General features: G+C 42.3%; 23 protein-coding genes across 29 annotated transcripts; 13 read left to right on the forward strand and 10 right to left on the reverse strand.

Annotated features, from left to right (window-relative positions):
* Nucleotides 1–13046: 13046 nt before the first annotated feature.
* Nucleotides 13047–17585, reverse strand: LOC139202762 (histamine H3 receptor). The gene is made up of 3 exons (XM_070832333.1): nucleotides 17062–17585; nucleotides 16325–16491; nucleotides 13047–13996 (listed from the first exon to the last, which is right to left on the reverse strand). Exons 1-3 carry the CDS (start codon nucleotides 17336–17338, stop codon nucleotides 13136–13138), a joined length of 1305 nt encoding a protein of 434 aa, XP_070688434.1. The 5' UTR covers nucleotides 17339–17585; the 3' UTR covers nucleotides 13047–13135.
* A 2659-nt stretch (nucleotides 17586–20244) lies between these two features.
* Nucleotides 20245–34968, reverse strand: impact (impact RWD domain protein). The gene is made up of 11 exons (XM_070832383.1): nucleotides 34800–34968; nucleotides 33309–33434; nucleotides 33168–33220; nucleotides 32980–33042; nucleotides 32742–32827; nucleotides 30115–30240; nucleotides 29922–30016; nucleotides 28539–28612; nucleotides 27961–28051; nucleotides 22976–23110; nucleotides 20245–20526 (listed from the first exon to the last, which is right to left on the reverse strand). Exons 1-11 carry the CDS (start codon nucleotides 34845–34847, stop codon nucleotides 20467–20469), a joined length of 957 nt encoding a protein of 318 aa, XP_070688484.1. The 5' UTR covers nucleotides 34848–34968; the 3' UTR covers nucleotides 20245–20466.
* Nucleotides 34969–35509: 541 nt separating this feature from the next.
* On the forward strand, nucleotides 35510–58147 carry osbpl1a (oxysterol binding protein-like 1A). Of its 3 annotated transcripts, XM_070832421.1 has the most exons (29): nucleotides 35510–35616; nucleotides 37843–37972; nucleotides 38045–38130; nucleotides 38223–38297; nucleotides 38453–38564; nucleotides 38729–38814; nucleotides 39681–39825; nucleotides 40400–40467; nucleotides 40560–40604; nucleotides 43922–43995; nucleotides 44171–44234; nucleotides 44342–44443; nucleotides 44811–44939; nucleotides 45080–45161; nucleotides 45511–45617; nucleotides 48958–49120; nucleotides 50695–50881; nucleotides 51735–51810; nucleotides 52359–52493; nucleotides 52628–52725; nucleotides 52825–53007; nucleotides 53444–53551; nucleotides 53766–53855; nucleotides 54505–54631; nucleotides 54898–55011; nucleotides 55093–55216; nucleotides 55316–55406; nucleotides 56623–56643; nucleotides 57138–58147. In XM_070832421.1, exons 2-29 carry the CDS (start codon nucleotides 37849–37851, stop codon nucleotides 57238–57240), a joined length of 2919 nt encoding a protein of 972 aa, XP_070688522.1. In that variant the 5' UTR covers nucleotides 35510–35616; nucleotides 37843–37848; the 3' UTR covers nucleotides 57241–58147. The 3 variants fall into 3 exon arrangements, with proteins under 3 accessions (XP_070688522.1, XP_070688523.1, XP_070688524.1); XM_070832422.1 differs by lacking the exon at nucleotides 56623–56643; XM_070832423.1 differs by lacking the exon at nucleotides 35510–35616 and having other exon boundaries at nucleotides 37879–37972; nucleotides 38227–38297.
* Nucleotides 58148–62298: 4151 nt separating this feature from the next.
* Nucleotides 62299–116715, forward strand: rpp21 (ribonuclease P 21 subunit). 2 transcript variants are annotated; one of them, XM_070832074.1, is made up of 6 exons: nucleotides 62299–62311; nucleotides 114179–114282; nucleotides 114394–114494; nucleotides 115450–115532; nucleotides 115724–115858; nucleotides 116136–116715. In XM_070832074.1, exons 2-6 carry the CDS (start codon nucleotides 114226–114228, stop codon nucleotides 116237–116239), a joined length of 480 nt encoding a protein of 159 aa, XP_070688175.1. In that variant the 5' UTR covers nucleotides 62299–62311; nucleotides 114179–114225; the 3' UTR covers nucleotides 116240–116715. The 2 variants fall into 2 exon arrangements, with proteins under 2 accessions (XP_070688175.1, XP_070688174.1); XM_070832073.1 differs by lacking the exon at nucleotides 62299–62311 and having other exon boundaries at nucleotides 114163–114282.
* Nucleotides 62437–75136, reverse strand: lama3 (laminin, alpha 3). The gene is made up of 38 exons (XM_070832157.1): nucleotides 74925–75136; nucleotides 73927–74040; nucleotides 73583–73695; nucleotides 73410–73493; nucleotides 73098–73201; nucleotides 72632–72676; nucleotides 72352–72518; nucleotides 72091–72201; nucleotides 71677–71788; nucleotides 71318–71488; nucleotides 70496–70692; nucleotides 70284–70400; nucleotides 70046–70200; nucleotides 69831–69969; nucleotides 69623–69722; nucleotides 69415–69531; nucleotides 69153–69323; nucleotides 68865–69016; nucleotides 68220–68426; nucleotides 67936–68084; nucleotides 67663–67825; nucleotides 66816–66943; nucleotides 66566–66716; nucleotides 66291–66395; nucleotides 66048–66181; nucleotides 65835–65952; nucleotides 65498–65632; nucleotides 65274–65416; nucleotides 65074–65196; nucleotides 64830–64974; nucleotides 64619–64728; nucleotides 64324–64504; nucleotides 63620–63769; nucleotides 63354–63513; nucleotides 63126–63253; nucleotides 62934–63027; nucleotides 62738–62845; nucleotides 62437–62632 (listed from the first exon to the last, which is right to left on the reverse strand). The coding sequence occupies exons 1-38, from the start codon at nucleotides 75117–75119 to the stop codon at nucleotides 62487–62489; spliced, it is 5142 nt and encodes a 1713-aa protein (XP_070688258.1). The 5' UTR covers nucleotides 75120–75136; the 3' UTR covers nucleotides 62437–62486.
* cts12 (cathepsin 12) lies at nucleotides 76621–79633 on the reverse strand. Its single transcript, XM_070831740.1, has 8 exons — nucleotides 79603–79633; nucleotides 78790–78935; nucleotides 78579–78698; nucleotides 77773–77937; nucleotides 77457–77678; nucleotides 77181–77349; nucleotides 76835–76940; nucleotides 76621–76720 (listed from the first exon to the last, which is right to left on the reverse strand). The coding sequence occupies exons 1-8, from the start codon at nucleotides 79631–79633 to the stop codon at nucleotides 76621–76623; spliced, it is 1059 nt and encodes a 352-aa protein (XP_070687841.1).
* ankrd29 (ankyrin repeat domain 29) lies at nucleotides 80501–84748 on the forward strand. The gene is made up of 10 exons (XM_070831745.1): nucleotides 80501–80542; nucleotides 80992–81102; nucleotides 81392–81490; nucleotides 82165–82263; nucleotides 82504–82602; nucleotides 82922–83020; nucleotides 83248–83346; nucleotides 83623–83718; nucleotides 84251–84349; nucleotides 84436–84748. Exons 1-10 carry the CDS (start codon nucleotides 80531–80533, stop codon nucleotides 84517–84519), a joined length of 897 nt encoding a protein of 298 aa, XP_070687846.1. The 5' UTR covers nucleotides 80501–80530; the 3' UTR covers nucleotides 84520–84748.
* Nucleotides 85316–91520, forward strand: LOC139202313 (vacuolar protein sorting-associated protein 4B-like). The gene is made up of 11 exons (XM_070831744.1): nucleotides 85316–85478; nucleotides 86559–86670; nucleotides 86797–86947; nucleotides 88057–88115; nucleotides 88237–88356; nucleotides 88432–88588; nucleotides 88673–88821; nucleotides 88908–88989; nucleotides 89695–89914; nucleotides 90433–90573; nucleotides 90659–91520. Exons 1-11 carry the CDS (start codon nucleotides 85458–85460, stop codon nucleotides 90758–90760), a joined length of 1314 nt encoding a protein of 437 aa, XP_070687845.1. The 5' UTR covers nucleotides 85316–85457; the 3' UTR covers nucleotides 90761–91520.
* Nucleotides 91873–95945, reverse strand: plekhb2 (pleckstrin homology domain containing, family B (evectins) member 2). Of its 2 annotated transcripts, none has more exons than XM_070831747.1 (8): nucleotides 95824–95945; nucleotides 94986–95036; nucleotides 94684–94836; nucleotides 94485–94587; nucleotides 94292–94331; nucleotides 93940–94026; nucleotides 93603–93717; nucleotides 91873–93283 (listed from the first exon to the last, which is right to left on the reverse strand). In XM_070831747.1, exons 2-8 carry the CDS (start codon nucleotides 95020–95022, stop codon nucleotides 93147–93149), a joined length of 672 nt encoding a protein of 223 aa, XP_070687848.1. In that variant the 5' UTR covers nucleotides 95023–95036; nucleotides 95824–95945; the 3' UTR covers nucleotides 91873–93146. The 2 variants fall into 2 exon arrangements, with proteins under 2 accessions (XP_070687848.1, XP_070687847.1); XM_070831746.1 differs by having other exon boundaries at nucleotides 93603–93720.
* Nucleotides 96442–100941, forward strand: ing5a (inhibitor of growth family, member 5a). Its single transcript, XM_070831917.1, has 8 exons — nucleotides 96442–96758; nucleotides 98115–98186; nucleotides 98435–98601; nucleotides 98766–98877; nucleotides 98958–99057; nucleotides 99245–99380; nucleotides 99503–99564; nucleotides 99682–100941. Exons 1-8 carry the CDS (start codon nucleotides 96722–96724, stop codon nucleotides 99719–99721), a joined length of 726 nt encoding a protein of 241 aa, XP_070688018.1. The 5' UTR covers nucleotides 96442–96721; the 3' UTR covers nucleotides 99722–100941.
* Nucleotides 101078–103023, reverse strand: cep19 (centrosomal protein 19). Its single transcript, XM_070832788.1, has 2 exons — nucleotides 102731–103023; nucleotides 101078–102316 (listed from the first exon to the last, which is right to left on the reverse strand). The coding sequence occupies exons 1-2, from the start codon at nucleotides 102858–102860 to the stop codon at nucleotides 101970–101972; spliced, it is 477 nt and encodes a 158-aa protein (XP_070688889.1). The 5' UTR covers nucleotides 102861–103023; the 3' UTR covers nucleotides 101078–101969.
* On the forward strand, nucleotides 103296–105212 carry pigx (phosphatidylinositol glycan anchor biosynthesis, class X). 2 transcript variants are annotated; one of them, XM_070832565.1, is made up of 6 exons: nucleotides 103296–103453; nucleotides 103705–103798; nucleotides 103881–104016; nucleotides 104126–104339; nucleotides 104494–104594; nucleotides 104705–105212. In XM_070832565.1, the coding sequence occupies exons 1-6, from the start codon at nucleotides 103390–103392 to the stop codon at nucleotides 104840–104842; spliced, it is 747 nt and encodes a 248-aa protein (XP_070688666.1). In that variant the 5' UTR covers nucleotides 103296–103389; the 3' UTR covers nucleotides 104843–105212. The 2 variants fall into 2 exon arrangements, with proteins under 2 accessions (XP_070688666.1, XP_070688668.1); XM_070832567.1 differs by having other exon boundaries at nucleotides 103708–103798.
* pak2b (p21 protein (Cdc42/Rac)-activated kinase 2b) lies at nucleotides 107638–113640 on the forward strand. Its single transcript, XM_070832114.1, has 14 exons — nucleotides 107638–107882; nucleotides 107993–108099; nucleotides 108231–108381; nucleotides 108773–108804; nucleotides 108906–109019; nucleotides 109127–109259; nucleotides 109347–109410; nucleotides 110060–110108; nucleotides 110656–110768; nucleotides 110906–111023; nucleotides 111134–111233; nucleotides 111340–111536; nucleotides 112470–112607; nucleotides 112739–113640. The coding sequence occupies exons 1-14, from the start codon at nucleotides 107693–107695 to the stop codon at nucleotides 112823–112825; spliced, it is 1593 nt and encodes a 530-aa protein (XP_070688215.1). The 5' UTR covers nucleotides 107638–107692; the 3' UTR covers nucleotides 112826–113640.
* On the reverse strand, nucleotides 116712–118341 carry aqp12 (aquaporin 12). Its single transcript, XM_070832072.1, has 3 exons — nucleotides 117724–118341; nucleotides 116921–117037; nucleotides 116712–116840 (listed from the first exon to the last, which is right to left on the reverse strand). The coding sequence occupies exons 1-3, from the start codon at nucleotides 118316–118318 to the stop codon at nucleotides 116713–116715; spliced, it is 840 nt and encodes a 279-aa protein (XP_070688173.1). The 5' UTR covers nucleotides 118319–118341; the 3' UTR covers nucleotide 116712.
* Nucleotides 118342–121589: 3248 nt separating this feature from the next.
* On the forward strand, nucleotides 121590–127443 carry LOC139203096 (nucleotide sugar transporter SLC35D2-like). Its single transcript, XM_070832760.1, has 12 exons — nucleotides 121590–121748; nucleotides 122007–122040; nucleotides 122144–122230; nucleotides 122329–122396; nucleotides 122531–122602; nucleotides 122768–122836; nucleotides 123064–123166; nucleotides 123843–123935; nucleotides 124659–124726; nucleotides 124992–125070; nucleotides 125162–125244; nucleotides 126059–127443. Exons 1-12 carry the CDS (start codon nucleotides 121639–121641, stop codon nucleotides 126162–126164), a joined length of 972 nt encoding a protein of 323 aa, XP_070688861.1. The 5' UTR covers nucleotides 121590–121638; the 3' UTR covers nucleotides 126165–127443.
* A 2613-nt stretch (nucleotides 127444–130056) lies between these two features.
* On the reverse strand, nucleotides 130057–131493 carry LOC139203099 (transmembrane protein 205). Its single transcript, XM_070832765.1, has 3 exons — nucleotides 131321–131493; nucleotides 130547–130710; nucleotides 130057–130463 (listed from the first exon to the last, which is right to left on the reverse strand). Exons 1-3 carry the CDS (start codon nucleotides 131418–131420, stop codon nucleotides 130161–130163), a joined length of 567 nt encoding a protein of 188 aa, XP_070688866.1. The 5' UTR covers nucleotides 131421–131493; the 3' UTR covers nucleotides 130057–130160.
* Nucleotides 131494–133106: 1613 nt separating this feature from the next.
* On the reverse strand, nucleotides 133107–141228 carry dhcr24 (24-dehydrocholesterol reductase). The gene is made up of 9 exons (XM_070832564.1): nucleotides 140996–141228; nucleotides 139495–139650; nucleotides 138551–138656; nucleotides 137938–138056; nucleotides 136908–137171; nucleotides 136686–136829; nucleotides 133986–134183; nucleotides 133715–133893; nucleotides 133107–133596 (listed from the first exon to the last, which is right to left on the reverse strand). Exons 1-9 carry the CDS (start codon nucleotides 141224–141226, stop codon nucleotides 133443–133445), a joined length of 1551 nt encoding a protein of 516 aa, XP_070688665.1. The 5' UTR covers nucleotides 141227–141228; the 3' UTR covers nucleotides 133107–133442.
* A 3120-nt stretch (nucleotides 141229–144348) lies between these two features.
* LOC139202195 (uncharacterized) lies at nucleotides 144349–146516 on the forward strand. The gene is made up of 2 exons (XM_070831554.1): nucleotides 144349–144665; nucleotides 146248–146516. Exons 1-2 carry the CDS (start codon nucleotides 144349–144351, stop codon nucleotides 146483–146485), a joined length of 555 nt encoding a protein of 184 aa, XP_070687655.1. The 3' UTR covers nucleotides 146486–146516.
* Nucleotides 146517–151429: 4913 nt separating this feature from the next.
* LOC139203130 (uncharacterized) lies at nucleotides 151430–154185 on the forward strand. Its single transcript, XM_070832799.1, has 3 exons — nucleotides 151430–151538; nucleotides 151736–152074; nucleotides 153366–154185. Exons 2-3 carry the CDS (start codon nucleotides 151809–151811, stop codon nucleotides 153523–153525), a joined length of 426 nt encoding a protein of 141 aa, XP_070688900.1. The 5' UTR covers nucleotides 151430–151538; nucleotides 151736–151808; the 3' UTR covers nucleotides 153526–154185.
* A 461-nt stretch (nucleotides 154186–154646) lies between these two features.
* On the forward strand, nucleotides 154647–155946 carry bsnd (barttin CLCNK type accessory subunit beta). The gene is made up of 3 exons (XM_070832987.1): nucleotides 154647–154823; nucleotides 154935–155011; nucleotides 155652–155946. The coding sequence occupies exons 1-3, from the start codon at nucleotides 154647–154649 to the stop codon at nucleotides 155761–155763; spliced, it is 366 nt and encodes a 121-aa protein (XP_070689088.1). The 3' UTR covers nucleotides 155764–155946.
* A 5547-nt stretch (nucleotides 155947–161493) lies between these two features.
* On the forward strand, nucleotides 161494–168169 carry pcsk9 (proprotein convertase subtilisin/kexin type 9). Its single transcript, XM_070832393.1, has 12 exons — nucleotides 161494–161777; nucleotides 162390–162581; nucleotides 164422–164554; nucleotides 164644–164777; nucleotides 164890–165031; nucleotides 165249–165445; nucleotides 165695–165878; nucleotides 165978–166148; nucleotides 166378–166526; nucleotides 166614–166779; nucleotides 167595–167761; nucleotides 167853–168169. Exons 1-12 carry the CDS (start codon nucleotides 161604–161606, stop codon nucleotides 168045–168047), a joined length of 2004 nt encoding a protein of 667 aa, XP_070688494.1. The 5' UTR covers nucleotides 161494–161603; the 3' UTR covers nucleotides 168048–168169.
* Nucleotides 168170–169012: 843 nt separating this feature from the next.
* usp24 (ubiquitin specific peptidase 24) lies at nucleotides 169013–200291 on the reverse strand. 2 transcript variants are annotated; one of them, XM_070831556.1, is made up of 67 exons: nucleotides 199915–200291; nucleotides 196536–196704; nucleotides 196253–196320; nucleotides 196002–196145; nucleotides 195402–195527; nucleotides 195022–195057; nucleotides 194861–194926; nucleotides 193662–193727; nucleotides 193263–193337; nucleotides 192885–193043; nucleotides 192676–192790; nucleotides 192419–192522; nucleotides 192113–192220; nucleotides 191915–192010; nucleotides 191624–191785; nucleotides 190452–190544; nucleotides 189690–189797; nucleotides 189450–189599; nucleotides 189067–189198; nucleotides 186544–186655; nucleotides 186358–186434; nucleotides 186111–186251; nucleotides 185908–185961; nucleotides 185694–185809; nucleotides 185436–185502; nucleotides 185127–185237; nucleotides 184926–185024; nucleotides 184437–184610; nucleotides 184254–184339; nucleotides 183757–183865; nucleotides 183416–183571; nucleotides 183211–183308; nucleotides 182956–183051; nucleotides 182616–182838; nucleotides 182319–182481; nucleotides 181901–182062; nucleotides 181649–181719; nucleotides 181384–181544; nucleotides 181240–181301; nucleotides 180901–181092; nucleotides 180683–180797; nucleotides 180398–180542; nucleotides 180197–180316; nucleotides 179948–180073; nucleotides 179581–179679; nucleotides 179384–179466; nucleotides 179152–179293; nucleotides 178950–179069; nucleotides 178633–178847; nucleotides 177822–177946; nucleotides 177532–177673; nucleotides 177190–177340; nucleotides 176991–177086; nucleotides 176676–176779; nucleotides 176470–176583; nucleotides 175050–175257; nucleotides 174854–174943; nucleotides 174376–174478; nucleotides 174134–174252; nucleotides 173812–173925; nucleotides 173636–173701; nucleotides 173451–173517; nucleotides 173248–173326; nucleotides 173077–173152; nucleotides 172389–172475; nucleotides 172178–172288; nucleotides 169013–171775 (listed from the first exon to the last, which is right to left on the reverse strand). In XM_070831556.1, the coding sequence occupies exons 1-67, from the start codon at nucleotides 200191–200193 to the stop codon at nucleotides 171713–171715; spliced, it is 7866 nt and encodes a 2621-aa protein (XP_070687657.1). In that variant the 5' UTR covers nucleotides 200194–200291; the 3' UTR covers nucleotides 169013–171712. The 2 variants fall into 2 exon arrangements, with proteins under 2 accessions (XP_070687657.1, XP_070687656.1); XM_070831555.1 differs by having other exon boundaries at nucleotides 185676–185809.
* A 1432-nt stretch (nucleotides 200292–201723) lies between these two features.
* Nucleotides 201724–203231, forward strand: bloc1s2 (biogenesis of lysosomal organelles complex-1, subunit 2). The gene is made up of 5 exons (XM_070832293.1): nucleotides 201724–201900; nucleotides 202107–202223; nucleotides 202391–202510; nucleotides 202628–202732; nucleotides 203197–203231. Exons 1-5 carry the CDS (start codon nucleotides 201735–201737, stop codon nucleotides 203226–203228), a joined length of 540 nt encoding a protein of 179 aa, XP_070688394.1. The 5' UTR covers nucleotides 201724–201734; the 3' UTR covers nucleotides 203229–203231.
* Nucleotides 203232–276463: the final 73232 nt, after the last annotated feature.

Consider the following 276463-nt stretch of genomic DNA (forward strand, 5'->3'; position numbering starts at 1 on the left):
TTGCATGAAAAGCAGTGTTAGCTAATGCCAAACATATTTAAATGAGGAAGACCTTGAGACAAGGCTCTGCCACATAATATGGTATGTGAGTGGTTTCTGTGACAGAGTATTGGCAGAAGTTGGACAGCGTGGCAGCTTAAATGAATGAAGTGTACTTTTGTTGAGATAAGCTTTGCATTGAGATCACATTTTGTATTTATAAATATATTTATTTTGTCTACCTGTGCTGAAGAATTATCTTATTTAAATGCCTAAATACTGCCGCCAATGTTCCCATGGCGTGCCCCATATACTATTAAAACAAAAGTAATTGCTAAAATAAACTGGACTCTGGTGATTCATTGATTTCACATTACAGTTTCTGAGTTGACGCCCTGTGTCCTGGAATGTTTGGTTGCCATGGAGTCAAGAGGGTTGCCCATAGTAACAGGGTCACGCCGCCATGTTGGAGGACCTAAAATAACAGCGTTCAGCTGTGTAACAGGAAACAAGTCAGGATACCGAGCACAGAGAAACGCCTGGTCTGCTGAGAGGATGGAGGACGGAGCTGAAGCTGCGCCACTGGTAGCAGAATGATACGTTAGTGGTGACACTGGGCCTTCTCTCTGCTTCTGTTGGCTTTTTATTCAGCTTGTTTAGCGCCACTTTACAGCTAATCTTCAGCCTGGACTCCCACTGAGTCAGAGACAGTTATTCATTTGTTTTGTCACCGCCTCTCATCTGTGTTTTGGAGAGATGTAGAGGTTTGTCTATAGCAAGACCAGACTTTCTATAACGATTAGACCACAAGACATTATTACTACATTTGAATGTAATTATAGACCTCTGGTTCACATGACAAACCTTATCCTTACAGGTGGTAAGTTTCACATACATAAGGCAAGATTGTCCAGGTCCTTCCCAATAGGCCTTAATAATTTTCTGCTTGAATTCAGTCTGTACATGCATACATTAACCCTTACACAAATGAGTGAGGAGCTGTTTTCTGTAGCTCCCAAATAAAATACACACTCCTATCTCCTATCTATGTCCTTCTCTACTATATTTAGATTCTCATATTTTCATCTTTTGTCTTGTCTGTTTGTCTCATTGTGATTCATCTGATTGTTTGATTTTTTTTTTTACTGATCTGCAATTGTCAGTTTGGCTACACAGAATGTCTATTAGCTGAACGTTTGTATCTTACAAAGTCCAGTAAACAAAAAGAAATACTGATAAGCAATACCAGTGATAATAATAATAATAACAATAATAATGATGATGATGATGATGATGATAATAACAATAATAATAATCCAGCCTGGACTCACCTTGCCTAAACTCAACATTTCCCAGAGTTGATTAAGTACAGCAGTTTATTAGTGGGGTATTCATACATGTCAAGCCTAGTATAAGTATTTATAACAAGTTAGCTTTTGTATTAAGTGGCTAATATTAGCACAAAGGTCATTTAGCTGACCTCAAAGCTGTCATAGTAGCTGTCACATTGACCTGTTTTGTTTTGGATGCTGTAAATGTTAATGTTAATGGCAGCTTGGTTGACCTCTATGATTGAGGTACATTTGGCGACAGGTAGCGGAGGGTTTCCACAAGGAATCTCGCGCTGCAGCCACGACGTTGGAGATTTCCCTCTAAAACAACTGCATTTGTTTTCTTGCTTGTGGAGCTTACGTGATGACAGGGCTACAGAGATGCTGTGCAGTTTCATCATACAGATGAAACACAGCATACAACGCCTAATAATAACATTATGGCAAATGCTATACAATTCTTCACTAGCAAGGACGCAAAATAGCCTGAAACAAATTAGCCTAGTGTTACAGAGTGGGAGGGGGCTGCGGCTTTCCTGCCACCATCCATAATGGGACGATGGTATTGTGCCACAAGCTAGTTGTGGGCATGTTTCCTGACAAGTTTGCTGCCACTGACAGGTGACTGACAGATCAAAATACCTCCATGGAGCATCCAGCTCCCTCTGCCATTTTTTTTATAATCTTATTAAGCTACTTTCCTCCTACGTATAATGCAATGCAGAAGCTGTTGCAAATTCTGGCTGCACACGCGGCGATGAACCAAGGCAAAATAATTTGACATTTTTTTTGACAGTTTGTTTTTCCTACTCTGCAGTGGGAAACATCCCAGTTTTCACAAGCACATTATAATGTCAAACAGATGGTAAAAACCTGTTTAGTTCCACTCCACCCAATCACCCAACTCTTTAAAGGCGTTCACATCATCTGCAGCCACTCTAGTTCTGTTTGTATGCTGGCGTGTGTAGTATTCACAACAGGGTGTTAGAGATTGATACTCCAGCAATACTTGTAGTCTATAGAACAACTTTATTGTCAGACCAACAGGTTTTGGCTTCATGAAACAAATTACAGACAGCATTTATATGGGGTAGCAGGACCACCGCAAGTAAAACCACCTGAAAGACAACCAATCACTTACACCCATGAACATATCAGCCAATGGGGCACCTACAAAGACGGGTTGGGTATATGGTCATGTGGCTTGAGGCCACTCATTTTCCTAACTGACAGGGAGGCGACATGGATGACACTGTATTTGATCCATAAAGCGGAGAAGTGCAATTAAGGGGTTGTGCAGAGTATGGAGGACACCCTAACTATGTGATGTGGTATCCTGCGTGACTCACACTGTCTCTATTACTATTATTCGTCGTTTTATTAATTATCAGACCCACCTCTGAGCTGGGCTCTCTCTGAATATTAATTCATAGTATTAGACTCTCTCTGGAGTATCTGGATTAGGAATTGTGGAAGAAGTGGTTTTCAGGTGACAGAGTGCGCAAAGACCTTTACCACAAATGTAGTAAAAGCATGTGTGAGGAAAACACTTGTTGTGTTCTTGATGTGTTGTGTTTTTTAAGGTGTTCCTTCCACATTATAACACGTCTGAAATCCTGACTGGACACCACCCCGTTGATATCCTCCAGTATCTTCCCTCTGATGGCCAGGCAGGATGTGGGCAACACAAGGTAAGAAGCAAGAAACTAGGACACTAACAGAAACTTCAAAGGTAAAAGCTGCATATCATTAAACTAAAAGCTTTTGGAGAATAAGTGCCAAAATCCAAGACATCGGTCATTTAAATCAAGACAATGTTTAGATCTGTATTAAATAAAGATAGACAGATACTTTTCAAGATTTTTCTAAAATACCTTAAACTTGGCTTTACAATTTCACACTCATGACTGACTTACAGCCATCTAGGCTCATCATTTAGGCTTAACATTAAGAAATGTTGGTATTGTATGGCTATTGTAAACTAAATATAGAAAAGAGAATGAAATATGTGTTTTGGGCCACGAAGGAATAGGTTTTAGTTTTTACGCCTTACATGTCAGCAGGTTCAAGGATTGTGAGGGTCATGAAAATTAAAATAAAGTGCTAAATAAATGGCCACATGGTGGCTCTATCCACGGCAGTTATTGTCAGTGAGAGTGGTTTTTGAGGCAGGACTCCTCTCCTGAGCAGAGGTGATTAAACTCACGTCTCACGTCTGACTAGTTGTGCTGTGAGTGAGCCGTGCTGATTAATCTGAGAGGCTTCCCCCGTGGAGATGTTTGAGTTTGGTGTTTTACATAATGAATTTAACTTTTGAAAAGCTGTTTCTCTAACCTGCCGACCTGCATGATTTACACGATAATTTACATGACTCTGATGTCTGTTTTGTCTCACAAAAAGCTGACAGTAATTTGCTTCTTTTGTACAGAACCCAGCGGTGGTTTGTGAAGAATCTGCGGGACTGTGCATGAATCCGTCAAAATCAACATAGGCCTCATATTCAGATGTCAAGTAAATGTGAGTATTTTGTATTAATTTAGGGCAATGGAGTGACAAAATATATATCAAAAAAATATATAAAAATATGACTGCAACTAATGATTTCTTAAAAATGTAATTTATCATTAAGCAATTAAACTGTCAGTTTTTATTAATAATATTTTGTCTTAAATGTCAGAAAATGAATACTTCAAATTGCTTGTTATGTCCGGACATCAAATCCCAAAGTTATTACATTTCTAGTGATACAAAACAGAATAGCAGGAAATCCTAACATTTCAGAATTGGACCATGCTGGTGTATTTTTACTTAATACAGTTTTAAAAAGAAAATATTTGAATATGTGAATAGATAAATAGTTTAAATAGGTTCATTTTCCGTCCATCTATTTAACAATTCATTGATTTTCTGCACTGACGACCATGTCAGTGTCAGGCTGCTTACACATAAGGAGTAGTCTGAGCTGCCCTCCTCAGTGTTTTTCAGGCGCAGGGCCAGGGGCTGCACGCCATCAAATCCCTTCTATGTTTTATTAACAAGAACTGTTTATCCCTTGAAACTTAGAGACACTTTCTGCATTTCGCAGCTTCTTACTTAGCTGTAATCTGATTGGACATGCTGTGAAAGGCCAGTGACAAACAGGGCTAAGGTTTAAATAGTTACATCATGTTGCCAAAACATTCAAGTCCACTGCTAGCTCCATAGGAAAATGGCTATTTGAGGTGGCACAAAGGTTGTTGTGGCTCTTCTGTGGATGTAACAAGTGAGCCTCACGCTGCAGTGACTAAATTGTAAATTGTAACTACATTTGTAGAAGGCCTGTTGCCTTTATTTAATTTAAGTCTGCCTTTTGTGCCTTCTCTGTCAGAATATTAATGTCTTTGGTTCACTCCCACAGGATAACATTTCTCTGGTTTGGGCCTTTGTCTCCTGACAGGTCGGCACTGACTGCGAGAGGATATGAAAAGGCAGATTGTTTGCACTTTGATCAGGTATGATTTTTTTCATGGCCACCAAGCTCATCTTTATGTCTGATGTTTCTCCAGAGTAATAAACCAATTTAGTCATGACATAGTTATTTGTTCTGTGTGCAACAGTAGCACTTTGTTTGGCAAATTCACAGACAGTCTTTACCTTATGAACCTCTGCGCTGTCTAGGAACAAACGTGCGCACGCACACACACACACACACACACACACATACACACACACATACACGCACACACACATGGTAGATCTAATGGCTTGTATTACACATTAGAGAAAATTATAGGATTCATTTGCTCAGTTTTTCCTCAAAATGTTTTGTTCTGTGTCATATGAAATATTTGTGTTTTTACAGAGCTTTACGCCTCCTCGGGTGTCACATTTACTGAAGCAGACAAAATAAGAGAGATGTTCTCCTACACCGAGTGAAGACGTTGAGAGGTTTGTCATTAAGTGAGATGGAGAGCGGTCTGTGTTGGTTAAAGAGGTTGTGGTATCAGAGATGTGCTGAACCTGAGATTCATTGGAGGATCCTCATCAGTAGGTTTTAGAAGTTGAGGGCCACCAGAGTGTCTTAGCTCATTACATGTGTCTTTGCTGTGGACCAACAGGTCCTAGTCTGAGTATTTTCTGCCTCCCAGTTGTTCTGGTTTTCTGTTTTGCTTGTGAATTCTTCGGTAAAGAATTCCCACTCACCCTCACCTGTGTCTCTGAGTCAGTATCTGAGTCCCTCCACCTTCCTCGTGCCAATATGTGTTTCAGCTACTAGAGATGTATATCCCCAGTGACACTATGTGCTGGTAATGTAACGCTAAGGATCCCCCATGCTACGACTTACAGATGGAGGACTGAGATACAGACCTGAAAAACCAGACTGTGAAAAACTGGCTTTTCTGTGAGTTGGGAGATGGTGACAATATCACAACAGAACATACTGCAAATAGAAAAGGTCAAGCCGATGCTGTAATAGTGTCCATGGACAAGCGGACAGATTTAACACAAGCCAACAAGAGATCTCGTAAATCCGGAGACATAGACTTGTTTCAAATTCTCAGCCGTAGGTCTGTGCGAGAATGCGAGGGATAAACACCCATCAATATTGCAATATGTTCTTTACTGATAAACTGTTTGCACACATAGCCGCACAGAAATATTTATGCTTCGAATGGCTGGCTCGGGAATCAATACGTCCCCTTGAGGGATTCTTCATGCAATTCTGAATGCTTGTTTTTTGACATTTTCCTCCTTTGAGGACTACCTGTGGTAGGACTCCCACATTCCAGCTTGTGGCAGATGTTATATCAATGAGAAGCATCCGCTCTCTCAGCTGGTTCCCTCATTGCAGTTATAACACACAACTCGTTGCAGAGATTTACAGTATCTCTAAAGGCCCCACTGTGTGTTAAACACGCTGTGCTTGCTGTGTCACCTCTTACTAAGAGACAAGAACGAAAAATCGAAGTCTCAGTGGGTCGTGAGTGTGTGGAAAATCAAGAAAATAAGGCTCGAGGAGTCTGTCATGATTGCTGTGCTTTACCTTTTTTTTTATATATACTGTATATATATAAATTTTTCTGGTCAAGGGTGTCAGCGCGCACTGCAGGAACAAAGCAGCCACATGCCACTGTTGGTTATGTGATGCATTTTTCCATTCTGCCTGATATGAAGTCCCTGCTGATGATGTGTGAAATGTCTGGATTCAGCGAGCACATGTGTGAAAGTATATGTAGCTGTGCTGTCTCTGGGCTGACATAAATACTGCTGCAATGTTGAGCTGCATATTATATATCTAACCACATGGGTCTATCACTGTCTCACAGAGAAGAGTTGAAGCCACATGTGTCCATCATGTTTGCCTCTTCTAAAAATAACCTTTCTGAATCCCTGTGCCCAGGAGGCTCACTATAACTTTGCGTATTCGTGCCAGGCAAATTACTTTTCTGTGTGCTCATATGAATGAGGTATCTCTTTTTCTTTTGTTTGTTCTTTTCTCGCTGCTCATCTCCATGGGCTGAATTAGCATACAAAACAAGGTCAAAAGTAATCAAGGTACAAATGGAAAATAATCTCATGACAGCATCAGTTAGTGATGAGTGACAGGTGAGTCACACAAGTGACAAGTTTATGGAAGGCACAAAAACAACTGTAACTTTAGCTGTTCTCAATTCTTATTTTTCAGGTCTGCACAGGAAAATTGGCAAAGGGAGTAAAACCATGCTTTTTGAAATGTGAAATTAGCATAGATCTTTTCAAGCGCTGTGTGGCCCTCTCATCATTATTATTTTGAAATAGATTATCTCGATTGGCATCATCTTTATGAGCTCCAGCTGCAGCCGTGGTTTTATTGCCGCACAAGGTTTGTTGTTTATAGAGCCGCTATTATAAAGGTTCCTTTTGTTGGCTGCTTTCAATAAACAACAGTAATCACAATGATGTTGTCTATTTACTATAGCGCTGAGCTTCCAGTTGACATAGCTTCACTTTTCAGGTGCGCATTGACTTATTTTGACGTAATAATAACATTTATGCTGCACTTTTCAAAGCACTGCAGTCGAATTACACTCCAGAGTGACTAAAAGGGAGGACAGAGGATAGCAGAAAGAGGATGAATGCAAAATAATTACAAATGAAAATTATTATAATTAACAATGTAAGACAAAATCTATTAACAAATAAGGAAATCTGTCTTGCTTTTGATGATTTTTTAACTATAAACTGCTGTTTGAGTCTCTGTGTTTGCAGAGTGTACCCAGTGTAAGCGGTAACACGGCAGGGAGCAGCCAACATGTGGCTCAGACAGTAATCATGTGCAACAGAGGACTGTCCATTTATGCACTTGAGCTGCACAGTTAGAAAAACAACAGGCTGTCAAATCCTGATGTCAAACCTCCATTTTTCTTGGCTCAATAAAAGAAAAATGTATACACAGAAAATAAAAAGCATAGAAAAACAGTTCTGAATGGTCAAAGTGGAAGAAAATGTGATATTTATGCCACACACATCAGCAGCAATATTTAAGTGTTAGGTTTTGTTTGTAAAATCCACTGCTTGGCAACTTGATCACACTCATTATTTTGTTCTTCATGTATCTGTGGCTCTGGACATTTCAGTCTGAATTTGGGAACCAGATCTCTCTGAGTCCAAGAGCATTAGGAGCATTACATTAGAGGATCAGCTTGCCTGAGCTCTCAATCAAAATTACCCATTGAACCTTATCCTCTGCAAATTGTCTGTCTTGAAAAATGACTTTCAATGAAATCCCAGGTGTTGCAAACTCTGATTGAGATAACAAAGGTGAAAACTCATCTTTTAGGGACCTTGTAATGATTTTTCTAGAGATGGTAGCGTCTTGGTGAGCTGTCCTTTAAAAAACCTATTTGATGGGCAGTGTGGTAGCCCCTTCTTTTGAAGCACTTAGCCTCCAAACTCCTACAGGTTTGAATGTATGAAGCTGTGTGATTTGGATGCTGCTGACAGGAACGTGAGGATAAGTTTCTACAAAGCACCCTAATTATTTGTGGTTATGCCAGCTCAACCTTGAATTCTTTTTGTAATCCATATTTCACTTTTTCACACACTTTTTTTTATTTGGAACAGTAGTTGGCAGAAAAAACAAGTAACACTGATTCATTAAAAGGATTTTGTGCCAGGAACATCTAATACTGCTCGATCCCGTTGAAAGGTTGCAAGCCTGGAAAGCCTCGATGCAATACAATTTAAAGCTAAAATCTGACTTCTCCAGTCAGATAGATGGCTCTTCATCCTGCCACAGACAGTATATTTACAATGCAACAAATGTTCCATCATCAGCAAAGGTCATCTTACTGGAAATACTGAAGTAATAGCTTAAGTAGTTTAAGGGGCAACGATTAATCTGCATTAAATGTCAAAACCCAAGACCAGAAAATACTTTTGCTCTGGCTCACAGATACTGCTACTAGCGCAGCTATTAAATTCAGCATTTGATCCAAATATATTGTATATAAAACATAGTTGTGGGTCGGACAGGTGATGATTCAATAGGTTCATCATTATGAAGATCACACCTTGTTGTCACATTGTCATTTGTCAAGTTATCATAGAAACAGCGATTATAGCTGCTTGACACCAGCATGTCAATATTGTCACGGCGACCATGTTAGCATACACTAGATCCACTAACTTGTCTGTAGACTCTTCGTCTTGTTTAAACAAAACATGACAAGGTTCATAACCTGTAACGAATATTTCCAAGAAACTGTCCAGCAGTGCCGCGCTGTCGGAGGGACAGTGGGATGTTTCCTGTCTGTGTCCCTTTGCTGGCCGTCACTCAGCCTGACAAGACTTCACTAATGTCAGCTGAGGAGAACACTAATCTGCAAGTTGAAAAGTGTAATAAGTGAACCACTATTCCACATGCTTTACATTCCTGAGCTACACTCTTAGTTTGATAAGTTCAAGACATGGGTGGCCCAAATCAGAAAAGTTGGTTTGCGGCAGTGATAAAGCATAATGGAAACATACAACACTGAAATTTAAAATGCTAGGAGTCATGTTTGATTGACCTCTTGTGGTAGGACTGTTTCTGCAGGCAATTAGCAGGTACGGGGCATGAGGGTTAATTAAGAAATTTGCCAGATACGCCTGGGAGTTTTTTTTTTTTTGCATTGACCTCAGTGGGGGTGAGCTACTGGATGCTGATCCCTGTGTTCACTGTTTTTTTGAGGATGCAGAAACGACACCTCCATAAAAAAACATTTTTCCACGCTGGGTGAATCCTGTTCACGAGTTGATAACAGAATCATCAGCGACTGCCAGGACGCATCTTTGTTCATATCCTCAGCTCGGCTCTGGTGTGGTAGAGTGTACAGAGTGTAGGAAATAAATCCTAAATTGACCGCTAGCATTGTTCCTGCCCTGACTGAAATGATTTCCTCTTAAACCTTTAACAGTCACAGCATTATTTGTACTCTCAGCTGTAAGACACTGCCCATTTCTTTACAAAACAGCTCAGAATTTGGGAGTGTGAATATTGTACCATCATGTTGAGTAATCCAGAACAAAGAAAGCAAGCACAGCGACATGCTACTTTGAAAAGCATTCCTACTGAAATATACTCAAGGGTTGTGTTTGTTTTGTTCTCTCTAAATGACTTGTGTTTGCATGTAGCTTATCGTCCTCCAAACACATGTTGCCTCGCCTTGTGAATCCCTCTCCAACAATCATCTGCTCAAAAAAGCCAGAGGTCTGTGTGTTCCCTCTCCAGCCCTCGGGGATCTCATTTGGTTTTGTGTTCACATGATATTTGGTTCAATAACAATTATATTACTGTCACTATACGTGTATCCCAGAGCAATCCAAATGTGAACCAGAAGGATGTGAACTACTTCCAATTTTCTTTTTGAAAGGCTGTGGATATTGGTTCTTAGGCCTCTCGTGGCACACAGAAACAATGCCAATACTCACACTGAGCAATTTGTTTCCTATTTGCAAGCCCACCTGCGTCTCTGCGCAGGTCACCTAAACCACAGTCAATTCATCTCATGCTCGTCTGACCTTTTGAGAAATGCCTCCAAATTGATTTTGTCACCTGTTTTGGGAGGGGGAGATAGCCACTTGTACTCCTCTACTAACAAGTCTATTTCCATGCCAACTGATGGATTTTGAGAATCAGGCGTGTCTGTCGTGTCTCATGTGTCTCACATTTTTTGGACCTGTTTAGGGGGAGCATTTTCACTTGTCAGCTGTGCTGTCGCCAGCACAAAACGTGTATCCACACCCCACTTTCATTAAATGGGGTCAGTGGGAGAACAACACCACCGCATAGACTGGAAAATCTATTCATCCTCAAGAGCCCTTGCTGCCATGACAAAGAAAACCCTTTTTTCGTGGATGGTGTTTTATTTTTAACTTTCTTAAAACCAGAGCCACTTAATGTAGTGTCACAGCCAGAAGTAGAGATGGAAAATCTGACGATGGGACTTGTTCCAAAGTTTAACCGAGATGTTGTTGAAGGAAATCACTGAAACGCTTGGAAAGATACTGATCTTGTGCATCTGTTCCTGTGTTAAAAAAAATGGCACTTTCCTGAACCAATGAACTTGCCATCTAAACAATTTACACACACTGCATGCTCTCTGTTGTTTCTGTCTAGGAGTATTTATTACCGTACTTAACTTTCAAGACATAATGTTGAAGTATTTTAACTGGACAAAGGCACAATTAAAGCCAACATCATCCAGTTTTTTCATCCAACTTTTCTCTCAACACCACGAATTGCTCATTGCCGTGTGCGTCTCCTATGGTTCAACAACCTCCCGGGGTCTGTTTTCTCTCTCAAGCGAAATGTCCCACATAATTCCCTCAGGGCAGAGCGATACTGTTGTTTCCTGGCGGTCTTAAATCCCAGAGGATGCTTTTCTGGACATATTTTGTTTCTGTTCATCTGTGCTGGAAACATGTAACAAAGGTCAAAGCCCGCGGTTCGGTCACGCCTTACACTTATCTTCCCTCTGTTATCAGATCATAAAAGCTTGACAGCATTCTTCAAAACAAGAATTTCTTATTTTCACTGCAGTGTTAAGTCTCTTGTGAAGACACATGCTTTCTAGGAAACCTTTTTTTTTGTTTTTCTAAAGCAACATCAATATTCCCTTATATTTGATGTGGGTTTTTAGCAGTAATTTACCAGGTGTGCACTGCACACAGGAAACAGCTACCGATCGCACACAGCACAACAAGATTCCTCTCCACCCACTCTGAACCAGCTCAGCCTTATCTTATCACAGAAACCAGCAAGAATGACAAACCTCCCGCCTCTCACAAAACACTTTGTTCAACATTTTGGGGAATCACTGCAGTCTGTGTTTGTTTGCTCCAAACAGCCTGCATTTTGCAGCCCACCGTTTGTTGCCACCTGTTTCCAGGCTTCATGCTAAGCTACGCTAACCGACCTGTTGCTTCATATTTAACGTGCATACATGTGTGTGGTATCAATCTCCTCATCCAACTCTTGGCAATAAAGTGAATAATAAAGTGAATAGTGAATAATAAACGTGCTTCCCAAAATGTCAAAATAGTCCCTCTGCACTATCTGCGTTCCAGGTTTGAACCAATAACATGTACAGTTACGAAGCCTGTAGGCAGTCTTCTTTTTATTCTTTCTTCGGCTACTGACACCGACACACATTCATAGCCAAGATACAAAGTAGTCAAGTAGTTTGGGTGGTATAAACCAGTCAAGTCTCATAAATACTGCACTTTAAGAACACAACCATCTAGCTTGGCATAGATATTACTGGACAAAAGTGTTAATGTTGCTCTCATGTTACAGTGCTGTACATTTTTAACATCAACATGAACACCTTTTTAAAAACTGAGTGCAGATTCGGTGTTGGCACATAACAGCTGATTTCCCCTGCCCCTGGTCCACTTTTCAGATAAGATGAAGTAAAACATCAGTGTGATAAAGGTTCACTCAGTGAGTCAGTGACCAAATACGTGTTATTCTCCTCTGATCTTTGAGGAAACCACACCTGCCGTCCTATTGTTGACTTCCTGATGAAGCTTGAATTTATCTTCTTGAAAACATGGGCCAAAGGCCTTCTGTCTCAAACGAACAGCGATGCATCTGAAAGTCTCAAGTGAAAGGGTTTCATGTTCATTATGAAACTTCATAAAGCCACGAAAGACCATAAAACCCTTCCCTCACATCAATTTGATCTAAATAGCAGTTGAAAGGTTTCTCGTCTCAGCAGCCCTGTGGAAAAATGGAAGCTGGTCGAAGCTGTCATCTCTCTGCGCTGTGCTTTCATCCAGACAGACAAGAAACAATAATAATTTGGCGTGCTATAGGTCTTATAACATTTTAGACACAAAATTGCGGTCATTAAATCCTGTCTGGCTGCATAAGTCATCATTTTGTAGCCTTCAGCAAGCCTGAAACATGTCACTCTTTCCTGTCCTACTTACAGAGGCAGGCTGTGAAGCTCAGCACGCATGTTAAAATGAAGATGTGCACCATTTGAAAAATCTGACATCAGCTCTTAGGGGCGCTCTAATCAGGAGCAATTATATCTGCTTTTAAAGGTGCCATGAGAATCCACTGCTTTACTCTGTCATTATAGTAAGAATATCATACTGCAGTTTTTTTTTCTGGTACAATTTCCATGATGTTAAATTGTCGTATTGCTGTCAGATATGCTGCGACAAACCTCATACATCTCACCATAAATGCAAACATGTCTCTCGTTTTTGAAAACTGGATTTTTTTTGATGGAAGAACAGTATATGGATTTGTACAATGCTTGACCAGCAGCAGTTACTGCATTCATAAAGCATGGAAGTGCAATTGAGTTCGTCTAACACGACTGAGCCTCAATCTGAGGCTGGACTGATTGTCTTTTAGGACACAGTATCTTTGAGAAAGCCCTTCGAAAGCTGCTGTGGCACAGCGGGTACAAGAACGGGTTGATGGCAGAGTTCAGCCACAGAAGCCAGAATGTGATCTCGTACCAGTGGTTCGCCACGCACTGGCCGCTGCATGCAGCACGAATAATCATTAGTAGAGTGTAAGGAGCCCAGCAAATCCCAAAAATGCAGACGATGATGGCCAAAGATTTGGCAATCTTTTTGTCTCGTTTAAGACGAGACGCCTGTGTCCTACGGTTGGGCGCCACGCAGGAGGCCGTGTGCTGAAACAGTCTGGAGTTTTTCCTGTCCGGAGAAGACTTGTCCCTCTGCAAGAATATCTGACTGGTGTTAGGGTCCCCGCAGGAGGACGGGGACAGGACATCGTCGTCCTCGATAACTGCAGAGATAGCAGTGGGCTCGCTGGACGACACCTTCCGAGTCTTCACAAAAAACACAGACCAGCCCCCTCCTCCATCTCTGTGCTTCTTACTGATCCTCTGCGCCTTGGCGTCGTCCTCGAGGCAGGCGCCTCCGTTCTTGTTCCTGCGATGGATGTTCAGGTAAATGCTAAGATTGAAGAAAGCCACAGACACAAACGGGGTGAAGAACTCGAAGGTAGAGGCACTGAGCAGGAAGTACCAGGTGAAGTAAAACTCGGCGTAGCACTCGTGAGTGGGAACGACGCTCTGGCCGACGACCGCCTCCCAGAAGATGATGGCAGGGCCGTAGAGGAGGAAGGCCAGCACCCACACCGCCACCATCTTGAATACAGCCTGGCGGGTCATGTTTCTCTGTGCTCTGTATTTAACCTGTCAAAAGGAAGGAACAAGAGTGACTCAATGATGCACCTTGAACATAAACTCTGCTGCACAATCACACTATTTACTGCATCTCAAACAGCCACAGCTGCTCACATACAAACAGACTGAGAAATGCACTCGCTCCTGCTCTGAGTGCCTTGTTTAAATGAAGCCCTGTTTGTATTGTGCTGCCACAGAGAGATGCTGTAAATAAAACCCACTCATGAGGCTCTTGATCCCCGGTGTATCACTGATGCCAAGGAGAGAGGGGGAACGTCAGGCTGATAGCCACATTCACTGATGCTACACAAGAGTGTGAAAGAGACATCTGGTTTCTCCCGATCCACTCCTTCCTCGTCATCACCCGCCGCTCATTCTCTTCACGCTCACTATTTTTTTTTCACTTTGCCTCCTCTCAGTCTAAACTCAGTCATCTAGGAAGGCTACGCTAGTTACCCTTCCTTCTACTGCTGTTGTTATTTTTAATCTTTTCCTTAACGCAAACCATTCAAACATCCCTCTGCACGGCAGCCACTGTGAGACAATCATGCTGCAAATGTGAAGAGGAACTTTAACAAATCCACTTCTCTGAGTCAACAAATAATGAAATAGAGCCACTTCACATTGCTGTATGATTCTGGCCCCAGCCTCGGATGTTCTTTACAAAACAAAAACACTCCCCATTTCCCTTTTAAATTAGAGAAATCCTATCTACAGACCGAAAATTAATGAATAAATAAATTAGATTTTTGACTAAGCTGTTGAGCTCAAACCATCAAACACTGGAGATGTTATTACCATACACTACTCAGTGAGCAGCGGAACAACAATCTTTTCCTGGAGTCCAACTAATTTAGCACATTAAAAATAACACAGGCAGCAAGCCCATACAAATTATCCACATGGAAATATTTCAATTATGTGCCATTCAAGCACACATTATCATGTTGTCTTGGAGATCTAAAGATTTAATATTGGGAAGAAAGAAAGGTTACACTTGATGACTAATAACTGCAATATGTTGAGAGCGCTGTCTTAAAGAATGATCAACTAACAGAGGATTATATTTCATATAATACATATGTTTAACACTGATGAGGCCAGGTCTTTGTTCTGGTTAAACACCCCCATTAAAAGTGCACTCAGGCTATTTAGTGTTTCGCTCCCATGTAGTTGGGACACAAGAGACATTTAGAAAAAAACAAAATCAAAATCGAAGCATCAGAGGATGAGATATATCCTGAATTTTAGTCTCAAGTATGATTCAAGCTCTGAAAACCTTTGATACTACATTTCCCATAATACAACTGAATAATATTGAGACTTACTGTTTTTTGTTTTTTTTTAGATTTTTTTAGGAGCTGTGGGGAAGACGTGGACCCTAAACCAGAACAACAACCAACAAAGGTTTTTGGTCAGACTTTTTCAGCAAAAGAGAAACAGGAGACTTTATAAAACTGTTTTCATAGACAAAGTAGTAGAGTGTGCATATTCTGGGTGTTTGTGCTTAATTTCAAGCACTAACCCTAAGTGGTGCAAATCCAGTCCATCGTATCTCCAAAACAAATCCAAATTTGTTGAATTTGGATGTGATGTTTTCTGATAAACTGAAGGATGACGCGTTCCTTTATGAATCGAAAAAAAATATCCCTCTTCTTAAGCTAAATAAATGATTTACAACTCTCTTGGATCAGCTGGAAAATGTGTCATCGCAAAGCCGAAAACAGGCTGTTTTTCTGAGCTCATGAAAAGCTGACTTTTTTTTAGATACATGGTTTTCCCAGGGCAGCAAACATACAATGACCTTATAGACCATGATGCATTGCTGTAGATTAAATGACTCAACAGTACATGAAGTACATGTAAACTTGTAAACATGTAAACATGTAAACATGTAAATTTCCCCCTATGGGGGATCAATAAAAGAAGTCTAAGTCTAAGTCTAAGTAGTTAAAATTAACTTAACTATGAAGAACTGCAGCAGTTAAATGCAACATACACATTAATGCAACACTAATATAAATCCAGAAACATCAGATATTATAGTGAAACACTGACAGAGACCGTTTTACTACAGAAGCAGTACTTTTACTTTTGATACTTTATTACACTTATTCCAGCACTGCCTCCTCCTGACACGTGTAAATGATTTATTTTGTCCTGAATAGTAGACAAACAGATAATTGATGTTTGCATTGAAAACCCACAAAGATCACACAGTGATCAGTTCGCACCCTGCAGACCCCCTCAGAGAGAAATACATTTTTGACTGTGGTAGTCTGTCAGAGTGTGTGTGTGTGTGTGTGTGTGTGTGTGTGTGTAAAAGCCTGTACTTACCGCTCTTGTGACTGACAGAAAGCGGTCATAACTAATGAGGACAATGTTGAAGACTGAGGCAGTGCAGAGCAGGTAGTCCATGACCAGCCACACCTTGCAGAGACCCTTACCCAGCATCCACCTGCCTGTCAGGTTGTACGGGATGTACACCGGGATGCAGAAGGCACCTGAAACACACACACACACACACACACACACACACACACACACAAACACACACACACACGGTGCACAATGATTCAACCCCCACACAAGCAATGCTGTATCAACATCCACACCTCCCCAGACCTCCTGGCGGTCTGCATGTGAGACCCATTACATGTGACAGAAGCATGACTGGTTACATGTTACCAACACACACCCCTGCAGAGATGAAGTACAAATATATTTGAGGAGCCTGCACAGGTTGGGGTATAATTGATGTAATGCTGCAGATAGAGCAGCACAATAAGAGAGGTGTGAACGCCTCACCAAAATAAAATAGAGGAGTACTCATATACTCTATACACTACTACACTATAGTAAGGTAGCACATGAATGAAGCAGAGAGGTCTCTATGGACTCGCCAATGACCACTGAAGCACTCTTATATTGTAGGGAAATTACAGCGTGTTTGTGGCGCGTACAAATAACCTTATAATGGTGTTTTGTTAATGGGAAGGAACAAAAGCCTTGAAAGAGATGAATTGAACTGAGAGAGGAGGCACAGAGATGATGAAGAAGAGGCACCAACTCACCCACGAGAAAATCAGATATAGCAAGGTTCAGAAAGAAGTAGTTGCTTTGATTTCTCAGGGTTTTATCCACAATAAAAGCCATGATGACCAGCGCGTTTCCAGCCACCACAACGACAACCAGAGTCACCATGAGGACCGATAAGATCACCGCCAGGTAGCCCGGCAGCACAGTCCCAGCCTCGGACACCGCGGGAGTCAAGTTGCCGCTGGAGTTGGACTCCAGAATGTGCGCGCCCATAGTTAATCTAAAGCCAAAATCATTGTAGACCTTTTTCATTTCACGCACGGACACAACGAAGAAGTCCAATAACGCGCAGAAATGTTCCGCTCCACTTTACCAAGGAGTCAAACATGACTGGAGACCTGTGGTTAAATGGAAACACTGTCAATCTTCCATTTTCCCTCAGAAGAGTTTTGTGATGAGGAGAGACACAAGTTTAGACAAAAGCTTATTTATGAATGATTATTATTAATGATTGTAGGTCCCTTGGGTGCTCTCTCCTCCCTCCGGTCGGCCCGTTTGGTGTCAGTGTGAGCTGCTGGATGTGCGGGCAACGCGGAGCGCACAGTTGCTTTTTGTCACCGACGTCAAGTCCGCCAGCGTGCACGATAAATACTATATCCGGTCATATTTTCAAAAATAAACGTCTTATTACAACGATTTTGAGGAGCGTGAAAGCCATCAAAATGTATTCAAGCACGCATTTTTAAGCAAATGTAATGTGTTAAATTTTCTCAACAGATTCCTTCACGCAACACGGTATTTAAAGCCAACATGCGCTCTAAAGGGCAGGCAAAATATAAACACAGACGCATGCAAGTCTGCGGAAATGCAACTTAAAGCACGATGATGTGTCAGTAGTTCACAGGAGCAAAATAATCCAAAATACACTGAAATCAGTTCAAATCGCCCTCGTGTGTGTTGTGCGTGAGACAAAGAGGCGTCGTATGGTCACGCTTTTATTTTTGATGGAGGAAAATTTCCGGTGTCACTCAGGTGATTTCTGCGCACTTGGCGTTTTGCTCCTTTGTCCACCCAGCAACTGATCAAAGGCAGAAGTCTGCAATCAGCAGCTGAAGTGGTCCAGACGGGTGAAGCAGGCTGAGATGAAATGAAATGATCCAAGCTGCAGACAGCAGGAAGTCTGCAAGCAGCCATTCACCACCGAGATATTTCCACCAAACATCAGGTCCAGTGATTCGGAGGTCAGTGTCCTCATGAGTCCACCTGACAAAGACTGAAGGCTAGAGGAATAAAAGATCTTCTCCTTTCTTTGTGCTTCCTCCATTTTTATAGCCCATTTAAGCCAATAAATTAATCCATGAACACATCCTCTAATATCACTTTTCATTAACGCATACAAGTCCAAATACCTCTGCTTGTAAAATTAGATTACAACAAATAAATATGGATTATTAAATGAATCAATGAAACAAAAAACTACTGATAAATTCGCAAAACTCAACTCATGAAATGTTATTTCATCAATTTCATTATAACACTGTTTTTCAATTTTTATATCATTATCATTCATATCATAACAGAAATGTTTATTTTAAAATACAGTATTACGAAACTTTAAAAAAAATTCTCAATGGCCTTTTCCTCAATGACACATTTTACTTTATAAATGTCGCTTTTCATGATGGAGATTTAACAGCAGCTAACCAGAGACCTACAATAGAGCATGCAGGTAGGCAGCAGTGTTCTTTGTGCTGTTTGCTGCGTTTATGTAAGGAGGCAGCTGGTCGGATGATTCAGAAATACTCCATTGTTGTTGCTCAAGCTCAAGAAGCTAACTGGCTACATCTGTAGTTACTGAGCCTGCTGAGGGTACCTGTGATTGGCTGAGAGGGCAGTGACAACCCCACTGCCATGAAAAATGGCATTATGAAATAAATGTGATGTTATGAAAAGCATGCTTTGGAAGGATATTTAGACCCTTGGTGCAACAATGAAAGTCTTACTGTACTTGTACTTGAGCTTGGCTTCACCAAAGTTCATATATGTGGCTCAGAGGTAGAGCGGGTCGTCCATCTATTGGTGGTTCAATCCCCGGCTCCACTGAACCCCAACTTGCTCCTGAAGCATAGCTTCAGTGTGTTAATGTGTGTGAAAGAATAGTCTAGACTGAATAATGTGTGAATGAGGATGCAGTGTAAAAGCGCTTTGAGTAGTTGAAATGACTAGAAAGGCGCTATGCAAATACAGACCATTTACCATGAGGTGTGTTTCCACAATCAACAGCATGAACAACCACGTGGATGAAATTTGAAATCTCCTAAGTGGGCTAATTAGTCTCCTCAGCCTCGAGTATGAATTTAGCTCCATGAGTTCTATACAAGCCTCTAAAAACCATGATTAAGAGCTGAGATGATGGGTTCAGCGGGATGATAGCTTGTCAGGGAGAAACAACTCTCCGCTAAGTGAATTAGCTGTAATTACTCTCGATGGCTGAAACGAGCAGGCAGCTTTGTACACAGACGCAGAGGAGATTTCAGGAATCTCAGCCTATTGTGTGTCAATTGTGTTCCTGTTCAAATTAAGGCAGTCAGGCCATCAGATGAATTCTCACAAGACACTGAGCACAGATTATAGTCAACTTTCTTTACACCTAGGGTTGTGGTGGTGAGTGTACAGACGGGCCCCGGTGTATTTTTAGAAAGCAGCCCTCTGCTGCCTAACGCCCTGGAGTGGTTAATATGCAGACCGTGTCTTTCCGGGAATCGAGTGACACCAAAATGGAGAGGTGAGGCAAATACCCTGTGAGCCAATGTGTGGTAAGAGAACAAACAAGTGTGCTAAGTTGAATATTTAACAAGCTTCAAGTGGATGTGAAATGCATTGGGGAAAACGGATATGCGAATTATGTGAGTGTTCGTGAAACTCCGTGAACTTCATTAAGTTGAGCAGTGATGTCTGATAATATTTCTCAGAAACACTGAATGACTTGTGTATGAATTTCATTCACATGTGGATTCGACAGAAAACTGAATTAACGCTCACAAGGACAAGGATTCATGACTCAGTGTCGAAATTATTCAAGTGTGTAATGATCCTGTTGTTTTTCTAATAAAGTGGATCAGTAACCTTAGTGTGGGACTGACAGATATGAAGAAACAATGTTTTGCTGATGTCAAAGTCATATTTTCTGCACGGATCTCATGATTTGATTATTTTAATGAAACACGGTGTACTGTAAACATTTCGGTTCGATTAATCGACCGGCTGAAATAACAATTCAATAGCTGTTCACGTTATTTTGAATAAATTACTCAGAATTGAAAGAAGGCCCCATTTGTCCCTGATGTAACATGTCTGAATCATCTAAAAACAACCTTTTCACTGAATTAAACAGAAATGAAAAGAAAATGTGTTTAAATAAAAGTCTTTTTCTTCGTAATTCATTTTGTCTTCTTGCTTTTCGGCCTTTTGGTCTTCGCTCCCGATTTGGAGGCCTCATCCTGTGAACCAATAGGAAAGGATCAAGGAGTGAACAGACTAATGATTATCTTACATTAGCACCCCACTTAGTGGTTCCAAAGCTTTTTTCATGTTAAATATTTAAGAGCTGTTTTAAAGCTCATGACTCAATTTGCGACAGACACTTTTTCCTGAACTCCTGCTGTCTTCCCCGGCTTTACTGAAGTGTGCAAATTACAGTGCGCTGATTGGAATGCACCATACTGTTTTAATGTATTCTAATAATTACATCAAACTAAACATTGCATTCTTAAGTCCTCTTATAAAACATCCTCCACTAATTATTACCCAGACAACCCAGGCTGCCACCTTGTAGGTCTTCAAACACTTAAAAAGCTTGGATACAAAGCGAGTAGAAATGATAATTCTGTTTCTTACAGCACAGTGACGTGGAAAATTTGCATTTGCAATATGCACACAGCCTTAACTCCCAAGAGCCTTCTTGATGCAGCTTAATATCTCATTTGGTGTTTGCAATGGGGCCGTAAACCAGTCACTATCCAACACTTGTCATCTTTCTTTGCACCATTCAATAACCATTAAAAAATCCCCCCAAAAAACATCCTCTTCTGGATGTTGAGTTTCCCTGCAGTTTTAGCCAACAGGCTGTAGCCTTGTTACCATTTTTAATAAGCAACATGCTGCAAAGAAACACCAGAAACCTTTCTTCTTGTGAGGTTGAAGTGTAAAACTGGTGGTGCAACGCTTGTTTTCTGTCTATTTTCCCTCTAAATCCAATACAAGTCTGTAAAAATTTGACCTAATCTTGCATTCACCCATCGCAAAATTGTTCTCACGTCTCTCAATAATTAACTGCAACATCCCCAGTACGTGTGTCTGACCGGAGACCTTTGCATGTAACTTCCCAGTATTGTCTGTCATCTCTCTACTGTCAGATGTCCAATGAAAGCATAGAAAAGGTCCCCCCTAAAAATGAAACTTGGAGAAATAAATCAACTATAGAACTAATCAACTAAAAACTATAGACTGGTTTCCTGACCTTTTCGCCAGCTTGTTTGTGAAATATTTCCCAAGCTGTTGAATGGATGTCAAGAGATTTGGTTCAGGCATTCATGTCCCCCTCAGAATGAATTTCATTTCAACCAATAGTTTGGGTTTATAAACAAGACTAATGACATTCATCAGCCTGACCTGTATTTTTGTGAACCTGCTTAGCGTCATCATTACATGATTGCACCATTGCATTGTCCCTGTGAGCATGTTAGTATTCTTGAGTTAGCATTTAGCTCAAAGCAATGCAGTTGTTCAGTACAGCCTAACCAGCTGTAGGCTCTCTGCCTGGAAGACGACAAACCTTCATGTGAAAATGTCCCACAGGTAAACTCTGACCAAACAAATGTTATTAATATTGGCTCTGAGTACATCACGTAAAAGCTACTGCTGTATTCTGCATCATTCTTTAACAAAAAACCTTTGTACTCAGTTTAGGAGCATTGCTTTGGGAGCAATCAGTCTGCCATTTTAGCACTGAAACTACGTGCTTTCATTTATCACATATATTGCAGACATCATATATTGTGTGTGTGTGTGTGTGTGTGTGTGTGTGTATGTATATATATATATATATATATATATATATATATATATATAGATGTGTGTGTGTGTGTGTGTGTGTGTGTATAAAACTGGCTGTTTTATATGTTTTTATACATCTCCAGGAGGTAGTGCGCAGGATTTACACTGGTTTGATCCTGTAAATCCAGAGATTTCTTATTTTGTGAAAACATAATCTTGGTGTCTCTCTGTGCACAGAGCAGCAGCTAACCCTCTGTCGACTGGTGGAGGTACGGAGATAAAAGAGGTTCCTCCATCTACAGACAGTGGCCTAGTTTTCACACAGTCCAGGCCTCACATCCGAGGGGAATTTGGCCTTTGCTGTCAGGATGGGAATTAAATCAAGTGCTGATTTTTACAGTGGGATGATGGTTTTGAAGAAGGATACTTTTAAGAGAAGGCTTGCTGTACCTTTAATCTATCTGTAGCCGCAGCTCAAAGGTCAATCATGTTATCAATGGAATAACTTTGCAGAACACAAAGATGACTTCAAAGCAGGCTGCAGCAGACTTCAGACTGCTGAAAGTGAGGAGAGAGTGTTTGATCTCCAGAAAATGTGGCAACCAGACACTTCAAATGAAGCAATATCCCTAATGTGACAGCTACTGAGGAGTTACTGTGGAAACACAAAGCAAGCCAGCCAGACACTCTGTATTACTATAATACTTCAATGTCTCACTGTAACTTGTAACTGTGCACTGTCTGACAGTGTTGAAAGAATTCTGTCAGACTCTGCTTTACTTGTCAAAAATGCAGATAAATGAATAAATAAATCTCCTCTGTTTGTTTTCAGATAATTGGAGGAACATGAGGGTGATGCATGAGGGTGTTTCCCAGCATCAGAGAGTGTCTCACCGCGGAGGCAGTGTATCCTTCCTCCACCAGGATGTTTCTAGCACAGTTGTTGATGTGTTTGAAGCGGTCAGGACCCAGCAAAATACCTCCGTACCACCGAGACACGACCACCATGACATTACGCACGTCCAGAATCTGTGGTGAGACAAAGACACGGTGAATGTGAAATGAGTGTGAATTTGAGAGACCCGAGCAAGAGACCAATACAGTAAACCCACCAATCCCCTGGCAGCCAGATATTTCACACCAGATGTAACACAGTGGAATTGTCATTCTGGCTGGGGCCCATCAGCTGTCAGTCTAAAGCTGACGATATGATGATCTGAACTTTGGGGATATTTCCTTATTTGGCGGCCTTCCATAGATTGAGATGAGAAAACTAATTATTTCACTTTCACTACTGTGTGTCAATATTGTCCTCAGGACATGATTAGCTCAGGTTAGCACAAACAGCTGGGGTCGAGGTTCAATTTATTCGTCCAGAAAATCAGACTCATATCCAAATCAACCCACACTGTTTATGAAAGATATCATTATACCCACAAAATAACTAACCCATAAACCCCCAACCATAAATATAAATTCAAACAACATAAATATATATAGTTCACAAAGCAATGAAAGACCTATTAAATGGGGGAGCCAGAAAAACACCATTGAAATAATACTGTTCCATTGAAAAAATATTGTTCAGAGCAGCTTTAATTTTAAGCTAGGCTTAAAATTAAAGCTGCTCTGAACAATATTTTTGCTAACAACAAAATGCTCCTAGTGACAAACCCACAGATGATTACGACCCGACCCTACAGTTCCTCTCAGTTCTATGGTTTGCTTAACTGTCTTTCAGCTTATTGTTTTGATTGCACAGACTGCAACTTTACTGTCTTGGTTCACTCTCATTGTTTCCAGATGCAGCAGACAGCTCCTTTAAGCGATAAAGCCCGGCACCGACCAGGACATAGACAAAGGTAGCGACAAGCTAGGTGAGCTAGATAGGCTTGGTAGAGACCAAACACAGAGCTAAAAGAGAGTAAATGTTCTAATGACATTCATCAGGTGACCAGAAACTTGACTGCCAATGAACGCTGCTCTGAACCTTCTGGCTGTGTAAAAAAGCTAATATCACCTTCATGGGTGATGACGCGAAGTTGTGTTGCAGCTTGTTTGGGCTGCCCCCAAGTGGCCAAAAAATCTGTTCATGCAGGTTCAAAGTTTAAAGCAGGTAACAGTTGGCTTAGTGCTGTTAAAGGCAAACTATCCCCCAAAGTTGCTCTCTTTACACTTTGTGTGCTTACAGCATTTACCTGCATCTCTCTACTCGACATAAAGAGATTAAATTGACAATTTTCTTATATAACTCACATAAATAGCATATAATTAAAATCCCCAAAATGGCAGACTGTTCCTTTTAAATAAAGAGGGTAAATTTGGCTCCGAACTGCACCGCACATTTAAAATGCAATCTGTCATTTGAGGGGACTCATCCACATCTGGCTGCCGACACTATTAATCAGATCCTTTTTTTATTCATCACCTCACATTTCCACATTCAGTGGCGAAGGCACAAATCTAAACGAGGAAACGGGAAGAAAGGCTTGTTGAAAGGAACAAGATTAGAGAAGAATAGATTGAGGAGAAAGCTCTTCATGTAAATTGCTCAGTACGCTGAGTGTGACAAGTGGGAGATTAATCAATGTGTTGCTCAGAAGGACGAGTAGGAGGACGGCGGACCTTATGCTATCACTCCAGTTACAGTGGGTCAGTCAGCTGCAGGAAGTGACCTTATGGTCAGTGACCTTATTGTAATCTGCTCTTATCTCCACAAATTTTCTGATTGGATTTACTAGTTGTCAAGAAATTGATAAAACAGTAATTTAAAACTGTAATAATGAGTATTTTTGGCCACTTGGCTGCAGCCCAACAAGCAGCGAACACAATGCTGATATAATACCATCTTATGAAGTGGATTTGGCTGATGTCTTGGAGAATTTTTCCCTTATTTACTCTCCTCTTTGCTTTGTTTACAGTATTTGTCTCTTCAGCTGCTACGTGTTCCACGATGTTCACCAGCTTGTCTCTTGCTGTGTCTGTCTGCAGTTCAGAGCTGGCCAGGAGGAGTACAGCAGGTTTTTTAGAGCTTGCGTATGTAAACCACGTTGATATGAGTGGTGAGACTGAACCTGAACAGTAAAGCTGCAGGCAGCAAACAATTAACCCGAAATGACTATGAACCTCCCTCAAGCTTAAGGCACAGAATCGGATGACATTTATGGGTGGATTCGTCACTACAGGCAACAACTTTCAGATTACACATCACACAACAATATAAAAAATTAGAGCTGGGACAATGTAATTTTCTGCCGATTCGACACTACCACAATACTTGGGTGCTGATTTGACATGTATTGCGATTTTTAAGTATTGTGATTCTACAAGTATTGCGATTCAATATTCAACATTTTCAACACTGGACCATGGGAAAAAGGTGAATCATACTCTGAAGACTGTATATCATGAGGCATATTTCCAAAAATAATCAACATCACATGTCAGTCAGTCTTTCTGACTTTAATTTCAGCATAATTGTTGCTATACTGCATAGAAAAGCGTTAAATAAAATGTACATGTACAATAGACTGAATAAAAAAATCTACACTTTTTGAAATCAGTGCTGATGTTACATTTAGATGTCACTGCTGAAGCTGGTATCATAAGATGTTGGGGTTAGCTAACATTTTGCTTTCACTGAACCACTGGGTTGTTTGTTAAATGTTTATTTAATACAATTTGTGCAGGCGAGTAATTAGCCAGTTTCTCCATGGCAGCGCTGCCAGGTGCTCCTGAGCGGCAAGCGACACCATGAACACCAGTGAGCATGGAAGTACATAAAGCTGGCTAAAAGACAGACACCATAAGTCGCTTCCTCTGCTGTGGGGGCGTGGATATAAAACCATATAAAACTCAGCACAGGCAAAAATATCCATTCAGGCATTAAAAATCACAATACTCATTAAAATGTATTTGTCCCACCTCTAATAAAAATATCGTTTAGAGCAGCTGTCGTGTGAAGAGTTGTAACTTATGCATATAGCTAATATAAAATATCAGATCTGTGGCTGAGATCTCAATGGGAAGCATGAAATATAGAATTCAAAAATAAAGATACACACTGTTGTACAAGCCTTCAGATAGTTCATAGAGAGTTCTAGTACTTACAATGTTCCTACATAAATTCGTAACCTTTAGTTATTCTTTAATTCATCCAAGCAGATTGGAGCCCAGACTGTCTGTGCAGAGTGATGGGTTTTTTTTAAGCGGCTTGGAAGGGAGCACTGTACTAGTCAAAGACAGCTTGAATCATCCAAATTCTGTGCAGCAGATAACAGTTTCTGAGAAACGGTGCACACCAAGAAACCCATGCAACCATCTCAAACTGATTTATCTCTGTAACAGGATCTCACTGGCATACACAGCCGCTGTCATCTTATGAATGTTCAAAGAGTATGAACTTTGACATGAGTCATGGATCTCTTCCTGAAATGCCCTGATACGACTCGTCACCTGCTGGTAATGAGTGTGACAGAACCACTATAAGTCACCACTGAGCTCTCATTATAGCTAACTCCTTCTTTTGTCACAAACCTTTCACTGGCCTTCATTCAATCTTACCGGGAAACAAAAACTGTGTGGACAATTGCACATTTCAGTGTGATGTGGGTGCGTGTGTGAATCATAGTGCCATCTGACAGCACAGGACAGTAACAAGTGCCTCCTTGATATGTGAGATGAAAAGATGAATAATTGTGTGAAATTACACCGTAAACTACTTCTCTGCAGAGGGACAAGAGTGGGAATTTACACATCATGTAAACACCCGTAGTTTGGGTTATACCATCAAGGTCATTTTTCCATTCAAGACTCGGTCTCTGTGTACATTTTTCCCAAAAAGTATGTTTACGTAAATTAATGTTTGCCTGTGCCTTTCACCGTTTTCACATCATGACTTCATAAGAGATCAAGATGGTGATGTTCTACAGTAAAATCAATCCAAACAGGCTAAACACAAACAGGCTGAAAAAAAATGGTAGCAAAAAAAAAAATCTACATCATTAAATGTTACAACGGCATGACTCTTTGCATACTGCTTTGATTTCTGGTGACATTTTCAGGATGTTATGATGAATTTCTACCGTTTTCTTTTCAGAGCTTCATGTCGCATTCTGCTTAAACCCCAACAGAAGAACCACTATCCCACACTTTCTCATGGGGCTGAATCCAGTTTCTCAAATGTGAGGGATTTTCTGCTTTTCTGTTTCATGTGATTGTAAATTGAACCTATGTAGGTTTTTGATCATTGAGAGAAGAACACAAGCTATGTAAAGACACCACCTCACACTGGCAGTGTGGCTCCAGGAAACGAAATATCTGTTTGGTGGTCTGTCTAGCGCCATCATCAGGTCAATTTTTTAAAATTTCAAACACTCTGGTTTTATGTAAAACTAATTAAATCCCCATCAGCCTCAGCTCTACTCTGCGTTTACTGCTAATTGGCGAATGAATCTTAGATCTATTTCAAACTATATATAGTTTAATATCACATGCATGCATGTTTACTTTGTGTTTTTGATGAGGATCATGTTTGGAGAAACAGAAAAGAAAAGATTTTGTCTTTTGTCAGAGTCTATGGAAAGCTTCTTAGTCATAGCAATCCCACTTTAAAAGCCACAAAAGATGCCAAATTATGCAGACTGTGAAATGAACATGGAAGCTTAGAACAGACACCAATTAGGCACACAGAAGCCAAAAGAAAGTTGGATGCAGCCAGAAAATGTAACGACATGCTTGTAATATCAATTGTGGGTAGAAACTTTGTGCACTGCACTGACTCCTGCAGTCCTTTTAGCATTTCCCTGTTCACAGATGTTCAGTATGCAGCTGAGAGAGTGGTGTGTAGGGTGGAGGTCAAAATGTTCTTAATGAGTAACCTGCAGTAAATGGAGCAGTCTCCCCCCTGCGGCTGTCTCGCCGTCGTCTTCACAGTCCTGCAGGAAGCTGTGCTTGTCCTCGCAGTAAATCCTACAATGGACAGAATCGCAACAGCTTGGCATTAGGCGGGAGAGCATTTAGACATTTTGGTCAGAGAATGATGCCGTGACACCGGCAGCCTGCTCACCGGAAAGGTGTTTTAAGTTCTCTAAATGTCAACTGTAATGACCACCCAGGCAGTGCATCAGCAGCTCAACGTCGACCTTATTAGACCACGCCGAAAAAAAGCTGCTCACACAGGCATATGTGAGAAAACACACACACACAGGAAGACACACACACACACACACACGCAAGTATACGCAGAATACACAATACTATCAAAGTAATTTCCTCTGGTGCTTTTTTTGACCTTTAATGCAGCAAAGGCCCCGAGTCATTACTTATCTCTTGTTCCTCTCCACTAATTAGACACGCTGTAACGCAAAACTGTTAAAAGCATGATGTATATGTGTTTATGCACACACACATTTACATCACATTATATATATATATAGAAATGTCTGGCGATACTGACCTGTATGCATAAATGTTATGAGTGGCACTAGCAATCTTTTTGTTTTCATACAGCTCCTCCAGGACCTTTTTAACCTGCAACACACAACAGGTGGATCTGTGACATATTCCTCACTTCACTCTCACAAGCCGTTACATCTCCTCTGTTGTAAATGGAACCTGCTGACAGGGCTTTACCCCGCACTCCACTTCAGCGCAGTATTAAATATAAACCACTTTCATGCTGAAGCCCCGAATGGAAGCACGTTAAGAAAAAGGAGTGTGTCTCTGAACTATGTCAGTCTGAAAACGGTGCACTTGCTGTCTGACGCCACTGACTAATGCACAAACAGTATTAGTCAACTGTTCATCACGAAAACTCACATTTCCTATGAATAAAACTGACATTTGACTGGTTGAAAATGTAAATGCAAAGGACTCCTCTGCCTCTCCAGCCTTTTCCAAACGTGCTCAGTTAACACATTTCCATTTGCTATTTGTTTTAAGTAGTGGCTGGTATTTTCAGTCCACAAAGCTCAGTTTACCACCAAATTTTTGTCATTCATTAAAGCAACTTCGTCTCATATCATAGTGTATGTTCACCATTTATTTCAGATTGCCATTACCCCTTCGGAAACATGTTTTCCGAGTCTATTCCAATAAAGGGAAGTCATCATAATGATAATTTTAATTAGTTTAAATTGAGTCTCGGCTGGCAGATTTCCAGGAGGCATGTCTACATAAGGAGCAGCTCTAAACTTAAATCACCTTATTATGGTGCTATAACTAAAAAACAGATTTGTTCACTTATTTCAATTATGTTAAAGTAACTGAGAAACAATTTTACTGTGTGCACACCTTTGCAATTTTGTGTTTGTGCCCCTGATTTATCGTTGCGGAGTATCTGTGAGAGTGACGCGTCACATAGAGACACAGCATAAGAGGCATGATTACCCACAAACAAGTCTTTAGATGAGCTGAGCACTTGCAAAAATATGTAAATGGTGTGCAGGTCTCAGTCTATTTTGTTCCTGTGTTCTCTGGAGGACAGCTGTGTGAAATATTTATGTCTAAACAGCGCTTCAGAGCAGGTGGAAGCTTTTAAGACGAGTCAGTGTGTTGCCTGAGAGCCAGAGAGTGAGATTAGCTCACAGGAAGGAGCCCCATGATGTTTCAGTTTGTGAAATTGCTGCATAAATTAGCACCTTTACATCCCCTCCTCTACAAGACCCTCATTATGTAATTTCTCCTGAAACTCATACGAGCTGTCGCTTGCCGTTTGTCTTCATGGCGCAAGGAAAATAAGGCACCGTTTATTTTTATCAGTTGAAAGATACACTGGAGCTTTCACTTTGTTTTATGTACCTTGTGGTAAAAATAAAAGCATGTCATGCATGTTTTGTACCTGTCTGGGAGACACCACAGGTGCCAAGTGAGGCTGGAAGGTACTGCGTCTGTCTGTGATGGTGGTTCCATGTTTTATAGGAGGCGCCTCTTCATCTACGAGACAAAATTTTACACATCACACCTCAGAAAGATCAAGTTCATTACAGGTGGTGTTTCATTTTGACTACTGAATATGAATAAATGTGTGGTACCGTTGGCACGATCCATGAGGAGATGTGCATGTTCTGTGTTCAGTTTGAGGGTCCTGAAGTCTGGTATGTCTTCTTCGTCATCCACGTCCTCCTCTGCCGTCATGTTCACCCTTTCTGGTTGATCCACTGATGCAGGTCATGTAAGAAACATTGTGTCTTTTTAAAGAAAAGGTTGTTTTTGCCTGTAAAAGGTCTTCACTGAGGTGTGTGCAAGCCAGGCAGCCTCTCATTACAATGACAAACACCGAGCAACTTATTACCAAATTAGCATTATGACCTTAACACTGATGCCCGTGTGGCTTCATGATCTGTTGTACCAAGATGCTCAATAATTGATACTAGATTTCTGGGACCAATGCAGATGCTGATGCAGTTTTTGCAGAGATTACACACACACACACACACACACACACACACACACACGTGCGCAAGATTTCAGGAGAGGAAACCTTGCTATATCTTAGATGAACACAATAGAAGAAAGTGATTAAAGCTGAACTGATTCCAGATCAAGGTTGCTGTGACAGTGTGAAGCTGACTGCTGTCCGTAGTGTTTATTCTAAGCCTGTATAGACACACACATAAGCACATATTAATTAAAAGTAAGTGAGACCTCATATATAAGTGAACAAGCTCTTCCGGATGTTTTTCATCCTTTGCTTTGCCGTCTGGTTTCATTCAACCAAACTTCATCATCAGACCCATTATTTCTCTTTACTCTTCATGTCCTCTCTGTCATTTTTACTCCCTTTTCATTTCCTTTTCTGTATAATGCGCATCTTCAACCCTTGTCACTCCCCCTCCTCTTTCTCCCTCTCTACACCGTGTCCCTACCATTTGAATGGGAATAAGCCGCCAATCCTGCCCCTCTGAGCTTAAGTGCTGTGACCAGTTATACTTATTACCACATGAATCGCAGAGAGGGGACAATTTATGCCACACAACAATGGGGAGGACGGTTCATATTTTTTAGGGTTGTTGCTCAAAAGAGGCCGTCTTCCTTTATAATAGACAAATAACCGAGACAGACCAAGAAAACCTAGTGCATGGTGACACTCATAGAAAATCTTTAATTGGGTATCTTTCACTCTTTTTGTACTTCATGCCAAGAGAAAAGAAGGCATTACATAGATATAGATCTTAATTCAATGCAGTCACTCAAAGTCAGACACAGATGGTGTTTTTTGATGCTACTGCAGAGCTTTGTGTTCGTCTTATCACAGCTTTAGACCACATCAGATAGTTGTATTAATAATGGAGGAGCATCTTAGCAGAACGTAGATGGGAGATGCATTTAGATGAGGCTACAGGGAGTGAAGACAATTGATTTGGACCTGATTTGATACAACTATTCATGTACAAAAAAATCTAATAGCTGACGTATTTATGAACAGCAGGCTCTTATTAACACCTGTGGATGTTATTATGGACTCTCGTAGGAGAACCTAGCGTTGACCCTTTGCTAAATCCCGCCTCTGAAAAGAAATTGTCCAATCAGAGCAAAGCAACCGTAACTAGGCACAGCAGATCAGTCAAGCTTTGGATTTCTCCACCTGTTGCAGTGATGTGCATGGTGCCGCATTGAGTGATACATGACAGAATTTAGACGGTGGTCTTTTTTTAAGTGTGTGATCAATTGCCAAACAAACAAAAAAAACAGAAGGAGTCCAAGAACTGGATTAAGCAGTGTGTATAACTTGCTACCTGCAGTAGTGACCCAGCGTTATTTCCAAAGGCAATATATTATTTATTATTATATATTATATTGTCATCTCCAATATATCTGAATTGAATGGAGACTAACAGTAGTGCCTCTGTCCTGCTCATTATATGTTTATGGCAAAAAGAACCAAACTTGTGTTATAATGATGGTTATAGATAGTGTTACACTTGCTAAACTTATCAGTTATTCCTCATTCTAAAATCCAATTCTCTTTTAAAAGTAAAAGCACGTTCTTTACAAATCTGAAAATTAAAACATAAATCTAATTTCTTTTCCAATTATCCTTTTTATAGGAAGCATTAGCATCCAAGGATTATGTTAAAATAACATTTGAAGGACAGTGTTTTATCATTAGCGATAGCTTACACCAGCAGTCTACAGCTGATAAAATCTGCTCTGCTCTGCTCTGTTCAGTCCAGTGTAAAAATTAACAACTAATTATCTAATTGCAGATTTCCGGTTGATAAAGTCTGTCACTGTTATCACTGTAAACTGCATTACATGCTGTGCAAGAACACATGACAGCCGGACAGGCTGCAGGTTCCTTGAACCAACACAGATTTTCAGATGGGTTGTGCCATTCGTTTGTACGTCTGGAACGAACACAGTGCACCTTGACGCCTGATACTCCAGTTCAGTGTTTCAACTGTGACTGCTTTTAACCTGTTTTATTGATTTAGAACTATATTACTTTCACTATTATTCTGAGTTTGTTGTACTTTATATTGCATTGTATTTGCTTTATGTTTTATTGATATTATGTCCTCACGTCTCTCTTGAACATAGGATCTCGATCTCAGTGGGACTTACCTGATTAAATGTCTATAAGGTGTGATTTCACGTCTTTACAAATTGCTTGAGGAAGAGTGTCCCTAAAGCATGAATTTCATTTTTCACACCTCACCTGTTTCTGAGCTCTGGGATTTCTCCACAAGGAATTCTCGGATCGTTTCCACCCACTGGTAGAGGATGCTCTCCCCCGTGTGCTCCCTGTTGAAATTCAAATTTCTCCGTATGATTCTTTAAGAAACACAGAGTGCAAAGAAATTGCAAGGCAGAAGCTATCGCGAAAAGCTTTTGTTGTGACTAATGTCGCTCTACAGTGCATCCTCGTGAAGTCAGAAATTATGAGAAGCACTCACACATAGAGGTCTTCTAGGCTGTTTGCCAATTTGGCCCTCTCGGGGCCTCGCAACCATGCAGCACTACAAAAGCCGAGAACAAATAGAGGGTTATTGAGCAGGACGAGGAGTGGGCTTTTGAGTGGGATGTTGTTCTATCAATTCAGCACATCACCACAAGATTAAATTTGAAAGGCAAATAGACTTACTTGATCTGGTAGATTGGAGGGGCTGCGCTTGGATAATCAGGAGGGAGAATTATCTGATCAATAAGAAAATTAAATCATAAACTGGACCATAAACAATCTCCTAGTCACGTGTGATTTAATATGGATTTTCTTTTTCTCTACCTGCAGGCATGCGGTCAGTTTTGGCTCCAAGTCACTGGATATTTTGATGCAAAATATTCTGGACGCTTCATCTATAACACACCATTCATCTCCATAGATGGATGACAGAGCCTCGACCTCTTCAATCTAGATGAGAGGACACAATAACAAAGCAAAAACATCAATCACATGGGATGTGAATTTCGACATTAATTATGATGAATTAATCCATGAAATAATTTCAGCACTTGAAGCAGAGATATACCAAAAGCTTCAAACTCTGAGCTAATGTATTTTTTAAATATTTAATCAAAATCCAAGGACACAGACACATTAAAAGAACATAATATTAAAGTCCAACTGGACTTAGTTTGTGCCTCCCATGAATTTTCATTACATTCAAGTCAGTCACTGAACTAAACATTATACTGTCTGAAAAAAACAAGTATCTGGTGCGAAGTACTAACAAAGTACTAAAAGTTACAGTCTCATGGGAGGTTATGTGTTCAACTATTTCTTGTCCAGGAGCCCTAACTAGGTAGATAATCGATCCTTGTTTTAAAGTCCCTTTTCATGCAATGGTTCCAGGGTCCAGGTTCTCAAATGTGAAATTTGCTGCTTCTTTTGGTTTTGCATTATGATAAATTCAATATTGTTGCGTTTTTAGACATTTGATGTGCACTAGGATATTGTGACTGACATTTTTCACTGTTTTCTACCGTTTTAAAGACCAAACCATTAATCAATTGATTGATGAAATCGTCAGTAGATTAATCGGTAACAATAGTGATCGTTAGATGCAGCTCTAGCTTTTCTTTTTGCCCCAAAGTCAGAGAACAACATTGCATTGTTTTATATTTCAATACATAATAGCATGTCAGTATTTTTCTTCTTATAACCGGTGAGGAGATCGGACATTCCTGGCTGCCTAGAAATGTAGTGGAAACTTGGGAAACTTTTTTTCAAAGTTCACCAGATTTCTCAGAAAAGCTGATGCTCAGCTCTGTGATTCCAGTGTGATGGCAACGCATGACAGGCACCAACTGGGTAAAAATAAGCTCTGTTTGAAAACACAAAACGAGTTTAACTTTGTGTGCTGTGGTGGAGTCTTTTTTCATGCTGCTCTGGCTGCACTGTGTCTGTGTGGCCTCTGTGTGGCCTCTGTGTGCACCATGCAGCACCTGCTGAGCTTCAAACCTCACATGCACGTGATAATGAATCCAGGCACCTCTCGTGTGTGTGTGTGTGTGTGTGTGTGTGTGTGTGTGTGTGTGTGTGTGGTTCTTTAGTTTATAATCTGTGCACAGTTGTTCATGCATTTCTTGTGTGTGTGTTTCTCGGACTGATACAAAAACGGTTTATCTGTGCCATTCATTTTTTCAGGTTAGTCCCCACCTGACAGCTGGATGACCTCTGCAGGCCACATCAAAATCCTGCAACTAAACAGGCACCACGGCCAACTTGTCAGACTGCTGTAACTTCATCAGAGAGGTCGTGAAGGCGACAGCTTACTTGAGCCTGTAGATCTCCTTCATTCTCCGGATTTAAGATGTCGGCCATTTGCGCACTTTATCACCAAGTGTCTGCTATTAAAAATATGTCAATGAGTCAATCAAAACACACTAGAGAAAACTCAAAGCACATGAACTACATGTTGAGATCCAGCCTCTGTGTGTGTGTGTGTGTGTGTGTGTAGAGGGAAGTATAAACTGCTTCCAGGGCAACGCTGTGTGTGTGTGTGTGTGTGTGTGTGTGTGTGTGTGTGTGTGTGTGTGTGTGTGTTTTGTCTTCCGGGTCCTGCCGTTTGTTCACTCAACGACGAACAAAGACGTCGCCACGTCAATATAACAACAACAGTAATAACAATGTCCTCCCTTTTAATGGCTGATAACGTGCACGAGGACTTATTCGCCATTTGAAATGTTTATCCAGCGTTTGGAGTATCTGCTGGGGGGGGCTTTTATTTTGAAAGGCGTACACCATTTCCGTTCTGCACCGATCAGCTGATGTGAGTGTAAACAGAAAACAGAGGTGTGTGAGTGAGTGTGTGTGTGTGTGTGTGTATGTGTGTGAATGTGTGTGTGAGTGTGTGAGAGTGAGACACAGACTGGGACAGCTTAACCTGTCGTCCCCCCCCGGGTGTAGCTGCAGACGGCGGTCCGTGTGTGAGCGGCGGGCCGATGTGCAGAAGGTCGGCTGTGGAGGCGCTGCTGTAGGGCAGCAGGAAGCAGCTCCGGGGGCTTAAAACATCACATGCAGCCTCTCAGAGGGCCCGAGCGACAGCAGCTCCGTCTGGATTTGACTTGACGGGACCAGACTAGAGGAAGCAGTAAGTGTGTGTTGTGCTAATAACCAGCCTGGTTCATGTCACCTGGTCACACAGCTGCTGTGGACACACAGCTGGCATCGCTTTGCACAACATAGTCAACCTACAGCTGGGAAGATCTGAGCCAGAGCAGCAATGATTTCAGCTGTAATTCATGTTCCCCGACTGTTATGAAGACAGTTATTCTTATTTTCTCTCTGAAGGATCTGGAAAGGTAAAAAGGAAAATTACAGGACAGCAGAGGTGGAAGAAACAGACAGATTCTTTAATTGGATAAGTAGAAGTTCCACTACATTATTGTAAAAGTATGGAGCTATTATTATAAGAGCAGAAGTACTCATTCTGCAGTAAAATATCCCCTCTGACTGATATATTATTATATAATACATTAGTAGACTGGTGTTAAATAGCATTATGCTGTTGTAGCTTGTTACGGTGAGTTCCTATTAACCACTCTATACAGGCCTACAGTCACTGTATGTAATTCAGTACAACCGAGGGGTCACGTCCCCTCCAAAAGGCCACCGGATCAACCTGAAGGCTCATGAGATGATTACTGATGAAGGAATGTTCAAATTTTGGGTCAAAGTTATATTTTTCAGTAGCACTTTGCTTTTGATATAAAGAAATGATGAATAGTGTGATACAATTGTGGCTCAAACAGCTAATCGAAGACAACCATGTGAGAAGTTTAAAGGGGAGCTCTCTCTCTTTGGTGGGACCGCTGGAAAGACTCATAGACATCTGAAATATGACGAAGGAACCCAACTAGAGCCTGTGCTGTTGTAAGGAGTCACACACAGGACCGCTGTGCACAGCTTTAACAGCGTGTTGTATTTTATAATATTTCTGTCTGACTGTAGAGTAGAAAGTACAGCAGCATGAAATGGAAATACTCAAATAAATCACAAGTACTTCAAAACAGTAAAGGAAAAGGACATAATAATAAGGGAATTATAATAATGATAATACGGTTCATATATTTGCACATCATCTTCTTATTATCAGTTTTCAAAGGGCACCATCAACTCCAATCTGTTTATTCTTTGGTCATAGAATAATTGATTACTCTGCTACACTGAACAATATCAGCCAACATGTATTTTGAGTGACATAATCACACTAACACACATTTGTGAAGGACCCTTTCAAGTTAGTTATTACAGAGTTGTGACTATAATATGTACAGTACTAGGAGAAACATACATCTGTCAGATCAAACAAGGAGAGATCATATTAAACATCATACTAGGTGAACAAAAATACAAATTGAAGCAAGATTGAAGATATTGAAAATAAAAGGACACCTTGCGTGTATCCTGATTATGCTGTGACAAACAGTGACAGCAATTCACTTTATTGAGGGTGTTTCCAGTGATTTGCAGTGGAAAGACGGGATGAGTAACCGTTAGTGTCACATGCTTTTAAATCCCAGGTAAACCTGTTTCAGTGTCAGTCCGCTCAACACTTTGCAGATGTCTGATTTGTCACCTCCGAGGTTTATCAATCCTTCCTCGTAGCCATGTGACACGCCATAACATTTGCTCGAAGCGAGCTTTGCCTTTGTTGTCTCTGCATACCAGAGCTTTGACTGCAAATATAGGACGTCATGTGAGCTGTGTAAAGAGAGGACTTGTTTCCTTCCTGTCAGGCGGGCCTGGTGACTGCTACCTTTTGTAATAACTCAGATGTCCTTCCTCTCCCATCTGACTGGTCTGTCCTCCTCCTCCCTGTCTGACAAAAGGCTCACTTGTGACTTTTCCCTCACATGTAACAATAGTGAGACTTATTAAGCAAGAGATGACTCACTTTTTGTTTAGTGCTGATCAATAAATGTTAGCATTCTAAAATTGGTTACAGTGGAACTCACACACACACACACACACACACACACACATATATATAACCGTGTGTGTTTTATTTTTATTTATTTTGTCCTTTTGAAAGTGTCTCGCATGTACAGATTTCTTACAAAGTACTCAAATATTGCCTCTAGAAGAAAAGCAAATATGCTGCAGCTGATAATCCTACAGGCTTAATAGTTTTTTTTGCCATTTAGCTCAAACTGATAAGTAGAAAGCATAAACCTCCTACAGCTGCTGGATTCTTTCCAGAGAATCTTTGCATCTGTCCTTCTGAAAGCATCTTTTTATTTACAGTTGAGTCACTGAAGTGATGAGCATCCTTTCGTCGCTGTGTCTTTCCTGCGTTTTTTTTTCTTTTCTGCAGGGGACGATGGAGGAGCTGGATCCAGAGGGGCAGTTCCTGCAATACGCCCGGAACGGAGATCTGCCCGGGATTCAGCGGCTCCTCATGTCCACAATAAGGGAAGAGACGCAGATCAACATCAACTGCAAAGGTACATGAGTTACACGTGGGAATAATATCAATGGTAGTGAGTGGTGTAACACAGTGTGTGTTGTTGTCTCAGGTAAGAAAAAGTCTAACCTGGGATGGACGCCTCTTCACTTGGCCTGTTACTTTGGACACAAAGATGTCGTGGAGGAATTACTGAAGGTGGGTTTTCTTTTTTAAACGCCTTTAAGTATCTTTACTTCAGATTTAGAAAAACTGCGTGGTTAATATGTGTGTGTTGTTGCACCCTGCAGGCAGGGGCAGATGTTAATTTGCCCAATAATATCGGAGATACACCGCTGCACAAAGCTGCCTTCACAGGAAGAAAGGTACTTTAATGCATCAGCAATTTTCCATTCAGATTTTAAGTTTCTCTCTACTGTTGTTGTCTCTTTGTGGATAGTATGATTCTGTGCATGCATTTATTCATCCATTCAGTCAATCAATCAATCAATCAATCAATCAATCATCACATATTGATCAGGAGGTTGTCATGCTGCTGCTGCACTATGATGCATGTGCTACTGTCATCAATGGGACAGCACAGATTCCCAAAGATGTCACTCAAAATGCAGAGATCAGAAGTATGTTAGAAGGTGAGAGATACACGTTGTCATTTAAGAGATATCATTGAAATATATTCAATCTCCATGTTTAATGGTTTTAAAAAAATCATTCATACAAGTTGTTTATATGAGCAATAGATTCTAAAATCTTCCTACATCTTTTCTTGTCAATCCCATCCTTTCCTTGATACCAGCGGCCGAGAGGACAGAGGAGAGGAAACTGGAGGAGGAACTTTTGGAAGCTGCGCGAGAAGGAGACTTTTCAACTCTGACTCAGCTGGTTAGTGATGCTGATGCCTGATCTTCTACAGCCAAAGATCTGAGGCAGAAAGTCTGATCCATCATACATCTTCACTCATAATAGTGTTGAGTGTCCTCAGTTACCATGGAGGGGAAAAAAGGAGTGTGTTTGTGAGGTAGATCAGATTGATTAACCATGCTAACAGCGACTACAGTAATGTACATGTACTTGACTGCATTCATGGTTCCAAGAGGATTGGCCCCTGTGATCCCCTGACTTTTCTTTCAGTGACACCACAAGGTTGGCATTTGTGGTTTTAAGGGAAAACTGTCCCCTCTGGATTTAATTTTGATAACTTTGGTGATGCCTTCAGTTTTCCATCTTTTTAAAATGTACGTCCAAAAAATATCCCATCAGCCTCAGCTGTACATTGTGCTTAGTAATCATTAGCAAATAGTAGCATCCTAACACACTAAGCTAAGATGGTGAAAAATGGTAAACATAATGTTGAGCTTGTTTGCATGTTGATGTCTGCCTCACCGAACCATCGGCAAGTCTTTTTTTGTACACGAACTGACAGTTAAGCGCTTAATCGTCTTCTCATGCTTACAAGCCCAGACAAGTAAACAGGCGATAACGCCCTTTAAATCTCAGAGACAACAACACAGTCATCCATGAAAACCTCACCAGGAAAAGACCAAAGGAGTCCCCAAACACACAAAATGACCACTGGTAGTCAAGTTTTGAAAATCCATTGTTAACTTGCAGGCATTATTCCAGCTCTTGAACACAGAATAAAAAATCAATCAATGAGTTGTGCTTCAGTTCTTAGCAGAATAATTAAGACCTGCAGGACATCTGGGACGAGACAAACCATCCGTTTTTGTCCTGTGTGTTTGCTGCAGCTCAGCAGGAAAAAGCCTCCAGACATCAACTGCACAGATCTGTTGGGTAACACGCCGCTACACTCCGCAGCCTATCGAGGCCAGAGGCAGTGTGCGCTGAAGCTGCTCAAAAGTGGAGCCAGCACCATCATCAAAAACAAGAAAGGTGAGGCCCATCAGGCAGAGCTGGTAATCAAAAATGACTCCTGGCTTTAGAGGAAAAGACCAAAAACAAACCGAACCTAAACACATCAAATGACGGTGACGCTGTTGGCGACAGTGGGTGTGAAGATGAGAGCCACAAACAGCGTAGAGCTGGAAAGTCATGAGAGGTGGACTTACACATTGTTGGTTTTAGTCTTTTCATGGGATTTGTTGACGGTAAGAAAACTGTCAATCAATGATAAAAAGAAAATCACTCAAATAATATAGAATTACACCAGCTTTATTCTCACACATTTCTTCAAGGCTGCGGCTTCTCCCCAAAAAGATTACTTTGGATGTTGGGGAAGAGACAGCAAGAGCTATAATGTTTAGCTATAATCCTCACAGTGATTATTTTTGTTTTTGATTGTATTATTTTTAATATATAGTGGTTATTTTTGTGAGTTGAACGTGATTATCAATGCAGAATTCTTGATATTTATATCAGTTGTTCAGTCAGGCAGTGTTTTTGTCCCTTTGCATGTGTGATCTGTTGTACTGAACACCCACTTGTCTCGTTTGTCCACAACTCACAGGCCAGACTGTGTTTGAGTTGGCGAGTGATTCAGCAATGAAGCAGGTCCTTGAAGGCAGCGTTCATCGAGTGAGTGCTCCGCTAATAGTCGGCTTCTTACAGTTACTTTGAATTGTTATTTGCTTTACTCTCTTCATTTTTCTCATCTGTGTCCCTTGCAGGGTATGACCCGCAATGTCAAGAAGTTCGAGGGACTCCTCTGGAAGGTAAAGTCCAGGAATTATAATCTGTGGTGGCTGAGAGACAATGCACATTACAGAGAGGAAACACAAGCACATGGAGAAAGTGTGTACGGTGCATTTATAGACCCTACTGCATATACAGAAAAGTCAAGAAAACACGAGCACACTGCAATATGTTTAATAGTGTGTCTTATCTCCAGGTTATGGCCAGCAAAAGAATACCATTAAAAAGGGGTTCAGTTGGGTATTTAGTCTTAGAATTAAATTCACAAAACTTTAGCATTTAGTAACCAGTAACAATTTGAAAAAAATGCACATACTGTATTGCATAAGGCAATGGGCCACAAAGTCTGTCACTGCTACTCTACAAAATACAAGCAGTTTAGCAGCACATCAACCCAGTCTTTGCACCTCTTTGTCATTTTGTTGCTACAGCGTCTGTAGAGTCAGCGCCAGTGTGATTTTCATGAAGATTAGCGTTACCACATTGTGCAGCGTGCATGTGCATGCCGTCTCAATTGTTTTGTTTTTGTGCAAAGAATGAAGGACACAACTCTGACACTGACTCTCATAGGCTCAAATGTTTTTTTTTTTGCTTGCTTTTATTTTGAAAAATAACAATCTTGATCTTGTTCTCGTGATTGAAACCAAAAGAATGTATTGAAAAGCTGAAAATGTCTTCAGCCAGGTTCAATGGGGAGTGAATCACTACACAAGTGAAATGGATTTGGACAATGATTAGTTTACTGCGTCAATAAACATAAGGACAATGACAAGTCAATGACCTGCAATATGGTTGACAGGCAGCAAAATGAGGGCGTCACATCCACAGTGGGAGCTACTGCAGGTTCATTAACAGAGTGATGGAGGGGTTTTTGTGCAAAAAGAAAAGTGAAGAATAATATGTACAAACATGCTGCATGTAGTGTGATAGTAGAGCCTCTCCACACGGCACGCGTGACTCGCGTGGGAGTAGCACAGGCATTACTAATAACCTTAATGAAGACTTAATGAAAGTAGCCGTCATTCATGTTAATCACACCTGAGCTTTTCCTGCTGCGATGTGTCAAAACGTCTGCAGTGGAGAAGTAGTGAACCACAGCTACATTTGCTTGCCTCCAGTTCTAATGTTGAAGTGAACTGAACCCCAAATTGGGTGTGATGATGGGGTTCATCAGTGCAGGGCAGGGTTGACAACCTCCCATCAGTTTGTGAATGTAGTGTTAAAGCTTTGAGAGGCCGAACAAGGCACCATGCGAGAACAGTCCATAAACCATTCTGTGTGATGACAGCAGTTAGTGTCATTGTCAAAGTGAAATGATAAGTGGCCTCTTGGGAGTATGAGTGGCTACTAGAGGGAACAGGAAAATAATTTGTATTCACAGCATTGACATGTTAGCACCTTTTAGTGGATAACGTGGGTTTTTTTACACATCCAGTGGACACATTAGCATTCCTTTGGAGTCGTGTTTGTGTCCACTTGATTTTATTTATTTAATTTCTCTTTAATCAGACAGCCTCACTGAGATTAAATACTCTTTTACAAGAGATCAAGCAACATTCACAGAAATACCACAATCAGTAAAATAGATTATTAGAATTAGACAACTGCACAATAAACAAGAACAAGAAGGGTATGTAAGATTAAGCATATAGTGGATCTGTGCTGTAGTTATTAGATTTAAATGAGAGAAGAGATGTGAGGTGGCTTCAACAGTGGTGCTTTATAAATGAATAACATGAGGTGGTTCTTTCCTCTTGCCTATAAGGAAGTCCATCTAACCTTTTGGTGCAGAGAACAATGAGGAGTACAGACTTTGTCATTTGTGATACAATGTAAGGCACCTTGATAAACAGGGTGCACACACTGCTGAAGAGTTGATGTGGCAGCATGACAACACAGAATATCTCTTTTGTCAAGGACAGACATGAAGGTTGACTGCACAATAATTTTACAGTTGGAAGAAGATAGATGCTCATTAGCTCATCTTGATCTTTTTTTTTTTTGAGTCAAATGCTGAATGTGAACTTCAATGATGTCTGCTGTCAAGCCAAGCTCTTAAGTGTTTCTATAAAGTAGCTGTAGCTGAGGCTGATCAAAAGCTTTAACCATGGATGATCTATTGGTAATATGACCATAGATATTTGTTTGATTTGAGGTGGGAGCTGTGACTGTGGTGAATCTTTAACATTGGTTAACACTGACTCTCTTTTGAGCTCTGTTTTGGTCTGCACCAACCCCTGAGGGAAGTATGTGGCTCTTTAGCAGCTAAATGTTCACCAGCTACGTTCACCAGCTAGTTACCAAGTGTACTACAATATAGGCTGTTGTTAGAGATGCTTCAATGAGAAAACAGCAAAGTTGCAGCCAGAAAACCAAAACAATGTGCTAAAATGCCAAAATGCTCTGAAAATGAGCCGACAGAGTCGGGTGATAATTCTCTGTGGGTTTATCGCATACATGTCAGTAGCCATATGATCCTAATGTGAAATGATTATAAATGATTATAGCAGCTTTAACCCTAGAGCACTAACCTAACAGTTAGTAACACCATCACTAAAGTCGGGTATATTTTACCTGATAAAAAAATACTTCTCATCAAACTCTTCTTTTATTTTCCCCTATACAACGTCTCATAAAATGACCCTATAAAAAGGCTCTAAAATTAGTGAAAAATTAGGGAATCGTTAAAAAAAATAATGACACACGATGAAAATCATGTGACCACAATCGTGTGGGTGAAAATCACCTGCCGTTAGTGTTCTAGGGTTAAGGATTAAAAAAACAACAATGAACTAATCCTGCTACAAGCACTTTTCCTCTCTGCCTTCTCCCGTTTTACAGGGAGACATCCCCCGTTACAATAAACACAGTCACTGTGGTTTATTTTGAGTTTTCCCACACACAAACTCCTAATGTTAGAAATACACACAAGCACACCAACAGCTGAATATAGTCCCAGTTGTAATTACTGCCTGCATGTTGATATGAGTACTATTTAAAAGTCAGAAACTGGCAATTATGGCAGATTCTGAATTACATGCCTGCTGCTTTGGGAGACACTAAAAATTGACTTACATTTTCACTACCTGCTGAGCTAATCGGTTAGAAAACCCAGACATAGCTCACTCACGTTTGTGTATGTTGTTGTGTGTGTGTTTTTAGCATTTGAAATGTGTTTCCACATGCAGCATGAGTCAAATTCATGAATGCTCTTCTGATTTGCTGTACTTTCTCACGGTGCTGAGCTCTCTCTCTCAGCCACCACGAAAATATCAGGAAAGGCTGAACAATATGAGAAATCAATGACAAATCAAACCTCTTGGGTGTCTTCCCGCAGAGCTCCAGATTTTTCGGGTGGCGCTCCTACTGGGTCGTCCTTCAAGATGGGGTTTTATCGTGGTACTCAAAACAGTAGGTGTCATCTCTCTCCTTGGCTCAGACGTGTGAAAAGATCTCTCAGCAACAGATAAATGGAAGCACTGCTCATGTTTGATTAGAAAGCTGCTGGGTGGAGGTGACAGATAAATTAGTTTAAAAAATAGATCCTCCATTCAAAATGTGTCTCCTCCTTCTCTCTCACACAAAGATCAGATGCAGCTGCCAATGTCAGAAGGCAAGGCTGTAAGTCCCTCACACATGCTCACTGTTTGGTAAGCCTACATTTAAGAATTTCACTCCATTTTTTTGACTTATTTTGTTAAATTCCTCTGAGTATAATGCTTGCATGGGGGATTCTTTCTCATGCTCTCATTTCCAGATCCGAGCCAAAGATAGCTGTTTATTTACCCTGAAGTGCTTCGACGACAGCGTGCATCACTTCAAAGTGTCACCTAAAAATGACCCAGAAGCAATGAGAAAGGTACGTCAAAGTATTTTCTCCTCAGACACTCCTCTAAAAGATCGAGTGCTCTCCTGACCTTCTATGACAAATTTATTTCTAATGCAATAACTGCCCTAAAAAAAAGCTAAATAATCTCCAAAGCCATTCTCTAATTTGGGTTTTGGAGGCACCGCCTGCGAGGCATCAATCAGCACTCAGCATGAACACAGGAGAACCAATCAGGCTTCAGGTCTTTACCAAGCCGCCTCGCTGCTCTGTGACAGAAGCTAAAGAGCTGTGAAACTTCATAATAGTTTAATCCAAGGTCATGCTCTGTTACATGAGTGATCAGTATCATGTTCAGTTTTCATGAGGAACCAAAGAAGGATCTGCGGTTGTCTTCCAGGCGTGGCTGGACGCACTGGAAGAGCACTCAGCTTACAGCACACACTACTGCTCCCAGGAGCAGGGCAGCGAGGAGGAGGAGGAGGAGGAGGAAGTGATGTCACTCGGGGAGCTAACAGACTCGCTACAGGTGGCTGTAAACAACAAAATCCATGATTAGCATGTCAGCATAATGATATGTAGTGTTTTCTCTGAGCTACAAAGTCACCCTGTCCTCCCACCCTGCACTGTTTTTGTTCATCTCCTGTCATCTCTCTCATCTGAAACCAGGCGGCAGAGGGCAGCCATAGGAAACTAGAGAAGGAGGTGGCGGCTTTCCTGTCCATGCTGAAAAATGATGGGCAGGCAGAAAGTAAAACCTTTTATTTTGATGTCAATTTAGTTTTTTTTCCTACTCTATATCGTGATATGCATGGCAAAGGAGAAACGTCACAGACATGAACAATGAAAGAGTGGAAATGAAAAGATCTGTGATTAATATTACAGGCATCACCTAGCAGAGTCAAATGCACAGTAATGAAGGAATAATGTCTGAATTCCTCGTAATTAATAGTCTCAACTAGTCTGAGCTTAAGTAACAACAACTCTCTGTGAGATTGTGAAAAGAACACTAAATAACTTGATCTTCATGTTAGTTTGTACTGTTTTTAAGCAGCTTCCTTCGTGCCTGTTGTCCCTCACTGATGTTTTTGTCCCCTCAGGGTTTCCGTGTGCCATACTGCAGAAAATGCAAGAAATCTGTGAGTTGTCCAGCGAGACCAGCTCCAGTCTCAGTGTCTGTCTCAGCCTCTTCTCCAGACAGGAAGGGGTAAGTGTCCGCTTCCCTGGGCCAGATATGTGTCTTTGAATGTGTGTTGGCAGCTATTAGTCAGGGTTTTTATCCATTATATCTATTAAACCGTTACTCTCCACAACAAGTGGAGCACAAGTGATTGTTATGTAAGTTCACTCAAATTGGTGTGAAGGTTTTACTGCCAACCCAGTTAAACAGCTGTGAATGGGATCTCAGCAACATGAAAAAATTGTTTTGATGTCTGTGGATTATGAATCCAGGACATTGTTTCTGCAGAGAAACAGTTTAACTGTCTTCATGCTTTCTGTAGAGACCATGAGAGCTACGAGTAAGATAATATATTTCTCTGTGATTTGAGTGAAGTGACCCATTGGAAAAAAATGCAGTTATTATATTAAGAACATTAAGTACAAAAAAAGAGTTTCATAAGAAAGCACTGACACAATTCACACTTCTTTATGAAAGCAGCTCAGTGCGGAGCTGTGATTATAAGCTGCCAGATGGGTTTTCTTTGTGTGTGTGATTCAATGGATTTGATGATAATGGAAGGATTCAGTGGAGAGATTACATCCCTGCAGGAATTGATGGGCACCACTTATAACTAACAACAAGTGCCAACTCTGTGCATCATTCCTGTAATAATGTAAAACGTCACATACAGTACGCAGAATTTGACTAAAGACAGTGTTTATGTGATGATTCACGTCATCCATTTCCGGTTTTTAGTGCAGGAGGCTCCTTCCCCCTGAGGCTTGTCGATGGGTGCTCGCAGTAATTCAGATGGATTCTGAACTTTACTGAGTGGTGACATTGCTCTACTACTATGATATATATTGTAAGCATGGTCTCAAGTCCAGCAGCACTCTGGTTCAGTTGCTATCACACACAGCAGCAGGCATACAATGCTCAATAAGGGAAGGTAATCTGCATAAACTCCTGAATGGCAATAATTGAACTTTTACATCATAATAGTGAAACAGAACATTTTCTGGAAAAGCAAAAAAAAAAAAAGGACATTAATGTCTAGTTTTGGCTAATGCTGACATGCTCACAACGACAATGCTCACGCGCTGATGTGTAGCAGGTATAATGTTTACAATGTTCGCCGTCTTAGTTTAGCTTGTTGGCATGCGAACATTTGCTAATTAGCGCTAAGCATGATGTACAGCTGGGGCTGATGGGAATGTCACGGCTCCATCTAAAAAGTCAGGAGTTGTTCTCAAACGTGAACGTGGACGCGTGTACCAAATTTCATTTCAATCCAACAGTTGTATGTATGTTTCACGCAAAACCACAAATATCTACCTCATGGTGGTGCTAGAGGAAAGGTGATTAGGATTCATCCTCAGTGGACCATGAATCCATCCAATAGTTATTGAGATGTGTTGTTTTTCTTCTTAAGTTGAGGGGAGGCATGTGGTACAAGCTATTATAGGCATTATCTGGATTTAATGCATGTCTATGTAATATTTTGAACATTGCGTTCAACACTCCCAGCTATAGGGGTTAGCTGCCACAACATAAGCACTGTGACAAAAGCTCTGACAGCTCACAGAGTCACATAGTCTCACGGTATAAATTTTCATATCCACACATGTGCAAGTTCTTTGCATGTATATGGTTGTTTATATGGCTGACAGTTTAGCATATGTGAGAAAATGTGACCCACAAATCTAGAAATGTACCAAGGAAAAGGAAATGCTGACAGACAGTTTGTGTGAAGGGTTGAATATGAAGCAATGTGATGATAAGGCATAAAAAGTCTAAAAAAGTATATCAAAGAGGGCATGTCAGATTTTTATCTTAATCTTAATCCCCTCTCTTAGTCTTGAAGATCTAAGAGTGAGGGTGTCTTTATTTAGCATACCTATCACAGTTTCAGTTGTCAGATATCCACTATCTGACATTAGACTGAGAATTAGTCACTGTCATGACCTTGCTGATTGTTCTAACTGATGTGTAGTAGTGCTGCAGCTTTTGATACACAGCAGTGTTTGAATGCAGTGATGAATGCATGCCTGAGTTGCTTACTATACAAATCCAGGCTGTTCACATGATAATGCTTCCACGATAAAGATTCTGTCCTTTTATACGAGCCATTCAGCCTGTCTGACAATGGTCATTTCCTGCATCTGAAACCAGAAACGCAACCATGCTAACGTGGACAGAGTGTGGATTATTAAAATCAGTTTGTCCCCCCCCTGCTCATGCTCACTCACGCAGCCTCATCTCGCAAACAGGATAGTTAGATTTCTCAGAATGGTGCTGCTGGTGCGCACAGAGGCTGCCAAAAAAAACCATCTGAATGTTTCAGTTTGCCAGCCAGTCCAGCGCTTTCAGGGTTTACACCTGGGCCGGGCCCCGATCGCTCAGCTGTGCAGCCTTTTCGAACTGTGATGTGCAGAGGCAGAGCGTGCGATAAAAGGCTCAGAGGATCTCAGAGTTCTCTGCATGAATAGGTCTCAATGGGAGTAACTCAAACATGTCCTGTATATCTCAGTCTGCACGTGATAGTATGCAAGTCTGAATGGAGCAACGGGATCTGCGCTGATTCCCCCTGGGAGCTGAAACACTTCCAGCCCCTGCAGCGCTGGTTTGCACTTCAGCACCACCTGTGGTTAAGGTTAAGCAGCAGAAATTTCCTCTGTAAAGTTCAGTTAATCGCACTGACAGCAAGTCTGTCTTTACACGTCACTTACAGCCACTTCCCCTTGTCCACTCCAGTCCTGGTTACCATCTTGTGTAGATGATAATTTAACATCAATCTTCCCTCTTGCGTGTCTTCAGCAGTATTTACACTTCATCAGACCATCAGTGGAAACAGCAAAGTAGGATTTTCAGAAAGGTGCAGCAGAAAAATGAGCACATCTTCATATTATCAACACTAATTTCTTGTGTAAAAGGGTTTGGCTGATAGTTTATATGCAAGTCCATTATCCGTCATTTGATCCCCTCTCCACGGCGGGAATCATGTTCTCTGGCAGGCCATGTGAGACGGCGCCGTCCAGGCAGCTGCCCTCCATTACAGATAAACATGGCTTGTCCCTCTCAGCTCCATCTCTGTCTCTCTCCGTGGGTCTGATAATGAGAGGATGGTGCAGAGGGGAGGATCGGTCCGTCAACGGGCCGCTGATTTGCAGACCTACTGCCATCACAGGCGGTCTGATAGTCACACACATTCATCTTGTGTTTGTGATGAGAGTCCGAATAAAATTTTGGTAGCTGTGAAAACGCTTGTTGGTCACCAGTTATAAAATGTGGAGGATAGAATCCATGTTGGTTTATGTGTCTTTGAGTGATTAGTCTCTGTCTGTTTGTGTGTTTGTGTGTGTGTGTGTGTGTCTGGTGAGCTCAGGTGCGCAGCCTGAAATTGGAGCAGGAGGTAGAGAAGAATAAGATCCTCTCCGAAGCACTGCAGACTCTCGCCACTGAGCACCACGAACTTGAGCAATCCGTCGTCAAGGGATCTTCACCGCGGAGTGCCCTCAGCGAGGATGAGTTCCACGACGCCGTGTCTGGTGAGTTGACAAGTGATCAAACACGCTCAGGAGATGCAGGAGATTCTGTGACAAGCTCCCGCTCACCCTCGCCGTTCTGTCATTCACCTTTAGGACACTGGAATACTTTTTCCTGCCGGTGAATGTCTTTGGTATGTTTGCCGCTCCTCAAGCGTGACATAAAACGCAAGTGTTGCCTGGTTGTGTTGAATTAACTTGGAAGCCTTTTCACATGAATGAGTGTCTTTGGTGTGAAAAACCTGCATAGTGTAGTGACTTTTCAGGAAAAGTGCATGAGGATTTTTTTTTAAAAGTTACTAAAAAAACTTTTACAGGAGTTTGTGCTTGTTTTAAGTTGTGTATTTCTAAGATGAAAACATTTTTATCTGGTTTGATGCACATGTAATGACTCCTTATCCAACCAGTTCTGTAGATGTTAAGTGGATATGTCAAGGCTGCACGGGAGATCTGCATTCATTGTTGCAGAGCATGATGGCACATTTTTGTGAATAATATTTAATAGATTGTTCTCCTGATTTATAAGCAGTTCACAATCAATTAAATAAATAGAAATAATAATAATGAATAATTCTAAATGGAGGAAAAAAGAAAGGTATGTGTATGTAATGTTTTTCTACAGTGTACACTGTATATACAAATGCATAAATGGAATCAGTGTATATTTTGAAGTAGAAATGAGAAGAAATGTTTTGTTTACTTTCCTGACTTGAACTTGAATTGATATGAATCGTGCCATGAATATGACAAGAACTGTTCAATGACCCTGAAGTTTTCGTCATTTGTACAGTATCGATATTAGAGCGCAAGCGTTACGCGATTTTTGATGCACATCGAAAGAAAGCAGATGATATCGGTCGATATTGATTTCTTTACATAAATATAACATAAACTAACATTTTTTATATTTTGGAGGATCTTGGAAGAATTATGACCACGATGTGTGCTAAGCAGGACCGTTAAGGAAAGGAAAATAACCTGTCACTGCTCTCTAATGGACAAACTATACAATGACGTCATTCAATTCAGTTCAATTGTTTTATTGTCATATACACAGATAAAAACAAGTTTCACCGCACAATGAAATTCTTGCTTTGCCCTTTCGCCTTCAATGCCGCTTCAGGATTTAAAAAATAGATAGATAAATAGAAAAAGGAAGGAGATAAATAAACAGTAGCTATACAAGAAAAACTGTATACAGTTCAAGTGATATATATACAATCTTCGGCATTTCTGAACTGCACTTTTGTGTTACTTATTGTCCGACACGCAGAATACGCCGATAGTGGAAGGTGTTCATTAAACAAATATCGTCTGGCTGTCAGTTATCTGTCTACCTCTATCAGGCATGTGTGGACACTAGCTTTGTTATCAGACCATTAAAGATATCCACAGGTGCTGAATAGTGTTTTCATTTTGGTTGGTTTAATTTTATTATGTACCTCTTTTGCACAGCACAGCTAGATTTAATGAACAGTGACTAGAACCATGTTCAATTATAAATATGCTGACTTTGCCTCTTTTTTATTTTGACTGCATCTTTAAAAAGCGTTTTCTCTTTGAAATCTCTCCTTCAGAATCGGACTCAGAGCTCTCCCTGAGCGGCTTTGAGACGGTGGCCAGCCATTCCTTTGAGGAGGACGAGGAGGAGGACGAAGGCTCTGTCATGTTAAGCAGCCCTTGCAGCAGCCCCACCAGCATGTTGCAGGAGGATCACCATGGCAACGAAGACGAGGCTCAATCCAATGGGATCACAAAACACAGGTCAGCGGTGGCGCATGGCCCCAGCGATTCTCTAAATGGGCCGCTGACCCCGCCGTTCTGTTTTTAGCCACCTCTCATCAAAAGCTGGCCAAACCGAACAAAGAGCCCATCTCCTCATATCAGACCGTTATTGTTGCTGAAATGTATCGTAAAAAGTAATATCACGCTGTTATATTTCCAAACCTCCTCTGACTGTTTTCAAAATGGTCTCTGTTTTTCATTTTCGTGTACTCCCTCAGGTCTTTTCCACTTCATAGTGTGAATAATTTAGAGCCAGGTCCAGCCTGGTAAAGGAAAAAGAAAGCGTTGAATTGAAAGAACTGAGCTCTGTGTTGGAGCTGTTAAATATTGATAAGGTCACAGTGCAATGCAATAATCACTCTGCAGTATGATCCCATGTTGGCTAATCCCTTTAGGCAGCTTTGGTGTGCAGTTCAGACTATGTAGATGTATTTTAAATTCAATTATGCCACGAACACCTCAGTTTGTTTTTTACATGGCTTATGTGCTTGTGATTTTACCTGATTCATGTATAACCTTTAAAACTTACTGAGGATAGTCAGATCTGACTGGTAAGTGTTACCACTCGTACGAGGCGTCAGTGCTGCTGATGGACTGCTGACCACCTTTGATACCGGTGTTGATTGTCTCTCTGGGCTTTGTTCCAGTGTCACACAATACATTTCAGCCTTTTGTTGACTATATTCACTTGAATAAGATATGACGCGGCAGCTATTATATGTCTGCTACATTTACTCTAATGAAAAGTGTATTTTTAGAACAGCAGCACAAAATTGATGCACTGTGTAAACCTTTTAGAGATGATCCAGCTAATTTGTGTGTGTTATTTTAGGACCAGCTTACCTGCACCAATGTTTTCGAGAAATGACTTCAGTATTTGGAGTATCCTAAGGAACTGCATTGGAATGGTAAGAATGATGTTCATGTATTGTTTTTATCAACCATGCCAGCAGCGTGGCTATGCCACTGAAACATGTTGGTCAGTCAGTCCATCACTTTAGACCAGGGTGAAATATCTCAAGAACTACTGGATGGAGATTCATGGTCCCTGGAGGATGAATCCTAATTACTGTGTTGATGTGAGATTCAGTCTCTGTACATTTCTGTACTTCCAGATTAAGCCATGAAAGAGTTCAGGCACCGTAAATCTTATGTGGAATGTCAGAAATCTATTATTCTTGTTAATCTTGTACTTGAACATAACACTTCTAAGGCTTTGTTTCTTTTTGGCCCAGAGAAGGATAGAGTGCAACACTACATTTACATTCATTCATGTGGCACTTGCAGCAACACAGAAATGACACTGTTCCACTAGTACAGCATGTTTGAAGACCAGTTCTCCTTTGGGCCTTTTCAACATGAGTAACACAGTTTCAAAGGATCGCCATGTGATTGGACTTCATTTTCTCTCTGTTATAAAACCTGGCCCCTCTTTTCCTCCTCGTGTCTTTTTTAGGAGCTCTCCAAGATTACAATGCCGGTGATTTTCAACGAGCCGCTCAGCTTCTTGCAGCGTCTTACGGAGTACATGGAGCACACTTACCTCATTCACCAGGCCAACACCTCCTCAGACTCTATTGAGAGGATGAAGGTAGTACATTCTGTAACACCCTGCAAATCACTTAAATTGCTTCAAATACAGACACATTTAAACTGGATTATATCTGGATTGCTTTTGAGTTTAGTGTGCATGATTTGGAGTGTGTGTTTATCTGCTGTCGGCAGTGTGTGGCTGCGTTTGCAGTGTCCGCTGTGGCCTCCCAGTGGGAGCGGACAGGTAAACCCTTCAATCCTCTGCTGGGAGAAACCTACGAACTTGTCAGGTGAGTGAGACAAATACAGCTCACGATCAACTCTGATGGCACATCTCCGTCCTCCAATGTTCCCATTTTGATGCCGGCTGTCTCCCCCGCTCGTCCCAGAGAGGATCTGGGCTTCAGGCTCATATCGGAGCAGGTGAGCCACCACCCCCCAGTCAGCGCCTTCCACGCTGAGGGCCTGAAGCAAGACTTTGTGTTTCATGGATCCATCTACCCCAAACTCAAGTTCTGGGGAAAGAGTGTGGAAGCGGAGCCGAAAGGCATCATCACACTGGAGCTGCCCAAGTAAGAGCGTCTAGCAAGAGTTGTGACTCAAAAGCTCGTCTGAATTAGTGTTTTGTCACACATGCCTACTAAGATTTTGAACTTGTGCATTCTAATTAAAATACTCTACTGAATTATTATTGCACTCCTATAACTTAGTCAGACTCATGATGGATGGTCTGTTTTACTCCACACATGCTTCTTCCTTGTCAAAACCTGCTGCCTACATTACCCACAATACTACTCAACCACAGACTGTTTGGCTGCAGAATTGTGTTATTCTAGAAGCGAGCCTCCACACCTCCAGAGTTGTTTCATTTTCAAACTTCTTCAGACCCAACTAACACCGACTCAAATGACATCATTTGAGGCAATTTATTAACCTTCACGCAGCTCTTTCTAGAGCCACAAAACATTTAATACTACTTTTCCCTGATAAATAGTGTTTCATCTCCAGGTGCAATGAATCCTACACATGGACAAATCCTACTTGCTGTGTTCACAACATCATTGTGGGCCAGCTGTGGATCGAGCAGTATGGAAATGTGGAGCTGATCAACCACAGGTAAGAGGACAAAAAAACACCATAGTCAGCAAGTAAAGTGACACATCTGCATATTCATAAAGTAGAACAAGTCTGATTCAGTTGACATGAATATTTTCAGGACATTTTTGAGGAACCAACAAAAAGGAAAATGTAGAGGGCCGAAGAGGAAGTTCAGTATGACTCAGACAGCAGAAAGCGATTATATGCTGATTTTCTCTTTTTTTCCACCCAGAACTGGTGAAAAGTGCTGCCTCAATTTCAAACCATGTGGCCTTTTTGGCAAAGAACTGCACAAGGTTGAAGGATATATTCTGGATAAAAGGTACGGCTTCCACTCATGCATGGCATTCAGAAAAGTAGTTTAGCATATTCCTCAAGGTTCCCATATTTTAGAAACAAAGATAAGCAGTTTAGCTGTCACCGCCCTGAGCCCATTTACAGAACCCATTACAAAATCAAACCATCAAATTATCAATCAAAGGTAATAATTCATTGCCATCAAAACCCAGTCCTGAAAGACACGGGCTTTGGTGCAAAATGAAAGTCTAATGGAAAAGATGAAGTTACAACAAAAACACATAGAAGGGAAAATGTTTTCAGTTAAAAATGGAGGACAGGCTGTTTCTAACACAACAGAGCCAATTTACAAAATATACTAACAGCACAGTAAGATACAAGCAAGTCGTGTAGCAAACAGAGAGGCTGATAATAGGTAGAGAGATGAGAAAATCTTGTTTTTTCTACACAGCACGATGTCTGATGTTGCCGGAGCCTATGAGTCTGGCTTTTTTAACTGGGAATGTTTCTTTTGGCTGAAATTCAATAGAGCGAAGCCACACATAATAGCGCTCATTTTGTCTTCATGAGCTTTTGTTATCCATATCAGCTGACGCACCAGGAAGTGTTTCTGCATTTGAGCCGTGACGCTAAAACGGACTGAAATCATGGGTGCATGTTTATGTTTCCCACAGCAAAAAGAAAATGTGTGCTCTCTACGGGAAGTGGACAGAGTGCTTGTATGCTGTTGACCCTGCTGCTTTCGAAGCGCATAAGAAAAGCGACAAGAAAGGGGCAGAGGAGAAAAAAGGCAGCAAAGCGGTATGAAGTGGTTCCTACAGAACAGCAGGGAATCGCGTCACTTTATTATTATGATTCAGCGTGTGAATAATGCAGCCTAATGACTAAGTCAGTGAAAAATATCATTATTTTTCAAGCCAAATAAAATGATAATACCATGAAAACATCCATAATCACTTTTATTCTATCAATAAATGCTATAATAATGCATCTTGCTGAGAGCATGATTGATATTAAGACTTTTAAGTGCAGCATTATGTCTGTGTGTCACTGGTGTTGGTGGTCAGGGATGCAGTGAGGGTCAGGAGGAGGTTCCCTCTCAGGCTGCTGACACTGTGGAGATGATCCCTGGCAGCCAGCTGCTGTGGAAAATCGCACCCAGACCAGCCAACTCTACACAGGTCTGACTGATTAACAGCCTCAAAATCAGGATGTGTCTGTAATGTTTCAGTGTACAAAATTAGTCTTTTGTTTAACTGCAGATGTACAGCTTCACAACCTTTGCGATGCAACTAAATGAGCTGCATAAGGAGATGGAGGGAGCCATTCCTCAGACGGACTGCAGGCTGAGGCCAGACATACGAGCCATGGAGAACGGCGACATCGGTAATGATTGTTGGTGGCCCACTGGGACTGAAATTTATTATTTTTTAAAAGAATACTCTCGCTGCAATCTGAAACTCCACAATGCTACTATTCAAACAGACCTCGCCAGTGAGGAGAAGAAAAGGGTGGAGGAAAAACAGAGGGCTGCTCGCAAGAACCGCTCCAAATCTGATGAAGAGTGGAAGTCGAGGTGAGGTTGTGAGTGAAACTGGACAAGACAAAGTGGCTTTCATGCAGCCAGCTAACGCAGGTCACACAGGAAGTTTTTAGTCTGACTTCATCAGTGTGCTTAAAATGGCAATGATATTTAATGATATTTAATATTAATAAAGTGTGAACTTTGTCAATCCAGATTATTTGCTGTTTAACTTTCCAAGATGAATAGACAGAATTGTTTGAAATTTTGGGAAATACATTGATTTGCTTTTTGATTACAACGCTACAGTCTGGCAGCCAGTGTGATGTCTTTACAGGCCAGTTGTCAAAATGAAATGCAACAAGTTACTTAGCGAGATTTAAAGGTGCAATACGTGGATTTTTTAAAGATCTTTGAACAGAGTCAGGCTAGCTGTTTTTCCATGGTTGCCAGTCTTTATGCTAAGCCCATAGTCCGTGGAAAAGAAGTGGACGTGGCTTTTGGATCTGAAAAGTGAAGCCAATGTTTAAGTTACTCAAACTTGCATTTATTTCCAATGGCCAGCAGGGGGCGAGTCTTTGAGAAAATGACACCACTTCTCACTTGATTTATTACCTCAGTAAACACTTTGCTAACGTTTAAGTCTCCAGTTTCAAGTCATAAAAGTGTAAAATAAATGTATAAAATTGTATAATAAATATAGAAAATAGATGCTAAACCTAGCTACACTTAAGGGCGGGACTACATTGTTACCAACCAATCAGAAGCAGGGAAGAAAAACTCTCATGTCATTTAAAAATCAAGATGGTGAGTTTAAAAATGCCAAACTTAAGGCTTCAGAGGAGCAGTCCACAAAGTGACAGCAGCAGCACAGAGGCTTTGTCCACCACTAATATTCAGTCTGTGGTAAAGCTAACCAACAGCTGACTATAGCTTCATATGTAGCGCACAGATGTGAGAGTGTTAGCTCATCTAACTCTTGACAAGAAAACAAATAAGTGTATTTCCCAAAATATTGAAATGTTTCTTTGACTTAATGTAAACATTGTCAGCTCAGGTTATCCTCTGTTTGGTTTGCTAAACTCAACTCGCATTGTTGTAAAACTTCATATGTAGTTTGCATTATGGCTAAATATACAGTTTGTGCCTTTAATGCTGCAATTTTTTATCACCGCTTTCTAAACTTTTGCATACTTTGAAATCCTCAAGCTGAATCTCCATTTCACCTTCATCTCTCATTTCTCTGTTACATCCTCGCTTTGATGTTAAGGAGTCCTGCCCTGGGCCCAAGGTTAGAGCTGCTCGCTGTTTGAATGATGTGCCTGAAATGTGTGATGTGATCAGCAGATGACAACTTGCAGCCTCAGAGTTCCCGAGCACGTCTGACTGTGTAGATTTAAGTCTTATCTCTATAACTGTGTCCTGCCTTCTGTTCAGATGTGACAGAGAATGACTGACGATAGAATCACAGTTTGAAGACACTGTGATTAGTCTGCTTCTCCGTCCACCAGCATGACAGCTCCTCTTCCTGGCACTTGATGAAATCACATTTCCCTCCTGGCTTTTTATTCAGCAAAGATAAAACAATTCAAAGCTCGTTTTAGTCCAGCGAATCACCACAACTGCCAAGTCCCATGTAATTTACCCATAACCTTGTGCTGGTGCATGCCTGACCTTCTTACTCTACTTTCCCTGATCTGTTTGAGTTATGATTTTCTGGCTGGTGTCATGTTCATTTGATCTGAGCTCAGACTGAATGCTGATGCGTCTCCGATGTGCTTTCAGGTGGTTTCAGCAGGGGCAAAACCCCCACACCAACTCCCAGGACTGGCTCTTTTCTGGTGGATACTGGGACAGGAAATACAGCCATCTGCCAGACATTTACTAATGGACACAGAGAAATCTGCACCACACAGTGTCCTCACTACGGAGCAGCATTTTTTAAAAATGGAATATCTACAGTAACAAGCAATATGCAAACAGTGTACTTAAACGGTGTGGCCTTAATCTGCTTAATGATGGTAAAACTGTGCATTAAAATGTTAATAATTAATGTTTAAACATGAAATGTTAAGTTGTTTGACGGTAATTTGTAATGTAGCATTTGTATTTACCAAGAGACCAATTGTTTCTGTTCATAATGGACTTTTAGCACAGTGGAGAGGTGCTGATGCACAGGGATTCATGATTTTAGTGTCTGTGTGTTGTCTTTTAAATGTTCATAATAGTGTTTTGACTCTAAATATATATATATAAAATGTGTGTGTGTGTGTGTGTGTGTGTATATGTGTATATATACATATATATATATATATATATATATATATACACACACGCACACACATAATACATGAATATGTATGTTTGTACTTTACAGAAATTCAACCTTCAGCAGTCTCATCACGTCATTCACATTTCCTCTGAATTCAAAAACCACTAGTAGTCCGTTGATTTGAGGTAGATGTGGTTGTCATTTCTCTCCTGATGTATTTTGCCTTGTTAAAATGTGAGGCTGACAATACACATACACAGAGGAATACAGTATATTTTCTATGTCAATATTACACCTGAAGAATACAGTTTTTCATGTTTTCTGCGTCTGTTGCATTTTCGCTGCAAATCTAAAATGTGTGTATTATACAACCTGTCAGACAGACTAAACATTGTTGACCGGTGGCTAAAAGGTCACTCTTTAAGGTTATAACTGCTGAATTTTAAGGTGTTTTTTGCCTCCATACATTGCAGCATTGAAAGTATTTTAGTGAAAGCTGAAATAAAACACTTCAGTGCATTCACGTATGTTTTACCATTTATTCGAAGTGTGCTTGGGATGCAAGACAAAGTATGTTACAGCTGAGATGGCAGAGCTCTCTGAAAAGTTGGAGCACATATGAGGTAGACCTTCATGTGTTAGTTTTATTTAGTAAATTACATCAAGTGTTTGATGCTCTCGTGTGCAGTTAGAAGCAGCTTAGTCGAAGGAGGCTGTGCTCTCTGATCGAGGGACAACCAGAGGAGGTGGAAGAATGTGTGTTAAAATGTTTTCAGTGGCTGAAAGAAACAAAAAAAACCCCCAGAGGAACAGACAAACTGATGCAGAGTATATGTGCGAATGGGGGTGTGAATGCACATTTGCATGTGAATGAAGGGAGCTGAAATTGAATCTCTCACACAGCTATCCATCACAAAACAAAAATGAGAAGAATTCCTGGTAAAGGACGGAAATAATTAAAAACTTATAGGGACTTATGTGCAATTTGTGAGCTGAAACAATAGATACGCCTATTTTTTTTCTTTGGTTAAAGGTTTAAAGGTTAAAGGCTCCAGTGCCTCATTAAGCCGCCATTTCAGCCCCGCCCAAATATTCCTAAACACAAAAATCATTTTCTAACACGTACAGTGAGTTTGGAAACAAACCTCTAAATTTGCTTTCCACAGATTTTCTGTGTCCCCATTCAGAGCCCCAAAAGTGCTGCTTGCAACATTTTCTGAGTATGGCTGCTTGTAGTGCTCCCAAGAACCGTTTGTCCCATCGACTCACAGATGTCCATGTTTGGTGACGGTTGCTGAACATGTTTTAGAGAAGTGGTGAAAAATCAGATTTTGACCAAATTCCAAGTAGCAGTAAATCGATGTAGACACAAATGTATGCCTTACATGGATAGATTTGTCTGGATCCACAGAATCCAGGGCTTCATTTCAGTAACAGGTCCACTTCCCCTCTTTCACTTCCCATCAGCCCTTGGTATTGCATAACAGCATATGTCACACAGAGGCTACATGGAGAGCAGAGGGAAAGTTGGTGTGGGGGGGTGAAAAGGAACACACCTGCCCTTGTACTCTTACAGCCCAAACTATCTATTTAGGATGCACCAAATGTATAACTGCAGTGCACTGTGGGTGATACACACCTCTGGAATGACGATTGTTTGATTTGTTTGATTTGCTCCCTCAGCTCTTCAAGGGTTGATGTCACTTCTACTGTCTGTCTACTTTAGACAGTTCAAAAGTTATAGGCCAAATGGTAAACAGCGCTTGTTGTTATTGTGCCACCATCTCGCTGAATTGCACCGAAACACTGCACCTCCTTGGTTTGTAGTACAGTACCAAGTGTGAAGTCGATTGGATAAACAATTCTTGAGAATATCAAAGAACACACACACACAGATTACTTCCTTTATAGTGACATTAGATGCATTTTCACATAGCTTTGTGTATTATTTGGTGGAGGAGCAGCCCAGGCAGGCACTGCAGTAGCAGAACTACCTACTAGCTTTGCTACGAACAGGTTAAGTTTTCTCCAAATGAGATGCACAATGAATATAAAATTTAACAAATGGTGCACTAATGTGAGCTTTCAGTGTTGCAGAAATTACAGTAGATTTACCTCTTTTATCTATTTGTCATTTATTTATTTATTTACCTGTTTAATCTATTTATTACTTTGTTTCTTGGAGCTGAATTTTGCAGTTTGCACTTCGCACATATCATATTTAATTGTTAAAGTATTCTATTCTGTATAGTTTCACTTACTTTGCACACTTCACCTCACACACTGTGACACTTTTCACAAATTTGTACTTTTCAATCTGTACTTTTTGTTTTAAAAAGGGACAGACTATTTGATTTTATTGTATTTTATTGTGTCTAAGTTTCTGTTCAATTTTGTATTTCAGTATTTTGTATTGTTGTGACTTGACCTCTGTACTGCACTCTGGCACAACAATTTCCTCCGGGATAAATAAAGTCATTCTTATTCTTAATGTACGGTAGTTTGGTTGAACTGAGACTAATGTGACCTGCAGACTGTTCTTCGACCGTTTGGTAGTTTCTCTAAGTGGTTAAAGTCAGACCTCTTGTAGCTGGCACACAGTGCTGGTTGGGAAGTTAAATGGCTCACCATTGTAGCTGCTTTATATGTGTGTTACATTCATCATCTGTTTGGTCCTGTTCAGGATCACAGAAGTCTACAGCCTGCAGAAAGTGCACCCTGAAAAAGAAAGGATGCATCCTGGGCATGTCATCGGTACATAACAAAGCACACAGAGACAGACAGATGGAGGCACACCTGTGGGTAAGTCTCCAACTCACCTGCTGTGCATTTGAGAGCTGTGATGACATCAAAGCAAGCGAAGATGACACACGCCACAGAGCGTGCGCTGCTTTTTGATGAGCTGCTGGTGTGACTCCTACAGATGAGGGACAGGTGATTTTAATCTATGCAGAGAGACACGCAATGCCAACAGAGATACTACCTGTTACCACATACAGAGAGAACTTTGCTCAGAGCAGATTGAATGAATACGCTGCATCTGGCTAAGCACTCCATCTCATGGTCAAAAGTAGAATGTCAGATTGAATATTAAACCCGTTCAAACAGTTTCAGTGTTGAGCATGTCATGTTGTAACGCTGCTCTGAGGCCGACACTGATGTGTCTGCTTGTGTCTGCGGAGTGTTCCTGTGTTTTGGCAGTAAAGTGGAACAGCAGCTGTCAGTCTGATACTTGGGGGTCAAAAGCCACATGATGTTTGAGCTACTGAAGTTTAAACATCATTATGCCTCTATATGGTGTTTTAACACACAATAAATCACCATTAGAATTTAAACAAAGAGCTGTACAACAACTGTACAACTGTGATGTTGCACTGCTCCTTCTGCTTTACATGGTTAGCTTTAGTGAAAAGACCGGATATACACACAGCAATGTGAGGAAATGACAGATGACAGACGGCCATGAATAAGTCAGTCTCTGCTGCTGTGTTACCGGGCAGCTTTAAATAGGATTGCTAGCAAGTCACAAACATGTCACATAGTTTTTGCATATAATTTCTTTCACTGCCTTGCCGCCTTAGCAGTAGATGGGGTGGATCATAGAAAGGTACTTGAATTACTTTTCATTTTTAGGTTGCTTTCTGCATCACTATTGCAGAGTGAAACAAATCATGTGCAATTAAATAATGCCCGAATTAAAGAGTCGTAGAGTTAAAGCAGATTTATTTTTAAGTACCCACGGATCACAATTAAAATGAAAAAATATAGAATTTATTAGAAAATTGCCAAATAAAAAAGTCAGAGGCCGCCAGTGTGATTTATAAATTATTAACACAAACGATTAATCTAAAAGCATATTTCATGTCTTTACTGTGATTTTCCACTTAATTTTTACCATGGACAGTGTTAATAACACAGCACTGCAGAGACGTTACTGTTTGGACCCTGATGTTCCCAGTTTTTCCTATAAATTCCCCTTTGAGTTTGAGTTTCACAGTACATAAAACACTAATATGTGATATTATTGAATTCTGTTTCAGTGCTGTACAGATGCATTTAATTTGAATCCAATCCATTTTTATGGCTGCACTGTTGCATCAAATATAAGCGTAGATGTCATGTGCAGCATTTACTACACAATTGTTTCACATTACATTATTTTGTTGGGTTATAGGTAACATAAAAAGCATGTTCACGACCAGCACATTGACCACATAGTGCTCGCTCGCTGTGTTGAAGCTGGCCCTGGATGCTATCAGGCTAACGCTGGTGGCTCTGTCCTGCTCTGTTGGATTTGGATGAGTTTAGACTCCACCAACCCCTGCTAAACTCGATACATGAGATATTGTTAAAATTAGTCAATCAACCCTCATCCTAAATGTCTCCAATACTCAAAATTCAAACAATAAAGCATAAATCTAATCTCTGTCTTGCTTGTCCAAATATTTCAGCTCAGCAGTGGAACTGGGTCGTGTTAGAATTAATTGACTTTCATAATCAAACTTTTCAAACTTACAATTCTCTCTCTTTACTTCCATGTCTTCTCATCCACTATTGAGGGCTTTTTTTAGAAAGAGATAGAAATGAGAAGGCAAAAGGTTTTGGTCAACTTCTGTCAGAAATCAAGAGCCACTGGATTAGTTATTTTGAGTGATAAATCTGTCACTGGTATCAGTTGGAGCTGCACGTGCCGTGTGACAATGAAAAGTTTGACATTTGTAGCAACCACAGCAGCTAAAGGGAGTTTTGGCTCCACAAGTAATATGTTCAACAAAGCCTGTCTGCACAATATGGCTTTGTAATAATATCAAAGGGTCTGTGGGGTTAAAAAAGATGGTGCATCTTCCATTCATTACATGTTCTTAGTCTGCAGGGCACATATTGATGCTCACAAGGTTGACCACTGCGGAGCCTGTCTCAAATGCAACACGGCTTCCATTAAGCTTCATGTTTCGCAAGCAGCCCACAAATGGTGAAGCCACCGGGACTCGGTTTTGCTTTGTTGTCCCTGAATGGAGAAAAGAAAACACAGAAAGAGGAGAGCATCACACACACTCTCACAAATTGCAGAATTTTCTTTAATGCGATTCTGTGATGAGTTTGATGATTTTACCTCCAATGTAAAGTGTGTCCAGTGAGTGCGAGGTGGGTGTGAAGGGGACGGCTTTCTGCTCAGACATGGAGTCCACCACTAGTTTAACAGCTCCGTGTAGTTTGGAAACTGGAGGACGATAACGTGAAAATTTAAAATTCAGAGCCACTCATGTGTTATCAGGTCTGTGTGATGTTGTCAACATGAAAAGTCGTACCTGTAACCATGTGAAATTTCCCATCACAGAGGCTCTCACGAGGAGTCACTGAGACACTGACGGCACCGTTTCCATCATTCACTTTGACACCCACCTGGTGATAAAAGGTTATAGTGGTTAAACATGATGTTTCAATCACTTGTGAATTGCTGCCTGGTCAGCTGTCATTCATTCAAGAGTGAAAGGTCTCACCTTGTTTTCCATTAAGAACACATTAAGGCTGGTCTTGCGATTCCAAACGTGGAAGAGAAGACCTGTCAGGTGGTGAGGACGCACCTCGAAGGTCAACACAAACTGGGAGCCGACGTCAAAGTAATTATCTAAAACCGACATATTTCACATGAGATTTGAGGTCAGTGTTTGGTGTAACTTTCACTCAAATACTGAAAACAGAATCTGGATCTGTGAAATTTGTCAAACCTAAGATGATATGACCGCCACCAAAGTATGTCCCCATCTCTGTGCGCCCATCAAAGCAGGGTAACATTTTGTGGCTTGCCACAGGTTCCCCAATGACGGCATCATTCATTTTGAAATCCCGTATGCAACCAGTAACACTGTTCATGGGAACGATGTGTCCCTGAGGAAGGAGAGGAAGAAAAAAAGGGTCAATATGTAAACAAACAAAATACAAAAAAAAAAAAAATATGGGAGCATATGCAACATCACTATTGGATGATACAGACTTTTGTGGTTTTTCTCATGGGATCCCCTCCCAGATACACAGGGCCGTGCAGGTCTAAAGATGATCCCTCATTGTTTGGTAGATGTCCATCAGTCACACGGATCCCATCGACCAGCAGATGAAAAGTGCTCTTCTCCACACTGAACTCCACCTGCACGCATGCAGACAACCGATCTAGATAGTGTTGTACTTGCCAAACCCGTCATTTTCATGTACCGCACTTGTATAGCGCCGTTCTAGTCCTTCAACCACTCAACCACTTCAAGTGCTTTTACAGTACATTCACGTTCACCCATTCACATACATTTTCATCCACTCGTGTCAGGGGCTACTATGCAAGGAGCCATCCTCCTCATCAGGAGGAGCTAATCATTCACCCACACACTCACACACCGAAGCCACAGCCTTCAAGGGCAGTCTGGGGTTCGGTATCTTGACCAAGGACACTTGAACATGCGGAGTGGAGGAGCCAGCCAATTAGTGGACCCACTCTACTGCTGGAGAGTCTCAACATAAGCATTAGCTTATCCTAACTACAGCTGATACAATCTGCGAGAGATGAGTGTCATTTCAGCTATCAACTACAAATTTCTCCTGTGTGTAAATGAGGACTCAACAGTCCTGTGAATTTCAAACGGCGTTCATAGTAACCTGTGTGGTACAGGAAAGAAAAGCTCGACAGAGAGGGCCCCTGTTTGACCTTACTCTGTGCCACTTCCCGTCGTTGCTCTTCTCCTTGTGCTGGATGATTCTGTTTTGCCCAAGTGACATCTTGATCTTGCCATTGGCCACGTACAGAGCCAGCAGGGGCACGAGTCCTCTCCCTGCTACATGGAGGATCAGCCCTTTGGACGACTTGGTCTTGATGTCAAGAGAGAAGTGAGGCCTGAGACACAAGAGAATACAGCTCTTTTACTGTTCGTGTGAATGAATAGATGGATGAAATGAAAAAATTAAGAGAGGTTTTTATTAGACAAATATTTCTACATTTTATTATCACCTGTAATTAAGGTCCTGTTGTGGCAGGATATAACTGAGCCAGCTGCCCTCTGAGAGCTGGTATTCACCACGGCTTGTTCGCCTGGGTCCACACTGGCTGCCTGCTGGAGCCTGAATGTAGCGCACAGCAGAGAAATGACCCTCATCTCTTACTAATTATAAAAGCAGCATAATTATGATGTGCTGTAGAAATAATGACTTGTTGGGCTCACAGGTTTGTGCCTCTGGCGCCTTTTCATCACAGGTGCTGGTAAAAGCTTGGTGTACGGTGGAGGGTGGAGGCTGCACAGGCCAAGAACTACATCTCCCATCAGTGAAAATGAGCTTAGATCAGCAGGTCTAAAGTTCTGCTCCAGCCTGTGTCAGATTATATTTTTAGAAAACATGAAGTTATGTTATTGTAGGAGAAAATGACAAATAGCTGTGGCATTACAAAATGTGAACATGCTTCCAAACCTCCTTGTGTAAAGGTTAGCGATGCAGCCTTTGAACCTCCTCCCTTGTACATTGTGCTCCACTGGCCAGCTATGGGGTGACTGTCCCTGAATCACTTTGACATTATCAATGCTGAGTTCCAACCTGAGAAAATGGTTCAGAAATGTTTTTAAATTTAAGATAAAAGTACAATTGTTGACAAAACGTAGGACACGTCTTACCCTGTTGGCCTCCATACTGCACACACATAGTGCCAGCTCCCATCGCTGTACTTTTTATCTGACATCAGGGTGAAATTATTACTATGAAACACAACGTAACCACCAGCCAGGGACAGTTGGAGGTCGTGGACAGACGTGGAGCCCTGCAGAAGATCAGAAAGTAGAAGACAGAGCCATCTAGATCTTCAGCTTTTGGTTCTCTTCTGGACGTGAGGCATGTTTACCTGAGCGCTGCTCCTGAGAAGAGTCCCGTGTCTGTGTGTGCTCCTGAAGCCCAGACACACTCTGAGCGGCTCTTCACCCCCGACAAACGGGGGATCGACAGACAGAGCTGAGTACAGCATGGCTGAGCGAACACCCTGCACAAACCACAAACACAAACACACCATCTCTCAATTATTGTAAAGCAAGACTGTGGCTCACTTCTGACAGAAGGAATTACACATTCTTCCTTTTGTTAAAGTTGAATTCATAAACAATAAAACTAAACTAATGACTAATGAGTTAGCTATGAGACATAGAGCAGCCACGTATGCTGGTCATCTCCTTTTGGCATTTTACCAGTTGTGAGACTGGACATCCATTGCTGACACCTATGGTCCTGTTGTACTCGACGATCTCAGCATCCTCTGTCAGGTGATCCACACATCCTCTCAACGGTGGAGCTGTGATGTTGTGTCTGAGATTCAAAGGTGTGAACAGACAGAAAAAACAGTGCAAAAGGCTAATCTGGTGAGCTAAAGCTGTGAATGCTGCATGTATCTGTTTGGTTACCTCAGTCTGAGCTGTGCTGGTAGACCCCCGATGTAATAACTCTTGTAGTTTGTCTGATTGTGACCTGTGGCGATGCGCTTTGGTCCATAGTGCACAGTGAACGTGTCTGCAATGGTGATCGCAAACAGTTTGTCCTGAGACAGGACGCTTCATTTTAGTGGAGCAGAAGCAAAGGCGTGATTTCATGAAGCTAGCGCTGCTCGATGTTCATTATGTAAAGATACGAGTGTTAAATCATCTTACAAACAGAGACACTTTTTCAGCACTCTGAACTCTGAGCTCTCTGCCTGCTTGCTGCCCTCGAAGCACCAGGAAGCCTCTCTCCACAAACACACAGAAGAAACACTCCTGTAACAGATAAAACACAACATCTGTCATGCTTCATACCAAAGACAATGTTCCCTTCCACTTTCTTTACAGATAATATCTAATTTTCTGTTTTTAGAGCAGAAAATTATCATCCGTTAAGTGTTCGACTGCTTCCAGAAATCTGTTCAGCTCAGTTAGAAACATCATACCTCATTTCCAATGTAGAATAACAAGGCGTTTGTCTCTCGGCTGTTTGTGTGAAACTTGAATAGTCTTCTCTTTTTCTTGTAAGGCTTCTTTATGAACGCCATGCGGTAACCTGTTCCCTCATAATAATCAGACACCTCTGACTGGGGAATCCTACGCAGATAGAGAAGGATTTCATTTTAATCTGACCATTTTTAGTAAGAACAGACCGCCACAAGCTGAGGAACATTTTGAAACTTCTGTTATTCTTACATGATAGGGGGCTGCTTTGCATCCATATTGACGGCATGCTTGTAGTTAAACAGACAAACAGGATCGTCGTTGATGTAGGAGAGTTTCATTGCTCCTCTGTAGTTGGGGTAATGCAGCTCCACTGGAGGCTACGGGAATCAAAAGAAAAGTGAATAAAATGCAAACATGTCATGAATGGAGTTCACTGAGCATAATTTCATGAGACTGGACCATATTTTCCTGCGCAGTAGATCGATGATTACTTTTTCCCACAAAAGGGTGGTGGATGGTCTGTATGCATGCTAATTCACAACAATTATCTTTGACTTTATAGTTTGTGACACTTATTTATCTGGAAGCTCATTTCGGCCAAGGAAAGAACAATATACAAGAAAATAGATAGATTCTTTTTCTCTTGGACTCCTAGCAGGATCATAACTATAAGTTAGTGGTCCAGCATGTGCTTTTGAATATACATTTAGTATTTAGTAAGTCTAGTTTCTAAATTATTTCCCTACACACTGATTTACTGGGGTGTCCAACCTGCAAAAAGTCAAAATGTTGACTTATCATCTCGTAAATTAAACGTAGCAAGTCAAAATCGTGATTAATCATGAGCATTTTGTTCTCAACATTCCCTATTTTTATTTTTTTGGAGGAAATGAGCTGCTATCATTGAAAGACACTCTGCAGATATGCTTGTTTACTGGTTAGGGTTTGGGGTTTTGGATGTTGTGTCATACCTAAGACACCCACTGGGTGCCAATACAAATCAATAAAAGCCTTGTCTGGCAGAAGTGTTTTCTTTGATTTAGTGTGAAAAGTAAAAACATGCAGGATTAATGAAATGACAGCAGTGACTTGTTACTGTAAAGTCCTCGGGATAGCCGCCCACGTAGAAAACAACACTGTCTGGATCCAGTTGGAGGATGGTGGTCATCGTGTTTGGAAGGTGACGTTTGGGAGAGAGACTGACGGGCGTCTGTGATGTGAACTTCTGTGTGATGTTAACTTCAGTATCTTGGTAAACTCTGCAAAAATTGTTGGCACACACAGATAATCTCCTCTTATTAGATGTGGTGGAGGAGGAAATGCTGAGGTAGAAAATCATCTTTACTCTCTAAGCTTCTGTATGGAGTACCTGTGGAAGATAACCCTGTCAAAGTCTGTGGAGTTCACACTGGTGGTTGTTATTTGGCTGGTTTTCACCTCATGGACAACTCCTCCCAACTTATAGACACAAAACAACACATTATTTCTAACTGCCATCCCAACGTAGTCTCCCACACCCTGAAAATGAAAGAAGAACATGACAGACAATTAAAAAAACAGATATTTTAAAAGATTTTACCACTCAATATCATTTCCTGTTAGCTGCACTTGGTACATCAGCTGTGTTGCTATACTTAGAGGAGGAATACTCACATCCTTGTTGCCCAGGTAGAAAACAAAGAAGCCAGCATGTCTGTGTTTGTCCTGGCGTCGCTTACGCCTGTGGTCGGCCTTGGAGGGATTGTTTTGATGGCGATTGAGAAGCAGATCTACAGCTGTAAACGCTTTTATGTCTTCAATGCTTCTTGGAGGACGAAGCTCGACGTAAACTTTTCCGTTGAAAGTGGTGGCAACTGAGAGCTGTGAGAAGATTGTTACATATACATGATACATGAAAAGGTGTTTTGTCCTGTCCTGACACTGTGAGAGCGGTAAGAGTAGAGTAGAGAGGAACTACAGAGTCAATTGATAATTCTTGACCTGTTTCAAATACAAATGGACATTTTACCCTTGTTTGATGTACCTGTCTACTTGCACACATGCTGCTGGTGCACCCATCGTGCATGACCAGAGCCTTCCACAAAGCTAAAGCTAGCAAGCTAGTCACACAAGAATTGAGGAGAAAGTGCAGCTAAAATTTAAGTCAAGGTAACTTTAGATTTGCGGCAGCATTGGCCATTCTTCTCATCACGTCGTGGACTCATCCTCCAGCACTAACTTTAGTAACTTTTGCTAGTTTCTCCAGCAGTGCAGACTCTGCCTTTAATAAACAAGTTTATTACAAAATTAGTAATTTACCCTATTAACAAAGTTTCTTGTCTCCTCTATCACGTCCTTGATTCTCCTGATGCTTTCTGACATGTTGGCAGTAGGAGGGACCTTCCCGCTGAGAGCCTCAATTTTAGTGATTTTGTCTCTCAACACAGGGAGGGATGTGTTCAAGTTTGTCACTGAACAGACAGAAAACAGACAGAACAAATAAACTGTGAAGTTGTAAGATACCAGTGGCAAGATGAAATTCAATGGATCCAATAGTTTCAAAAAAGGAAAAAAGGTGGTGGCTGTTTTGTACCGTTAGATACTCACATGCCTGGTCTGCATCAGTCAGTATGTCATATGTATTCACACTGATATTGGCTGCAGCTATTCTTTCCACTTCCTGGCTCATATTCCTCAGTCTCTCTGTTATGTCACTGACTGTGAAGTTGGACGCAGACGCAGCTGTTTTCACAGACTCTATCAGGACTTCTGTGTCATCTGAAATCAAAAGACCACCATGATCCACCGTGACCCAGGTACAGAGCGTAATCCGCCATTTCATGTCTGTAATGACACAAAAACCACCAACCTCTTTTGATCTTTTTCAGGTCATCACTGACGGCTGAGATGTCCATTTTCTGTGATTCGCCTTCTTGCTTTTGCTCATTCGCACGATCTTTGTGGGAGTTGATTGTATGTGACAGCACTGCTCAGAAACAGGAAAGCTTTTCACTTTGGTGCATTCAAAAAATAAGTAGAATGCATCTGACTTGTCACCACTGATGCTGTTTACACACTTTCAAGATCACTCTGAGTCTTGTTGGCTTCTGTCCATACACAAGTTGAATTCTCTTTGAGTGCTTCAGCCCTGTGGAACACACCTCCTTCCTCCACATCCTGATTTATGTAGCAGAATAATTGTATTATTTCTAATCAATATTTCTATTATCATAATTTTTTTATAATCATATTATCATTCAGCACTACTAATAGTACCTGAGTTACCTTTAATGTTTGATCAGCAGCCTCTATGGATTGATTTGCTGCCATCTGTGCCTTTTCTGTGGTATTTATGATGCTGTTATAAGCTCCTGTACCCAGGACACTGAGCGGGTCAGTACTGTTGGTGGCATCATGAAGCACTCTGCAACAGCATGTAGCATGGTGTTAATCAATATTGTATCTATCCGCTTTCTGCATTTCCTCTGCTTCACACTCACTGTTGTAATTCTGCTGCCAGTCTGCCGAGCTCCTCTGCATGCCCCTCGGCCTTGGTTACAATAGCCATCTTTGTCATCATTTGAAACATATTATTCAGCCTCTTAAATAGTGCCAGCTTGGCACCATCCAGCCGCGCTGCATCATCCTCGAATTCCTGCGATTTACACGCCATAAACACAGTTTGCAAACTTCAAAACTCTTCTAATGGAACCGTGGCGGTAAAAGATGCCTGCTTACTCTTTTAATCTCCTCAAGCATTAAAAAGATGTGGGTAATATTCTTTAGCAGCTCTTTAGTCATCTCAGTCACAGGAAGGAGTGCTTCTTGTTCTCTCCCCAGCTGGGCCTGAAGGTGCTGCCAAAACGAACAAAGAGAGGTGATAGCATCTGCATGACACCACGGAGTGTGAAATGTATGACATTACCGACGGCAGCTGTCTGTCTCATCACCTCCAGATGTTGCAGAGTAGTACGACTTTTCATGTTAAGGCCCCGTGTCGTGTTAACTCTGTCCCCTGCGTCTGTCAGCAGCCCAGCCACCTCCCTCAGAGACGAGCCTGAGTCCATCAGAGAGTCTGCAGTCTGATTTAATACTGTCTGGTCGTTTCCCACAGCAACTGTTTTGTTATTCCTGATCATGTCCCACACTGAGGAGCACACACAGATATGGATTTTACATGTTGAGTCAGTCTAGACAGTTGCATTGATTAATTGGTTTATTGTTGTGTAATTGGTGTTAAAACCTACCAGCACTCCTAAAGCTCACTATTTAACATGTTCTACCTTATTCTCTATGTGGAGTCACTTCAGGAAGTGCCTGACCATCTTTATCAAACATGCTGTTTTGCAGATTTTGTTGCCAGTTTCCATTGAGCTAAGCTAACAGGTGATACAGGTGAACAGCTTCATATTTAGTGTACAGATATGAGAGTGATACTGGTTTTCTCATCAAACTCTCCAAAGAAAGTGAATATACGTATTTCCCAAAATGTCTCTAATCTCTAATCTAGATTTTTTTTTATTCCTCGTGAGAAGGCTGCTGTTGTCAATAAAACCTAGAAGAGAAGTGATAAACAAACTACTTGTATTTGTTATGGAGGTTCCAGCTTCAAAAGTTGGAGATTTGTAAGTTGTTTAAAGTGGCCCACCCTTGATGAAGTGCCCTCCACTTCACATCATTGTGAAGTGAACGTGGTTCGCAGTAGAGAGAGGAGCCAAACACTGGCGTGATGCCAGAAATCAGCCAACAAGTAGATGAATGGAAAATCTCACATTTGAGTGCCTCGTCCTGCTCTCTGCCAGCTGTGTCTCTCTGAGCAGAGCAGCCTCGCACTCTCATTTCCTGCAGAACGCGCTGAGCCTCCTCCATCATCCTGCCTTTGTCGTTTTCAGAGAGAGTCACTGACCCTCCAGGTTTCATCTCGGTTGGCTGCTTCATCAAATCTGACAAACCACATTAATAGAGACACTGCTGTTCATGGCACCTCTGTGGCTACGGCCCACTTTGACCTAACCAAGTCTTGGGCAGGAAAATCAGGAATCATCTACTGGTCTGACATCACTTAACAAAAAGTATTAAAGTTAGTCGCTTAATAATACATAAAAGATATATCAATGTTGAAGTGATGCACCTTGCATTGCTGTGAGGAGAGCGTCTGCTTCAGAGTGAAGATCCTCTACCTTTAACTTTGTTCCATTCACATTCTGCAAGACATTCTCCAGAGGCGACACAACTTCAGGCACCTGGAAAGTTGATAATAATTGTGTGTGTTTTCAGATCAGTTTTTATACATTAAGACTTTACACAGAAGAGAGAATTAATTCATAAAACACAGCAGTTCATCACTTTCTGACATATGTGATGTCTGTCTGACACATGATGAAATAAATAAATAAGTAAATGAACTGATTACAGTTTATAAAAATACCACCTGCAGTATCCAAACAAAAATTTACATTTACAAATTTTGCAAAAACGCAATTATCCTCCTTAACTCCTGCTGGAGTATCAGTTTGATTAACCGAGGAGGATTCACTGCAGGTACCTCCTCAATCAGTTGACTCAAGCCAACAGCGACAACATTCACATCTGCTTCCAGCTGTTTAAGCTCTGGATCCAGATGTCTCACAGCAGCGCCGTACCTCCCAACCAGAATCTACAAAACAGAGGAGGTGAGAGGTACCCCGAACACTGAAAAACATTGTTGTGCGACACAAATATAACAAAAGTTTTTCTTTTGGTAAACTTTCTTTGCAGGAGATGTTTTTGAGGGCAGTTCGTGACTGCACACATGGATGCTTGAAACCTGCACGGACAGCACCTTGGCTTCAGAGATGCTGGCTCCCAGGTGGTGCAGCCTGGAGAGTGATCCGGCCCCATTAGTGATGTCCTGCAGCTGTTGCTTCAGCCGAGCCAGGACATCATCCGTACTCTCCAAGTCCAGCAGTAAGGCCACAGTGCAGCTGTCACAGTCTGGCAGTAAACACCAGGAGACAGTAAAAAACACAGAATACTGTAATGTCTTGGGGACTGTGTTTAATTCTTCATATTCATGACTGTGAGATGAATGTTCAGCAGAAAGTCACCTTGGCAGCGATCACCACAGCTGCCGTTACCAGATGTGATGCACTCTGTTAAAAGGAAAGGATATTAAAGTGAATTATGTTAAGATTAGTTTACTTTCTACATGTTTACACCAGAAGGCCTGCAGCAACGCCTGCAAACTTTCACATCAACGTGTGTATTTTTCCGGCTGGAAGCATCAGGCAAAAAAAAGGTCTTATTGGTTGCATTGTGGGAAATGTAGGCTCAAGTGTTTTTTGGTTTTGCCCATTCTTTTAAAAATCTGTCTCTTGTGGGTTCTCCAACTTCATGGAAATCCAACATTAAATCACACACCTTTTCAAAACATAGCATCTACAAGAAATTGTGGGAAATGGCTTTTGGTTAGTGTTAAAAACATTCAGTATATTAGGGGAACTGATGGCTATGACTTTCTATTTCACTAAAAGCCATTTTATTTGCCTGTATTTGTATGAAAAATATGTTTACCTCCAGTCAGAGAATCACAAATGTTCCATGTGCCGGTCTTGCAATTACAGGGCTTGCAGCTGCCTCCGAGCACCACTGGATTACCGTAGTAGCCAAATGCACATCTTAACAAAGAGAGGAAAAACAGAAAGGAGAGCTGATTTTTAGCTCTTATATTTCTAGTGTCAGATCTTGTATATATGGTTATGTATATATGTAATTCACATGCCTTGCTGTGAATAATGGACAATAGAGGTTATGATGCAACATTTTAGTGCACAGATAATTATCTTGATTATGCAAAATTATGCCTGTGTTTGGCGGCAGACACACCTCTCACATCTGGTTCCACTGTAACCACGTTTACACAAACATTCAGTCACTCCTGATCCGATGTCCAGACAGGCCAAGGCAAAACTATGGAGAGAAGGAATAAAGATTTTTGTATGGTTACAGAGCAAAAATCAGTTGAGCTTGCTTGAGCAGAGTAATGAAAACTGACTGACTTATTCCATGTAAACGGGCATGGACAGGCACGGCAGGTCCTGCTGGCTGGGTTTCCATAGTAACCCTCTTTACAGCGCTCACAGTGGTCCCCAATAGTGTTGAACTTACATTTCTGGAGGTCAGGTAGATGAAACACAACATCAACAACACGTGCCATGTCTGCTTTGGCCCACAAATTCCAGAAATGTGCTGTAAATCAAGAATTGAACTTGTGACGTTGGGTTATATTAAACAGCCTAACATTAGATATAAAACAAAGTGAAAACAATTAAGGTGCTTATACATTCAGTGGTCAGATAATGTGTGTGCATGTGTGCGTGTGTGTGTGTGTGTGAACACTAACCACACACTTCCCCGTAAGCTCATCACACTCAGTGGAGAGTCTGTTGCAGCTACATGGCACACACTGACCCCTGCGCGGTCCAGCCCACTCTCTGTAGAAGCCAGAGCTGCACTTCTGTACAGATACAGAGAGCTGAACAGTCGACTGTGGGACATTTTACACAAGCAAACACTCCAACACCAGTGACCTACTCAACATAAACCCATTATCATTAAGTAATCACGCTGCACTTCAGTGATTCATTGCAAGAGCATGCGAACTTCATCTTATTAATTACACACAGTATCAGATGCATTTGCCGCTAAGAAAATTAATCGTCTCTGCTGGTCTGAGTGTAAATCAGGGTGTGACATGCAGGCAGAGAGAAACACACATGGTACACACTGCAGAGAGTGTGTGTTTGGACAGATACATGGACATTATGTACCCTGATGGCGGTTTGGAATGAGGGTCTACGATTGAGTTTAGGATATCGTAGAAATTATTTTTATTCCAGAAACATAATAAATGCACAGTGGTGGAAGAAGTATTCAGATCTTTTACTTAAGTAAAAGTAGCCCTACTACATGTACATATGAAAATACTCTGTTACAAGTAAAAGTCCTGCATTTAAAATCTTACTCAAAAGTACAAAAGTTGTTGTATCAAATCATACATTAAGTCCATGAGGTAAAAGTAATCATTATGCAGAATGGCCCATTTCAGTGTTATGTATTTACTTTATATGACTACATTATAAGATTTGCCTCCAAATTGAAGAGATGCACAAGTATAAAGTAACCTAAGATGGAAATATTTGAGTAAAGTGCAAGTTACCTCAAAAATGTACTTTATAGCTTAATACACTCATATCAGAATAAAATAAAAAATTTTAAAAATAGGTCAGAAAACAATCTCATTCATGAAATGATTCCCTGACTGCATCATAATCTCCACACTGGGTGTGAAACAATAGAACCGTATTGTGCAGCAGAAAGCCCAACAAATAGCTGCAGTACCTGAATGATAGCACCTGCTGTCTGGTTGCTGAAGGAGGGATCACAGAATTTTTTCGAGCCGTGTGTCTTCTGTTGGATCAGAGGGTGTCTGTCATGCCGACACTTTGAATGTTGGTCAAAGGAAGAACAAACTGGAGCAAAGCAAAGCAAAAGCAACCACACTGCACTGCAAAGTAAATGCATATTCCGCTGCATTACGAGCTGTTCTGAAAGCCATGTGAGACTTGCAGTGAAAAAGCCTTCCTCTCCTTCTCTCTGAGTGCTCCTCCTCCTCACAGGTAGGTGACCCTTGGAGCTTCTTAAGTGAGACACATCAAAGGAAAGCCGGATGGTAAGAAACAGTGAGTGTGGATGAGTGCAGGCTGGTGCACAGTTAGGCTCAAGGTTCACTTAGGTGTGGTTGTACTTGCTGACATTAAGGCCTTTAGGACGCAGTGGGGAATGTCTGTGAACTGTGCAGAGCAAGTGACAAATACACTCGGGAGAAAATGTTTTTCCACTTTATTATTATTATCAGTCCAGAAGTTAAAACATTCCACTTTATGATTGAAAAGTGTTTATGATGGTAAAGTAAAATGTAAGAATAATAGGCCACAGGAAAAAAAACTGAAACTTTTATTGCATTGAAAATACAAAGCACCATTTTATTTGTTGAGTCTTAAACAGATTCAAACTGAGGCCTGAATCACTGAGGACACCGCTGTGCCCCCCCCCACCACCACCACCACCACCACCACACCTCCATCCCTCCCCATCTCAATATGTCTTTTCTCTTCTTTCTATCAAATACAAGATAATGAAAAAACCAAAACAAACAGTCAAAGCTTTGCAGTATGAATATATAACAATAACAGTTAAAAACAGTGAAATTCACAAGCAGGGCACCCTGATGTACTTTTTATTGGTTTAGTAGGCTACATGAATGGGATCATATGAGGGTAATGAATAATTACAACTCATTTGTTAAAGCGAGACTGTGACTTGTGGAACAGTAGCTACTGTGGCTACAGATGATAGTTAGAGTCTTGATCACACTAGAAAGAGCTACATTGTGGTGGTAATTATGAATATTTAGAATAAGGATTGTGAACTTGTGTAGCTTTTGCTACCCTCAAAGGTCAGCATTGTCAAAATGGCTATTGGTTAACTGCACAAACTCACAGGTCAGAGTTTAACTCAAAATTACCTGATGATTCCATTTGAATAATTGATTTGACCGCCCATTTTTTAGAGCAGGTGTGACCAGGCCTTTTGGGATAATGCTAAATGATGAACTGTTTAGCTAAATTGAATTAGCTACAGAATCAGTAATACACTACTGTAAGTTTACCAGACCAAGAGTGGCTGAAGTTGAAAAATTCCTGAGTGTATTTTATTGCTTATAAATGCAACTTCCGTCCAAACATAGTGTCACTGTCATCATTTAAATTGCAGTTTTTCATATTTTGTGAGTTTGACCAATCAGTAAAAATTTTGCAAGGCTAACTGAATTTCTGTGTGTGCATACTACATCCCTGAGAGAAGCGGTGTGTTCACTGTAAAAGAGTCTTTGACCTAAACGTCTACAGTGTCAGAAAGGTTCAGCAGAGGATTCAGGAAATAAGGCTGTGACAGAAGTGCTTTAGAGATAACATGGGCTGTATCAGCAGTGACCGATGCTGTTTCCTGACATCCACTGACAGAGTCCTTATCAGAATCATAGAATAGGGTACAAGGCATAACTCGCGATGCCACAAGTGTTTCTGCCATCTCGGATCATTCGCATGTAGCCGCCTTCACCCCAGCTGGTACCCCAACTGAAGAGAAAGATCAGCAATTCTTATTAAAACAAAACACAGGAAGCACTTTCACAGGTGGTAGGCCTATATAGCAGAACATGTTGTGTTTTTGTTTTCCTGGGGTTTTCTGACCTGTTTTTGATGATCCAGTAGTCTTGGCCTCCTTCAGAGCCGTAACCAACCAGCAGCACAGCGTGACTCAGATTGTTAGGATTACAGTTGGGTTCATCGTATATTCCTGTCAGGGATATTTCAGCCTGTATTAATCGTCTGTTTGGCCACAACAACAGAGACATATTATCACCTTAATGTGTAACATTTAAAAATGTCATGTTTGCACATCCAATAGACATCGAGCAACATTATAATATAATGATAATAATATAATTTAATCACTCACACAGATGTAGTAATTGTCCTCCGTTGTTAGTATGAAAATATTAAACAACGATTGTATTGAGCATTTAAGACAGTTAACCTGAGCTGTAGAACAGGAAGCTTGCATGATCTGCATCAACGGCTACTGTGATTGGACCAATAGTTGCCACAGCATCAGCCAGTGCCTGCTCATCTCCTTTGGGTATGAACCTGTAGTCTTTGATGTGAGCGACTGTAAGTCTGCTGTCGTAGTAACAGGGTTGGGTATCCTGTTGAAGGAAATGCAGATCTAAAAGTTATCAGCAGGCTGGACACACTGTTTGAAATGAACTGTTTCACTGTTTGATGGAGGCAGAGCCACCAGGTTGAGCCTCACCACTGAGGTGTATGGGTAGGTGCTTGTCGACTGTAGTCCATTGTTGACCACGTAGTCATAGGCGTTGGCCATCCAGGCACCGTTGCAGCCATAGGTACCGTAAGATTTGGAGCAGTCCACCAGGTTTTGTTCACTCAAAGACACAAGCTGACCTGTCCTCTTGTATATTTGTCCCTCTATAGCTCCCGTAGTGCTGAAGGCCCAACACGAGCCACAGAAACCCTGTGAAGGACATTTAAAACATATAGTAGATTTAAAGGTGCCCATGATTCAGTCTGGATAGAACCCACACATAGTGGACTTGGGAATGTCCTACCTGGTCTTTCACCTCAGTGACATAACCCATGTTCCTGTAGTCGACAAACCTTGCCTCTAACTTCTTGGCATTGCTTCGCAGCCTACGGGACGAGACGGTCTTCCCTCTCTTCACGAATTGGGCGTCTATCGTGGCACCTTGCAAAACCTGGTATTCTTGTCTCGTCTACATATGGAGAACATAAAGATTGTTACAAGATATGTTATTTGGCAAATCAATTACTCAAAGCAGCTTCGCCTACCTTCTATTTAAGCCAAAGAATTTAAAAGGAATAGTTTGATAGTTTGGAAAATATCATCATAAATGTGATTTACTTTGTTGCTGAGAGGTACAAGGACAGATTGGTTCAGCTCTCATGCTTGTACAGAGGATATGTAGCAGGAGCCAGGAAATGATTAGCTTAGCTTAGCACAAACAGCTAGCCTGGCTTCTGCACAACAAAACCTACCTACCAGCACCTCTAAAGCTCAGTATTTAACATGTTGTACATGAGTATTTCTGTGCCAGTAGCAGTGACCACCTGGGCAGAACAGCTAGCTGTTTCCCCATGTTTCCTGTGTTTGTGCTAAGCTAAGCTAACTGGCCAATAACTGAATATGAGAGAGGTATCTATCTTCAGATAAAACTCTTGGCAAGAAAGTGAATGAGTGGATTTCCCAAAATGGAAAATGACTGCATTCTGTTAAGTGTAAGATAAAACTTTATGTTTTCTTCAAACACTCTGGAAACACAATATTATGTGACTGTGACTTTGAGATTGTGCACAGTGGAGCTGTTAGCATAGAGAGGAAAACACTGCTCCTTACTAGGTCTCCATATTTGTTCATGACCATAGCGAACGGCCTCAACCCCATGAAAAACCACTGATTATTGTCTGCAATCATCCGCTTGTTCTCCTCCCAGATGACCCTTCTTTGCATGTCGTCCTGTAAGATGAAAACAAAACACATGACCTAAGTGACTCAGAGTACATGTGCACTCATGCTGCTTGTATCTTAGACGTGGAGTCCGTCTCACTCTTTCATCATAGGCTACGCCATTGCTGCTCTTCCAGATCTCCCACTCAGTCAGGACCGCCTCATCTGAGTCTGACGCCACGTGCCGCGGGCCGCACAGCAGGACAGAGAGCACAGCCGCTCTCAGCAGGAAGCTGGCCTGCTGGACTGCAGGGGACAAGAACATCACAATAACATTTCTTGTTTGCAGCTATTTCAAAAAAAAAAAAAAGTAATATTACAGCTTGTTAATTGTTCTCATTTACAGGCATGATCAGTGGCATAAATATTTTGACACCTGTGTTTAGATGCCAGTTATTATGCTTACCCTGCCTGCGTTGAGTGTATCAGAGGATCAACTAACTTCAATTTTAATTCATATTTAATTTTGATATATGGCATTTATCAGTGTCATTTATGTGTCAGAGTATTTTCTCTGACACAAACTACATAACTGCCATATTTCCAGTATCCTTGTCCAAAATGTACCATTTTAGCTAATCAACAGCAAAAAAACGTGCTCTGAATAAAGAGCTATGTCCAGACATTTTTGTCCCAAAATTGCTAACATGACCATCATGACTGATGAAAAACATTCAATATCCCTGATATTTAAACTATTATAAATGAGGACAATCATCTGCAGTGTTGCTTCGTGTACAAATTAGTTTAAAACTTTAATTAGTTTAATTATCAGAGGTTGTCCTCTCTTAAAGTGTCAGTGAAACTTGCCACAGACTTGTGTCTGACTAACTGAACCTTAAGGCCAACATACTACACTCGCAAACATCAGCATCTGTGTAATATAACAGATAAAAATCCTTGTCCAGCTTACCTGCATAGATGTGAGCCTGTTTTGTTCCCATGGTCTCACAGTGTCTCTGGACAGTCACACAGCAGCAGACTCACTCTCAGCCCTCCTTTTATAGCCTTGCAACAAGTATCTGTTTCCACTATACTTTTCAAAATCCCTAAATCAACACTTATGCCAGCACCTGAGAGGGACATTAGTCAACAAAAATAAGACGCTTTCCCTGCTCCTCCTCTATAATTCCTCTATTATCATTCAGAGAGAGCTAAAGCTGCAATATTGTAAATCCTTCAAATACCGGTTTATAATTGACCATAACACCTGACATCAAACTTTCCAGAAGAGGAAGACGTGCACACTTAAGTACTGCCACTAGGTTAATGTAAAAAATACACCATAACAAGTATAAGTCCTGCATTCAAAGTCCTACTTAAGTAAAAGAGCAGTAGTAGTAAAAGTAGTAGTAGGAAGTACAATCAGAAAAATGTATCTTAAGCATCAAAGTGAAAGTGAAAAGTGGGCTCTGTGACTGACATATTATTATATATGGCATTAATAGATTATTAATATCAGTGTGTAATCAATATTTGACTGCCATCATATGTGAAGTGGAGTAAAAAAAAAAAATACAGTCATTTATTTTGAGAGATGGTGGAGGAGGAGTATCAACTATCACCAAATGAACTCTGATAAATGAAAACACTCAGTTAAAGTGTGGCTCTCCCCTCACAGGTGACACTGTGCGGGGCTCTGCAGCGCCCTCCAGCGGCCGTGCGGGGCTCCTGCGGGCGGCGCTGACTGCAGAGGCAGAGCTCAGCTGACCGTCTCTCTGTCTGCTATTATGTCGCCAACACCCAAACACAGTGCGGCAAAACAGGCGAGCGGCGCTCAGCATCGTCTCTAATGAATGAGTGCGCGGGAAGAAACATGAGTCACGCGTGAGGTCTGCAGGATGTCTTTTAAGGTAAAGCAGCCTTTTGCATCCATCATCCGCACAGCCCGGCTGGGCCTCCATGAGAAGACAGATCACACAGCTGCTTCCTCTTACTGTGTGCTCAATTTCGGGGTTTAACCAACGAGGTGTGATCTGGAATTAAATTGGCTGTTTAGGGACTTTTATTGCAATCATACAGTCCTCCTCTGTGTTTGTGCGTGTGGGTATCATATGGCCTGTGGTCCTGCCTAAATTTCACACCTGCACTGTGTGTGTATATAGATGCGTAAAAAAAAAACTGTGTGAAAGAGTGGGAATGTGTTTGGTTATTGATCATTTGGCACACCTGACTGATGCCATTCACACCCAGACACTTTAAACCTAACAGCCTGTACACCTCTGTACTGTTTACTGTCATTCTGCATAATACTATAATGGTGGTTTGAGGTCAGTGGCTGTTGTGTGTATTTACCCTCCAGAAGGAAACACCCCTGGCTAATGCTGTGTTTTGGGCAGCGAGGAAGGGGAACTTGGCTCTTCTTCAGCTGCTGCTCAACAGCGGACGCGTGGACGCAGACTGCAGAGACAGTGTACGGACGCTGCATGTCCTGGCTGCTCAGCTGCACGCTTTAACCATAACCCACCTGTGGTAGGGACACAGAGAGCTTCAAGCCTTACGTCTGTGGTGCATGTATGTGTGTGTGTGTGTGTGTGTGTGCATGTGCCATCACTATTTATTTTAAGTTTGCTTTCCCATCATATTAAAGGGTGAGGGTGTAAAACTGGAAAATCAGCCGAATTTAGCAGCTCCTTTTCACAAAGTCACCCCCAGTGCAACGCTCATAATTGCTAACTTATCTTTGCCACGTTTCTTTTCAGTTTGGAACGACGGCTCTGATGGTGGCGTCCTACAGCGGCCATTATGAGTGTGTCAAAGAGCTTATCATGCAAGGAGCCGACATCAACTACCAGAGAGAGGTATGATGGGAAAATAAGTGGCTAGCCCCCAGAAACGATGACAAGACTTTTCTGGATCACACACAGTGAATCTGGAGTCATGTCATCACTGAGGGGTTACCAGGCAACCAGCAGGAAATCACTGCTCACAGCCAGGAAGTAGTCTGGCACTTCATTGTCAGAATTGACATATTTCCGCTTTTAAACTTTAAATTGACAAAACAAACTTGAAATAACATGTTAATTAGTCAGCTTTAGAGGTGCTGGTTGGTGATTTTTTTTAACCTACAGGCGGAGCTACGCTAGCAGTTTCCCGTCTTTGTGCTAAGCTAAGCTAACTAGCAGACGAATCACTGCGCCAAGAAATAGTCCGGCACACAACACCCCCTAACGCTAATCCCCCATAAAACACTGAACTGCTGTTTTTACACTTCAGTTTTTGTACATATCAAACACACGAGTTTCCTCTCTTTGTGCTAAGCTAACTGTCGTCTGGCTATAGCTACATATTAAGAGATGACAGTGGTATCAATCTTCTGCAGCAACAGCCAATCAGCGTTTCTCTCCATGTCCGTGTCATACTATCCCTTTAAATAAAGCTTCTGTAATGTTGTATGTTTGTAGTCTGGCTTTTAGAAAACACACAAGTACACATATGTCATAGTCTTGGGTTCTTTTTTTATCGTCCTCCCCAGACAGGTTCTACCGCCCTCTTCTTCGCCTCCCAGTGCGGCCACAATGACGTCGTGAAGCTCCTCTTTGAGTTCGGTGCCTCCACTGAATTCCAAACAAAGGTATGCAGCAGTGCACTGCACAATGATGATGTGTCACAGTCTTCATCACTCTGGGTGTGATGAAGACTGCTGCAGTGCTGTCATCCCAGACTGTGATTCAGAGTGCTTCATGTAGAGCTAAAGAGACAGAAAATCAGGCTGCTTTTTGCACCCCAGGGAGCACCCGGTGGTGCCTGTGAGCTATTTTCTCACTGCTGACTTGTCTTTTCTTGCGTCCCCTCGTGTGTTTTTTTGTGTCAGGACGGCGGCACGGCTATCACCGTCGCCTCTCAGTACGGACACTGCAAGGTGGTGGACACCCTGTTGAAGAATGGAGCCAATATTCATGACCAGCTGAACGTGAGCCCCAAACACCTTTGGCCTCTTTTTAGACCTGTCAGTGCCTCTGTCTGTCAGGAACGTGATGGTTAGTTGCACACAGTGACCCAGCAGCTGGAATCCGGCCTCTCAGGTTTCTGCAGAAAGCTGAGTCAGACATGACTGACATTTGGCAGGATTACTGTCTGTCCTTAGGCTGGGGAAAACAACCTGACTGCACTAATGTACATTTATAAAGTAGTAATAACATAAGATGTCTGTTATTGATTTGCTCAGCCATAACCTCTTAACTCTCTTTTAGCTATGCATCTATGCAAAATATGATTGCTTTATGTTTCAGGATGGTGCCACCTCTCTGTTTCTCGCTGCCCAGGAGGGTCATGTGACTGTGATTCGTCAGCTGCTTTTATCTGGTGCCAAGGTTAACCAAGCACGGGAGGTAATGTCTTCGCCTCCTCAGCATTTTGAAGGATTTAAAGGACACGGTCACACAGGCAGTCGCACACACAGTCGCCTCTTTAGCTCACAGCTCCTCTTTGACATCCCATCGGACGATTCTCATGCCCGCCGCGACTCTAATAGTCTTCTTTCTTTTCACGTCCTCCCTTTTGTGTCCTCCACGTCTCCGCATCTCCTCCTCCTACCTCCCATCCATGTTTTCCTCAGGATGGCACTGCCCCCCTGTGGATGGCAGCTCAGATGGGTCACAGTGAGGTGGTGAAGGTGTTACTCTTGCGTGGTGCAGATCGGGATGCCGACAGACAAGTATGTAGTTTTGGAATGAATCAAGTACATAAAAATATACACAAAGGGATTTTTGACTGGTGTCATTCAATTCTGTTGTGTACTGCTACCGCTGCTTTGACTGAATTTGTCAGAATATCTCAAAGTTTGAACATATACAGTAATTTAACAACAAGTGAGCATCTGCTGATGAGGACCGTGTGATATGGTCGAAAGCCTTAGGCCACGTGAGGAAGAGGACTTTGAGTGGAGATTGTTCCCTTAAATAACTGTATGCTTTCTCTGCTGTCTTTCCAGGACGGCTCAACAGCACTATTCAAAGCAGCTTTTAAGGGACACAACAGCGTCATCGAGGAACTTCTCAAGTTTTCCCCTGCAGTCGGCCTTCTCAAGGTAGAGGATGAGAGAAAATGTTAAATGGGAAGATTGATATCACTCTCGTGTCTGTACAGTAAATATGGAGATGGTTAGCTTAGCATACAGTAACACGGTCAGTGGCACATAACCTCCCGTCAAGCCTGAACATGTTTTAGTTTTAGTTTCAGTCTTTTTGTACACGCTAAGCAAATGACATATAAGATGTTAATTATGGAAATTTATAGTTGCTGGTATGTAGATTTATTTTCAACTTTGGGCAGCGGCGTGCTAGCTGCTTCTCTCCATTTCCAGTCTTTATGCTAAGCTAAGCTAACTGGCTGCTGGCTGTAGCTTCATATTTATCGTACAGACATGAGAGTGGTATCGATCTTCTCATCTAACTCTAAGGAAAAAGGGGAATTAGTGTATTTCCCAAAATGTCAAACTGCTCCTTTAATACTAACCCTCTAGCACTGGAAAAAGAGCAGGCTTATATTAGTTAATACCTTCAGACGACAACATCTCTCCATAAGCATTATGAATACATATCTTTTTCTGCTGTCTTCAGAATGGCTCTACTGCCCTTCATGCTGCTGTCATGGGTGGAAATGTTCGAACTGTTCTGCTGCTGCTTGGGGCAAACGCAGACCCCACGCTCCCCAACAAGGTAAGGCACGGACATTTGAAACATGAGATGATAAACACGAGTAGATGACTTCAGCTGGTGAGCTTTTTCTCATGTGTGTTTTGCAGAACAATGAACTCCCCGCAGACCTTACAAAAAGCGATCGCATCCTTAAAGTTTTACATCCAAAAATCTTAAACGGAGACAGCTGATATCCCTCCCAGACTCCTGCCTACATGCCTGCCTGTACTACACTGACGATGTGCACTGAAGGGAAAAGAAAACAACAACACAGTGTCAAATCTACTCAACTACAATATGTACTGTCCACGGTGCTTGCTTTTGAAGCTGTCATATGTTGAATAAAACCTGGACTAAACCTAGAGCCACACAATGTGCGACCAAAATGCGTTTGTCTGCCATGTGTATCATCTCCCTCATGCTGTTGATCCACATTATATGCATTTATTTTTGTTTACCCCAGGTGTTGTAAGATTTCTAGATATTTTGCACACTTTTTATTTGCCTTTTTAATAGATGTAATAAAGTGTACATTTGTATCTCAATGCCTAAGTGGCAGCGTGCATGTTTATTTAATATATGAGGATGAAGTAATTTTATTTTGAAAAGCCACAGACGTAAAAGTGTATTCATGCATTTCCATACATGCAATATACTAATTATTATTTCCCCAATCGAATAATTGTATATTACATATTGAAGTAACAATATGATTTAGTTAAGATGAATAATATTCACTACAGGTCAATATTTTCAGCCTGTCTGACTCCTATAACTAACTTGTATTGTGGTTTAATTATCTTTCCGTTTGTCCCTCACAGTGAAATAATTAATTGGAAGTATTCACATCTATTCAGCGACTTTGAATGATTATAATTGATTTCTGAATATCACCCGTATCGCCTCAGGGCAGCTGCCGAAGATGACAGTGTATGTCACGTGACCACCGCGGAAGTGATAGTCAACTTTTTGTTGACGCGGAAGAGACACAAACATTCAGGATGTTTTTGCGTTTAAATTTGATCCAAAATTAAATCACCGCTAACCGAGAAAACGGAGGACGGAGGAAGTGGGTTTATAGTTTTATCTGAAGCGACAGACTGAAGTTTGACCGACACCTTAAACCCTGATGGCAGGTGGTAACTTACAGGTGAGCGATAAAGTGACTGAGCTAGTTTGGTAAGACCGTTTGTCCTCAGGAGAAACCTTAAGTCAGCCTGTTAAAGTGCGAGGATTTAAGCATAAAGATGAACTCTAGCTTGTGTTTCCCCTTTTAACAATCATGGCAACTAACTACTTTTACCCAAGTAGTGTCCTCCTTTGTACTGTGCTACATTTAGTTTTAGTGACTGGGTGTTTTTGTGTTTATGCCTTACACTACAACACATATAATGCACAAGTAAAACACTGTACAGTGTTGTAAATAAATTAATGGTCCCCAACCATTTTAGCTCGTGACCTCTTATGAAGAAAGCTGTGTGTTGATGTCTCGGATGTCAAGGAGTTTTTTTTAGCAGACAATGTAAACTTCTACAAACTGATCAAATGAATCACTATTTAACTCACAAAAATTGAATTAGAGAACACAATAAATAAAGTATCAATAACACACTAATCATCCTCAACCCCTCCGATTTATTCTGTGATCCTTTGGAGGGGACTGACCCCCTGACTGACTATACACTGTAGAAAGTAGGTAAAACAACCTCAACCAGACACAACAGTAAAATGCTGCATTGACGATCTAATATACAATTAAGTACTTTTACTTTTTTGACTTTCAGTACATTTAGCTGTTAATACATCTGTACTTTTACTTATGTAGGATATGAATGAAGGACTTTTACTTGTAATGGAGTATTTTCACTGTTCAGTATTGGTACTTTTATTTTAGTAAATGATAGTATCCCCCTTCTGGCAATCATTATCACAGCTTTATACGTTGCATCAAGTTACTTTATTGATAGTAATTAATCATTCACTAATTTGTAAATATTTATTGGATTTCTATAATTCATAACAGCATATTACCAAATAAAAAGCATAAACACCAGCTAAAAGGATTTTCACAACCTAGCAACCCAAACGTTGTTGTATTAATCCCACCTAACTGCAGAGAATGTGTCAATTGATTATTGACTATTAATGAACACAGTAGTTACACTTATAAACCTGTTACCTGTTAGTAGTTTCCTCATTTGTTATTTTTCATGTTCTCCTTCATTTTCAGAAAGCTATAGATCTCGCCACCAAAGCTGCAGAGGAGGACAAAGCCAAAAACTACAGCGAGGCCCTCAGATATTATCAGAATGCAGTGGAACACTTTCTTCATGTTGTCAAGTGTGAGGAGCTTGACTTGTGCCTCCTATCAGTGTTTGATTTCTTACAACATCCGTGCGAATGCAATTGCTTAAACGCCACATCTGTTCGACACAGCTCGGTGACCTAAGCTGCTCCCTGTGTTGCAGACGAGTCTAAGGGCGCTCGAGCAGCGGAGTGCATCAAGGCCAAGTGTGCAGACTACCTGGACAGAGCCGAGCAGTTGAAGGAATATCTGAGGAAGAAAGAGATGAGTCCTCCGGCCAAACCTGTCAAAGAGTCCCAGTCTGATGATAAAGGGTGAGATTCATCAACAAGGCTGGAATGAGTCCACATCCCAGTGTTTGTTGCTGACATGTTTAAATTCAAGCTCATGAGGGCCATTCTGTGCAGTATGATATAAACAATATAATTTGGCTCTGATGATATTCTAGTTATGTGAGTCTTCCTGGTTTTGATAAAAGTGCCCAGTGGAGTTTTATGTAATGTTCACATTTAGTCTGACCACAGTGCATTGTGTGTATTTTTTAGTTGATGTGTTGAATACATTTCCTGCCTCGTAAAACATTTTCAAAGCCAAATGTTTTTAACATTTTTGAAACCTGCATTGCTGTGTTTCTGTCATGTTACCACTATATGCAGATCATTTGAATAATGTAAAACCTTTAATGTGCCACTCGCTCATAAAAACATTGTTCCACAGCGCTACTAGTGGTCAGGAACTCCTCAGGGTACCTTTAAGACCCTGACACACTAAACTGACTTCATAGAGCAACAGTTGCCTCACGTAGCTTGTGTCTGGTCCAGCGTTTGGTCTGCATTAGTCTGTATTCGTCATTCAAAAAGGGAAACCAGAAGAATAACAAAGAAGCATTTGTATACCATTGTCACACCACTCTTGCTGATCTTTCCCACCGATGGGGTCCATCGCAGATTCGGCATGCTCAGCTGGCCGAAAAAAAACTAGTGCTGACGAAAACTAGGGCCACAGATGCTTACCTACAGCCTGACATTAGTTGACTGTCACCTGTTTGACTGTTAAAGGTTTTTCTTTCCTTGAAGGACCTGCTGCAATCTTAATGACAGGAATGACTGCCAGAGATCCATTTAAACCAACATAAACTGTAATTTATTATTAGAAACGTTAAACTCAAGTTTTGTTGAAATGATTATGGTTTTGCATGTTTCACTTAATGTGAATTATTAACTGAAAGCGTACTAAATGAATGCTGTCTCTATTTTCCCTTTAATTTAACACTTTAGTACATTGTCTTTATTTTAGGAACCTCCACGAGAATTTGCATTTTCATTCATATCCCATATCTCTCTCTAAGTGTTACTGCATTGCCCTAAAAAATGCAAATCATTGTTCACTTCAGTAAATTGTTAATAATCGTGATTAATTTCAGGAGTGAGAGTGGTGATGGGGAGGACGCAGAGAAAAAGAAGTTCCAAAATCAGCTCTCAGGTGAATGACTGACACTGCAGCTCACAGCCGGATGCAGCAGTTACATTAGATGTGGAAAACATTATCACTGCGTAACATTTCAGGAAAGAACCAATGCTTGTCAAACTCGTCTCTCTCACAGGTGCCATTGTCATGGAGAAGCCAAACATCAGGTGGGACGATGTCGCTGGACTTGAAGGAGCCAAAGAAGCCTTGAAAGAAGCTGTGATCCTTCCCATCAAATTCCCTCATCTGTTCACAGGTACTGAGAACAGGAGCCAACTTTAAACCTCCTGGAAATGAACAGCATTTGATAGCATGGCATCTGTTCGTACAGGAAAGCGAACTCCTTGGCGGGGGATCCTTCTGTTTGGCCCTCCAGGAACAGGGAAGTCCTACCTGGCCAAGGCAGTAGCTACAGAAGCCAACAACTCCACCTTCTTCTCCATTTCCTCCTCCGACCTCGTGTCCAAGTGGTTGGGGGAAAGTGAAAAGTGAGGCCCGGGTTCTTTACGTGACAATAAAACTGCTGAGGTGATAAACTGACAATAAACACCTATTGTTTCTCCTCTGTCCAGGCTGGTGAAGAGCCTGTTCAGTTTGGCCCGAGAACACAAGCCATCGATCATTTTCATCGATGAGGTCGACTCCCTCTGTGGCTCCAGGAGCGAGAACGAGAGCGAAGCAGCGCGCAGAATCAAGACAGAGTTCCTCGTCCAGATGCAGGGTGAGCAAGAGGAGATCACCTGAAAATCTGAGCCAGAATAGCAGTGCGCTGTCCATGAAGTGTGAGAAATGCCTTTCTCCTCTCAGGTGTTGGAAACAATAATGAGGGAATCCTGGTCCTGGGAGCCACAAATATACCGTGGACACTGGACTCAGCGATCAGGAGAAGGTTAGTTGACCTTAATTGTGTAAAAATAATGCCTACGCTTTCTTTGAAAGCTGGAGGGAAAAAATATTTTATAAATATAATCACAAATATCTGTGAGAATTCTTGATTATTATTCTCAATCATAATCAATCCTTACCTGCTTTCTAAAAGTGATGAATTTATCTCTCGTGACGCCAGTCTGTCAGTCGGACGGTTTGTCCACCACTTCGATCAGGACTCAGACATCTAACTATTGGATGAATTACCATGAAAATGCGTCATTCATGGTCCCCAGAGGATGTCTCACAATGACTCCCCTCACTTTTTATCTACCGCCTCTACGAGGTTGATATTTTTAGTACAGAGTGAGATGTCTCAACAACTATTGGTTTTGTTGTTGTGAAATTTTGTGCACATGTTCGTGTCCCCTTGAAGATGACTTGTACTCACTTTGGCGATGCTCTGACTTATCACCCAGCGGCATTATCGCCTAATGACATTCCCATCACCCTCAGCTGTACTATGTGTTCAGTGCTAATTCACAATGACACTGCCTGTTTGCATTGTCACATAACATTTCTACCATATTTTTAATAATTAAAACATCAGGTTCCTTATCTCTTGCCACTGGAAGGTGCTCAGAGAAGCTGTCAGCTCGATTTCTTCGTAAGGATTGAATCGTTAAAAAGCAATCGACTCAATGATTTAATCTTTTGTTTGTCTTAGGTTTGAAAAGCGAATCTACATTCCTCTGCCCGAGGAGCACGCCCGATCCTTCATGTTCAAACTGCATCTGGGCTCCACTCCCAACAACCTGGCAGAGGCCGACTTCGTCACTCTGGGCAAGAAGACAGAGGGCTACTCGGGGGCGGACATCAGTATTATCGTTAGGGACGCCCTCATGGAGCCCATCAGGAAGGTTCAGTCAGCCACTCACTTCAAAAAGGTAAAAACAGGAGAAAAGTTCCCTGCGCTTGTTATCCTACATGCTCGTTCCCTGAGATTCCCATCAGCCGTGGGTGGACTGTGTGTTTAGTGCTAATTAGCAAATTGCCAACACATAGGTATGTTATCATTGTTAGCATTTAGGTCAAAGAACCTCTCTGCCTATTACATGCTCACAGAGCATGACTGTTATCGTTAGTCTTAGTTTTTAATCACTGTAAGTGTCTCCGTCGCTGTTTATGGCATTTCGAGTACAAATAATTGAATCACTGTGTAAAATCAAACCATTTTCTTTTCTAAATTGTAAGGAGATAATAAACACAGACCTTGATGTACACAAGTGGAATGGTCATTGTGCTCCTTGAACCCTGGTGGACACTAGATAGATGTAACTTCTTGAAGAAATAATTACAATAGTTTCTCATTCTCATCCTAAACTAGTCTGTACAACACTTTGGTATCTAACTTTCTTTGTGTCCTTATGTCTGTTCTCCCACACACAAACACACGCTCATTAAGGTTCGTGGGCCGTCACCGAACAATCCCGACGTCGTGGTGGAAGACCTCCTGACTCCGTGTTCACCGGGTGACCCCAGCGCCATAGAGATGACGTGGATGGACGTTCCTGGGGAGAAACTTCTAGAGCCAATCGTGTGCATGGTAAGAAAAAGAGCTGTTATTCGTCAGGTAGGAAGGCATGCGTCGATCAGCACTCACTGAGGCCTCTCTGATATTTTGCGTGCAGGCCGACATGCTGAGGTCGCTGACAAACACCAAGCCGACTGTGAATGAGCAGGATTTGGAGAAGCTGCAGAAGTTTACAGAGGATTTTGGTCAAGAAGGCTGAGAACACCCACACTTTACTACTCATTAACAGGACTGCATCTAACAATTATTTTCACTATCAGTTATGCTTTTGATTATCTGACTAATCTTTTGGCCTATAAAGTGTCAAAATGATGGAAAATGTCCATCACAGGTTACTGGATCCCAAACATCTTAGTTTCTTAATGTGATTATTGGTCAAAAATGCCCAAAGTGAAGCAACAAAAAAGCAGAAATTTAGGTTTTAATGTTTGCTGTTTTTTTTCTCGAAATTCATGATCACAATCTTAATTGATGACTTTTTTGTCGACTGATCAATTAATTAATCGACAGTTTCAGCACTATTTATCACAAATTTCTAAATCCGCAAAGGCTCATGTTTACACCTGAACATTTGTAACATTTCACATCTCATTTTACTTGCTGATTTTTGTTTGAATATCTCAAATCAAAGATAATCTATTTTTTTTAAGAAACATTTTCCACCATCACTGTTCTACAATACGTACAGGACACGGTGATGCTGCTCTGGGTGAACGCACGTTTTCAACACAAAATACCTCTACATATAGTCTGAATGGGGGTTGTATTGCACTTGAGTTTTCGGGGCTTTTATAAATGGTAATTTTTTAAAGATATAGGTATCTTTTTACTTTATTTCACTTGATATAAAGTTTTTCGTTACCAGCTTTGAATGGGACTTCTGGGGCTTCTATTGAGTTACTACATTTTACATGAAACGACAAAAAAAAACATTGTCAATTAAATTCTGATCAACTTAAGCTACAATGTCTACGCACACATTTATTTTGTATACCTCAACAGTTTCCTCTCTCAGACTTGGGCTTATTAGCCAGGCACTGCATGTTCTGAATAACTTACAGATACTGTCTGATTGGGTGTGAATTATGCTGTAATTTTAAGAGTTTCTTTTCAGGTTGACGGTGGTGACATATTGGTTACATAAAAAAAAAAGGTGTTACGTGGTCATTTGCACTTGTGTTGTTTCCTGCACGATTGTGTTCTGTGAACAAAAGTCTCAGGATTAAATAAACAACACAAAACAACAACAAAAAAAACACAGGAGTCATTATTAACTTAGTGAATACATTTAATTGTTAAAATACATCTCTTAGTTAACTGTTATATATTCTTATTTTAAATGCTGGGTAGATCATAATTTAATTAGTACATTTGATAAGAGAAATATAACGGGTTAATTTCACATCTTTAAGCAATATTTAGACCTGTAGAAAAATGACATCAATGTTATGCTGCTCGCACAAGCTGATCGTTTGCTAAAATGAAATAATTTGGAAAAAACAAGTCTTGTACATCTTCTGTTTGTGTCATTAATAATGATTTACCATCTTTGTTTGAGAAGCAGGCCAGAAGAGCTTCTATTGAGCAGTTTGCTGCTTCAAAGTGAATAAATGTGGTTATAATTAAGACGGAATAATGGGAGAAATCTGACAATATTCAAGTCATGTGGAGTGAAAAATAAAAAGTTCCAGGCCATTTGAAATGTACCTTTATCTTAAGAGATTAACCAAGTCTACTGAAATGAAAACCAAAATATCAATTCATACACGTTTCAAATGAAATGAAAAGTGCAATCCAACAGCTGCCAATGAAAAAAAAAAAAAAGACCTTAAATAAATAATGCGTGCAGATATGAGTAAGCAGGAGTGACGTCCCTTTTCACATCAAAGCACATCATGTAAATGCCAGCGTCTCTCCAAGCAGGACAATCTTAGTGTTGATGACAACATCAGGCATCCATCACAACCAGACTCCAAACAAATGAGTACCTCAGCACGCTACGATCTACGTGATTATTGCTTTGACTGCGTGTGTCTTTACACAACCCTCATCTCAGCCTAGCCTGCCCCCACCACAAATAACCTGAGGAGCCGACTAAACACTGCATATTCACAACCAAAACAGACGAGTGACACATGTAAAACAAATAGAAAAGGTACAGTACGCAGAGATAAACATAAAACCGGTAAAAACAAGAATGCACAAATTCATGGCTTTTAAGGTAATTCAGCAACGATAAAAGAAGAAATGTGCTCCATGAAACAGAAACAAAGAAAATGTACATAAGGAGTAACATGTTTCCTGTCTTAAGTGAGAAACTGCTGTGTTTTTGGTCAAGAACGTTCATATTCAGACGACACATGGGGGAACTGCCACACAAGGCATATGAGAAAGTGCTAACAGTATTTGCTGTATATATAGGACACATACAGAGTAATTCACTGCCCATCACAATCATGCTTCATAGATGGAAGTAGCCCAACAGACACATTTCACTCCAACTCATGTGATGGCACAGAGAAGAGGCCAAATGCTGCAAATACGGGGGGGAACGCTGTGCTACTGGAAGTACATTGATGAAGACACTAGAAGACAGAGAAGAGAGAGCCGAGTGCCAGACCAGTTGCTGCTCCAGCAAGCATGCCCAGAGCCACGTCTCCTCCGTCGTCATGCTGCCGTTCCCGAATGACAACATGGTTCACTCCAGGAGCAGCGTACCCGCCTGGGAAGAGTCACAGACACATGGCGTCAGCGTAGTCATTGTGAGCATGTTAGCATGCTGACGTTTAGCTCAAAGGTGTGTCCGAGTACAGCCTCGGAGAGCTGTTAGCGTGGCTGTCCACTCTTATGTTTTGTTAGACAGATGAAATGAGGAATGCTCAACTCATAATGTTTTCTACATTAATTGTTGGAGATTTAAAAAAAAAAAAAAAAAGGAAAAAGCTTGCATCAAAGTGTACACTGCAATACAAAAACATTACATTTTTGAAAGTTATTGTTCTTCATGTCACTGTCATGTCACAGTTTAAGCAGTTATTTACCTTGGTACTGGTAAGGATAAGCGACGGCGTAGGGCTGCCCATCAGCAGAGTATACAATCTGCGTAGCATGTGGCGGAGGTGCACCGTAGTCTCCATACGGCCCCGGGGCATAAACCTGCTGGAAAATGACAGACAAGAAGACGATAAAGACTGTTGATCCTCTATGTGATGCCAAAACCAATAGTGCTCTTCAAAGATTTGTTTTGGTGTTGATGTCTCAAATACTGCTTGGTGGAGCTTCTGAAAACACTACCATTGGTACACCAGTAGATGGTAGCAAGCTCCAACCTTTTCTGTTATGTTGTTTTGTCATATGCATGCTGCTTGTGCCTTTTACCTGAGGTGGTGGAGCATATTCTGTGTAGGGGGGAGGAGCAGACGCCATCACTTCCTGTGCAAAGCCCATCTGAGGAGCGGCTACAATCTAAAAATAAAAAACAACACAAATGAGGCCATCTTACTTGAAAGATGAGAATGAACACCAACACCTTCTACTAGTTGAGGTTACCATCGTAGAGCTGTGATGAAAATACACCTCAATACAATACAAGAGCTGTATCATATAAGCAGAAACATCTGACCTGTTTATCTGATAAGACATAAACATATACGGGCTGATTTTACAGCTACTCCCTGTTTTTACTTTGGGAAACAAAACTCAAGTAATTCAAGATGAAGTAGAAACTCACTGCATTAATTCTGGCGTCCTGAAGAGCCATGGTCCATGCCCTGCAACACAAAGTGGAAACCATGTCATCTTGGATGGAATAGAATGTCTACTCTGAAAATATAAACACAGAAAACCTACAACACAGAAACAAAGAGAGGCCAAAACATCTCATCAAAGTGGTACAACGACAAAGCATGCGAGTGTTGTCTTACAGAGCATCATCTGCGCTGTCTGCGCACAGGCTGATGACCCGTCCATCTCTGCACACTATCTGGAGCAAGGCATCGCGTGTCTTCCCCTCCGGCGGGTTCAGCTCTGAGAAGCAACACAGCAACAAATAAAGAGGGGACACATTTAGGAAATATGAACAAAAGTCAATTCATACCGTAAGTGTGAGCCAATGGTGAGTACCTTGACATGCAGCAGAGTTGCGGATGTTAATGCAGTCGACCCTCATGTGGATGTCATCCTCCATGTCACACCGTTGTTGGTCATTATAGAACACGAGTCGTCCATCAGCCCACAAGTCAAACCAGTTTTTTTTCCACCGACGCAGTATGGTACCTTTAATGAAAACATGCCACAGTCAGGCTGAATCTAGACTGGATTTATTTCATACAGGATTTCACATCATGTCAAATATTATAGCATCTTTACCATCTGAGGCAGTTCTTATTAAGATACTGTCATTACACTGAGGGGACCATACTCACTCTGTCGATGAAGCCAACCACTCTTTACCATGGCCATCTTAGAGGCAGCACCTAAAACAATAAAGTGCACACACACTCATCAGTCAGTGCATGTTATGAATGAACCAAACTAAGGACCGATGACTGGGCGTGGCATGGCCAAATACACCTCGTGACTGCTTGCTAGCACTATTAGCACAGGTTCACATTGATATCACAATTTGTCACAAAATAAAAGAAAAGCGATTTTTAAAAAAAGTGAGCAGTGATGTTCTCAGCAGGTGACTCTGATCACTGGTTTACAGTTCAACATACAAAAGTCACAATAGCGCATTAAGAGGTTTGACTTTGTAACTGAGTGAAGTTTGACACCATATGGTTCTTTAACACAACGTTTGCAGAAGCTAACGTTACAGTGTCAGTGCCAGGACTTTCTCTTTTTGATTACAGGTGAACTAAGTCGGTCATTTATGTTGGTAGCTAATGTTAGCTAACCTAACGGGGACAGATCACGGCATCAGGTAACAACAGGCCAATACTGAATAGGTCGTCCTCATTTCTTATTAATACAAGTCGGAATGCGGACAAAGTGTTGATTACTGATAATGTAACGTTACACACAATATCCCCGTACTAGTCTGAGGAAGCTGGTGAGTTTATCTTGCGTGTTTCCTCTCTGATACTAAACCAAGTTAGCTAGCGGTAGTTTACGTTGTTTGTACAAACATGTCAGAAGCGAGCTGATCTACTAGCTGTTACCTCACAGTGCTCGTAGTTAGCCTAAACACTTAACTGGTCCTTATAACGGAGGGTTACAGTACATTAATTTGTAAAAGTAGCGTGTAAATTGGCTACTTACTTTGATTATTTGTATACGTTTGGATAAAGAATAAGTCTTTCGTCAGGAGACAGCAGACACGGAAGTGAGATCCACAAAAACAAGACGATGCTCTCCTCGGAGTCAAAAATCCTGACCGATAACCGGAGAGAAGACGGCCTGTCAACAGCCGTGATGTATGGCACCGTTAGCCCCGCCCCCCGGAGCATCCTCATTGGAGGGAGCATCTTTGGAGAGGGAGGTGTTTGTTTTGAATGACGTGAGCAGTCAGCTGACAGCGCTGGAAGGTGCTAGCAAACACAGTGAGGGCGCGCTCGCTCGCTCGTGTCCGGTCTGTCCGCCCACATGGTGGACTGTGTGTAGAAATATACCCTAAACATTAAATGACTGTCTTGGTATTCAGAATGTAGCTAATTTGCATTGAGTGATCTTTCCTTGGGTAAAACCGATGTTTCCTCGGCTGTGTAAATCGCACACTGGGACGGAGTAGATTCATTAAATTCAATCGAATAAGGTGCATGTTAAGCAGTATTTCGCCCTGTTGCAGCGTAAATCATGTATTGATATAAACATTGAGTTAAACTGACTGATCTAAGGAAGGTGATGTGTCTTGTGTTGAATGAGACTTGCTCACATGCCGCCCTCCGCTGCGCATGCGACTCACAAGCTCACACAAGCAGAAAAGTTGTATCCTGTGCAGATTCAGAGTGCATGTGTGCTGGAGGGAAACTGACTCTGCGCTGATCCGGTAGTGAGGATCGTTTCATTGCCGCCCGGTGAAGTCTGCAACTGAAGATATCTCAGATCAGATATCTCCAGTACACTGTCCAACGGGCGACCCAGGGTTATAAAACAAGCCCTCCGGCCAACGGATTGAGGGCTAACGAGAATAGCGCAGAAGCTACATAGCTAACCTGAAATGGCGACGGCAATATACTTGGAACATTACCTTGACAGTGAGTATCTGGGGACGCACTGTGCTGGCGTTAACATATTGAACACAATGCGTCTGTTTGAGGTTTAGTTTTGCTCAACCGAAGACTTTGTTACTTGGCGGGCAGCTGGCAATGTGGTGCGTTAGCAACTAGCTTCGTTTCGCTGTTATGTCACTAGTTCGCTAGCTAACTGATTAGCACCGTGAAATAGCCTCTGGTGGAATAAAGTTGGACAAATTGTCCATGTCTGGTGTCAAACTCATTCAGAGGTTGATTTAAACACCAGCTGGTCAAATGTCACACATAACAGAGTTAAGGTTAACCGCCTGCAGTTAGCTAGCGGCTGGTGTCCCTTCGAGTTGTGTCACATAGAACTGCTAGCTAGCGTTGGGTGACTAGCAACTAAGCTAGCGATGTTTTCATAAGGGTTAAGATGTTCTAGTCTCACACAACACTGTGAAACTTTTGAACTGTGTTTGTTTTGGTCAACATCTGTGTCAGGATAGCGGGCACCATGTATTTGCAACCTGTTGATAACCGCTTTTCCCGTAACCAGTTACGCGCCGGGGCGGGGTGTTTGAACTGCGTCACACAATGTAACGTTAAGCTCGCAGGCTTTGACACACTTGGTGGACAATATGTCACCGTACTGTGGAGCCAGCGGAGCCATGCCTCGGTTTCTACCTACTGTTATTCTTAACGAGGTATTTGTAGTGTTAAACGCCCGACGGCACATTCAACGCTTAGTTATTTTGCACCCAAAGCAGTCAAGTTCGTGGCACACAGCTGTCAATAATAAACAATAAATGCTTGTTCAATGTCAGTGATGGTGGATACACCAAAAAATACCTTTAAATTGGTACTGAAATGTACATTTCATTTCAAATTAATGCATTTAATTTCATCACAATAATTCCATTTTATTTTGTGATGCAATAGGCGTCTAGTAGTTTTGCCATTGATCTCATAATATCCACCCGCCTGTACCCCAGTAGGTGCTCATGCCTTTTAATTATTTGTATATGGGGTTTTGTAGCAGTCAGTTGTAGTTGTGCTTCTGGGCAGTAGATTCAGCCATATTGTAAACATAATGAACTAGAAGAGGCTTAGTAGCTCCATAGAGCGTCTGATCTAATTTTAATATCAAAGTAATGATTATTGCAGGTTTCATAGTTTAAAAATCCACCATATGGCGGGCTATAGTGAGGACATTCATGGATGTTAGTTGAATTTTATCAAAATCAGAATCAGAATTACTTTAATAATCCCAGGGGGAAATGTGGAGTGGAGTGACCCTACATCAATTAAAGTGGTTACAATAATTGCAGTGTTGGGGGTGGACTGTAGTCCTCATTCTTATGTCACTGCTCTCTCTAGGTATTGAAAACCTACCATGTGAGCTGCAGAGAAACTTTACTCTAATGCGGGACCTGGACAATAGAACTGAAGGTGATTAATTTAATCTTGTAAAGTTATTGTCATCTCAGTGCTATGTGTACTTAACATGTGAAAATGTCTGCTGTGAGAAAATATCTATTAGCTATAATAATTGAAAACATCCAAGCCACTCTGCAGTGTAGTGTTCTTGTGTTGTACCATAGTAAAGGTTTAAGAGGTAAATAACCAGTTTGGTTACACCAAGTGTTGTGCCATCAGTACTGTTTTCCCAGCACTGTGATAATCATGCTGTTGTGCAGAAAAGAAAGGAGAGATTGACAAACTGGCTGAAGAGTACATTGCAAATGTGAAGAACCTGGCGTCGGAACAGAGAGTGGAACACCTGCAGAAGATCCAAAATGCCTACAGCAAGTGCAAAGAGTTCAGCGATGACAAAGTCCAGCTTGCAATGCAGACGTATGAAATGGTCAGTACGGAGCAGCTCTCCCACTGTTTGGTAGTTTGATAGTCAATATGCCAGGAATTAGTGTTTTTAAATCTCACTTTCTTGTACTAAAGTATATTTCTAATATGCAAATGAAACCATACAGATGGTTGGCCTCTAATCTGTATGAAATGTTTGTACTGCAGGTGGACAAACATATCCGCAGACTAGATGCAGATCTGGCACGGTTTGAGAACGAGCTAAAGGAGAAACTGGAAATGAGCGGTTACGAAAGTACAGAGGGAAGAGCACTGAAAAGTAAGTGGGGTAAACAAAAGGCTTAAAGGCGTAAGACATTGCAAAACACCCTGATGCACGTGAATGAATATTTTCCACAGAGAGTGAGTCCCGTGGGCTGAGAGAGAAGCGTGGATCCAGGGGAAGAGGAAGGAAAGGCTCAGACGAAGATTCTCCCAAAAAGAAAAAGATGAAAACCAGGTGTGTTTGGGCCGGTGCCTCAGTCAGGCCAAGTGTTTACGAGACGGCAGCTTCTGCATCATACATTTATGTCAGACGTGAAGCTCTTGCTCTGTTGATTCAGATTACCAGTGACTCAGTCATTCTCTCCCCCGTTTTAATCATGTTCAATTCTAATCCTGCTCTCTGTGTTACGTTGGCCTTGTAGCCCAGACCGGAGCGACGCTCTCCTGCCTATGCAGCCATCCGACGTGTTGGACATGCCAGTGGATCCCAATGAGCCCACGTACTGTCTGTGCCATCAGGTGTCATACGGAGAGATGATTGGATGCGATAACCCTGATGTAGGTTTTCAGTGCTTCTTTCTTGCTAAAATGATCCATGATGCGTTTCTTTACTCTCCCAACCTCTTTGAGCGCTCGTTTAGGCTAGACAGCCCTAAGACTGATCTTGTCTTTCATTTCAGTGTCCGATCGAGTGGTTTCACTTTGCTTGTGTCGATCTTGCCACAAAACCCAAAGGAAAATGGTAAGAACTCTGAAGAAGTTCATAGGATGTTAACCTAGAGTTGCTTAGATTATCATTATTAATGCAGATGCCTCGTTATTGTCTTCTTGTTTCCCTTCCCTCTCTCAAACCTCTCAGGTTTTGCCCGAGGTGCACCCAAGACAAGAAGAAGAAATGAGAATTTGTTTTTTAAACATTCATAACTACCTAACTAACGATGTATGTATTTTTGGTGTAGTTTGATAGACTACACACACACACACACACACACACACACATATATATAAAAAAAATATATATATATATATATATATATATATATATATTTCAGTTCCTATAACTCTTTATAGAAATGGTGGGTCACACAGCTATTTTAATGGTCTAATCTGGATTCAAGCTCCACTTGTGGCCCCATCAGACCCTCAATATACGTTACTATGCCTGTGTCATTGGATTTAAGACGGCTGTCTTTGCCCAATAGCTTTAAAATAATGAATTCAGCTGTATATTATTTGTGTACTCTGGTTAAATTAGTCTGGGTGGAGGAGTTAAAAAGTTGCACAAGCTATTACCAATCAGAAAGTCCTTCCTCTTTAGTCCTATGATGTGTATATATTGTCCTTACAAACTAAAACCTGGACTGTGGCTTTAGCATACTTGAAATGTCAGTTTTATAAAGATCTATTTTTTAAACAAATTAACAGCCTGCTGAGAATTTACAATTTCAAACACCTAAATCCTTACCATGTGTTGGCGGTAAGAGGAATTACGTGTCAGATTTTCAGTTACCTACCTCCTTTAGGGATTATGTCAGCACTGCATAAATGACTGCAATTGATACCAGTGTAAAAATGTTTTTGATTAGCTTAAACCAAACAAGCAAAGCAATGTAAGTTCAGTTTTTTTCAGAGATTTGTTTCTTTTTATTTTTTTTTCTTCCAAAAAACAAACAAACTGCGACATTCTTGAATGTATTGTGGTACTAGCGGTCAGTCAGTGTCTCTTGCCAACTGAATGAGATATTTAAGCACTTTGAATGAAAAATGTCCCCTGAAGAGGTTTGATACTGCAGGCTTGGTTTTATGATCTAGTTTATCTCATTTAAAACTTTGCCACAGTGCATCACTTCAAACCATATGGAAAAAAATATATATGTGTGTTTTGTATGATATAAAACAATATTTTGTGGACACAGTTTTTTCCAAAGATATATTTGTTGTATTGCTTACTTATTGGTGTACACTCAAATTAAATTTTATTTAATAGGATTCTAGCATATTCTTGCATATTCAACTGTGAATATCACTCATTTAGGTGTAAGCCACAAATAAAAGAGCCAAAGTCTTTGTATTTTGTAAAATTCTGTATTTTATATAACAAATAAATATTCACTATTAATCATGTATCATGTCATTCATTGCAGTTTGAAATAGAAAGTGTGGTGTGCGTTTAAAATGAACCTGATTCCCATATTTTCCCATTTAGCAATTAAAACAAACTATTTGATTTGTGATGCTCATGAAGTGTCAAAAAATTGTACTTGAAGAATTGAAGTGTTATGTACCTCCTAAAAGTTTTACTATTGGTGCAACGGAAGAATGCTGCACTTACAGTTTGATAAGTCAACAATAACTTTTTCTTTTCTAAAACAATGATCCAGTTACTTTTACAAATTCCTGTGCTCTTTTCTGAATGCTAATTTTTCTACTGAGAACAGTTCAACTTTCAAACAAAGTAAGAAACTGTCTTAAGTCGTCCTCAATGAAAACTACTGACAGGTAGGTCTGTGGATAATGCAGACAAACTGTAACACTGACTCTGAAGAGGTTGCTTTTCTTCAGCTGGTTTCAGTACCACAAACACAATCAGCTTTGAGTTTACAGCTATAATTTCAGGTGCCAAGACTTATTATTATTCAGATTACCACAAGGTGTGACTGAAACATACAGTATGTGTCACTGCTGCTTCCACTGAATGTCAAACGAGTATCAAAACAGTGAATTATTCAGACCAAGTGGATTTACTGCTGCTGTTGTCTGGGACTTCAGTCAGATGGTCGTGTCTTTCTATAGTCCTATTTTTCCATTCAGCCACTGGACCTGCTGCTAACAATCCACCTCTGGTCACATCCATAAGAGTCCACAGAACCACTGGAACATAGAGCCAGTTTCCAGTTCAACATTATAACCTTCATGAAGGCAGGATTTATTGACTGTTGTGTTAGACTACATTAGTTTAGATGTGTGTACCTAATAAACTGGCACCGGTGTGTATGTATATTTCCAAAAGAGCTACCCAGCATCAGAGGCGTTTATGAGTTTAAATGGACATTAAGTATCTTAGTCGACTTCCGCTGTGTCAGATTTTCCTGTTATGTCGCACAGACTCAGTATGCTGGGTCAGAGAAAGGATCAGAGAGCTCGGTATTAAAATCCATCATCTGACTCCTCATCCCAGCTGCACTTTTCCTGGGCGCTTTTGGTGAAATCCATCTCCAGGTCGTAAACAAAGCCAGGGTCGTCTTTGTGCCTGCGGTTCTTCTCAAACAGCTTGTCCATTTGGCCCTTCTTGCGAGCCAGGTCCTCATCGTCCAGCTTGTTCAGGTCTTCGTCAGGGTTCAGGTGGAACGAGGCCAGGCTGTGCTCCAGGCTGAAGCCCTGCATGTGATCCCGCAGGATGATGTGAAGCTTCTCCAGCTGGTTCTGCGACACTCCCTCCAGGTAGTCCCTGTGCCTGGGGTGGTTCTTCAGCCTTTCAGCAGCCATGCTGTAGTCTGGAGGTTAAGTAGAGAGAGGGCATCAAGGAGTGAAGCTGCTCTGTGGAAGCTCAAGGCTACGGGGTCATATTAATCTGCTAAGGGGCCCCTATTCTATTCTGCTTTTAGCTGACCATCAGGTACTGTGCACTCATAACGGGAAAACTCATTATTTACCCAAGTGACGCAGAAACCTTTTATGCTGGAAGTTTTTTAGGAATATGAATCATGGGAGCATGACAAGAACTGAAACACTTAAGGTTTTGTGTTTTGAGAGAGGATCAGATAAAACCAAGGAGGTAGTAAGGTCCTCATCCTTGCAGGGTAGACAGTACTTTAGTGCTGCACATTGCCATAAAAATGATCGTGAACTAGCAAAGAGGAGAAAAAAAAAAGTTGTGTGGACGTATGAGTCCCAAAGTCTCGCCTTACCAGAATATTTAGAGAAGTTCCGCACTGGTATTATTCTTTTTCGCATCTTTTTGGTGTCCCTGTGGACATAAACCACCACTATAGAGGGAGGACTGAACTGCACTCCGCAGCGCTTTGCCTCGAAACTCATCTTCTGTTTCTGTCTGCAGCAACCCTACTTTCAACTCCTCTCCACTATGGAGCTCTGCAGCAAAGGACTAGAACATGTCTACCTTAATTAATGCATTTTATACAATCATTACATGAACGAGTTGTTAAAACTAGCGAGCTTCATAGATTATTAGCGTTTAGCGTTGCCCGGGTGCCTGACGTTAGTCCCTTCTGTCTTCGCCAAAGCCTGCCTACATTTACAGTAAATATTTAACATTCGTATCGTTACATTAAAAAATACTGTCTTCGTTTGTCATTTATTATCCAAGCATCCCCTTTAGACATATTTATTGCTCCAGAGATTTCTCACAATGCCCGTTTATTTTTCTTTTTAGTCAGGCAGCGTCACAGGCTAACTAGAACTACAAAATGGTCCTTTAAAGATCCTTTTCCGTAAACAACGTAAAGAAGCGCACCTTAGTATTACAGTTGTAGGTTGTACTATAGTATTAGATACATAGATCACACATGCTGTATATAGCTTGTTGTAGTTCACTGTTAGCATTTTGATGTATTTCACACTGTTGTCTGCGTTGGCTTGTTTATCGACATGCTATTGTTTGGTCGAAAGGGGTAAGATATATTGTAAGACCTCCTAGCTCAAATGGATAATCACTGACTGGTTTTGTGTGTCACCAAAGCTTTGAACTTAATTTAAGTAGAAAGCAGTCTTTTCTCTTATTGTGTATAAAGAAGGATGTACAAAGTCAAAGTAATTTGACCTTTTGGGTCTGGCTGGCAGCCATACATGTATTATTACAGTTCTCACAGGAGGGTTGTGCTCTGTTTAGTTTTGTGGTCTTCACCGATACAACCTGTTTCAGTAGATGAGCAGAATGAGAACCAGTGTGGTCTTCTGAGGCAGTGGCTTGAATCCTCATCAGTGTCAGTGGAGATCAGCAAGAATGGTTTTCACAGGTATAAACATTGATGTGGTTTCAAACATGGAACAATATCCTTAAAGGCTCTGCGTGAGTGACCGATTTCTGCTGTGTTTTAGGGATGTGGTAACCACTGTTGAGCTGAGCCCTAATGTGCTCAGTGGAGTCAGAGTTTTGCTGGTTTATAGATGGCCCAGAGGCGTCTTTGTTGATCCATACCAGCTTACATCCCTGAGTGATCAAAGTGATTGGCAGGTAAGACTCATGCTCACTGAAGCATATCACATTTGCAGAATTAACACACACACACACATTTGTGTACACTATTTATTAATGTAATTATGTATGCATTCACCTCTGTAAGATATTTGTAGATTCATCCATCGACCTAGAAGTGCCTGCTCACAAAACATCAGGATTTGTCACCTATGTGTATCCCACCCATGATGGACCAACTCCCAGACCGTTAAAAGTAACAATCCCCATACACGGTCGCTACCACGAGCCCTCTTTTGATGGGACAACGTTTACAACCGTCGACATAGATCCTCCAGAGCTGCTGCTGCGGACTGAAAAATGTAAGTGGATGCATGTCTCTCTTCTCAGAAACACGTAAACAGATGTGTTCATCATATACGCCCTAAGTTTCCTGCTGGGAAATCAACATCTTAGCTGCTTCATCACAATGAAGTGATTGCTTGTTTGAATCTAAACTTTATTTCTTCCTTCTAGGTACCCAGCTCAACAGCATAGAGGCTCACGCTGTTGTGGACGCCCCCTGTACTCCAGAAAATTCAAGCATGTGTGTGTGGATTAAACTTCAGCATCAGCAGGTGATTTTCTATAAATCTTCTTGAAATCTTAGGTGGAAATAAATGTTTATTATACTAACTGTCTGTTGTTCCTGTTTATGTGTCACTTAAAAACATCTTGTGTCCTGTAGGAGCGAGGCCCCGTGGGTTTACAGTTTCCAGTTGGTGAGGGGTCTTTGGTGGTGCCTGTGTGTGGTGGAACTCTTCTAGTCACAGTAATCTGCTGTGTGACACTGTCTAAATACATGTGGAGACATCGAATCGTTTAAACACCGACGGTCAACATATCTTCTGTTTAACAACTCATGAGCTGATGCAGGAGTGTTCTGGCACCGCTATGGAGCAAAGCTTAGAGGACCTCATCCTCTGAAGTGACATGAACAGAGAAACAGTCTATTCTACATCCATCTAGGTCGCTAGTGAAGAAATGCAGATAATTCAGTTTACCTGGTTCTTGGAAGAGGCTCCACTTGCTGTGAGCAAAGGCCTTTGTTTTGGTCAGTCAGTATTGTGCAAGAAACACCTAGTTTCAGCTCAAGAATGTCTTTGGCCACAGCTCAGGTTCTTAGGATGTGTTTTATCCCAATTGCAAACAATATTTTGCTTCATTTATAATAAAAAGCAAAAATCTGCTCCATCCACTTGCTCTTTTCTGTGTGCTTTGTGCTGATTTTTGTTCTTGATGAACTAAAGAGATTTCACATCTTGTGTGAACAATACATTCTTGCTCTATTTTGTTATATCTCTGTTTTGTCAAACATAAAAAATATCTGAAAGTTGGAAAGTATAATTGCAGGAGCATAATGCTACATTGCATATGGACACAGCACCACGGACAGGGCTGGTTTAAAAAATACAGATAATCTGAAATCTGGCCTCATATTACTTCTTCTGAAACGTCTTTTATTCGGTGTGATACAGTCTGTATGTATATTTGATTTGGACGAATGGTGTAAAAGAAAAGTGTAACATGCTTTTTTATGTTTTATGTTTATAGAACAGCAAAGCCGAATTATATGGAAGGTAAATAATAGAGAAAATAGTCTTTTTAACCTCTAACTTAACTTAAGTCTAAATTCTAAAGAAGACCCCAAAGTTTCCAAAGATACCAGTTTGGGTTGATAATTATACAAGTATATGATAATGCCAGACAGTATGGTATGAGATGGTTTTTTCCCCCCAACTTGTCACCTACCTAAAGGGGAGAGTCAAAGGAAAGGACAAGTTAAGGGGTTATACTATCCATATCATATGTATTTGGGAATGGTAAATCACCTGTTTTATTGTGTAGTTGATGTCTCATTGATATGGATGCTTAGAGGTCATACTGTGGAAAAATCTTCCTCGTGGTTGCTATGATTTATTTAATAAAAGCATGTATCATGATTTAAAGGATTAAAAGTAGCTCACAGTGTGAAGACTCTAGAGCTGGTGGACAGTGAATCCACGAGCCTCCTCTTTGTATATTATGACCCCAAAATGCTTTTCGACACATTTCAACATGTTTGTTGCCTTTAGTATTTCCCAGTAGTCTGAACTGTGTGATCAGATCAGTGCAAGTTAGCTCTCAGACAGCAGACCGACTTGTCTCCTCACCATTCATTTGAAGCATTATTGAATAGGCTGGGCTGGGTCGGTAGTTCCGCTTCCCCTTCGCCATAGCGGAATTATCCAAGGGCCGAAAAGATAGAAGAAAAGTTGCATTGTAAATAGTTGTAGTCACGTTTTTACTAAGTTATTTGTGCGCGTCGGGCACCACCAAGACCCCATGTAACGGAGGAGGTACTTCTATCGGATTTAAAAACGCTTTCCAGACCGTCGCGGATCGTCCGGGAGTCAAGTTGTATTCAAGTTTAAGTGGTGAGGATCCTCCGGTGAGCTGCTGCTGCTGCTGCTGCTGCTGCTGCTGTGTCGTCTTCTTCAGCCGCAGATAAAGCAGATCTGTACCGGATAGTTTGCTACTTTGCATCTTCTGTAATGCTGTCCAAACCTGCTCTCGGCCATGCCAAGTTCTGCTAAGATAGCCTGCAACTTTGGCCGCTAGGCTAGTTAGCATTAGCTGGAAGCCTAACGCTGATCTCTGTAGAATGCAAAGCGCTGGTGTAGCTCGTCATGCTAACGTTAGCTCGTAGCTAGCACACTTGTTGGCCAAGTAGTTCATGCTAACGTTAGCTTGCTAGCCGCCCCTGTTGCTACTCATTTGAGGGGCATTTCAGAATAGACAGAAACACCGTTATGTGTGGAAATAAAGAGCTAAGTGTCGATATGTTGGCATTTTGTTTGTCCTAGCAAGAAGCTACGAAGTGTCCGCTTTTCATTTCTGTATCCAGTGAAGTGGGAGAACATCAACTTTCGCTTTTTTCTTTTATCCTGATTTGGGCTCTTCGTTTACTCCTCAGATACGACAGTAGACAAAATAGAGACTACTTTAAATACCCTTAACATTTATCAGACTCGTACTAGTGGTGTAGGGGAAATAAGCTGCACCAAAATAAGCGGTAGTTACTGTTTTCTTTCCGCTAACACCGTCTCTGCTTTAAGTTCACCTTAAACTTTAGCCTCTGCTCTCCCCTTCATTATTACTTAGATATTGTCCAATGATTTGTTCGTTCAGTAATTCAGTCACCATCTTACCCACTGCATGTGATGTTAGTTTGTACTGTAAGTGGTGGAAATTCTTAATGCAAAGTTTGGATAAAGAGATGAAGATGAGGACACTTTACACTGTGTGGGTTTCTCTGTGCTCACAGCTCCACACTGTTGATGATGGTCCCAAATGATCAAACCACCACTCAATACTCCTATGTACTCTTTGGCTTCAATAGTATTTAATTGTGTTGTAGTAGGAAGTGGTTCCCTGATTATTAGTTACCACACTCTGCTGTATATGTAACTTCATTACAGTTTACGCTCTAATTGATAATTGTCTGATTTTTCCTCCAGGTACCTCTCGGTGCTTCCTCTCTCTTCTGCTGTCAGTTCGGCACGTCCTCCCGTAGCGCATGAGCACACCCGTGCCTCACGCTGATGTGAGCGCTGCCTCGCTCCCTCTCTGTTTGCCACCCTCTCCATCCTCGCCCGCCCTCTGAGCCCCCTGAGCCTCACAACAAGCCACAGCCATGTGTGATAACGGAGACCCTGAGGATAAACCCCCTGCCCCTCCGGTCAGGATGAGCAGCACCATCTTCAGCACGGGCTCTGGCAAAGACTCGCTGTCAGCCAACCACAGCTCTAAACCACTGCCTTCTGTGCCCGAGGAGAGAAAACCTCGGAACAAGATCATCTCAATCTTCTCTGGGGCTGAAAAAGGTGAGATGGAGAGTTTGGCAGAAAACGGTTTGACAACTCTGAAGTTACTCTTGTGCTTGTGGCCTAAGCGTTGTCATTTGTAATTTCAATAATGTTTTGATTACTTTCAGGTGGTAGAAAGAAAGACAGAGACAAAGAGCGACCAGAGATCTCACCACCCTCAGATTTTGAGCACACCATACATGTTGGGTTTGATGCTGTCACAGGGGAGTTCACTGTGAGTTTCACTGTTTGCTCAACCTCACACGTACAGCTTTCCTTTCACACGTCTATTAACCGAAAGCACACGTGTACGTTCACGTCTCGGTGTGCAGCAGTTTGACACCGTGCCGTCTTTGTCATTCACAGGGGATGCCTGAGCAATGGGCTCGACTTCTCCAGACCTCAAACATCACCAAGTCAGAGCAGAAGAAAAACCCACAGGCGGTGCTCGACGTTCTCAAGTTCTACGACTCCACAGGCAACGGCCGCCAGAAGTACCTCAGCTTCTCATCTTCTGGTGAGGCTTGAAGTTAAACCGTAACATTAAATTGTTAAGTTACCTGCAGGGCACTTTGAATTCATATCAGGTTGTTCATTTTTTTTCCCAGCGGAGGGGATTGGTGTTGTAAGGTTGCTAGATTGTGCCACTAAAAGTATAGATTAAAGATTCCACTTTCCAAGTTAATTATTTCCTGAAATTACACTTTTGCCCTTTTGTCTTTAAGCAGTAACACTTTTTTCCTTTCTCATAGACAAATTTAATCAATATTATCTTTATGAGTAACCAGGCAGGGTAGTAAGTAAAACAGTACAATGTGTCAGCCTTGAAATAGAGCTTAGTTTAATCTCCTACTGCAGGCAATCATAGAGCATCTTTTTGTTTCTAACTTTGCACTTTTTTCCTGCAGAAAAAGACGCATTTACCCCAGGGCCTCAGTCTGTAAGTACTATAAGTATCGTATATAAAACACATGCTGTTTTATTTGGACTACACTGTGTCTTATAAAAGCTAACTACCCCTTTTTTCTCTCTCTAAATTAGCCTGTCAAAAAAGGCACTGAACCGTCTTCTCCGAATATCAAAGACATTGATGATGATGACGACGATGAGGCTCCTCCTCCCGTTGTGGCACCAAGACCAGAGCACACAAAGAGCGTAAGTCGCCTGCCTCTGTCAAATCAGTTTTTTGATATCTCACTTTAAGAGGCGTTCTTTGTTCTTAATTCGTTTGTCTTTTGTTGTCGTTCGGTTGTGTCGCACAGGTGTACACTCGCTCTGTTATTGACCCCATCCCCGCTCCCAGCACATGTGTGGACGGAAACGCTGCCTCCACGGCTGCAGACAGACAGAAGAAGAAGGGCAAGATGTCAGATGAGGAGATCATGGACAAACTGAGTAAATTACTAAAAAGTTAATTGTCACAGCAGTGCAGCGATTTGAATCCCACCTCTTTTACACATGTGATTGTTGTCTGGCTCACAGGAACCATAGTCAGCATTGGAGATCCCAAGAAGAAGTACACCAGATATGAGAAGATTGGTCAGGGGTGAGTGCAGATCCTCCAGCTGCATGTGGAGTGTGTGATAGAGTTTGAGTTTTTATCTGAACTATGTAGCATTGCTTTTATAATAATAATTGGGCCTTTATTTTCTCAAGAGAATCTGCTGATTTTTTTTTTGGTTTTTTTTTTTATTTTTGCATAAAGAAAACTGAATTTCCGAAGCCCACCCTCAATGACGTCACTTGAATGATGCAGACTGTTGACTGTTGTAATGCTGCAGTCAGAGAGAGCATACTTCCTGTGGCATACACTTAAGTGACTTCCTGATTCCTAGAATGGTTTTTCAATGAGCATATCTTTTACCGAAATAGAGCAGATCGATGCCAGTGAGTATTGTGAATTGCCTGAGTTATAGCTTAATTGGAAAAAAAATTGGAGATACATTTTGAGTTTGAAGCTTATGAAATCAGATGCTCAACCAGATCTTAACTATTTTATGAGACAGAGCCGAGTAGATTCTCAGTGGTGGTGGTGTTCAAGTTCTCCTAGTTGGTAATGTACAAAGAAAGCGCCATGTCACACTCTGTTGTCTGTTGATGAGTCACGGCTTAAATACATTAGTAAACTAATTTGAGAGGACTGTTTGTTGAGATGTGCACTGCAGCAAATTGCTCATCTCATCTTCTTCTCACAGGGCGTCGGGAACAGTGTTCACAGCCATTGATGTCGCCACAGGACAGGAGGTAAAGAGCGGCCGAGTAAAGTAGAGCTCATTACAAAAAATGCACATGGGAAAGTTAGTAGTTTGTAACGATAATCTTTATTCATAAAGCACCATCACTGCTTTATTTTTACAACTTCACAACAGCTGTGGCTGTAAGTGACAGGCCTGAGGTGACGGTACAGACTAAAACATACTGTAACATTAGCACATGCTAAGAGGTGTAATCAAGTTAGCAAACTGGCTCCACGCGGCTATTTTAAGTTAACGTTAACATCAGCCAACAATAGCGACCATGTGCTGCCAGTCACAGCGGACCAAGTAAGGTTGTATCAGCAAACTACTGTGTATGTTGAAATGTGTTACTGCTTAAGTATCCAACTTTTCATTTGTAATTCGTTGTTACAAAAGTTACACCGTCACTCTTGCAGTCACAATAAAGACCATGGGAAGGTTTGCAAAATTAGATATGATATGATATAATTTTAGATTTAAAATGGCTGTGAAATGGTGATTTGTCAAATGTGGGTGAGTGTAAATCTGTGGTGTTTCATGCTGATTTTTCACAGGTGGCCATTAAACAGATCAACCTACAAAAGCAGCCGAAGAAGGAGCTGATTATCAATGAAATTCTAGTGATGAAGGAGCTGAAGAACCCCAACATCGTCAACTTTTTAGACAGGTACGACTGACAATAAAGCTGCAGCCCAACAGCCATAGATCACCTAATGGTCATTATTTAAAAAAATCCAGAAAGTTGTCACAAAAGCATTGATGGACATCTGTGTGTGACGTTGTGTATTTGTATGCGTGTGTCAGTTTCCTGATGGGGGAGGAGCTGTTTGTGGTGATGGAGTATCTGGCTGGTGGCTCACTGACAGATGTGGTCACAGAGACCTGTATGGACGAGGCCCAGATAGCTGCCGTCTGCCGAGAGGTACCCGTCTGTCTTTACAAGCAGCGCCACATGTTTAATGTGAAAGTTAAAGAGAAAACAGAAGCTTCACTCTGAACCCTGTCTCCTCCCGTCTGTCTCCGTATCTGCAGTGTTTACAAGCGTTGGATTTCCTGCACGCCAACCAGGTCATTCACAGAGACATCAAAAGTGACAACGTGCTACTCGGGATGGATGGCTCTGTCAAGCTGAGTAAGTCCTGCTCTGGTGTTATCAGGAGCAGCTTGTTCAGTGCTTTTTGAGTGCCACATCCTTCCACTGTAACCATCGCATTAACTCCTCTCCATCTCCCCGACAGCCGACTTTGGCTTCTGTGCCCAGATCACTCCAGAGCAGAGCAAACGCAGCACCATGGTAGGCACGCCTTACTGGATGGCTCCTGAGGTGGTGACCAGAAAGGCGTATGGGCCTAAAGTAGACATTTGGTCACTGGGTATCATGGCCATTGAGATGGTTGAAGGAGAGCCTCCCTACCTGAACGAGAACCCACTGCGAGTGAGTGAGACCATTTCAAATCTCGTCTTATTTACATGTTGTTAACCTCCAACACTGACATGAAACAATTATAGCATCCGTACAACAAGATAACTGGTCATAACGTACATGATAAACAATCTTGATTTTATGTCAGAAAGCTAAAGAGTGAGTGACTTTTCGGATCAATACTTCGTTTGTCAGACTTCAGCATAGTTGCTGAACAACTGCAGTCTTTTAACTGTCGTGAGTCAACACAAAAGCAGGAGAAACGCTCGACGGGCATCATGAGATTGTGTCCTGCTGTTCACATGCAGAGGAAGGCACAACACAGCTGACTTGTTGTCAGGATACAAATATTTCAATCCAGTTTTTCTGCTGCTTTTGTTTCTCTTTTATATTCTAGTTGCTGATGATCATTGTTGAGTCAGCAATATGTTTACAAGGAACATGACCAATATATAAGGTTCACACACAGTTCAAGCTCGAGGGTTAAATTATACACACAGCCAAAGTGGTTTATGTACAGTATATGAATGTATGCAGCTGTGAATCAATAACCCCACCTCATTTCATACTGAACACACTGCTCTTGTTGTGTTTGCATCACGTTACAAACATCGCCTCTTCTATCTGAACACTTTTAAAATCTGGATTGAAAATCCCCGGCCAACAGTTGATTATTGGCCTTTGTCGACCAGTTACCTGGTATCACCTACAGTTTGTTTTGTGAAGTCAGCTCACTCAGCTGTAGTTAATCCCCACAAAGAGGGACGGCGAGGTCACGGCGACTGTAGAACACGAGGTGTGGAACACTCTCACAGCGTGAATTAAAAACAGATCTGACCTTTTAAATGCTGTCACTTTACCAGTTCAACTTGATTCATTCGCTACAGGTGAGTTATTTCACGGATCTCTGCGTTCCTTTTCCTCCCGTCTCTTCCTCTCTGACAGGCGTTGTACCTGATTGCCACGAACGGCACGCCTGAGCTTCAGAACCCAGAGAAGCTGTCTCCCGTCTTCAGAGATTTCCTCAACCGTTGCTTGGAAATGGACGTAGAGAAAAGAGGCGGAGGCAAAGAGCTGCTGCAGGTCAATAACTCTCCATGTTATTAGATTTTTTTTTCCATGTAATTATCATTCTGTTTAATTGAATGTGCACTTGATTCACAATTTTTTCTCCTCCTTCCCTCGTCTTTGTTGATGTTGGCCCTGGTGTGCAGCATCCGTTCCTGAAGCTGGCGAAGCCCCTCTCCAGTCTCACACCTCTCATCCTGGCAGCCAAGGAGGCCATGAAGGGCAACCGTTAGCTGATGAAACTAGCTACCCTGCCTTCCCATGCTGTGCACAGATGCGTGCCAACCATTTAGATTTCGTGCCAGACAATAGGCTGAGAGTGACTCGCCACTCTTGATGCACCAGCCTTATAAGCCCTGACAAACCTCACTGTGAAGAAGACCAAAAATACAGAGCACAACTCCACCGCTGTCCATATGAACTCTACTCTCACTCAGACGTCAGAAGACAAGTCAAACTAAAGTGCTTAGTTTCAGAGTCAGGCGTAGTTATTTTGTACAACAGATCTCCTGGTGACAAGTTAGGGCTAGGCTTGTATTTAACTTGGAATGAAGAAGACGCCTAGTTCTGTTTAGTTTTTTTAATCAACTGCCTTAAACAAATGCAAAATGTTGCCTAATGTATTGTTGATCGTGTCAATGTTTCTCTTCCCATGATTTTTACTACCTTTGTAATTTACCTTATCAGCTTGTCAGTGTCTTAGTTATTTTGATACTTGAATTTCATATTTGTCCCCCTTCTTGTTATATAGTTGGTCTCATTCAATGAACACTCTTGCTATTTCCACATTGACTCGTGTTTCATGGACATCTTCTCTTACCGTTTTTATAGGAAACATTTCAGTGCATTCTTCATCATGAACATGAGCTGTGATTGCGTCGTTCTTCGATCGCCACACCCGACAGACTTACTGTACCAGTTCTTCTCCCTGTATCATTAGTCTCCTGATACCAGAGGTGCACCTTACAGGCAAATTAAAATGTTAGATTGACAGGGTTTATACTTTCTTCTTTATTGTTGTTATTAAAAATGAGTATTGTATGTTGAACTCTGTCCTTTGTGTTCTTCTGGACTAACCAAATGCGCTTTTCTCCTGTGTATATTGTATACTTAATAAGTAGTTTGAACAAAAACAAAGTGGCCATATCGTAATGATTAGCTGTCAAAGGCTGGTAAAGACAATTTGTTGACAGTTTCTTTTTCTCTTCTGGATGATTAACAACCATGTCTGCGCACTCAAATAAATGCAACTGTCCATGCTTTTGTGATTGGTGTGCAGTAATATCACCTCTTTTTATAGATCCACACCGAGGGAAATAAATATAAAACTGGACTAATGTGAGCAGTGCAGTATGGCACTAATAACCTTTCCTATTTGTAGTGTATATTTTAGGACTTGGCCAGTGTTGGCTTTATAACTAGAGGCAGAGCAGATAGAAGTTGGGGATGTGTGGGACAGAGCTCGAGGTGTCTTTATTTTGAAGTATTGTGTTCACTGTCATTTTTGTATTTATTGGGGGCTTTTATTCTGGCGTGTTTGGCCGGAAGTGTAGCGTTTTTTTTCGGTGGAAGAGCTCGAGCTGCAGTAAAACCAGGACTAAGCTGCCATTCTATTTTCTGACCTCTGTGCGCTATGGCAGTTCACGTGAAAGACAAAGAAGCGTACCAACGACTGAACTATCTTCACCAGGTAGGAAATAAGTGAGAAGGTCAAAACGAACCGCTGTCATATCGGTAGCAGTCACGTGGCTGACATGCTAGCTACCTTGCTAACAAGCTTGCAATGATTATCTCTCTACAGGCCTCTCATTGTGTTTTATCTCAAAACCCGGACAATGTGGAGCTGGCTCGTTTCTACTCCTTCACACAGAAAACCATTGCAAGACGTTTAGTTCTTCGGCAGTAAGTTAAATCTGTCTGTTTATTATCCAGAAGCGTCTGTTTCTCCTGATCCTGCTTTTATTTTGAAGGCAGGATTACAGCAAGGCCTGTCACTCCACAGTGACGTCACTTTTACTTTCCTGCAAACCAGCGTGTTTTTTTTGTTTTTTGCTTGTTTTTGTCATGGCTGCATAAAGTTTCATGTTTACACGGACATTTATCCAGCAAAACAAAGCTATTTGGATTTTTTAGGGTTCACAATTGTTGACACAAAATAATTTTTGGAACAGATGTACCTGCGTGTTCAACTATCAACTAATACACAATACAATATACGATATACAATATACATATTGTATACAATATACATAGTAAAAGACAAAAAACAGCAATGAATTATATGTGTAGCTTAAATTGTATTCGTTTGAGCCTTGGAGCTTAATTGGACCCCCAAAACTATTTAAAAAAGAGTCACTGGTTGGCTTATTCCTTCATTATGACATTAGCACTGTAGTTTACCTTGACTCAGTCCTACAACCACCAACCTTCTCTTTTAAATACTAACTATGACAACAAATGTGTATTATTCCACTGCAGAAAATAATCCTTAATAAATGTACTAATTTGCATGTTTGAGTAATATTATTTAAAAAACTACATTGCCCAGTGGTCATAGAGCCCTTTTAAAAACAAACTCTATATTTGTGACCCATTTTAAAAGATGTACATCTTTAGTAGAAACCAAAGAGCTTGGGGATGAGAGCCACGGGCAGTGTGGGTTAGTCACATTATATTAACAGCAACACATTATAGCAACACATTATTGTTTGTTTTTTTTTTGTTTTTTGTTGAGGGAATTAGTTGACAGCAAGCAAAATGTACAAAAGTACCAGCCTTGTCCTTTAAGTCCTGATCCTTTACCTGTCCAAGCATACACAGGGTTTTCAGCATCTGGTAACTGTTGATTTTATTTCAGAGACCCATCAGTGAAGAGAACATTATGCAAGAAGTGCTGCTCACTGCTTATCCCAGGCGTAACTGCTACAACAAGACAACGCAGTGAGTCAGTTTATCATTTATAGTGATATATATTCCTGCTGCTTATGTTTCCCATGTCACCTTGCAGTGCACATCGAAATACATTTAGATTATAGATGATCAACATGTGTTTTTAAACAGTCGATTTATTTGTGTAATTTCACATATGAGGCAATCTGAGGCGACCCTTCTTTTTGACTTTGTCTCATCAGGAAAAAACCGCAGGACTCGTTTTACAGTTATGAGGTGCCTCAGCTGCGGACAGAGCAAGACATTACTGAATAATCCAGATTACTGTTTGTGGGTAGATCGTCCCGAGGCTCAGATGGAGCAACAAAAGCAGCCAGGTGACAAAACACAACTGGACACCGTAGACACAGAGAATAGTTTCCACATGCATACTGTACTAAACAAGACTCCACACCAAAGCATCAAGAATCATGTGTTTTAAAGATCAAGTACACAGGGAGTCTAAAACAGTTAATAGTTTGTGCATATTGACGACCAAATTCTTCCAAAGAGAGAAAACTTGTTACAAATTCAGATTTTTCAACTCGCAATAATGACTTGAAAAGGACACGCACTCCGTACTGACTGTTGTTGTTCATTCCTCCTCCCCCACAGATCCAGGCCCCTTTCTTAAGAAAAAGAAACCGTCAAAAGACTCAAAGCCTGGTGGGTCACAGTCTTCTAAACCCAGTGCTGCCCAGAGCACTGCCAGCACGTAGCAGCAGGTCCCCTCTTCTCACCGTCAGATATGAAGGACTTTTTCCCTTTATTGTGTCACATATACTCAGCATCAGAGGAGGTAGCTTGATACCATAATTTATGACGTTTTTGGCCTCTGTGAGATCAGTATCTTTCTGCAGTGTGAACATCTGTTTGTCACAGTGTCATTTCTGATGCTACCAACAGATGGAGATGGTGTGCTTTCATACACACAGTGCTGATAAAGTGTATTGTTTTGTTTTGTTTTTCCAAAAGAAAAATGCCATAGATGGTAATGATTTTATTGAAAACAGCCAACAAGAATAGAGAAAATTGAATCAATTTGTCATTATTGTTTTCTGTCCTTAATATTTTACAGTTTCTGTACAGGCATGTAATGGTTATCATGAGTTAAATATCTCTTGACCGTGAACAATTTGTTGTACTTTCCTAAAATGTCGATTAATAAGACAATAAACATCTGTAGTTTATTTCACATTTTCTTCTTTTCTCCTTTGTCTCCCTTTGGCACTCTGAAGCGTGTTTTCTGAAAATAAATAAGGTTCTTGGCAAAAATCCTTGGAATATGGCCCATGTACAAGAGAAGAGCCAGTGTCATGCCTAGAAAACAGAGATTCACTGTAAACGGTGTGTTCACTTTAAAAACTAACAAGGGATGCACAAGTTCCAGTTTAATTTACCTGTGAGAGGGCCCAGCCAGTAGACAACTGCATACTCTGTGACAGTGAATCCAGAACAGTAGAAGGTGAGGCCATAGGCCAAGGATGGATTCACATAAGCTGAAGTATAGCCTTTGGCTGCGAAAAAGAATGGACAAATGAAGTCTATGGTACTTTACTATACTCATTAATGATGCTTTGAGTGAGCTTGAGTGCTACCAAAGTGGTGTTGAAGACACTCATAATTTACTGTTGTGTATAAGCAGAGTTGAGCAGTGTTTCAAAGCCGTATAAGCATTTCTGAGCAGTGTCGTATTTATCAGTTATACATTTGCACTAAAGGAAAAAGCATAAAATGAAGCAGTAACCCAATTATGAACATCAGAAAACTGCCAATGAAATATTATCCTGTAAAAGAAAAAAAAGAAAATTCTCTATTTTCCTCTCTTTTATAGACTTGCAGTACCTCCCTTTGACCAAATTCATAAAACACATTCACAACTGAGAATGGATTAATTGAAGCATGTCAGCGAGGGGTTCCAGGTTATTTAGGCTAATATTTTAAGTGACAGGTAACACAGACAGGATTGACAGCATCATGTGGATGATGGTGCACTTACAATGAACCACAGCAGAGCAAGTCTGTTGCACTGATTTCCCAGTGGGTTCCTGTATTTATTTGTTTTATTTGCTAAAAGTGTTTCTTTTTATATTCCAGTGATTTTACTGCACTCAGTAAAAGTTTCTTTGTAAGAGACCGGTTTGGACCTTTTTATTTTTTTGCAGTGATGAAAAAAGAGGTGCCAGGTTTTGTTCAGACTTACCAGTATGGGACAGGAAAGTGAGGAGGACAGCGATCAGGGGCACCTGGATCAGAGCAGACCGGCGACGCAGGTTTAGATGGATGAGGTGAAAGACGAGCGTGCAAACACACTCTGTGAAAAAACCCTGAAGCAAAGAGACCAGCAGAGACGTGCTGCACTCTCTAGCCATCAGGTTTTTGATCATGTGCATGTCTGTCAGCTCCAGGCTCCAGTAGTACACAGCTACAAGAAGGGCCAGGTGGGCCCCAAGAAACTGGGCTGCAACGGCCAGGAGAGTGGGCAGGGTGGTGGCCTCCAGCTGCAGGAACCTCATCACAACTAGGCTGGGATTCCCTGACGCACCACCACAGATCACACCGTGGGTTAGCAGCACCACAAACAGTATGGTTAAAGTCACATCAGGACCCAGGCCCCCGGCCCACTGACCCACCTCCACAATGGTCTGCACCTCCAGCCAACACGCCACCAGCATGAAAGACGACGCAAACTCCAAAACGAAGCTAAAGCGTGGCCATTTTTTAAGGAGTGCTCGCACCAAGGCTGCAAAAATTACAACGGCCACGAAGTATCCGAGAGATGCGTTCAGTCCAGACATGGTTCAGATCAGTCGTCCCCTGCTGCTTCTTTTCAAAAAGAAATGAATGAGTGACTCGATAACCCTGCTTTTTTTTTTTTTTTGGCAACGTGGCACATGCAGAGACACATTTCTTATCAGAGACACGTCAGGTTTTTATCCAACTGCCACCTGCCAAAATACACATGGGCCTTTGCAAGGTCAGGTCAGGAAGCTGGCCTTCATTCAGTGGTCATCATGTATAGATCAAAACTTTGTCACATGCTTGAAAAATGCTCACAAAATATGTATTGATATCTACTGTATATTAAAGGATACAAGCCTTTATGTAGACTACTTGTTCGCTGCTCACGTACATCTGGAAGCAGGTTTCAGCAAAAACATGTCATTCGTTGGTCTAAAGATTAATCACACAAGAGAGAGAGGTTGTTCAAAGGCAATTATCTATTTTTTGTGACTTGGTGGCAGCACTGAAGGCAAATGAAGCGTCATCTTCAAATACAGCATGGGAACAAACAAAACCAGGAGTCTAGCAGTGCTAGCTGCCTTTGCTAATTAGCGCTAAACACAGAGTACAGCTGAGGCTGATGGGGCTGTCATTCATGTTTGACAGTGATTTAAAATTATGTGAAGTGAAATTTTGACCTTATGATGGAGTTATATGGAAGCTCAGGCGATCACCGAGGTAATTATGATTCACCCCCTGGGGACCACGAATCTTTGAGCTGAATTTCAATGCAATCCATCCAATAGCTGTTCAGACATTTAGCTCTGGACCAAAAATGTCAGTCTGCTGGTGGTGCAAGAGGAAAGGTCAGGGGATCATCAGAGTCAACAGGATTCATCATCTGGGGACCATGAATCATGAAGACATAATGCAGGTAAAATCTGACGATTGAAATCAAATCAAAATGTGTAGCTTCTGGTGCTAAATGGTAAGAGGATCACCAGAGCAATGAAAGTTTAACCTATAGGGACCTTCAGTATCTGTGTCATTGTCAAGATATTTCAGATATTCTGACCTACAAACGTGGCCAAAAAAGAAATTAAATTAAAGTCCAATGTTGCTTCCCCTTCTTTGTGTAAATTGTACTTTAATGTGAGCAACTGCCAGCCAGTCATAGAGACAACAAGCTTTTAACAGAGTCTGTCATAAGTCAGTAATGTTACAATAACACATAACTCTTTGAAAAAACTTAAACCACTATATTTTTTCATATACATTTCATGTGTTTGATAAAAATAGCTAAAAAAAAAAACAAGTTAAATGGTGTGGTAACATTGGGGGTGGAGGGACTGCTACTGCTAACACATTAGAGGTCAATGAGCAAAACTATGTAGGACAGCAGAACCATCAGCACTGCAAAGGCCCACAGATGGGGAGAGTCTGGTCCCTGCAGACTGCAGCGTACCGAGCTCTACCTGCTGGATTACAGTGACATCTGTCTTTGTTAAAGCCCAAAGCTGCTGCTCTTATTTTCAATATCATGAAATGATTTGATTAGTTGTCTGCTGCGTAGTATGAGAACTATTTAAATTGTGCTATGACCTACACTGACTGAGGAGCACAATCTGTCATTCAGCACAAGTAGAACTCACAAGTACGATTACGAGTCAGTCAGCATGCAGTCAGTGAACTGTTTATATTTATTTGCACTGCTGGTCTTCCATCCATGTGTCATGAGGAAGTGCTGCACAGTCAGTGGTTGCAGCAGCATGCTGAAGAAAAACAAGAAGACTTTTAACATGGTACACAGAACTGCTCCTATAGTCTTTTTAAATGATTTACTTTAGACATTTGAAATTTTTTTCTATCTCAATATATATTATATGATATTATTTTTCTATTTCCATGCCACAATGCCACCATTAAATGTGTTTTTGCCTCCATCTTGTGGTTGAATAATAAACATGACGCACTATTTCTCTACACTTCTGTTGCTCATGATAATATACAGCAGGCATTAGATGTATTTGTGACTCATAGTGTAGAGAATTGGATCTGGAAAATTATTGTAGACATATTTTGATGTCTATGATCACCCTGACACTGAAGCAGTTAAATGAAAATCATCAGCCAACATTCATTTCATCAGCCATCCTTCTTTTTGGAATGATAGCCGATGATTTTCATTTATCGGCTTCAGTGTTGGGGTCGTGGTTCAGGTGTTGCAGCAGCACAGAAAGATGTACAAATAAATCAAGAAAAGTACAACAAGTAAAACTGAGAATATTGAACATTAATATTATCTCAAGTGAGGGGACATATTGGTGTGATTAGTAGCAGCAGCAAAGTATTTCACAACACAGAGTTGCACAGCAAAATTAAATTTGTAGTCATGTCACTTACAAACCAACATAAAACACGCAGTATATAGAAATAATTACATTTAGAATAGAATAAGATAAAATAAAGAATAAAACAAGATAACATAATGTACATAGTTATTTATTTATAAGTATATACACATACACAGACAGCCAGGAGTGCAGCATAGATGAAATATAGCAGGGAGAAATATATGGAAGGATAGTATAAAATCAGAATCAGAATCAGAATTACTTTAATAATCCCCAGGGGGAAATTGCTTTTGTTACACACAGCTCCAAAAGAATAAGAATAAACTTCAAACACAAAAGTAAAAATGTAAATATATCAAAGTATGTTTTTAAAATTATGTATTAAAAATTATTATTACAAATTATTACACAGAGGTAAATTATTAAATGAAACAGCAATATAACATAAGATATGATTAAATATAATATAATATATAAAAATGATTGATAAAACTATAATACATATTAATGAATACAGCACTAGCGTTCACAGTCTAATTGTAACTTTAAGTTATCGTAACTAATGAATGAATGTACGTCCTAACCTGTGATTGGATCATTCAGATCACGTGTATGGTTAAAAACCAGGAAGTGCCGTTGCAATCATGGATAGAATAGTAAATCTGCAGAGGAGATAACTATCTCCATCCAGCTCCTGCCTCATACTGTCCTCACCCCCTACATGTGACAGATTAACAATGTGTAGTTGATATTTTCAGCCACACCTGAAAGCACTTTGTGACAGTGAAGTAACCACAGTCCATAGATATATGGACTTTCTGCGTGGATAATATCCACTGGATATAACACCACAGTCATTTAGTCCAAAAACTCTGATGTTCAGACTGGAGGCGGAAGTTGTGAAACGTCGACGTGTGTGTGCGTGCGTGCGTGTTTGCGCGTGCGTGCGTGTTTGCGCGCGCATGTGTGTGCGCGTGCCAGTGAAGTGATGGCAGCAGGGGAAGAGCCGACGCTCAGAGAGGAGTGAGAACTTGTCGGGGATGGCGGACAAACCTCTGACGGTGTTCGTGAAGCTGTTCGCCGCTGGATTTTACGGTGTGAGCTCGTTTCTCATCGTCGTGGTGAACAAAAGTGTCCTCACCAACTACAGGTAACTGTCCCGCTAAGCGCCTGCCGAGGTTATTGACGCCCGCTGAAAAGCTGCCATGTTAGCTAGCTGGAAGTTGTGTTGCGCCTATTAGCTAGCGGCAACTTTGTGCCAGAGCGGTGCTGTAGGGAGGAACAGCAGAGCCTGGCTTACAGCAGCATGTAAGGAGGGTATGTTTTAACCTGCTAGCTGGTGCTCGGTACGAGGCTAGCTACGGTGGTGTAATGCTCACTGGGACTAACAGGGACTCTGCTCTTCCAGGTTCCCTTCTTCAATATGTGTCGGAATTGGACAAGTAAGTTGACTGCTCTCTGTTCTTGTGAGCACAGATTTTCACTCACTGAAAGTAGGCAGAGTTGAAGTATTTCTCTTTTGAATGTGTGTGTGTGTGTGTGTAGATGCTGGCCACAGTGGTTGTGCTGTGGGTGGGCAAGGCTGCGAGGGTGATCAGCTTCCCAGACTGTGATGAGAGCATACCTCGCAAGGTGAGACCATCTATCCATCTGTCTACAAGTGTTCAGTTCACCATGATCAGGGCTGTTTGTCCTCATTATCTTATATTTATGTTGGTCTCGCTTTGCAGACATTTCCTCTACCTCTCCTTTATGTGGGAAATCAAATCACTGGTCTGTTTGGCACCAAAAGGCTGAAGTAAGTCCTCATCTCTAAACTATCTAGGCTGAATTATGGTCAAAGGGAAGTTGATTCAATGTCATCATGAGCTCACTGGGCATGGCTGTTGATGTTGTGGCCAAGTTAAAGCAATTAATGTCCTCTTCCACCAGTCTGCCGATGTTTACGGTCCTCAGGAGGTTCTCCATCTTATTCACAATGCTGGCCGAGGGATTTCTGCTCAAGTAAGATTGCACATGACAGATAACCCACTTGTCGCGGTCATTCACCGCTCCTTTCACTCAGTGGGACACAGAGCCGTTCTCTTTGCACTGTAGTGGTGGCTTTTACTTGCAGCTCAAAGCAGACAGATTGAATTTCATTGCACTGCTATCTTTGACCTTCGGCAGGAAGAAATTCTCCAGGCCGGTCCAGCTGACAGTATTTACGATGATGCTCGGGGCGTTTATAGCTGCAAGGTAGGTTCTTGTACATCCAGGTGTCCTGGCTGTTAACCAGACCAGAATTAGTTCCACTACAAAGGGTTGTCCCGTCCTGATATATGTCCCCACTTAAGCTATATTGTCTTCATGGTCATTAAACACATGTTGTATATCTGTAGTTTAAGGTGTCCTGCCCCAAGCGAAGTCGTCAGTGACAGACGACTCCTTCACTTTTTTTCGTTTCCTTGTATCTCCGTTTATAGTGCTGACTTGTCCTTTGACCTGCAAGGCTACGTGTTCATTCTCCTGAACGACGTGCTGACTGCAGCCAATGGAGCCTATGTGAAACAAAAATTAGATGCAAAGGTATGTGGAAGCACCATCTGATGAATAGTAACCATTGTTGGGTTGGAGCTGTTTTTGGCATTGAGCTGATGTTGGTGAATTTAGAGACGCCAAACTGTCCTTCAGCGTCTGGTGTAAAGGAACTCAGTGTACACAAACGCCATAAGCTCGCTCTGTTAATTCCCCTCTAATTTGACTTTATTATCACTGCTCAAATATGTTTTGTCCTTGTGACTAAATGTTGTTCTGCTTTATTATGTATTTAGCATGTTTTCTGTCATTATCTTTAACAGTCAGGTTAATTACTGGTCTGTCAGAAATGGCTTGTACCTGGCTTTTTTTTTAATGACACACGAGCAGACAGCTCAGCTCTCATATTACAGCAGAGGCAGAACTGGATCCAGATTTAGTCTGTGATGTCTGCAGAGCACCATCTGCTACTACTGAGCAAGACAGAGAGGTGTGTGTGTGTGTGTGATATTGTGAGGGAGTGAAAGATGGAGCCACGTGAGCCAGAATCAGACAGATGCAAACAAGAGGTTCTAGGTAGTGCAGTGGGCTGGCCATGCATGACATCTGTATGCTAGTTAGTGAGGAATGCACTGAAAGACTTGTGAAAGACTCTCTGTTCTGGCTCTGCTTACTTTTCATGTTCCTGTTGCTCCCTGCCCATCTGTTTCTATGCTCTTTCTCACAGGAGTTGGGGAAGTATGGATTGTTGTATTATAATGCATTATTTATGATCATTCCCACTCTACTGTTGGCTCATGTGACTGGCGATATGCAGAAGGTGAGCAGTCTCTCTTTCTTTCTTATGTTCTTTCTCTCTTTTCTATAACCTGTTTCTTTATTTGTTTTCATTTAAAATTCTGAAACACATTGATTCATGTAGGTTTTATTCATTAGATTTATGAAATGTAAGTGTGTGAACAGTAGTTGAACCATCAAGTTAAGTCTCCATAGTTGGTTTATGGTGGTGATACTGATCAGCCATTGCACGGTCTGACCCTATATTGAAGTGAGTGCACCTATGTAGTGTGAGCATGGGTGTGTGCCGTAAATATGAGCTCCCTGTTTGTTGGTGAGTGTTGGCAGAGACCTTCTGGTTTGCCCAGCTGGGGCCCAGCAGCCAGACAGAGACAAAGCTGCTATTATGCACCTAGTAGAGTTATTACAGCAGCGCTCACAACCTCCCTTGACTGAATAAACTCACTTGGAGACACAGACGATTACCTTTTTTAAATCTAGTATGGAAGAGTTTGGTGTGATGTGTGATTTAAAATGTGATCAGCAGCTCTGCAGTGCTCGGTTTTCTCCCACTGAACACCAGACCAGACATGAGAGGACTTGATTTTTGTTTTTTTTTACCAAACAAACTCAATATTTTGAACTCGGAACATTTTTAATACAGCGTTACATTCCGATCTAGCTTTACTCATGATTTATGTATGTTTTTATGTGCGTGGTTTCACAAGCTGAGCTCTGCTTATTCTTGCTGTGCTTCTCTCGTCAGGCAGTGGAATATGATGGTTGGTCAGATATGTTTTTCCTCGCCCAGTTCATCCTGTCTTGCATCATGGGGTAAGAATACAGGCAGAGGCTTGTGTGACGCACACGCGTGCGCAAGCACACAGGATTGTGTTTTGTGCAAGAATCGAACATCTGGATTGCACCAAATTTCTCTAGGATTGCCATCATATCGGCATAAAATCTAGATTCTAGGCCATCGCTTACTCACTGAAGCTCACAATGAGCCTTTGTCTATCATGTTTCATCAATATTGTGAAATCTGAATTCTGGCTTGAAGAAGTTTTAAGTCTAATATGACGATATTGTTGTTTTGCAGGTTTGTTCTGATGTATTCCACTGTGCTTTGTACACAATACAACTCTGCATTAACAACCACGATTGTGGGCTGCATCAAGGTAAGCTGCAGATCCATGTGAAGTAATAATGGTTGAATATATGAAAACACGAAAAAAATTCCAAACTTAATATTCTCTCCATTGTGTGCAGAATGTCCTGGTGACATACATTGGGATGGTGTTCAGTGGAGACTACATTTTCTCTTGGACTAACTTCATAGGTTTGAATATCAGGTATGAAACAACGGGTTTACTTTCTAATGTATGTCCAAATGTCTGTTTCTAGTTTTGAGTAAAATGTCTCAACTATTGGATGGATTGCCACAAAATTTAGTGCAGACATTCATGTTCCCCGTAGGCTGCATGTAGTGTCATCATCAGGTACGTATGTGTAAAACTAATGACGTTCCCATCAGCCTCAGCTGCACCGTAAAAGATTTAAAGTTTACTCAGAAAACTGAGCAGAACATAAAAATCAGTTAGGATCTGTTGTAAAAGTTCAGTTTCCTTTTTTATGAAAAATGTTATATTATGATATAGAAGCTTGACAGACAATTTATTTATTTACACAAATCGTGGCAAAGAAGCAGCAGAGGCTTTACATTTTTAAATTCGTTCTCGCTTCCCACTGGTGCACTACTGTTTAGTCAGACTGGTTCTCCCCGAAACTGTGAACTCTGAAATGATACTGAGAGCAAAAGAAAAAGTCGCAGATATCATTGATGTGCCAGTCAGCTGCAGGAATTCATACGCGCCTGCTGGATCTTGTCTGGGAACCTGACGAACGTTCAGACCGATGTGCTGCTGCATGTTCACCTTTATACTGAGTGACACAAGCGACAACCTGGTTTTCATTTCTCACATTGCCTGTAGTCATCTCATGAGTTTGTTTTTTTTAAAAACAATCGACACACCTGATACACACCTCATTATTCAGTTTGTCCTCCTTCAGCACTATGTTACCCTACAATACATGCTCGAACATGTATTTTGCCACATTTGGTGTTTCTATACTTCTATACATAACTTGCTCTCCGTGTCGTTGCAGTATTGCGGGCAGCCTGGTGTACTCCTACATCACTCTCACAGAGGAGCAGACCAACAAAGCAAGTGAAAGCACCAAGATGGACATAAAGGGCAAGGTGGTTGTATGACAGAGACACTGGATTTTATTACTTTTCTGCTGATGAACAGAAAAACTCTACTTTTAGTACGACTTATTTATGGAGTATTTTGGCAGCCCCGGCGGGGGAACAGATGGGAATGGTGTCATGGCAACTAGCTTTCTGTGGAGCCACGCCGCCATCACGACTCTCCTGCCGCTGCCATGGTTACGAACCCTCCAGAGGGATTGTGGGTTGATTTTTTTTTTTTTTGTTTTGTTTTAGACAGTGTTTTCTTTTTAAATATTTGTATTTTGATACTGTACTTGTGAGCATTGAGAAGAAGGGAAACATGGAACCAATATTATTTATATGACAACACTTCCTGACATTTAGACAAACTGAGCGTTTAATGTTGGGATGACGAAATGTTTCCTGGACGCAGGAGTGGACAGCTGGAATAATCTATTGTGTTAAGCATGGGTGTGTACTGACGAATCGTGGGAATATTTGGTAATTGTTATTTTAAAGGCACAATCCTTATTTTTTACCGCCTTTTCTGGTTTGCCGTTTACAAGGAATGTAACTTTAGATGCCTTCTAAGCACAGTGAGATGCACTGACGCTGTTATCTGTTGCTCTGTTATCTGTTGTCTTTAGTACTTGTGTTTTGATTATTACTCGTACACTGTCATACAGACAAGCGGTAAAGACAGTGATCTAACCTCATCCTACAAACAACCAAAGTGGATGGGCAGTGGGCCGTCAGTTCCCATCAAGGATTGTGGCTTTAAATAATGTTGCTGCCTCTGGGAGATAAGTTAAGATTACAGTTTACATGTCGCTCTCTCAGTATTACAGGATGGATGTTGTGGACTCTCCAAGGCTGGTTTTGGTTCGCTCTATGCAGAACTAAAAAAAAAAACAGTACTTATAGTGTATTAGTACAAGGGGATCCATTTGTGGTTTTTTTTTTTTTCTTGACACAATGTTAGCGCACTTTTTTAAGTGAGGTCACACCTGCATAAAGGTGAAAAGGTACATTCGTCATCAAGAGTGAGATTATTGTACCTTTCCTGAAAAGTATGTTTCGGGTTTTTAAGTATTACAAGAGAACCTTGGGTTTTCTAAAACTTTTAATAATCAGGTACGAGTGTTGACTTTTTCCCTACATTTGTATCTGTTTTATATTTATTACTTTTTTTAGACTAATATTCATTTTGTAGGTCCAGTGGCTTACGAGCTGTTGAAACTGGTCCCATCTCAAACACAGTGACCATGGATTTGTAGCAGTTATGTATTTTTACATTAAAAAAAACTGATGTGACATATTCCTTGGCTTTGTTGTTCAGGTTATTATAGAGTCATTTGAACACGGAGCAGCTTATTTACAGAGAACATACTGTACTGTGGTGCTCACCCCCTAAGGAGAGGTTGTGATTAGAACATGACTTCACTAAGGTCACTATGCGTCTCCAGCTTCCTGTAACATCCAGTTTTGGTCTCATTCAAGTTACAGTTGCTATGAATTATTTATTTTCAGACTTAATATTTATTAAAACTGGATAATTCAACAATTCTGTAACTGAGGACCTGTTTGTATTTGCAGCCGATGATATACAAAAGTAGAGCAATGCCTCCCCCTTCTGCCAAAAAAATCATGAGAGTTCAGGAGTGTGACCCATTACTCTACACACACACTAGTCTGTTCACCCAAAATATGTATAAAACTTAAAGCAAAAAAAATCCACCTCTGTTATTGGCTCTTTTTTAAATCCACTGAACTGAAGAAAAGTGAAAAAGTGCCTCTGCCCTACCACTGCATCACTGAGCTGATTTAGTTTTGGTTAAACTTTCTGAGCAAATATTACAAAACTAATAAAAATTGGAGAAGATGATGAGGCAGAGAGCGACATGTTTTAATACAAAAAAAACAAGACCATACGTGTTAAAATATCTTTGATACACACCCACTACCATAAACAGCTCTGACCTCACTGGTTTTTAGGCAACTTACATTCAGTATTATACAGCTGTAACCCATTATCTCAATCATATCATTAAGAAACTGGCATGAAAATCCACTAATGTAAAAAGGTCTAAAATTTCACATCCAAATACAGCTTCAAGCTTACGCAGACAGCTGTCAAATTCAAATATATTAATTTAAACTGGAAACAGACAACTACCTAGAAAATATTGCATTGTGTTTGCCAGTCACGGGCACATAATAAGCACCTTCATCAGTCCAGTCTGAACATACAAAAGAAACACGAGAGGAGTTTCACGATCTGTTCTCGGCTGTCTCTGCCCCGATTACGGGAGCCCGGGGGGTGTTGATGGCACCTTCACTTTAGTTTAATGGACATGTATTATCGGCCGGCACAAAGGGAAACTAGTGGAACACAAGAGAGACATGCATCGATAATGTTTCATACAAGGAGGGGCCGGTCACAGAGAAAGAGAGCTTTGTTAAATGTAATTTCAACGTGCAAAAAAAGACATCAGAATATATAACTGACCACAGACCCTCTCTGCTACAAAACAAATGATGCAAAGATATCTCAACTATGACTTAAAGCTCTGACACACTGCACACAACACAGCTCTAGTGTGAGTGCAACTCAAAAATTATTTGGCTTCAACTCCAGTTCAACAACAGCCACATCGTAGCGTTTGACTGACATGGTGAGTGGAGATCTTATAGAACAAAACACACATCAGTTAATCTCCACGGCTTTGTCTCTTTAAACTCCTTCACCAATATATACAAGGTCTGATTTTCATCTGAGGCACCAGTGTACATGGCGGTCATACATGCAGAGATATCATTCAGGTCTTCAAATAGCCCCAAAGATCACTGTGGGATTTTTTTCTTCTTCTCCTCATATGCCAAGTAACGCAAACTTTATCATACAGGAACACAAAATAATCACAAAACCACTTCCCACCATGATCTTCTGGGGGCTCTGGACTATTATTACACATATTTAGACCCACATCATCTCAGCACGTCGAAACAATACTTTCTACCATCCCAAAGAAGCAGGCCCTCATAGTACTTCCTGGATTGATGCACACAATCCACTAAATTACAACAACAACAACAACAAAACATGCTCAGCAACACTGACAGTTCTGAAGCCGTCCCCACCACAGGTTCATGTCCATGTGCGGAATAAACGCAGCGTCTTCCTCAGGGGTCTACCTGTTGGAGGGCTCTCAAAACTAGTCCAATGCCCTGTGCAACAACAAAACTTGCAACATGCTCATTGACACATATCATCCAACATAAAACCCCGGTTCAAGAGTGGAGTGTGTTTCGAATGGGCTAAAAGCAGTACTGATTGTTTACCATTAAGTATAAGAATGTTTTGTTTGTTTTTTTTCATACCAGCAGCAAGCGTCCAAGGGAGCTAAAGATAGTACAAATGCTGGCTTTGTAACGTGAAGCACAGCTCCAACGGTGTTAGCATAACTTAAACCAGATAAACCTGTGACTCTGCACAGTGAACAGGCTAATAAAACTGCACCCAAACAGGAAGAGCTGGACCAAGGAGCACGAGAGCACTTTCCTTGATAAAAGATGCTTTTCTATTGCTGTTATATATAAAAAGCTACAGTGCATTGGGCTCTCTGATGCTGCAAGTTATTAAAACATCCCTCATGGTTTAGGTTCCTAAAAAGGTACCATATTGCAATGGTGATGATAAATGGAAATCTCAAGGGCGCAACCAGCCTAAGCCACACTAGGTGAAAGGTGAGACACTACTCATTGCAGAAACTCATTTGTCTCCCTACAACCTTTAAGGAGAACTGCAGCACGGACGCTATATCCTTTCATTATTCCCCAAGGCACATGAATGATAAGGCTTACCTGACTTTGTATCTCATGAGAGAGAGAGAGAGAGAGAGATAGAGAGAGATTATGTATTAAATATATAACATATAACTTACTGCTTTGATACAAAAAGTGGGATTTGGAAAGGAGTGATGTTGGAGGGACTATTTGTCAACAATTTAACAGTCCAGCTGCTGTGTGTCAGTTTTAAAGTGAGACAAGGTTCTCGGCCATGTAATAGAGACTGTAGAAGTTGCAGCCAATGCAGCAGAGGTTACAGAGCGAGGACAGCAGTCTGTACAGCCACAGGCGGCTGCTGAGGTGCCTGTATTTGACATCTGTCTCACACAGCTTGGCGTAAGCTTCGCGGTTCGACGACAGGCCGATGTCCTGACCCAAGCCGCACGCCTGCTCGACGAGATGCATGTCAGCCATGATCTCTGATGTCATCTGGCCGAACCACTGAGCGTTGACGGCCGCGACTGTCACAGACACAAAGAAGATGAAGATCTGGTGGGGAAAACGAGAGTCAAGGGATTAGAGGAATATTCTAAAATTGGGTTTTATGTGATGATGTGGAACAAATAACACACCTGAAAAGCTTCTCTGTCATCCAGCATGTCGCTGGGATGATACACAGCGAAGATGGTGAGGTTAAAGAAGGCACAAGCTGAACCCAAGTGGAGGTAGAACGGGACCAGACGGCTCTGGATAAAGCCGTATGTGTGTCTGTTCAGGTTGTTGTCCATCACAAAGCCTATGCAGAAAACAGAACAGAAGTAGTTGTTACTGCAGTGGAGCAACCGGCTTTTGTTTCCATAAAAACATTCATTCATCCTGGTCTAACAGTGACTACCCTAACATGAACTGAAATCTGCACTATTAAGAAAAAACAAGGTTATGAGAAGACATTTTCTGATGGCCACAACCTGATCTAAGTCATAGTCCCTGTCTAATCACATCGAGATATAAAGTATTACATGACGCCATGTTCATCAGTTTTTAATCAACAATTTCACACTTTCATCAGTCCAAACGCCTGATTCATGCTCTACCTTTTTTCTCTGCTCTGGTTTTAAATAGACTGTTAGAAAGCCGTGTTTGCATAAATGCAGCCAGAGTGGTACACCACAACACCAAGCGGATAAAAACATAGGGTTTGTGGTTGAAACCTGGCAGAATACTAGAGCGTACTGTGGGCCAACGTGAACTGCATAGCTCTACAGGCATCCCATAGACACACCTTGGATTACTGCAAGTTAGTTACTGAACAGCAAAAAAAAAAAAAAACAGGGTTTGGATGTAGTTAGTACTTTTATCCAATGTGTGTGTGTTTGTGTGTGTGTGTGTGTGTGTGTGGTACCAACTTGAAACGAAGGTGACCCATATCTGCATTCCCCAGTAGGTGGAAAGCAGCAGCAGCTGCAGCACCTTCACTGTGAGTGTTGGCTCCTGGTCAGTGGACATGCTTCCTCCTCAGCCTCGTTCTTCTCCAGCCTGGACTGGACTGTAGTCTCCAAAACTGCACCGTCCGGAAAGACCAGCAATGCCTTCTTTCCCTCGTCTGAAGGGCACTTGATGCCCCACTCCAGAGCCTCTGTAAACACAATCAATACGAGGATGTGACAGCATGCAACATGTTGTTGGCAAACTGGTTAGAAGTGTAAGTGAGCCGCAGTTATTGTGGGCCAAAGTTGAAGGATTGCTGATATGCACGCTGAAACTCATTGTACTGGTGCACACCTTTAGATAAGAGCACACCTCTTGCTACCGGCACAGGGACAGCCCAGCCAGCTCCCCAAACAAATTAAACAGCCATCAGATTCATGCTTTATTTCTGTAAATATCTAAATCAGTGCGGCACACTGTGTACCCTCCAGGATCTGGAAACTTCCGCATTGTTGTCAAGGAAACTGGGTCGCTGTTCTGACCTTACCCAGTGAGTAACTTCTGTGAGCCCGGAGGAGATCTGCAGGTGTGCACAGAACAACTCTCAAGCAAACAGCAGCTAACATTAACGACTGACGGGGCGGCAACCAGTCTCCAAAGTCACCTTTACAAAAACGGACTGTTTGGTAAACCAACGCCAGTTGCTAGCGACGTTATCAGCCCAGTCATAGCTGTAAAAGCACCGTGTAGCACAAAGTTAAAGTGCACAGAGTGGCAGCTAGCGTTAGCTGAAGTTAACTGCGGGACTTAGCGTGAGTTAGCTTCACTTCCACAACTAACTTGACTTGAAAACTAACTCGACTAAGTCAGCGGCCGTCACCTTTCTAATGTAAAAAGAAAACTCAGAGTCGGTACTTTGAGTGTGAGAAGAGCCTACCTGTGGTGACAGTGACTTCGGGCAGCTCTGATAGTCACCTGCCTGCTGACAGCTAGTTAGCTGAGCTGCTAACTTACTTAGCCTGTAAGTCACACCGAGAAAGAAGGAGAAGAAGAAGAAGAGGAGGAGGAGGAGGAGGGCGGAACCATGAAAAGTGCTCTGGAAACACTTTCCTGACAGCAGACACCACTGGTCCCCCCCTCAGGTTTGGTGTGATTTGTTTGGCTTTCAGATGAGCGCACAAAAGAAGCAAACTTAGGTTTACACTTATTCAATGAAGTGAAGTACCAGCTTGCTATGACTACATGCTATAGACTGTATGTGACATGCCAGCACATGAGGGGAAAACAAGGACACATATAAGAAACAAAAAGTTCAGCTTTGCACTGTGCTGTTATTTGAATAAAGCAAAGACATTAGCTGGGACTGTCTGATGGCTGTGGACCCTTATTACTATAGTGGGGTATGGTATTTATGCCCAGCAATAAATCTGTCTATCTGTCTGTCTTTTAAAAAGCACAAGAATGATTTTTTTTGCAGAAAAGAGTTTTTAATTAATTCAATTCTTAAATCATAGTTTTAGTGATAAGTGATTATTTTAATATCAAAATAGTAGTCCTTTAATTATAGGCATTACAATATAATTTTTAGATTCCAAAAGCATGTATTACAAAAGTGTACATTTATTAAAAATATGTGTATGACGCTAATGAAGTGTATGACACTTCACTGTTGATAATGTTGACTTAAAAAAAAAGGTGTACAGAGAAATATAGTCTTCAAAGGCGCTTAATTAGGTAGTAAAACAGGGAAAAGTTGCCGAACAATACAATTAAAAAAGGACAAAAATAAAACATTTTGTGCAAAAGTTGCACATATGGGCTCAGAGTCAAGCATCACATGAAATCAAAACACAAAAGTTGAAATATTCTAATTTTGTTACAGAAGTGGAAAAACAGAGAATACATTCATGACTTAAAAGCATTACATTAGTTCATATTGATAGAGGGGCCTCCGAAACACGGTCTGGTTGGTAAAACATGACAAATGTTTTAGCTCGTATTAGTCTGTGCAAGTTCCACCTTAAAAAAATCTGAGCTGTATCCTTGTGTAAAACTTTTTTTTTTTTGGTCTTAAATCATCAGGCAGCAGTGATCAGGGAATCAGTGTCGGGCAGATTTACAGATTTTGTCGTACACCTCTGGGAAGGCCTCCTTACAGCCAAGCTCCTCTCTCAGCCTGTGATACAGCTGTCCGTCAAACATCTCCCAAAACTCCTCTCGGTCCATGTACACGTCTGCGTACAGCATCTGGAACCTGCAGGAGACCGATGGCACATGTGCGGTAAAGGTGTCAGTGTAATAGTTCATAGAAATGCCACCATAGTATCAGCATAGTAACGGGTGCTCAATGTGGTGCATAGTTTTAGACGTACCCATGCACGTCTCTGACAAACTTCTCCAGCTGACGCGTTGATGCTTTGGCTTCAAAGTGTTTGACCTTGGGCTCTCCATAAGCGCCGATGTCCACATACAACTCCTCCTCTTGACCTTTGGGGTGGACCATCCCTCTGCCTGGTTGCAGCAGGAATGGACACAGCCACAGAGGATAGACCTGAAACAGCACAACACGCCTCAAGAGTTCAAGCAGGAGGAATAGCGAGCATATACTGGCATACAGTGGCTTCATCCACATCTGAATCTTACGTCGATGTCCTGGTGGAAGCGTGTGATGGCGGCCTGCAGGTGCTTCATGGGTATCAGCATGTCCTGGACCACGTGGTGCTGCTCGTAGAGCCGTCTGATGGTCTCCCCCTGGGTGAGCTTCAGCAGGGAGATCTTAGGGGGAACCATCCATCCAAACAGCCAGCGAAACACCAGGTTGTTGCCGAACGGAATAATATCCTGGAGAAAAGGGCACAAATACACACTCTGACACACACAAACAGGCTGACAGGTGACACCAGAGTGGCTCTCTGTGACGCACTGTGCTGTGACTAGTGCTGAAACAATAAATCAATTAGCAGAAAAATTCCCAAACATCTGCTCATATCAGCTTTTCAAATGTGAGGATTTATTGTTCTATGTAATTGAGTTTTGGGCTGGTGGTCAGACATCAGAAGTACTTTCAAGATGTCATGCTGGCAACTAGAAATATGTGATGGACATTTTTTTTGCTTCTTCCTTGTGCTTTCTAGATTAAATGATAATGACAACAGTTGTTATTTGCTGACCTATTGGCTGAGACAAGATAATCTCTAGTGATGTAGCGTCAAAAGATTAAAATAGATAACTGAAAATGTGCAGGGCTTCCAGTCACTCAGCTTTCATGGATCATGTGACTGACAGGCTGTAACCTGATAGGACAGAGGTCAGGCAGATTCAACTCAAACTCAATTGATCATCTTAAGTAGCCCAGATGCTCAAGTTTGAGTGTTTCGTGTTGAATCTTAGAGTCTGAACTAAATCAGAATTGAAATGATTGAATAATAATACATTCATTTAATTCACTTGAATAGCTTTTCCATGAATCTAAATTTGTGATTTCTGAGGAAACTCCAGTTTTAAAACTACACACCTGAAATGACTTTCTGGAAATTCCAAAGAAAGGAATTCAAACCACAAGATGATGGTAAGATGGTTTTTATGTGAGTCAGTTTTTCAGTGCTATAAACACGGTTTAATATTTGAATTCCAGCATTAATTATTCAGTAGTGATTAAATGAAACAAATATGTACTCTGTTGTTTCCTGGGTCCAGACCTCTGGATTTGCCCACTCCTCTGACTGGTCTTGCATAATGACATGACACAGCTGCTTTTTGGTTGAAAAACAGTCGGTCCAATGAGCGCTGCAGGGTGACTAACGATTAGCCAATCAGTGCCACGGGTGGGACTAATGCTGATGCCAGGCTGTGCGCCGACATCCTAGTCGGTTTTTCCTTTGCTCCTCTACACTGTAAAAGTATTTCAGCACTGGAAAGATGGTCTGTTATTCAGTAAAAAGGGGCAAATATTGTTGGAATTGGTGCTAACAGACGACCAGAATACACTGCACTGCTTTCCTCACTAGCTGGTGGTGCTCAACTCTGGGCTGTAGCGGCCTCTTCCTCCTTTGCAATGTATTCAGGTTCATATAAGTAGCCCCAAATGTCTGATTCCAGCATGAAACTATAACAATTATTTTCTTACAGCGGGCAGACAGAATATTCAGAGGTAGGAACTACCATCTGTAGTTCGATAAACAGAGCTAAAGCCAGGAAAAGTCCAACAGATGAAATATGTCTCACAGGAAAGTTGAGCATTGTTCATTTGCACATATGACCCACACTGTAATGACAAAAAGCTGGTTGTAAATTGGCAGTTCCCCTTTAAACCCCTGGCAAAACCAGTATGTGTGAATGGAAACACATCAGGGTCGACTTAAAATGGCGTTAGATTCAAGTGGATACGTTGGTCCCCTGTGACTGTTGATGGAAAATCAAATCTCAGCCACAGAAATCAGTGAAAGTGAAGAAAATGTCAGACTAAAGACGGAAATGGAGCGTGACCAGTTCTGTCTGATGTCCAGCTAATTAGTTTCCGATAAAAGTCAAATCCTCACAGCCTCTCTTTGTTTCCACATGTGTGTAAACCTCTGCTTTGTCAACCACAAATCTAGAAATGAGCAATGTTATTATATTTTTAAGTTTTTGTTGTCATATGACTTTAAAATTAGAACTAGTTCAAAAACAGTCCAAATCTTCCCTTGTGAGATTTATGATGATGGAGCATCTTGCTTTTTATGACATGAAAAGGCAGATATTACCTCCCTCCACACCAAAATAATTTTGTACGTATTGCTGTTGATTCTGCAGTGGGTTTTCATGACATAATGTTGAATTTCTATAAAAGGATTAAGTTTGTCATAACTAGACACTGATACAATTCAGTTGCACTGCTCTTATGTCCCACTAGAGGGCGACCATAACCCTCCACCCAGTGCCAGGCGCTCTCTCCTGTCACCATGCCCAGCACATGAGTGATGTCCATCACCAGTGGTTGATTAATGATTCAGTCGGGGCATCGCCCTATTTCAGTCAGACTTTCCTCTGCATCATCTACAAAACCCTTTCAAAAACACCCAAAAGCCCAGAGTGAGCTCCTCTGTCAAAGCAATACTATGCATAATTCATCACTCCATTTGCTGCCACAGATGACAAAGGATGCCAAGCACTTCTCACTAATGGCTAATGGTGTGTGTTTGTGAGTACAAAGTGTGAGCATGCGAGCATTAGAGTGTAATAAAGAGAAGAAGTTGATAAGATGACGACGAGCTAAAATCTGGCAGATATATGCAGCCCTTTAATGTAACCCTACAGCTCATGGAAACAGCCTCCGTAACGTGTGAGTGTGTGTTCAGTGAGTACCTGAAGCTCCCAGAAGATGCTGCGTGTGTGTCTGTGATAGTACTGCCTCAGAGGAATGTATTCAACGGCGGTGTTGTCGTCTTTCAGGTAGCCCTCCACGTGTTTAAAGAACCAGGGTTTAAAGTGCAGCCCGATTCTATTAATCTGATTTCACACAGGAAAAAGGGAGGTTAAATGTGATCAAATGTGAAAGCAAGTCAAGTCTGAGCTGAAAAATTATACCTTATCGGGCTCCGCGTGGTTAGTCATGGTTCCCGTCATGATGACAGCAGTGTCCAGGCTGTACTGGATGCCCTCAACAAATGTGTTCTGCTTGTTCTGCGATGCCTCAGTGAAGCGCTTACAGATGTTCTCCAGTCCTCTGACTGGCTCATAGTGCAGCTTCACCCAGGGCTTAGCCGGGACTATTTTAATCTCAGCTGCAACCAAGAACCCCAGAGTTCCACAGGACCACGGGACGGCGTGGAAGAGATCCAAGTTCTCCTCCTATATGACAGAAAAAAATGACTCCTCTATTGGAACAAGCAACACCAAACTGTGCACAGATCTTTGAACACTTGGAAACAGTGGAGGATCATTTCCACTGATTGAGACACATTATGCTCATTTTTAGGTTCATACTTGTATTTGAGGCCCCTATGTTATATGTATGTATGTTAACATCTTGTAATGTTGGAAAAAAAACGTAATTTTTCCTATACTGAGCATATTGCATTTAGCTCGTGCTTCTATAAGCCTCCTTCTGAAAAGCCCAGATTGGCATTGCCCACCAACCTTTCACCAGCTCTGCAGTCTCCACTCCAAAGGGGAGGCCCATTAGCCGACAAACATGCTAATGCCAAGTTCAGACTAATAAGCCAAATAAACAGCAAAACTACATAAAACACAGCAAAACGTACAGCTTCTAAGACTGACGCTGGGTCATGGACAGCTGATATCGCTCCATCCTTGAGCTTGTACCTCTTATAAAGCTCGTTAAGAAAGCAGTCTTGAGTAAAATAACGTTTTACAGACAGATTCCTTTTTTGTAGTCGTTTTTGCCACAATAAACCAGTAGTCATTAATGGAAACAGCTGCTGATGTTGGACACTTTCTGCTGCCAAGGCAGACAGGTAAAGTCCAAGTGGTCTGTGGTGATGGTGACGATGTTACCATGGTGATCCCTGGTTAAACATGAGCCAACTTTGTGATACTGGAGAACCTGAGTCAAGCTCAAAGATGCTGACCCACTAATCACACACTCAGCACTCACCTCAGTGCAGCGGACTAAGCTGCCATCAGCTAGAACCAGTTCATATGCGACACAGATGTGCTGAAAGAGCCCATAAATATGAGAGGAGGATTCAATGCCAGTGCCCATCACCAAACCACCTGCGAGAGGAGAGAGAGTACAAGATTTGTTCTCAGTAATCAATATCTTGCCAGGTGAGAGCGACAGCGGGACATCAGAAAGCAGCGTGTGCCTGCAGGGAGTGAGTATGTACTCTATGTTCCTGCCTGGACATCAGGATAAATGAATGTACTGCGGCCTGATGGGAAAACATTAGATTGTTGATGCGCAGTTTATGGCATCAGGAAATCCATTATGAAACCCGATCCAGGGGTGCTTCCAACGCTGCAGCCATTTCCTCCCAGTTTCACCATTTGAGCTACAACATCAATCCGCTAACACAATTAGAGAAGTCGCTGAGGGTCTAAACAGGATACAGTGATTGATGCAGGAGATGCAGGACCTACATCATCGAACAATAATCTGTGGAAATCACCAGTGCATCTTCTCTATTTCTAGTAACTAGAGAGCCATGGATGGTGCCACTCTGTGATGATTCCCCAGGAAATAATCCTCAGTATTATGGACAACATACCCACAGTGAGGTCATCAAGCTCGGGCAGCACTGGCAGTGTCCAGCCAATAGAGTTAAGGAGAGCGGTCACCTGACCCATGTTGGCCAGCGGTTCAACTCTCACCACCTAAGAAAACAAACATCTGCCATCAGGCTGACAATACAAAATCCAGCCTGGTGCATTTTTATGAGTGAAAACTGAATCAGTTGTAATTTGTATTGGCTAATATTGGGTTGACTGGGTTAAATGTTGAGATCTGGGAACAATTAAACAGAAGTCAGATGGGGTCAAAAACACAGGCAGTCAGACAGTGTGAGTCCATGTGAATGGTTAGTTCCACAGTTGGCTCCTTGCTCTCCTGCCATCAGTGTATGAATGGTGTGTGAATGGGTGAATGTGGATGTAGTGTTCAAGTGCTTTATATATACAAGTACAGTTCATTTACTATTTACCAAATGAAGTGGCTTCAAACTTTATTGAGTAACTTAATTTAAATCTTAAACTTGATTAAATTGAATGAAACTTGTGAAGTCCCTGTGTTTCCACATGTCAGCAGTTACTTTGGTGAGGACAATAGTATCACAAGGAAAAAAGTGGTACACTGACTGCAGCCACGCTGGGGGCTTTCTGAGGCTGTACTGAAGCACAGCCGTGCTAACATCTGCATGCTGACATACAGTGACAATGCTAACATGCTGATGTGTAGCAGGTCTAATCTTTTCTATGTTAGTCGTCTTAGTTTAGCTAGTATTTGCTCATAGTATTTGCCCAGAGAAAGGCTCATGTTATTTGATGTATTTCACAGCAGACGATTTGACGTGTGATAGCAGGAAACACACAGGTGTAATTAACAACATTAACAATGGCTGCATTCCATTTAGGTTCAACAGTAAACACTCTGTCAAATTTCCATTTTGAGACATTTTTACAAATTTGCAGAACAAGTCGTGTCTGTTGAACCTACCTGCCTCTTTGTGTCCACCTCCAGAATGTCCATCATATTGATCATGATGTTCTTGTGGGTTTTCTTGTATTTCCCCACTCTGAGGGACACGGTGAGCCAGCCAGGTCGACCCGTACACATGTAGGTCTTACTGCCGTCCTTCCTCCACTCACGCACCTGAAGTGTATCATGATTCAGAAAAGAACATATTATTATCGCTGAGGGGCCGAGGATACGCAGCACTGTTCGCCTTTTCTACTCTGTCTTGGTATAAAACACTGAGGACATTGTTGGAGGCAAAAGGCCTTGGCAGCTCATTTGAACTCTTCAAACTAAATTCTGAGAAGAGGAATCCTTGGCTAGAGCTCTCTCAAGCTGGTGGCTTATTTGATTTGCCTCTTCCTCATAATAAATTACTCTCTCCTGACCAAATTGACTGACTGTAAATATATTCCTGCCTAAATTCACAGTCCTCTCCTAAATTTTGACTGTACCACAGCACTGAGACAGTTATTACTTTAAATCACTGCTTTTGATACTGTAGACCACTAAATACTCATTGATAAAATACAGAGATGTACCTTCACACACTTCCACTGTGATATACTGCCGGTACTGGAATTGCTTTTCATCAGCTGTGATGATTCATGTCTATATGAACTCTTGAACTGAACTCAGAACTATTCAATGAACGTGTCAATTCTGAAGTAAATATCACAATGAATCAACACGTAATAAGTTTGGTTTGTTTTAACACCTAAACCTACTGGGAAAGTAACTGCTTGGCTGGGTTTGAGTTACAGTGAACATGAACGTGCAGGCTGAGTTAATCCAAAGCATTTAAAGCCACATTATGAATACATTTTAGCAGGACTACCATCAGATATAGAGATTATACGAGCTGGAAGGACGATAAAATAACTATTTATGACAGCCTTGGCATGACCGTACCTCTAGTTGTATAGTAATTATATTGGTGGTGAATTGAATAAAATGCACATTTTTATAATTACATCTAAGCCTGCTCTCATAAAATGGTAGCTATTACTTAGATATATGACTATTATAGCTGATTAAGGAGTGATTGGTGGGACAACAGAGACAAATTCTTAATCGCAATGTACTTCTGATAAAATTGCTTTCACTCCACATATTTCACATAATTAAGAGCACTCTCTCACTGTCTTTGAGCTTTGCACTATATTGTTTTTTGCAGAACACATGTAATAAGTAACTCCTCCTGTGTGTTCATGTTGACATCAGGTGGGCTGGTCACCATGCCAATGATGCACCAAACCTCCAGTGACACCGTCATCAAATGATGGGACACTTAATGAATGAGTAACAATAAATTGGAAGTGCATGTCTGGATTTGGATCCAAGTAAACCTCAGCTGGGCTTATCAGTAAATGACGATAAGCACCACACTGCACACTGCACACACACACACACACACACACACACACCTGTGACCAGAGACACTGAACCGATGATGATGATGGTGATGATGATGATCGCTCACCTGTCTCTGGATGTCTCGCACGCGCTGGTCGTGCAGCTTGGGTGCAGAGCACATCTTGAAAATCAGCCACGCGCGCACATAATAATACACATCGAATATAACGGAGAGGGGCAGCAGGAACAAACACACAAATATCCACCTCTGGTGAACGATCACGTAATCTAGACCTTTGACTTTGATCCACAGCAGGAACAGGACGGCCAGGCCGCCTAAGTACAGCAGCGGATCCATGCTTTCTGGACAGGTCGGTCGGGGTCTGCACGCTGTCCTGACAAAAACTATCTCTCACGCTTTTTTTGGTTAAACTCCCACTGACCGCTGAGGCTCTCACATGGGGGGGGGGGCACTCCGTATCGATCGCCCTAACTCCAAACACCGACTCCTGATCACCTCTTCACTGCTATAGGTGAGCGAGCCTAGGTGACAGCACAAGCCCCTCCCTGCTCCACACTGATTGGCTAAAACCACCGCAGGGGGGCGGGACCAGACGCCATGTCTTCACGCTGATTGGACAACCAAGTGACTGCCGGGAGTTCTAGAGGAGCAGGCTTTCTGACCTTGAACCAATCACACAACAGAGAGGCTGTCACACCACGAACCCTGTTCTCAAGGCTCTGTTACAACACATCAGCCACTGAGACAGTCTGAGGAGGAGGTCAGATCAGACCCTCCTCACACTGGCTGTCCCACTTTTACTGTGATGGCACAGGTGGTCTAGTATCACAGCATCAGAGTTCATGAATAAAGGCAGATATGGAGCTGATTTCACCTCATCACTGTTTCCTACTCACGTGATCATTTTAAAGTCTGCGTCGACCAGTTTGGTGTTATTAACTACCCAAATAAATTCGCATGATTTAAAAAAACAAAACACCATTTATGAAAAACTAAGCAGTGTTCTCTTTGAAACAGAGGAGGTGTGTCTACTAAAGCTGCTGTTTACTCTGTCTCCCTCTTCATGTGGCTGTTTTAACCCGTTCATTCTCAGATTTTGAAGTATTTCGGGGTTCCACTGACACCTCCAGCTGCTCAGTCTATTTCGCTTTAGACTTGATGTCTATTTTAAACCGATCTTGGTGCACAGGGTAGCCTTGTAAGCTTAACCGAGCCTCTTCCACCGCAGTCAACCCAACCGTGATGCAACATTCACTGACACCGTGAACTGTGCTGACTGCTTCACTGTTGCGGACATAGACTGCAGACTGTTTGGTTGCAGACAGGATTGCCTGCTATATAAAGATACGTTTGTGACATAGGGCAGCTTCTCTCTGTCGGCACTGAATTGGATATCACAGGCACTCATGTAACTGCTGAGCATGTGACAATAAAGTCTTTGAATCTTGAATCTTGAATCTAGCGTTGGTGCTAGCATAGTCTAGTCAGTAGCTGCTACCTTCCAACTCTGTGTCGGTTTCAGCTAGCCCCATAGCTAGTCCTGTTGGCCGGCTAGTCTCCCCCTCCCATGCCAACAGGGTGAAACAATGCACAATGCAAGTGTTAGGGGACTCCATAACGTGTAATAGTGAGACTACACTAGTGCTAGCAGGCCTTAGCAATGCAGCTAAAGCTACGTGGAGGGCCATGGTATCTAATGTAGTGCTAACAGGGATGCACGTGTCACCAAGAGAGACCTATCTGCAACAAGAAAGTAGTCCACACAAGCCACTGTAGCACTACTTATCACAGTGGGAGAGAGAGAGAGAGAGAGAGAGAGAGAGAGAGAGAGAGAGAGAGAGAGAGAGACGCCCTTTTACGTCATACTGGGGGAGGAGTCATGCCAATGATGTCACAGAGTCACTTTTTCAGCCCAGCCCGAAAAATCCTGAACTCAAAAGTGGAGAAACACTGTGTAACTGTGTAACTCCTCAATTCACTACTACACTGTTCACAGTCTTTTCACCTTTTCAGATGTCATTTTCTAACATGTATATGTTCAGAAAGTTTGCTGTACACAGACTTTAAGATCATATATATTTAACACTAATCATCTCGGCCCCTGACAACAAAAATAAAGTTTGACTTTTTATTCATTTTATTTATACTGTTTGTAAATGTTGTTTTATTTTTAGCCATATCAGCAGCAAGACTATGGATGGTGATCAGCGTTTGAGTCTTATTCTGAATTTATTCTCTGAAATAACTAATTTTGGGGTCAGTGATAAATTAATAAGTAACAACTTAACAGGGGGCTCACAGCAGCCCACTACTTGAAATAATCGTATCCTTGGGTGATGAAGAGGGGCTATACTGTCATTTACAATGGTTCTTAAAGAAAACATGCTTCTTTTAACCTATTTACAAAACATATTCCACTGTTGGTTGTGCTTTTCCTCTTAATAATAAAGTACTTACCCTCTTTAGATTGCAAAAACAGCCTAATTCTGATTCCTGAAAAAAACACATAGCTTCAGTGTCGTCAATGGTTGCTGTAGGTCCTGATCCAATGTCTCTGTCACGGTCACTTCAAAAGCTCAAACCTTACTGGCAAGTCTAGACAGTAAAATGCTATTTAAGCCTTTAATAAATTCTGTAGGTCAGCCCATTTTGTCACCATTAAAACCAAATGGTATGAAATAAGCTTGCAGGGATGCTGTTTCCAGTGATTGGGCCTCTATTATTAATCACTCAACCCTATTAAAGGTCTTAGGTGGCCAAACAATCAGCTCTTTATTTGAATATATTAATTTGAACATAATGAGGTTACAAAGGCACCTTATTTTGCCTATGGATGTATAGGCCTAAAATCCACACTCTCATGCCCAATATGTCCATTCCTGTTTAGAGAAATTATTCTCTCTCTCTCTCTCTCTCTCTCTCTCTCTCTCTCACACACACACACACACACACACACACACACACACACACACACAGGGCTAAAGTGGTACCGTTCAGACACATTAGACAGAGGGAGGGTGGGGCGCCAGTAAAGATTTCTTAATGGGCTCTGCTGTCCTCTCGTCCATCTGCCTTGATGATAAGCACAGCCACTCTACATTCGCCCGATGCGCACCAAAGCCTTGGTCGGTGTATTTTTATTTATTTACCAATGAAATGTTTATTTTAACACTTGTCCACTGCTGGAGGTCTACACAGTGAGGACTAACACTTGGACTTTATGAACAGCAATATGGAAAATGGAAGTTATGGGAACAAAGAAGTGAATAAGTAAGTTCTTGAGCTTTTCCTTGTCACAATAGGACTTTTGTAACTGTGGAGTCAATTATTTGGATGTCTGGTGAGCGTCAGAGCACATGGGGAGCACAGTCCAAGGAACTGTTTGTGTGTGAGTGACACTATCCAGACGGTCACAACCTACACAGTAACCTCAGAAGCTGTCACGGTCCCGGAGGACGATGCCTTCCCTGCACCATGGAGCAATCTTCATCGGAGCTTTCCTCATTGTGACCGGGGGCTCCACAGCCTTCCTGGCCTCGTACCAGAGCCACCTGCAGGCTTTGTCCCTCTGCTGCGTGGTGCTGGGGGTGGTCATGCTCATCCTGGGGCTATTCTGGGCTATGAACAGCAAAACTGCTGAAAACTACAACCACCAGGAGTTCGACCCAGAGTGTCCACATTATCCATACAACGACTACCCCAACTTCAGCAGCCATGGCCTCTTCTCCCCCCAAGGGAGCCGCTTCCCTGAGTCCCAGTCAGTGTTTCTGCCCAGGTGGGTGAATTTACATAGATTTTTTGTTTTAAACAGTTCAATCTGTATTTTTAAGTATGATGTATTGAATTCTGAAGCCGGAAAATAAGACTGTATTAATTAAAGTGTATTACATGGATTATCCATACTAAGAATAAATAGAGAGGCAGTTCAGTTTACCCAAAGAAAAGATTTCAGAGAGGACCATAAGCACTGTTGCTGTTTGCTTTTCCATGTTGTCGAATTCATTCTTCCTGGGTATTTGATGACATCATAGGATCAGTTATCAGTTTATCAGTCCTTCAGAGATGGAGCTGATAATTGTATGATAACTGTTGATAATTGCGCACAGACACCAGAAACCTTTAAACATCAGGAAGAAAAATGCTTCATCTTGTCTTCCGCCGCCCGTGTTCAGCCTTGGGTGACACATCGATCGATACTTGCCCATTTAGCGCGGCCCACAGGAAAGATACATTGTGATATAAATATAATGACTACAAAAATGAAGTTAAAGAAGCACATCAAGTTAGAAAAGTTAGATAAGAAAATTCACATCACTCTCAAGCGCACGTTAATGTGAAGGAGGAGTCATCAGCCGTTAGCTTAGCTTAGCTCTAAGTCTGGAGATGGAGGGAAACAGCTAGCCTGTCGCAGAAAACGTGTCAAAAAGATAATTCCAGTCATGGCGGGTTAAGTATCAGACCATTTACTGTCTGGGACCAGCTACTTCCTGGAATCCCCACTGGTTGCCTGGCAACTAGTCCCACTCATCATTAAGCCGTTTATATTTGGGTGGAGTTACACTCTGGTTTTTATTCAGATTAAACAAAATAAACATGTTATTTAGCCATCTTTAGATATGCTGGTAAGTGAATTTTGTTACATTTGGACAGAGCCAGGCTACGCTAGGCTAGGCTAGGCTATGCTAGGCTAGGCTAGCTGTTTCTAAGTAAACTAAAAAAGAAGGAGGAGTCATGACATCATGATGCCATCGCTGTAGTGCTCTGCTTGGTGCCAGACTTTAGTGCTGGTTCTATTGAAGTCTATGGGGGATGTACGTAGAAACACACTATAACCCAACATATCTAGGTGGTATGATCTTTGATGAAGAAAATGCCTCAATCAATTAAAGGAACTAACTTTCCAGAATAGAACACTAATTTTTCCAAATGTGTGCATTTATTTACCAGCTGTTTGTCTCCAAATAGTATCCAAGCAGATTTTCAATTGTGGCACTGATGTACGTTCACTCGCTACACATTGAGTATCTTGTCTTTATTAGTTTCCAAGGAACTGTTCCAAGAAACCCTGTGTATACATGGATCACGGTAACAGACCACAGCTGTAATTCAAACACTGTTCATCATCCTGCACAGCCATGATGTCCATTGTACCTTTTTGAAACCTAATTCCTGTATTTGTCAGGAAACACAACTACCGACAGAACTTGACTCCATCTGCTATCCACCATCTGATCTCTACAACCGCTGACACCTCAGAACTATACATACATATCAATTTATGTTTGTTCTGCCCTCATAAAGTGTGTGCAGACGACTGTTTTCATGAGTTCTTACTGCCACTGTTTTCTCGACCGTAGGACGATGGAACACCACAGGCAAGGTGCTCGCGGTGAGGACTTCGACTACCCTCCCATGGACTCTGGTGGTTTTAGTCCATCGCCTCACCCTCCCCCATGGCAGGAACCCCCGCCTCCCTATGAGGTCGCCATCAAGACGACCTGCAGCTCTACACAGCTGCGGCGTGCATACTCAGACACACACCTGGCCACGGAGCCCCTGTTTGGACAATCAAGAGAGATCAGCTTTGAGGTGTGACGCTGGACGATGAGGACGCAATGCAGCACCTCTCTGTACATCCAAACAAAAGATAAATAGGCATGAGACTGGGGCTTTAGCTCAGACTCTGTTGACAGTAACTCACTGTATCAGACACTTGAAGCATGCCTCTTTTTGATGTTGGTCAGCGCTAGTCCTAGCATGTTTCCCCCAGGTTTTCTGTAATTACATTGCAGGTGTAAATGCATATCTAAATACAGTATATGGTGAAATTAAAAGCATATCACACCGAATTCAGCCTTATCAGACCAAATTACAGCACCAAGACACTTTATGTCTTTATAAAGACAACCATTACAGTGTCTTGCTGAACTCTTTAAGTGTGGTAAACTCTCTCGTTGAGATGTGATAATATTCTTCCGTCACCCACAAGCACTTGAGATCAGGCTGGTATTCTATACATGAAGCTACATCACAGGTATGGTAAGCTTAGCTTAGCATGTAGACTGGAAACAGGGGGAAAACAGCTAGCCTGGCTCTGTTTAAAGATAATAAAAATCCACCTAAGCTTGCTAGTTAACATGATGTCTCATGTTTGTTTAATGTGTACAAACATTTGAATATAAAAATGCCAACTTGAGGTTTTACAGGGGATTGGGTGCTGGAATATTTTGTTTGCAAGTCACAGTGACTTTCAGTCTTTATACTAAGCTAAGCTAACACAGACCAGACATATCAGGCACAGGTCACATTATCATTGAATGAGATTCATTTAAACAAGCAGATGCAATGTTAACAGACTCATAGGAGCAGATATTAATACATAAAACATTCTAAATAATGCTGGGACAAAACCAGAAACAATGGATAATACCTGTGTTGGTATTCTTCTTTTGTAACCATTGTTTAAGCCTTTAACCTTTAACAATGAATGAGATTAAATTACATGAAATAGTATGAACAGCTAATTTGCTTGGCAAATACTTTGTTGTCTCTATTAAGTAGAATAGGTTTCTTTACATTGTGTCAATTAGTTTATGCCAATTAGTAAGTAGCACAATGGCCTCCAGATGGTGGAAATACTGTTTAAATATCCAAAACATCGCCTCTCAGGACGCTGTCACACTTAGTGACCTTTTTTTTTTTTAACTCTTTCATCGTATTTTCACCTACATGCTGTTTGCTATGAGTCTTAATGGTCAAAGAGTCCAGATGTAACTACAGGCCTGGTGTCAAATGATATTCGTTAAATGTGTTGCCTGCCCCTAACTTTGGTGATGGAGGACTTTCACCTGGAGCCTGAGAACCAGGCAGGGCTTAGGCTCACGTTAGCCTGCTAAATGCAGGTTAGGATTTACTTTAATATCAGCTCAACAGACTTAACTGTATATTCCTCATTTGTGGCGCTCCCTGTCTGATCGCAGAGGACAGTGTTCTTTGTTGTCCCATCTATCAAACAATCCAGTGATCCTTCGTCCCCCAGTAATGTCGAAAGCATCACCCTGAACAAATGTTTTCCCCATTAGGATTAACATGCTTCATCAGAGGATGAATATGGATGGATAATTCACTTTGGGAAACTAGTGCCCAGACCCATAGACATCTATTAGTTTGTGTGCCAGACATGTATTCATCATCTTGTTGAAAGCTGGGGAGCGATGACTCATCTGACCCTATGAGGTTTTCCACTGTCGCTCACACAACCCTGCCTGAGTATCACAGCCTGACCTCTTATCACCATCACAACACCCTCTGTTTCAAATGACCGTATCAGTGTATCACAAAAACAAAACAAGCATATTTGTAGTACGTTATTTTTGTACATTTCTATTATGTTTTTGCTTCCTTCTCAACACTCATTTATATTCAGAAATTTCAACACAGTGTGCAAATTCACCTTGCAGAAACCCTAAACTTGTTTGGGGAATTATTGTCTAAAGCTCCTTTGGTGTGGGGCATTTAGGTGCTGGTGGGAATCTACAACATTCAACATTTGCGTGGTCTTCCAAAATGTATTCAAACACAGAAGCTTTGGAAAAAGAAGACTGTTTGGCAGCCACCCCACACACCAAGGCATGACTGGACCAATAGGGGAGAGTTTTCAAGACAATTCAGACTCACAAGCAAAAAATGTATCAAAATCCTGTGTTGAACGGATGCTGCATTACAAATCTTTGTTAATCACAAATAATTAAACAAATAAAGATGATGTGAGGCCCACTGTGATGGTTAAATACTGTAACTAAGGCATGTCTATAGCCATAATATACTTTATAAGATGATTGGAAAATGTCCAAAACTCAAAGTATGTCATTCATAGTAAATTATGTAATAGATGCAAAAGCACAACAATGTTCCTGTCTTTTCTTTCTTTTCTTTTTTTTTTTTTTGCCGTATCGGTCTTGATCAACTGCTAAGCATGAGACTGTGTTTCATCTATTTTTCACAGTTACAAAATATTTTCATATTAAGTTTGTTAAACATTAATGCAGCAATGGATCGTATGAATTATTGTCAGCCTTCACATGAGTGTTATACTGAATTATATGTGTTGAGAGGAGTCCAGCCGCCTTCATGACCTCTGAAATAAGATGCCGCTCTAGACTGATCACCTCAAACACACTGTTGTGATCTTTGACAGCACAAGGACGACCGACTGCTCTGATGGTCCAACGCACACACACACACACACACACACACACACACTACAGCAACAGGAGAGCTGACATGAATCACAGGATTATGGACAATCCACACATGCATGCTTCTATGACTGATATGCTTTACTTTTGGAAAAGGCAACTCACAAGAGAACACCATGTTTTTCAAACAGACTGAATTTTGCACTTCATCTCACTTGTGGTGCTGCTGTTTTCTCAACTGTTCCAAGATCAACAACGGCCTCGGTACCTCAACATGGACCCAAAGTCTTTAAAGAAGAAGTTCTCTCTGTTCCCAAGATCAAGAATGACCTTTAAACTCCAGGATATGATATTATCAGACTGTGTAGAAAGATTTTCCTCTAAATTAAACAAATCTTAACATATTGTTGCTCTGAGGCTTTTGGACCCTCTCACCCCCCCTCATTTATACACATTCTAGTTTCCACACGCTGTGATGTGCGATGACATGTTTATTGTGAATCAAATGAAAATTAAATCAAAGTGGGTATAATGTTGGGAATGCCCTATGTGACACGTGACACAGTGACAACGAAGGATCAGATGTGTTTGACTCGGCTTTAAATATAGAAAACTTTATGGGAAAACGTGTCTGAATCTCTAAAACTGGCTCGGGGCTGTCACATAGGCCTGCCCTGTTCTGTGTCGTCAGGAGACGCTGAATTTCCTACATCCTCCACAATCTATACATTTTTTACATTTTCCTCAGTCTCAGTAATTCAAACAATGACTAAAACACGTTTTTCTTGGAGGTGTAGAGGAAAAAGGCCTAAATAAGGTGATAATAGGTAATAACTGGTGAACATCAGGATTTCCGCCCTTTTTTTTGTCAGAGGGTCTTTTTAAACGTTGCCTGGCAGATCAGTGACCTCAGTCACATGTTAGTCAGTCAGACAGCACAGATGGCAGAGTGATGGGTGGAGAGAGGTGGGTAGATGATAAGGTAGGGAGAAAAATAGGTCAGAAATTGATTAATAACTGAATGTAAATTGTTCTGATACTCTGCTTAACCAATGTTTTGATTTTACAAATTGATACTTTAACTTTAACACAAGATAGTTTGTGGCAGGTTGCCTCCAATCTTTGGTCGCTAGCTGTTACATTAGGTGACTGTCAATAACTTCTCTAGATAGATAGATAGATAGATAGATAGATAGATAGATCTTTGATTTTCCCATACGTTGTTGGGCCCTATCACGCTGAATGATGGAGCTGCATGATGATGTAACTGCACTAAGATGGACACATTTACATTTCATCATCTGAAGGAGCGACAGGAATTTCGGGTCTTCTTTCACACAGTGAAGCTGGATCCTACAATCAGGTTCTGGAGGTTTCTCAGGTCTGGAGCCAAAACACAGAAACCCTACACTCTTGGTCCTGATAGAATTATATTTCATAAACCAAGAATGATCCATATTTATAGGGTCAACATGAAGGAACAGGAGAGAATAACAGGCAGCCACACAAGTATATTGTTTTTTTCTTAGTGCAGAAAATGTGGTCTTTGATTTACAACCAAAAGTAACTGGCTTCTATAGACATCAGACAGTTTAGCAGCAAAATAAAGGGATATTTAAGGGGAAATTTAAGTAGTTTAAAAGGTTAAAGAGCAACCGAGGGCTTCAGGCATCAAGATAAAGACAGATGAAGATAAAGTCCAACATTAGAAGCATCTACTCAGATCAGGTGTCAAATTAAGGCTCATGATAACTGATTCATGCAGCCAGCTTATTCCTAATCAATATAGTGATGCCAAACCAGTCACCCCCTCACACCTTCCCATGTGTAGGGCAGTGAAGATCACCCTGCTCCACCCCCAGCTGAGCTCCACCTCGCCTCAAAAACAGTATGCTCTTGTTTGCAGAGTTTATCGGCTCATAAATAACCAGGACAGTAATTCTCTCCTTGTGCAAACAGCTTGCCCAAACACAGGCAAAGTGACACTGTTCAGACCGCCCTGCCCTCCATTCCTCGTCACTGAAAACCCTTCCTCATGAAGAAGAAAAAAAAAAAAAAAAAAGAAAAGCCCAGCACTTCCTCACTCTGCTGCTGCTGCTGCTGCTGCTGTGGCCAGATGAGAGCCACACAGCGCCCGGCCCACATGCGACATCTACTCCTCTCCCACAGATCTTCGGCGCCCTGATCACTCACTAAAACCGGATATGCTCCTCGTGCGGGGAGAAAAGGCGAAGCGGCAGAGCAGCGCGTAATAATGAGAGAGGCGCGGCCGGGTCGCGGGATCCGCGGGCTGAAGCGGAGGGAGCGTCTTTACCAGAGTTTTTGTGGCTCGGGGGGACACCACACGGGCATCATGAGCGCAGGGAAAGTTGATGAAGAGGAGAAAAGAGATGGTGAAGCTTTCGGTCCACGCATCTGCTGAACAGCTCCTCGCCGCGACTTCCTATCAGGTAGAAGGAGGGTCGATGATCGGTGGGGATACGCATCGATCCGCAGAGATGATTTACATGTTGCATATGTCCGTGTTATTTCCCCTTTAGTCAGTTTCCTTCTGCTCCTGCTCACCTCTTCCTCTATATCCCACCCCCCTCCACACACACAGCTGTAGTGGATGCTGTGTATCTGATCCCTCTCCTCTCTCCTGCAGACCAGCCACTGCTGAAATTGAGGCACAACCATAGCTGGAAGAAGTCACTTCCTAGAAGGCAGGGGCTCCGGAGATGCCGCTCCCCCAGGGGATGCTGCTCTGTTTGGGCATTCTTCTGATGACCGCTGGGGGGGTCATGGCCCTGTGCGTGGGCCTGCCCCAGCAGTCAGCCCCGCTGTTTGGAGTGGGGTTGTTCCTGGGTCTGGGGGGCGTGGGACTGCTGGTCAGCGGGCTCTGCATGGCCATGAAGAATCTCCAGGTGGCCGTGCCTGGACACTTCCTCCTGCACCCCCGCACAGGCACGCGCTTCAGCCCACAGCAGGCCCTGGCTATACAAAGGTACATGTGTAAAGAGGGACGTGCATAAAGCCTGATGATATAAGGAGGGCGACTGACTGCACTGCAGTGTTTTAGATGCAGATTGTGTGTGCATGGAGCCGTGGTTCCAGACCAGTGGTCGGAGTAAGAAGGAGAGAGGGATGAGAAAGAAGGTTATGATATCTTAACAACTTCTCTCAAACCTTTGCTTTTTTTCTCATGACTTACTGGTTAGTTTCACGTCTTTGGGCCTCTAACAAGTATTCAAAGTGAAAATTTGACCTTATGATGATGCCACATAAGATCAGCAACGATATTACAACTCATGGTCATCCATCCAAACGTTGTCATGATATTTCCCTCAAAACCACAAGCCGACCTCATGGTGGCACTAGAGGAAAAGTCAGGGGATCACCACATTCATTAGGATTCACACTCTGGGAAGCAAGAATGTAGACCTGACATATGTCAACAATATGGTGCAGTCTATAATAAGTTTAGTCATGCTGGGCTGAAAAGGTTGGAAACCTCTGGCGCACAGGACAACAAACTTAGAAAAAGCCCCTTTTTTCTATAAATAAATCAACCCCGTTCAAGATAAATAAACACTCACACAGACAAACGCCAGAACACACCATCCAGGGTGATGAATGACCCCACTGTTGAACAGATCTCTTAGAAACATCACCACGTTTTAGTTAACGTGCAGAGTCAGACAGAGGCCAGTGAAGTGCATTAGGACCTTGAAAACTCCGGACTAGTGACACAGAATTGGAAAGTAACAGATTTTCTGATTATGGCCTTATTATAGAAGTAGGTCATGGAGAAAACACATGCATGTGGCGTGCAGACTCCCCCTGGCATTGTCTGAGGTAATCGACGATAGCCTGTGAATTTAAACAAGACGTGCTCTGCTCATTGTCCAACACCAAGGAGGAGAGATGCCAGGACCACAGTTTCCATCATCTCTGCTTTTCTACCGCTGATGAAGCTCAGACCGATCAGAATTTCTAGACCTGAACAATCTTTTAAATATGAGCTGCAGACGGTGTGTGTAAGTGCTGAAAGGAGTTGATGTGTAAGATAAAGTGTGGTTGCCGAAAGGACCTGACAATCAGTTTAAGTGTGAGTGCTGAAAGGAGTTGAGGGGTAAGACAAAGTGTGATTTCTGGGTGAAATACAATCACTGATAGGAGTTCAGTTGGTTGGAGGGGAAGCAGTGACAGAAGTAATCATTCTACGTGCAGCGGAAGCTCTGAAAAAAAAAAAAAAAAGAAAAAGCACACTTCTCATCGCCTCCCTTTCTCTCCAGGAGGTTGGACCGAATTCGTCGGGAGATGTCGGAGGACTCTGTCAGCATGAGACAAGAGCCTGAAGCCTCTCTCCCATCCACCCCGCCACCCTGGACTATGGAGCCGCCTCCATCCTACGACACAGTGATGAAGAGCCAGGAGCACAGCGAGCAGATCTAACCTCTCGCTCTGGCGGACATCTGTGCGTTGTGTCAGTGCCTTTTGTCTTCAGTTCTCAGTGAGAACCTTGAATGAACAGTCGGTGCTAGCGATGAACGCGCTGTGAGGGGCCTCTTCTGTGCCTTAAGACAGCCTCCCTGAACCCAAACACAAGCCAAGAAACAGGAAAAGACTACAGCTGGTTAAAGGCTTAATATTTGTACAGACTGGGGGCCCAGTGTGGCCTCCTTGTCTACTAAGTGTGTGTGTGGTGATGGATTGTGAAAGGAGTTGAAATGATCACTACAGCGGCTTCACTCTCTACACTAAAAGCCTTTCTTGAGACCAGCATGATGTAACTTTTACAACAAAGTTAAGGGATTCGTGTCAACAGTCTGGCTGCAAGCCTCCTGTAGACACCTAATTAGGATATTTTATTGGCCTGCTTGAATTTATGTGACCTACTACTGTGCGCAGCGCTCTTCTTCAAACACGATACGAACTTTCCTCACAGCTACACAGCTCCTCTTTGCATCTGCACTCTTTCGCGTCACAAACTTGCACGAGATTCATTAAGAGCTTACCCCCAAACGCAAAGTGCCTTAAAAAGTGACAGCAGAATGTCAACAGTACAGTGTTATTTATCTGTCAGCTTTGTATCCCGTGTTTGCAGTTTTGTGTTGTGATGTTACTATAAACTTGAGTTAAAGAATAACTATGGCGTTCTCTGTGAGTGGGGTCGCACTTAGAAATAATGGATTGTTTAGTTTAAAGAGGGAAACCCGATAAAGGCGGAGAAGAGAAATGCCGACTTATTTAAAATCACGTCCACACAAAGCAAACAAACACTCAACCCAACACTGATCAGAAGGTCAGTTGCTCAGCTTAGTCTCCTTTTTGCCAGCAGCTTGAGGCAAGGTGACCTATCAGGTACAAACACACACACACACACACCTGCAATTTTATACCTGACCTGCTCAGGCTGTCTGCAGGCTGTAATAACCAGCAGAGTGGAACCCTAACCGAGCTTTCTCCACCCTCACCTTCGAGCCCTGACAGATCAAAACCAAACCTTTCCTCACTGTGCGGCAGGCGCTTGAGTATTACGTTTACACAAATAGGAGCTTCATTGGTCAGCAGTGATGGTAGAGGGGAAGCCGTATCGGTATGGGCTGATAGCGGCGGGGCTGTGTGTGGTGACGTTCGGCCTCTTCATCATGACTCAGGAGCGACCGCACATCTACGCCACAGTGTGCGTTCTGGGTGTTACCATGGTGTGCGTCGGGACTGTGTGGAGCCTCTGCCAGTGCTACCCCAAGGTAGAGTGAGAGAGTGTGGAGTGCGTGTGCTGCGAAGACAGATGAAGGAAACAGCATGTGTTTGCTGTCATGTGGAAACAGATTGGGTAATGGACAGTGTGTGTTTGTTAGGTCATTCTGGCTCCTGTGATTCAGGAGAAAAGTCTGGAGGATCTACTGTGTGCTGCAGCTCGAGCAAAAGACGAAAGGTACTTTGTCATGCACGCATTCACAGATTCGCACACACACACGCTTGATGGTCTGCAGACAAGTGGGTGTTCATTCAGGCCTTAATGGTTCCCTGTGGTCTGTCTGTGTATCTCAGGATGCTAAGCGACCATCATGTGACACAATGGCGACGGCACCAGTGTAGTGAGCCTGAGCGGAGGACATATGTTGTAGATAGTCATTTTATTATCTTTACAGGGAAAATTAATGGTGCTTTAATGGAGTATCTATGGCAGAGGAGGGATATAAAGTACTGGAAAAGTACAATTGAGGAGAAAGGAAAGATGGTGGCCTGAAGGTTGGGACTGAAAAAGGCAGATAAGTTGGATAGTTAAAGGCGGAGACATCGATCGAGTAGCGCTCCCCCTCCCCCAACAGCGACCATTAATGCTCCCTTGATTAAAGCACTCTAGCCACCATTAGTATCATGGCCAACGGGTGAAAAGGGAGATTGTACTTTGCAGTTCCTGCTTGTTAGTGTATTAGCAGCCACTTACAGACATGCCAGTCAGCAAAACCTTCCTTCGGATCAAAAAGAAGTACAAAATGAGGACAAAATGCCCGAACTAGCCTTCTATTTCTGTCTCTCCCCCTCCTCCTGTCCTTTTGATTTAATTTTAGGCACAATGAGGCTCTGCCAAGTTTCTGTGGCCAGAAGTTGAGTAGCAGCAGACTTCCTCCTGATGGCCTGAAGAGCCAGTACCACAGCTGTCCCACACTGCACCTGGTCTGAGGGGGGGCACCATTATCAGGGGACTCCTCCTGGGTCCAATCAGAGCACTGCATCATGCTGCGCTACGGACAGTGAAGAGATCCTGTGGACTTTTACTAAATGACAGCACGAGTCACACAGGATGCTGTTCGAATGTGTGTTTTATACTGAAGTGACGACAACAGTTTTACGTTTTCACTTTGTGTCAATGAGAAGTTAATAAAGCTGAATGTGCACTGTGTGGAAGTTCCAGAAGATGGCGTTATTTATTATATGAAAGACACTGTGTGTGTGTGTGTGTGTGTGTGTGTTTAGTGCACCTGGTGACCTACATTTTTTCCATTAAAATGCATTTTTGGCCCCATAATGTTGTTAAAGAAGTACTCTGGCAACTTAGTGTGGAAGCTTGTGTCAAGCTGCAAAAATGCTGTCCAACACTTCCCATAATGTCACTCAGTAGTGTATTTCATTACATCCTCTCTGCCGGGAAAAGGCCCAAGTCTTTTAGATTTAGAGATGGTTAATGTTTACATTCAGCGTTTCTCACCCAAACACATTATGTGCACCCTCGAGGCCTTACAATCATGAACACATTTCCTTCTGTATAGAACATTTGCAAAGCTGCATTTCTTTGTTTGTTAGCTGATACCAGCTGTTTGCAGAATAGCATGAAACTGGCAGCAGGAATGTCTAACGTGTTGCAAATGTCTCCATGTGTGAGAGCTCAACACAGAAGATAAAACACAGACCCACTCATAAAACCATCGCTCCATAGCACCCCCAGTGGTCAGAAACTGTGCTATCTCCTTGAATCAAATCAATCAAACCACAGATAATGTGACGATCACTGCTCACTTTCTCATGAACTGACCCATGATGTCATAAAAAAATAATGGTAACATTAAAATTACATTCTTTGAAATCAAAATATTGACTGTACAAAGGAAATAAAGACTGTGCTATGAACAAAGAAGTGAAGCGTCCGAAATATATTTGCAGGTTCTTTAGCAAATATTCTCCACCCAGGAAACACATTTTCTTGTATACCGGTGAGCCGAGGCAAACTCTTCGGTTTAAACCTGAACAAATCTAAGGGAGAACATGATTTAGATCCGTCCCTTCTTGGCCTCAGTGCTGGTTTAACTGCAGCACATACAGTTAGGCCCAGAAATATTTGGACAGTGACACAATCTTCATGATTTGGGCTCTGCATGCCACCACATTGGATTTGAAATTAAACAACTACAACGGAATTGAAGTGCAGACTTTAAGGTTTAGTTCAAGGGGTTGAACAAAAATATATGATTAAACATGTAGGAATTGTAGCCATTTTTATACAAACGCTCCTCATTCCAGGGGCTCAAAAGTAATTGGACAAATAAACATAACCCTAAGTAAAATGTTACTTTTCAATATTTTGTTGAGAATCCTTTGCAGGCAATGACTGCCTGAAGTCTGGAACCCATGGACATCACCAAACGCTGGGTTTCCTCCTTTGTGATGCTTTGCCAGGCCTTTACTGCAGCTGTCTTCAGTTGTTGCTTGTTTGTGGGTCTTTCTGCCTTAAGTTTTGTCTTGAGCAGGTGAAATGCATGCTCGATTGGGTTGAGATCTGGTGATTGACTCGGCCATTGCAGAATATTCCACTTCTTTGCTTTAAAAAACTCCTGGGTTGCTTTTGCAGTATGTTTTGGATCATTGTCCATCTGTACTGTGAAACGCCGTCCAATCAATTTGCTGCTTTTGGCTGAATCTGAGCAGAAAGTATATCCCTATACACTTCAGAATTCATCCAGCTGCTTCTGTCTTTTGCCACATCATCAATAAACACAAGTGACCCAGTGCCATTGGAAGCCATGCATGCCCATGCCATCGCACTGCCTCCACCATGTTTTACAGAAGATGTGGTGTGCTTTGGATCATGAGCTGTTCCAATTCTTCTCCAAACTTTCTTCTTCCCATCATTCTGGTACAGGTTGATCTTAGTCTCATCTGTCCAAAGAATGCTGTTCCAGAACTGGGCTGGCTTCTTCAGGTGGTTTTTGGCAAAGTCAATTCTGGCCTTTCTATTTTTGAGGCTGATTAATGGTTTGCACCTTGTGGTGAATCCTTTGTATTTACTCTCATGAAGTCTTCTCTTTCTGGTAGACTTAGATACTGATACACCCACTTCCTGGAGAGTGTTCTTCACTTGAGTGGATGTTGTGAAGGGGTTTTTCTTCACCATGGAAAGGATTCTGCGATCATCCACCACTGTTGTCTTCGGGGGACGTCCAGGCCTTTTTGAGTTCCCAAGCTCACCAGTGCACTCTTTTTTTCTCAGAATGTACCAAACTGTTGATTTGGCCACTCCTAACATTTCTGCTATCTCTCTGATGGATTTCTTCTTCTTTTCAGCCTCAGGATGGTCTGTTTCACCTCCACTGAGAGCGCCACACCTGGAATCAACTCCAGACCTTTTAACTGTTTAATTGATGACAGGTTAACGAGGGAAGAGCCCATGGAGCCTTGTTATTATTTTTTTTGCAGCCTTCTGAGTCAATTGTCCAATTACTTTTGGTCCCTTGAAAAAAGAGGCGGCTACGTATTAAAGAGCTGTAATTCCTAAACCCTTGCTCCAATTTGGATGTGAATACTCTCAAATTACAGCTGAGAGTCTGCACTTTAAGCCCATATTGATTATATAATTGTATCCTGAATATGTTTTCGTAAACAGCTAAAATAACAAAACTTGTGTCACTGTCCAAATATTTCTGGGCCCAATACTACTAACTGTATGACCATATCTTTTTTTAACTTCACATTGGCATCAGGTACAGTTCCCAAAATCTGGAGTCAAACAACGTATTACAGCCACAGCAATCAGGATTTAGATCAAGTCATAGCATGACAACAGCTGTGTCCACTTTACTTTATCATTGAAGCCTTGGACCATCATCAGCACTGTGCTGCACTTTTCACAGACCGACCTAAAGCATCTGACTCAGTCCATCATAATTATTTCTTGGAAAAAACTGTGCTCGATTGGATTAGATGAACACTCCACTTAAATAGTTTTATCTGTCAGATAGGACTCAAGCTGTAGTTTCCTACGTTTCCTACCTTCCTGATCTACGATCGTGTCTGTGCTTGATTATGGTGATTCTGTATATATGCATGCTTCTCCCTCCACCTTAAAGTCTCTTCACTCTGTGCACACAGGAGTTACATTTCTCACTCACCACTGCATCTTATATGAAAAGGAGGGACGGTCATCTTTAACAAACAGGCGTGTATGCTGTTTATTTATGATGCTCTACTGCAAAAACTCCCAGGTTACCTTTGCTCTCGGGTCGTGTTTAAACAGGTCACAGGACATTTTAACATAAGCTGTACCTCACAGTGAAATTGGAAAAAATGTTTTCAAGCACTGTGCTGCATAAATGCAGTGAGCTCCAAGGTTACAAAAGGCTTATACTTCTATGTTCACAGTCACACTTGTTTTTACCTAATTGTGGAAAAACGTTTTCAGGCTGAATGAAAAGTGCAATCTGTTCCTGTCTAACACACACACCCACACACACACCCACACCCACACACCCCCACACACAAGTGAAAACACTATTTATGTTGCTGTGTGTGTGTGTGTGTGTGTGTGTGTGTGTGTGTGTGTGTGTGTGTGTGTGTCCACCTGCAGGAGATGGACTGTCCTTCACATGTAATATCCTCCTGATGAAGTGAGGTCGATTTAGGTTTCTAAATCTCAGCATCCTCCATCTTTGCTCTCCTGTGGCTCCTCAGCATTCACTGTACACACTGATGCACCTTTGAATCACAGACCCTCCCCCCAAACTCCTCCTCTAATCTTTTCCTAATTTTAATGTACAAACAACATGAAGGGAAGAGGTAAAATATATTCTGGGACATAATGACACTTAACTCCTGCCAGCACTGGTTTTAATCCAAAATCTTTTAAAATTTGGAAGAAAATACAAAATCTATGAGGATCAACCAGGATATCCAGGATGGGATGTTGTCTGATAAAAGGTGGGGTTTCATATTAAGTCAGGGTGAGAATAAATGGTGTTTTTTGGAGTTGAAGTGCAGTGGCCACTCTCTGCTTAGAAACTAAGTGTACAAATTCAATCTTCTGCCTATTAGGAAAGCTTTGCAATGGTCACATGCAGTGGATGTTTTTGAATCAAACAGACGTTTGCCTGTAGCTGACATTAGGACGGGTGTCTCACATGTGCCATCTTGGCCTGCTGACAGGAGATGTGAACTGGAGTTTTGACAGCGCCTGTCAAAAATAGAAAAGTTAACATATTACAGGATGACTTGCAGTGAAGTGCACAGACATTTTAAGGGGCTGTTGCTCCAACCGGAAAAAAGGTCTCAGACAATACTTCACAAAGTGAAGATGATATACAGCAGCAGCAGTGATGTGTACTATACTATATGACTATATGATGTGCACAGCATGGATCTACTGTATATGTAGTAATGTCTTGTAGCTGTAGTGCAAACAGCACTACACTTATTACTTTTCCAAACACTTCCAGTCATGGTGATGAACCTACATAGAATTATCACCCGAATCTACAAACTGAGCTGTGCAGCGAGTTTCAGCTTGTTCACTCATTTTCCGCAGCAGCAGGCACGACTCCAAATGACTGCTGGATGTGTAAATAAGCAAGTCGGATTCATCATTAAAGCTTTATTGGGTGATAATTCACCAGTGTTGTGTTCACAGCTTGTTTCCACTGCCCCCAAAATGTTTTAGAGGCGATATTGATTTGATTCATTTCTTCTATGCTTGAAAATTTGACTCAAGTTGGAAACACATAAATCTAAGATAAAGACAGCTTTTCCATCATTCTTCTGTATTATGTGCCAGCACAAAAAACAAACTCCTCTATTCCTTCTGCTGTACATAACACTCTGGGTGCATAATCTGGATGTGAAATTTTCTGCTGTTGCCTCCTGCTGACCTGCTCTTGTCACTGGCATGTTGTTGCTGTGGTTTTGTGTCTGACATCATGACATTATGCTCTATTTATTTTATTCTGTTATTTTAATTTACTCTATTCATTCCTCTTTTATAGATTTTATTGATTGTAAAATGAATTGCCCTTTGGGTTTAATAAAGTGTTCTGAGCCTCTTGTCAATGCCATGATGTGCAGCAAAGGTCAGTGTAGTTGAACATTTGCCACAAAATCTAGCAGAAATTCACAGTCCTGTGAGCAGTTGTGGCTTACTCTGTCCTCGCTCTGCACACTTTATGACATGGCTGCTTTCTCAGACTTGACAAAGCTCATGAAGAGCTGGAGGAGGACATTATGTAACTGTTTTCATAAGCTGAAGAGTGCTCTTCATGATGAATAAACTGATCTTGTACAGTCGGTGAAGTGCCCCTTTAAGTGCCTGACAAGTCTTAATTGCATCTCAGCACAGTTGAAAGAGGTCAGCCTCTCTGCGGTGAAGTGCACATATTGAAAGAGATAAAGTTGATGTGAGAGGTGGTGTTTTCTCAGTGACATGCAGTAATCACTGGGTGGTTCGGAGGGAGCATGAAACATGACTCCTCCACAGTAAGAGGTGTTTTTGACGGAGGACAATCATTCGATACAAAAGCGGTGGCGTGAGCCCCGGAGACGTCAGCAGTCCCCGCCTTGAATTATAAGAATCAATTGTTGGATTTCCTAATTCAGAAAAAAAATGGTTGGAGGCGGCATCTGACTGTCAGGCACACAGAGCGCGCGGCTGTCGGAGACACCAAAACATCTGGATCTCTCAGACTGACATAAAAAAACCTCTCATTTGTGTAAATGTGATAGTTATCCACATCATTTGTCTGGAAACGGTCCAAGAGCTTTGGAGAATGCGTCGCACCTCAGGCTGGATTGGCTGGGCGCTCTGTTTGTGCGCATCTCTGACCGTGAGCGCGCAGGAGCACCCGGAGGACGACGAGATCATCCTGGATCTGATCCGCGAGGACGGAGCTCAGCCTGAAACCAGAGCCGAGCCCGCTGCTGAGTTCCTCAGGTGCAACAAGGTAACCATCACTGGGCAGTACTCAGACCATTTACTTTGGCAAAAGTACATAAGTAGCAGCATCAAGATAAAAAAAAAAAAAAGAGTCAGAAAATCAATCATAAGATATTTAATTTGTTTGTTTTGTTGATAATATTTAGAGACTAAAAAGTACAATATCTCCCTCTGAAATAATGTGGAGAAGATGAATAACATAAGTACCAATCTCAAGTACCAGTAATTCAAAATCAATACTTGAGGAAATGTACTTAGTTACTTTCCACCTCTGATCAGACTGCCAACAGCTTGTTTTTACCTGAGTTTGTGTACCTGACAAGTCTTCATCGTCTATACAGACATTAGTCCAGATTATCAACAGGTTTTCACTTAATATTGAGCCATTAAGTTACAGAAAAGCCGTTTAGAAGGTTCCAGGTAAAATAATCCAACAGAAACAGAAACTTCTCTTGCCAGAGAATAAACTCCATTTAAATGTTTCCTAACAAACTGGAAACCCCAGATTTTTTTTTTTTAATCTATACTATATAATTAACATTAGAAATAATGAATGACATGCTACACGTTACAAAGTACTGAGTAGCATTCTGAAAACACTCCCTGTGCTGTGCCCCAGGCGGCGTGGCAGATGCCCGGTCAGTACCTGGTCATACTGCATCAGGGGACGCACGAGTCTCACGTGCCGAGGACCATCAGGAGACTGAGAGCCAAAGCAGCCAGGAGAGGCTATCTGCTGGAGGTGCTGCAGACATACTCTGGAGCTCTGCACGGCTTCCTGGTCAAGATGAGCAGTGACGTCCTTCACCTGGTAACCGCCTCAGCTGTCAGCATGTTGCTGCTGTGCTTAGCTGTAAAAACGTTAGATGTGAATAAAGGTGTGGGCTAACTTTTTAGTGAAGACACACAAAAACTGTTAATCAACATAAATGCATGTATTTATGTTTGGCCCCTCAATAAGATATACAGTATTCATAATATTCAGCCCATTGGTAGTTTTCATGTTTTAATGTTTTACCTCCTTAAATTACAGTGGACGTAAAGAGACTTATTGAGAGAGACACTATAAAGAGACACTGAACAACTGATCGATTTTATCTTTCAGTGGTTCAGGATGTGTTTAGCTTTAGTTAAATACTTGAAGCAGAGGGGAATAGCTCAAAGTCAAAGCAAAAAAGTAAGAAAAAAAAAACTAAATTGTAAAAATGAGTGGGTAGGTGCCAGGGTAGGTGTTAGAAGGTCCATGTAAACTGAATGTAAACATGCACACGATACAAAACTGGTTTATCAGCCTAGGGCACCTATGACTGGGCCAGGCAGATAACTGTCGGTATGTCCAGTGAGAAACAAAAGAGTCTCTACTCAAACAGATCTAAGACTCAGCTCCAGAGAGCAGAGGAACTCTGTTTTTCACTGGGGCAAAAGGTTGAATAGCTCTCTATCAACCTGGAGTCAGAGGTGAATGAAAACCAGACTCTCAAGGATCAGGTGGAACATTTGACCAACAAGATCCAGAGAGCGAAGGCCTGGACACAGGAACAGATCAATCGGTTCTGCAACGAGAGAGCCAACTTCGCCAACAACTGAAAAAAACAAAAAACATAGTTGGCTCATCAGAAGCACCAGGAAGAGTTGTTGGTGAATAAGGAAAAGCAAACAAGGTGTAAGCTTGAGACACTGAAAGTTTCATGCCAGGAGATCCACCAGTGGTATGAGACTGAACACTGAGAGGAGCTGAGAAACTGAAGAGTGATGTCCTTCACCAGATCCAGAGGCTGAGGGCTGAAGAGGATACCCTCCAACAAAAAATGGAGCAGAAGATCAAACTCCTGCAGCAAGATGCCTCTGAGAGGGAGAAGTCCTTCTGCAGGGAGTTGGAGAAACTGAAAATCAAACTCCAAGAACAGACGTCAGCAGACATTGACGCACTTCACACAGAGACACCACAACTCATGGATGATCTGAAGGACGAGGTCTGTGGGCAGATGGAAGAGGAAGAGAATTAGTCCCTTTCTATGTTACAAGCACCTGAACTACTGAAAGAGGCTCAAGTTCCCGAGGAACTCAGTCTTTGTAGTGTAATAGTTGAGTTATAAAAATTGCAACAATGATTATATAACATTATATTTTAAATGCATAGCTTTAGTCATATAGAAACATGCTTTACAGTGAAACTGATGAAAATGCAAGAGAAGGTAAAAAAGGTTGACAAAGTAAATAAAAATAGATCTCATCAAGTTAAATGATGGAATTTATAAGGTATGAGACATACAGATGGAGAAAGATAGAGGACCCAGGACAGACCCCTGGGGGACACCAAAACACGAGGATCACAAAAGGAGGCCTTTTCAGCCTCAACAGAGAGAGAGTCATATCACTGATGACAACTTAGATTTTCAGCTGATTAGGACTTTATGATCTACAATAAGAACAATGGCTCATCACACCACAGGACCTTCCTCCACTTTGATCACTGTCAAAATCCAAATTAAAGCCACTGTGATTCAAACCATAAAATAAAACATGAAGCTGTCAAAAGTGTTACGGAAATAGTTGCACAGATTCACGTTCATCAACTTCCCATGTGGGCTTTTAGTTTTTGTTTTAGAAGCACTTCTACAACGACTAAAATGTGATTGTGTTCCTGCCAGGCAGTGAAGCTCCCTCATGTCCACTACATAGAGGAGGACTCGTCCATCTTTGCTCAGAGTGCCCCCTGGAACCTCCAAAGGTTACTGCAGCCTCATGGGGGCGCCTCTGAAAACGGAACATACTGGCCACCCAGTGAGTCCGTCTCTGTGTCCGCCTCTCACACACCCACACACACCAGAAGTAACTACATTTCAAATCCACACACTGTCTGTCCACTGCAGATGATGGAGGGAAGGCAGAGGTCTATCTGATGGATGGCAGCGTTCAGAGTTCTCACAGAGAGGTTGAAGGACGAGTGCTCATCACAGACTTCAACAACGTCCCTGAGGAGGACGGAGTCAGAGTTCACAGACAGGTTACACACTCACACACACAGAGAAAACATTTACACTTTAACATCATATTTGTCATTGCAGCTCAGTCAGAAATGTTTCATACCAGCACATCTGTTTCAATCTCTTCTACAGGCCAGTCAGTGCGAAAGTCACGGCACACACATGGCCGGGGTTGTGAGCGGGTCCGACTCTGGTGTTGCTCGAGGCGCTGGTGTTAATCTAGTGCGTGTGCTCAACTGTCAGGGGAAAGGGACTGTGTCAGGAGCTCTGGCAGGTAGGACTCCCACAGAACTGTTGCATGATGGACTGGAGATTATACATTATGACCAATGCCACCCACCTGTCCTTTGTTTGCTCAAGCTTTAGGCCCATTCACAGTTGGCAAGAAACACATGCAAACGGCACAAGAGGGCCACTACATCTGCAGCAGCAGGGTTTACATGTTCTTGAAACAAGCTTTTTTCTAAACGTCCCTCTCCTGCCCCGGCCAGGTATGGAGTACATCCGAGCAGCCGTACTGGCCCGTCCAGTGGACGCTGTGGTTGTTTTGCTGCCTTTCATTGGTGGTTTCAGCCGTTCGTTAAATGCAGCCTGTCGGGACATGGTGGCTAATGGAGCGGTGGTCATTGCTGCTGCAGGAAACTACAGAGATGACGCCTGCCTCTACTCACCAGCTTCAGAACCTGAGGTTACATAACACTTTATCTAAAAAAGCCTCGTGGATGCATTCAGACACACAGACACACACACTGTGTGTCTTTATCTTCCCACTGACGCTGTTTTTTCTGTAAGAATGACATAGTTGAGAAAAACATTGTTCTTTTCAGCAAAATGTCCCCACAAGACAAACACTGAGTGCTTCCCAAATGTTGGGCCCCACTAAGTGACTAAAACAAGAACACAAACAACCCTCGTTTCACATCTATTGTGTGTGCAGGTCATCACAGTGGGGGCAGTTAACTCAGCGGACCAGCTCATGTCACAGGGAGCGGGTGGCACCAACTTCGGCCGCTGCGTTGATCTGTTTGCACCCGGCGATGACATCGTTAGTGCCAGCAGCGACTGCAGCACCTGTTTTACCTCCCGCAGTGGTACCTCCCAGGCTGCTGCACATGCTGCTGGTATACACACACGCACACCTAAAGAGTAAATAAAAATAAAGTAATCTGTATGCGTAGCTGCAGGACAAGTGCTTTATATTTTGGTTTGTACATGTGTAGGTATAGCAGCAGTGATCCTGTCATCCAATCAGAACATGTCACCGGTGCAGGTCTTGCAGATAATGCTGCATTATTCCATCAGCAACACGATCAACTTCCTGTCTCTGTCCGACACCCATCGTCTCATTACTCCAAACCTGGTGGCAGCCATGCCTCCTGACAACAGCACGGGTTAGTGACTCACAACACTTTATCTTACACACACACACACACACACACACACACACACACACACACACACACACACACACACACACACACACACACACACACACACACACACACACACACACACACACACACACACACACACACACACACACACACACACACACACACACACACACACACACACAGCATGTGCGAGTAGTTGACATTGTGTGGCTGTTTGGACGTGCAGATGGGGAGCTTCTGTGTCGATCAGTGTGGTCAGAAAGGTCAGGGGTCACGGCTACTGACAGGGCTATCAGTGGCTGTCGTGTGGGGGAGCAGATGATGAGCTGCCACAGCTTCACTCCTGACGGTGTCCACATGGGAGAAACCATCACTGTGAGTTAAAACTGGCCTCTCGTTATTGGTAGAAAACACCTCAATGTAAGGCCTGCTGTTTAAAAACCCTTCCCTCTCTGTATCCAGGTGACCAGTGGGCAGATGGAGTGTGTTGCTCATAATGGTCCGGGGAGTAAAGGTGTGTACGCTGTGGCCCGTTGCTGTGTGATAGGTGGCTTGCAGTGTCAGGTCCATGCCAGTCCAGAGCCTGGGCAAGATGCTAAGTGTGTCGGCCCGCAGCACCACCTGACCGGTAAGTCACATAGTACAATCTGCTGTAGTTAAACTGGTACAAGCACATCTGTTTGGCTGCCGTCACTCAGTTTCAAGCAGCAGACACTGTGGGAAATACATTTATTTGCTTGCTTGCCGAGAGTCAGATGAGAAGATCGATACCACTTTCATGCCTGTCCATTAAATATGAGGTTACAGCCAGCAGCTGGGTAGGGATGGTAGGAAAATTATTGGGGTGGGTGGCAGATCCTTACGTTTGATTTTTTTTTTTAAAAACAGTAAGACCGTCTTCAGGTTTATTAAAACCAACACAATTAACACTGAATGAGTGAACAGGGCGCAGGCAGCAGCTCTGTAATATTTTAGCATCACCCATCAGCATCACAGGGTAGGACGTGCTAAACATGAATTAAATTATATCCATGTGATTTAACTTTACCATACTTTATGCTATCATGTATATCACGCATAAGAATAATTGCAGCTCTCCTGTCAGTGGAACTTGTACTCAGGTGCTGTAAGGTGAGCGCAGGCTTTTGATGTGGCTGCATTTAGAAGGTCTTGGTCAGTTATACTAGTTACCATGGTGATCGCCCTGAGAGGATCATGGACTTTGCACCATTGCGTCAGTGATAAATACCATCTATGTGTGCAGCATGAAGTGCAGGGCTGTCAAACGCCATCTATAACACTTATATGGTTTGTTACTTTACATCATTGAGTTCAGTGTCTAAATGATGAATCGCGTGTGGAGACTGAAAATCACTAATGGGGAACACTCTCAAAGTTTCTCTTGTTTGAGCTCACTTAAACAGGCAGTTCGTCTCTCTCTAGGCTGCACATCGTGGTCCACTGCAGAGATCCGGTCTGACTCCCATCCACATCACGGCGATCAGAAGAAGTGTGTTGTGGGAGACGGGGTGACATCCCATGCCGTGTGCTGCCATGCTCCATCTCTGGAGTGCCACCTGTTGGAAAACATATCATCAGATAAAGATCAGGTACAAAAAACAAACAAAAAAAAAAGATGGAAATGTCTTAAGGGTTCCCCTCAGGTCTTTACCCTCTCATATTGGTGCTGTTGTCCTGCAGGTGGAGGTGTCCTGTCCCTCTGGCTGGACTCTGACAGACTGTAGTGCCGTCTCTCAGGGCTCTGTTGTTTTGGGTCCAGTTGCTAGGGGCAACAGTTGTCGTGTCCGCAGCGCCACAGGAGCTGACGGGGCTGCAGGCATCGCCGTCTGCTGCCGGGTCAGACCGCCAGAGCAGCCGGCCTCGGCCCCTCACTGATCCGCTCACTATCATGTCTCACTTCAGCAGAGCTACATCACATTTTGTATCACTTCCTCAGACTTACATATGTTGACTAGTCTAGTGCCGTCTTGTTAGCTATTTTCAAACCATCTACAGTTTGTAAAATGTAACCAAGTATATTTTTTGTATCTTTTCCAAAACGATTATATTAAAAAGATATTTCATGGACACATAATTTGTTATATTTATCTGACGTGCTGTATTCACTATACAAACTGATAAACAGACACATTCAAACTATGACTCTATGAGAACTTCATGATTTATAAGATTTAGGACTAGTTTCTGACCAGTGGGGACCCAAATAATGTTCACAGCACACAGTAAGATGGATCTGGTGCCCCAATAAGTCATGACAGTGCGACAGTGAGCCCAATACCAGGACACTGAAACTGGAGCAGCTAAATGGAATTCAGCCATCATAAGTTTTATTAGTTACAACCTGTCATTATGCTACTGCAACATATCATGATAGCACTGAAACACCATCAGAGCACACACATCTCACCATCAGCTTTGTTTTTTACTGTCTGTGACAGCACAGCACCCAGGTATCGGCCTGATTAGCAGCTTGATTAATGAGCCCACTGTGCACTTTGAGTCTGGAACAGTGGGAGCACAGAGATGAGGTTAAATGGCCGACTTCAAGTCACGTATGTTCACTTTATGTTTGAATAAACTGATGAGTGGACTGAAGTTTGATTGCCACAGGAAATCTGATACCATTACTGCTAAATTGATGCAACCCTTCATGACCGATGTCTCATCAGTGGATCACTTAAAGCCAGAGGCTGGGCTTGTGCATCAATTCATTAAGTGGAGCTCAACATATAAAAAGGTACAAATCAAAATTAAGGTGCACCAACATTTTGTAAAGTGAGTAGAATAAAGTGGTGAATAATCTGACTATAAACATACACTAAAAAAATGTTTACAAAAGGTTGTGCATTCCAGTTTATTTTATATCAAATTTCCCCTTAATCAAACTCTGATGTACAAATTAAAACTGAGTTTTAACATGCATTACAGAATCCTGCGATAGCAGAAGTGAATTTTCAAAACTGAATGACAGTAAAAACCCGTACAGATGCCGATCCCCACCCACGCACTTACCCATCCCTCCCTGCATCCCAGGATTAAAACAAAAGATTGTTTTGAAGATTTTTTTTTTTTCCATTTTTTTTTTTTTTTTTAAGTACTTGTGGTGATGTAGCAGTGGGGCAAACCTAGGAGAGACTCTTGGCTGAATGCGACTCATGTTGCCATGGCCATGTATCACTTGGCACAGACTGCATGCAGCTCCATCAGATAACCAGCCACAGAGAAGGGGCGTATGTTTGTGACAGTCAGTGCTAATGACCAAATTACACAGCAAACAACACGGGGAGGGGGGGGGGCTGTTTTTTTTTCTCTGTCACACAGAAAAGACAAACTTCACCACCACTTACTGCCACACATGCAAACGTGCCGGAGAGCACGACGTGACATTCACATCTAGTGAGATAGAGAGGAAAATAGGCTGGGTTGGGGGGGGGAGTGGTGGTGGTGGTGGTGGTGGTGGTGGTGGAAAGGCTAAAACAGTGTCTTCCCTCTTCTCAGGCTTTGAGGACGCGGATGAGCCTCAGTGGATTGATCACATGTCGACTCCCAACAGAAAACCTTTTTGCATGATTGCTTCGTAGGTCCTCACACTGTAAACATTTACCTGTTAAAGCTGAGAGCAAATCTGCTGAGCTAGTTTAGGCTCATGTCCTCAGAACGTCTGAGTGAAAGTGTGGCTTCCTTTAAAACTATCTGGCATAAATCAGTATCTATAAAGTGTGTCTGCTGAGCGCAGAGTGAAAAGAAGCAGCATTTTACCTTCACCGAAACCCTGTCCTGTAACCTAAACCCTGTCTTTATTAGGGTAAAACTTACCCACCCCCCAACCCCACCACACACACACACATGCACGCACACAAACGCACCAACAGTTACATTCCTATCCTTTGTCACGACACACAGAGGACATTTTCCCTGTATTATTTGGGGTCAGATGGGGATGGAGAAGCCCTGTTGCACTCCTACAGTGACACTATTTGACCACAGGAGACACAGGCGTGGTGTCGCGGTGTGGACAGGTGGAGCAGGCGTTGACCCACCTCTGCGTGGATGTGACGATACAGTGTCAGAGGTGGGACAGGGGAGTGATCGGGAGGTTAAGGCACTTCAAGTCTCCCGATGATTGGGGTAGGGACAATGGGTGCACGCTGTTCTCGTATGAAACTAGAGCTACATTTGGATTTAGCTCCTCTGTGTGTGTTTCCAAAGGCAGACAAAAGCAAAAGGCAAAGCAAAAATAAAAAAAAAGAAATCAAAACCTGATAAAGCAGAGGTAACAGTGAGGCGAGGAGGACCTGTTCTTTGTGTTTGTGAGCGTAGTGAATGAGTGACACACATTTGCATGTTTTTCACAAGTTCTATCATGGTGTGTTATTCGTTGTGTATGTATGCGTGGATGTGTGTGTAACCTTGGCACCTAAAAATAAAACATGCTCCTGAGCTCCCCCTCAGTCGGCACTGATGGCCCACTACGACTGATCTGTGCGCTTCCAGATCAGCTTTTCTTGCATAAGGCTTGAGTCCCTAAATGTCCTGTCCGACAGTCAATCCATCCAGAGACCAAGAAAAGCGTCAAAGAAAATAAAACGCGGCAATGAAAGGAATAAAATCCAGCACGTGAGGCTGCCTGAAGGCGAGGAGAAGAAGTAGTAGAGGGAGAGCGCTGGCCATGGCACTGCTTGTTTCAGATTTGCTGAGGGTCGGGACTTGTCCTGTTTCTAGGACAGGGCCTGCCCTGTACTGCGTCCCCGTGGCTGCACTTTGGTGACCAGGGTGAAAGGTTAAGTCACAGGCAGAGTGGCTTGCTATCAGGGCTGCCATGTGTCTGCATAAGTGGCACTGAAAAAAACAAGTTGTTAAAAGCAAAAGAAGAGGAGGCTCTAGAGGAACTGACCAGTGCTGCTGTATGTCACAATAGACTGGGCTGGACTATAAAGTGCATACTTAACCCCGCCCCCTCCCAAGTGCTCGTGTGTGGAGGTGTTCCTGTACAAGTGCGCACGTGTCTCCAAGTTCCTCTAGAGCAGCTAATGTGACCCCTCGCTAATTGCATGGCTGTGGAGAAGAGCACAGGAGACTTTAAAATATTATCTTACACTGGAAATTACATCTATGGAACAAATCTTTACAATATGAATATGTCTATGTAGATACATTAGCAAATATGAGCAGAAAATTGTTAAAACACAACCCAAACCCATCCTCCACCTTGCTGTCATTCTGAGTGAATGAATGAATAAAAGGATAAACAGAAGTCATCCGTGATTGTGGAAGCTTTTCTGCACTTCCCACCGTAATCAAATCTGCTGCCCTTAATGATAATGCATCTCCATCATCGCCTTGGCTGCTCTGAAAGGAAGTAATTTACGATTTATTCATAGCTCCTTCGTTGCCATAGCGACCGAGAGAGTAAATGTTCTGATTGGCTTGTAGTGGAGTCCTAAATGTCCTGACCAATCAGAGGCAAAGTGCAGCCCTTTCAACTGGCTACCCGGAGCTGTGCCGCCTCTCCGTCGGAGGGATCCTGCTGGTTGGAGGATCTATGGGTCTACGTCTTCTAGATCGCTCTTCGAATCGCCAAGCATCATGGGAGACTCCGAACCCTGTGAGACGGACAAGGTGTACACTTAATATGACGAGTGAAAACATGTGGTGATTTTGTGAGGGAAAAGAACAAATGGTGAAACAGAAGCATGACAGTGGGATTACAATTTCTATACAACACATGTGCATCTATCTGTAGTATTCATGGCTGAGCCAGTCTGACAGCCTTGTGCTGTGTGGGCACCGTGTCAGACATGACAATAGAGAGGCTTCAAACCCACCGCTGATAACAACCGTGGGAGGTAAAAAAACTGCCTTTACAGCTTTTGACAAAAGCCAGTGAGATGTTCCATTTTTGCTCCATTCTTCTCTTTTTGGCTGAACAGAGCTTGAGCTGCTGTAAAGCCGTGAGTCATGTAAGAAGCCCACTGCGCTGAGCAGCCAGTGAGCAGTTAGGTTACCTGTCGGAGGCTGCGGTCGGCATTTTCGTTGGCTGGGCTGCCGTCAGAGCCGTTACTGCTGCCGGACTGCTCCTTTTCGTTTAACAATGCTGTGGCGTAGGCCAAGGTGTCCTGCGGAACACCAAGTATGAGAGATGAGCAGTGGTGGTGGAGGAACTGGAGGGGGTTAATATACAGTCATGTGTGTGTGTGTGTGTGTGTGTGAGTCTACCTGTGCAGAGATAGTACGCTGGAAGGTTTTATTGGTGGATGTCTCATTGGAGATGTTGCTCTGTGGAGTCCAGTAATGTTCTGTCATCTGAAGGCAGAGATGATATGATACAAAATGAGCAATGAGCATATGGGATTATGATTACAGGAGTACTTGTACCCCAGCAAGTATCATCAACTAGGTCAACAAATTCAAAAGACGAGAAAGAAATTACGGCTATTGTAAGGTTATGAAAAAAATCTCAATGTTGAGCAAACAATAACAACTGAAATCTAGATGTCGCTGGCTGATAGTAGTGGATCAGCAGTTGAAGGGTCCAGCTTCTGCTGCTCCTGGCTGTACTATGAATGTAAATACGGCCAAGCAGAGGTGAATGCTGATATTTTGACTATATGAAAACAATATTTTAACAATAACAGCTTTTATCTGTTAAACAGGGCTCAGAATAGATCTGATGCATGTGGTGCCAGTAAAGGTGTAAAAGAGTTAGAAAGGTTGGGATTGGGAACAAATGATCTACAGATTTAAGGTGCTGACCATGAAGCCGCAGCATCTCCGGCTGGCGATCTGTGTCGCATGTCATCCCCTATTTCTCTCCCTTTGTTTCCTGACAGCTATCTATTGTCACTCAGTAATATAATCAAAATATTTATCTGATGTCTGTGGTGATAGAATTTTACAAGCTTGCCTTCTTTTGCAGCCACTGGACTGCCCAGCTCCAGTGACCAGACAAGTCCTTGAAGTAATCCTTGGCTGGAGCACACCTGGTGGGAAAAATAAATGGGGGCTCAGTATTATGTTTTCCAATTTATCTGTCAAAAAAAACAAACTCTGACTTGTGATCCGTAGATGTACTCACTTCTGGGCCAATGTCACCAGGAACTTCACACACTGGTAGCAGCGTCTGCTGTCCACGTTGTTGCTCTGGTGCATCAAGGCTGAGAGGAAAAAGCAGATTTTTTTAATACATTTAATACACAAACAGAAGCTGCTGATGTTGCAAAGTGGCATGGTGGTCTAGCTGGCACAACAGTGAAGTAAAACAACAATATTTAAACATACCCAAAAGGCCTTTCTCTGACTCAAAGGCATACTTGAGTCTCTGGGTCTGCAGAGGGTCTTCCATGACCTGATGCAACAGATTGTGAAAGTGACGTTAGCGAAGCTGCTCCTAATAGTGTTAAGGTTTAACAAAGTGACAGATCGATGGGTGGAGGTCACAGAGTAAACTGAAGACTGTCACTCACCAGTAGCTCCTGCAGCATCTGGAAAATGTTCTTCAGTTCATGAGGTGGAGCCGTCTCCAGCTGGGTCTGTGAGACACACAGTATTGAGAAGATTTAAAAACAGAGAAAACTCACCCCTGACTAAATGTCTGACGGCTCTAACAGTCCTCTCTCAGAAGTTTGGGGAGCTTTTTCACCTTGAGTAACTGCAGCACACCCAGGGAGAAGGGCTCGTTACAGTACGAACTGTAGGTCACCATCTCTATCAGGAGCGACAGGGGGCCTGACAACTCGCGCATGGCAAACATCACCTGGTAGATATTCACAATGGCAAAAAGAGAACATGAGCCAAAACGGTTCAGAGCCTTTTGATTTTTTTTTGCTGATAAATAGATAAATAGTCTGGTTATTTTGTATCAGTCTGGATCTGGACAGGTGGAAATACCTTTTTTTTTTAAATTAATTTTTAATTTAAAATTAAAATCCTGTGAGTTGTTGGTGTGTGTGTGTGTGTGTTACCTCTAGAAGGTAAGACTGCCCTTCAGGAGTGAAGAGTGAGGCCAGGATGTCTGAGTGGAGGGGGAGGAGTGGGCTGGAGGACGGGACGCAACTCACACGTAGTTTAAAACCTCCCGGAGCTGCGAAGGACAACAAGTGAGAAACTGAACGATCAGAATGACAGCCGGATCGTACAAAAAGTAAAAGTAATTTAAATAAAACATCAGCTTCGCAGCCCTCAAGATCTGCCTGAAGTGTCTCACCCTGCGTCCGCTGGGGGCCGAGGTCAGAGTGCAGAGTGATGAGGGCCAGAGTGTTGTGGAGGTGAAGGAACTCCCGAGCCTGAGCCGGACTCCACCGCCGGTTCTGTAGAGAAACACGGAGAAAAAATTTCAGTACCACCCACAACAATTAGTACAGTGATGGGAGATAAAGGTTCATATCTTCATCTTCAGCATTTTGCTATTTTTAAATGCGGTAATTACATATAAATCATATTTAACTTGCACATAAATAACATTTACCTTCTAACTAACTACTTTAAACAATGAACAATTCAAAAGTACATCGACATTTTTAACGTTTTTGTGGATGGAAACGACGTTTAATCGGTGCAAGGCTAGAATAAAAAAAAGTCTTAAGGTTACGAACACCTGTGTGAGTGTGAGGGTCAAAGTCAAAGTCAAAGTCATTGTATTGTGGATGGAGGCGTTTGCAGCATCAAAGCTTATGTTGTTCTACCTGGTTGTTTTGCCTGTTGGGTCCCAGCAGGAAGATGAGCATACGGCGATAAGCTGAGTGTTTCAACAACAACTGACAAGGACCGCAACCCTGGGAGAGAGAACAGAAAGACAACCTCTGAAAACCTGTCATTTAGCTTAATGGTTGGACTGTGAACACTAGAGAGCGCATTAAAGTCTAAATCTGCTTTTATTACCCTCTGAGCGAAGTTACTGAAGAGGCCGAAGTACTGCGCACAGTTTTTCACATTCTCAGGAACATCTTTGTCCAATAAGGAAAGCAGGGCGTCGGTCAGGTTGTCCAATCCCGGGTCTCCAAAGTGAAGCGCGCTCTCCAGGGTCTTTTCCAGGATGGACGCGACCACCACCCTCACCTCCCTGACGCTGCACTCCAACAGACAAACCCTGAGGAGGAGACAATAATGACAACCGACATCAGTCTGGAGGACGACATGTGATAATGTGTAACACATCGTCTATTTTTAATACATCGTCTTAGTTATTGTCGATTTACTGTTGTTATTGTTTGTTTTTTTCTTATAGCTTCACGTACGGAAGCTGCAAACCTTGCTAATCTTGTTGTACTTGTACAATAAAGATATTCTCTTCTATCCTAAGCATCCTCAGTATCTTTTGAGAGAGAATGCGGCTAAAAAACAGGAAGTTTCTATGAGAGAAAACACTTGTTGTGCCGCCAGCGTTGGCCTTGAGACACACAGCTGAGTGTGTGTCTCCTTTCTGTGGGAAGGGGGGTGTGGTATGTAAAGAGGGCCGGAATGTGCTGTTGTCCAAACACCCGATGTCAAACAGCCAATCATGTCTGAGAACCATATGATCACCCCATGCCTAAACACTGAGTAGTGTAAGACAACACCTTTCTTGAAAACACACAAACTTTAGGGTGTTTTTAATATTCCTGCTGTCAGTCCAGATGAAATTATAATGCTCAAGTGTGCTCCAGAGGCTTGGATGGTGTGCGTGTGTGTATTTGAGTGTTTAATATACATGGAGATCTAAGGGACAATTATCTATAAAACTTAAGTATGGAGATGCTTGAGTTAGAGAGTGAGTGAAGCTTTAGTGGCTGCAGCAGCATCATTACCGAGGTGAAATTATTTGTCCCAGGCCAGAGAGTTCAATGTGCATTGATTAGAATGAGTGAGCAATGCAGAGAGCTGCCAAGTCTGTAGGATCGCATATCACTAGGACAGCTACAAAAATGCTGCAGTGGTTAAACCCAGGCCAAGCCCAAGTACAGAAACACACCGCTACAGATATACAGTAGATACAAGCTTGATGCTCCAGGAGCTGCATAAGGCTGAAGTGATTGTCTTCTCTCTTATTTGCTGCAGAGTTAAACTTGTCAAACAACTGTAGGTTGTAGAGAGCTTTTTGGAGACATTATGTGGAGCAGGTGGACGGAAAATAGCACCATTTTCACTAGAAAGAGACCATCAAACCAACGGAGTGAAGTGAACTGTTGTATTTTAGCTGAAATAAATACAAATGTAAGAGTTTTTGTGGTCATTTCTTTCTCTATGGCCCAACCCTTTTCACATATATGGTCCCAAACACACTGTACATAGGCAACATGGCGACTAGTCAGCACACACTGACCTGGTGATCTCCCGTCCCTCTGGTCCAACCAGGTACTGCACCATCCACTGACACGCTTCAGAGCTCTTTGACAGCAACACCTCCACTGTCGCCATCCACTCCTCTGTGTCCACCCTGCAGGAGACACAGATGTAATAGAGGTCCAACATTGCTGCTGATGAGGGATGTTCATCAGTGATGCGTGTGGATGTGAGGTGTCAATATACCGCAGTTTCTTTTTGGTGTGCAGGTAGGTGTGAAGGAGAAAGTGAACGGCCAGCTGAAGACTCTCTTTGGCCATTTGCTGGTAGTCTGGATGTTTGAGCTTTGTCTGTAACACACATGCAAAAACATCTACATTTAAGAAAAACAGGGAAAACAGGGATTCTAGCTGCATCTGCTACAAGACATACTGCACAAAAGGGAAAAGGTAATAAATATGTAGAGGGGAATGTAGGGACAAAGCTGTGGCCAATGATTACAATATTTGCTGTATAAATGAAGCTTAACATCTCGCATGTCAACACAGAAGCAGAACATACTGCATTGACGGAGGCCAGGGAGAGGGAGAAGTTGAAGTAGTCGCTGTTGTAGACGTCTCGGTTCCTCATGAACTTGAGATTCTCATCTCTCACCATCTACAAGAAACACAGGCACACAAACGGATTCTTCCTCTATTACCAACAGAACAAATGTTAAAATGGCGTGAATCCTCACGCAGAAAGCTTGACGCCACTTTACCTGGTAGATGCTGGCCGGCATCTTCTCTACAAACAGGCCCTTCTTCTCTCCCTTGCGGACCAGGCGGGTGAGGAGGGTGAGGCGGTCATTGTTGGCCCTTGGGGGGCGGGGAGAGGACTGTGGTGACACATCTGGAGAGGACGGGGCAGACCTGGGAAATACAGGGACATGGGCTGGATGATGAAAAGTCGACTTCTGTACAATATATCTAAATACTAGACGACCTACGGTGGCGTTATTCTGCTTACACCGCTGCCATTGTGACAGATGCATTATCAATGATACAATTGTGTTTATGAGGCAAGGACAGTACATGGTGGAGGGGGTTGGGGGTTTACTCACAGCGTAAGGTCCTCAGCCTCTTGCCTCATGATGCTGACTCTGCTTTTTTTGGGCAGGACGGGTGAGTTCTGGTCACTGATCTTCTGATAGAACAACATGTAGGCGTTCCAGTACCTCCTCCGCACATCAGGGTATGGGTTGGCTGCACACAGACACACACAGACACACACACACAGACGAAGGTTACTTGACATGCACCTCATGAAAAAACCCTGTGTGCAGTGGATGGGTTTCACATAATTTTTGAGCGTAGAGACTGAATGAATGGTGGTCACAGATTTGTTACTTACACTGGTCATAAACTTTGGGTCGGTACTCTCCACCAAAGCACTCGTACTCCAAAGTTTCATCATTCATATCGAACTCCTCCACCACGTTGTCGTTGAACTTGTACCAACGTCCACGGGCGCTACCGCTGAGAGATGAGGAAAGACAAAGGACAAAGGACGAGGAAAATGTCAGATCCAAGTTCATCTCAATTAGCTACTTCAGAACTGGAAACTCAGCACATGCTTGGATGAATAATGAAATCAACAACACCAAAATGGGCAACATACTGCTGTACAGGTTTGTCACCAGGGCGTGGTGTCCACCTGCACTGGTGATGTGTCTAAAGGTCTGAACACACACAGATCTCCCACTGACACAAAGAACAACTGACTTCAGATGTGTGTTATTTCCAGGAAAGAGATCAACATCTTGGGAACAAACTTTCTTTGTGGTAGTCTTAAGCTGGGATAGGAACGAACGAATAAGCAAGAGGAGGGTGCCAAATATTAGCTCCTGTGGTCTTTTTGCATTCCAATTCTTCAGTGAGCATTCCTGCCTTCCAGAGCCAGACATCTGGAGATGCTTACAAACTAAACCAGGGCAGCCCACACAAAGTCTGATGCTGCATTCATGTGCCCCAGGGAGGTCCCCGAAAATCCGCCTGGAAAACTAAAGCAATGGATTAAAGTGCACCACTAATCACTGGTTGTGTGCTTCTTATGTGAAGTAGGAAGGGGAGCTGGAAAATACAATCAGGGGACTGAAACCATAATGTTTTTGCTTTTAGCACTGTAAATGTGGGGCAGTGAAGGAAACTACAGTGTCTCTTACCGTCTATCCTTAATGAAGGAGTAATAGTGTCCGGCATGTGCCTGCCCGCTGTGGACAACAACTCCTACGAGTTCATAGTTCTCAGATATGGTGACTTTTTTCCTGGGTGACCCTCCTGAGGTCCCATCGCCTCGCCCCTCACCGCCGTCTCCGCTGCAGTCCTGGCGAGCCATTCCAGAGACGGTGTAGGGCTCCATGTTCAACACCCAGGGGAACTGTGCCCAGAGAAGGCATATTTCATTTCAAATCATATTTATATTTCCGTTAACAAAACCAGAAAGTGTATCCTAGTGAATGGAGAGTAGTGATATTTGTACCCTAATCTGTTCATCGTATTTGATGGAGCGTCCGCTTTCCCAGTCGAAGCCGAAGCGCATGAGGTGGATACAGAGAACACTGGGCAGGGATTTGATGCATGTCCTCTTCACTGTGGTTCTCTGCAGGTGAACACATGCACACACTGTGAGTACACATGGTGTCAGGGTAGTAGAATAAAAGCCCGCAGAGCACTATACAGACCTTCTCTTTGCATTTCTCACAGTAGTAGGCGTTGCTGCCCTCTAGCACCTCTCCTCTGACAAACTGGTCCAATGAGATCTCAAGGCTTTGACAAGACGTCACACCGAGGTTCAAAGCCATGAAGGTTTCTTCACGCTCGTACCTGGACAATAAAATGCCAAAGGTCGAATGTCATCCATCCGTCTCTATATGAAACAATCGTCTTGAAGTTTGAGGAAAAAATGTTGCTTACCTGTGAGGACAGTCTTTACAAATCTTCTGGTCGGAAAAGATTCCCTGAAATGTGTTTTTGAAGATCTGCTCTCGACCCATTTTCTGGTGGAGAGGACTTTCATCAGTAGTCGTATCATCATAGCCAGTTAGGTACTATAGGTGCTCAGTGCTTTTTTTAAAAAAAAAAAGGAATTGGTATGGTGTGTTGAATTTTACCTTAAGATGTTCGTCGAGCTGGTCCACCAGGCTGGTGAAGAACTCATAGGCATCCTGCTGTTCTCTTACATACAACTCCTTGTTCCACATCTTGAAGATCTGTAAAATATCACACATTGACACATGAAGGTAATGACTCATACAGACAAAAGTTATGCCACAACACTATAGAACAACACTATAGAGGATAAACTATTTGCTTGGTGCAAATGATGGACATTGATTTTTTTTGTTGACTAGGGAAATTAATTCTCATTTTGCATCTTTATGACAATGGCCACACGTGCAGGAACACCAGAAGTTGAAAAACTACGTGTATTACAATCAGAGCATCTCTGGTTCCTTGACAAACTGGACCATCTGTTACCTTCCAGAAGTTCTCAGGCACGTAGTACTGCAGTTTGCTCTCCATCAGGTGGCCAAACAGAGACTGGACCTGGTAGAAGACACTCTCTTCTGGCTGATCTGTTTCATCCTCGATGGACAGGAATGCCTTGAAGCCAAACACACACACACACACACACGCTCACTGCTATTGGATTCACTGTGTGAAACAAACAGCAGATGCCCTCTGGTGACTACAGAGGGTAAACAGCACAGAGAGAAGCATGCGTACCTCTGGTAGGCCCGGCTGCATGTAGAGCTGCTGAAACACAGCATTCATGTAACATGTGGCTCCGCCGTTCTTCAACCCAACAAAACCTGAGACTGACCGGCTCTCTACGGGGGGCAGATACTGAGAGAGATGCACAGAGAGTAAGTTTCACTGATAAAACAAAATTATATGTAACAAATATTATTTCAATGAGTGTCTCACATCAAACTCCTTGCAGAGGGAAGGATCAGACTGGTGGTGCATGGACATTAGCTCTCTGCCAATCAGCCGGAGGTTAGGGAGAGAGCTGTCTGCCAACATCACCAGCACCTCGTAGGCTGCCAGTCTGCTGCTGGCTGTGCTGCACCTGACCAGACACACACATGATGAAGACGGCACAAGATTTAAGTTGTGGTTTGCAGTGGAGTGGCCACTGGCTTCCAAAACAACAAAGATCCCAGTAGAAAAACCAAAATGTAACTGATAGATAAGATTAACATGCCGTACTTGGGGTGGAAGTCATGACTGGGGGCCGGCGAGGGTGTGGGGTTTGAACTGTTGATGATGATGCGCGAGGCTCGAAACAGGAAGTCATCCAACAGCTGCTGGATCAGAGATGGACCTGAAGAAAAGCATTACATGTTAGTGTTCTCAACTTCATAAACTTCCACACTGTGCTTAATTGGTGCAGATCTGTGTGCATGTATGGTAGTGTGTGTGCTCACCGAGATGCTCCTTCTCATTGCCACAGAGAGACAGCAAAGTCTTGATGAGTCGTAGGTGTCCTGCCAGGAGGATGTTGTCCGCCTCGCTGGTCTCCATCTCAGAGCTCCAGCTTGGCTCAAAGTTGTCAAGCCAAGAGATCTCGTCTTCAAGCATGGTGGCTGCACTCACTTTTATCACCTCCATCTCTGACGCTGAAGGAGGCGGAGAGAGAAACACTGACCTTTAATGGCTGAAACGGGAGGCTATTACCCCTATATTACATAAATTCTTACAGCTGGGATAATACTTCATATCTAGGTATTGATAAAAGTGACTGAAAATGGAATTCATTGACTTACTAGTTAAGTCATCCAGAAGCTGACATCTCAAGTCAAAGTACTCAGTGCATTGGGACAACAACCTGAGAAAAAAAAGCAACATCAACACAAGACCTCCTCTACAGTTTCAGTGATATGCATCTTGTGCGTTTCTTGCTCAAGTACCTCTGGTTGACCCCCCTCATGACAGACGTAGGACTCCATAATGGCAGCTGAGCGGTGAGAATGACCGAGAGGAGGAACAAGTTGGGTTTCTGGACGTCAGGGAAGGCTGAGGTATCAGACTGGCTCAGAGTGTAGAGCTGATCACAAGCTACGCGCCGGATCTGACAGAGGAAGGGACAGAGACGGCGAGTGTAAACACACACTGCAATGTTTGGGATATATTTCTTCCATGCAGGCTATCAAACAAAAAGAGGGTGTTGTTTACCTCTCCGCTGGGAGATCCGAGCAGAATATCGATGATGAAATCATTGACGGAGGGAAGGTTGTAAAAAGAACCTGGAGAGAGAAACCAAGCACAGGAGTTAGTTGTAGAACGATGACAATCGCAGCAATTAAGACACATAGAAAATAAAATGTACCAAAATATACACACTGCAGTAATGTAAATGTACAATATACAGTAATTATGGAAAAGAAAAGTGAGCGTGCATGCTTGTAGTGCATTTGTACTCCTTACTTAGCTGCTGGCAGCGTAACTGCAGACAGGTCACCAGCAGTGACAGGGCCTCACGAGCAATGATGGCATCTTTGTTAGAGACACTTTGCTGTCTGACACATATCCCAGCATGCAACGCTGTCGGTGTGGCCTCGCCCTCACTGCTGGAGCTGCAGTTACTTCCTGCAAACAAACAGAAAATAACTTTGTTTTACTTTTGTTTAGTTTTAGCTTCTGTTTGGGATGTCAGAAATGCTTCCACCATGAGCTGTTGGCAACAAAACAATAGGCGACGCTGTAGGTCACAGATCAGGAATGAAGTTTTACAGGATAATTATCTCAGCTACTGACAGTAAAAATCCAGCTGACGCCACAACAAGCTTATATTTTAGTACCTTGTGGCACCTACAATAACTATGAAAGTATGCTTTCTGCTCACCTGTACTGCTGACTCTGGTGCGGATACCCTGCGGCAGAAGGGAGCTGTGGGTCTCTCTGATTGGCTGCGGGCTGCCAACCAGATCCAATCGGCCTGCTGCAGCTGCCCAGGTCAGACGCATGAAACAGGCCACAGTGGAGGTGAAGTCACCTACCTCCATGGTCTACAAAAGAGACGGAGCAAACATTGTACTTGAAAATATTCTACACCTACACCATCAGTCTTGGTGCTGGATCAGTGGTGAATTTATCACGATAACGGCTCGATACTGAAAGTGAGGATGTGTTAGTCCAGCACCTGAATGGCCACACGAGCGGCGGGTATGATTTCCTCGACTCTTATGGAGGAGCGCTCAGACAACGACATCTGTCTGTAAGAGGACTTCTCTGGAGTTCCACAGAGAGACAGCTGTCGGCCCGTCCGTCCAGCGTTACGGAACGGACGAGACGACAGCGCATCGCCATCCCTTATGACATCATCATCCAGCACGGCAGGCATGCTCTGGCCAACCAGAAGAAACCTGGAAAAGACAGCCAAGTGAGTATGAAGTCTAACATGGTATGTACCCCAGTATTCCTGTGTGTTTGTGTGTGTGTGTGTGTGTGTGTGTGTGTGTGTGTTGAGAGGCATCTCGCACCTGGCTAACTGCAGACAGATCGAGTAGACTCCTTGTCTGGTCTCATAGTCCACCTCCGATGGGATGGAATCTCTTTGCATGACATTCACCACCAGGCTGCAGAGGAAACACAGAGAAATACCACTGTCAGAACTGAAAATAAAGATACTGTGAGGCATTTTGGATAAAGTGGCATGTGTGCGCCAGTAACTTGTCATGTCGCGTCCCATAGTGGACCAAAGGCAACACCAGACAGTGAGCTGTTCTCTTTGTTACCTGAGGCCTCCTGCTTTTAGAAAGTTCTCACAGAAGGACTTGCTGCTGGTTTTGGCCATCTCATCATCTGATGTAGGCATGAGCTTTGAACTCAACACCTGACAGAGAGACAGAAAAGTAAGGAAAACAAATGTCATGGTCACTAATGTGGCTTTTAAATTTGAGAATAGGTGTTACACGTTCACGTGTGTTCACATGTGCATACCTCCAGGTTGTATAACACTCTGAAGGTGGACATGCCCGGGGCTGAAGATCTGAAAAGGGTCTCTAAGATGGATGCAGCACTGGGTTGGTGCTGCTGCTTGGAGCCCATAGATGGAGAACGGGAGCCTGAACCCTGGCCGAGGGTGAACAGTGTTTTCTACAGAAAATTAACACAAAGGGAGTTTAGAAAGCAACACAGACAGATGAAGGAGTAGGAGAGCGACAGGGTAAAACTCATACAGACTAATGATAACACATGTGCTTAGGTCAAAAGCATTGGTAAAAAACAGAAAGGTAGAGAAATGAGTGTGGAGACATTGCATCACAGACAGTCTGGCATACCTGGTGGCTCCAGACACTGGACTCTTTGGGAACAAAGTTGTCGAGAGCATCCTGCACTTCTGGATCTGTTGGAATCAGCAGCAACAGCTTCCTGACACGAAGAGTGATCCTGGAGGTTACAAAGAACATAGCAATCATGAAAAAGAGGCTTTTCAGCTGCCTGAGGTCCTGCCATAGTCCAGTTGAATGAAGGAGCTCATATACAAATAGGCAATCAATGAACTAATTATGAAATGTTTGTGTCAACACAAAGCACAATTCTGTATCTTACTGTATAGCATTATAATAGATGTAGAACGCTCCATGGGAAAGTCACTAGTCCCATGCACATTTAACAAGGCACGAAGGAGTCTATCTATATTTTAACACTTTCCTTGAAGTGTTCCTATATACAGGCAGATGGCATACCAGTGACATAATGACTGATTCCATACAGCACAGATAAATATACAGTTGTTTCTTTGTTGTGTTCAACAGACTGTTTAGAATTGCCTCACCTGGATTCATCCAAGTTGGCCAGCTGATAAAGCATCTCAAACACGTTACACACCAAAGCCATCACCACACCGGGCAGGGACTTCTCCTGGAGACAGAAAAACACAGACAGAACGTGTCAGAGCCGATGTAAGCCTCAGTGTGTCCACAGTTCTGTAATTGTGCAGTCGTGTCCGAGCTGGTACCTGCTCCAAGGCGTAGGCAGAGTTGAAGACGGCGGAGCTGGAACTGCTAGAGGCAGAGGCCGAGGACTCGGAGCTGCCAGAGGGAGTGCCGGTGCCCGAGCTCTTCACGGTCAGGCTCTGGTCATCACTGAAGCCAAGCTGGGACAGCAGCTTCTGGTCCCGATTCATGGTCAACTAACACATGGTGGAGGAGCAGTGAAGGGACGGAGTGAGAGAAAAACAGGGATTGAGGTTGTTCGAGGCCGTGTTTCCCCTGCCACACAATAGACGAAGCGGACCAAACCTCCAACGAAGAGGAGGTGGCATTCTGCCTAGAAGAATTCACTGTATATCTATTTGTAGTTTGTAATGTGTGCTGGCTTCAGGGGAAACACGTGATTGGGAGAGGAGTAAAATACTTTGATGAGGGAATGACAGGTACAATTGTATTATTAAAACAAAAGAGGAACACAGAGTTCCTGTTACTTACAGATTAACATTAACACTTACCACACTGTCATTGGCAAAGATCTGGACATTATCCACCGGACAGCTCAAGTGCTCAGAAATCTTCCACCGGATACTTCCTATTGTCTCATTACTGTGGGTCTGCAGAACACACACACACGCAGAGCAGAGTTATGGCCTCTGCACAGTAGATGTAACTCTACATGATAAAGGTGTGTTAGAGGGAAGTAGGAAAAGTATTACCTCTAAGGTGAAAGTGTCTTTGGTTGACTCAAAGGTGATGTGAAGAGTGACAGGGTGTCCATTGTACGAAGCCCCGTGAGGTAGAATAGTGCGAGGAACGGAGTACATGTCCTACACAGAAACACACACACACACACACAATAAAAAATGTCATATGCCAAATCTCATCGATCCTCCTTCTTGTGGATTGTGTTCAAACTATTCAGCACAATTAGTGTTCATGACTGTGTCCTTGTTTCTCATAAATTTCTAACGTATTTATTGTCCAAACGACAATAAGACCAGCAAAGTGAAAAAGACAGGGTTTACCTCTATAGTGATCACGTAGCGTTCAGCCAATAGCAGCAGTCTTTCGATTATCACCAGCTTAGTGGATCTAGAGAGGAACACATGCAGAAGATTTTCAACACGACTGAACAAAGTATTTTTACTTGTGTGCTTTAAAGTAAAGTATAACTGCACTGCTTATAGTGATTAGTTAGTAAGACCAAGGAGGAGGAACACTCTCAAACAAACATGTTTTAAAAAGTTTAGTAACTATGTTCTTACCCAAACCCCCCTCTGTACCTGGATGGTGATTGTACAGATGTGGCTACGGTCGGCATGGCAGTGGCCGTCAGCATCTTGGTTGCCCTAGTAACAGCATGTGTCAAGGTAGGCCCACCCAGGGCCGAGCTAGCTGCCTGAGAAAACAGAAGAGAAACATGTGCTCAGGTGTTGATTTAGATTAAATAGCACACTTTTCACAGAACCTCTAAGAGTAGCATGTTCGAGTATTTACCTCAAGTCGCTTGTAACAATCAGCGATGAACTTCTTGTGCAAAGACACAGAATCCTGTACGGAAGAAAAGCTGATTTAGTATGTGGTTTGAAAAATATATGTTAACAACGGATGTGCAGTAGCACCATCTTAAGTTAATAATAATAATAATAATAATAATAATAATGAGACGCCCAGGAAGGAACTGCTACACATATACTGACCTTCTTCATCTTGGGATTGAGGTTGGTGTAGCTATATGTAATAATAAGCAGGATTGCTTCATTTGCTATCTCTTCATCAGGAGTTTCCATAGCGATGCGCCAGATAAAATCCATCCCTGCCAGGTCAAGGCGCTCCACACACTGAAATCAGACCATATGATACATAAAGCATAAATATTGACCAACATGATTAGTATAAAAAAAACACTGATAAAAAAAACAAAATGTTGAGTAAGTCAGGACTCACCAGCTGAGTTCCCTGGCGTTTGAGGCGATGGTCACAGAGGTTAACGTTCTCGAAGAACGTCTTAAAAAGATTGAAACCTGAGAGACAAGTAAAACATGTTATCTGCTGTATCACATATGCTTTCACAGACCAATCCTGAGAGGCTATAATGCTGTTAATAGTGCATTTCCTTGCAGAGTCTCTTACCATTCATGGTGATCTCATAGGGCTCCAGTTTTAGGATCTTCTCCTTGAAGAGTTGCTGCTGCACATCACTCTCGAGGTCATGTTGTCCTTTGGTGAACCACTCAAAACACATCTACACATTGAAACATAGCGTGTTACAGTTTAACGACTGCAGTGTACTCTACTGTTCTTCACAGTGTAATCTTCCTATTTTCCAGAGCAGCTGAAGGAGCAGTTAAAATGTAAGCACGAACGCAAATCTATACAAAGACCAGATTCTCTACTGGGACAGAGAAAGCGTGCTCTAGAAAGTGCCTCTTGTGACTGATGACAGTTAACACTTAAAGACACACTGAAAAAAGGGAACCAAAGATTGGCACAGAGCGGCATTATCTTCAGGATGAAAAAAAAGATGCTGAATAGTTTATCACAATTAAAAAAAAAAAACATTTAGTTTTTTTGTTTGTGTTAATTCTGTTTTGTCAAATATATCTTGTTGCCCTTGTCTGTTCAATATTTTGTGCAATGTGTTTTTATAGTGAAGCACTTTATAAGAATTATATTGAAAAAAAAACAAAAAAAAACATTTACCTATGATTTGTTAATTGAAATAGCTTGAAGTCTAAAGTCACTTATTAAACTAATTAAATGGTAAATGGTCTGTATTTGTTCTACTCAAAGCGCTTTTACATGGCATCCTCATTCGCCCATTCACACAGGAGGAAATCTAACTTGGAGGGATCTATTCTTTCACACTCGTTCACACACTGAAGCCATGCTTCAGGAGCAAGTTGAGGTTCAGTGTCTTTCCCAAGGACACTTCCACATGTTGACTCCTAGGAGCTGGGGATCGAACCCCTGACCTTCTGATTGAGGGACGACCCACTCTACCACTGAGCCCCTAATTGATTACATACAGTACAGGCCAAAAGTTTGGACACACCTTCTCATTCAATGCGTTTTCTTTATTTTCATTCTCACTGAAGGCATCAAAACTATGAATGAACACGTGGAATTATGTACTTAACAAAAAAGTGTGAAATAACTGTAAACATGTCTTATATTCTAGTTTCTTCAAAGTAGCCACCCTTTGCTCTGATTACTGCTTTGCACACTCTTGGCATTCTCTTGATGAGCTTCAAGAGGTAGTCACCTGAAATGGTTTTCACTTCACAGGTGTGCCTTGTCAGGGTTACTTAGTGGAATTTCTTGCCTTATTAATGGGGTTGGGACCATCAGTTGTGTTGTGCAGAAGTCAGGTTGATACACAGCCGACAGCCCTATTGGACAACTGTTAGAATTCATATTAAGGCAAGAACCAATCAGCTAAGTAAAGTCACCAGCCTCAGAAATCACAAGTTGACAGCAGCTCAGATTAGAGACCAGATGAATGCCACACAGAGCTCTAGCAGCAGACACATCTCTAGAACAACTGTTAAGAGGAGACTGCACGAATCAGGCCTTCATGGTCAAATAGCTGCTAGGAAACCACTGCTAAGGAATGGACATTAGACCAGTGGAAATCTGTGCTTTGGTCTGATGAGTCCAAATTTGAGATCTTTGGTTCCAACCGCCGTGTCTTTGTGCGACGCAGAAAAGGTGAACGGATGGATTCTACATGCCTGGTTCCCACCGTGAAGCATGGAGGAGGAGGTGTGATGGTGTAGGGGTGCTTTGCTGGTGACACTGTTGGGGATTTATTCAAAATTGAAGGCATACTGAACCAGCATGGCTACCACAGCATCCTGCAGCGACATGCCATCCCATCCGGTTTGCGTTTAGTTGGACCATCATTTATTTTCCAACAGGACAATGACCCCAAACACACCTCCAGGCTGTGTAAGGGCTATTTGACCAAGAAGGAGAGTGATGGAGTGCTGCGCCAGATGACCTGGCCTCCACAGTCACCGGACCTGAACCCAATCGAGATGGTTTGGGGTGAGCTGGACCGCAGAGTGAAAGCAAAAGGGCCAACAAGTGCTAAGCATCTCTGGGAACTCCTTCAAGACTGTTGGAAAACCATTTCAGGTGACTACCCCTTGAAGCTCATCAAGAGAATGCCAAGAGTGTGCAAAGCAGTAATCAGAGCAAAGCGTGGCTACTTTGAAGAAACTAGAATATAAGACATGTTTACAGTTATTTCACACTTTTTTGTTAAGTACATAATTCCACATGTGTTCATTCATAGTTTTGATGAAAATAAAGAAAATGCATTGAATGAGAAGGTGTGTCCAAACTTTTGGCCTGTACTGTATAATCCCAAATTCAGAATCAAATTCATAATTTATCATTTCTGATACAATATCAAGAACGGGATCTAAAACGCGCATGCGATTCTTTAAAATGAGCCATAATTATGTTTTTAGTATAAAGAATTTGGTTTTCATTTTTCACTTGTTATAATGTTCCTGCTTCCATTCCTGCTTTGAACACTGTTCTAAAAGAGAGAAGATGCAGTGCCTCTGACACTCCAGAGCAGTCATCCAGAGAATCACAAACAAATGGCCAAGAATAAGTTTTGCATTTGCATAACTGTTTTCATACCTCACGGTCAAGTTCACAGACATCCGGCCCGGACACCAGGCACTCCCAGAGCTCCTTGGCCCTGTTCCAGACCAGGTAGAGGCTGGCCTCCTGGAGGAAGAAGGCCAGGAAGCGCAGGTGGCTGTCCAGATACTAAACATAGATTCAGAGGGACACGTGTCATCTTAACCCTCAAACACACACAAACTGTGCCGCTCACGTTGAGTAAACATAGCTCAGAAAAAGTTCAACATCTAACTGAATTCTTACATCAATTATTTGTATGAGCTGCAGTCCAGTTCCACTGAACAGTAAAGATGATCATTTAATTTCCACTAAAATTATAGAAATATATTCCTGATTTATTCAATTAAATGTAACTGCACTGAGACAAAGTCCCTCACCTCCTGATAGGTGTATCGTCCGTCCACCAGAGTTGAACCTGAGAGGCCATTATTTCCCGAAGCGGTCACAGCCAGTCGATGGCAGCACACAAGGGATCCCGTGATCAGCTTGACGATCTCAAAGTTCTTCTTCAAGTCCTGGATGATGCTCTGCGGGCAGGGAAAGGTTACCATAGCAACGATGCACTTTGGCTTTACAATGAGTCCTTCCTATGATGTTTGCGTGTGTCTTTGTGTCACCTTGTCTTGCTTCTGATAGGTCTGCTTGATAAAAGAGCGGGTGATCTCGTGCAGCTGACGGAGAGCAGGAACAACCCAGACAGCCTGAGGACTGCTCTGCTGAGAGGCCTGTCGAGATACACACACACACAAACACACACACACACACAGAACAGATAACGATATCCACTAAAGCAGAATGAGCACAAAGACACATGCTACAAAAACAGATCTCTGTGATGGTCTTTGCTGCGCAGATTTTGTAATTAGAACGACAATATTGATAGTCGCTGCTTTGTCATCACAGACCTGCTGTTTCTGTAGTTGTGTAAATGCCAGAAAAAAAATCAGAGCCAAGGATATTTGTCAGTTTAAATTTGCTCTTACAACTATCAGTCCAAATCAAACATCAAACATTAATTTAGTATATCCAAGGCTCTGATTAGATTCCTCTTTGCGTGAGTACATATCCTAGCACTTCCACCAAAGCTGACCATTCATCCAGCAGCTCAATCACTCAGCCAACTCTAACCCAGGACAAGATCAACACCACTGTGTAATCACTGTGAGTGCCAAAGCCCTCGTCGTGAGGCAAGCAGAAGATTAACACACACCTGGTTAAACTACCTCATGTTACAATCAAGTGTGAAATTATTAACCTGTGACCAATGAAAGCCCTTTGTGGTCAAACCCTCCTCCACGATTGGTTGGCAGGTGCAAAGCAGCGAGATTGGATACAGATTGATCAATGGAATTATAAATTACAAGGGCTTCTTCTCTTACTTTGGCCAAAGAATTAGCTTTCTTCTTGCCCCAAGTGCCAGTTAGAAATGAGCTTTGAGTGTCGCTGCCTTTACTGTCCTCCTGAGTGTGAGTCTAGAAACATACATTTCATTTGAGGTGGGACATTTGTACACATTTTTGTGTATACAGCCAATAACAAGTGAGATCTGAGAGGCTGAGAGGGTCAGCGTGTCTGGCTACAGTAAAACAAACAGCATTTTCCATGGCCATTATTTTCACAGCATGTCAAAGCGAGAAAAGAATAGGTGTAACTAAAGACATCAATGACTTTTGTTTTTCACCTTTACCTATGATATTCTATAAATACTTTAAATGCTTCCTTTACTTGTTCTGCAATTAGAATCTGCAGAATTAAAGCACAGCTTACCTGCTTGTTTACTTGTGATTATAAAATACACATTAATTCCTTCCTTCCATATGTTTTTTTTTTTGGATAATTTCAGTATCCATAAATAAATCAAGACTATTTGCTGACACTTTACTTGAAGTCCCTCTATCTACCATTTATGATTACCATGTAAACATTTCATAAATGATTTATAACACTATAGTGCAGTAGTATTCACATAAGGACAAATCCTCACAATGATTTGACAATTCCTATTTTTAAGCAAACACGAACAAACATTTTTAAGCATCTTGATAAATCAGAGCCACTGACTCAAGTAAATACTGAGGCAGAAGACGCCAGAATGATGGAGAAAGAGGAGAGTAAAAAGGGAGTGGGGATCGGTTGTCTTTGGCCTCTGTAGAGTCACTGGGTTTCTGGTGTGGTCAGAGGGACTGAATTTTTGGCTTTGAAATAAGCTTTCAAAGAAATACTGCTTTTGCCTGATCCTAAACCCACTGTAGCTCCGTGGATGCTAGACTGGGCCACTGACATGGAAGCGATGTAAATAAACTGGAGTTGAAGGGTAACATGCAGTGCTAACAAGGACGTGCTAACTTTAGAACAAAACTGTCACAGCAGGCAGAAAAATGTGGGGGCCAAATAGTGTTTCCCCAAAACGTGTTGAGCAAGGAGCAGTGCCTGTTGCCCTGTATGTAAATAAAAAACAAAGCTGATCCTAGAATGACCTGGTAATACATTTAGCAACGATTAACACTGGCCCCCACATCCACAAAGACAATACTGAGCATGACTGTCTCACCTTCTTAATGTCCTCAATACATTTAATGATGTAACTGCGCTTCACAGTCTCCTTGACAGCGTAGGCGTCGCTCAGAATCCCCAGGTGCTCCTCCAACGCCTGCTGAACCAGACTCGTAGGCAGAGTGGGGAGGTGAGCCAACTCCCACAGCACCTCCAGCACCTTAACAGACGCACATAAACAAGACGATTCAGACTGTAATAATGAAACATACTGCAGGTTGCCTCATCTGCTTTTCCACTTATGTCTCAATGTCTTAGCCTTGGCAGAGTGACAGATACACCAACATACCTTTCCTGTTGTGGTTTCAGAGCGAGCCTCTCTGCCGATCCTCCCGATGAGACTCAGCAGCTTTTGCCTCACGCGGTCGCTCTCAATCTCCCAGCTCTGAACGGCATGCCAACAGATTATTATTGGTGCTACACACAGAACTACTACAAACTGCATTTCCTTAAGACCCTTTACTACCAGAATGTCTACAGCACTGACCTTCTGTATGAGGACGAAGAGGTGGGTAAGTTGATCAAAGCTGAACTTCACAGCAGCAGCAGCGATGATTGTATGAATGTTTTCTATCACAGTTGATGACTGGCCCGCCTGAGATGCCCACACAAGAATCAACAGATCCATCAATAGATGTGCTCACACATGAATGCGGATGGGTTTATGTACCTAATATACTCCGTTTAAAGTTTAGTGTTTAAGACCAGAGAGCCTGTAGAACATGTTTAATGAAAATGTAATACATAATACAGACATGACTGTGTTGTTACTGCTGTGAGCAGTGATCCTGACCTGTATTCTCCAGATCTTGGAGAGCTCGTCTAGCGACAGTTTACTTCCCAGCAGCTCAATGATTCCCTTGATTCTCTCACAGTACTGAGCCTGGTCAATATTACCTGGAACACAGAAATATTTAATGAGCGCAGTGAATACAGTCAACCTCAGGCTGAAAACCTGTCGATTTAGATGATTTCTGTAGTGTTTGTAACCAGGTACAAAGTTGAATTGTTTTGCAAAGGACTTTGCGGCACAGCAATGGATTTTCTTACCCTCCAGTGCTATTGACAGGACTGAGTTCTCTACCAGCCAGTCCAAAAGTTTGTCCGTGTCAATGGCATTTTTCACCGTCTTTGACACTGTACTCTCTTCTATTAACTTTGTCACCTGAGAGAAAAAGATACACAAAAACAGTGTGAGATGAAATCAAAAATGGATCAAAGCCCCCAGAAAACGTAGTTCAGATCCTGTAAGAGCTGACCTCTTTGAGGGAGTTCATCTTGGTAGAGAAGTGAGGGGTTTTGAGCATGCGCAGCAGTGTGTCCAGCCGCAGGTCATCCACCACAGTAACAAGCTCCCTCTGGAATCTCATACACAGCAGCTTGATGGCCGACAGCAGGTCTGGGATGCTCACCAGACGCTACAGTTAAAGGGCAAATGAAGAAGACCTAAGTTATAACATCTTGGCTGAGTCAAAATCCACATACACAAGTTCTCAAATATATAGTAAAATAAAAACAAATATCCAATACTCCATAACTACAGCTGTATGTGCCTCACACACTCAAGTGTTTTTGTCCCTGCACGCTTTCTCTATAAATTCAAGTACAAAAATCATGACACAAAGATAAAACACTACCTTGTCTTTAAGGTCCTTTTCCTCCAGGTTCTGGACATATGTGATCATCTTATGGATCACTGGATCAAGCATGGGCTACGAAGAAACAGTATAGAATTTTATTGATTGCTGTGGGGAAAATAGGCCACTGCAGCAGCAAAACAGTAAGAGGATACAGCAAATAAAAATAAATCACAATGGAGCACAAGGGTCATGAAAACAAACACAACGGATAACTTCAACAGTTTAACAAGGTTAGACAGAAAACAACCGGACAAAAAAAAAAAAAAAAGAGAACACAGACACACACATATACACAGTAGCACGAGGTGAACTGATTGAAAAAGAGGGGCCATATAATAACCAGATTAGGGTATATTACCATCGCATGCATCCATGTGTGTAGAAGAGATAGCTCACCTGGACAAGGCTGGAGTTTAGGTATTCTGCACAGACTCCGAGAGGCTGGACCAGAGCTGAGACGCACTGTGAGAGAGAGAGAATAACTGAGGCATGACACAAACCAAACAGGAAACCAACTTATCAATACCAGCAGAGTCTGACTAACTATCATGCGAACTGTTCATTCCAACTCTTTTTGTAAGAACATAATCGGTCTTGCATATTTGTGAGGATTGGATGCATCTCGGGGTATCACTTTTAATGGCTTATTAAAGAGGACATGGACAACAACAGCCCTCTACAACTCCTCTCAAATGTACTTGTTTAGATCAGACGTCAAATAGTGTTTAAGCTGATACTGTGTTTTCAGTGCTGCATGTGACTGAGAGGGAGTGAGTGTAAACAGATGTGTGAGTGAGTTTCCAGTACTAGAGCCCAGCTGTCATTTGTCATTCAGTGGTAAATCACAGGAGCTTCATGAATGATTCCCGTGTTCCTGTCTCTTTTTTTTTTCTGGCTATCTTCCATCTTTGCTTCTGGGCTCTCTCTAAGCAACTCCCATCTCCTTCATCCTCCTCCTCTTTTCACTCAGTAACCCCCCCCCCCAACATGACTTCCTGCTCAAAGCAGACAAATGAATGAATCACCCCTGGGAATCAGCAGAGGAGGGAGGCACTCCTCCCATTATCTTTGCTCCTTTCACTTTCATTCTCCTGATCTTCGAGTATGTTAGGTATCTGACAGCTTACACACTCTGCTGAGCTCCCACTGCCAATGGAGACTGCGACAGTGGTCTGCAACCAGTCTTTTCCTTATTAATATGCTAATGGTTAAAGGGAGTTATTGTGTGTGCAAGTGAGTGAATCAATGGCTATGCACTGCTGTGGTTCCGGCCAGGTTCCCAGAAGGAAGCATCAGTACAAGGATGCCTCTGAACGCATAACACAACAGCGCATTTCAGCCATCACACAGCGGGAGGATGAGAGAGTGTGTTCGTGTGTAAGTGAGTATTAGTGAGAGGGGGAAAGAGGGAGACATTCAGCACCGTGCAGCTGAGAAGGGTGGGGGTAAACATGGTGACCTTTTGCCTGTATAGTCTGTCTACAGCGCCCCTCTACATCCATCACCACTGTAGGAACTCTTTCATCACTCTAAAGATACTTCAGACCATATGTAAGGAAGGCAAAAAAGATGAAAGTAAGGACGGCAACTCTTACGGCAATCTCGATTTCATCGGCGTTGAGTTTTGTCTGGATGGCAGTGAATCCTCCGAGCTCTCCAAACTTGAAAAAGAGGAAGGGAGACACATTTGTCAAAACTGATACAACTGTAGCAAATGTATACGGAGACAGTATCAGGCCAACGGCTCTTTACTCACTCGATTCACCAAATCAACCAGCCAACCATGAGGCTCCTGAAAAAGATTATATTTTAAATGGATTTATTCAGCAATGATACTGCAAGTTATTGTTGCACACACACACACACACACTCAAGAGTCTTCTAACAGCTGTTGTATGTCAGTCACACTGAGCCCCTGTGGCTCAGTTACACAACACGGGGGACGAAGAACTCGTCTGAGTACGAGCATGACTATAAACCCTAAACAAACGTTATTAAGGAAAGTGTGTGTATAAATACTAGCAGAGCTTTACATACTTGTGAGTGCATCTGGGTAAAGTGACACTCATGCTCCGCTAACATTTTACAAGAGTAAATAGTGGAGTGGAGAGTCCAGACAAGTGGGGTGTCCCTTACTTTCTGATAGGTGTTGCTAGGGGAGACAGCAAACATGTTGGCCTCGTCTCCAAAAACTTCAACCCAGTTTCTCTGACAGGCCTTCATCCGGTTCTTAAAATGGTACTCGTTATCAGGGTTGAAGGCCTGGACACGACAAAGAAGACGGAGAACATAAATGCATACTCCAATACATTTCAAGCATGTAATGTCGCATGTCTGATTGCCAAAGGAACAGACAAAATAAGCACTTTTTGTTAAGAGTGGACCAACAATCTGAATCTTCACAGCACAGGACAATTACTCACAGCGGCAGATTCACTTTTAGACACACAGTCATTAAAAGATCGGTCTTGATAGTGGAGACAAATAAATGAATTTGCTCATTCAGAGCACACGCAGCACTGAGAAGTGAGTAGCAAGTAAATAACTGATTTATCATTTAAATTTGGATAAAACATTTTTGAGATGCGTTTGTTACTGGTTACCCAAATGTTCTATTGTTTTCTAGGGTGATTTATCAGTCAGTTTAAACAATATTTAAATAAAGAACACAAAAAGACAGGAGAAAGATGTTAAAAGACAAATATTAAGAAAGACAGAGGGTGAAAGAGAACACACCATAGTTAGGACTCCCATCAGGTTTACGGGGACGGGGTCCTGCTTCACCCTCTCTGCAACTAGCTCCACCAGCAACATGAGCATGTTGTAGATTCCCTCGTGAATCTCCGTGCCCCATTTGTGTACGGCACTGCTGGTCAGCAACTGGAGACAGTGAACAAGGCGGACAGAATGGAGGAAAGTCAGGAAAATGTATGTTGATTAATCAAGTACTACACAATCACTTAGATCTCTGGGACTTCATTTGTCACCTTTTTAAAGGCCTCCGGCATGCAGCGATCTATGAAGCGCTTGCAGTTCTCATCAGCGTCAGCGAGACCTGACAGAGGAGGGGGAATGTTGGATTCTCACACATATCACACAACCAAACATGGAAAAATTATGTGCGACAAAGGAGATACGGATTGAGCCATGTAATACAAGTGTCTAAAGTAACAACATGTGAAAAGCATCCAACAAGCAAAAAATGCCGCCCACATGATTACGCAGATGGAAAGTTTTAAGTTAAATGTGAGTCTACAAATATCGTCTTACCGTGCCGAGCGAGGCAGGTGGACGCGATCAGACACTTGCCCAGGGACTCCTCTCTCTTGTAAGGTATGGACCAGTGGTCAGTAAAGACCCGACTCTCCAGCTCGTACAAGTTGGTGGTGGGAAACTCCATGCTGCCCCCAGAGCAGTTCCCATTTTCATCATTGCTCCTCTGTAAAACACACACAGATGAGAAAATGTATACCGGCTAATGCAATGGGTGACTTTATTACGCACAGCTGGTCCCTGCGCTGCAACTGCCCTCTGTGCAAGGACAATCCAAACGGCCTCCAGCAATGATAAAGTCACACAAGCTGATGCTTGATTCTTTTCTTCCCCCGTGGGAGAAGAGTGATAGCAGTCATCTGGAAAGTGTGTCCTCTCCTCAGTGATCTGCCCTTCATCTCCGCATCCTTTTGTCCACCAGACAGGTGCTTGTTTTCGAGGGTTTTCACGGAGCGATAAAGTCAAAATCGCTGTGATGTGTCAGACGGGCTGTGAGAGCTACAGTCAGATCTAATGAACACCCTGCCACATGACTTGACACCATCTTGTTCGCAGTATGACGAAATTTTTTTTCTGCTGTCACAACTGAGGAGGTTTTGACAGGCAAGTTAAATTTCAACTCACTCAATGTCAAAACAAAACAAAAAAAAGCAGTGTTCAAGTTCAGCGCACTACTGCTCTGAGAACACAAAATGGCTCGTGGCAGTAAATTCTATGGGTCTGTGTGTTGAAAGCAACGGCAGACAAAGGATTATTGAATTATTTACATCATAAAGTTGTTTACATATTCATGAAGCCATCTGAATATTCATAATTAAACCCCTGTGAAATAGTGCTGCTCAGTGGAACATTACAGAACACACGTGCAGCACTAAAGCACATCATGTTTGAAATCCACTAATAATTCATGTTGGCACTGTAATGCTCTATGGAGGCTTCACCTGCTGTCTTAAAAGTATTGTATACTATATCTGAACCCTGTGATTCAGTTTTCGCTACTTTATAAATGACCAAAACCATTTCAACTCATTTGTCCGCTTTGGCTGTGGGCACCGCGCAGTATAAATATTAATACTGCAGAGTACAGTTAGATTGAGTCTGGCCATTTTGAATACATCTCCACATATTAGCATACTGAATGGTCAATGTGTCCAGTGCATGTTTTACTGTGCTGCATACCGATACATACACAACAAAAAAAGTGATGAACGGGACAGAAAGAAGAAGAGAACAAGAGGGAGGGAGAGGGGAGGGGAAAGCAACACGCAGGTATCGTATTTCATCCCTTCCCCTTCTAAGAAAATTAGAAATGACAGGTAGATGGATGAGAGGAAGGAGAGAAAGAGCGAGACTAACCTAACACGAGCTTAGAAAACACAAGGATCAAACGGTGACCAGCATTTTAATACTGGCAGAATTTCCAAATCAGAACTAACAGACAGTTTAACTTGAGTATAAAAACTGATTCCTGTGATTAAGGAAGAATGACAGCATAGAGAAAAGAAGAGAATTCCTATCTTTTTATACAATATACAGAACCTCTCACAAATAATCAGTCCAGGAGAACAAGCATGGCGATAAGCTGCAATGCTTGTGTTTTTCAAGACTGAACGCTTCAGGTCGCAAAGGTACAGTATGCATGTGTGTGGTTGCGCAGGACTATGAGGTAACTCAGTGCCACACTGTTACTATGCACCCTGCAACTCTCCTGGGACCCCCCCTGAAAAAACTGCAATGTGTTTGTGTGTGTCAGGGAGACCGGAGGGCTATATTTAGGAGCATAACATGGGACTAAGGACCTATGACATGACTCTTAAGCACAAATACAGTGAACAGAAAGGGAATAAAGCAGCATGATCCCTGTAGCTTATTCTAAATACTACATATTTAAGAACCCATTATGACACGGGGGAGTGACACAGGTTAATTTTTCTGTGACACAACAAACACGATCTCTGTAAATGTTTCAGTGATGTAAATGAGAGGACAAAGCAATCAAGCATGCTTGAATCATGGTCAAATAGGTCTGAATTAGACCTCTTAGGTATATGAACATACAGAGAAAATCATTCTGGCAGCTCTTAGAGAGATTTAGTGAACGTACGGAATGAGTCACTCCAGGCTGAGTTAAATTGTAACTACACAATTATTGACCTATTTTCAACAATACCGCTTATTATTTACAATTACCTGCAAGTGTCGGTTGTTTATACTACAACTAATATCACAGCCTGATTGATGAGTGACGGCAGTGAGACGGTCAGAGGAGGGAGAAGATATTAAGGAAGTGATTTGTTTGTACCTCTTCTGCTGACTGATCATCACAGCAGCTCAAACAGCATGGCCATCAAGGGGATACAACAAGTGGTTGAAAAGTCTGATCTTGCACATCAAATGATTTTTGACTTTGTAAGAAAGTACTGCTCTCAGGGTTTTAGGAGATGTTGGAAAGCAACAGGTTTGAGGGTCAAGTGGCTGAGAGCAAACAGGCTGGAGTCCCTCAAGGTGTCAGTCAAAGCAATCCTGCCAAATGTTATGCAGTCAGGTGTGTATTAATGAGTAGGTTCATGTTACAACACCACATAAACACTGCAAACTCGGGCGAAGTGATGGAGCCTGCAGGTTAATTACTGACATACGGCTGTCAGAGGACCAATGACTGGCCTTAAACATCAAATGACTCACTCTTTTCCGCACATCACAAAGTGGCACAAGAAACTGGCAGTTTTACATCTGAAAATGTGGACAAGAGTGATCAAATTAGCCACGTACGCCAAGGATATTGAGAAACCTCTTCTTGGAGTCCGGTTCTAGTGGACTGCAGCCTCGACAGGAGCTCAGCTCGGTGGACGCTGTCAGCCAAGCTAACGTTGGCTAACCTGTGCAAAGCAGCCCCGACAGACCGGGCCGACAGTCCGCAGGCCAACAGACTGACCTGATTACCCGCCATCAGGGTGCTCACAGTAAAAATCTGTGATTGCAGCCCTCCAGGGTGATGCCTCTGAGCTGCTACACCTGGTCCACTTACTGGCGCGTTCAACTCTCCACCACCGTTAGCTAGCTAGCTAGTGGCTAGCTGGGTTAGCCTGTAAGTTTAGAGTAGCTATTTAGCCCCAACACTTGAGCAGCTGAGCCTCATGTTAGCAGATCTCCGGTCACTGTGAGCCTGTGACATGCTCTGTCCCGTAGGACTGGAGGGAATTTCACCTCCTGCTCTGACAGCTCACGTTGGGCTCGGTGCATGTAGCATCGTAGCTGCTAAGTTTAGCTAGTTAAATGGGCGAGCCCACTCTCTCCCACTAAGTTGCTGTTAGCATTGCTCTCCTCCTCCGCCGCTCCTTCAGTTGATGCTCGCTGAAACGCAGGTCGCTCTTACCTCACTATCCACTACATCGTGGTATGCGGGCGGAGGATCAAACCCTCCAGTCCCAGTCCGCCCGCTGTTTTCCCCGTCTCCACCGGAGCCCAAGCCGGGGGCAGGCCCACTCTCCATCGGCTCGTATCCATACCCGAGTCCGGGGCTTTCGTTGGTCAGGAGCGCCACTGCCTCGTTGATGTCGTTCTTTGCCAGACGGAGCGCTTTCCGTATCACGTCGGGGTCTGGGAAACCCATGCAGAGGAGCGTCGTTATGTGCTGCTCCTCTTCGGTCTCCATTTTTGGGATGTCTCCGTCTCTCAGGCTAATAGTAACGGGGTGTTCGGCACAGCCCTGTAGCTGTGCACGCCGCCATGTTTACAGTCCACCGCTGCTAGCCTGTCACGATCTGCTGCTCCACAACAGCGCCGACACAGGTGTTATGGCGAGTATCTGCCTGCCAGGAACTGCATGCTCCTCACGGGAGCGCGCACAGCGAAACCACTAGCTGTGCTAATGTGATTTCTAAAGTTAAAAGTAACAACATCTTTACTGTCAGGGTTATCAGTCATGTATGGAAGCCAGTTTTTTATTTGTCAGGAAAAACTAGAAAAGTTCTGCATAATAAGAAATACACACAGAGATCCTAAATCTGAAAGTGAGGTGATGAATCACTGTCTCATCATTTATGAATAAACAAAGTTAAAGCTTTTTTTTAATTTATTATTATTTCATCTAGTTTGTCTTGGCAGAAATTGACTTCCACAATGATGATATAGATGTATCCCCTGTTATTTCAGCCAACACAATTGATATGACAATTAGCACTGTCAAGCCAAAGTCACTCAAAATATTTGCTCATAAAACCTCATAAAAGAGGTGATAAAGAGACGTAACAGGTGGCTAAGGTTAATATAACTGAATGAGGTAACAGTGTAAATACTGCAATGACATTGGGTATGGTGTCTAATTTAAAATGTATAAATACAATAAACTTCCAAAAACAATTAACTGTAGTGAATTAAACTGTATAAAAGTGAATATTATCATGCTATTGTTATTATTTGTTAAAAATAACATTTGTCTGGTGTACATTGTTTACATAGACTTGTTGATTCTTCTGCTATTAATCACACAACTGTCTCTTTCCCTTGTTATTATGTATTTGGTCTCCAAATGCTCTTGTATACTTTCTATATTTTAGTCTATTTATATTTTAAATCTATATATGTCATATCATTTATTTCTTTTACTGTCTCTACTTATTTTATCTTATTATAATGGTTTACTTATTTTTACTGGGGAGCAAAACGTAAGCCTAAACGGGGGTGAAGGGTGACCTCTTGTAGCTATAAAACAGTGTTGCTGTAATAGTGTATGTTTTTAAGATAGTAATAAAATACCAGGGAACCATGATGTAGTTTTAGGCTCCAATGTAGGAGCCACGTGATGATCTGATGATGATGATCAAAACTGATGTAGGGAACCTTTGGCTTTTATGTTTGGATATCATTTTGTAGTCTGCACTGAAAACCCAATAGAAACTTTGAATAGAAAAAAGGAGTATCTCTTTTACAGCGCAGACAGGACTCTGATTGGCTAATTGCTTTGTTATTGTACAGATGATTTATGACAAGCCCTTTTAACACATTCTCAGTGATTTATCTGAGGAGATGTAAAAATGCTGTCTGAAGCTGCATCACTGAACTTCTGTAAAAAGCCTCACATTCAAACATAAGGGCGTGGCAGTGCGCGCGAGTTTGGGTGGGGGTTGTGATGGCGGGCGGACGTCACGTGAGTACTCCGCTCATGTGACAAAGGAAAGTCAAAACAGGAACAAAATGGCTGCGACGGGAGACGACGCCGCCGCCATGGACAGCATCTCCAGGGCACCAGCGGCTCACCAAGCGCCTCCGAACCCGGCTGCAAGCGGCGGTGGTCACGCTGAGGGACCGGAGGATGCGGCGGAGACCCCGGCAGCTGTTCCCAAGAAGCCCAGCACGAACAGTGAGTGATGTTTCCTCCCAGCTTCCGTAGCTTGCTAATGCTAACTTAGCATACAGTAACCTAATTATTTAGCTTATACACTTGTTGTCAGTTCCCTACTTTTGAGTCGCTACTATGTTTGACTTTTGTTTTTGTGTTATGGAGACGTGTAATGTTTGAACTGGACTGACATGCTGCGTTGTGTTTACATGGCTCCTAATGTTTAGGTGATGGAGGTGTGGAGACAGCAGAGGAGGCTGTGGAGCCTGCAGAGCCTGATATCAATGAGTTGTGCGCTGATATGTTTGAAAAGATGGCTATCTTCCTTCAAGGAGAACTAACAGGTTTTTATTTTAAACATATTGCACACAACCTCCTCATCACGCCTTTCTCGGACCACAGTAAAGCTCTTAAGTTCTTTACTTGAGCAGCCATTTACTGATGCACTCATTTCCATGTTTACCTCTATGTCTCTGTATCCTCTCATGCATATTCTCCCTCACATGTTCAGGAACTTGTGAGGATTACCGTCTGCTGGAGAACATGAACAAGCTCACCAGTCTGAAGTACATGGAAATGAAGGACATCAGCATCAACATCAGCCGTAACCTGCAGGATCTCAACAACAAGTGTGAGTGAGATACGTCACGTGCACCAAAATTGTGTCATCATATCTCAGAGTATTTGTAGTTAATATCTTATTACTGCTACAGCAAGAACATCTGGTTGAAATGTGTGTTCGCTTTAGATGCTAGCCTACAGCCCTACTTGGACCAGATAAATCAGATTGAGGAGCAAGTGTCTTCACTGGAACAGGCTGCTTACAAACTGGATGCGTACTCCAAGAAACTAGGTAAGATATTTAGTGCAGTCATAATATTTTCAGTCCAAGAATATAATGAGTGAGACTAATTCTACTGAAATTAATCATAGATGTGTTGATTAATAATTATTAAAAAGGAATCTATTAAGTTTGATTATTATTAATTATTAATTCAGTTCAATACCTGCCAGTCTAGTAATATTCTTACTGACTTTGTACAATCAGCATCATTTTCTTCCAATATATCCCTCCTTTACTTTAGTAAGCTTGGTGATTGTCTCTGTGCTGGCTATTTTGTCTGGCATGTATGTGTGGCACAGACCAATAATAGTACAGCTGCTTCTATCAGCTCACATTGCAAAGCATTAGGAGTTCCACCAGCAGATGGTGCTGTGACACTACAGACGATTTCTCACATCACACCTAAACAGTACCTGACCATCTTGGATTTGGCCACAGATTGACCAAGTCCCTGTTTTTCTTTGTCTTTACAGAGGCCAGATTCAAAAAACTGGAGAAGCGATGAGAGGGATGAAGAGGCAGACTGAGAGTAACGATGCCTTCTCACCTACTAAATCCTAGCCTTGATTTCTTCTCACCCTGCCAGCGGAGCCAGGAGCTGTGGAGAGGATGTGAACTGAGGCTGAAATAACAAACAGTCAGAGCCACTTTGACACCTAGAAACAACCAAGGAGGAAGGAGACGAAGCCACATGAATTACTGCAGTTCTTGGCTCAGATTTTTAAGTCCAGTATCACTGAATTCAGCCTCGCACCTGAGATGTATGAGAGTGTATTGTGTATACACACACTCTATTACAGATACACCTAAATCTGCTTAATAGGCAGAGTGTTCTAACTGAGCGGAGGAATCAGAATACACTAACTTACTACTAAATAATAAGAAATGGCAGATTGATTTGTGAGAGACTTATTCCATTGGAGTATATAATAACACTTGTGTAGATATTTACATGATGAAGCATGCTTATAGATGTATTTTTAATAATGTCCAAGCCTTCTTATCTGAGAGTAAAAGCAGCCTGACGTGCCCTATACATTGGGATTGGGTTTGTTGTTACACATTTATTTGTCTGGGTAGCGTCAACAGTACCACAAACTTCGAGAAACGAGAGTTTGCTACAATAAATTACTACTGTGTAGAGAGCAGCTGAAAATCCCACTATGACTGTAAAAGGAGCTTAAAATGAAAGATATTTGATATGAATGAGTTATTGTATTATGGTGTTCGGGGGATACTGGGACTGAAAATGAGTTGTTGTTTTTAATAAATCATGATGTGCGTATCATTGCACCACTGAGCCCACTACTGACAGCAGATGGCAGAGCTGCACCATGATGGGGACTCACACTGGACACTAAATAAAATATTGTATAGCTCTGGAAAAACTGATCCACTGCTGAAGGAGATGTGAGTTTCAGGCTCCTAAGAGGACATAAAAGTCTGTAATGAGTGGGACCAACAGAGGGAAAAGGATGACACATACTTGACAATTCAAAGGAAGGGGTGACTGGGTGACTAAAGATGTGTGTGATGCCCTTTGCCTCCTTTGTTTCCTCCTTTATTAGCTGTCCCACAGCAGAGCCCAGAACTCTTTTTGCCGTGGGCAAAAGTGTTATCTAAACTGACAGGACCTCCCCCCTGAGTGTTCATGGGTTAGTGTGTGTTGGGTTATGCACATGTATGCGTGTGTGTGTTTGTGAGAGGCCTAATCTAAAACAGGTCTCTGTCATTAGTCCAGTTGAGGCCCCGGCACAGAGGGAGCTCATTATTCATACTGTAACATTATTTACTGTTGCACTGTGATCCTTCCATCTCTCCCTTTCCCTACCCCTTTCCAGGGCCCTGGGGCATAAATTTAGCTCCCCTCCCAAAGGCTCTCCAATCAGGTCTATTAAGTGATTTTGGGGGTTGTTTTCTGAAAGCTGAATGTGAGTGCCAGGAGGCAGTCAAGCATAGAAGAAAAGGTAACATAGTAATCATAGGTAAACCTTTCTCATATTATTCAGTTTGGGAAGTGCTGCAAAACTAGACCATACTGTAGCAATACAGTTTGGGTGTGGACACTTATATTCCATACTCAGTGTGTATGTGTGGTTTTCAGACACTGGATGGAAAATACATGTGCAAGAATTGGTGTGGGGTACATATTTGAAGTTAGGCATGTACTAAATAACTCAACTTATCAATCAAATTATGATGCCTAGAAGAAATGCAATTACTGGAGGAGTATGTGATCATGTTTTCACCATCTAATCTCCATTTTAAAGAATTTATATTTTTGAAAGAAGGGGCTGTTATTCTAAGGTGTTGCCTTGAACAGGAAAGGAAGCAGGGAACAAAAGAAATATACGTCAAAATGACGTGGCTACTTGGGTTGATGTAGTCATTAGTAATCTAGGTTGATCGTCAATGCAACAGCATTTCTTTATCCTTTTTTTTTTCAATTTATTTCCAGTTAAGACCTAATAAGGAAAGTGTTCCCATGTGCCACTGCGAATGCGTGCGGAGGCTTTACTCTAATGCATCTATGATGCATGCATTAGACACGCTCATGATAGGAACAAGTGAGTAAATGTGTAATGATTTCATGGTTTTGTTAAATAATGAGTGAATCAATAGTGGAAATTTTGTTCCCCACTGATTATTTGATTGTGTACAGTATGTGTGTGTGTGTATGTATGCTGCACTTACGCAAAGTGTCTAGTTTCATACTTATGCTTGACTTATCTTATCTTAACTTTTCTTAGCTTACCTACGTTTTGTTAGATCTTGCTCTCTTTCTCATGTTCCCTTCCTGAGCTAGGAAGTTCATTGTTCATTGAAGTCATTGCGCCCAGCCAAGAAAAACTCCAGCACAAAACTCCTCATAACACCTAAGCGTGTCATTTTTGCATCTTGGTTTTTTGTATGGGTTACACTAACGATATATAATTAGTGAGCTTTTGAGGTGCTGGAAGGCAAATTTTGTTTATCATTGGACAGAGCCAGTCTAGCTGTTTCCCCCAGTTTCCACGCATTGTGCTAAGATAAGCTAAGCAGCTGCTGGCTGTAGCTTTATATTATGGGAGTAGTATCAATGTTTTCATCTATCAGCAAAAAAGTGCAAAAAAGTCAGCCTCAAAGTCACCTTTCAATTAGATTTGTGTATTTGTGTTAATTGCTGTTTATGGAGTATTCCAGTGAGAAAGGTTTTGCAGACTCACCTGGTACCGTCTGGTTTATCACTTTGGTCTTTGTGTTGTTTCTTCATCTTCAGTAATGTAACATAATCTTGTTCTGCCCTATATTCAGAATCGGCTGCACTTGGTGACCAATTAGCCATTTTTTCAGCCGAGTACTGCATTAACAAGAAAACATATGCTTTCCCCCATTCCTGAGAAAAAATGTCTCGGTTTTCACTCGCTTTTTCATTTTTGAACCCCGTCCACAATGGAAATGCTGATTCCCAGGGTTGAAATACACCACAAACAGCAGGGGACTTCAGACAATGAGTCCTCTGCACATATGCTATAAAAGTGATCTTGCAAACCTCATCTCCCTCTCCAGCATCTACTACTGTACACATACAGAGAGAGAAGACTGAGACAATGCATAAAGATATCCTTGCAAATGTCACACACAATGCCAGGTTTTATATCAGTTACATAGGAATTATTCTGATTGAATTACATACACTGCGGCTTCAATTTAAATAGATATAATCAACTTACAAATACAGATTACGCAAAATGGACCGAATAGGCCCAACTCAACAAAGGAATTATTCCATTTCAGATCTTTTGAAATGATACCGATTCAATTTGATTTAGTCTGACAGACCTCAGGAGATTCCCAGAAATGTGACTGAGAAAGTATCAAACACATGTCCGTCATCAGCTGCAGCAAACAAGCTGTTTTCTCCATAAGTCTAAAGTGGAGACTGGGCCAGTTTACAATAACAGGGCAGCATGCCACACCACAGTGTTGTGTAACTGACAAGCAAGCACGAATTTTGGGAAATTCCTGTTCATGAATGAGAATGAACAAGGACACTCAAAAAGTAATTTTCAAACCGCATTTGTTCAGTGTTTTTCAGCCTTGGTCAAAGTTAGCATTTCACTTAATTGGGCAATGTCAACAAATTTAGTAGTATTGTGAAATCTCTCTTTATCCTTTATCCTCTCTTTGTCTTTCACTCACTTTAACACACACAGACCATGATGGGATAAACAGCCCTCCATAACTGCACTCAAGACGTTTAAATACCCTCCCATGCCCCCGTAAAGCAGGGACACTATAAAGACCGTCAAACGGCCTGAGATAAATGGCAAAGAGGTTCATGTTTACATCCATTTCAAAGCAGCCAATAGATCTGGGAGGTATTTCAGCGCAAATATAAGCCACATGTGAGATCTGAGGGACTTAGTCAAACTTCAAATACCTTCTATGAGAAGGGCACGAAAAGCCACATGAGGTCAACGTTTGGCACCACGATCCTTCACTTCACTCTGCTGCTCACACCTTCATCATATACTGTGCACACATGTGAAGATGCAAGAACATGCAGGCCTTTGAAACTCGAACCTAAAAGCCAGCGTCTGTAGTGTACATGTAGTTCTTGGAACACTTTGACCAACGTTAGATGAATGCAATTCATTTTGATTATACTAAAATGTCCACACCGTCACTCCATTATTAAAAATCTAAAATGAGACCAGATGGGAGCGTGGCACCAAAACAGTAGGTGCAACGTTATTTTGGATGTGAGACAAGAGCCCAGCCGCTCTCAGCAGGTAGGAGAGTCAGGGTGTCAGACTCCGGCTCCAGCCTCAGATCCAGCTCTGCTCCTGGGGTTGAAAAGCGGTCCGAGGATGCTTCCCCGGCAGGAAGTCATAACTAGCAACACCTGAAACTGTCCTGTGCAATCCCAGTTAAAATGTGATATTAGTTTAGTCCTGGTGTGCCTCCCCATGTGCTGCTGTTGTTTGTGTTCCCATTTTGACTTTGACTTACCCACTGAAGCGTTGCATTCATGTGCAGTGTGTCCAGCGTCGTGTCTAAATGGACTCAGCAACTCTTAGACCCCCCATTAGAATTATACTCAGACTCTATGGCTCCAGAGCCATCAGTGTAAATGTTAAACCCTGCATGTGTGTGCACACACAGTACACACAGTGACACTGACCACACCAAGGAGAAGCTTTGATACACAGCACTGTCATAATAATGGCACTGCCCCACACTTGTGCCATAATATTTGTAATATAGTATGTATGTGTATATATATATTTGGTTCACTCCCACATTGTTTCCAGATGCAGTTACAACCTGTTTTCAGCACAAAAAAAGCTGTGATAAAACCACCTGTCCAGCACTAAAAGGCAAACTCATTTAGTGACTATCTTGTGCAGCATTTAGTTGGTAAACCTCAGGAGTTGGTGGGGACCAAAAAAGAGCTAAAATGTACTAATTTGCTAGGCCATTAGGTCACCAGTAACACGACTCCAAACTAAGATTTATGTCTGCTAGATGTTAAAATAGGCAACTCTGTGCTAGCAAATTTGCGTAACACCTTTTAAAGGTGATAATATGTTAATGGTGTGTTGACAGCTTGTTCCCCTGGCTTGAGTGCCCAAATTGATTTTCACTGCTTTTGAAAGTTTAAGAAGTGATTCCTCCTGTTCTTTTTGTACTAATCCTTATTCTTCTGTAACACTTGGACATCCAAGAGCACCCTGTCTGGATAATAAAGTGGATTTTTGGCAAAGATAGAGGTTTTTTTTTAACAAGTCACATCCTGTTTGTCAGGATTAAAATGTCAGTTGTTCACAGTTAACTTGCAACTTCAAATTTTCTCCAGTAGAGGTTTTGTGTAATGCGTGCTGTGTGTGTGTGCGTATGTTTGTGTTTTCCTTTCAGCATGTGTGCATTAGGTCATCCAAATGAGTAATAAGTGTCTGGAAGCCGCAAAAGGACAGAGTTGACTCATCTTGGTATGAAGGCACCACAGGCCATCCCAAAATGAGAGTAGCATTCAGAACCAGAAACACCATCTTAGTCCAGTTCTCAGTAATGACACACAAACATGCGCCATTCTTACTGTCCAGCACAAGCATTAAATGGCCATAAAATGAACCCAATATGTGAGCTTTTTATGGATTTGGCAAATAATTGACCTACAACAACAAGCTCTAATCTCGACTGCACTGTCTATCCAGCTCCATGGCTCTCATTCTACTTGGATGACAAATAACATGCATACTGCAATTTAAACTGTTGAATCCTGACTGCGAAAAGGCCAAGCCTCAATGGCAGAAAACTAAAGATGCTCACAGATATTTCTGACAGAGCCTCTGACTGTACAACCACAGAGTTGAGGACACGTGAGCCGCTTGTTCCTTTGAACTAATCGCTAGTAACAAAAAATTTGTTTTAATTTTTCTTTAATTCAAAACTTGTAACTTCTCTTTTTAAATAATGTTTACTTATTTACTTGCAATCCAACCAATCCAAAAGCTGTCCCTGTGTTAAACCGAGACAACAACTGAGGACATGAAAGTGTTCTGCTTTGTGTTACCAGTGAGTGCATGTGAACAGTGTGTGAGAGAAATTCAACAGAACATTGAATTAGACATGCTTATGGGCAATGAGGGTTGGAGAAAGCCAAGGTACAAACTGTACAAAGACACAAAGACCTGAGGTGGAGCTTTTAAAATATATATCTTAGATTGAATTATTGTCTGAATTGAGCAGCTAAGTCCTCTGAATGTTTTTTCTTATTCCTTATTACAACGGTGTTTAAATGATTTAGATATCATCTTCATCTGGAGCTGCTCTGATCTCTCTCTCTTCCTCAACTGGTCGAACTCTGTGTGTATGAGCTTTGGACAGCTGTTCCGAGCTAAACGCACCAGCAAAGCAAGTCTAGCGAGTCAAGGGCAGCAGGCTGCAATAATATTTGCCATAATTGCCCAGAGAATATAAACATAACTGCACCTGGCTCAGCTGAGCTACCTGGTCAGTTCTGCTGTGTGTGTTAGTGTAGTCTGTAGCTACAGTGACCCAGTGCTCAGGTCATGATGCGGTCAGCTTTAGTCTGCCAAAAATATCAGGTGGTTCTGTTGTCTCTTTTTGGACTCCCATACCAACTTTCCCAATGTGTTTTTAATGATTTGGACAGATTTTTTCATAATGAAGAGTCAACTTCATGTACCAGTAGGTACAGTAGGTGTACATAACCATTTTGTATGAAAATGTTGTTAGCTCTGCGCTACTTAAACAGATGCGTCATGCATATAAGTCAGTGTGTGTGTGTGTGTATGGGTATGCCTTCAGTCACTTCAGACACACACACCAGACCAGTTAATTGGGGACTGCTTGTGCATCTGGGGACAAATGCTGCGCCCTCAGTTGGTAAAACGCTGATGTTTGGGTCAGTGGTTAAGGCTTGGGATAGGTTAAGGTTAGGGTAAAGGTTAGATTTAGGCAAATAGTGGTTATGGCTACAATTAGGGTCTCCAGGAAATTAATGTAAGTCTACATAAATAAATACCCCTAACGTGATTTGAGTAAACATGTCTGTGTGTGTGTGTGTGAGAGAGAGAGTGGCAGCAGATATACATTTTCCCCAGAAGCAGTCATATGGCCCTTTACAAATCATATGTAACTGAATCTTCTTATTTACCCTTCAGCCTAGAGTCCAACTTACCCTGATTAGCCCACGTCACCCTGTTGAAGCTGACGTCCCTTACAGTGATTTAGAACTTTGTGTACTGCTAACCAGCATGGAGCTCCCATGTTTTGGTCTATTTCAAGGTAAAACAGGAAAAAAGCAGCTTCAGCGTTACCTTTACTGTTACAGTAAACACAAATAATATATTTCCTAGTGGCTTCAAGTGTCATGGGGAGAGAGAGAGAATAGAGAGCGGGGAAGGAGGAGGAGGATGATTGATGGCTTTACCCCCTCTGGTTTTGAGATTCATACACTGTGTAACTGATCTAATATACACCAGATGTGAGAGGTGTGTATGTGAGTGTGTGTTTCGGTGTGTGTACATACATGAGAGAAAGAGACTGGCCTCCTCCATCCTATCCTCGTTTCTAGTTCAAACATCACTCTTTCAAGAAATAATATATAATCGATAATCATCAATAGTAATAGTAATATGCCACAGGCTATTGAACCTGTGTGTGTGTTTGGCTTGAAGTCGCTTACATCACCACACATCTAACTAATACGTTCGACAGCATGATCTGCAAAGTAATGATTACAGAGTTTTGTTCTATTGTCGGCCCTTACTGCTGTCCAGAGCTATGTTTAGATGCAAAGGAAGTGGGTTGGTTGTTTGGTAAATACTTCCTGTAAACACAACAGTATCCCATTTGGAGCGAAACACATTGTAATGAACTCGACCAGGCTAAAATCAAAGGCATTATAATGATTTGCAGGTTAATATCTGCCAACAATAAAGCCAGTAACACACACATTATTTGATTCAGTCGGGGCAGTCTGCTGGCAGGGAACTTACATAACGTTCCTTCCATGTTACATCAGCGTTTATCGCAGGTTTACAGGTGGATCGGGACAGATAATCAAAACATCCCTTGATAAAACACGGTGGATTTCTTTTGGATTCTGTTGTAGGAAAGAGAACGTGGATACAAAACATCCTTATGATTCTAATATCAGCAAATAAGTGGGGAGACGAGGAAATGGCTATTCTGAGAGCAGCGCAAAGGACCTTGAGTGTGTTTATCAAATGTGTGTGTGTGAAATGAGCATGTGAATGTGTATGTGACTGTTCCATAGGCGTGTCCGTCACGCCACCGGTGACCCTCAGATTCCCTCCTGTGCGACGTCATGTCACTTCCCCTCTTTGTTTCCCTGCTCAAGAGGACCTTTCTAAAAATGTCTTTTTGTTTAAAGGTTCTCAACAGCCCTCCTTCCTCCTTTGCTTGGCAGCACTGTATGTGTGTGTGTGTGTGTGTGTGTGTGTGTGTGTTTGTACATTAGTGGTACCCTATATAGTTGGTCCCAAAAACAGGAACTGCTGAGATGCAGATGAGGATGCTGAAGGGTGTGTATTTTCCTCTCCAGTCTGTACCTATATACAGTCAAGGATCCTGTTTCATAACTCTCGATGTGGTGAGGTGCGAATGGTGGCGAACTGCACGTCACAGCACACTTTATTTGGAGTGGCACACACACTTTCAAACATAACGTCCCCCCCACCCACACTGTAGGATTCACCTCTGCACAGAGTAACCTCTGGTCCTGACCACAGCAGTGCTGGGACACAAAGCATCCCTGGAGGCTCTTTAGTAACTACTAATTATATTCTGACAGGCATGAAGTAACCTGCTCTCCGGGTCACCATGACAGTGTTGAGGTGCGCAGCAAGAACATGGTGAAATTATGTTATGTTATGTTATGTTATGTTATGTATGGTGGTATACATACTTTTTTAGACTGGCCTCCACATAACGATGCTGAAGGCACACAGAACACCTACGCACTTATTTCAAGACTAAGGGAAGCACACATGCTTTTCTCCTCAGTGGAAAGTGGCTTTTGTCCAGGTAAATAATTCACTTCCAAAGCTTTCCTCACTGTAGCGGTACAACAATAAGAATCTGTAGTGGCTATTCAGAGGTGGAGGTATAGGATACACCAGGCGGCAGACCTGATAAGCTGATCTCAGGGGACCAGGCTCTCCCCTGCTCATGGGACGGCAAACCATGCAGGGGAGAGGGCAGTGATGATTAGAAAAATGGACTGATTGTGTGTAGCTGTGTGTGTGGGGGGTTCTGCATGTGTATAATAATAGTTAATTATCTGTTTTATATATAGGCATTGTTCATGGACTCAGGAAGAGTTCATGTCGTGTTTTCATGTTACAAGTCCTTGAACAGAAATGTTAAAGGAGGGTATTTGTCATTGGCTTGACCCCAATAACGGTTAAGAAAACGATTCACAAGTGTTTTCTGATCTGCTACCTCTATGGGTAAAGTTTGATTAAGTTTAGACAACTTAAATTACTTGGTTGAAGTTGCAGGAAGGTCGTGGACAGGGTCGACTAGCTCTGTCACCAGGCAGGAACGTCAGCATTGGACCATTCTGTAAATTACATTCATACCACTATTTTCTTTTTTTCCCCTTTTTGTTCTTATAATGTCAGTGTTTTAAAACTGATTTCTTTCTTCAGTATTTGTGCACGACAACTCCAGTATGGTTAAGATTAGGGAAATACCCTGGTTCAGTAGAATATGGTTACAGTTAGGCAAGTAAAAATACACTCAGATCGAGTGCTTTATTAATTCCGAAGGGAAACTGCAGTGTGACAGCAACTACTTCCCATATTCCACAAAAACAGGATGAAGGTGAGAAACAAGTACAATTAAAAGACTAAATTTCATACAATAACTAAAACAGACAAGTTTCTGGAAACGCTGTGATTAGACTTCATGAAAAGACTAGTCCACAGCCATTCACAGGAGAAATGCAAGATTTGACCTGGTGTTTGTGTGAGAAGATAACTAGTGAATGTTGGCATTTGACCTAAATTGTGAGGTGCAGATGCATCAAATTCAATTCATCTGGATAGTGGGCAGAAAATCTAGTATTAATAAAGAAATGTAAAACTGTATCTCTGTATGTCGTCTCATGATGTCGTCTTCTGTCCTCTCTTTCCAGTCCTCTACCTCTTCATCGAGTCATTTTCATGCACTCAACAGGGGACCCTATCTTGGATCCCATCCGGAAATTCAATCCCCTCCGAGCAGCTTCCCAGCCAGCTTCTTAAAGGGCATCATGGTCCATTGCTCTATTTACAGGCCTGTGAGTGTGTGTATGTTTTCCGGTATCACAGCTCGGAAATAGCTCCGTCAAAAAGAGTGCCAGGAGCCAGGGAGGCACCAGACTCCACTCTCACGCGGATGTCCACCTCAAAACCGAGGGACGGCCCCGCAAACGACAATCACACAGAATACAGAATGACATTTCCATATGTTCAGAAGTAGGAGAGGAAGAAGGTGGGGCAGAGACAGTAGGAGAGGAAGAGGAGAAGGAAACTGAAGATGAAGGGAAGGGAAAGGAGGATAAAGGGCAAAAAGCTCTTGCTGTGTGGAGTCTTTGTGAAGTGGACAAGCAGAAGTCTGAGACCTGCTTGGAAGCGACACCTCGGGGGTTTGGAGCTCAGATAAAGGGGATGTGTTAGGGGAGGAAGTGAGTGTGTTTGTTGTTTGAGGATCAGTTTAGAAAAGACAATTTGACACATCGTTGAGGCTGTGCTGCACTTGGCATTTGAATAAGACACTGAATCTCATAGTTACAGCCCCAAGGAGCTCCGACCAGCAAACTGACCCCTTGATCAAACCATTTACCGCCACCCACTGAACTCAGATCAGTTACTTGAGACCCCCACCAGGCTTCTTCCAGCCAGATAGGACTGCTTCATTCCCTGGCAAACTGCTGCTTTACCCCTCTGTCCAAACTAAACACATTTCAAAAGCAGGAGCCTGCACTCACAGGCACACACACATACACACACACACACACACACGTGCTTGTGTGTGTGCCTGGCTGTGGATCAGAGGACATCAGTGCTGCAGCACTAACACAAACCTTTGGGAAAAACAGCATCCTGTGGGAGCATTAAGTCGGGTCCATCCATCCACAGCAGTGTGATAACACTCGGCCTGAACCCAGATATACACAAGGAGACACACATCATATTTGCACATAAACACACACACACACACACATAAAGCTCGCAACTGGCTACCATACCCAGCAACTCTCATAAATACACAGGGCCCCTGGGCTTTGATCATGCTTGGCCAACAAAAGACTGACTAATGACTTAACAACAGAAACATGCGTTAACGACTTTTTCTCACTCTTTTATAATGTTTGCCAGGTTCTGCTAGTCATTGTGCTGTTAAAAATGGGAAACACAACCAGCAGACTCCTTTGCACTACGTTCTGTCCATAGTTGTGTCAAATGCAACAGCATCAACAAATAAGAAAGATAGAACAGAATCCCCTGTGTTGTTTTACACTTTGCTGAAAGTGGAATTGTTAGAGGGATGCTTGTGAACCGTGTTGTTGATATTGTGACCTCTGCTATGAGACAGTCGGAGCATTTCAGTCACTTTTGTGGACCTTGTGGAATACGTGAAGAGGCCTTGGGTTCAGTGGGGAGTGTTTGCTTGTAAATGGTCTATGCAGAAGTAGGAGGTGTATTTGCGGGAATCTGTTGGTTTCAATATACAATTAAGGGTTTATGTGTCATCTTGGAGTATTTGTGTGTTCATTCATCTGGAATCAATTTTAGGGGACAGTTCATTCAAATCTCTCAGCTTTTGGTGTCTAGCCTTACAAGCAGTTTCCATTTTATGAACACTGCAAAGACAGTGTCTTTTATTTTTATCATATTGGGGTGGCAGCAGAAACATAGGTATCTATGAATCCAGGCAAATCATGATAAAATGATTTGCATAGCTCAACACCCCTGGACTAGAGTGAAAAAACAGACTTTTGTGATTCGGGTGCACTAAAACAAAAAAATGTGTTGCTAATTGCAGAAAATTGGACGATGAATGGCTAAAACATGAAAAGAATGGACAATTTTCTTTGTGTGTGTGTGTGTGTGTGTCTGTGGACATGTCAGTTCTCTGTGATGGGGTGGCTGGGTGGAGGGGGGAAACTGCTGACTCTGGGGTCAAGAGTCTGACGTCATGGTGTTGCTGCTGTTTGACAGACAGGATTTCCTGTCAGCAGGTTGTTTACCTGGAGCCGAGGGGGGGTGAGGCCAGCACCTGACCCTTGGCAAAGCTCCCCTGCGTCAGCCACCTGGCCTCAGTTTGTCCCTGCTCCAGACCCAGAGGATGATGTACTGTTTCTGGCTATTACACTAAACACTGTCCATACTGTCAGTGCTACTGTCATTTCCTCTACACTGCTCAAGTATTGTCTTCTTCTCACTGTACTGTAATGGCTGTCAGTGTGATCATCAGTGAAGTCAGCAGGTTGAGGTCTGGATGATAAACACATGGACAAGCATGTGTCCTGCTTGGTTGAAGGAGGAGAGACGAGAGAACTGGAAGAAAGTCTCCCCTCCTCTCTCTGCACCCCTGCACCAGCACTGTGGTACCGGGAAAAGTTCAGTCCTGTCACTCAGCATAGGCAGGGGTGCTCCCTGCACACAAACACATGCATGCCCCCCCTTCTGCGCTCACACTGCACACACCTGGTTTAGTTTTGTGGGGTTGGAGGTGAGGCATAGATGGATCATTATCATAGGTCATACACGAGGCAGGCTCAGTGGATGACTGATACTCAACAGAAACACACACAGCGGATCACGAATCTCACAGCAGCTACTCTCTGGGATTTGGGTTTGGCCGCTATTTTGATTGACACCACTCATTTGGCCAAGTCTCAGCGTGTATTTATTACTTTTCTTTTCCTATCATCAGCTGATAAGAGATCTCCCACTGAGGGGTGGGAGTGGAAGGCTGTTTCATGGAAATATATCAGTACAGTACTTATCCCCTGTCCCCTCCCTAGTGACTTAACTGTTGGCTGTGAGTTTTTCCCGTTAAAGTGGGCAACAATGTCCCCAGTTGGCATTCACATTAGAACCCATATAGACAATTGTAATCACCCGTGAATGCACACACACCCACTTGGTTTACCTGCCAATATCACAGATCAGTCATGTATGTGGATAAGGCAATAAGAGTTCTTTTGCTTTTGGTTTGTTATATTTTAATTGCTAAGGGGTTTCATGATTGAATAAAACATCTTGTAGCTGCAGGACACCGGTCTGCTCCGCGTCTTAGTTAGAAAAAGTCTCGCTAGGCTTTTTCTGATTCCCTGATTACTGAGGGATGTTTCGGGTTACGCAGATCAGGTTGAGCTGATTAGTACATGTCAGTGTGACTTCATAATGAAAGCACCATTTCAAATTTCTATGTTTATTAGGTTATGTAACTTCTATTGTTTTAGTCCTACTCCCTCTCAAGGCGCACATGTGTGTGATTTTTTTTGTCTGTGTATTATTACAAACGTAATTCAACTCTACTCAGCAGGGTTGAGAGATCAATCCCCAGGTCTCTTCATCAGTTCTTGTGTAAGAACTAATGACAGTACCGCAGCACTCCATCACAGACTTGGCTCGCTCAGGTTGTGTCATTACGGCACAGAGATTTTCAAGATATTGCAATTCTAATGATGAGTCTGATGTCTGAATCACATGGAGCCACACACAATCTGCAACATACACACAGGACAAAAAGGTCATTCTTTTTTAATTATGCAGTCAGATGCTGCCAAACTACTGCATAGACTTATATATAGAGAAAGAGCACTGATGTGGGAGAGTCTGGTTTCGCTTATATGTGTGTCCACATTTGCATCACATGTCACATACACTATAAGTGTCCATAACGTCTGTATGTATGTATTGTAATGTAAATGCAGTGTTAGCAGTTATGCAGTTAGCAGCGGACTGTTTTTTCACCCCAGCTGGGCAATACTTTGAGCCCTGTGGCTTCACTGTTCCTATCCTAAATCTCTCGTACTGTCTTCTGTGAGGTTTGCTCATATAAGTGTTCCAAGTCAGATTCACCAAACGTTCATAGTTGGATAAAATGGTCGTAAATCACTTGATGAATGCTGTCTCTTCAGAGATTTCATCATCAACATAATAAATGCCCCAAAGGCCATATAAGGCTGCCTGTTCTGCTCCTGTTCTCTTAAATCACTCGAACATGTCACGTAATAGTGAAACTGTTTGTACGAGTGGTTCTTGCACGAGGCCCATTGTCTCTGTTTATACAGAAGGTCTGATGATACAGAGGATGGAGGCTTCGAAGCAACAGAAAGTAATGTAATGATTGATACAACTAATTACTTCTGGTGTTTAGGTAATAGTTACCTTATTACTTTTTAAATGAGTATCAGTAAAAATAATTTTGATGTAACTTGCTCAACTCTTTGTGAACGGGACAGACCGAATACTGTACATCAGACAGAAATCACACACACACACACACACATCTGTCCTGACACACTGACCCAGTAACCTTTGACCTCCAGCTGGATCCAGTGTCCGGTCCAAATTATCCTGATCTCATCCTAACCTCATTCAGGAGTCTCCATGCAGCCGTCACCCTGACCTCAGGCCTCCCTGTGGTTCAGGGTCTTATCTTGTGTTTATACACTCTCCTCATTTTTCATTTATCAGTCACCTAAAGGCATTATTACATGACAGGATTATGTTACCGAGACCACTATAGAGGAACAACAGTATGTATTAATGTAATTGTGTGTGTGTGTGTGTGTGTGTGTGTACCCAGTGGGTGAATGGATACATGGGAGATGAGCACAAAGTAAATGAACAGCAGATGTGAGCTTTGTATGACAGCAGGGCTTATCCACACACACACATTGAAAATTTCAACAGATATATGTTTCACGATTCACACTCTCACCTCCGCATCTGAAAGCATTCATCTTCCCTTCCATGAAAATAATTTCTATAAAACAGGAGTCTGTGTGTTGATACTTAGTGGTAAATGGCGCTTTTGAGAATCAGTGAGAGGAAAGTAAAGATGGAGAGTGTGGAGAGGTTCATTAGAAAACTAGAGTAAATCACAGGGGAGGGGAAAGCAGAGGATGTTAGGAATAGAAAAAGGCATGTGGGGAAACAGATGAGGGGGTAGGCGAGTGTCGAGAGTGAGGAGGAGTGGAGCTGGCATCATTACAGGACACAGGTGTGTTTACATTAGCCTGTGAGGCAGTGTTTCTGTGTGATTAGAACACTTTGGCAAACTATATCACCCACAAAGCCTCCATATCACTCACAGTACTCACCCGTGACTGGCTGACACCTCCACTGGGACCTCTGTGTGTGTGTGTGTGTGTGTGTGTGTGCTGACCTGGAGATAGGGAGAAAAAGACTGTAACATATGAGATCATCCTGACTCGCTCACTGACAAGTGTTTTATCACTCACAGCCTGAGGCCAGCTACACACCAGCTCTCTGGAGGGAAGGTAACAGTTTGTTTTCCTCATTAATGCCAAATAAGAATACGGCCATTAGATTTAACTGCCTCAGTATGTTTTGTAGAAGATAACGTATAAGAATATGTGTGTTAGCGCGCGTCTGAATGGGATTTGTGTGTGTAGTTGTGTACGTGGGATGGTGATGGGTCTGTCACCATGTGGCCTTGTGGTATGAAGGTTATTCTGCGTGCACGCTGACCTCATGATCACAGCGTAACCTTGTTAAATTAAGTGCTTAGTTAGTGATTTGACTTACTTTTCACAACAAGTTCTCCAAATGACATGACAAAATTTAATGTCCATAACCTCTAGACCGACACATACATTTAAAGATTGTAAAAATTAAAAATGATTCAACCCCCATTGCAAATTAGGTGTATTTGCAAAATGTACAAACTTTTAGCTGTGTTCAGTGAACAACTCAGACAAGAACAACTATGATTTTAGGTGCAACTTTAGAAGTGTCTCCTGGTCTCTGACGATAACTGCATTGAAGCACGTGATGCCCACAGTTCATCCAATGTTGTTTGTACATGTTATGAAATAACATAAGGAACAAAAGGTCATTATTGGGCTTTTGTCAGTTAGAGTGGCAGCATGCGGCCGTCCCGAAATCACTTTTTATGTGGCTGCTCTGAGTGGTATGAACTTTTCATAACAGCACTGGGGTCCTCACTGTTGCTCCTTTTCAGTCACTGCAGACAGATGCACAGACGCTCTGCAGGGCTGATCGTCTCCTTGAATGTCTGTGCTTTGGAGATGATACCGCCAAGGAGATCAAATTTCCCCTTGGTTAGCCTAAAATAGGTTTGGAACCAGCCGGGGCTTAATGGAAAACCGCTTAACTGCAGGGATATGCTGCGTTTTCACCTCCGGTAAAAATCCATACCGTCACAGTCCTATCTGGCCTGTGTGTTCAAAATCTCTGTTTTACGATGTGGCAATTGTATGTTTTAGGTTTAAGTTTAGTTAATCATTCTTTAAAAAGACTACTTCATTAAGGTTCGGGACCTTCATTGTCAAGAAAACATTGACAAACACATGGTTACGGTTACTAAACGATCATGGTCACAAACAGTATTGACTGTTGGCTGGAAACAGGAAACAAACCGCTGCCAAGTTTAAGTCCAATGTTGTGCTGACACATCCAGCGACTCAGACTGCCTCCTATATGGACCTTGTCCCTCTATATGGCAAATCTATATCATGCTGAAATGACTGATGGCATTCCTTCTCAGAGGGAGAGCCGCCTTGACCACTACATCTCAGAGGCATCCATCGTGTTTATTTGATGACTGTACTGGTTACTTTGCAGAGTTAGCAGTTGTGCCCAACCTGAGGGTTGGCTGGGACCCCTAAGTTTATGAGAAATGAATCTGAGTGGTTGAGATTTTTACTGAAGTAGAAAATAATCAAAAACATAAAATTCTGATCGCAGTTTTTGGTTTTTCCTGTAGACAGTTAAACCTGCGATCATGGGACACTTACTAGTGCTTATCATGAGTTATCAGTCTTGTAAACTTTTCTTTTAGTGGGTGAAAGGATTTCTTTTAACATTACTCTTTGATAAATGTTGCTAATCAACGCACCTAATGACTTAAACAGTATTTGCTAGTTTTGATGTTGGAAATGACGCTAAACAAAGATGAAAGAAAAGGTTGCAGTGGTCTCTGCCACACAGGGGGAGGCAGAGAGAGCAGGGATTACAGGTCGACTTCTCCAGCTGTAGTTTTCACTAAACATATTTCTGTAACCACAAAGTTACCTTTGAAGTCCAGCAGGAAGCTTACAGGAAACATCCCCACTACTTGCAGAAAAACTTGCAGCGAAGGATTCCAGAGATCCTTGAGTTCATCTACAGAAATGGTTTTACCAGTGAGAAAAACTCCTACTGATAAAGGAATGTATCTGCTATAGAGAAACTGGGCTGATCTTTGATTAATTCTGAAAGACTGGTGGCTGGTAGCTCACTTTTCTGGGGAGGTTTGCAGGGGGAAGGATGAAGAGTGAAAAGAGACGACACAAGAGACCTGCCAGTGAACTCTGCATCCTGAGTAAAACTGTCAAGTCTTTTATTTTAACAACAGGAAAGCAACATGAGAGTGGGAAAGAGTTTGTCCCACAGAGAGAGAACAGTCAGCAGTTTGTGTTGAGAATCAATGGAGAGTCTCTGTCCTTTTCCTCTCCCTCTTAGTGCCCAGGAGGGCTGCGGATATGCAACATCTACACACGCTTGTTCCTCCAAAGCTGCAGAGATTTTAATATCAGAGTCCACGTTGAAATCACAGAATCACATACAGATTTTGGTATGTTTTAATCTCAGCTCAGCAGTGCAATTGGGTAAGGTCTGGGTAACACTTCGAACAGTCCGTCTGACTCTTGTTACACCACGTCACTGTTGTTTCATTACGATGATAAAATGCAGCAAAGCATACAGTGTTTCGCTTTATGTTAATGGGTTCAGGTAGAATAACACAGAACAGTAATGCAGAATAAATGAATGTGTTGTGGATTTCATGTCCAAACAGTGTGAGAGTCATAGAATTAGGCACAATTAAAGACTTAAAAGAGAGAATGCATAGCTGTAACGTCAGGCAGCAGATACAATATGACACGCTGCATTCCTGAAATTGCTATGAGATACAGTCTATTGATATGATGATTGCTGTATACCTCCGGAACAAACAGCATTTCTCCTCATACACAACACTGTCTCTGTTTATGGTTACATAATGAGCAGCCCCTTCTATAGGCCGGCCTAAACAGTAGGCGCTGTGTTATTCCTTTTGGGGTTACACTAGGGTTGACTTTCATACCACAGGATGTTTACAGTGTGCGTGTGTCTACTGTGCAGCAATTTATGTGTGAAAATCCAACTCACTTAGACGCCATTCACAACTTCTTAGTCATGTGATGCAAGTGTTCGCCCTGTCAGAGATGGAGCTGTGTGATGAGGTCATTGCTGCAGACCTAAGTCCGGGATAAAATGTACTCCTCAAATCATACATGCAACACAGCCAGGAGCCTCACATAAACCTCAGAATGTTTCCACCCTCACACTGCTGTTCACACATGCATGCAGACTCACACTCTTTTTGTCAATGTCCTCACAAACACATGCACACACAGGTGTAACACAAGCACACACTAAAGTGCACATCTACATGCCGATCCACACACTCACAAACATTCACACACGCGCACGTGTATCATCCTATGAGGCAGAAGGATATAGCCTCTCCAGGTCTTCTTGGCACTGGACACAGCAAAGCATGCTGGGGGATACGCAGCAGCTCAGTGGTCAAACGGAGCTGGCCCTACCCTGAGTGCCGAACTCACAGAAATAAACATGGGACACTTTTCAATCCATCGTCATGCCTGGAACCCTGAAACAGAATCGGACACAGCGCTAATGTGCGGTTGAGTATGAAGAGGAAGGATACTGCACAGCGACTGCACAAGGCCACACAAACCGCCCGGCTTGTGCGCCCTTGTCTGTTGGCAGAGGTTAATCCCAGTATAACTCTGTCTGACAGATAACTGCTTGATTGTAGGAAACATATGGACAGTAGGACAATAGACAGTGTCAAAAAGACTCAAAAAGAAACTCAAAGCTCTCCTTTGCTGCTCCTTCCTCTCTGTGTGTTTAACCCCCCCCCCCGTCATGTAGTCCATGCACATTATCTATACACTATCATACCATTGTTTAGCTTCATCTTGCTTTTTATTTTCTCATTATTGCACAAATCCTTTCCTCTATGTAATATTTTCTCCTATTTCCTCTTCGCCCATTAGTCTTATGCTTTACTTTGCAGCATTATTCTTATTATTAACAGCTCCTCTGCCTGCTGTCGTGCCTGGTGTGCGTGGCACTGTGTATCTACGACTGAGGTTGTTTAAGTTTATCTGTGAATGCCAGATGTCTGAGAGCGTCAGTGCCTCAGTTTACTGTCAGGACCTTCTCTGCCCCGAGCATCTGCAAACCACAGAATGTGTGTGTATTTTTTCCTCTTATTAGTGCTATCAGATATGTGTGTGTGTGCATGTGTTATATTCTTTGGTTTGCAGTTGACTGTGATGAACTGTGATCCCTTGATCTCTGAATGTGGTCTGCATACATGTCTGTGTATGTATGTGCTATGTTGTGTGTGTGTGTGTAGGCAATATGAAGCCTATGGGCTGCTACATCAGACTATCTTTAGTTTGTGAATCAGCCTGGCCTTTGGATTTTTATCAGTATCATAATATATACCCTGTTGTGGCAGGTAGCAATGGTTTAGTCTTTTATTATGATAGTTATAACAGCAATGGTGGTCAGTCTATTGCTTTGATCCGGACTGAATAATTTATTGTATCCCATATAAAGCCTGCTAGCTTTCATATGGCTTTAAAGCTGCAATAATCAATATTTTTATATTAATGAGAGATCATATGACTATTTCTAGATACAGCAGACAGGAGTTTGGCAAAGAAATTCTTATATGTCCACTTGGCATCACTAATCCGGCACCAAAAAAGCAGATGGACAAAGTATAGCGACTACCTGGTGAACACAGTGAAACATTAAGCACCTAAGGAGGCAGATATTTCTTTCAGGAGTCGGTGGAGACTAAATCAGAGCAAAAAAAGAGTGTAAATATTGGACTACAGTCACAACTCCAAATGAATGCTTGATGTTCCGAATTTGCTGTGTAAGTAAGCAAACCTTTTAAGGCAATAATATGTCTGTGTTGAGTCTTCAGATTCTTCCTCTTTTGCCTAGTGGCCACAAAAAACATAGTTTCCATCTCTCAAGATGCTGTGGTTGAAGTTCAAGCTGCCTAAATGTACTTTTCTTTCTTACTTTCTTTTAACTGTCATTAAAATTCAGAACTTCAAATCGAGTTCCTCAGATCATTTACTCTAGCCCAAACATCCTGTTTCATGCAGCAACATGTCAAAACAGGGATGAATATTGAATTAGACCATTTCAAGGCCATTTCGGGGAGCTAAGACCACTGACTATGGCTGTCATCATTTACTATATAGTTAACTATGTACAGAGTATTAAAGTTTCCAATTTCTAGTGCAGTCTTGATTCTCCAGTGAGGATTATTATACCCTGTAGGCTTCTCAGATCACCACACAATGCAACACAATGGCAGTGGCACATTATCGTTTTCTACAAAAGTCCCTTACAGAATAACAGGATGTGCATGAGTGAGTAACTCTGGGTCCAGTCTATGTTCATCACACCATTAGGAGCACATATGAGGGACTACTTTTCTGAGATTCAGCTTTCGTCTGTCAAAAAAAAACATGTGTTAACTAATGTTTGCTGGTAAAACAATACAGTGATTAAAATAGCGTTTCATAGTTCCCTTCCTCCTCTTTATCTATCCGTGGAGATCAGAAGCTACACAGACAGCTCAGTGACTGAGATTTGAGGCACTGACTTCACTGGCAACAGGTTGCTTGGCATCCAGACTGAACACAGCCCCTCGACACAGACATATTCAGCCGAAGGAAGCCTTTGAAGTGCTCACTGGGGTTAGTAAATTGATGAAAACTTTAATGGTGGCAATGAAGCCAGCAAAGAGCAAAACAAATGTGTGATTCATCTTCAAGGGTCCTGAGGTAATTGTTTCAGAATGCTTTGACCTTGAGCCAGTAAACTCAGGTTGAAACTGCTATAACACAGGCAAGGTCGTAGTGGAACAAACAAACAAGCGTGCAGCAAACATATGTCTTCCCCAGATACCTAAATGACTCCAGCAGCAATATGTACTGTGTCTTATGATAAAATACAGTAGTGTTAATACACCCTCTAATGTGTTTTGCATCTATGTACCTCTATGTGTGTTGTTGTGTGCCGTGATCTAGTGTGTGTGTGTGTGTGTGAAGCTGCAGGGTATGCGAAGGCTCTTTTAATGACTAACAGGCCAGTGTAGCTCGTGGCCATCGAGAAAATGTTTATTTTGATGGATAAGCCAAGAGCAGCCAGCTGTTTTGAGTTGGGAACAATACTGGAGATTCAGCCTGCATATGGTTTTGATTTAGCCCTCCCTCCCTCCTCTGATTCTCAACCCCCTTTCTCCATCATCCCCCTTTCTCTCTCCACAGGCCACTGTTGCCTGCATCTTCATTTCCTGAGAATCCTGCTATCCCTCTTATCCCTCACCTCGCGATCCGTTTTTTTTGTTTTGTTCTGTCACCCTCCCGTACTCCCCTACAAGCCTCTGATGATTGGAGCTGATAAAATAATAAATTACTCATAAAGGTGCTTCATGTTTTATTGCTAAAGAGTAATAGAACAGAAAAAGTTGGGTAATCCCTGAATTATTGGCCCCTCTGCTCTGGTGTACGCTCTCTGGGGGGGCAGAGGTGCTTATTGGCCTCTGTAGCATATCTATCCTGGATTTATCTGTATGGGAGCTGATGACACAGGGAGGAAAAAGTACTGGTGCACTTATGAAGACTTTGCATTCACTTAGTGGAATAGAATAGCTTGTATCTCCAACTGCAACAAGATGGCATATGTCAGCCAGATGAGAGCTGTGGATGTGTGCCTACATGCATGCATGAATTAGTAAGTATGTGTGTATATGCATCGGCCACACTATCCATCTTATTCCAGGGATCTCTTGCCACAGTGCTGGTGCCTGCTGAGTGTCTGGTCAGCTCAAACCTCTCCTGTTTCACCGTGCAGGCTGTGGTGGAGCTTGTCTCACTCTGTGGTCCGTCTGTGGTCTGTGGCCTCCTCACACAGGATCTACTAGTGTGGGTTTTTTTCCCTCAGTTTCCTGTTTCAAACCTACATACAGGCACAAACATCTAAACACATGTGGACGTCACATATGGGATGTGAACAGACTTGGTTCTGTGGTGAGCCCATTAGTGTTATGAAATGGCACATGACACGGCTCAGCCAGTGCAGGGACATTGCCCTGGCATTGCAGTAGTCTCATAGCATGCCAAGGTTTTCGACATTTCTAGGTCCTTGCCAGAGTCAGTCTGTCCATCAGTCGGTTGGTCAGTCGGTCCACCATTGTAGTCCAGAGTGAAATATCTCAACAACTATTGCATAACTTTGTAGAGATATTCACGTCACATTCAGGTGATCCTCTGATTCCTCCTTTGCAGTGCCGCCAGCAGGTTCATATTTTTGTGGCTTTGAGTGAAGTATCCGCACAACTTTTAAATTAATTGCTATAAGATTTGTTTTTTTGTGGTGGGAACATGATCTGATGTCAATCTGATCCAATTACAAAGCAAATTTTGCATGTTTGACCTTAAGGACTCCTGGAACTAGGTGAGCTTCACATACTGGGATGCAGATGAGCAACTTCAACAAAATAAATCAAGGTCTGACCTGGAATAGCAACCATGTTTGTGGTCTTCTTGATATTTGAGCAGGACCTTCTTCTTGTGTTTGCTGTCTTGCTCCGACTACAGATACGTCTAACCAGTGAGTGGAGTGAACATTCTCACAAGGTTTCTAGTGAGGCATTTAGATCAAGTTCACCAACTAATCCACTGTTTAGGACCACAACAAACCGTAGGTTTGAAAATGCAAGGCCTTAGTCTAGAATAGCTAAACCCTTTACTAAACCCCTCACCACTGCACCACTGCTCTCTGGTGTTGCTGCTTCTTTTCACCTGCCAAAAAGGAACTTCACCGGGGGGCCATTACGTTTGTGGAGGGTCATGCGCTGCCCTTCAGTTCCCACCTCATTCTGTACAAGCTCTCCACCCAACCAGCAGGAGTCACTACCACAGCAACATGGACACCAACCTTGGCGCGCCAGTTACAGTTACGCTTCTGCCCATAACCCCCTTTGGGATCCATAACTGTGCAACAGTGGGGTTTGACATCAAAGTTTGTGTTGACTGATACTTTTCGACATGTTGAGCAGAAAAGTCTTTGGCAGTTCTGCACCATAATCTTCTACACAGATACATGTGTGTGTGCGTGTGTGTGTGTGTGTGCGTGTGTGTGTGTGTGTGTGTGTGCGTACACACTGCTAAAGCTTCAACTCAACTGTACCGTTACCTTAGGGATTAGAGAATTAGGTTTCATTGGAGCCATATTTGTGTCCTGAAATGATTGTTTGACTGTTTTGAATTAAATTACATTTTGGGTCAGAGTCATGATAAGGTGAAGTCAGACAAACAGTCCCTGGGTCACACACACACACACACACACACACACACACACACACACACACACACACACACACACACACATATATAAAGTGTAAAAAGAAAAATATGTCATGTTGCTCAATCTGTGTTGAATTAGGTGAACATCCATTACTGAATCAAGAGTCCAAATGAGGTGGGTGCAGCTCTGGTAATGGTGGTGGTCTATTTCGTGAGAACTTATTATTTAACAGTAAAAATACACCATCCAACCCTCCAGTATTTGTTTATGTTCTTGGCTATGTCCTGAAATCTTTGCTGAGCCAACTTGAATACTTTCTCTCAACAAAGATAGCACTTTCACACAAGCACATGCATATATACAAACCCGCGCGCACACACCTTTACACAAATTCTTTCTTTGAACATGACTAAGTCTATTAATAATCAGATGGAGGTTTGATTTGGTCTCCGTCGGTGTACAAACAAACAAGAGTTTGATTTTGATTGAATCCAGATTTCATGTGGATCTCATTTCTGTGACAAATATCTTCCAATAATGTTTTCCATTCTGTGGCTTTCATTACAATACTGAGCAAGATATCAAAGCACAGTGAAATGAAACACAACATCTGTAAAACACACACAGCACTCTCCATAACATACATGTTGGGAATGACGCAATCGAACACTGAGGATGGATCTTTAAATAGCTTGTATGCTTTTCATTTAATAGCTGAAATACCATCATCTATTCATGAATGGACATAACTGAATCAGTTTAAATGTCATGTTAATCATTCCCTAATTTGACATAATACTGCTTATACTCCTTATATGTATGTGTCTGTGTCATGAGTGTTAATGTGTTTATGTGTTAGCTGAGGCACGAGTGTTCAATTAAGCCACTTAGTGGTTCACCTATAAAATGAATACAGTTGGTCCATGCTTGGCCTCTATATGGAGATCACACACGATGTAGGCAGCAGTAAAATCCCAGCTGAATTAACTGGTATTATTTACAATGTAAAGTCTGTTTCTTAAAACTTCTCATACTATAATACCCTGTTTTTCCTCCTGCTTGCTTCCCTGCGTGTTCAGATTTTTTTTTTTTCAGGAAGGTATACGTGTATATAAACATTTGCATCATATGTTGTGTTTCTGTGCTCATTTAATCTTGAGAAGCAGCTGGATTTGTGTGTGATACCATCACATGAGAATCCATTTTTTATGCTTGTCTGGATGAGTCCAGCACATAAGCCCAACGTAAAACCATCAGTTGTTGGTTTTAAACTTCAGTTTTGGTCAGATTTTCTTTTGAAAATGACACTACATGTACTTTTGTGTGTTTCGGGAGTTTATAGGTGGATTCTGTTGTCTTTGGACAGACTCGCTATTTCCCCGTATCCAGTAGCTTCATATTTAGCGTACAGACATGAGGGTGCTATCTATCTTGTCATCTAACTCTCAGCAAGAAAGCCAATTTCCCAAAATATTGAACTGCTCTCTCCATAAAAGTCTGTTACATAATAAAGAGCTTTGGGCCGGTGTACCTGCGACACAGAGTCGATTATTAGGAGATTTCTTGAGAGATTTCTTTTGACGGCACAAACAAAACACTGCACTGGCACCTGGAGGTCAAAAAAACTATTGTAGACATTCAGTGGTGTACAGAATGACAAAGTTAGATAATCCATCACATTAGACACGAAGCTTTAGTTTCTGTTTTACTGTTTCACCTCCCTCAGGTTATATTTTCAGCGTGCACACTGCTGTTACTAATCAGGCACCCACAGGTGTTCAATAAAATAAAGTCGCCTGACAGTGTTCTCTAATAAACTGTATTGTCACATCCATGTATTTATTTAGTAGCCCTGTGTTACCTTGGAGGATCTAGGTCAATTTGATATATGGAATACTTTGCACATGGGGTGAAGAGCTAAGTTGGACAGAAAGTATTGGGTTCTATAACCCAAAATTACATTATGTTCCAAAATTACATTAAAATAAGCTTCATGGGGGACGTAGAAAACAGACAAATCTTTTTAACACTGTGGCCTCCACCTCATCAGTGATCTTTGAGCCATTACTCTGCTTTCAATTGTGCAAGCTGTTCTCGACATGGATCACTTACTCTCTGTCCAACCCTCTCTGTTTTGTTCTCCATTCATCTCATATCGGGCTTGCCCCTTTGTCTCTGATGTGTGTGTGTGTGTGTGTGTGTGTGTGGACAGGGAAAGTCGATCCGAACTGTAACAGGACAGAACGTTCCTGATAGTCCTGCCAGCTCTCGTAGAGGCCTCACACCTCTCTGTGGGGCTGCAGTTTGTGATCCACAGCGTCTTTTCTTTACTGTATTCATGCATGTATGTAAGTGAGATTTTTTTTCCCCTCTTTATTGAGGTGCACCACCCGCGATCTCTGCATGAGTGCACTGTGTTGCACATTCCTAACCTGGCTATAGCTGCTTTCCAGAAACACACCCAAATCATTCTTGGCCTTTTGTTTAGCCTGTTTAAATCAGTGGCTGAGGTTTATTACTTCGGGGCAGGTATGTTCAGGTGCCAGCCGTCAATCCCACTAACATACACTAAACTGAAATCGCACAAATGCTCAGGAATTCATGATATTGTCATTTAGGCCTTTCATGCCCATTAATAAGGGCAAATTTAAAAAAATGTTGCAATGCTATTTCCCTCAGCTCGAGTGGCATTCCTGAAAACCAGGATATAGAAATACCAAGCTTACCAGAGCACTCCATTAATATTACAGCTGTTTGTTGTGAAGGGTAAAGTTTATATGTAAATAAAAATAAATATGATGTAAATAAGATAAAAACTTCCTTTAAATGGAAAAACCTAATAAAATAAGTCAACAAGGGAAGTCAAATCCACAGAGAATAAAAAATAAGGACCATATTTTGCCCTTGAGGCTGAGTAAGAAACCTGAGCAGTGTGTATGAACCCCTAATCTGTCAGTTTGGTAAATGTCCAGGGTTAAATCAAATTTAGTGCCTTTGCTGGGGTCTGGATGAAGGGGCTTTGCTGGGGGCCCCCACAGTGTTAGTTTCATGTGGGGAAACCTACATTTGGAGCGAATCTTTTCTTTGTGTCACCTCAAAACATACATAAATGAGCATCAGACCCTCGTACTGGCATTTATTAGTTAGTTTTTAGTGATGTAGAGGATGATCCTTGCAAAGTGTCTGTCAAAGCTCACCGTCTCTCACTACTTTCTGCCCAGCCATCCCTCTCACTAATGTTTGGACGGGTCAGTTTAGGATGAAGCCGTGTGTTTCAGCTCCGTTGAGGGATCAGTGAGAGAACGATGGATCTGAGCTGAGGGTCTCGGGGCTCAGAACGGTCGTAACCCAGTGATGAAAAGTAACTGTGTTGAGAGGCAGCGTGGGGAGGCAGTGAAACATTGCAGCTGTGGGACACCAAAGAGAGCTCCAGGCAGACATGAGTGCAGAGAGAATCAGAGAGGACTGAAGGGGTGCATCTGAGGAATGATAAAAGTTACTCATAATTAAAAGTAACAGAATTTAGTGAAAGATTATAGTCACTTGATTGCAAGCCGAGCATCAAAAGACCATCCAAATGAAATTAAACATTTGCACACATTGAAAAACTCAATATATACCACAGAGTTCTTTTTTATTTACAGTACTTACTGTTTTATTTTTTGTTGTTGCAGTAGCTTGTGCGGGGTTAACATTTTCTTCTTCTGGCGGCTGCATCATGCCAGCAGTTTCTGCAGCTTCAGGCTGCATGACTGTTTTCTGATCAAAGCCTGCTCCACGGTGATCACGCTGGACAGAGTCCCACTCTCAGTCTCCCATGAATCGCATCAGCCTGCAGGGGACAATAATCACACTCGCGTGTAAATATTTGAAAAATCAATGAAAGTAATGGCAAAAAGGTTGAAACCTAGGGCATTTAAAAAAAAAAATCTTTCAAGAGGTAATTGGAGTGGGTTTCTTTTGGTACTTCACCCCTTGTAGTAAATCTTTTGTGCAGCCTGCTGTGTGCCATGCAAGAGAACAGCTTTGTTTTGAAGATAGTACAGTAATCTAATTTAAATAAAGCAAGCTTGGATTGAAAGGAAACAATTACAGAGAAAACATGTAGTTTAAATCTTATAAACTTATAGCAGATTACTGAATAGACAATTTAACTGAGTTTCCACAGAGATAGAAAATAATCTATGCAGTGCTCCCACCCACTGGGGAAAAGCTCACTTCTGTGTAAACTAAAGCAGGTCTTTGTCTTCTCACTATACTTTAAATGTTGTCGGTTCCAATCAGCTCCACCTCGCATCCTCCAGATTGCCCTGCTCAGTCTCAGATGGTACTGTAACTGTGCCACGTTTGAACCGTGACATGCCTTTTCCATGACTCTCAACTTCTTGGCCTTGAGAGGACCTTCAGCAGAACCATTTTCCTGAGCTTTTCTCAGATTCAAGCCACCTTTCACCTCTTTACTCTCTGCTGGAATTAGGTCACCTCTACAAAAAGAAGACTCCTAAAGCCAGCAGACTTTTATCACATACATTTATATTTCCTCTTTGACTGACTTCCTCTGGCTTCACACATGACGCTCACAGTGACCCTTAAAAAACTCATGAACTCTCTTTTCTTTATTGCCGTCTAAAGCTCTCTCTGTTGCTTTTTTCACTCTTTGTGATCAACGAAGAGAAAAGTTCACCTGGAGAAATGAAACAAAGCTTTTCAAATCGGCTGAACTGATATTTAGCGGAGAAAATGCACTCACACATACTTCCTACATACGCTTTCTGAGAAAAGAGCCACCAATGAGTATAAGCATTTCTTTTTATGTCTTTATCTTACAGTCTAAAAATGGAAAAAATAGTAATGAATCTTTGCACACCTGTATCAAAAGACAAAGTCAAGAATTTGTGATAAGTAAAAAAAAAAAAGTTTCTGTTGACACACTGTCAAAGCGTACGGTTCATTTATTCTAAGCTACATTTCAGTCTTGCATTTGTCAATGTTTTTGACTCAGTTTGGACTAAAGTGAACAACCACTTGACCTGGATGTCAAATTGACGGCAAGAAAAACTTTCTCATGAAATAATTTGAGCATCTGAGCCTACCTTCTAAAACTACAACCAGAATAGCCCAACGCCTCAGGCTCAATTAAACAGTTAGATCCCTCTTAGCCTGCTTCTTCTGCTGTGGGAAAGGGGATGTAAAGCAATGATCCATGGTCTGTGTGTATGTCTATTAGTGTGTGTGCGTGTGTGTGTATGTAGTTAGAGAGAGAGAGAGAGAGAGAGAGAGAGAGAGAGAGAGAGAGAGAGAGAGAGAGAGTTGTGACTAAAGTGAGTGACAAACACTCATTTTCCGCTCTGATAGCCAGAGCAGTGGGAACTTCCTGTGGGCAGCACACTCACAGAGCAGCTAAAGCCCAGAGCCAGCCGCCACACAAGGCCACTTAGCAGCAGTGTAACAACATACAGCAAAGTCTCCCATCAACAATTCTGCACTTACGTAACACTTGACTCATATGCGTAAAGGCCTTCGAGCTATGAGATATCAGAATCAGAATCAATTCTATCTCATGTACATTCACATAAATAGAAATACAGGAAAACAAGGACAACAAAGCTGAACAAATATATATAAACGTTTAACTTCAACAGTGATGCATTCACTGGTACAAGTTCCAGCTGCCTCATCAGGGAAGTAGACCACAAATTCATGACAGAAAGCCTGCACTGCAACTAACTGGGGGCAAGAAAAGTTTTAAAAAGAAAATGCTGTGTCATTTTAATAGTCAGCATTCAGAGAAGTGTAAGATTTATTTCTCAGACATCTATCTGCTTACACATACTTGTTTCTTGGACTTTCTTTCACAAGACAAACACGACTCTGACTTGTTTTAACTGAACAAAAACATGACTTTGACTTGTCCCAAAAGCAAAGCTGCTGTGTGAAAAATGTCTCTTACTGAAAGAGGCAGGATGTCTAAGTTAACCAGAGCCTCCTGAGAAAGAAGGTGAAAGGGGGCAAAGTTACCAAATCATGTGTAATCACCCCCCCCCCCCCCCCCCCCCCCCCCCCCACACACACACACACACACACACACACACACACACACACACCAAATCTGAATTGCTGTGGACAGTGTGTTGTAACCTTAACTTGAGTGAGAGACTGTAAGAGCACATGGTGCCATTATATCACAAGCTGTCAGGGAGTGCCAGGGTGGTGGGTGGTGATGCCATTCTGGGTGTAGACATGCGGGTTGAGAAAGGAGGGTAATCAGACCCTGCTGCGTCAAACTGGGATCACTGTGTCGAAAGAACTAAAAATAAATAAATAAATTCAAATAAAAGCCCTGGCTCTGATTTGATCTTTTCTGTGAAATGAGCTTTGGTACCACACACACACACACACATTATTACAAAGCCACACTCTTCACTGTTCCAACTCTTGATGGTAACCAGCTTCATTGTCGTCCCATAAGGCCTCATGCTGGCTTCCTGACGTTCCCCGTAGTCACTTACCGGGTTGACGTTCCAACTCTGTGTTTGGGTGACATCACACACTTACACACTCCGCTCATGTTGTTGTGAATCCATAGAAACAATGTGGGAACACAGTAAGGTAGCATGCCAGCATGACGGCAAACTCATGAATTACTTGTGTTAACTGTGTGTGTGAGTGAACAGAAACGAAGAAGCTATTCAAAAGAATGCGTGTGCTTCAATACACAAGTCCAGTCACATTTCTACCTGACAACAAAGAACAAAGAAAACACTACAAAGTTCTTATTGTATATTTAATTCAGCTTCCCACGTGTTAAAACAACAAGACTCCATGAAATGCACAAATTATTTTGTATAATTCTGGAGAAGACAATGTTCCTATTTAGGTGTTTACATGCCAACTTCCACTAACATCCCCCAATCCGCTGGAGCCTCTTGTGCCATTTTGCTTCTTTGCATCAAAATAGGATTTTTTCCTCAGATTCTTCCATGGGTGGCGGACCTGTGCAACCATTCGAGCACAGCCTCCCACTTCTTGAAAAGGGCATTGTTACGGTATTCACACATATTCAAAAACCTGTTGATGTGTAAGTCTTTCAAAATATTTAGAATGTGGGCTTTTCTTTTAGACATGCATCTCTACGCGAGATTTGTAAACTGTTGGCTTGTTAGTTTGTTTGCAACGCACAGAGCTGACTGCCAACGTGCAAGAGGCCGTGAGTCTCAAACGGTGGTTAGAACCCCAATTGAGACACGTATTCCACATGTGCTGCATACATGTCTGAAGAATGCTCCTAAAGCCTGAATAATGAAGGTGTAGCTCACATGTATTCATTGGAAAATGCTACATTAAGATTAAGGCCTGATTCTGATCCAAATGGAATATGCTGTTCACATGACCTGTATCAATAGTGGAACATTAGTGTGCATGTGAACATAGTCACCCTGTGCCTTATATCACCTTATTAAAGAATGAGTTTGTCAGTGTGGGAATTATGTTTATTTGCTTTTTGCTGGTTCAATACCGCTCTTATGTCTGTCTGTTAAATTTAAGCCTACAGCCGATCTTAGCTCAGCATAAAGACTAGAAGAAGGGGGAAACAGCTAAGTGTAAACTGTAACTGTAACCATTAATTGGTAAAAAAAAAAAAAAGGTTGTTACTGGTCCCTGCCCAACCAAAATGTAGTGACTAATTAAACCCCACACATCTATGCCTCTTCTGTAACATTTCTGAACATGGTTATGGTTATGCTCTTTACTATATGTATAATCATTGCTTCACTCATTTTTTAAGAAGAGTCTTTTCTTCTATAAATATCGCTCCTCCAGGCCTGCTGCTGCTGCTGCTGCTGCTGCTGCTGCTGAATCACCAGTTGTTCCTCTGGTCCCAGATTCTCCACTCGTCCAACTCTCTCAGGGAAGCTCACAGCCGTATATATTATACCTGCATCTATGACTGCGCTGGGAGCCATGTTCCCTTCCAAAAATGCAGACAGACAGTCAGACGCTCCTCTGTCAGACTGGCCTCTGGCTCTGCACCACTGGGACCAAAGGCTGTATTTCTTTGTGTGTGTGTGTGTGTGTGTGTTTGGATGTGCACCTATGATGGAAAGAATGTGGCAAACTTTGGCCCAAATAACAATGAATACACACAGACACACACACACACGTACACACACACACACACATACACACACACACACACACAGTCACACACACACACACACACACACACACACACACACACACACAGACACACACAGACACACACACAGACACACACAGAGTCACACACACACACACACACACACACACACACACACACACAGACACACACAGACACAGACACAGACACACACACACACACAGTCACACACACACACACAGAGAAATGTGTGTTAGAGGGGGATGAGTTTGGAGAGGCTCACAGGGACATGGTAAGTCCATCATTTGTGTTTTTTAAAGCAGCAGTACATGTGTGTTTGTGTTTCTTCATATAAGGTGCACTCTTACTACACACATACACACACACGCACTGAGTTTTTAAACCAGTCCAAAAATGGGAAATGTTTTTTTTGTTGTGGAGAGAGGTGCAGGTATTTTCCACTCCAGCTCTGTCTCTTGGATGGCCTGATAAAAGCACTGTGACCCAGTTAGAAATAACTAATGACAAACAGTCTCCGTGTCACTGCAGACCCGACTCCATGCCTGCTTTACAGTATGCACACTGTAGCTGCAAATTCTTTGAATGCCCAAAATTATTGGCAAGTATCGCCGTCTTGCTCAGTCTACATGCAATGTGGCCGAGGTCCTGAATTAGCAATTTGGTAATCAAACCACCAGCTACTCTGAATGAGAAGACCACCTGCTACTGGTTAAACTTGCTGGATGTATTTCTTGCCAAACATGACCAGAACACACTGTATTATTTTGCATTATTACTACCACTGGAGGAGCTCATGTTTGGCTCAATCACGTTTTGGACCATTTTGAGGGAGTGCTGTAGCCACTTAAGAATAAGAAAATGACTATTTTACTCAATTTAACTTTAACAGACGTTCCTGACAGGCTGCTGTCACTTCTCACACACCCCTTATAGTCACGACTATATTAAAAAGAATAGTTTGACATTTCAGAGAAGACAATTATTTTCTTTCTCGTCAGGAGACAAGAAAGTTAATAAGCTTGTTTCCCAAATGTTGTTGCTTTAACATTTCTCCTTCCCATCATGTCGCTTATACAGGAGAGTTCCTGGAAGCGTAGTTTAAATATGACCAATGTCCTCATCATGAATAACACTGCAACCCTACTAAAAGCTCCTTCTGAAACTTCTCTCCTAGTTGCTTCATTGACTTGGCTAAGACTGTATTTGTCTTTTTCCCCCCACAATGCCTACTTTTGACAAATTTACAAAACAGAAAAACACACCCCCTGCTTTGCTGTCACCCGCTATTTCCCAATGTGTCTCTGCGGAGTCTGCACTTGAAATCACATCTAGCTTTCACGTTTACACATTTGCTTCAAAGCGGGTTAACACTGAGGATATTTTCCCCACACGGTCTGTGGGTTAAACGAACACATGGCATCTTCTGTCACTTTCACCAATGTTTCTCCTCAATTCCTCTCCTGTTCTCCAAGCTGGAAGCAAACGGTGTTTGGATGTAATGTCAGTGCGGGGAGAGTAAACACCACCCTTGGCTTGGATTTACAATTTCTGGATGTCTGAGGTCTGAGCCAGGGCCATCCTCTGACCAATATATACTGGAGCTGTGTTAATTTGCCAAATTCATTGCCTTAATTAGCTGAATGTGACTGAATCAAGAATTAACACGCTTACACACATGACCACACACAAAATAACTTGACGTCCCCGAGGATAAATACTTATCTAGTCATCTACTAGTCATTGCAGACAATTCAGACAAGAATACCAGCACTGTTTTGAAAGGAGCTTACTTAATGTCCAGTAATGGAGAGGAGAGAGAGCTGTGCAAAATCATAACTCATGACCACCGCGGCCACTGAGTCACAGAGGAGCAGTTATATCCCTGCTTAGACATACCTTAGGAAATGTGATTTAGAGTTATTAGTTAATGTGTATCATGGGACGCGCCAAAATGTGCTATGAATGTGCTATGCAGTGAGTCAAGCGAGGTTATAAGTAGAAAAATCACATGAAGCGGGGTGTCATGGCTTCGCTGAGGGAGTTAGGGGAAGTCCAACTCGTTCCCCTCGTCTCTTTTTCTCTTCCCCTCCCTCCGTCCGCCTTTTTTTTTTCAGCATCTACAGCTCAGAGTTACAGCCTGGCAAAATATTTTCAAAGGAGTCAGATGTAAGTTTTCAGCAGTCTGTCTGTATTGCATGTGTGTGTGTGTGTGTGTGTGTGTGTGTATGTGTGTGTGTGTTAGTCCATACAGCTCCCACCTGTGGGCCCAACAACCCTTTGTTGTCCAAGTTACTGTAATGTGCCTTTTCCTAAAAGGCTGCAGAGGGGTGAAGTCATTATGTGCGGCTGGTGGTCATTGTGTGAAGTCAGGCTCTGAGAGGAAATATCAGCACCTCAGCCTCCCTCACACACACACACACACACATATAAAGCTCTTAGAAACCTTTGAAGAAATGCCTGTGCGAGCCCAGAGGAGGAAAGTCTCACATCTTTATGACCTTTGAAGATTACAGTTGGAGCTTTGGTTGGTCAGCTGTGAGTGTGTGTGTGTGTGTGTGTGTACGTGTGTGAGACAGAACTGTTGCAGGATAAACACAGGAGGAGAGATAAAGCTTTGGGGTGTAAGGGAAACCACTGACTCAGCAGTCTGCCAAACTTCAATCCCACACTCTCACCCTGACCCTCTGTTATGAGTGATGTCCAGGAAGGAGCATTAGACATGGACCGACGGGCACTTGTTATTGTGTATATATTAAACACACACAGGCATGGACACACACTCACACTGAGACACAGAGATTCACAGGTCTGGCTAATGGGAAAGATAACAAACCTCCGGTCCAGAGTAAAAAAACAGACCTTTCTCTCTGGCAATGAGTTGCATAATGGCACTCAATAACCCGACGTCTGAAGAACGTCCAGTCCACTTGAGAAACGCACCAGGACTCTTAAAAATATCATGATGTGGCACTTCAGAAATAGTTTTTCCCTCTCCTCTCTCCATTCTCCTCACAAAGCTCCTATTTGTATCACCTCATCAAAGAGTGAATCCTGCCTTCCCGCTGATTTGGGCCCTGTTTTGCCTCCCTCCCCCTCCCCCAACACAACAATCCACACATTATTGAGCCATTAACCGCTGACCTCTGGCTTTATGGGCAGCCTGGACCTCCGATAGGCCAGATGAGAGCTCAGCGGATGAGAGCAGAGAGATGGCACACTGGGAGCTTTGTGAATAGAAACAAAAGCTGAGTCCAATTAAAAATCAGTTGAGGGTCTTTGCTGCCGTCCCTCCCTGAGGATCTCTGGAAGTGTGCCAAGTTAGTGCCATCCTGCACTAAGACACAGCCTGCTTGACTCTCCTGGCTATTATTTTGGAGTTTGGATGCCAAACTGTGAGATTTGTTTGGTGTCTATAACAGACACAACTCTTTTTTTCTTGCCAAATTTGAAACAAAGTCCCTTAATTTGCCAGCTTAGATGTGTTGACAGGCAACAAAATGCCTTGTGTGTGCTCCTGACCTTTTTTCATAAATCTAATTAAATCTTTAATAACTGCCCCTCACACTGATTTCTGCCCTTAAGGGAAATAAACTAGCCTGCCATTTCTTGTCTGTCTGTGCAGCCAAACAAGCAAGAGTCTGGAAGAACTACTCTCAAGCAAACTTCACTTCCTGAGTGTCTCCGATGGGTGAAAGGGCGTTCAGGTCACAGGTGAAAGGTGATGAGGTCACAACCTGTGCTATGGGAACCATTGCCATAGGAACTGCAGACGCCCAGAGGCTGGATGACTTCCTGTTTGCTTGTGAGTCTGTCAGGACAAACATGAGTTTCTCCACCAAAAACCAATCAGCTTTACACTCAAGTCTGCACAAAGCGCTGTTGAGATTTAGGATGCTTGCGAGCCACCTTTCTCTGTGTAGAATCGTAGCAGCGTTTATGTGTATCTCTGGAGAACCGTAATTCAAGCCAAAAAGCAGCATGGGGGCCCAAAGCCATGATAAAAAGTAGCTCAATCTATCACTGCCATAGAATCCCATTTCTAACTGTGATTGAATCCATAAATTGCCTAAGAGATTTACTTCTAAATGAGTCTTGTGGTTTTCCATGGGCCAAGACCTTCGGTGTGTTGTCTGTGGGGATTTGGGTTAAAGTGACTAAAGATTTTATGCTCATGAAGTGGCCCTCTGCTTCGGCTGTGAGTTTTTGCAGGAAGCCACTAAGCAGCACTCTCTTGGATACTTGAGAACCAGATTGAGAATGAAGTTTTCCAGAACTGATGGGACATTTCACTGCATTCCTGCATAAGTACATCCTGGCGCTGTGTTTACTTGTTTTGTCTGAAATTGGCCAAAGTTAGATCCTTTTTTTCTTCCTGCACTTCAATGAAACATTGACTGGGGCCGGATTTGTGTGTGTTCACGTGATGGCGTGTGTGTGGTACGGCCCTGTCATCACGTCAGGGAGAGTTGCATGCTTCTCTCCTGCTTTGTCAGCATTTACTTCCCACTGGAGAGAATAGAAGTGAAAAGCTGTCAAGGTGCTGAATCAGAGTAGTCCAGGCCGACTGGTGCAGTCATGATTTCTCACTCTGTACGTCGATGTTTCTCATTAGAACCTCACAGGATTGGACGATTGTCAAAGGACAGTTAATGGAATCAGCTATGATGACACATTTGCTTTGAAGGAGCCTAGAAGTCAGGATTAGTGGTTGGATGTGCTAAATACCCACAGTGCTAAATGCATTAACACAACCAGTTCCAGCTCTTGTTAAAATAAACTGCACATGTGCAGTGCTGCAAAAACTAAAACTTGCACTTGAGAGCTGATTTAGCTGCAGCACTGAGTAATGCTGACAATGAGCAGAGCACCATCCAGTCATCACATACTAACTGAACATACAGTGAGCAAGCATTTGAGTTCTCCTGCTTTGATTTGGTTTATACATTGTGTGTTTTTGTGTTGGGAGATTGAGCAGAATATTTGTTTTCATAGTGTGAGTCAGAGGGAAAGAAGGATAACCAAACACAAAACCTCAGCGAGGAAGTCTTAAGACGCAAATGAGACATTCCAGTATTGGTTGTTTAATTGCACATTCTCATTTCCCTGCACCGCTGTTGCCAAATGTCCTGAGATGTTTGGCAACAACAGAGATATCCCTGACCAACAGCTGGTGTTGCTGCTCCACGACTGTGTTTAGAAAGCAGAGTCATTGTGAAACTGGGAAAAATTCTGAACATAGTGTCACAAAAGTGTTCTGAAGTACTGAAAAAACACACATAGCCAAATCAAACTATAGTGCCGCCCTGATGGTAACTTTTCTGCACTCCGTTGAACTTCTTGAAGGCAGAGTGGGGCCATCTCCCTTCACACCAAAAATATGCATTTCAGGTATTAGGAACATTCCAGCCATTACCACTCACTTTCTGTCAGTGGCAGAGCTGGTCTTTGGGGTTACAGTGGATGACATGCAGAGGACAAGGTTCTTCACAGTGTTTAATACTTTGCATGACATGCACACATGTGACTATATGCACACATTAGTGTACGTACTGCAGCTAAATATGCATGCATATGTGGTTGTGTGTATACGTGACTTTCCTCTTGGTCAGTCACCCAACATGAACCTCCCTGATTTAAATCAGTCACAGATTCCAGGGAAAATGAACAGAAATGATCTCCAAACAGCTTAAGTATGTTTCAGATGTGCCTGTATATTGTTCCTATTTGTCAAACGTTTATTTCTTTTGGCATTTCATGTGGACCCAGAAACCTTCTAAAATATGTTACTACTCCTCAACCTATTTCATTCATTGATGCCAGATGGCAGATCTGAAAAATATTCAAGTTTAGGCTATTAAGTAGTCAAGTCATTTAACTTCTCTCTGGGCGAATAAAGCCAAAGATCATTTAAATATTCAAAGATCTCATCTCGAAACTATGCTACAGACTCAGCGTCACACAGCAGTAGCCATGCCAGACACATTCATGTTAACTTGACATGGATGGCATGAATATTAAATATTCCAAGATGATGAGGAGAACATATTGATGCCCCATACCAAGACTAATGGACTGAATTAGCGTTTAAGGGCCCACTTTATATTTATGAGGTTTCAATGAGGATGCAAGACAAACTGCTTCCTTCGCTCATTTTCAACATACACCGCTCTGACTCACACCAGGGTTCCACTCATGCCAGTCATTGACAGGTGCTCACACGCACGCACACACACACACTCACACACACACGACCAATAGAGCGAGCTCAGCTGTTGCAGACAGGCCTAAATCAGTAGCATGCCATTCAACATAGTCTGCAGGCGAGCAGATTCAGAAAGGCATTCTAGTCCTCCTAGTCACTCTTGGATCGCTCTCCTCTGAGGTTTTACACAGCTCAGCCACCGAACTTCATTCTGACCCGGGTGGAAGTGGGTCATCAATAATCACAAATCCCCCGTCACTGAGGGACCATGCATGCGTAATGAAGAGCGTCAGACACACCCATTTCCCTCATCTGCTCCCTCTGTGTCATGAGTATCATGGCAACAATGTGTGGTTGACTGTGCTGGACTCAGTGTGAGGCCCAGAGGAGCACAACTGTCTTAACTCTTCTGAGTCACCCTTCTGTGAGTCTGAAAAATCAGACCTTGAATGCTCTGTATCGACGCAATATGTAAGTGTCTTTGCTACACGCGTCACAAACATATCAGCAGATCAGCGGCTGGTACTCAGAGGCTGATTTTAAATCTGCTGTGGCGGGTGAGATATTGTATCCAGGTGATTGATTCTGACAGCAGTAAGCACAGACAGCACAGCTCCAGGATAGCACGAACTACGTCTGCCAAGCATGCACACCTTCTCCTCTTACCACTGGGCCCAGGTTCAGTCACGCAGGCGATGCTTTGATCCTGGAATACGTTTCCTATAAATGATAGTGACAACGACCTCTCCAAATCGTGCCAGCCCTTGGCACTGGCAGGTAGAAGTGGCAACTACAGTGTGATATCGCTACACACCTGTCTCTGTGTTCATTGACTGAAAGAGGATAATGCCTGCTGCGGTGTGGTTGGCAGCTGAAGGGCCAAACTTGGTAGGGTCTATTTTTAAGGAGGGAGAGGCTGAGGATATGCAGAGGAAAACTGAGAGGATTGGATATTTAGAATCAGAGGTACTGTACAGTATGTAGGACCGCAGACACACTGGTATATGTCTTCTCCCTCTATGTGCATTTGTGTTCATGTGGGTACCTTCAACATGGGTTTGGTGCTGGGGGAGGACATGTCTAAAGTAATTACATATGTGATGCATATTAAGATTTTGGGCAACATGCTTGCTAAAAATAACTGGGTAAAGTTATTTTTTTAGTTTTTTATTACAATAATGTATTGGTGCCATATCATTTCCACATTTTTAGCTCAGCCAAAAATTAAGTTTCATAGGTAAACAAAGATTGCCCAAACCTACTGTCCAGCATCCTGAGATGAGCCTAGACACCCTGAAGGTTAGTTACCTACAGGTCTTTCAGGGAAGAGATACAGTAAATTGATCCAAGGTAAGCGTAAGAGTAACATTCATTCTCAGCAGCGAGCTAATGTGCAGTATATGGCTCACTTATACCCTTTAAACTAATTGTATTTTGGCAATGAGGAACTCTTATTAAACAGCATTTTCCCACTTAAGCACATTTACAAGCACAGCGCCGTATGTGAAGGGTACCATATACAAGTACCATATGTGAAGAATTGTGCTTTACCACAAAGTTTTTACAACAAAAACATGAAAAGGTGAGAAGTCCATGACCCAGTTTTCCACAACCAAGAGGGGAAGGACAATGAAGCCAAAGATCTGAGTAAAGCCAAGTGAAAGTCATGCCTAAATTCCTCCGGCATGAAATGGTCCGAGCCTGAATCCAGCATGTGGATCAATTTCAGCTCAGGCATCACAGATGTCACCATGTCTGCGATGTGCATCTGAACCAAGCCCATCCAGTCATCCATCCATCACTTAACACCGATGCACTTATCCTGGTCAGGGTCACCAGGAGAGCTGGAGCCAATCCCAGCATGCATTAGGTGACAGGCAGAGTACATCCAGTCTATCACAGGATGAACACATAGACAGACTCAGCGTTGGGCTTCAGTTGGCCTGCCTGTGTGGAGTTTGCACATTCTCCATGTGTGTGCGTGGGTTTCCTCCAGGTGCTCCTCCCCACAGGCAGGTTTAGCGAACTGAGACTCTAAAATTTCACATAGGTGTGAATCTCAGTGCAAATCAACCCCCAAGGGTTAAAATTGAAAGGTTAAACCAGGTTCATTGCGATTGCTTTTCTGAGAACTTCATACTGTGATCTAATCTTCACAAACAGCGACACAAGTTTGTCAGTGGTGCGGCCTTGGTAAGGGAATGAGTGTGATTCCAGTAAGTGTTTTGAAACCACCTGCTGCTGCCAGATATCCTACCTCCAGAGACAGCTGTGCGAATGTGTGTGCATGTGTTTGCCCTTATCCATCCATATTTGCGTGCATGCATGTGCACTTGCGTGTGTCTTTTTGTATGTGTGTGTCAGAGCATCCAGCTCACAAATTCCTCTCGGATGGAGTCAGTGCTTTGGAGGAGACCCTGCAGCTTGGACTATTGAGTGTGTCAGGACTGTGAGGGAAACAAGAGAGGAAAAAGAGAAAGTGAGCGAGGCTGGCTTTTAGAGGAACACTTGGTATTATGCCACACATACGCAAATCTAAAGCACCCCTACAAAAACTTTGCTGGATCCTGAAAGCAATTTCCTGCTGTGGTTCATCCAGAAATCACATCATAACTCCACTACAGGGACAGCAGTTGTTTGCCTATGACACATGTACAGGTGTGCACCCCTACTGAGGACCCCCAGTCCTGAGCCCTGGGGACGCATCTTGGAACCCTCTTCCTGATCCTGGTTCTCCAACCAGCGTTGGTCTTCCTCCTGTCCAAAAAGCCTCTGCCTGGGAGGCCTGATTACACAGGGGCTCAGAGGCGGATAAAGGAGCTGGATCTCTGCTATTGCTGTGTGTGTGTGTGTGTGTGTGTGTGTGTGTGTCTCCACATTCATTCATAATTAAAGATTCAGCTAGTTGTGCAGCATTTTGAACATCAGGGTCACCATTCATCGTTATCCCATGATGGAGCCCAACTAGTTTAATCCAGTCAGTGCTGCCATGGAAAGTAAAGAATTGACCAACAGCGAATTTATTTATGGTATGTGAAAGTACATAGCGATGATGTATTAGCAAAAAACATGACACTAGCTGAGAGCAACATTTATGACAAATATTACAGTAATATTTAAAAATCACAAATACAATTAAATTATATTAAAGTTCAGATAAGAAAAATTGTTAAATATATAAAAATTCAGCCTATGAATATTCAAAAACCAGAAAAAAAAACTGAACTATGACTATATATATAAATTAACTCTAATTGATATTAAATTAAGTAGTATGTGGTGCAGGCAAATCTGTGTTGTGGAAAGCAAATACATTTTTCCAATAGATAATTTTTTGGCCACTTGGAAGCAGCAGGAATAAGCAATAAACAAATATTAGACCTTTGTAAACACTTTTAAAGTTGATATGGAGGGCAAACAGTTGCTTCTTACACATCCAGCCGATATGGAGCAAGATTAACCTTGATTTGATGTCATTAATTTCACCATTGGATGAACAAGCCTGTAATATTCACTTTCTTTTAGCTCTGTTTTTGGTCTCCACCAATTCCTAAGGGAAAAAGCTGCCTCTTTAGCTGTTAAATGCTCCACTATGTTCACCAGCTAGCCTCTGTCAACCATCTGTCTTCTGTTTGGTACTAGAAAAGTGGCACAATATGAGTTTATCAATTAAGTAAAGACTGTACAAGTTAAAAAAAAGTGGACGTATCTTCTGGATCTGAAAAGTAGAGCCAATGCGGAAGAGCCTTAAACTTGCATTGTTCGTAATGGCTCCAAACAGGAGTCTGATTGTTTGGAAGTCTACAAGAAAATGAACGCACTTCTCACAGTCGCTAGTTTCAAGTTTTCCTCAATACAGCATCATAATCATTTCAGTAAGTACAGTCGGTATGAGAACCATGAGAAGGAACCAAAACATTTACATTGTAGGCCAGTTAAACCAAAACAAAGAGCTGAAAAATTGAGGGGAACTGAAGAGTCGGGTGATGATTCTCTGTAGATTCATTACTACTGGCGACACCAAGTGATCATGAGATCCATTGTTAACATAAATAATTATGTATTGATTTAACCTTCATTGACTCATACCTTTAAAATCCCAAACCTAAAATATCAGTACATCAGATAACCTAAAAGCAGTGTGGCTGTGATGGAAAGAATCCAATCCTGGCCTCTCTCTCCGGAGTGTTTGGTGGTGTTTACGTTGTTCAGAGCAGTGTAGCCTGTTCCTGAACCCGGCAGCATTAACATAATGTTGGACACTCAGCACATATCTGAAAAGTCAACAGTGATTTTTCAACGTTAAGTGAACTTGCGAACTCTTGTCATATTAAGTTTGTTCCACAAAATTTTCTCTCCCTCTCCACCTCTCAAGACACACACACCCACACACACACAGACACAGACACACACACACACACACACACACACACACCCACACACACACACAGACACACACACTTTGGCTTCCTACCTGGTGGTTGACTCTCCAACATCAAACCCAACAGTCAAACCACAGCACAGCAACAAATCCGCCTCCCAGGAGATGTTGGTCTTTGATCTCCATGTTGTCGCAGCTCACAGGGAACATTCACAGACAGACAGAACCCAGAGCAGGACTCCACTTCATGTGTTTTTTTACAACCCTGCAAGAGAGTCGTGATTCCTACAACATCAGTCTGCAGTTCTGCGTAATCCTGCTGTAAAGTATACGAGTATTTCACTATGGAGAACATCAAAATGGATTCCTGTTAAGTTACAAAACATCACACAGACGTAACAGCGTGTAACAGCATTACGTCATATTATTTTACAATGTTATTTCACATATAAAGCCAGTGTTCAGACCTATCACCCCTATCTGCTTTTACCGTATTTGCCGATTAAATGGAAACTGTAAATCAGTGGATAATTGGCACACGTTGATTTTTTTTTAACTTTACCCTTATGGAGGAACCATATGACCTTTGACCACAAAGCAGGGGCGAATGGAGGAAGATGAATGGCGTCAAATTATATATTCTGAATACTTTAAGTGCAGCTTAATGGTTGTAGGCTTGAGGTTCCTATGTTGTACATTACATCACCAAATTAGTGTGAGCTAAACTATGCTGTATGCTCACTAATGTGGCAGCTTGACGACTGTTTTCATGTGCGAGAGCCAAGCAGCGCTGGGTGTGTCGGGTGGAAGGGCTCCAGCTCAATCCCAGTCTAGGATAAAGAGACCCTCACTGCAGCAACTCATGAGACCCACAGTGGTGCTGGTGTTGTATAGTACGTAGTTTCATTTGAAAATGAAATAAAGTGCACGAGTATCCTAACCCAATAAAGAGCAGGAATGGTCACACGCACATGAGGGATTTTCTCTGTGGATGATTTATGTTGCAAAAATGTTTTATAGAGCTCATCTTAAAGTCGCAATTAAATTCAAAACAACTTTGGATAGGAAGCAGACTCCTGTTTCTTCAAAGTGAATTACCTACTACCTTCTTCTCCCATTCTGTACTCCATTTACCCCCCTTACAATATTCTTTTACCCCTCACAACTCCTTCTTCTTCTTCTTCTCCATGTGCTTTGGCTTTCATTTTCCCCTCTTTTCCCTCTTTGCACCCCAACGTTCTTTAAAGATTGCCACCATATGTTTCAGAGAGGCATCCTACAACATGTCTGGCTCCAGGGCCTCTGGCTGAGATACATGCTGGGCCTCTCTGTGCTCTGTAACCTTGGCAACTCCCACTGCTCGATACTTTACCTTTACATCAACATGGCACCAGGCCCCCATCGCCCGGGGATCTCTGTTTTCTGTCTCTTCACCTCATCCATCCACCCACTTCTATTCTTTGCATGTCCAAGTCTTCCTCACTCTATACATTTTCTCCAGAAACCCCCTCCATCTTTGCATCCCTCCGCCTCAATGTTAATCCCTATACAATAGGAAAACCCCAAATTCCAATTTTATTCCAAATGTTTCTTATTCTATATGTCTACTGCAGGTGGGAGCCTGGAGTTAATTGTTCTTGCTTATTTATTGACAGTAAGAGGAGATAAAACAATCGTGCAATTGCTTTGTTTGTTGAGGCGCCTCCCGGGTCATTAAATAATATCATCAGTAATATTGTTCATCAACACAGTATAGACATTTCCAAATATATAGATTCTGGGTCATAGTCTGCAGCAGCCAAAACTGAATAGCAAGCTGAATATTCACACCCAGAAGAGAATCACCACACCCACTACACACATAATTATTCTGCAAAAGCAATGTTGGCAAACCTGCTGAAAACTGCTGAAAAAGGCCTGTAAAATAAAGCTTCTCTGCCTTAAAACAGACACTAACACTGTGAGTGGAAGCGATTGTTTCCACATACATGTCCAAAAACAGCTTTATACGCTTCTGAAAAATTGATTTCCTTATACAAAAACTGGGGAGCCTTCAAATTTCAGTGCGATTTAAAGAAAAATGGACATTTGAAATTTGGAATGAGCCAAAACTTCAAACATATCATTTAATCAAAACTGAGCTTAGTACTGCTTATGTGAAACTTGATCTGCCCAAGAGGAAATCTGTGTGCTTTATGTGCATTATAGAGGAGGTTTAATATTGAACAGACAAAAAAACTTGAACAGCGAACATTCAACAGCCAAAAAGATAAGAAACAAATGCCAGATATACAAGCGGGTATATTTCATGAGAAAGATGAAATATGGAACCATCCAAGAGGCCTCTATCCCCCCCCACAGCGTCACCCACTTCCCCTACCTCCTGCACCCCTGCAGAGAGAAGAACTTCACCACAGCATATTGTACCAGCATATGAAGCACAGACATCATTTGTTCTTTTTACTTCAGCAGCTCCTCTGGCTGCAAGTGATTCCATGTCCATTAAACAATAGCAGACGGAGTCGTGTCATTGATAAACGCTGAGCTGTGAATCACGCAGGATGAGTCAGTGATAAATGTGAGAGTTTTGTGCTGCTAGCTACTTTATGCATCTAGTATTTTCTTTGACAAGAGTGTAAAAAGTTTCCAAATGTGTGTGTGTGTGTGTGTGTGTGTGTGTGTGTGTGCATGTATAAGTGGGTGTGATTTGTTTCAGTTCCTGGTTTGAATTAAAGACTTCCCGACACAATTGAAACAATATATAGCTTCCAGCCAAGAGTGTGTAACATTGCTCTGCTTTTGATTTGAACAACACACAGGGACACACACATACACACACACACACACACTCGGCCATGGTACATTGGCTTTATATGTTACAGCTGATTGCAGTTACCTCTTGTTAGTGTGTCCAAAAAGAACAAAGACAGAAGACTGAACTGGAGCACCTCACTTAACTACAAATTCAATCTTACATGTTACCTCTAATGCAGTCAGCTCTGGCTTTTTCCATTTTTCTGCTTCAAACTCCACATTACTCGCCAAATAAATAAAACTGCAAAACTGAGGATCATTTGCACCAAGTGGTTCATTCCCAATCCAGTGTCTCTTGTCCCTCTTTGAGGTCACTCCCATATTACGTTGGTGGAAACTGTGGTAATGATCTCTCCACATAAAACAGCAACAAACTGGTGGTTGCTGTGGGAAAGTAAAAATAAGGTGACAACTAACAAACAACTAACTAAGACAAAGAGATGAAGGAGAATTTGCAGCAATAACACAGAGAATATTATGGACACAATCCATAATCTACAGCGTTGCTCTAAAGAGGGAACCATGTTGATCCAAACCAAATTATCTCAAGAACTTTTGGATGAGTTGCCATGACAGTGAATTCTGATGAATGTGGCGATCCCCTGACTTTTACTCTGTGCCACCACAAGGTTGGCATTTGTGGTTTTGAGTGAAATGTCTCGACGACTGGTACATGGATTGTCATGAAATGTGATACAGACATTCACGTTCGCTTCAGGATGAAATGTAACAACTTTTAGCACCACAATGAGCCTCACCTGTACAAACGGCTAACACTTCACTGAGGAACAAATCAGGAACAAACTGATAAAAGATTCAAGGACTCTGTAGTAGATAGTGATGAGTTACTTGAGAACAGAGTGGGTGATATTATATTAATGCAATCAATTAAGCATTCGAATTTTCAAACATTATTCTGTTAAGTCTGTGCATTTGCACCCAGTGATTTCCTCATGTTGATAAAATCATTCAAAAAAAACGCTGCTTGAAATGGTTGTTGTGTCGCCAAGAAAGTCCCTAATATTGTTGGTCTTTGTATGAGTGAAAATGTTTCATTTTCAGTAAACTTTTTTTAACAGGTTACGGCAATGCTTTGTAATAGATTTTAGCAAAACTATTCAAGAATTTCCACCTAAAATTGTTGATTAAAAAATAGCTAAGATATTTAACCGCCAGAAAGTTAGGAAAACCAAGATTATAACTGATTGCAAACATGACTGCACTGTGGTTACACACAAGTTAGTATTTCTTTAACACAGTAAATGCAGAAACTGAGCGGAAGAACACCGCTCTATACATCACTGTTTCTATCTGGAAGGCATTTTTTCATGGTTGTGTCATACAGAAAAAGACTTGCTCATACTGTTGACTCACTGTGCCATAGCTTTAGCATTCCCAGCTGTTGGCATGAGGTCCACTTTAACAGTGGTGAGAAACAGATAACCTGCAGAACCGTACTGCTGGAAGGGGAGGTGAAGTTACCTCTGTGTTTGAGCTGTGTAGTATCTGCAGTGACAGCCTGGTTAAGAGTTTATGTCTATAGAAGAGAAATATTACAAATGCTCGCTCCCTTCTCTCCCCTTGGACTTTTCCAGGAGCACTCTTTCAGCAGGTCTCACTTGACTAATCAAATTCACCATACAGATTTAGAGGGCACGCTGCTGTGGGGGAAAAGTATGCAGAATACTTGCCTGCCATGCATTCATCATAGTGTCTGTATATTCTGCGCCTGACCTGTGTGAATAATCTCTGCAAGCTGTTTGTGGGAAGAGGTGCCTCTCGGAGACAATCATGCACCATGCATGTCTGCTGCCAGTTTGTCAAACTGCACATCATTTACAGCTACGCTCCGCATCGTTAACTTTAATCAACCAGTCACACAAACCACTTCACTCCCCTCCCAATCTTCTCCCTCACTTACACGCCATCACTTCAGACCCGTCCATTAGCACTCTCCACTATCAGTTCCATGTCTTGGTGCTCACCACAGTGTTTTGCCCATAAACCTGAGATCAGATGGGCGGTTATGACGGGCAGCCATCATCACCTCTGTTTATTTAATCTCCGTCCTCCTCTCAGAACCCCTCTCTGTCCATCTTTCACCTCTCTCCTTCTCTCCCAGGACACGATCTTTGACTCCTTTAGGGAGGTCTGCACTTCTAGGAAAACCCCTCTGGACCCAGCAAAAAGACACCACAAAAACAGAAAGCAGGACAGCACATGCACACACACACACACACACACACACACACACACACACACACACACACACACACACACACACACGCACACATACACAGATAACCAACACACATATGTTGAAGCATGTCAGTCCTCCCAGAGGATTCAGGATGTTTTGGCTGAACAAACATGGGCTTGTTTATGCTCTGAGGTGGCGGTCAGCAGTTTTGAGATTCAAAGAAACTTGTTTTGCCGTAAAAATGATTTTGGTGGAAGACAAACATGAGTGCTAAACCACAGAAGACTTCCTCCGAGGTGAATTTTTTTTTCCTCCACTTGAAGTGTTTCTGTCAGCATTGTCCAAATCACCCAACACCATTTGCAGATTTGCGCAACTCACACTTTGGAGCAGGGCCGGCTCTTCCAATAGGCAATATAGGCAAATGCTAAGGGCGCCGTGGCCTCCAGGGGGCGCCACAAAAGGGGGAAAAAATACCTTAAATATAATTATATTAAAACTAGTTATTACTATTAACTCTTAAAATGGAAAAGCTCACATTGATTCAAATGTAAAGCAATAAGCAGTTTTATATTTCTGTAGCTGGCATGGAGAGGTCTTTACTGTTATGGATCATCTGTATAGATTAAACCTACTCAGTAGGTGTCTACATTGGCCTAATCTATGCTTGTTTTATTTCCATCTGGCATTCTGGCTAGCGAACATTTTTCCTGCTTTTAATAGTCAGTCAGAATGCTGTTCCATTTTCAACCCTTCATGGATCTGATTTTTAACGCTAGTTGTTGGTTGTGTTACAGTTCATATTATCTAAAGCATGTTAATTGTTTTAAACTTTACGTCTGTCTTAAAGTACACATTATTATTATTATTATTCTTTATTCACTTATTTACAGGTTTTTATTTTGTGGTAAGGGTATTTATATTGTATTTCAGATTTTTTTGTATTAATTTGTGATTTGTTAAGTATGTAAATTTGGTGACATGTTACCTTACAAATTAAAGACAATGATAAAAGCAATGCTATTCGATTTCTTTTGTAAGTGCATGTAAATAGCCGATGGAGGGGGGCGCCATCTAAAATCTCGCCTAGGGTGCCACATTGGGTAGAGCCGGCTCTGCTTTGGAGGCCATGAGTTGGAGACTGATATGGCCATATCAGGTGCTCTCCAAAAGGTCCCTGCTCTGGGGTGCAGAAATATTAGCCAAACACTCAAGGAGCCGTGATCTAGAGACCAGTAAGGCCAAACGAGCGGGGAAAACATGCAGCATCTGCGTTGGAAAAGTGGGGAGGGAATGATCTGGGACATCTGCAAAAGGGCATTCTGGAGAAAATTTCAACAAACAAATGAGAGAGAAGTGATGCAAGGGATTTGTGGTTGCAGAGGAATCTTGTAGAACAATAGCAAAGTCAACAACATTAAGATAAGCACATAATGCGTATATGCACACCCACACACCCCCTCTGGCAGACATTTTGCATAAATATTATATATATACACTGGCACGCTGATATCAAACAGCAGTAAATCAGCTGGAATGTGGTTTGAACAGTCTGAGTCACTGTGGTTGGAGCCAGGGAGACAGCGTGGTTTATTCCCAGTAGAGTTATGTTCCTGGTAGTAAACATAAGGGACGAGCCACACACCCACACACTGACCACCCACCTCTGTTCAGGACACTGAACATGTGAACGGCACGACAGCCTGCACGTCTTAGGGCCTCTGGTTGATTTTCTTACCTTAGTTTGAGCTCAGATAGTTGTTGCTGAGACTCCCATGTCTCTGGGAAAAACACCTTCACACTACTGTGCATATCACACTGCCAGAAGGTAAGTGCTGAATGAAATACGACAAGTGACCATGGTGTGACCCAACATGCCAAATCTCACCAGAGGCCACCACACAGAAATCATACATCTCTCTCCCTCTGTCTGTCTGTCTGTGAGAAAAGGAAACTGTTCTCACTGCTGGTCTCAGTGCTGGCGGGCTATGAAGACGCCCGACACAGTGGTGACTCATTTCACTTTCCTGGCTTCACTGTTCTGAACCTGCAAAATATTTGTTTCTACTTAGTTTTGATTCAGGTTCACTTGCCCCAAAAGTCTTGAAAACAGTTGACCTGGATTTTCTTCTAGCGCTACGTGTGTGTGTGTTTTCTGAGTATGAATAACTTATCAGACACAAGAGTTTACTCTGCATCTGCTCCATCGTTCATTCTCAGACAAAATCCTTCCATTTTGTCAATTATATGTTATTTAACAAAGTACTATGTGGTTTAGATTTTACTGTATAATTTCTTTTATAATTATTTATATATTTTTTTTAACCATTACTATCTACAAGGTCAGTACGTTTTGTTCAGATCATATGAATGTTTATGTGTTAACTGCTACTGGCGAGTGGCCAAAATGTAGACAAAACTGGAATCTAATGTCACACTGACAACTACAGACAAAAGATACTAGGAAATAGACAAAATCAAATGCTAATGTATCAAAGTGGTTTTTCTTTGAGCAACAGCTTACAAGAAAGCTGCAGCTGCAGGTGGTAAGTTATGCTCACTGCTTCATAATTTCTAGTGGGAGTCATTTCAAAACATGTCTCAGGGGTGTGTGCTCATCTCTGGCAGCCATCTAAGATTCAAAAGTATTTTTAAGTCCAAAGACAAATTGAGTTTATTCTTTAGTTTGCCAATAGGAGTGAAATTGTTCTTTCCTTTTATCATTTCACTTGTAGCAGTTTGATAAATATGAGCTGTGGTTGATATTCCAGCCCGAAATCCAGGATGTGAGATGTAACACACATTAGTGCTACTTGAAGGCAAAGAAATGTATCCCGGACAGCAAAATGATTTGTGTGGCAGCTACAGATGTACCCAAACCAGACATCAAGCGTGAGTCACAAAACACTTCAACAGGAAAACCTGAAGGAGACATGAGAAGGAAGCTGTCGGCCTTCAAGGAAGAGAGACGAGGAAGAGGATGTTGCCAGTGACCCCCGCCAGTCTCTTGGCACAGCCATCAAACCTTCTCCCTGTGCCAGGAACCCTGTGATAGCCTTTATTGGTCATCTCATCGCCATGTCCCCTCTTCACTATAAATAGCCCTCCTTATGAGTCTATTGTTCCTGGAAGAACCTTCCCATGCCCCCCCCTCCCCCACCCCCACCCCACCAGTCGACGTGAAGACATGAAGAGAAGACCACACTTTCACATTAATGGCTTGGCTTTATGTTTGTGGGAGCGACAGCGTGTGCACACTGCAGGTGGGAGCCTGGACAAGTGTGTCTAAGTGGAGCTCAGGATTTAGGAGGCAGTGTGAGACAGGACAGGGGGCACAGTCTGCTTCACAGGATGCTTCCAGCGGGGGTCAGGTGGATGATGTTACAGTGTACAGTTTACAGCACAAGCGATAGCTGTCACTGTTACCGAACCTCCTCAGACTTTTACTGCACGCACCTCCTTCCATTTCTCTCTGTCTCTCTCTTTTTACGATGGCTAAATGTACAAAGACAGCTGCTTGTTGTTCTTTAATGGAGAGTGCTGAATTAGTCCTAATGGAGAACTGGAGAATCAGGCCGTCCATTAAGGTTTGTTAAGGGTTCCTAAGACAGACAACACCGGAACATTGTAATGGCTGTATACCAGATCTTATTGAACACAGAGTTTCCTCTTGCTCTCATTCGCTTCCTTTATCCTTACAGTGCCAGTGGCTCCTAGACAGTCATTGTTGTTTGATGTAATTATAATGATATCCACTAGATGGTGTGTTGTGCCCCACTGGTCTCCAGTACACTGTGCCTACTGCTCAGTAAATAGCATTTACACTATGGATGTACCAGACCATCCAGAATCAAAACAGCAGCAGGGAAGGGACATTAATGAATGATAGCAATAACAAGTCAGCCATACCCGCTCTCTCTCACGAAGTAGACGCTGACTGTCTGGCTGTTGTGAGGAGCATTTTCTCTGAAGCTGGAAGTGTTTTGTGGTGGATCTGACAACATTATGAGGAATCTAAATTACTGCCACATTTATTATAATTCCCCTAACCCACCCACTCCTCCCTCTGTCTCTGTGTGAAGTTCAGGGAACTGTGATTGAACCCTGTCTCACAAGCAAGCTCTGATTTGTTCAGCTCCACTGGTGGTGTTGATGTTTGTGTTTTCTATGTGTGTGGAGCCCCCGGTCCAACCAGAGTCAGGGGTCTTAGAGGTCCTTAAACACTCTTCAAGAGCTCCAGTCTGGCTCCTCTTGACTCCTCACGGTATGCGGATGGAGGCCGGGACAAGGCCGACTCTGGGCTGTGGTGTTTGTGGGAACCAAAATCCCGCCAACGAGTATGAGACGTTCCACAGTGGAAGAACACAGTGGAATAGTGTTTGTGTTTACACAATCTCTGCATGTGCCTGTATGCGTATGTGTGTGCATATCTGATGTGTGTACATGTATATGTGAGTCACGATGTGGGTTAAGTGTGTAATTTCAGACCTGCACCTACATTATGCTCATAGAACGCGGTTCCCCTTGTCTCTATCAATCAGGGGTTTTTATACTCACATCTTGGAGTCATGAGCCTGTTAGCAGCCGCAATCAAGCTGAGGATCCTAACTCATCTCTAACACAGTGCTCTGGGACCACTTTAATCTGTCGTCCATCCCCAAAAACCCTGCTCCCCTCCCTGCTGGGACCTCAATTTCAGACCATAAAACGTGGTGTACCCAAAACCGATAATGATGTCATGAGATCAGTTACATCTAATGAGTTGAGTGAGGCAAGTGTCAAAAGTGTCTCTCACACTTTGAAATACTTCACAAAAGCTTTGCTCAGATTTCCATTCACTGGTGTACACAGCAAATGCTTATGACAATTTGGCTGTAAACACATCTGTAAGCACATACGGCAAATACGGAGCAACATTGAGACTCATTCTGAGTCGTGTTTCTGGCACCTGGTGAATTTAAGTCCAACACTGACTCCACCAACTCCTTACCAAAATAACTCACTGTTTGGCTTCAGAATGCTCCACTATGTCCACCAGCTTGCTTTTTTGTGATGTATGTGAATTTAAGAGTTGATGCAATTTGCCCTGGAGGGACAAAGAGCACCTGCCAGTGGAAATTCCATCTCTGTTTGGTAACATGGGGTGACACTGGCCATGTCTATTTTAGTGCGTGCTCGTGAAGTCTGCAGATCAAAGCCTGGAGAAAACGTGAGAGTGTTTTGCAGCCTATTATTAATACTCCTGCATGCCATATCTCAGAGTGACGGGGAAGCATGAGCGTGTACAGCATGTGTCACATTGGGTACTGTGAATTGTGCTGTGGAGGTGTGAAATATCAAAATAAAGAAGGTATTTAGTCATAATGTTTAGTCTCGGAGAGTGGCTCCAAACATACAATGACTTCAGAATCAGTGAGTCAGTGGTGGATTCACATCCTGCCTGGTGCCAGTCCACAAATGAATGGTGAAGCTTGTCCAGATATTAGCCTGAGGGGATGATCTGTATTACGCTTTTTACATTCAAACCATATTTAAGTTATAACTATATTAAACATTAACTGATGGATAAATACAACACACATGTGTTTCATTTCCTAGAACACAGGAAACAGGAAGTTCGAGACAGGAAGACAGCAAAATGGTCTTCATTCTGCTTTGAGTCCCCGATCCAAATGTTAAAAGTGTTTGGATGTTGCAAGCAGAAATGTGTTTCTCATTTTCCTTTCATACTTGAGTCTATCTCAAGGATTGCTTTGACTTGAAAAGTAAATTCCACGACCTAGAATTAAATCCAGGGGCTGATGGGAAAAATCTTATCTGTTCCATGTTTAATCCAGTTGCTCTATAACCATCCAATGTCTTTAGCCAGGATTTTATTTTGTATTTACTAGGTAAACAGGAAATGTGTATCCCATCCCTGCAGGATGAGATTATCATTCATTTTGTGTAATTCATTATTCCACCTCCACCCACACACCCTTGTGATCCTTGACATTATGACACTGGCATCTACCCAACCCGGGACTGTAGAGATCTGCATGTAAATGAAATTCTTATAATCTGTTTAAATCCCACTCATTCTCTTATTTAGCAAAACAGCAATCCGCTCTTCTTCCTCTATATTGTCGATTCCTTCCGCTCATCTATTATTGTTCATCCTGTGTGAAATGAACCAACACTCCCAAAACGAGTTTGAAGTTTTGTTAGTTCAGGGGAGTCACCACACCCCACGTCTCTCTCTCTCTTTCTCTCTCTCTCATGCTGTCTCACTCTTTTCCTGTGGAAATGGGATCGTTTAGCATGAGGGGAGATAAGCTGAGTGGACGGGGTGAGTGAAGGTTTTTGTGTGTAAGGTCTGACGCACAGAGAGCTGCTTTCCTGACGGCGCCCCTGCAATCACTGAGAGGCGGGGTCACAGGTCAGACTGCGTTATTCTTTTCATTTATCCTCCTATCTGTCCATGTTGTCTTTCTCTCTGATTCTGATAACGCCTACGTACAATGTCTCTAATGAAATGTCTTGATGATTGTAGGCGAGCAGATAGACCGCAGCTACACCATCCATCCCACTGATGCCCTTTTGATCTCTGATGGACGTCCTGTTCATGATATTACCACAACACTTTTCACTGACCTTTTCACTCTCTGAACTCATCTCTCCCTCCTCCGTATCCCCTCTTCATCACTCATCTCACCTCTCCTGCCTCCCCTCTCCACATCATCTCTATAATTTCCAGGAAGTGCATATGAAACACCAGAGGCAATTTTCCTCCCTTGACCGAATAGTAATTTCTTCATAAATAATGATAAGTGGGGTGGAATTTCCAGTCCCGCTCACTGGTCATGGGTGTGAAGCAGGAGGAGGGAGGTGACCTTTCACATCTCGCACACTGAACCTTTGCCAGCTAATTAAAAAGATAACAAGAGAGAGTGCTGACGATATAATAGGATTTCATGAATTCATGAGATTTTGAGAGGTTGATGGCCTCACACCAGTGTGAGTACTCCAGCACTTTATTGCTAGCTGACAGGGCATCTATTCTCACGGATGATCAACTCTTGTGCCGCAGAAAGCCAATGAATAATTGGACAATTTGGGAAATACGATTATTTGCTTTCTTGCCTAAAGTGCCTAAAGAGAAGATCGATTCTTCCCTATTACCTGTACAGAAATTAAGCCGCTGTTAGTTAGTTAAGCTTAGCACATGGAAGCAGGGAGAAACAGCTAGCTTAGTTTTGTATAACGTAATAAAATAAGAAGAGTCTAAAATCTAAAATCTAAAAAAAAAGTCTAAATAAAGTCTTTGTGCTTAACTAAGCCAATTGGCTTGGGTTTTTGATACTTATTATTTAAGAGTTAGATGAGATGGTTGATGCCAATGTGATGTCGGTGCTGTAAATATAAAACTATCAGCAGGTACTTAGCTTAGCATAGTGGATTGGAAACAGGGCAAAACAACTAGGCTGATAATATCTGAAAGTAACAAGCAACCAACAGAATTTTCATTTTTACAGATTTTCGTATCAACAATACAGTGATCATCCGCTTATATGGCTCAAAAATAGCTCATGACAGAATCATTCCTATGTAGATGTTTTTAAATAATTTGCTTATAGTAATCAAGTAGTCTGGTCTAGTTGGGTCTTTTTATACAAAACAGCGAATGGAAAATAAATAAATCTACAGTAAATCTACTTTTTTTTTTTTTTTAACATAACTCCTATGATACTTTGCCTCACGGTTAACTGTCTGGCTACTGCATGCACAGTAAAATCATGACTGGAAAAAGAAAGTAATGTTGTCTCAATGAGAAACGTAGTCTCCTCAAAGCTTGATAATTGATTGATAATGATAATGACATATTAAACAGCAAAGCTGTTCATTTCATTACTTTATACTAACATGATAAATGTAGTAAACATCAGTATTATCAGTCATTGGTAACCTCCATTAAAGATAAAGAAAAGGAAAAAATGGTTGTAATCATCATCTGATCAATTTGATCAGTGTAACCGGTTTCCACTGTACAAATCTCATTTTGTCACCTTTAGTCAGAGACAGTCTAGTTATTTCGCCGTGCTTCAAGTCACCATGCTAAGCTAAGCTAACCAGCTGTTGGCTGTCGCTTCATATTTTCTGTAAGACATGAGACTGATTACAACTGTTCATCTAACTCTTGGATACATAAGCGTATTTACTAGAGTGTCGACATATTCATTTAATTAGAGTGTTTTGGACTATTTTGGCAAGAGAGTATATTATGAAAATTCACCACGCACTTTCATCAGCTGGTGTGTGTGGTGTGTAATGCTCGTACGTCCATGCTGACGTATATCTGTGTGACGTTTTTGCTCATGTATGTATCAGTGACCTCATTCACGAGGGGATATGTCCAGTTAGCAGGCCTCATTTCCCCAAAGTGGTGGGCCTATGGGGAACTCTGCCAACAAAAATATACACACACAGAGCTCACAATGATACGAACAGCACACACACACACACACACAGTTTTATTACAAATAGAGCTCTAAATGTGGGCTCTGGACGGGCACACGCAAGCACAACATGTATGCAGACCTGAGCTGATGGATCATATCACCTGTTCATCAGTGAGCGTGTGTCAGTTTTGAGCTTGATTTGTAGTTCTTTTGGTTGAATTATGTGTTCCCGTGCATAGCATGCCAACCTCATTCTTTCTCCACCGCTGATGCCCACCCGTCTGTATCAAATCTCCCTCTCCTTCTCCTCGTCTTTGCTTCCCTTTTCCATCACCCCCCTCTCTTTATTCGCACAGGAATGTGTGATATGTGGATCAGCAGACAGTGTGCGCAATATTCCTGCTGAGCTCCGGACAGAGGGCCAAGGTGGTGAAAAACAACCCCGCTGCCACCTTCGCTCACGCATCCTTCATCACCTCTCTCTCCCCATTCCAACAGCTATCAAACGCCTAACCTACTTTTATGGCCTTTCACCCCCGTGCCATCAAATTTTAATACACATCTACAGTATATCTGCCAGGGAACGTGAAACAGGATCACTGAGGATCACACTGATGCTGTTGCATCTGTATTGTTTTACAATGAATAACCCCTCCACAGGCCATGTTAACCTCTGGGAATGTGTTCTACTGCACATATTTCAACCCCGAAATCAATTTAAAATTGAGAAATGATGTGTGTCTGCGTGTGTTTTTCATTTATAGGACAATAACTAAAGACAGGGATTGAGGGCAGGAGGAACTCAGAGTGAGATAGGGAGGAGGAGAATGCTAAGGAGGAGCATGTGAATGTTGCATAATGGTCTGTCGTTTGGGTTACTGATGACAAGAACACAGCAGAAACTGAGTTGTTGAACCATTTAGGGTCTAACACATGGACTGAAGGCAGGAGGAGCACTGTGCAGCGAGTGGAAGTCGACTTACCATGCAGGCCTTGCAGTCCCAGACTGAGGCAGAGGAAAAGTAACACAGGGGAGATGATAGAAGAAGAAAGAGAAAAAACTGTTGGGTTTGGCAGCAGCGCAGATAAAGAAGTGAGAGGGCAAAGAGGTGCGAGGGAATAAATGAGACAAGGAACTGCAGAGCGGAGTGTGCAGCTGAACAGAACAGCATGTGTTTTTGATAAATCATCAGTCACCTCTGAAACACACCTCACATATTTTACCCGCACATGGACAAAGTGAAATGATGTCTGATATGTGTGTTTGTGCACGAGTTGCACTTTTTTCTTCTTTTGTGAGATTCAGACAGAGATTGTTTTAAGAGGTGCAGCCTCTCCATTTGTTTTCTTACTTCAGTTCTTCTGCTAAAATCGCGCAGATAGGTGACAGTGACATAATCACATATATATTTATTGCCACAGTCGATTCTGGAGAGGCTCTTTTAAACATACACAAGTTAAAAGGAGGCCAGGCGATGGTTAAACGATTACTTTAACCCTTTAGCTGTGAGCTTTGACCCCGATGAGGTGAGAGGTCAAACAGATAAAGGGGTAAACGGAAAGCAGGGCAACTTGGAGTAACGAATGGCCGAGCAAACAAAACAAGCCTTGTGAACAGTGAGCTGACCGCAACTCATCCCAAACCATTATCTTATCTTTGAGACCCCCCGTTTATCTCTGACCATAAACCACAGAAATTATTCACACATGATGTCTCACGCACATGAATCACGGCCCTGAGGTTTAGTCCCAAAGTGAATCAGATAAGTGTTTAAATAAATCAAACTCAGAGAGTGCAGCTTTGAGGTATGTCACCATCTCCGCTGAACCGGAACACGGCCGACCACAACAACGAGGAACTGTTGACAGGACATTTGGATCATAAGAGCAACAGAGACACATCCAAAACCTCAGCCGTCATCGGACTCTCCTGATTCAGCAAGAAACACACAGGTGGAACACAAGGGTGGAACCAACTTAGCGGACGGCATCCTCTACGTTGGTTCCACCCTTGTGTGTCTCGCTGAATTATTGCTTTTTAAAGCTGTGGCCATAAGTGATAGCCATGTGCTAGTCTTAGACATCATACACCACGATGGTATAGCAGTTTGGAAAAACTGGGCTCTGAATGATTCCGCAGAGCTTTCCTGGTAGTGTGATACGGTTCACCAGAGACAAGGTCAGGAAAGGGGCAGAGCTCTTTCCCCACAATACTTTCAGCATGAAATACACTGGAGGTTTATTAGATATAGTGTTGCAGAACTGTAAGGGTGATTCAGGCCTCTGTGTTTGTTCTGTTTCGGCATTTATGAAAGAACTGGATTGGAGCTTATGAAGAGTTAGATTTCTGCTATTGTGCACTCAGATCCTTCTCTTAAGTAAAAGTAGTAATAAAACTATATTTAAGAATACACAACCACAAGTAAAAGATCCACATTCAAAGTGTTAATAGCAAGATGTACATAAAGAAAAACACAAGTAGAAGAACTTATCACACAGAACAGCCTCTTTCATAGTGGTATATACTGTACATTATAGGATTGTTATTACCGATGCATGATTTTTGTTGTAGCTGGTCGAGGAGGAGCAGATTTTACCAACTTTGCAAGGGGCCATTAAATCTGCCAAAATCAGACAAATGATATGAAATGCAGTGAAGTAAACAGTAGCATAATGAAATCTCTCAGCTACAGTACAGGTAAACTAAAACCGTACTTAGGTAAAATAGTTGATTAAACATACTCAGTTACTCTTCACCATTGTCACCATGGGATAGTTATGTGTGAATTTCCAGCCCATGAGATGTTTTCTGTCATTCAGATTATAGGTTTCTGTTTTGTGAACAAATACACGTCAGTGACATTCCAGAGTGAGTGAGTGTGTTCGTGGGAGACAGACACAGAGTGGTTTGATGAGTGTATTGATACAGTGTCGTTCTTTTTTAGTTTCAGACTGAGTAAAAAAAAAAGAACATCATGCAACTGGAATTCTGCTCTTGCAAAAAAACAAAATCCCTCGTCTGCTGCTGTCCACCTGGTATCTGCTCCATTTCTCGGCCTGAGTGGCTCAGAGCGATGATGAACTTACACACACTGTGCTGGGAGTGTGACTAGTTTTGTTTGACTAGCAGGTTGAATTTAAAACGTGGAGATGCAGGTCGTATCCCCACGAACCCGGTTTGGTTTTTCTTGAAGCAAATGGTTGCTTTTTCCACCTCTGCATAGGCAAAAACATCCATGTAGGCATTTAAAGAAAAAATGAGGAATCGTAAAAACAAAAACAATCCTGATATTTAAGTGAATTGTTTTTGTCCCCACCCCCAATAATTACAGTCACTGTGATCCTCTGAACGACCTTCATCAGGTCGGAAAATTCTCAGTAACCCAAAGTGAAACTTGATTTATGCCTTTGTGCGTTCACCAGTCATAACCCCTCACGTCAGGCTCCTCCAGAAAGCTGCACAAAACATGGCAACCCTCCTGAGTTTGCTGGCCTTTTCTCACCTCCCACTGTAAGCCCCGTGTTCAGAGGATGACCAGGACAGTACTGCTGTTGTTACAGTTCAAGTTCATCTCAGGGTATTCGTCGGCCTGCCTGGTCTTCATTAGGATGCATTCGCTTTGGCTTGCACTTTTCATTATATTGTTGTGCTCTGGACAAATCTAGAGTGGCTTTAAGTAAATGGGGAATAGCTGACATCTGTTTGACTGTGTGTATGTTGGACAGCGACCAGAAACCCTTCTCTGCCCCCCGAACTCCGTCAGCTCTCAGAGGAACCCATCTTCTCTTCATCATTAATAACAGCAGACACGTCTCCGAAACTGGAGAACCGTATTTCTCTCTTTCCCGCTCTCTCTCCCATCTCCTCTATTCTTTCTCGACCTCCCTTTAACTATGCGATTAAGTTTCAGTGTTGGGAAAGCATGTTTGTGCCAGCTCTGATTTAACTCTGAGCGAGCCTAGCATGCTCAAAGAGGGAGCAGTGAAGAGAGAGTGTGCAAAAATTACAGTGAAAACGTCACTTAATACAGAAAGACGTACAGTAAGTGAAGCCAGAGAAGCACAGAGGGGTGAGCACGAACATGGTTTTCCCAGGCTCCGAGTCCCAGAAGAAACAACCTTCTGGTCTCTATCATGGACACATGTACGCGCACACACACACACACACACACACACTGAAATATCAATTTATGTGCATTATGTTCTGCAGAGGATCAGAGTACAAATGCTTCCTTATATGGAGCAGCTTTGGTCACACAGCGTTGGATACAGGGTTTTGTCCCGTTAAGTGAAAGATAACAAATACGTGTGTGTTTTCTTGAGTGTTCATATCAACAGGGACCATCGAGCTCCCTCTTGATTACAAGAACACACTGATGCTGCTATTTGGACACTTTACATCTCAGTGAAGCAAGCTTACACAACAGACTCACACAGTTTTGAGGAATGCGCACTGGCAGCCCCTCCCACTATAATAAGGCAATAAACAGAAGGATTACCAGACCCAATTAAGAGTAAACCTCAGTCTCTGTCCGCACATTCTCCAGCTGCTCTGTGGCAACCCGCGATTCAGACAGGAAACACTTAGTGTACGAATACTTACAGCGGAGTGGTTTCACGTGTCAGTCACTGATGGGCATATAAATGAGGAGTTCATTTCCAAAACACAATCTGCTGTGTGAAAAACATGTTTACCACGCCACAGAAATGCACAGGATCAAAGTTTTCTTTCAGGTTGAGGTTTAATTCTGAACATCATCAATCATTTATACATATTTCTTTAATGTAATTGTGCAGATCAGTGCAGTATGTGTGCCTTTGGGCTTCAGGCGCAGCAGTCACTCACCCAGGGTGGAAGAGAAAAGGGGCTAATGAGCTCAGTCCACTTATGAATGCATCTCATCATAATGTTGTGTTTGCCAGGTGAGCTGCCAGATGTGGGTCGGGTTGTGCACAGACTACAGGACAACCTGCAATTGTAATTTGATCGTGAATCTTTTCACACATATTCAAGCAGGAAGATCAGGGTGATCATTCTATGTGATCATCAGTCTGAGGCTCCAGCTCTCGGCTGTTATTAAGTGTGTTTGTGGCCTTTCCCGGCATCCAGTGATCATGTGAGCTTTAGAATACTGAAGGCACCTCATCCGTTTTGTCTCGACAGGATTAAAAAGTCTTTATCAAGTGAAGCTTCTGCATTGTTGATAAGTTGTCCTTACTGATTGAAAACAGCAGTGCTGTCCTGATGATGGCACCATGGATATGTCCACTTTCAGATGCTGATTTCCAGATGTGCAAAGTGTCACAGCTGCTTAAGAAATACTGAATGTAAATAAAAAATGTGCATTTTAAGCAACAAATTAGGGTTTCCTGCTGTGAACATTCAACTTGAACATCAATGTCTTACCTGGTCCTTCATACAGTACATTCTGCTTGCACACGCACACACACGGCAGATTTATACCACAAATTAAGCATTTACATAAGCTCAGTGGAACTGTCTGCACAGGCACTCAGACAATGTGTTGCTATCTTGTTTTATGGCAGCTGTAACAAAAAGGCAGTGACACTGAGATGTGTATAAATCACTCTGAGCCATGAGACTCAACAGGCTTACTGCAGATCACATTCATATTTCACATCCCCAGTCATGCTGCATAAATGGTGCTTCTGTGAATGTTAAATATAAAAAAAATTCAAACACACTCTCATGGGAGCCTGGCCCACATTCTACCTGACTTCAGGGCCTCTCAGAGTTAGTGGTATATTTCCCAGCTCCAAGGCTCCTGTCTGTGTCTCTCCATCCATCTCTGCCTCTCTCTGTCTCTCTCCCTTTGGGTAACAGACACGAGAGCTCTGGCTGACGACTGCATATAGAAACTGTGTGTTTGTGTGTGAAAGAAGGATTGTGGGTTTGTGACCAGAGCTGCTGCCAGCAGGGAGAGAAACAGGACGTATCCCAGCTGGACCTGAGCCATAACCTGGACACACACTCTGACCCTTTCCCCTGTCAGCGTCAGCATAAACCCCAGGACCCCTAGAACTGGATACATTCCCCCCTGTTTCTGTCCTTACACTGATGCAGACACCTTACCTCTATAACTTTAGTGTCATAAACACCATTTATCCATAATCCCATAGTTAGTTATGGCTAAAACCTACACAGTCACTAAAATTACCTGTTAGAGGGGAACTTTACTGACATTATACATGAAGTTCACCTGTCAACAGTGGTTTTATTCAGAAAACAACCCTGATGATGTCATTATGATGTCATCTAGATAAAGACATTTTCACTAATAATCACTAATAAAGGAATATCTCATCTTAACGCCGAGTGGCTTGTGATGTTTATGATGAGCGTGAAGTGACCTAGTGACCTTTTTACCTCAGAGCACGGCTAAAGTTAGCTGGCTAGCTTGTGCATAGATTATTTACTGTTACCGACAGTAGTGAAGTTGATTGTGTATGCACTGATAGTTGTGGTCTGCAACATAACGTTACATGTATTCAAAATTAGGGTGCATTTACAAAAAAAAACCCTGTTTGGTTAAAACGGACCCATGTAGTTGCATTATGGAAGTAATCTGTTACATTCTTCTTTTCACTTACTCTCAAATGTCGAATATAAAAAAGATCTGTTCATCCATGGGTTTTAATGGCACAAACAGAAAGAGATACAAGGACCAAACTGCCAGACAGCAGATAATAGACAGAGCCCAGGGAGGAGGAGGAGGAGGGTCACAGCAGGAAGCCGCAACAGACCGATCACCCCTGCCAGATAGAAGCACTGCCCTGTCTGTGTCCTCCTCCACAGCCATAAACAACTTTTTAGCTTTCATCCTCCATCTCTCTGTGCTACCTGTTAACCCCTGACCTCTGACCCATGATCTCCTGCATCCTGACCTCTGACCTTTCACCTCTGGAGGTCATGGTCAGCGTCCTGTTGTTTATCACCCGATATCTTTGCTGTTTCTCTACCTTTACGTAATACTCAGCTGGGATACCAATAAGAGAATGAGTTTGTTTGATTGAAAAAAAAAAAAAAAAACCCAATCCCCTAGCCCTCTTCCTGCTAAACCAAATCAGTCATTCGGGATTGCCTGGAAATGAGCAACACAATGTAGCGAGAAGGCTGAGGGTTAAGAAAGGGGATTGTTGTTGATGCGGCGCTTACATCTGTAATCTCAGCTAAGATTGAAACCAGATGTCGGGATGACGAGGAGTGGGAGGCAGGAGGACGAAGAGTTGAAGGAGGGATGTTGAAGGTAGATGAAGGGGAGGAGGGAACCAACAATGTGTAACCCCTGAGTGCCCTGTTTTAACTCCTGAATAATACCCACATCTTTACCTGGAGGGAGAGATCGTGCTACACCTCGTAAATCTGCACATTTTTCTGCCTTAATAATGTTCAAGTTCCATAACATGAAACTTTAGATCCTTTGAAGAGGTGATGCAACGCCCCCCTCCCCACCAAACACACACACGGTTTACCTCTTGTTTTCCCCTTTTATTCTGCTTTCCCTCCTTTCCTTTGAAACAGCTCCTCTTGTCTTTCTTTGTCTTCTTCTCCTGCCGAGTCCTGCTTTACTCCCTTTACAGTAGACAGTATCTATGGGCACTGATATCCACTCATTGTGAATCCTGTAAACCAGGCTGATAATACAGACACACTGCAGAGTGGAAGGCCTTCTCCTCTCAAGTTAATGTCTCTTCCATGAACAGAACAATTGCGACAATACAGAATAGTTTGGTGATGCATGAACTATGGTGGGGTATTAGTAAGTAGGAAGTTTTCATAGAGATGTGTTGACTGTTTCCAGTAAAAAGAGACACTCTGGAGGATGAATTGTTTGGCCAAAGGCTTAAAACTGGATATTTGTCAGTGTACTCCCTAAGCTTTACTCAATTTCCACATAAAAATGAGAATGTCGCAAATAAAAGCACAGGAAAAAGGTTAATCTCGTCTGTCATAAAAAATTATGTCTTCTAAAATACACATGACGTGTTTCTCAATGGTTAGAAAATTAATGTCCAGTGATCCTATTATTAAAAACATGCCTATTTAGTGACCAGACCAGTCTGGAAACTGATAAAATATGAGCAATGATATTACAGTCCAGAATTTAGAAATATTGGGATTTATATGGGGCAGTACACACACTTGGCCTCTCGATGCTACAGTTTATGTAATAGCATGTAACTAAACGTAGACAGCAAGACTCCACAAGATACATGAAGTTAGAGGGCACTCAGACCAAAAACATGTGCTCAGCTTTGACTGAGCAGCTGCGCTGGGCCAGCCAATAGAAACACTGTTGCACTGCGTTTGATTTTTTTATGTTTTCCACATCCAAGAGAGTTACAGCCAACAGCCTAGTAGACATGATCAGTCAACACTTACGATAAAATGAGGGCAAAAACTGAAGAAAAGAACACTTGAACTAATTATGGTTTTTGTTTACTGTCAATACCATATATAGATATATAAGTGTGTCAATCACTTTGACATTAATGATAAAAAATATATGTTGCATCGTAAACGTTAAGAGCTGAAAACATCAGACTCCTCAAATAGCAAAGAACATTATCATTTTCCCAAACTGTCAGTGTGTCAGCAGTTATGTTGTCAGAGCAGCTGACTCTCTTTCTCATTAAGACTGAAGCTCTTCAACATAAGAAGGCAATAAAGACATCACTGACGCAGTCTGTTGGAGAGGCCATAAAGCATCCATTGACAGTTATTGTTCAGACTCCCAAAGAAGACGTCATCATGTCGCTCTTCAGGCCTTAAAGACAACAAACAAGCATCTGGCTGAGGACAGCACTGAGTCACACCTCAGCGTTTCTTCAGCTATGCTCGGTGAAAGTCTCGTATGGGGGTTGGATGTGTAGTGAAAGTGCTTGACTCACTTCCCTTCTCTGTGTGTAGCATCTGCACACATCAGGGGGGAAATGAAAGTGTCCCATGGAGAGTCAGACATGAAAGGCTTTGTGGTGGGACTCAATCCAGGAGTTGATTCCTGTAATGTAACTCAAATGTGTGAGATGTGGTTAGATAGTTTTGTCACTGGGTCATAGAACACACACACACACACACACACACACACACACGCACACAATGAGAGTGTGGGAATGGACAAGCCTTCATGGGGGAACTAACAGGCAGAACATGGCGTTAATCGGGGGCCAAGGAGAGACAAGCGTGAAATCTACCGTGAAGGCCTTCGCTCAGGCCATGTCACCCAGTCTGTACCCCTCATCTGCTTCTGTCTCTGTTCCCTCATTTTCTTTTCATTTTCTTCACTGGGATCCTCACACTTTTGGTCTTGTGTCTGTCTGTCCGTCTGTCCTCTCCTGTCCCATGTCTTAGAGCTGTCACTTGTGAAAAATCACAGTGTCACTGAAAGCTCGTAGACTCCGCCGCCCTGGACTTACTCAGTCTGACAGCTAACACAATCCTGAGGTGTATGTGGTTGAATGTGCATATACAGAAAATACTTAGGGCCAGAGAGTTAGTAGACCCTTAGAGAACTATGTGGTGCTTTGGCCCAATTATCAAATGTTAATGAATATTTTGAGAACAACATGTGCTTACCTCCAAACCACTTGTTCACCACAGATTTGAATTTCGCATTCTTTTAAACAAATGGCAAATGTTTTAGTGTATTTATGCAAATCATTAGGCATGATTGTTTTGCACCAGCTGAATATGACTTCCTGATCAAATCTGATTATTTTGCATCTCAGTTTATGAACTGTCTCCTCGAGGAAAAAGAGTAAGGATCCTTGGTGATGTAATGAGGGGAAGACAGCAGAAAAGAAGAAGAGGCAGAGGAGTACAAGTATAGATTATATACTCAGTCAGTACTGGAACGTCTCAGGTTACAATATTCCAGTTAAAGAAATACAGGAGAATTAAAGTAAAAAATACAGTAGTCATTAAAAAGTAAAAATAAAAGTCAATGCATGTCTGAACCTCATGCTGTAGGAAATACATGAGCACACATCACAGCACAGGACAGAGCATTACAATGATATTTTCTATTTGTGAACTGTGAATTTTCTAATTGTGAAGTATGTAGACTAGACTAGTAGCTTATTACTGGTGGCAGAAGAGCAGTTTTTACTTCTCAACAAGAGCAGGAGCTCTGCAGCATGGTGGTAGCAGATAGTGCTATCACACCGAAGTCCTTTTTACACAGAGACTCCACAATATCACAGCAAAGAAGACTTGCTGTTCAGTCGGTTTTGCTTGTTTACAATGAACCCAACAGCAAATTGCCACCCCATGGTGTGACTTCAGACAGCACACTGGCTTTCCAGAGGCAAAAGAGGCGTGACTTGTGACACAACAGCGTTGGCGTCTGGTGGCGTCGCATCCTGCTTTTACACAGATGCAGATGCGGCCCTGTTACTACCTCAACTGCTGATTCAGAGGCGGAACAAACAGGACCCCCTCTTTCCATATAACTAAGTTTTGGACGGACAGCCAGGCAGTATAACGGCATAACATTCCTGCCTTGAAGAGGCAGTATAACAGGGGCTTGAGAGCGATCCAGAGTGCAACCTTAGTGGACAATGGTGTCTTTCAAAGTATCAACTCTGTCAACATCTTTACATTACATAGAGTGTGGAAAAGACAAATCAGATGACCGTGAAGCAACCCTGCAGGGTACCATTTGAGAGAAACTGACAAAGTGAAGAGCCACGGCACCAGTATGCACAGGTTAAGCAGTGCTGTGCACTGCACCTAGTAAAGGTTTTATGGGTTTTCCTTCATTATTGGCTGGATATAAGCATACTTACTGTATATAGTCCTGTAGTTGCATAGAAGAACACACGGCATCTTGTCTTTGCCGTTACCCTATGATTCTACAGTAAAACTGACTGGATATTTTGTTTACTGTATCACAGGTAATATTGAGAATTAACGTAGAAGTAGAAGTAGGGGAAATCCCTCACAACCTTGTGATTGTATATAAGGCTGGTTTAAATCTGGCCAAAGGTAGCAGACTTGGTCAAAATGCTATAGGCCACCGAGCCAAGGTGTATGTGCCAGGCCAGCATGTGGACAAGTATCACTGTGTGTATTGCAATATTCTCTGAGAATGATGTCAGTATGTATATTTTCAATATTGGCCCATACTACACCCAGAAACTCCTGACGTTCTTGGAAACCCTCTGCAAAGATCTTATCCCTGAGAGCATTTTGTAGATGTGTGGTAAAGCTTCCAACATGTTAAATGCCTTCAGGGAATGGTTTTCTGCCTGGAAGTGGAGGGTGTATGATCATCGGCCCCAGGACCAAATGTCTCTGCTTGCTGCAATGGTTGTTGTTAATGATGACACCCAAGCAGAACATTGCAGGGGAAAGTTGCACTGCAAGGAAAAAAAAGTCAGGTGTCTTGTGTGTAGCGCTCCAGCTTTGCTGTGCTCTGTTGAGAATTCCCTTTTACAATTTCTACGGAAATGTGAGTGGATCTAAAACCCTGTACAGTTTGGTGTCAATGAAGAAAAAGGACAAGACTGAAATGTGGATATGAGGTCCTCTAGTAACAAAACATCTAAACGTTTTCAGCATCATTTTTACTCAATACCAAAGGAGCTTTGGCTTTGTGGACATTCATTGTTTTATGTGAGACAGTAACTTTGTTTCAAAGACTCAGTTAAATGATTTGAAAAAGTTACGGCCTTGAGCAGGTGAGCTGTGGTGTCGTGCTGTACCACATAAGCCGTTTTGACAAATGGGGCTTTAAGAATGTTAACACTGTTTTGAGAAATGAGCCAAAGCAATTGAGAAAAACTGTCTGAATCGCATGTCGGGAGATTTATCTCCCCGCAGAGGTTTGATGATTAGTGTGTAGCTGGGCCAAAACATGGAGACACAAACATGCATGCACATATATGCACATACATTAACTTGGACCAGATTTTAGCTTTTGATGGATGGGCTTTGGGAGTTTCGTTACAAACTAAATCACATTTCCAAGTCTTGTTGTGACTTAGTCCTATGTATGAACTTCTGATACCTCGGTCCTCAGTCTCCTGCAGAGAAAGACAAACTGATACCAGCTGAATCATGGGCTTCACAATCAATAATTCCTGCTTTACTGTAAATGGTGACATTACAGCTTTTTGACCTGAATACGTGCATATTCCAGTAAATTCCTCAGAGCAAACATCACAGCTTTACGAGTGCGATGGATGGCCAAATGTCTGGAGCAGGTATTCAGCTCGTTGTCAGCGAGACAGATGCATGGTCCCTGAGTGCTGAGCTCACAGTTGGCTCCGTGCAGGATGACACAACAGATATGCAAACGCTCCGCAGACACACACTCACATGGATGACCAGTAAATCAGGCAGCAGGCTCTGGACCGCAGCCAGAAGGACTGGATGAATTCTGTCTTCCAATAATCACCCGGTGGCTCTGCACCACAGGAGAATGTGTGTGTGTGTGTGTGTTTTGTGTGTGTGTGTTTTGTGTGTGTGTGTGTGTTTGTGAGTTTGAGTGCAGTGTTGTGTGAGCAGGTGAACCGTGGGGGTTTCAGCAACTTTGGCTGTATGACAGAATTTCCTTTGGCAACCTTGAAGAAAGAAGAAGGCAGCGAAAGAGGAGGGAGAGGGATGCTTGCCTAACTCCATTTTGTTCATTTAAAGGATCACAGAGGCGTGCGTCACAGTCGTCTAACCCCGTTTCCTCCTCACCTTTCACTGCCCTTCCCTCATTCCCTGTCCCCTTTCTTCTCCATCTCTCACAACCATCGTCTGCTCTAAAGGAACTCGACAGGTGAAAGCTGACTCCCAGCAGAAGTCTTCACTCAACATTCGCTTAACCTGTCTGACTGCATCAGTGGAAACGATGACTGAGTAAGAGTGTGTGTGTGTGTGTGCATGCACATTTGAAAAGGTCATAATGTCATCAGGTTTTTCCCACTGATGTTTCTGTATATTAACCATGATGTTTGGTACAATGATCTCTGTCTCAGTGCAGAAAAAAGAAAATAACCGCCAATAAAACTTTTTTTTGCATCTGTAAAAACCATGTCTAGTAAAAAGTTCAGAGCAACCAAATCCCTGTGCTCCTTTTCTGACCTGTCCACTCCTCCATATGGGCCCCGAGGGGACTGATGGGGGAAGGTAGATGTCTTTTCCATACAGGGAGTCACAGAAGGAGGTGAAACGTACTGTAGACAGAGTTTATGTTTAAAACGAAAAGGAGAGGGTTTTGGGTTGGAGAATAAAGCCTTAGGCACAAACCTAGAGATGGTGTTTGTAGAGAGGTTGGTAAATGAGGCTAACAGAGGTGGTCATAGGGAGCGAGAGAGAAGGTGGACACAGGGGCCATTTATGTGGAGATGACATAATCACCTGTTGCCCCCACGTACAGCCAACATCTGTAAAATTTATTAACTACCTATCCGTCGCTCTCCTCTCCCTCTTTTTCCATCCAGCTCACCACCCATGCACAGACACTATGTCACACATGCAGGGATTAATGTTGTCACATGTCAAGCGGGAAATGAGTTTTTATGTTCACACCGTCGTTACATTTTAAAAACACTCAAAGACTCTTAAACTGCAAATTCTAAAGGTCTGTTTAAGATTGCTCAACTCAATAATTGTTGCACCATGAATATAAATGTATTTACAAAATATAAATGACTTCTACTATGGATGGGATGTTATTTATTCAGAACTCAACACAAAGAATGAACAGTGTTAACACTATGCATCTAAATATACTGTATATATCTAAGTCTGATCATCTGTTGCCAGCTACATAGACTGAATGAACATGTAAACCAAGTTTCATATGAATCTAATGTGGTTGAGATTTTACTTAACCCTTTATCAGGCAAGAACCCATATATGGTAACTTCACTGACCTTGATTTTCACCATAAAATTGAAAATTTGTTTGAAAAACTCACAAAAGTAAAGAAAGAAGAAAAGGTCTTGTAATGACCACCAGTAATGGTCTGGGGTTGAAATTTTGAATGTCTAAGTATTTCAATGAGTGCCCTATAAAGGGTTAAAAGTATGAACCTCATGGTGCCACCACAGTGAAAAGTCAGGGAATCCCCAAAATACTTAAGAGACATTGTCTGGGAACCAGTGCATGAAATGTCAACATAGGCTACACACTATAACAGCAGCCCACTGAGCCCTTGCGTCCAATCAGCAATAAATTCCATTTCAATAGATGGGTTTCACAGCTTGTGCATACAGCTGATTATCAGTTATAAATAGAAAACCACCTTCCAGTGCAGCCTCACTAGAATGAATCAGAAAAGAGACAAAACTGAATGACAAATAAAACGCTGCTGTAACAAGAATCATTGGCAGCAGAAATTAAATAGAGATACAGATACAGAATAAATCATCACAGCCTCACAGTCTGTACAGAGGGTCACATCCCTCAAGGGGGGTGTTCACTACTCACCTGGCTCTCTGAGTCTGTAGCACCGCCAAGTCCTCCACCAACATCTGCTCCAGGTTCAGCTTCTCTGCTCGTTTATATCAGAGCTGATTAAAACCGGTACACTCGGCCCCTCTGTCCTACTGCACCCCTCAAAGTTTTCAAAAGATTTGAGCTGAAATTATTGTCAGTCGCAGCAGTGACAGAAATCATGATCACAAACAGCAGAAAGTCCTCACACACCTCAGTGAGGGTAAAACTTCCTCAGTGAACACAGAAGTCACCGCTGGAGGATCCCCCGTGAGCAGTTCAATGTTTAACGTTTGGCCTGACCCAGCATGCACCTGTTGGTCACCCAACATCCTGGAGGTGTTGTCGCCGGGTGGTATATTAAATCAGTGATTAATTTAGGTAGATGCAGCCTTTTTTAAACCATAAACATAATGATGTGCTCATTCATTTTACTGCATTGCTGTGCATTGTTGTACAGTTTAGCCCACGTTCACTGTGCCATTGACCGTCCACAGTCAACATTTCAGCTGAATGACTTAATCAGGACTTTTTCATATGAGTTTTGTCTTTCCTCTGTAACAGATGCAACTTGAAATCTAAAAGTATATTACTTAAGTAGGCCTAAAAGTTCTAGTAAGTGCAAAAGGACAATTACTACACAAAAAAGGATTTTGTTACAGTTACAAGAGCAAATGTAATTAGTTACTTCCATCTTGGCTTCAACTATGTTGATGTTGAGATAATTTACTGATTTTTACAAAATGTAATGACAACCAGACGTAGTTGTGATATTTCAGTCCAGACCAAAGATATAAATGGATCGATATAGAGCCATGGCTAAAAAACCTGCCAAATACCTCAAACACGATATTTCTCATTGCAGTTGCTTACTATGATTACACCTACCACACAGAAATAATAACCCGTCAAATTGGAACACAGGAAATAGGTTAATCCAGCCTTCCTGTCTATTACAACTAACGTGAGATTGATGTCTAACTCCATTTTATACTCACTGGATTGAGGTTTCATTCGCAACAAAATATATCCCGAGCTGAGACAAAGGCGTAGTGTTCTCTTGCAGGATCATCATCATTAAAGCATGACATTAATCCCAAATACTAATCCTCCTGCCGCCTACACATGTGCCCATTGACTGACAGCGGCATCCAACACCCCACAGTGTCCTCCCTTCAATCACTGACAGCCATATAATACATTAGAGTTACCAAAAACTGGGTTAATACTTAGTTCTCATTCTTTATCACTGATTTCATCCATCTATCCCCATGTTCCAGTCATTTTTCTAAGGATAGAAAACATGCATTTGCAATGTGGGCATGATATCCATAATAATCCATACAAAACCAGTTCTTTCTCTTTTCTGTAGTTTCCTTTTTTGTCCTCTCTGTGTACTGCAGGTGGGTCATGCTACGTCTACACACTTCATGTGTGCTAAAAACCTGCAAAACAGGCACTAACATATCGTAAACAGTGGACTGCTGGGAGTCTCTGCTCTTATTTCCCTTAAAGAAGAACACAGAGTCCTGCTTCGACCGCTCTCCTCTGGCTCTCCTCTGGCCACTCGGTGTGTTTCCCTGGCCCTGCTGCCTCTCTGCTGCCTGGGCTGTGCTGCAGAGAAAAGGCCCTCAGAGCTTCGGTCCTCCAGACAGCTTTCCTGGAGGTGCCACCCTCGCCACACACACACATACACACACCATTCAAGCCAAACCAGAGCCACCTACAGTAGCACTCTTGTTATGCCGCGATGCTTTTTATATCATGTGTGCCAGTGGGCCATCTCACTCAGGAATTTTTGACTACAACCACTACATGGCAAGAAAAGAAGTCTGTTAGTCAGCCTTGTTTTGGATCCCCAGCCACTCTAACCACTTTTACACATACCAATTCTGAGCCACTGTGTAGAGTTAAATATAAACTAAAGCTACTCCTTCACACTTGCCAGCTCTAACTGCTGCAGTCTTGCTTGGGACTTACCAATTGCTTTCTGAGTGTGATATTCACCCATGTCCTTGTTCAGTGATTCGGTATATAGCGTGTGGATACATGTGTTATCAATCTGTCGGGCTTCTTCTCAGAAAGGAAAGGTTTTCCACAGCAATTATACTGGAATCTCTAACAAAGTCCAGTAGTGCAGAACGGGGTTAACTTGCTTGCTTGACACTTACCAGCTGTCAGACTTTATTTTCCACACTCAAGTGTATCAACATTTTTAATTAATCAGATGTATTACACAGTTTTGTTGCATATTCAGGGCATTGTCGTTTGCATACCCATTGGTGTGTGGTGAACATTGTGTGTCTCCAAAAAATGTAAACTGAGGGAGGAAAACTTGTTTTTAACATGACCACCATGTGTCTCTGAGTTTATCCAAAGGGGTTTTGAAAGGGTTTTATAAGACCAAGGGTGGAGGAATTTCTCAGCCCGCAGAGGAGGACGTAATCCATCCTACTCGTGTTAAAATGTCAACCTCACCAACATAGGAGCTACGAGGTTTTTACATGCCAGCAGGAACCAGCATTTGAATCCTTTTACACAAGTTTGGACACCAAGATGAAGGAAACATCAGCTCCATGTGAAGTAATAAATGAGAGTAAACAGACTGAGTGGATGTACTGTACACGATGTGGTGATGAAGGACACACACCCAGCGCACTGAGAGAGGTACAGCACTATGTAATGCCTTGGCCTCCCTGCGACGGCCCCGTGCCAGCCCTGCTCTGCTCGGCTGCTGCCAAACAAGACCACAACATGGGCCTCTCTCTGCCTCAGCAGCAGGCCCTCTACTATTACAGCCACGCATGGCTGACCCCAGGCCTACCAGCTGTTCACAGGCACCGTAAATCTCAGATTGGTGCTGTTTCTTTTTTTTTTTACAACTGACCTCAGACCAGC

The sequence above is a fragment of the Pempheris klunzingeri genome, chromosome 6 (assembly GCF_042242105.1).
Source record: "Pempheris klunzingeri isolate RE-2024b chromosome 6, fPemKlu1.hap1, whole genome shotgun sequence".
Classification (NCBI taxonomy): Eukaryota; Metazoa; Chordata; class Actinopteri; order Acropomatiformes; family Pempheridae; genus Pempheris; species Pempheris klunzingeri.

Coding starts and splice junctions, on each gene's coding strand:
- rpp21 (XM_070832074.1), top strand. CDS start 114,226: ATGGCAGTTCACGTGAAAGACAAAGAAGCGTACCAACGACTGAACTAT. Junction 115,533..115,723: donor TGCTACAACAAGACAACGCA/GTGAGTCAGTTT, acceptor TTGTCTCATCAG/GAAAAAACCGCAGGACTCGT. Junction 115,859..116,135: donor GGAGCAACAAAAGCAGCCAG/GTGACAAAACAC, acceptor CCTCCCCCACAG/ATCCAGGCCCCTTTCTTAAG.
- LOC139202762 (XM_070832333.1), bottom strand. CDS start 17,338: ATGAAAAAGGTCTACAATGATTTTGGCTTTAGATTAACTATGGGCGCG. Junction 16,492..17,061: donor TATATCTGATTTTCTCGTGG/GTGAGTTGGTGC, acceptor TGTGTGTTTCAG/GTGCCTTCTGCATCCCGGTG. Junction 13,997..16,324: donor TTCTGTCAGTCACAAGAGCG/GTAAGTACAGGC, acceptor TCCTTTTGACAG/GTTAAATACAGAGCACAGAG.
- LOC139202313 (XM_070831744.1), top strand. CDS start 85,458: ATGGCAGGTGGTAACTTACAG. Junction 86,671..86,796: donor CTTTCTTCATGTTGTCAAGT/GTGAGGAGCTTG, acceptor CCTGTGTTGCAG/ACGAGTCTAAGGGCGCTCGA. Junction 88,990..89,694: donor GACTCAGCGATCAGGAGAAG/GTTAGTTGACCT, acceptor TGTTTGTCTTAG/GTTTGAAAAGCGAATCTACA.
- pigx (XM_070832565.1), top strand. CDS start 103,390: ATGTATTTCACACTGTTGTCTGCGTTGGCTTGTTTATCGACATGCTAT. Junction 103,454..103,704: donor CTATTGTTTGGTCGAAAGGG/GTAAGATATATT, acceptor AACCTGTTTCAG/TAGATGAGCAGAATGAGAAC. Junction 104,340..104,493: donor GCTGCTGCGGACTGAAAAAT/GTAAGTGGATGC, acceptor TCTTCCTTCTAG/GTACCCAGCTCAACAGCATA.
- osbpl1a (XM_070832421.1), top strand. CDS start 37,849: ATGGAGGAGCTGGATCCAGAGGGGCAGTTCCTGCAATACGCCCGGAAC. Junction 51,811..52,358: donor TAAGGAACTGCATTGGAATG/GTAAGAATGATG, acceptor TGTCTTTTTTAG/GAGCTCTCCAAGATTACAAT. Junction 56,644..57,137: donor AGTCCTGCCCTGGGCCCAAG/GTTAGAGCTGCT, acceptor ATGTGCTTTCAG/GTGGTTTCAGCAGGGGCAAA.
- bloc1s2 (XM_070832293.1), top strand. CDS start 201,735: ATGGCTGCGACGGGAGACGACGCCGCCGCCATGGACAGCATCTCCAGG. Junction 201,901..202,106: donor CAAGAAGCCCAGCACGAACA/GTGAGTGATGTT, acceptor CCTAATGTTTAG/GTGATGGAGGTGTGGAGACA. Junction 202,733..203,196: donor TGCGTACTCCAAGAAACTAG/GTAAGATATTTA, acceptor TTGTCTTTACAG/AGGCCAGATTCAAAAAACTG.
- lama3 (XM_070832157.1), bottom strand. CDS start 75,119: ATGCAGCGGAATATGCATTTACTTTGCAGTGCAGTGTGGTTGCTTTTG. Junction 66,182..66,290: donor CTGAAAAAGTGTCTCTGTTT/GTAAGATGATTT, acceptor GTCCTGTCTCAG/GACAAACTGTTTGCGATCAC. Junction 62,846..62,933: donor GAAATTTCACATGGTTACAG/GTACGACTTTTC, acceptor ATCGTCCTCCAG/TTTCCAAACTACACGGAGCT.
- ankrd29 (XM_070831745.1), top strand. Junction 82,264..82,503: donor CCACTGAATTCCAAACAAAG/GTATGCAGCAGT, acceptor TTTTTGTGTCAG/GACGGCGGCACGGCTATCAC. Junction 82,603..82,921: donor ATATTCATGACCAGCTGAAC/GTGAGCCCCAAA, acceptor TTTATGTTTCAG/GATGGTGCCACCTCTCTGTT.
- bsnd (XM_070832987.1), top strand. CDS start 154,647: ATGGTAGAGGGGAAGCCGTATCGGTATGGGCTGATAGCGGCGGGGCTG. Junction 154,824..154,934: donor TCTGCCAGTGCTACCCCAAG/GTAGAGTGAGAG, acceptor TGTGTTTGTTAG/GTCATTCTGGCTCCTGTGAT. Junction 155,012..155,651: donor GCTCGAGCAAAAGACGAAAG/GTACTTTGTCAT, acceptor ATTTAATTTTAG/GCACAATGAGGCTCTGCCAA.
- pak2b (XM_070832114.1), top strand. CDS start 107,693: ATGTGTGATAACGGAGACCCTGAGGATAAACCCCCTGCCCCTCCGGTC. Junction 109,020..109,126: donor GACCAGAGCACACAAAGAGC/GTAAGTCGCCTG, acceptor TGTGTCGCACAG/GTGTACACTCGCTCTGTTAT. Junction 109,260..109,346: donor GGAGATCATGGACAAACTGA/GTAAATTACTAA, acceptor TCTGGCTCACAG/GAACCATAGTCAGCATTGGA.
- LOC139203099 (XM_070832765.1), bottom strand. CDS start 131,420: ATGTCCACTGACCAGGAGCCAACACTCACAGTGAAGGTGCTGCAGCTG. Junction 130,711..131,320: donor ATGGGTCACCTTCGTTTCAA/GTTGGTACCACA, acceptor TTTTCTGCATAG/GCTTTGTGATGGACAACAAC. Junction 130,464..130,546: donor ATGACAGAGAAGCTTTTCAG/GTGTGTTATTTG, acceptor TTTCCCCACCAG/ATCTTCATCTTCTTTGTGTC.
- dhcr24 (XM_070832564.1), bottom strand. CDS start 141,226: ATGGATCCGCTGCTGTACTTAGGCGGCCTGGCCGTCCTGTTCCTGCTG. Junction 138,657..139,494: donor AGGTGGACACAAAGAGGCAG/GTAGGTTCAACA, acceptor TTGTTTTCTTAG/GTGGTGAGAGTTGAACCGCT. Junction 136,830..136,907: donor ACCACGCGGAGCCCGATAAG/GTATAATTTTTC, acceptor GTGTGAAATCAG/ATTAATAGAATCGGGCTGCA.
- impact (XM_070832383.1), bottom strand. CDS start 34,847: ATGGCCGACATCTTAAATCCGGAGAATGAAGGAGATCTACAGGCTCAA. Junction 32,828..32,979: donor AGCCTAGAAGACCTCTATGT/GTGAGTGCTTCT, acceptor GAATTTCAACAG/GGAGCACACGGGGGAGAGCA. Junction 30,241..32,741: donor ATCCCAGAGCTCAGAAACAG/GTGAGGTGTGAA, acceptor GACCTGCATCAG/TGGATCAACCAGAAAGGGTG.
- pcsk9 (XM_070832393.1), top strand. CDS start 161,604: ATGCGTCGCACCTCAGGCTGGATTGGCTGGGCGCTCTGTTTGTGCGCA. Junction 162,582..164,421: donor GCAGTGACGTCCTTCACCTG/GTAACCGCCTCA, acceptor TGTTCCTGCCAG/GCAGTGAAGCTCCCTCATGT. Junction 166,149..166,377: donor GCCTCCTGACAACAGCACGG/GTTAGTGACTCA, acceptor TTGGACGTGCAG/ATGGGGAGCTTCTGTGTCGA.
- usp24 (XM_070831555.1), bottom strand. CDS start 200,193: ATGGAGACCGAAGAGGAGCAGCACATAACGACGCTCCTCTGCATGGGT. Junction 185,962..186,110: donor TCAATCCCAAGATGAAGAAG/GTCAGTATATGT, acceptor TCTTCCGTACAG/GATTCTGTGTCTTTGCACAA. Junction 180,074..180,196: donor TGCAGCCGGGCCTACCAGAG/GTACGCATGCTT, acceptor TTTGGCTTCAAG/GCATTCCTGTCCATCGAGGA.
- cep19 (XM_070832788.1), bottom strand. CDS start 102,860: ATGAGTTTCGAGGCAAAGCGCTGCGGAGTGCAGTTCAGTCCTCCCTCT. Junction 102,317..102,730: donor GAACTTCTCTAAATATTCTG/GTAAGGCGAGAC, acceptor CTTAACCTCCAG/ACTACAGCATGGCTGCTGAA.
- ing5a (XM_070831917.1), top strand. CDS start 96,722: ATGGCGACGGCAATATACTTGGAACATTACCTTGACA. Junction 98,878..98,957: donor AGAGGGAAGAGCACTGAAAA/GTAAGTGGGGTA, acceptor TATTTTCCACAG/AGAGTGAGTCCCGTGGGCTG. Junction 99,381..99,502: donor TTGGATGCGATAACCCTGAT/GTAGGTTTTCAG, acceptor CTTTCATTTCAG/TGTCCGATCGAGTGGTTTCA.
- plekhb2 (XM_070831746.1), bottom strand. CDS start 95,022: ATGGCCATGGTAAAGAGTGGTTGGCTTCATCGACAGA. Junction 94,588..94,683: donor CAACTCTGCTGCATGTCAAG/GTACTCACCATT, acceptor GTTGCTTCTCAG/AGCTGAACCCGCCGGAGGGG. Junction 93,284..93,602: donor TTATCCTTACCAGTACCAAG/GTAAATAACTGC, acceptor GACTCTTCCCAG/GCGGGTACGCTGCTCCTGGA.
- cts12 (XM_070831740.1), bottom strand. CDS start 79,633: ATGGGAACAAAACAGGCTCACATCTATGCAG. Junction 78,699..78,789: donor GCGTAGCCTATGATGAAAGA/GTGAGACGGACT, acceptor TTCATCTTACAG/GACGACATGCAAAGAAGGGT. Junction 77,679..77,772: donor TCACTGAGGTGAAAGACCAG/GTAGGACATTCC, acceptor TGTCCTTCACAG/GGTTTCTGTGGCTCGTGTTG.
- LOC139203130 (XM_070832799.1), top strand. CDS start 151,809: ATGCCGCTCCCCCAGGGGATGCTGCTCTGTTTGGGCATTCTTCTGATG. Junction 152,075..153,365: donor CAGGCCCTGGCTATACAAAG/GTACATGTGTAA, acceptor CTTTCTCTCCAG/GAGGTTGGACCGAATTCGTC.
- aqp12 (XM_070832072.1), bottom strand. CDS start 118,318: ATGTCTGGACTGAACGCATCTCTCGGATACTTCGTGGCCGTTGTAATT. Junction 117,038..117,723: donor CACTTTCCTGTCCCATACTG/GTAAGTCTGAAC, acceptor TCTTTTTCGCAG/CCAAAGGCTATACTTCAGCT. Junction 116,841..116,920: donor CTGGCTGGGCCCTCTCACAG/GTAAATTAAACT, acceptor TCTGTTTTCTAG/GCATGACACTGGCTCTTCTC.
- LOC139202195 (XM_070831554.1), top strand. CDS start 144,349: ATGCCTTCCCTGCACCATGGAGCAATCTTCATCGGAGCTTTCCTCATT. Junction 144,666..146,247: donor CAGTCAGTGTTTCTGCCCAG/GTGGGTGAATTT, acceptor TCTCGACCGTAG/GACGATGGAACACCACAGGC.
- LOC139203096 (XM_070832760.1), top strand. CDS start 121,639: ATGGCGGACAAACCTCTGACGGTGTTCGTGAAGCTGTTCGCCGCTGGA. Junction 121,749..122,006: donor AGTGTCCTCACCAACTACAG/GTAACTGTCCCG, acceptor CTGCTCTTCCAG/GTTCCCTTCTTCAATATGTG. Junction 122,837..123,063: donor GGGGCGTTTATAGCTGCAAG/GTAGGTTCTTGT, acceptor CTCCGTTTATAG/TGCTGACTTGTCCTTTGACC.